The sequence below is a fragment of the Molothrus ater genome, chromosome 11, assembly GCF_012460135.2.
Source record: "Molothrus ater isolate BHLD 08-10-18 breed brown headed cowbird chromosome 11, BPBGC_Mater_1.1, whole genome shotgun sequence".
Taxonomy (NCBI): Eukaryota; Metazoa; Chordata; class Aves; order Passeriformes; family Icteridae; genus Molothrus; species Molothrus ater.
In genome coordinates, this window is record NC_050488.2 from 747,373 (window position 1) to 1,031,985 (window position 284,613).

At 47.3% G+C, this 284,613-nt stretch overlaps 5 protein-coding genes across 10 annotated transcripts in view; 3 read left to right on the forward strand and 2 right to left on the reverse strand.

Annotated features, from left to right (window-relative positions):
* The first annotated feature begins 12,597 nt into the window (after positions 1-12,597).
* Positions 12,598-83,454, forward strand: FBLN2 (fibulin 2). Its single transcript, XM_036390697.2, has 16 exons — positions 12,598-13,978; positions 49,390-49,501; positions 52,184-52,313; positions 56,570-56,756; positions 57,536-57,742; positions 59,681-59,797; positions 61,349-61,450; positions 68,244-68,378; positions 69,472-69,609; positions 69,897-70,040; positions 74,087-74,215; positions 75,760-75,885; positions 76,881-76,997; positions 77,962-78,090; positions 80,285-80,408; positions 82,529-83,454. Exons 1-16 carry the CDS (start codon positions 12,649-12,651, stop codon positions 82,884-82,886), a joined length of 3,585 nt encoding a protein of 1,194 aa, XP_036246590.1. The 5' UTR covers positions 12,598-12,648; the 3' UTR covers positions 82,887-83,454.
* Positions 83,455-94,356: 10,902 nt separating this feature from the next.
* Positions 94,357-181,230, reverse strand: LOC118691767 (histone H1-like). Its single transcript, XM_036391169.1, has 2 exons — positions 181,226-181,230; positions 94,357-94,978 (listed from the first exon to the last, which is right to left on the reverse strand). Exons 1-2 carry the CDS (start codon positions 181,228-181,230, stop codon positions 94,357-94,359), a joined length of 627 nt encoding a protein of 208 aa, XP_036247062.1.
* A 30,178-nt stretch (positions 181,231-211,408) lies between these two features.
* On the reverse strand, positions 211,409-247,668 carry WNT7A (Wnt family member 7A). Its single transcript, XM_036391016.2, has 4 exons — positions 246,974-247,668; positions 245,869-246,095; positions 234,636-234,907; positions 211,409-214,435 (listed from the first exon to the last, which is right to left on the reverse strand). The coding sequence occupies exons 1-4, from the start codon at positions 247,042-247,044 to the stop codon at positions 213,956-213,958; spliced, it is 1,050 nt and encodes a 349-aa protein (XP_036246909.1). The 5' UTR covers positions 247,045-247,668; the 3' UTR covers positions 211,409-213,955.
* LOC118691762 (translation initiation factor IF-2-like) lies at positions 246,606-248,641 on the forward strand. The gene is made up of 3 exons (XM_036391161.1): positions 246,606-246,795; positions 247,000-247,820; positions 248,270-248,641. The coding sequence occupies exons 1-3, from the start codon at positions 246,606-246,608 to the stop codon at positions 248,528-248,530; spliced, it is 1,272 nt and encodes a 423-aa protein (XP_036247054.1). The 3' UTR covers positions 248,531-248,641.
* Positions 248,642-279,932: 31,291 nt separating this feature from the next.
* The window catches only part of LOC118691648 (uncharacterized), a 5,735-nt gene continuing 1,054 nt past the window's right edge, over positions 279,933-284,613 (forward strand). For 2 of the 6 annotated variants that reach the window (XM_036390982.1, XM_054516037.1), the window contains exons 1-8: positions 279,933-280,029; positions 280,489-280,596; positions 281,246-281,317; positions 281,408-281,479; positions 281,561-281,659; positions 282,878-282,949; positions 283,561-283,653; positions 283,960-284,079. In XM_036390982.1, coding sequence (XP_036246875.1) covers positions 279,990-280,029; positions 280,489-280,596; positions 281,246-281,317; positions 281,408-281,479; positions 281,561-281,659; positions 282,878-282,949; positions 283,561-283,653; positions 283,960-284,079 — 676 coding nt within the window. In that variant the 5' untranslated portion in view covers positions 279,933-279,989. Of the gene's footprint in view, positions 280,030-280,488; positions 280,597-281,245; positions 281,318-281,407; positions 281,480-281,560; positions 282,419-282,877; positions 282,950-283,560; positions 283,654-283,959 lie in introns of those variants that run through there. The other 4 variants (XM_054516035.1, XM_054516036.1, XM_054516038.1 and 1 more) reach the window with 4 other exon arrangements.

Below are 284,613 nucleotides of genomic sequence, written 5' to 3' on the forward strand. Positions count from 1 at the left end.
TGCATTTCCCCGGTCTCCTCACACTCCTGCCCTTCCCCCACCATCCTGGATCTGATGTGATGGAAAAATATAGGCATTGTCTCTAGGATTAGGAATGGCTGGGCTAAAAGTGCGTTTTGCTTCTGTGGATTTTATTATAGCAGTGTGAGAGCTTCCCAGAGACATGGCAATGATTGTATACGCTTACATAAAGGGTCTTAAATGACAACTTTCTGGGCTGAAATAATAGAGTTTTGAGATGTTCGTTCCTATCCCTGGGAGCGTGCAAGTGCTGTGGGCTGGTTTGTGTCACTGGGACGGTCCGTGGCTGGGTTCCTGCTCCAAGCAGTGTGAGTTGTGTGCATTTGCTGGAGCCCGGCTCCCACAGCTGAGGGGGACAGGGGACAGGGGACAGGGGCTGCCTGGCCCCAGCAAACCCCAGGAACTGGGCACGGGGCCACTGTGTCCCACTCTGGGGGCAGCATTCTACAGAACCCTTTTTTTTCCAATTAAACACCTCCGATTCCTTTTGTGTGTTTTGGGGTTTTTTGCTGTAATTCTCCTTTTTCCCCTTCTTTAGTCTGTGGTTTTCTTGTATGAATGTGTTTCAGTGTTGACTCAGATGGTACATACTCATAGCAGGACTTCATGTCCAGCCTTTTTATTGATTGAACATCGTAGCATTGGGGTGTGGAAAGGAATGGCAAATGGCAGTTCATACCATTATGAACATGGGGTTTCTTGTCAGTCAGCGAAAGGCAGAGTGTAGAGCTGTGTGTGAGGGCAGTAAGTGCAGTATCTGTAAAATAAGGCGTATTTTAATGGCTCTTAAACTTGAAGATTGAATTCTGTTCTCTTAGGAAGTGTATCCTGCAGCTACAACAGACACATGCCAGGGGCAAGGCGAGCAGAATGTGGTGTTGCAGTGAATTTGTTATAACCCAGTGGCCCACTCCCAAGTCTCTTTCTTCCTGAAGTTATTAGCCAGGACCCTGCTGGAAGTGGGGATTCAGCCAGACGTTAAGGTCACGTTGTGACCCACCTTTGCTGTTTAATGTCGAATGTGAAGTTTTAAAAGCAAACCAAAAATAATACATTGGGTACTAGTTTTGAGGCAAAACCCCAGCAAAATGTCTGTCATCAGGTTTCAAATGATGCCTTGCTTCACTTTAACAATGAGCTATCCATTCTATGGTCTGAATTTATGGAATGTTAAACAGTTTCTGGTATTACTGTGCCCCTGCAGGAAGAACAGATGGTACTTTTGAATGAGATTTGCTATGGGATAAAATGTTCCAGGTCTTCACCAGATCATACCCATCTGTAAGAAAGGAATAGCATTTGTGTAAAGTAAACAAGATAAAGTCAAACAACTCAAAATCTCCTGCTGAAGGAGGAACAGTGCCTGTGGGCTGAGATGGAAAGTAATGTGGAAAGGTACTGCTTAATATTATTTTAAAGGTGAACACTTATCTTGGTGAAACACCCCAAACAGGAAATCTCCTTTATCAGGCCCTGGGAGGCAGTGGTCAGGGTGTGAATGGTCAGTGTGTGACAGGAGCCTGTGTATAACAAGAGCACATTATTTTTATATCTTGTTTGATTTATAGAGCTTTGGCTCTCTGAGAAGAGCATGGAAACAATGAAAATCCAGATCCTGACAGTCCTTATCGTGCTCATGTGTAATGTGGCCCCCCCCACATTACTGAGAGGAACACCTCCATCTGGATGCACACCTTGCACCCTTCATAGAAGTTTGTCTTGTAGGTGAAACAGAGGATTGGCAGAATTGTGGGGTGTTGCACCAGTTTCCTTCTCCATTTTTCTGGATGACCAGAAACTGCTGGAGTGATGGAGTCCATAATTTTTTTCAGAGCTCTGCTGGGATTCTCCCAGTTGACCTCCAAGGGAATGATTGCTTTCTCCTCCCTGGCCTCTGCAGTGTTGTGGTCCACATTTGGTGAAGGAATATCCCCTTCAGTTTATTTCTGTTCCTTACAATTCTGTTCAAGCTTTGTTCATATTGCCTGTAGAGTCCTGCTTTGCAAAGTGAAAAATCACAGGCTCTGCAGCTTTATCCACCCAAAATTAAGGTATGTATCATGTAAATCATGTATAGTCTCTGGTGCACAGTTGTGGGCTTCCCATCCCTGGAAGTGTCAAGGCCAGGCTGGACAGGGCTTGGAGCAACCTGGGGCAGTGGAAGGTGGAACTGGGTTATCTTTAAGGTCCTTTCCAGCCCAAACCAGCCTGGAATTTTGTGGTAAAGCTCAGAGCAAAGGGACAATGTATCCATCCCAAACAGTTTATTAATTGCCCACTGGAGAATTACTCAGCCCTCCACTGATTGTAGAGAACCTCATCAGCAAGGTGACTTCTAGAAAACTGCTGTTAAACAGCACCAGTGATCTTCTGAGAACTTAAACTCAGGGACCTCTTTGTTCTGTTCTTGTTCTTTGTACTTGGGATACCCAGGACGTGGTATCTGCCCCTTGCTTTCAGAATTGAGCCTTCCAATTCAATGTCTGGTTTATTACTGAAACCCCGTGGGAATCTTCCCTGTGGCAGGCTCCAGCTCAGTCAGCTGGGTGTGCACGTCTGGCTGGGCTGCCAGAGCGTTTCCATCAGGCGGGGTGAGGCAGGGCCGTGCCACAGGAAGGCTCTCTGCAGGTGCCTCTCGCCTCAGAGAGCCTCGGGGAGCACTGACAGGGGAGTCTGGAAGGCTAAAATACCTCCCACTGCACCCCCTCTGCTTTCCTTGGTGGGGTTTTTGTCCTCCTTTCATTGTTGTAAATACCGAATATTCTCTACTCTTGGGAAATTTCATTTCATCTCTCATGTTAGTAATTTTTCCATCTTAATTTTCCTTCTCAGTCATCTGCTGGATTGTACATAACTAATGTGGAAGGAGGGACTACAAACTCATTCTTCTTCTTTTGTACTAATTATTTATTTCCCCTTGTACTGATTATTTACTTCCTCTTGTATTAATTATCTTTAGAGTTATAGGATTTCCTCAGCTGGAAAATAAAATAGGTTCCTTCCCTTCCAAAAGATCATTGACCAAAACATAAATATGTATTTTAATGTGCCAAGACCAAACAAATTGTTCGTACTAGTCAATACCACTTTAGCTGGAGTATTGTTTGCTGTGATGAAAATCAGATTGAATTTCCTGTTTTGTCAGTGTGTTCAACAAAACCAAGATGATGATAAAGGAAAAAAAGTATTCTTGTTTAAATTATGTGTGTGTCTATAAGGCAACATATACAATTATTCAGTCAGCATTTTTTGTTAATGCAGTATCATCTGGTTTACTGGGATTTCTGTTTTGAATATTCCACCTGTGGTTGCAGGTGATCATGGGTTTACTTGTATTGGGTGATGATCAGTAAATTAAAGTATTCAAGAGTCTGGGTTGCAAGTTTACCCAGCAGATCACTGTAACTTCCTGTGGTATTAGAAAATGTCATGTGTAATTTACAAAATAAATAAGAGTTGCTTTCCTAATCTCATTCTGGTTTGTAGATTGAATATGGTACAGAACCACAAGTTGTTCTGAACACAAGAAGTGCACATGTGCATCTGAGGGCAGAAGCTGTCCCAGTGCATTTGGACACTTGGCAAACTATCACTGAGTGTGCCAGCTTGGGGTTCTGTGCAGAAACAGGAAAAACTCGTGCTCCTATCTCCAGGAAATTATTCTGCAAATTAAGGTTACCCCCTGGACAGTTTGGATCTGTTCCCTATGAAAGGAAGGGAGTCAAGATACAGGATTCCACGTGTGCTGCAGGCAAAAGGGCAGGATAAACCGGAGGTGGAAGATGGGGCCATGCTCGTGTGACTTCTGTAAGCTCCACCTGGAATTATTGTTGTCTCTGCATGATGGGCTCTGAGATGGAATAGCAGAGCAGGTTTCTTTCCTTTTCAGTTTGGTACTCACCAAACCAAATTAATTCCATTATCTTTTATGGAAAGTTTGTGCAGGAACACTTGGGATTGATGGATTACATCTGTGGCTGCTGACTGATTAGCAGCATGATAGATGCAGCTTCATTTACAGGGATCTACTTTAATTCATGAGGAAAAATTGAAGGTTTCTTTCCAGCAATTTTTTTGCAGTAAAACTTTTCAAAGTGCTCAACAAATGGTAGGCTTTGATTTCCATTTGTTTAATGCCTGTGGTAACCAACATTTCAATGAAAACATTTTAACCAAGTTTTGTTTTAGCTGAAGAATTTAATTGCTATATATAATAACCTTGATATGGACTTTGTTTTGTCACCATGTGAGAGGAAACTGTTCCCAGGGAATGATCACTGTTGCTTTTTCTGGATTTTATTAATTTATAATTGGCAACATGCCTCATGGTACGTCCAGTCCATACTCCAGATATGTTCTTGTCTGCAGTCCATGGAGGTTGAGAAGGCATGTGCAGGAATGCTGAAACAAGTCTGAGTTCCTTTTCTTCAGACCAAAGAATCATGTATTTTGTCAGATGCTCAACCAGATTCAGTAATTGGGTATTTTTCAGTGCCCAACAGCTAGACTTTCACCATTAATCACGATAGTGACAAAGTTGGGATGCAATTACAAAAAAATTATTTGCTGCAAACTTGCTGTATTGACATTTTGTTTTAACACGGATTTGGAATGAATTGGCAGACTGAAGCAAACCCCTCTGAGTTCTTCTGGAGGGTCTCAGATCCACTCCTGTTCTGAAGCTGAAGTTCAGATGATGGAGGCAGCTCTGGCTCACAGGTACGCTGTGCAAAGCTGCCTGGCAGCTCCCTTCAGCCTTCCCTGGATGAAAACCATTGTTAATTATTTCCAAATTGCCACATGGCAGCGCACAGGGCAGGAAAGGCCACTTGCTAAGCTGTCAGTTAAATAGTAGGCTTTCTTTGGCCTAATTTGGATTTTAGATGGGGGTGGGGGAATTTTCAGTTTGAACTGCTTGGAAAGAACTGCCTGAAATAGGTGGGGAGTGCTCAGATGTTCCAACCAACGCATTTCCCAACAAAAGGTCTGTATTATTATCACTGCTTAGGGGGCAGTGGGGTTCAAAGTGCATAACAGGGGACTGGATTACGAGAAAGAAACAAATGCAAAACTTAAATGTGCTGCTTAGAGAGAGCTCTAAGTAGTGTCAGAGTTCTTTCATGGAGGAAAGGAGAAACGGGGAGACGGAATCACAGAGGGGAGTGGGAGTGACATCTCAGGTTTTGCATGCCACTGTCCCTGCAGCAGGCTCTTTCCTTGGTGAGAGGCACTGCAGCCCTGCAAATGGGAGCTCTGTAAAACTGTGGGAAGGGGCAGGGGGCTGGAGCATCCTGCAGGGAGGTTAGAGGAAGGAAGCAGAGAGAGTGAAATCTAGTCCAGGATCTTGAAAGGATATATTTGAGGGGCACGGTTGTGAGATTGTGCAGGGGTTGTGCTTGGGTTAGTTTTGGGAAATGGTAAATATCTAAATAGTGGGAAACATCTTGGAAACTAGGGGTTTGTTCCTTCCTGAGAGGAAAGAGAGGAGTGCAGCTCTTTAAATAAATGAGAAAAAATTCTTTATTTCACTTATCAGAGCAGCCTCCAGTATTGACAGTGCTCACCCAAGCCCAGAGCCCAGAGCTGGTGCTGGTTCCTGGGAGCTGTGCTGCCCCATCACGAGGTTGTCTCCACATGTGTGCAGCTGCTCAAGGTGCTGTGGAGCACAGGGACCTGCCTGCTGCCAAAAGAGCTCTCCCTGTGCAAATTAGTTCATAACTTATGAGCTTTGACAAGTTTTTGTTGGCTGTGCCTTGGGAAACATTTTTGAGTGGCTGTTGCTGAGTTTGCTTTAATCTTTTCCCAGATTTCTTTGGCTGGTGTGGAAATAGCTGGATTATTTAATTGTGTTTCTGAGGAGTATATATAGTCACCTGAAACTTGGTGATGTAAAAAGAAGAGAAAAAAAGTGTATCAATAGCAAACACATTTATTTTCACTCCAGTGTAAGAGTTTGGCTCCTTCTGCAGCAGAGCTGTGACCCTGGCTCCGCTGTCAGGACTTGCTGAGCCTCCTGTGCGTTGTCCAGAGAGAAACCTGGCCATGGTGGGTTTGCCAGGGATCCCATGGTGGGTTTGTCAGGGATCCTGCAGTGGGTTTGTCAGGGATCCCATGTGGGTTTGTCAGTGATCACATGGTGGGTTTGTCAGGGATCCTGTGATGGGTTTGTCAGGGATCCTGCAGTGGGTTTGTCAGGGATCCCATGTGGGTTTGTCAGGGTCCCTGTGGCAGAGTCCTGGGCCAGTCCCTACTGCTCTGGTCCCTGACCTGAGCTCCCCATGTCCCATGTGAGCCCTTCCTCTCTGGCTCCTGGGCAACTGCTGTGCTCCCACTGATTCACTTTGGATCTGCTGCACTGGCGATTCCCAATGACACAGAATTTCATTCCTCTGGAATCCAAGTTCCTGCCCTGTTGTGCTGGGCTGGGCTGAAGGGGAGCACTGACACAATAACCCCAAGACAGGATTCTCCCCTCCCTGGCTCTGTCATTCCCTTGGAAAAAGGCTGCCTTTGTGCTCTGGGACTTCAGAAAACCTTCAAACCCTGCACATTGTGGAAGAGTAAGTCCCTGAGCTGCCTGGTCACTTCTGTTAATGCTTGGCTACGTCAGCTGAAATACCTTGGGTGATGCTTTTCCATTACTGCATCATGTCAGATTCCTGTTTGGATTTGAGCGTGGGGAATGTCCTGAGAAGTTTCTGGAGCATCTCTGCCCAAGGGCGCTTCTGCTGGGAAGGGAGTTCTCATTGGAGTTCTTTTGGGAGGCTGCATGAGTTTTGATCCCATCCTGCTTTCTTCTTGTTTGTCTCCTCTTGAGTTCACTGTTGAATTGAGTAAAAATCCCCAAGACTCCCAAATGTCCAATTTTAAAAGCTTTTCCATGAAAAGGGGGTTAATGATAACTGACTTCCTATTGAAAACAAAGCTGAGGAAAACTGCCTGCAAAAGCTATGACTCCTGAACACAGCCTTGTTTAGCCAAGAACCAGAGTGTTGACAACTCCAGAGTGCTTTACTTTCAATAACAAAAAGCAGCTTGTTGGACTGGGATTTACCCTGAGGTTCATCCTACCCCTCTGCTCCTTCTGCCCAACACAGGGGTTCAGCTCAGCTCAGATTCCATAATTTGCAGGCAGAGATGATGAGACCTGGGCCTGAATGTTGCATAAGAGCAGTGATGGAAACACTTCTCCCTTTTCATTCATTCTCCCGGTGAATAGCCTGCAGTTCCCTCTGTGAGGAGAGCAGCAGTCGCTTCCAGCAGCCATCCCTTCCAGCGCCTGGTGAGATCACAAGTTTCCGGATTGAGAGGGTGTGAAAGGAAGATCTAATCCATGGGCTGGCACAGCCCAGTCAGGACTTAGTAGGTTTAGGGTTTTTTTTCCTGGTTTTCATACAAGATTGAAATACTCTCACAAATTTCCATTTTCTCTTGCATTTAAAAGGGATTGTTTTAAAATTGTTGTTTCCTTCCGTCCCCTCCCTTCTTCCTCCCTCACTCTAAACTGTGACCGCAGGCAAGGAGAGCTGTTGGCAGCTGCAGCAGCCCGGAGCTCTGGCTGGGGAGAGGTGTGAAAATGCTTGGACTGGGGAAATACATTCCCCTTGCTCCTCGGGACGGGTATGCACATGTGCTTCTGCCTGCTGCCCTGCTTTCTGCTGAGCTTTCACTGCTGTGAGAGAGATTCAGCATCACCAAAAGATTCACCAGCACAGAGCAAGGCTGTGTTTGGTCCCTGCTCATGTACAGCTTGAGCCTGCAGGGCCAATTTCAGCTGGCTGGCACTGGTAAAGCAGGAGAATGTTCGTGGCAGCTCTGTGGGCTGATGAACTTGCTTTGTGCACAGGCGGCGAGTGCCAGCCCTGCGCTGGCTTTCCCACAGGTTTTTTCTTTGTGTGTCTGAACCTTAGGTGTGGATTCCTGGGCAGGCTCAGGGGCTGCTAGCCCAGTTACACCCAGTGTGCTCCCAGTACCCAGCACGGGAGGGATTGCACAGATGGCTGCCACCTTCTGCTCTTACATCAGCCTGGCATCTGGCACCGCTCACTCTCAAAAGTAGAAGATACAGATCAAACCAGCATTTCTGTTACTGTCATCCTCAAACATGGCAATTTAGTGAGGGACTGAGAGGTGGGACAGAGAAAAGAATTGTTCTGTCAAAACCTCTTCACAGGGATCTGCAGCTGGTGAAATTGCAGGTACATCTTAAAGATGGAAATCAGTGAGTTCTCCTACAGTGCACTGGATTTATTCTCTTTACTGCTTTTTCTTTATAAACAGCTGTCTCCTTTTGTTCAGTGAACATTTGACAGAATGCTCCTGTGTTGCTCCTGTGGCATCTCTTCCACATGTGCCCACCTTCTGTATGTCTCTGGGGCACCCTTCACACAGAGACATTGTCTTTGGGTGAAATCTTTGAAGGAGAGTGCCTCCTGTCACCTCTACTTACCTAAAATAAGCTTTCTGGTTCAGCACTGAAATGAAACCATCTGGAAAAAGAATCTCCCAATAAAATGCTCCTCTTAATTTAAAGAACTTGCACATTTAAAATGTCTAGATCTTCTGTGGGAACACACTGGTTTCATCAACATTTTAGAGTAATACGACTGAACAATTTTAATCAAGTCAACATTCTTCCTTTTGGTTTTATGTTATTGCTTTGAATGAAGTAAATCACTTGGAGTATATTGTTTTGAAAAAATGTCAAAATTTATAACTTTTTGGCCCTAAACTGCATTGAAATAAGCATCTTGAAATCTTGTTTTATTCCCCTGCCAGGAGACAGGAATATGGTGTTTTTCAGCCAGGACTAGTTACAATTTTGATGGCTGCTGCTGTTATGGATGTCCCATCACACAGATACTGGGTTCATCTGCTTTCCTTTCCCATGAAAATGTGTGCCTGCAGTTCATGCTTATTTGGACTGTTTTTAAAGCTGGTTTTACATAAAGTGTCTTTATTCTGACTTTCCTAGGAATACTTTTTCAAGGGGGAATTGAGGCATAAGGAACTGCAGCAGTGTGACCATCCTCCATTTACTGCTGGTTTACCTCACATGTTTATGTGGGTAGAATTTGAGGGACTCACACTCAGTCCAGAGCATTGCCCCTCTCTTGCACAGGCACTCCTACTTGCTCAGGAGGTATAATGAGCACAGGAATGGCAACAATTTCTTTAATAATGGCCCAGTAAAGCCAACAGGGTCAGCCCTTGAACCAAACCAGGGCAGGATATACAGGTTAGGAAATTCCACAGTGGACATGAATGGAATTCTCCTGGGACGTGAAGGAGTGCATGAGGGCTGGCATGGGTGGCACATGGTTCCCTTGCTGTAGAGCTCTGTAAAGCTTTCCACAGAGCCTTTGAAAGACTTTTATTTTAGGTGTGCAGGGTGTAATTTGTCCCTCAATGGAACAGCAAAGGTCACTGACATCAGTAAGAGTGGTGAAGGACATTGGTGAGAGTACAAAGAACCAATTCTCATTTTAGTGAAGCCCTTGTGTATTGCCCTAGTTGTTTAAAAGGACATCAAGGAAAGCATTAAAATAGTTAATGGAAACAAATCATTGCAATAACATCTGCTGGTATTAAACTCCCCTGTCCTACAGAGCTAGTGTATTGTTTTTACCCTCTTGGCTCAGAGACCTTTCTTTATTTACAGCTCCAGCTTTTGGTGCCTCTCCCCAGTAATGAGCTGCTGTCTCCAGAGCATCGTTGCAGTTTTGGGGCAGGGCAGGGGTCCAAGGTGGAGCACACCAGCTGTGGGGGCTGGCAGGAGCACGGCTCTGTGTGCAGGGATGGGGGCTCAGTGGGGCTCAGCAGCCCTGTCTGTGCTTCCCTCAAAGATGGTTTTCCCTGTGCCTGAAGTAGGGGCTGTTTCTTTGATAAGTGAGTTTGTGGTTTGGGGCGAGTGAGGGGTGCGGGAAACAGATGGAGAAAGCAGAGGGAAACGCAGTGGTTTAAAGGAATGAAAAGATACTTTTTGTTGGAGTCATTGCACCAAAACCAAGCAGCCTCTGAGGAAAGAAAGTGAGCCTGAGGTAAGGGAAGGTTGTGGTGTCATTCATGGAGGAAGGGCTTATAAGGATTTCAGCCTTATCGGTTAAGCCTGAAAACCCATATGCTGAGGGATGTGGAAATGGTGGGAAGAGGAAGGCACGAGGGACTGAGCAGGGCACGGAGCAGAGAGTGTGAGAGGCAGGGACAGTGGGTGAGAGGCGAGGGAACAAGGATGGGAACAGAGGAAGGACCGGCGGTGACCCAGGCAAGCAAACAAACCCTCGGATGGAAAAAGGTGGGGGTGAGGGGGCCAGGGGGTGACAGCACAGGGGAGCAGCTCCTTTCTCCAAAGCAGGATTGTCCTGTGATGAACCCTCAGCTGTCCTTGAACGCTCTCCCTGTGAGGGATGACTGCTCTCTGCCTCTTGCTTCAGCACAGGGGTTTCTTTTGGGAGTGTGTGCCTGAGGCATTTCGGGGCACCATTTACCTGGGGCTGTGCCCCAGCACAGACTGGCTGGGCAGGGGTGTTCACACCAGCTCCCCCTTCCCTGTCCCACAGGTGATGCCTGGCCCTGCCCTGGTGCACACTGAGGCTGCCACACCTGTGTCTCTGACACCCACATGGCCCATTCTGGGTGCTGGGGCTCTCTGGGATACCTGATGTAAAAAAGGGAATATGGCCAGGGCAGAGCTGAGCTCAGCTGCCTCCCCATGGGGTTTGCACTGAGGCATCACAGCCAGGAGGTACCACGGCAGGGGATGTGACAAAATCCTACTGTGAGCCCCTTACAGAAGTCACCTGTAGTTGTTCTCCCATTCATTATTTCCCAGCTAAAGCAATGTAACAATTACAAATTTGGATTACCTGGAAAAGCTGCTGAAAGCAGGATAAATTATTAATTCCCAGGCTACGTTCTGAGGAATTAATTTCAGCACCACGTATTGAAAATTCTCCTTCATGAGAAATAGCCTGGCTTTGAGAGCAGTGAGATTTTGAAAAAGTGAAATTGTTCCAAGCCATTATTGTATTTTCTGACAAATTTATTTTTCAGTCACTCTCCTTTAGCACACTCAGCTAATATACTCAAATTAGTAGTAGGAAACCTACATTTGTAAGAATTCTGTCTCTGTATAAGGTACTGAAGTAATTGGGATTCCAGGGCAGAACTGTGGAAATTCTTAGCACGGTTTGCCCATATCTTATCAGAACAGGCAGGCATTTCCCACAGCCTGGCCTCTTGCCAGAGGGACTGAGCAGACTTGTTGGAAGCCCCCTTTGAATGGGAGAAGTAATCTTTCTGAATGGATTTTCTGGCACAGCTCCTGTTGCGTGTGTGGCTCATTGTTCTGGGTGATGTGGCTGTATTTTACCCCCTAGATAAATGTTTTAGGGTTGTTGTTTTTTTTTGATGATGGGAGGGGTCCTGGGAAAATAATCAGATTGCTGGTTCTATAAAATTTCTATAAGCAAATTGGTTTTTTGTTATAAGTGTTTTTCCAGGTTAATTGTGTAGCTTTGTGAGCAGAATTTTGATATAAAGGACAACAGCTGATTAACCCTTGAACTTTTTGATGTTCAAAGGGCTTAGTAATTAGAAAGCAAACCATTTTCTCTTCTTCAAGGCATTTTAACAGTGCTGTTATGGCAGTTCATGTATGTATAGATGTATATTGTATGTTCATTTAGTATTCACTAAAAAGTACCACTGGTGTTGTCAAAACTAAAAGAAGTGGTTGCCAGTGGTGGCACAACCTCAGTTGTTGTAAATGTCCTCCAGTGAAGTTGGAGTTGATCCCTCTGTGCACCACAGTCCTGCTGTGGAGCTGTGCCAACCTCTGTGAGCGGAGAATCTGGCCCTTAATATGTATTACAGGATAGTTAGTATTACCACAAAGTAACCACAACACACAAAGAAGTTCTATTTTAGCCCCGCTGGAGCAAAGAAATAACTGTTAATGCTGAAGACTGAAGTGCAAGAGATTGCTCAGTGGGGGAAGGAGGCAGAAAAAATCCAGATTTTGAGTTAACATGTGTACAGACAAATTCTCACGTCCCAAGGCTAAGTTTTGTCTATAAAAATTCCTTAAGATTTGAGTCTTTGTAATTAAAACATAAAGAATAATTATCTTAAGCTGATATCTGCAGAGGAAGAACAGTGTATTTACTTATGCTCTGCCAAAAAATCTTTTTAGCTGAAAAGATTAACAAAAAGGCATTGAAGTATAAAGAAGGGCCTTCCTTTTATTGAAATATATATGTTTTGTCAACAGATTCAAAACAGAGCAGTCACAACCTTTTTTTCTTCCTTTCCTTTTCAGAACAGGGTGGGGGAAGCATCCAGCTCCAAACTTAGTGCCTCTAATGCTTGGAAGACATTATGATTAATTTTTGTCCTTAGGTTTCCAGATGTTGGATTTTGTCCCAACATTTAAAGACCTCTAATGTTTAACAGGATATGTGCTGAGTGTAGTCTTTAACAGAGTTTTCTTTCATAACTCCAGGATCTATGAGAAAAAGTAACTTAGGAGGCCGCTGCAGATTCGGAGCTGAAGCCCCAGCCTTCCAGGAGAGCAGCCAAGGCTGAACGTGCGAGCTTGGAGCGGAGCCGCGTTCCTTCGGGAAGACGATGGCCAGGGCCCGGAGCTGGCAGCAGAGCCCTTGGAACGCCCTGCTCCTGGTGCTGCTGTGCTCGGGCGGCTGCCAGGCCCAGAGGGACTGCACGGGCGCTGAGTGCCAGGCCCTGGAGAACTGCATCGAGGACGTGCTGGAGCCCGGCGAGTGCTGCGCCACGTGCCTGCAGCACGGCTGCACCTGCGAGGGCTACCAGTACTACGACTGTGTCAATGTGGGCTTCGTCAACGGCAAGGTGCCTGAGGGACAGTCCTACTTCGTGGACTTTGGCAGCACCGAGTGCTCATGCCCCAAGGGAGGGGGCAAGATCAGCTGCCAGTTCATGCTGTGCCCGGAGCTGCCCCCGAACTGCATTGACGCGGTGGTGCCGGCGGACGGGTGTCCCCAGTGCGGCCGCATCGGCTGCCTGCACGAAGGACAGAAGTACGTGGCGGGGCACACCTTCCACATGCCCCCCTGCAAGGTTTGCCACTGCCCCAACGCCGGCGGGGAGCTGATGTGCTACCAGCTGCCGGACTGCAACACGTTCCCCTTGAACACGGCCAGCCCAGGGGACTCCGAGGACAGCGAGCCTGAGCGGCACTACGACGATCCCTACAGCTATGACCAGGAGGCCTCCGAGGGAGACAACACCCAGGTGGAGTCTCCAAAGAAGTACAGGAGTTACTCGTCCCACCTGGAGCATGAGAGCCTCAGCCAGGAGCAGGGTGAGGACTATGACTACCTAGCAGCTAGTGTGGCTCCCTCAGTGCCAGCCCTGGCTGACCCCCACACCGAGGGCACGGCGGCGCCCCGCCCCACCCCGGTGCCCCGGGGCCCCGCTGAGGCCCGCAGTGCCACAGAGCGCGGCGAGCGCCGCAGGCTGCCCCGCACCACCGCACCCTCCCTCCAGCAGGGGACACACAAGGAGGCACCAGCCACCACTGGGGCTCCTCCCCAGCACACCACGGCCACCACCGAGGCATCCCAGCACCTGGAGGAGTTGGAGAGGAGGCCAAAAGGGAACAAAGAGAGGCACGAGCAAGAAAGAGCCCCCCACTCTAAAATGAAAAAGCATGCCAGGAAGGAAGAGCTAGACAATAGCATGTATCAGGGCTTGAAAGAGGTGAACTTTACAGAGTCAAGCTCAGCAAGATCATCCCATGAAGGCCTCGAGGGGAATGATTTCCCCAAGGTGAAGTTCAGTGCAACAACCTCTCCTCCTGTTGCTCTGAAGGAAGACCGCAGCCAGTCCTCCCCAAAGCAGTCGCAGACGCTGTACCGGTACCATCCTGAGGAGGATGGGGACCCCAACTCCATCCACGCTAACCCCAGGCTGCCAGAAGGTAAGAACGACTCCATTGTGGGTGTCTAGAGAACTCTTACTCGTGGTAACATTGGTGCTCATCCTCTGCTGTGTTGTTCTTACTGTTGCATGTGGCCTTGAAATCAACCAAACCACCACCAACCTTTCTTCCATCCCCTCAGGAGGTGGTTTGTGTTTCATTTCATAGAACAGGTACCATTTCACTGTTGTCCTCCTTGCTTTGATTTCACAGACAGTGGATGGGGTTTTCTGGTATTTTAACTTTATTTCAGATGATGATTGATTAAACTCTGGCATTTTTCTTCAATTACTTTTAACTTCTGTTATGATGTTAAAGAAACCTCTTCCTCGGCATAGAAGGATTTAATTATCTCCAGTTACCACCTCAGTGTAATCACATTTGTAGCTTTTGTCTTCTTCTGGAAAGGAAGTGAAACAGTTGTGCTTTCACTTTCTAAATAAAAATATTTAGAGCACTTGTAAGGTTTATCTCATGGTTGAAAGGCTGTCTAAGCTCATTAGTTCAAGAACTCGAGAGACACACTCAAATACCCCTGAGGACTAGTAGGGAGAAAAAGGGCTCTCTCTTTCTTTACGTTTTCATGGGACTGGAAGTTTATTATGTTTATGATCAGCTGTGGCAAGTATACGTATTTCCTCCCTGCCTCTGGATTCCTCTTGACATCTGCAGGGAATGTTGATTATACACTTTATGCAATGCTCATTACTGTAATGAATGCAAACTTCATCGCTGTAAATTAGCACATATACAGCTCATATTTCCAATTCATTTTTCGTCAAATCAAGAGCAGTACCTCCTCTTTCAAGATGTAGCACAAAATGTTCTCCCAAGACTCAGCTGGAGGATGCTTGCAGAGAATACTGATGAGTCCCTGGGCAGTGGCATTTCTCCTGGGCTGTGTCAGTAGCCCTTAAATCTTGAGCTGTCCAGTCCATCTCCTGGAAAAGTTTAAGGCAGACGGGAGGAGGAGAGCAGATTTGGAGCTCAGACTCTAAGTCCCGACACACACAGCACCTCGTGGCTGTTCAAACAGAAAATGTGCCAGGTCCATGGATGGAGATGGCAGCTTTTTCCTTTTTCTTTGACTTCCCTTTTATTTGCTTCAGCCTCCCTCAAAATCTGAGCTGTGCACCAAGGCTGTGTATGATACATGGGCCTGAATTAGGACTGACACACAATAACCTGTTTCCTGATGTCACTTTAAAGAAGATTTTTTTTTAAATAAAATTGCCTTTTCTTCTTTCAAAAAGGGATAAATGGGTGGAGCACCCTGAAACTTTCAATGAGAGGGTTTAAGAAAGTCTGTTGGGGTGAAAGTGTTCAGCACCAGAACTAAATACTGAATTTTAGAGTCTGCTTGGGTGATTTGCAGTCTGTGATTCCCAGGAACTGCTTGGCTGAGACAGGTATTGTTGGGGGATGGGTTAGGTTGAGGTGCCTGGAGCAAGATGTGATGGATGGCATGTCAGGCATGAATTGTTCAGCTGGGAGAAGCAGACTTGGGAATCACTGGGTGCCATCTTCCCCTTAGCTGAGATACCTGTGATTTCCTTTAAATATTGCAGAGGTAAAAATGAGAAATAAATGTCCCATGGGAGCACAGAACTCTCTGACTGGCTGTAGATGGTGCAGCTCCAAGGCTGCTGCTTCCCTGGCCCATGGAGCTGCTGCATGCTTTGGGAGCCAGCACTGGTGCCACCAAACCATGTCCATCACCCACAGTCACTGACAGGTGGGACCTGGACAGGCAGCCCCTGATCTGCCCCACCATTCTCATCAGGAATATTGGTGGAAGATCTGTATGGAACTGCAGCCTCTCAAAAAATGAGGGCTCTCTTCTGCCATGACCAGCGCTCGTTCCTAGGGACAGCAGTGCTTCCACTCGTTATGCTGCTGTAATTGACGTGGTTGTGATTCATGGGAGTAGCTCCATATGTTTCAAGTAATAAAACACATACATCTTGTCTCTTTGGTGACTTCTGAGCCAGTGGTGGAGGAGTGAAGATACTAGTCAGACTTGAAAGAAAAATTAATCTTGCCTACAGGTACAGAACGAAAACATAAATCCTGTGCATGCATTTCCAACTATAAAATGGCAAAATCTACCAGAATTGCCAAATAACTTATTTCCTCCCTTCAGGAATTGTCAGCATGGTGTAAACTACATCAGTCCCCTGATTTTCAGAGCCTGTGGGGCTGTTGGGCTGTTCCCTAATGAGGCTGCAGCCACTCTGGCAGTGTGCAGGGTTCTGTTCGACCAGCTCTCAGCAGAGTGCTCTGGGGTACATTTCTGTAACTCTATGGCCATTCTAGATTTATTTTTATGTTTTGTTTAGTGTTTCTTTTTCCCCAGAGTTTAGGAAAGTTTGTGAGCTTCCAGAGAGGCTTTCAGGCCAAGTTAGGTGGCTGTTGCATTTGTTCCTACTGTTTAGCTGTATCCTGTCCCCAGAATTCTGCTGTGCTTGGGTCCTGATGTCTTTGGTTAAAAACTTCGCTTCATTACTTGTATTTTACATATCTCACTTTGGTTTTATATGTAGCTGAGTTTTCATCTCCCAAATCTTTGCTGGTTCATATGTAATCTAATGGTGGAAACAACATGGAACACTTTGGTGCTCAGGAAAGGTTAATTTTGTGGTTTGGTTTTCTTTCTTCTTTTTAGCATTGTTTTTATCTGTTGTATTGCCCTGTGTTCACATCAGCTACTCCATTCCTAAAGGAGCTGTAAGTGTACAGCAGAGGTAATTACTCAGCTGAGAAAGTACAAATTAAGTGCTTTCACCATGGGAAGGGATGAGATTAATGGAGACTGTTCTCCTTATACAGTCTCTCTACAAACATTGATCTTACCCTGTCACTTACTGCAAGAGCAGCAAATGTGGGGAATTTTAATTTCTGTATTGCCTATTTCCTCATCCTAAAAATGTCCTGATCAGGGGAGGGCTGACTAAAATATATTTCAAGAACTTAGTGTCAAATTCTGTTAAGATTTTCCCACTTTCTTCCATTTCCCCATGCTCTGGCAGTAGAGTACTATTCCTTGGATAAATGTAACTCAGGTAGCAAGCAGCCTCACTGTGAAAGTTTTATGATTTGCATTCTGGTTTTGGCAGGATCAGCAGCAGTTTGGATCTAGCTGGACCTGTCATGTTTCAGAGTGGAGGTGTTTTTCCACTTAAACTCCTCCATAACTGGTGTTTTTTTTCCCGTGGTGGCTTTTAGAGATAAAGGTAATTGTTCTCGAGCTGGAGTAAATTGCACCATTTTGGGAGCTGAGATCAGTGGATGTGAGAGTGGCATTTATTGCCAGTGAATCCTGCTCAGGCAGGAGCTTCTGGGAGGCTCCTGTGAAACTTCTGAGGATGTAGCTGAGATTCCAACCTACCCATCTGCTGCATGTTTGCTGATTCTGAAACTCCTGGAAGAGGATGACCTTGAATTTCTGAAATGAGGGCAGACAGATCCATGTGCAGGTCCAGGAGTTGGACTTGATGGTCCTTTTGGTCTCTTCCTGGATATTCTATAACTCTGTGAAAGCAGACCTGCAGTGAGGGTTTGGAAGCATTCCCTGAGCTCACCCACCCTTTCCTCCTCTTACTGCCACCATAAAAAGCACTGGAGGTGGAAGAATGCTTGCATGGTCCTTCAGAAACAAACTCTGTTTGCAATTAATTTGGGTTTTTTGCTATCAGGTGAAGTGTTGTCTCATTTTTACTTGAATTACCTCAGGCTTAATCCTGTGTTCTCTACTTTATCCCAGTCCTTTCTTGTAACAGGAAGAAATGAGCTTTGTGGCCTCAAAATAGGATATCTGAGGAATAAAAATAAACCTCAGGAGACTGGTGTATGAGGAGAAAAAGTCTCTGGGCCAGCAAGTGTGAATCAGCATGAATTACAGCCCTGGGTGATAGTGTTCAGTGATTCCTTTGGTAGTTGGAGTTCTGAGGGAGCACGAGTGGGAATAAGGCAGTTCGAGATACTTGCAGAAAGAGGAAGACTAAAATACTATAAAATTAAAAACTGTCTATCTGTTCTGCAAAAAGTGGCCTTTGTACTGTATTAGGCAGCCAGATGCTAGTTTAGAAGGAAAAATGGAAATAATTCAACCATTTCTATTAATGAAAACATCCCATGTATGATATGTGGGGGGCTGATGCCCTCACTGCTGCTGATGCACAACCTTCCCTGCACCCTTCTCTTGTCACCTCAGGCATGGATTTGTAAGCCGAGGGTGCAAGGAAAACCCAAACGTACCCAAATGACACAGAGGAGTGCACTCAGAGTAGATGTTTGCAGATTCTGAAATAAACAGTAGCCAGAGTATCCAATCTGCAGGCACAGATGTGACCTGGCTCTCTGCTTCCTCAGCTCTTGCTTTCCATTGGGTCTGTATCCAGTGCTGGGAGCAGCCCCATGTGAGGGATGGGAGCAGCCCCATGTGAGGGATGGGAGCAGCCCCATGTGAGGGATGGGAGCAGTCCCAGGAGCAGTCCCATGTGAGGGATGGGAGCAGCCCCATGTGAGGGATGGGAGCAGTCCCAGGAGCAGTCCCATGTGAGGGATGGGAGCAGCCCCATGTGAGGGATGGGAGCAGTCCCATGTGAGGGATGGGAGCAGTCCCGTGTGAGGGATGGGAGCAGTCCCATGTGAGGGATGGGAGCAGTCCCATGTGAGGGATGGGAGCAGTCCCATGTGAGGGATGGGAGCAGTCCCAGGAGCAGTTCCAGGAGCAGTCCCATGTGAGGGATGGGAGCAGTCCCATGTGAGGGATGGGAGCAGTCCCATGTGAGGGATGGGAGCAGTCCCAGGAGCAGTTCCAGGAGCAGTCCCATGTGAGGGATGGGAGCAGTCCCATGTGAGGGATGGGAGCAGTCCCATGTGAGGGATGGGAGCAGCCCCATGTGAGGGATGGGAGCAGTCCCATTTGAGGGATGGGAGCAGTTCCAGGAGCAGTTCCATCCCGTGTGAGGGATGGGAGCAGCCCCGTGTGAGGAATGGGAGCAGGGCTGGGGAGCCCCAGGCACGCAGGCAGCAGCTGAATTCCCAGTGTCCAGACCTGTCCTAGGGGCATGCTTTCAGGTCAGTGCCAGTGCTTTGTGGTTTGTGTCTGGGTGATGGCTCTGGGCATGTTGCTGCATGGCTGCTGCTCACCTGGCTGTGTTTTGGGAGCTGCTCTGGGTCAGATCAGGCTGTTGCTTTTCCAGCTGGCTGGGCTTCAGGGCGCCTCTCAGAGCTGCAGGCTCTGCATTGGGAATGTTATTCTTTGCAGGAATTCCCCTGTAGAGCCCAAACCCTCCTCACCACTGTCCTTCTCCCATTCCTCATGTGCGTCTTCCTTCTAAAACAAGATATTAACCACAGGTCGCAAGCTCCTGGCTACCAATACTCTTGTGTCAGGCTTTTATGGGACTGTTTTGCTCCTTATCTTAAAGAGTATTTTAAGCCATAGCTGTATATTGGATAGTGGTCTTTAGTTAGAAAATATCGTTTAGATGATCCTTTTTAAAGCTGCAGAGATCTGTGCAGTGATGCAGGCACAAGCCTGGTATGCAGAATGCCAACACTGGGTGCCATGCTTTGCTAAAAGCTGTGTAGCCTGTCACAGTCAGGTGTCTGCCGACTTCTAAGAACCTAAATAATTTAAGAAATGCTCAGATCTTGAGTTCTTTTCTTTTCAAACCCCAGTACGTGCCAATCTCATAAACAGAGATGTGTAAGAAGGTGGCTCTCCATCTCCCTGCGTTATTCATAAAATTAAGGTAACAGCTGCTGCCTGCAGTGTGAATCACTGGGGACCACGACAGGCAGGTACAGTCTACAAGGTGGGAGAAACATGTGTTCCTGCAGCTCCTGCCAGTCCTGCCTCCATTAAGTACCCTCTGAAGAGCACACTTCTTGTCCCACACACAGCTCTGTGTGCTGGTGAGGTGCAGACTTCCTCTGCTGACAGTGCATTATACTCCAGGCTGTTGGTGCTGCAGCACAGGGAGTTACTCACAGCTGGCTGGGAGTGTTCTGTATAAGGAAATCCATTGTGCTCAGTCTGGCACCAAGGGAATGTGCAGAGGATGACTGAAAGTGGAACAGGATGGAGCATTCACACCTGGCTGGGGCGTGCAGGGTAGACCCATCCTCCCTGCAGCACAAAACCAGGGCAGTGCCTACATGGGACAGGCTTTCCACAGGGACACTGAACACAGGGGGGTTTCAGATATCCTTGCCTTCAGGAGGTTGAGGTACTAAGATAGTTTAAATAATTTCAAATTGTTGCCATAATACAGCTGGAGTTAGGCACCCAACCTAGGATGGCACCAAAGTACCTTTGAAAACCCATCTCACATACCTGTTCTGTTGAGGTAAAAATCATTATTTATGCAAAGTCAGCTCCATCCATGGTTTGCAACAAGAACATTGAATCTCAGTTCAGAAATTCAAACATGCTGCAGACAAAGTATGAACATAAGATGGGAGTTTTTTTGCATAAATTAATTACCCACTTGAACAGACGAGGCTGTTGGGCTCAGCAGGTTTCTTGAGGGGACTCCATTTGCTGGCTATTTATAAAAGTATCTGAGAGTATATTTTTTTGGTATGCATGATTGATACTCCTTCAGAAAACAGAATTTAAATGAGGCTTCTTTGCAGTAATGTGTCTGTTATTCTAATCGATCACCAAGGAATTAAAACCTTGACTCTGAATGTAGCTCCTTGTTAGAGAAAGGAAAGTATAAGTAGTAATTCCTGATCCAGATTTTGTGAGACAATAACCTTTTGAACAGTTTCAAATATGTAGGCCAAATAAACGTAGCTTTCCAGCATATGCTTACTCATGAAAGGATTTGTAATTTCATTATCCCGGGCCTCACAGTGAGCAATATCTCTTACCTCTCAGGGATTCTTAGGTAACACGCCAGCAAGTAATTGGAATTTTATAAAGATCCCCTTATGTGTGAGCAGGTTTTATGTTTTCTTGACTGTTCCCAGTCTCTCTGGGAGAGACTCTGCTCTGCTTGAGATGACCAATTCCTTTCCAAAGCCACCAGAAAGTCCTAAATGACCATCCGAAAGCACTGGGAATGTTTCTGCTCAGCAAAGGCTGGGAGAGGGGTAGGAGAAAGAAGGATTTGTGCTTTATTTTGGGCCAGCAAACCTCCTCGGCACATTTCCCCTTCCCTGCCTTTGCCAGGGGGCTGCAGAGCCCCCCAGGAGCCACCTGCCTTGCTCCAACACCACGTGTGGGTGTCTGGGACACACCAAGCACCCTGCAGCAGCATTCCAGAGTCACTGCCTGCAGCAGCTCACTGCCTGCTGGAATTGCAGCTTTCCCTCCATCCTGGGATACTCTGGTGGTGATGGGGTGGCTGATGGTGATGGGGTGGCTGTGAGATGGTGGCAGTGGCTCGGGTGGGTGCAGTGGGGTGGGAAGGGAGTCTGGGCAGCCAGGGTGGGCAGGGGGCTTGTGCTGGGGCTGCCCTGCCTGTCCTCTCCAGCCCTGCCTGTCCCTCTCCAGCCCTGCCTGCCCCCTCCAGCCCTGCCTGTCCTCTCCAGCCCTGCTTGTCCCTCTCCAGCCCTGCTTGTCCCTCTCTAGCCCTGCCTGCCCCCTCCAGCCCTGCCTGTCCCCCTCCAGCCCTGCCTGCCCCCTCCAGTCCTGCCTGTCCCTCTCCAGCCCTGCCTGTCCCTCTCCAGCCCTGCCTGTCCCCCTCCAGCCCTGCCTGTCCCCTTCCAGCCCTGCCTGTCCCCTCCAGCCCTGTCCCTCTCCAGCCCTGCCTGTTCTCTCCAGCCCTGCCTGTCCCCTCCAGCCCTGCCTGTCCTCTCCAGCCCTGCTTGTCCCTCTCCAGCCCTGCTTGTCCCTCTCCAGCCTTGCCTGTCCCCTCCAGCCCTGCCTGTCCCCTCCAGCCCTGCCTGCCCCCTCCAGCCCTGCCTGCCCCCTCCAGCCCTGCCTGTCCCCCTCCAGCCCTGCCTGTCCCTCTACAGCTCTGCCTGTCCTCTCCAGCCTGGCCATGCTGCTGCACTTCTGGCTGCAGTTTCTCCAACCCTTTCTACACCAGAAATGGGGCCATTCACACAAATCCCCGAGCAGTAATTCCTTCCCCTTGGTGTCTGAGTGCTGCTTGCTTTTGTGGTCCTGTTGTGAATCACAGGGAGGCCGATTGTGTTCAGAAGGGCTCAGAGTTGTTTGACCATAGTTTTGAATTACCAAGTACTAAAATAAATGTTTATGGCTTCAATAGCTCTGTGTTTAAAAGCTTTTAACAGTTCTAAGAGTTGCCTGAAAGGGGAGGATTTGCATCAGTAACTTTTAAAAGGTGTAAAAGTTGATGCTCTTGTGAGCTGTTCCTGTGTGTAAACTATGCATCTTAAAAATAATGAAAATCATCAGATGAGATCTCATGGTCTTACTCGTGCCATGCACAGGGCAAGTGACTCCTTGCAGCTGCAGTGACCTGTACTGCCCAAGGAATAGGTGTGTGTTAGTCCTGAACACCCTTCCACCAAGGTTACCTGAATTGAGCACATGAGGATGCCTCAGGGGTAAGGATGCTGAATTCTTAGGATGAGCTTTATTTTGTATGAGGTCACTCTGTAGAAATGTTGTTTCTAGAAGGTGTGGGGGAGCTGCTGCCCAGCATGGGGACTTGGTGTCGGGACCCTGCAGCCTGATGCTGGCCACCAGACACTGGGGACCACTACAGGAACTCTTCTGTGAGAGCTGCAGGAAAGAAATGCAGGCAGACATGCCTCCAGTGGTGTGAGGGAAGTCAACAGGTTACCAAAATCCAAATCACTAGAAAAGCAAGTGTGTGCTCAGTACAGGATCATCAGTGAGCGCTTTTGAAAAGGAAGAGAGTATGGGATGTGAAAAAAGGAATTTTCCATGGATGTCTTACATGGTCCAGAAAATTTTCAGCCAATTTGATGCAATATATTCTGGTCTTGGAATGGCACTGAGATGCTTGTTGTGTGATAATCCCCCTAGCACTGTGTGAGGGCTCCAGTCTGGCACTGATCTGTAATAACACTCATTCCTTGTTTCATTCTCTGAGAGCAGCAGCATCAGCTGTGTTTGGAGCAGGGGAGCTGGGGTTTGACTGGAGCTGGCTCCTAGGCAGGGAAAAAGAATTGAGAAGATGAATGAGCTCTTGCAACAAGAACATCTGGCTGTACCTCAGTTTCCTTCTCTTCTAACCTCTCACTATTTTATGTTAATTTCAGTCTTGGTCTTCAAAGACATTGTATGTGCAACTTGCTGGAATAATTTTGTGAGCACAAGTTAAATTGATTAATATTAGGGAGTTACACGTCTTGTATGAAGTGAATCAGATAAAGTGCTTCTTGTATTTGTGTTCTAAGGTAGACATCCTGCAGGGACTTAGGAACCCATTACATTTTGTCAGTGGTTTGTAGCACAGCATTTGTTATACTCAGTAGCAAACCTCTTGCATGCTGATGGCACAGGGAAAAGACATTCCAGGCACACAGACATTGCCGTGGTGGGGAGGAGAATTCCCTGGAAAGCAAACACTGAACAGCAAAGCACACCCTGCGCTCCGGCCGGCCGAGCTGTGAGAGCAGAGCTTCTCTGGAGGGGACTCCTGTCCAAACTTGTCTGCTCTGTCATTCCAAAAGTGAACTTCATGACTGCAAAATGAAAATATGTGAAAACATATCTTTGTCATGAAAATGGAGCTTATATAGTGGTGGTTTCTTACAGTTCTTTCTGTAAAGTTAAAGAGTTCTTCTGCGTTGAACAAGAAGCTCTGAGTGAGTTTTATGGTGTTTAAGGAGTCTTTCATTTTTCTTTCTTCTACTTTTAATAATGATTGTGAGAAGGCTTCTGGATAAGAGTGTGAAGGCAGTGTACTGTGTACTTGGTGGCACGGAGAGCCCTACACCCATCCCACATCCCTGCCAAGTGCTGTCAGGGTTTGGCTACCAAACTTCCAGCTGATGGCTTTAAAGTTTCCTTACACCCGACTGTAATTCTGCAGCTATGTCTATAAAACATCTTGTTTATGGCCTATAAGCAGCTGAAGATTAATATAGTTCTCCCTCTTATCCAAGAATCCTTTCTCTGCAATGTTCATTAATTTTCCTGGTGTTGGAATTGCCTTGCATGGTATTACTAGTAGTTTTCCTTTCCAGATTCAAACCTACAGTGCTGTAGCTGAATGCTTTTGTGAGAGATTCACTCAGGCGAACTGTTTTCATTGAAGATAACATACACTAAAGTAATGTCTCATGTAATAATGATAAAATTTGTACTTTTCCTGGTTCTGGATCAAAGTTGATAAGCATTGTCTGAACTCATGGCATTGAAATCAGAAGTGTAGTGACCATCAGTAATGGCTGGCTTTACATTAGAAGGTTCCATAAATGTTGAATTTCGGTCAGTTTGGATTGACTATGGTTGTTTTGCTGGTGGAAGATAAATACGGAGACTTTCCAAAATCTTGTGCTGCGGTGTCAGAAGTTTTGGACGATGCTTTAAAGTGATGAATGTGCTTTGCGTGTGTTCTGGAAGTACAGACTTTTGGCTTGCTCAGCCTATGGCCCTGGGAAAATTTTCCTGGTGGTGTCTTTGCTCTTTCTCCTTCACCCTTGGCCGCCAGGGCCAAGAGGAGCAGGTTTGTGCTGTGGCATGGCCAAGAACAAGTTGTGGGACAGGCAGGGACTCTCACTGCCCTGGTACCATGTGAAGTTAACCAACTAAGATGAAAAAAGAATTGCACTGCTGGTTTTCTTCTTCTGAAGGAATGTAACCAGGCAGTTAAAATGAACAGGAGCTTTTGGAGTCAGCCAGTTGCATTTGCTTTCCAGTGTGAATAATTCGGTATGCGGAGAAATTGTGGCCTGTGGCCTGTGGCCGAGAGGGCAGTGCAGGCTGAGCACTGGTACCTCCTGTGGGAGGATGAGCAGTTCAGCACTGCAGGGCTGAGCCTGAGCCTCCTTTAGCCTCCCGCCCCAAGTCCCCATTCTCACTCTGGACTATGCAGAGAGCCAGTGCATCATCAGCACTGCTGTTTGTCTGCACAAACCCTTCAACCATGGGATCTGACCTTTATTAGGTAATACTGAAGACTCCTCTTGGTATGGTGAACAGATTTACACAGCTTTGAAATCTGACCCTGCTATTTCAGAGAGAGTGCTTGCTTGTTAGTCAGCTTTTAAATGGAGTCAATAATGTTCCTTGAAAAAAGACTCTGAAGGTCAGACCCTGTCTTGTCGATGCCATGTTAACCCCATTACTTTCAGTGAGGTATACATTCATTTTAGCTGTATTGCTCCTCTGACATTACTTTAAAATGGTGAAGGGCAACTGTTAAGCATCTGAAATTTTAAAAATGAAATGCTGTCTTTAAGAAAGAACTCCCTACATCTCACATAGGCATTCAGCAGCTGCTCTCACTTCACAAGGCTTCCTTTAGAGTAACAAAGCACTTAGTTGTTTGTTATATTTTTTGGTCAGACTCAAATTCCTCTCCCAGAACTTAGAGTTAATCTATAGTAAACGAATACATCATAAACCATACGATAACTATATAAATACATTATTTTAGCCATTTGTCTCTTTTGTTTGTAAATTCCCCAAACTGAATGTCTGCATAATGGACATTTATGGCCATGCAGTTGATAACACAGGGCCCCTGGCACCACACGGTGCTGAGGGTCACAAGTGAGCTCCCCTTCCCATGACAGGCAGGAAAGGACTTGATGCCTGCTCATCCAGCATCACCAAACACATTCCTTTGGGAAAGAAGAGCTGGTGTTGATTGATTCATATGCTTCCCCCACCCTTGCCAGGGTCACAGAACTGAGATTACCACTGCTCTGTTTCAAATGTGGCACAGACAGCTTCAGACTCCCACAGAAAGTTAATCCTGCCCTTGAACATAAATATCTGGACTATGATTGGTTTTGTGCCATATGGTCAGTTGGTCAGTTTTACACCCAGAGGAATTGCACAGTTTTCTAAGTATATAGCATGAGAATTGTCCTTGTGTGCTGCCCTTGTGTGCTGCATTCATACTAGGTCAGGATGCTGCTTGTCTTGGAACAAGTCTTGGCTTAATTTGATGTAGTCCTGGTATTAGTGAAGAAATCTTCACAGCAGTTTCCTATTTTATATTTTAATGGAAAGAAACATATATATATATATATATATATATATATATATATATATATATATATATATATATATATATATATATATAATAGAATCAAAGAATCAGTAAGGTTAGAAACTAAGACCTCAGAAATCATCAAGTCCAAGCTTTCACTTCTCTCTCGCTCTCTCTCTCTCACTGTCCTGCAAGGTTCAGGAAAGAGTTCATTCCTGGAGGGCCAGGGGACCACGCTGCTGATGCTATGGTGATTGATTCTGTTCCCTAAGATGAACCTCCCCTTGAGGTTTCCTAACCTATTCTCATTTGTTTTGGCTGGCTGTTTGCTGCCACCTTGCTGAGATTTTCCTTTTGCTGCTTGAATCTGCTCCAGATTCAGAACCTGAAAGCTGCCAAAGCTCATGGCAAGTGAGAGGGAACAAATGTTGGTGCGTGCAAGGAGAAGCCAGGCTGGCAGTGGGTGTTGAGGATGTTTTTGGTGTAGTAGCCCACTCTCAGTATGGGCTATGACTTGACTTATCTGTGCATTCTCTCAAGGATGAAAAGCAAATTATCTGCTCTCATCACCTGTCCCCTCTCTGCTGCTCCATCAGTTCTAGTGTACAGTGCAGGTTTGTTTGGCCCTGCCTCTCATGGGGTGGAGAAGGTAAAGTTTAACCTTTTTTAATTAAGTATCTTGGTGTAATTAAGAGAAGGTGGCTCCATGTGGGCTCCCTCAGCCCAGCTCAGAGGCCTGGCTGTGTGTGCAGCTGGGGGAGAGTCAGCACAAAGCTGTACCTCATGTGTGGATGTGCAGGCTGGGCCCTACAACAGGAGTTAAAGCTGGTGTTCTGCACAGACACTGCCCACAGCGCGCAGGATGAGTGTGCCAATGCAGCCAACACTGCTGGGCACGTGTGTGTGACTGTTGGGTATCAAATGCCTTAAAAAAGGTGCAGAGGAACTTCAGCTGTGTGCTGGGGAGCTGCCTGCTGAGGCTGGACGATGCCTTTGTCTTGTTTGCCCTCTGATTCCCTCGTAGTAAAACTTGGTTGTTAACTTTCAAACTGCTGAGCAGCTTTTAACTACTTGTGTGGACTAAAAATGCACCTTTATCAGATGCTAAAATAGCTCCTAACACCTTCCCTGAATTAGTCTGTCAAGCAGGGGAGAGTTCAGTTCTGCAGCAGTGATGGCTGTTGCCACAATTTATGTAATTGAAAATAAAACCTTTGTAAGCAGGAGTTCAGAAGTGGCAGAATTGCTCCACAGGTGTGTGTGGTGCTGTGGGAATGCTGGCTAGCTCAGTGTAAACACTTGGAATATTGACAGATGGAAATTTTGGCATGTCCCTAAAGTGAGGTGCTGCAGAGCCCCAGGGGTTTGGTCACTGGAGGTCAGGCCAGGGGAGATGAAACAGGGAACCTTTGCTTGGGGAGCTGAGCTGAGCCCCAGGGCTCAGAAAATCCTCAAAGTGATGAAAAGTAGGGCCTGGTTTGCAAAGCAAACACAGCACAGCAAATGCATTTGTGACTGTAGCTTGATAACAGGGATGTGTAAACAGACTGCACCTGCCTTCCTGTTTAGCTGCATTTTTCTTCCATAACTGCCACTTATGCAAACGGATTAATTTGACAGATTTCTGCCTTTTGTAGCCAGTCATGTTCAGAACAAGGAAGAGTGTTAATCTAGAATGAGGTTAAAGTTGCTTGTCAGGTGTTGTGCTTGTAAAGAAGATGAATAAACTCTTCCCAGCATGGAAATGTATGCCTTGGACATCACCTACGAAATTAAAGGAATGCCAAATTCTACAACATGTTTCAAATCATTGGATATATGAGGTTATTTGTTAGGGTCCATTCCCTGGAGTCCTGTGGCTGTCCTAAGCCATCAACTTTCATTTAAAACATTTTTTTTTTAGAAAAATAGGAGGGTCACAGTTTTCCTCAGAGAGAAAAACTAAATCTCAAATGTTTAAAACCAAACAAAACACACCAACCCTGTAAAGAGAGAGCAAATTAAAAGCTATTCATTAGACTTTACTATTTAGATTAGATGTTTAGAAGGAATTCTTCCCTGTGAGGGTGGGCAGGCCCTGGCACAGGGTGCCCAGAGCAGCTGTGGCTGCCCCTGGATCCCTGGCAGTGCCCAAGGCCAGGCTGGACAGGGCTTGGAGCAGCCTGGGACAGTGGAAGGTGTCCCTGCCATGGCCGGGGTGGCACTGGGTGGGCTTTCAGAGATCCCTTCCAACCCAGCCCATTCTGGGATTCTGTGGTTCATGTTTCTGCTGTTGCAGTCCTTCCCCAGCCACCAAGGCCCTCAGGCAGGGTGGGGTGGTGGCAGGGCTGTGGTGGGGTGGCTGGGAGCCTGGGAGCACCTTTCACAGCAGGTTTGGGAACACCTTTCACAGCAGGTTTGGGAGCACCTCTCCCAGCAGGGTTTGGGAACACTTTTCACAGCAGGTTTGGGAACACCTCTCCCAGCAGGTTTGGGAACACCTTTCACAGCAGGTTTGGGAGCACCTCTCCCAGCAGGGTTTGGGAGCACCTTTTACAGCAGGTTTGGGAACACCTCTCCCAGCAGGTTTGGGAACACCTCTCCCAGCAGGGTTTGGGAACACCTTTCACAGCAGGGTTTGGGAGCACCTCTCCCAGCAGGGTTTGGGAACACCTCTCCCAGCAGGTTTGGGAACACCTCTCCCAGCAGGGTTTGGGAACACCTTTCACAGCAGGGTTTGGGAGCACCTCTCCCAGCAGGGTTTGGGAACACCTCTCCCAGCAGGTTTGGGAACACCTCTCCCAGCAGGTTTGGGAACACCTTTCCCAGCAGGTTTGGGAACACCTCTCCCAGCAGGTTTGGGAGCACCTCTCCCAGCAGGTTTGGCAACACCTCTCCCAGCAGGTTTGGGAACACCTTTCACTGCAGGGTTTGGGAACACCTCTCGCAGCAGTTCTTCTTGGGTGCACCTGAAGCACCTGAGGTCACTGCAACAAGGAAGAACCAAAGAGGAACCAGACAGCTCAAAGGGATGAGAGCCAAACTAAGGCATTTCTTTTGCTGAGACCCCCAGAAGTCACTGGAGAGGGCAAAGGAAACCTTGCTGGAATGTTCTGCAGGAGAAGGGAGAGGAGCAGACAGGAGTGTCCTGCTCTGTCACATGCCCTGAGCTGTTAGAGGGGCGCCTGATGGGGTAGGCTGGGGCTTTGTGTCTATTTAACATTCAGCCTGGAGGTGGCTAAATGGGAATGGTTTAAAATAGCCCCACAGTTGCCATAGATACTTGTCTAAATTGAAAATAGAGGCCCAAGCTTGGAGTGCGTCAAAGCCAGACTTGGTGTGGGCTAGAGGAGCCCCACAAAACTGTGGTGCTGCAGGGATTCAGCCCAGGATGGGGATGTCTGGATGTGTTTGATGTCCCCAGGTAGCTCCAGCAAGGCTTTGCTTGGGCCTGGAGACTGGGAAGGGAAAAATCCTTCATGCTTCAAACACTTTCCTCCCTTTTTTGCCCCGGGAGGTCTGTAGAGCTGGAAGAAACGCCATGGAATGCTGCTCTCGTGGCACTGGGTTTGGTTTTTATTTGTGAAATGTTACTGTGCAACAAAGCAGCAGCAAATTTAAAGTAGTTCAGCTGGATAAAAGCACCCTATTAAGGTAAATTTGGTTTATTTGTCCCAGGAATGTGTAGCAAATGCGTGTCTAATTACAGATAAGGCAACTAAGCCTTTCATCTTCTTTTGGTGAAAAAAACTCTGCAAATAACGTGGAAAATGTTGTGGTGAAATGAATGAAGGTCTTTTCAAGGATTTAGTTATCACAGATGAGAGCCCCACTTGAGGGAATTGGAATGTTTCTCCCTAGCCTCCGGTTGGATGGATGTTTTGGGACAATTGCAGCTGGCTCTGGAAATGCCTCATTTTGAGATAACAATCTGTCCCTCTGCCTTTGGGGATCTCTGGTGTCATCTCTGGGTTTGGGATGGGGAGGGCAGATCTGCAGGGCTCGGTGAGGAGGATGGAGATGCAGGAATCTGACTGAAAAGTGCACACTTAGCAATGTGCCATGTTTCCTCTCCAATTTCTTGCTCTGTAGGTGGTAGAGAATTAGTGCTCAATTACTTCAGGCTGTGGACAACAACCACCCCCTTAAACTGTTTACATTTCTAGATAAGGCTGGAGCTGGATATTCTTTGAGGTTCAGTCTTTCCTAAAATCTATGGAAGATTTTATAGTGCTTATTTTGCTTTTATACCATGTACTGGAAAAAATGTTTGTTCCCAAAGAGCTTTTATCTATTAAGAACCCCTGTTCATCCACGTCTACATCCCATTATATATGATAAATCCCATTCATGCCATTCATCTTCCCAGCCTGTGAAAAGGCTCAATCAAGAGGCTTGTGCAAATGGGGGAGTTCAGAACTGGGCAGAAAATCAAATCCAAGGTGGAGCTGGAGTTCTAGACTCACTTAGCTACAAGGAATTATATCTAGCAAATATCACTTGAATAAAACATTAATTTCCCATTATAAAACATAATGTTGCTCTGATAGTGGTTCCTGTTTTGAGTAATCCTCATTTCCTGCGTCTCTCTGGTGACTCATCACAGCAGAGCTCTCATCCATTCTGCTCTGCAGATGCTCTCAAGCTGCCTGTTCCCCATCTGACTCAGCTCCTGTGTATCAGCATCTCCTCCCATTGCTGTGGAGCTCTGGGAATGTTTGCCTGCAGAGCCCTTCAGCCTAAGCATGACTGGTGCTCCTGGCTGCGCTTTTAAATTTAACTCAAATTTTTAACAGGTTTTTGGTTAAAAATTCACATGTCAAAATTTCAGGTTGTCTCAAGTCTTGGATCTGGAGCTGAGAAGCCCAGATTGCAGAAATGTGTGTGTCTGTCCTTGTGTCTATCTGTGAGAGGAACCAATCTTTCTTCCTTTCAGGTTTTCAGTGAGTGGTTGCCTGTATAAAACATTCCCAAATGTGATGTGTGCCTCCTACAGCTTTAATTAAACTTCAAGGGGTTAAAAGTGATGGGGTGCAAGGGTCTAAATGGAGACTGTACCTCTCAGCTGTCACTTCTGTAAGAAGGCCTGAGCTGCTGCTACTGAATTTTATAGGTAAATATAAAGTTTTAAGAAGGCTGATGGGTGGGTGGTGAACTAAGCAACAAAACCACAGGATTTAAAGAAATTTTTGCTGGAGCTTGGAGGGCTGCAGTGCTCTGAGGTGCCATAAGGTCCATGCAGAATGTTCCACGTGTGAATTCAGAGCCCCCAGAGCTGGGGCAGAGCTGTGGGCAGGGCTGGCGTGACATTTGTGGTGCTAGGGGAGATGTTTGTGAGCTCTGGGGTTACAGCAGAGCCTTTTCTGACCCTCTCTGCCATTTGGGCTAAAGGAGAGGAGGGTGCAGCTGTTACCAGCTGTACCTCCCATTACAGAATTACCTGGCTGTAAACAGGCTGTTAAGACTTCCCTCTGCTTCTTGTTAAAGGCTACAAGAATTTGTTGATCCTGAAGAAACACTAAAATCTCCTGCCAGGAGGCTGGTGGGATGTGTGCAAGGAGGAATCTTGCACAGATGAGCCTTTCTTTCTCCTCCCAGTGTTCCCTCTGTGCTGCTCTAGGTGAGGTTTGGGCTGAAGGTTCATTCTCCAACTCCTGGGTAATGTTGGTGAGCTTTCTTTTCCTTTTTGAAGTCAACCTCACCCTCCTATGAGCAAAATGGAACCTGGTGTTCAATAAAGGGTGCACTGCAGTGAATATATAACTGGTTGTGCTTGTCTGGAGCTTTCATTACTCAGGTGAAGCCCATGGAATTGGCACTGCCATGGAGCTGCCCTCTGTCACCTGTACCACGGGATGTAGCTGGGACTCACTGCACCACAACCTCTTTACTTTTAATTGACTTCTCCACTTTTTTTCTGGCAGTACTTTAAGCTTCTTAGGTCATATTTGGGTAAAGTTTTCCTTTCCATCCTGAAAGCAGTTTCTAGTATTAAAAGTTGCACATGGATGAGAGTTTTCACTGAATGAATGATGACAGAGAGGGGAGTTTTGGGACAGTGCCATGCTTCATATAGTTCCTTAGATTGTCATGAGGTGGTTACCTCAGCTGTCAGTCTGTTAGGATTACATAACATTTTAAAATTATCTCCTTTCCTAAGGCCAAAAAATGATTCAGTCCTCTTGTATATTGTATTACCTCGAGCTCTTGGTATTTATTACATATGCAATCAAGAAAATAGGAGTCTGAGGCTTGCAGAGATTTATTAGGTAGCATTTAATAGCTCTCTGTTTGCTAGCAATTTGGTTCATCAGAATGAGGAATTTATTTCTGAATTGTCTTTTAATGAGCAGGTAAGCAGGTTTCTCTATCACTTGAAACTGTGGGTTGTCACTTCAGGGCTTTGTTTTACAAATGGAAGTTGTTATCTCTTGGATAGGTATCAGCCTGCTGTGGTAGTTTCCACTGGTTTTAATGGAGCTTGAGTTTAAATACCCCAGCTAAAAGAATGACAAGAACCTTTCTCTTTAGAGATATTTCTTTTACTGTGTATTTTGTGCTTGATGGAATTTACACAGCCAGAACTAAATGATTTTCAGTTCTGTAAATAGTGACTTTTTACTTGGGTAGATTGTGATAGGACAAGGGGGAATGGTTTTAAACTAAAAAAGAGCAGGTTTGGATTTGATATTAGGAAGAAATTGTTCCCTGTTAGGGGATGCCTATGACACTGTAATAACTAGTTTTGGAAGGGCCAAGGCCAACAGAGGTATTACTCTGTGACAAGGATTTATGAGACCAAAACAGAGGATGAGCAACGTGATGTTTCTTTGTGGGAAATAAAAGTGGTTTATTAACTGATGGACTAGCTGGGATTTGACTTAGTGCTGCTGAAACACTGCACGTGTGCAGCTGAAGTTGCCTGAAAAGAAGGAAGGGAACAGAGCAGAGTTGTAAGAGGTGAATTCAGCACCTGGGCTCTCAGTCCCTCTCTGCTGTGTGTTACAGGTTCCACAGCAGATCAGAGAGTATCACAGAATTCACAGAATCACTGGGTTGGAAGAGACCTTCAAGATCATCGAGTCCAACCCATCCCCAACACCTCAGCTAAACCCTGGCACCCAGTGCCACATCCAGGCTTTGTTAAACACACCCAGGGATGGTGACTCCACCACCTCCCTGGGCAGAACATTCCAGAACTTTATCACCCTTTCTGTAAAGGACTTTTTCCTAATATCCAGCCTATATTTCCCTTGGTGCAGCTTAGGGAGGAGGAAACTCCTCCATTCTGGGGGAAACAGCCACAAGTTGCACCAGGGGAGGTTTAGGCTTGATATTAGGAAAAATTTCTTCATGGAAGGAATTGTCAGGCTTGGGAGCAGGCTGCCCGGGGCAGTGGTGGAGTCACCTGAACATGTTCCAAAACACGTGTGGAGGTGGCACTTGGGGAATGGCTTTGTGGGGAACAGGGTGGTGCTGGGCTCATGGCTGGACTTCTCCAATCTTAATGATTCCATGGTTCCTTTTGCCAGAACCTGGAAACTTCTCTGTGAGATGGGATTTCAAAGCCAGGCAAAGCTGGTGTTCGTCCTCCAGGGTCTGCATGGAACACAGTGTATGACACTGGAGATGTTCAGCTCTGTGGGGCATTTCTCTTTCACACACCATGTGGAAGGGGAAAAGCCAGAAGAGCAGAGGAGAATCTTTGTGCTGACCCAGTGGGGTCTCCCAACAGCTTTTAGTTTTGGTTTTGTTTTTTTTTCTTTTTCTAATCTGAAATTTACAATTAAAAGTCCCTGCTGCAAAGCCTGTAGATGACACATGGGTTGAGGGAGCAGGGAGTAGCAGGGAGTCCTGCACAGGGCTGTGGGAATTGCCTGCACTTTAGCATGCTCAAATGAAAGGTCATTCCTCTTCAGCCAGGAAGGAAAAGGAAAAGCTAATTCTCTCTTCTTCCAGGCTGGGAAAGCCACCAGCATTTCATCACACAGGGCTGAAAGCTGCCATGAGGCTTATGGAACAGAGAGTGGGGTGATGGACCCCTAATTCAGCTGTCATTCAGTTTTAAGGCTGCTCTTCCTACAAACAATTGCTATACACAAAATTACTTACCTCTGGGTCCTGGGTTATGATGAACAGCATCAATCCCTACAGATAAAAAACTCACTTCTCTCATTTGCAGCTTGTGAAATCCTGTGGGAAATAGGGAAAAAATGAGCTTTGGGTTAAGGAGATAGAAATGGGCAAGTAATTGCAGTTTCCTCTCTGTTTTACAAACACAGGCATATTTGGCAGTGCAAATTTGCAGATATTTTCAAAGAAACACTGAATAGTATGTAAAGTGTGTGAGATTTTTGGTCAATATCCATATTTTAAGGAAGTCAAAGAGAAGTGTAGTAGTAGGTGTAGTTCTTACTTTTTGTTGGCTTCTTGCCAGGGCAATGGTCCTTTTTTAAAGCCTTTTTGTCCTTCAGTTTACTCCAGTTATAATTTATTTACAAAAGTATTCCTCAGGAATGTCATTCAAAAGCCATGTGCAATGAGACAAGGCAGATTTTTATTTTTCACCCAGTCAGGTTAAGCTGTAGAAAGTGGATTAAACAGTACACATGGCTGGCCTCTTTGATTTTTTCCTCCTCTGCTGAAATAAACTCATAGGTGTGTGGAGGTAAATCCTAACTGAGAGTGCTCATACCTGTGTGGGGGTAAATCCTAACTGAGAGTGCTCATACCTGTGTGGGGGTAAATGCTCCCTCAGATGCTCATACCTGTGAGCTGGAGCTGGCTGAGCCAGGTCTCAGGGAGGTGGGAATGCTGATGCACTCTGCTAAATCAGGTGAACGATGCACACAGTCTGCCCCAGCTCCTGCTCAGCTGGGATGGCTGAGAAGCTCCAGCGTGGAGGGGCTGATCTGCTGGTCCCCTCCCAGCTGGAGGAGCAGTGTGGGCTGCTCGGGGGCCCTGCAGTGTCCCCAGCCCTGGCAGGGGCTGGGCTCTGCCCTGGGACCAGCACTGGGAGCCATTCCAAGCTGGAGGGTCATCCCAGGACCCGGGTGTGTCTGGCCACGCAGCTCCAGGGAATTTTGGCTCTGCTGTGCAGAGCCATGGCTGCAGACTCCCCTCCCCGTGGCTTGGCACCAGCCAGGCTTTTGGCACAAGGCTTTTGGCACAAGGGCTGGCAGGAGGAGTGACGTGGAGCAGAACTCCACCTTTGGCCTGGCTGGCTGCAGGAGCAGGGCCCTCCCTGCTGCTGTCACAGCCCAGGGGACATCAGCCCTGCCACACTTCTGTCTTTTGCCATGATCCCTGCACCCCCATTCCTCAAATCCTGCCAGCTACAAAGAGAAAATGAATGTGGTTTTTGGGGTAGTGGCTGGACTTGATGATCTTGAAGGTCTCCTCCAACCAAAATGATTCTGTGATTTGTAAAACATGAAAAATCACCGTTTTCTTACATGGGGGAAGAAGGTTCGGAAGGAGGAATTTGTATTGTACCAGCTCTGGTAAGTGAAGATTACCACTATTAAGAGATAAAACAGTTAAAAACATATCAAAAATGAATGTTGGCTTGGGTCCTGCTTTGAAAAAGAAAAAAAGTATTCTAGGTGTGATGGACCCATTTGTTTATCTGAGGTGAAAAAGGAAGGAAAAAGTCATCTGAGATCTGTCTGATGTGAAGATGACCTGAGCTGTGCTGTATATATCTTTAGAGATGGGAATGATACCTCTTGCTAGCAGCCAAGACATTTCTTAAGGCATTGAGGAGATTTTCAAGATGTGCATAGAGAGAGATTATTGTGAGTTAGACTGCTGGGATTCAAATTATGGCCATGTTGAAGGGAAAGCATCCTCAGCTTGAAGCCATTTTAATTGATGTCAGGTCAGTCTGTCCTCAGAATTTAAAGTCATAAAATTATTGCTAGAAAAGTAGATGCATTGCAGTGTGGAAGAATTGGGACAGGCTGGGCATTTGTGGAGGTATGGCTGGAGTTGTACCTGCAATCATAAATTAAAACAATTATCAGTGATTATAGCTCAGTAGAATGTCAACATTCCTCCAGCAGGGCTGGTGCTGGATGGTGCTGGGTACACAGTTCCTAAATTCAGTTTGCAACTTGTTTCTGTGCACCAAACTGGATTGGGAAAATACTACATCAAGAGTTAGAAAGGTTGAGTCTTTCCTTTTACCAAATATCACTGGATGTCAAGCAAACATATCAAATTTAATTGAGTTTTTAAACACATCAAGTGTTTTGGAGCTATTCTGTGGAAATAGCATTTGGAAAGTTTTACCTGTCCATGGTATTTCTGTTTCAGTTGCATCTGCATGGTGCTGGCAGAGAACAGGACAGTTTGGGCTTTTGGGGTGATTTTGTTTGAAGGCAGTTGCTGATTCTTGGGAACTAATGTAACCTTCTGTGTTTAAATGCCAGTGTTTAAATTTTCCTCATTTGCAGTTGGTTTTTATGTACCAGGTCTACTGTACAGAGGTTTGCAAAAAAACCAAAACCCCTTTTCATGACTAATTCTCAGTGACAGTGGATGTCATTAAGCCTGTTTGTGTCATTGTAAATTGACATGAAGCCTTGGAAAGCTGGAAGTGGCTAAGCAGTTTTTCCACTCACAGGTAATTAGGAAACTATAACATGGGAACATTGGTAGAGATAAAAGGATGTGGAAAGCAGAATTGTATTTAGGAGGCTTCTTTTCACTCTGTTCAGTATTGAACATTACTTCCTAAAGAATTAACTTTCCTCCATGAATCAAGTCCATGGAGTTGTGCTGGTCATAACTTTAACAGATGATGGTGAGGAAAAGTAATTAGCCTTCAGTCAGAAATGGTTACACTGTGGGAGGCAGTGGTGCTTTACACTGCATGCACTGTAAATTTAAGTCATTTTCGCATTGCTGGGAATTCATGAAGCTCTGAACTCAGGTTTCCATGTTCTCTCAGGTTCCTGAAATGTTAACTCTTGGGTTGTGGTGCCAGTCAGTTCCTGTGCTGACAGTGGGAATTAGAAGTCATTGAGGAGTCACTGAGCTGCTGCGCAGGAATGAGATCTGCTCCAATTGCATGGATTCAGTGCAAGTGTCACATTACTGTGATTCCATCCCTGGCTCCAGGGGCTGCACACAGCAATCGTGCAGGGGATGCTGCAGCACAGACACAGCATGGGCAGGTGCTGCCAGCAGGATAGGGATCTGCTCTGAGGCAGGATAGGGATCTGCTCTCCAGCAGGATAAAGCATCTGCTCTGAAACAGGACAAGGGATCTGCTCTGAGGCAGGATAGGGATCTGCTCTCCAGCAGGATAAGGGATCTGCTCTGAGACAGGATAAGGGATCTGCTCTGAGACAGGACAAGGGATCTGCTCTGAAACAGGAAAGGGATCTACTCTGAAACAGGACAAGGGATCTGCTCTCCAGCAGGATAAAGGATCTGCTCTGAGACAGGACAAGGGATCTGCTCTGAGACAGGAAAGGGATCTACTCTGAAACAGGATAAGGGATCTGCTCTCCAGCAGGATAAAGGATCTGCTCTGAGACAGGACAAGGGATCTGCTCTGAGGCAGGATAAAGGATCTGCTCTGAGACAGGACAAGGGATCTGCTCTGAGGCAGGATAAAGGATCTGCTCTGAGACAGGATAAAGGATCTGCTCTTCCCCAGTACCTGTGGAACACGAGCTCAGGGTTCATGGCACTTGGAGGGCACTCTGAGCCTCTGAGCTCTGGTCCTGACTGAAAGCAGAACCTCTGCTGAGTCAGCGAGTGGATGTGCACAGAGGTTTGGGGCTGAAAAAGGCAGACTGGGTGAGAAATGTAGCATCAGTAGTGGTGGCCTTGCTGGATTGCTGGATTGTTGTTTTGTGTCCTAACTTGGAGGGAAAAGGATTTTTTTATATTTTGGTTTTGGGTTTGTTTGTTTTTGGTTTTTTTTTTGTTGGGGTTTTTTTTTTTTTTTTTGGGGTTTTTTTGGTTTTTTTTGTTGGAGATTTTCTGAAGAGATGTGGGAAAAGAGGTAGGGTTTGAGGGGGAGATAAGGAAAAGGGTCAAGAAAAATAGGGGTAATGTGTGCAGGTAGGAAAGGGAGAAGACTAAGGGACTCTAGAGAGGAAAAGCAGTACTGAAACAGGAAAACCTTCAAGGGTGAGAGCTACAGGACTCCAGCTGGACACAGATGAGACTGTTAGTGCTGTAAGGCTGCTATAGTTACTCCTGTCTGTCCCAGCAGCTGGGTCACTGCTGCTTTTGTCACTATGAGGCCATCCCTGTGTGACAGCCCTGCCTCTGGCCCTGCAATATGCCTCACACAGGAAGATTGAAGAGAGGGGTCCTAACCTGGAAGATGTGGATGGCACTTTTCTGTTATTGAAAATGGAATATTCATATTTTTTATGAGAGCTTTTCTAACAAATTGCCTAGAAAGCTTGTGATCCCAATGGGGTTTATACTGGCTTTTGTCAGATAGCCAATCTTTCACTATAATGTGGTTGCAGCACATTTTACTTGAGTTTATAAACAAACAACTCCTCCCTAAAAGCAGCCTTGCCAATACACTCTGTTGGTGGTCCTCACCCTTGCAGAAGGGAGTGCAGCTCCCAGCTCTTGTCCCACAGCTCTGGAGCCGCCCCTGCCTGGCAACTTCAGCCTTTAACTGTGCTGCTGTTACAGAAAACCTTCTCCCATGACCTTGTGCTGAGCATCAGAGCCACAAAGCTCAGAAAGCTTTGTCTTATCTATGGGAAGGAGTGGAAAATCCTTCAAACCAAAATGTATCTTAGATATCTACAGCTTGTGCTGGTTGGGTCAGTGGCCGTCCAGAGCATTAATATGTTGAAAATGTTGAGATTTTACTTCAAGTTGTTATAAGGAGTCACCTGTCTGATGTGAGACGGGTTTTGGGCTTTTGTTTTGGTTTGCAGACACCACAGGGATATGTGTTGATACACTGCCATCACCATTTACACCTCACCTTCCCTCCACTCCTTGTGAGCTGTGTTTCCAGCTCTGTAGTGGAGGGGAGCAGTCAGTCCCTCACCTCTCCCCACTGTGTGGCTGTGTTCCATGTGAAAGCTGATGGCTTGCAGCGATTGGGAAACAGCTGACAGTTCAGCACCAGTGTTTGTTGGCTGGGAGAAGCTGAAGTTTAAAGGTGACCCTGTCCCCTGATGAGGAAAGCTTCATTCCTTGCAGGGAGGGGTCTGGCTGGTGCCCAGAACGTGCTCTCCTGTCCCATGGCGCCTCACACGTGTCCCCCAGTGCTTCCCACTGGGCTCTGGGCAGTTCAGGGGTGATGGGGCAGGGAGGCTGGGGCAGCTCCTGGCTGTCAGGGACAGCCCATGGTGCCAGAGCTCGCCTGCAGTGCAGCACTTTCCTCCCTGAAGTCTCAAAGGGTTTGAGTTTTTCTGAGGTAAGAGAGGATTTCCCCTGGCAGGGGTTGGATTTTGAGATGAGGCTCAGTTGGTGTAAATGTGACCTGGAGCCTGGTAAGGAGGGTACTTCCCAGAGGAATTCATGTCCTTTCCTGCCTCCAGGGTCCCATTTGGGATGTGCAGGATGTGCTGCTGGCTTTGTCAGAGCCAGTTCTCAGGACAAGAGGACTTTTGGGAGGTTAATAGGAAGAAACTGCATCTGATGAGGAAAATGAGGGGATGCCACTGGCACTTTACTGAGATCTATGGGTTTGCTTGTCAGTGCTCCCCAGTGTTGTATCTTGCCTTTAAAGATCCATTTCACATCCATTTGTGGTTGCAGACACAGCAGAGAAAGGTGTAACTGCTGAACCCAAGTAAAAACAAAATAGATCTCGGCAGCAAGAAGTCAAAATTGTAACAATTGCTGGAGAGAGCAAATAGTATGCAGGGTCCTGCTTCTATGGAGTAGTTTAAAACAGACCTCTTTCTATGGAGTAATTTAGGAAAGACCTTTCTTGTGTTACTGAATTAAATTCTGAGAAAAATGTGAAGTATTCTGGCCTTCCTCAGTGTTGTGCTTGTGTGTGTGGGTGTGCAAAACTTGGTGGTGCTCCAAACCCTCTCAGGCACCCAGAGCCCAGTGTTCCAACCACTTCTATCCCTTCTCCTGGCTGATGACTCAGCAAGTTATTGTCTTTTTCCAGCAATGTCCAGACTTGTCTCCCTTTAAGTATCCAGACACTTTGTTCCTTTCTTGTTGCTGCGTCACCACAAAGGGCCTCATATGGATCTTATTTTCAACAGCCCCTGGGCAGCACTAAGGCTTTACTCTCATCACGAGCTGTTTCTAACCTGGGTAAAAACCTTCAAAATTCAGCCATCCTGATATTTTGAACATTCACTTATAATTTGCACAAGTGCTGTGTGGGAATGGACATTTCTGGCGTGTGGTTAAATATTGAAAAAGAGAGAAACTGAGAAGTGCACTCTACTTATTTACACACAAGTAATAAAGACTGGGGTTTTTTGGAAAAGCATTGATGAAGTGGTATGTGAAGTTCTGCCTCTTTTCATATTTTCCTTTACTCTGTTTTAGGTGTCTCTTGCAGAAAGTAACAGTAATGAGTCTTTGTGGGAGAGATGAAGACTCCTCCACCCTTCATTAGAATTTGCTGCCTTATCCCAAATGCTCCAAAACACATTTAAATCACATAGTTGGAGCTTTTCACAAGTCAGTGCCTTTTCTCTCTCTTCATCTCTGATTCCAAACTGGAATGTGATTGGGAATGTAAATTCCTTTACAAGTGGCTGCAGCCTGTGTTGTCCAAGTAGGAAATGTGAGCCAGAGTGCACTGCAGGAGATGGAGCTGCAGCTGTGGTTTAGCTTGTGGCTCTAAATTTTAAGTTGTGCATGTGGGGTGTGGAACCTGCCCCAGAGCAGATTTTTCTGTCTCTGGCTGCTCAGGAGCAGCAGGAGGAATGTGAGCAGAGCCCGATGCCAGCTGTGTCCTTGCAGCCGTGCTTGTGTTGGCTGCAGTGGTGGGAGAGGGACTGGGGCTGTCCCTGCAGCTGGAACAGCTTCTGTAGAGACAGATACAGGCTGAAATACTGATCCATAACAGGCTGAAATGCTGATCTGTCCACAGCATCCTCCTGATTGTTTCATGCTTTGTACATGCAGCTGTTGCTTGTTGGCTGTTCCCTGTAGGAATCGCTGTCCCACCCGTTCTTGCTGTGCCTCGGCGGGGCTGGGGCCAGCAGTGGCCATCAGCACTGCCTGAGCTCCATCAGTGCTGCTGCACTAAGGACTGGCCTAAATATTAATATGTTTGTATTTACTCTGTGTATAAACAACCCCAGGCTGAACTGGAGTTGCTCAGCCTGGAGAAAAGGACGCTCAGGAAGACCCTTCTGTTTCTCCACAATTCCATGACAGGAGGGGTTGGGCTCTGTTCCCAGGGAGCAAGGGACAGGACAAGGGGAAATGGCCTCAAGCTGTGCCAGGGAGGTTTGGATTGGATATTAGGGAAAAATTTCTTGATGGAGAGTGTTGTCAGGCATTGGAAAATGCTGCCCAGGGCAGTGGTGGAATCCCTGTCCATGGAAGTGTTCCAAAACAGGTGTGGATGCAGCACGTGGGACATGGTTTAGTGGTGGTGGAGCTGGCCTGATGGCTGGACTTGATCTCAGGTCTTTCCCACAGAAACCTTAAGGATTCTGTGATTCTGCATTCAAGGGCTTTGTGCTTGAATTTCTGATAAAGGAGCAGGCAGTGCCTGTGGGCTTCCCTGGGCATGGGGTCAAACCCCAGCTTTAGGTGGAAACAGCCACTTCTGCCATAGTTTACAATTATTATCAAGTGTTGCCTTGTTTGAAAGTGACTTCAGTAGCAGTGCTGGCAGGTATTCCAGGAGTGTCCTTTATCCTGATGAACACACACCTGAGGGACTCACTACTTTTAATTAGGAAGATAGAATTGGAACAAATAGTAGGAATTTTGTGTGTGATCTGAGTGGTGTAGATCTTTCACCAGGAGAAAGGACTTTGGGAATTGAACAGTTCATGTGAATGTGTTTCTCTTGGTGTGTTCTGGGGTTACACTGAGCTGCACCCTGGGCAGTCTGAGCTGGAGGCAAAGTCTGAAGTGGGAATTAGCAAAATGGTTCACCCAATCCCTGCTGTGTGAAACCACACTAACAGCATCAAACAAGGTGCTTCATTTAGAAGTTAAAAACTCCATTTGCCTAATTTCTACCCCAAACCATTACTTTCTTAGGGAACTAAACCCCCTTCTTTCCAAACATCTGTGGTTGAGGCATGCTGCATGGCAAAGGAGAGATTTCCTGCTGTGCTTCCTGCTAGGGCTGCTAAATTCCCCTGGAACAATCTAAACATCATTATCAGCCCATTCAAATTAGTATTTCCTCCTACTTCTGTAAGGGATAAAAGGAGGTTTGTTTCCTTGCTGTTGACTTAAGTGTCCCACTGAAATTCCTTCACAATAACTGCTCTGGCGCTGGGTGCAACCTTGAGAGTTTAAACCTCCTCGGGGTTACTGGATCAAGGCAGAACCGGGAGCCATCAGCTCTTCCAGCTTGTCATTAATCCAGGAAATGCCCTGGGCCGCAATCAATACTGCTGAAATTCTTGCCCAAACCCTGATTACAAAACTTCATAAAGGAAAGCCTGAGGAAATGAGAGATCTCTTCAGAACATCATTGTCAAATAAGGAACAATGTAATTTATGATTATAAACCTGACAAGGACTAGCAAGGAATCCTGGAGGGCTCCCAAATAAGGAGATGGAGCTCTACAACAGCTCTTCTGTTCAGTTTAAGCATCCCTGCTCACTAATTAGAAACTCAGTGAAACTCAGAGGTTTCCTTCCTCTGCTATTCAGAATCCTTTTGTCAACAGCCCTCAGCCAAACAGAGCTGGAGGGCACATACTTGGTCAGGAGCACTCCTGGGGCTGTTCAGGTCACTGACTGCTGCTGTCATGTCCTTTCCTCTCTGTTCTTACCTTCTCCAGGTGTGCACGCTGGTGCTGTGGCTGAAAGCTGTGCTGAGCAATGTGGCAGAGCAAACAAGCTGACACCAGCAGCTGAGCTGGGTCAGGGGGTGAATCTGCCCCGTTTTCAGTGGTGTTCTGAACAGAGATGAACACTCAGTTCACTCGGATGAATTTTACACTTTTTCTACTTTGGGTGAATTGGTCATGAGGAAAATTAAAATCTTGGCTTCCCCCTCCTGAATGGATTTGAGAATTTGTGAACAATTTCTGGTGGGTTCTCCTGGGGGCAATGAGGCTGTGTATTTTTTAGCCTGTTCTGTGTGTGCTGAACTGGTGGAAGCAGACTGAGCACTGGGCAGGTGCTGGGGATTTTCTTTTCAGTTGCCAGAGTTACAAAACTCAAAACCCTAAAGGCTCACAACAGCAACCTGAAGGATGTTTGACCTTTGGGGTCGGCTTCATAGAGCATCCGTGAGCAGTTCCCTATCCCATGTTAGCCCTGCCAGGGTGTGCACAGTGCAGTCTGTGCCACAGCAAGTCAGATGTGGTTCAGATATAAATGTACAGTCCTCCTTCAGGCTTCCAACAAAAATACAATTCCCATGTGCTTGGTGTGAGAATGAATAATATATTTATATGGATTGCATGATTAAAGTATGTGTAGTGGTTTTAGGCAATTGGGCTTTAAAATGGCACAGTAACTTGGCTTGTCCTTGATCAATGCTCTCAGTCCAGAACAAAGACCTTTTTCACTGCTAAACTTTTAAAATTTCAAGCAGAAACGTGTCTTAATGGATAGCTGTTCCTAACACTGCAGTGAGGGGGTGTGAATGGGTAATGGTGAAATGAATGCATTTTTTTCTGTAGCTAAGGGGAACATATATACTAAATGAAGGCCTTACAAACACATCTATTTGCTTCTTTATATTTGTTTGCCTTTATATTTTTTAAGACGAAGGAATTTTGGTTTTTGTAATTTAGTTACCATTACAAGCTCAGCTCAGTTTGTAATTGATTAAGAACATCCTGGAAGTGCTTGGCTTACTCAGTGTTTGAGTTGCAGCAGTTTTAGTGATCCTGCCTGATTTTCCCAAGTGCTTTGACAGGCAATCCCTGACTACATTCCCTGATAAACACTACTCCTCCGAATTTTAACTTTAAAATTAAACAGGGCTGGTGGAAGTGCTTTGGAGAAAGGAGCCTACCTAGCCACAAAACAGATCATGCAAAGAGCTTGGTCTCCCCAAGATAAAATTCTTCAGACAGGAATTACAAGGATAATCGGAACCAGGCTTTCCAAAGCCTCAGCTCTTTTGAAAGTTAATAGCCAGCATAAATATGCTCTGTGCAATATCTGGGGAAGGAGGGTTGAGGGGGAAAATACGGCCAAGACTGGGCTGAAGGGCAAGAAACATTCTGCCTGCTCTGAGTTATCATTGTAACTGATGGAAGGATGATTGTGCATGAACTGTTCTGCTTCAAACTCTGTGGCAGAAGGATACAGCAAAATGAGACACATTCTGCAAGGCAGGCAGAGGAATTGCTTGGGTTTGTAGCTGGTGAAAAGGGTTAAAGAATTTATTTAGTTGTGTTCCCCCCCCCCCCCCTTCTTTCAACCTGGATCTAATAAAGGATGCTGTCATGGAAACCTTAAAGACCAAACATTGTCTAAATTATCTGGCCTCTGCCACAGGTAATACAAGTTTTGACTTACAAGGATTACCCAGAACTAAAGCCAGAGGGAGTATTAGGTTGCTATTCATTGACACTTTGAACAAAATCTGCCAAACAAGCCTGGCTGAGGCCATGTTGATGTATGTCTCCACTGTATGGTGCACAGTAAAATGAACATTCAGCTTGGGTTATCCGGTTTTCATTGTGCCTTGGGGCAGACACAGCTCTCTATGTTTTGCCAAGCAAGCCAGCATAAGGAATTTATGAAAAAAAAGAATAATGTAGGAAACAGAATGTTTTCATGTTGAAATAGAAAGCAGATGCTTCCCAAAGAGTGAAGGCAATATAACAGGAACTTGTCCTGGATGAGTGGTGGGATGGATTCCCTAAGAGACGTGGGTACCTTCAGAGGATGGAGGAGAGCACAGAAAAACACTTTGCTGCATGAGGTTTAAAATGAAGGCAGGTTGCTCCAAGTGTGATGGACCTCCCTTGCACTGCTGTGGTGATGGCATGGCAGGCAGGAATTGAAGAGCATGGTGGAAAAGGATTAGGCACTGAACTGAATCCAAGAGGTGTGTGCTGAGTGCTCAGCTCAGCCTGTATTTCTTCTGCAATCTGCTTTTCCATCATTTCCAAGGAGAGAAGCCTCAAAGGCTGAGGAGAGCACGTGGGTTAATGCCCCATCCTGAGCAGTGAGCTAACTGTGGTTTGGTCATGGAAACACTCCAGCCCTGCCCTCCTTTCAGGGAGATTTAGAGTCAGACACGTCCTGAGCACTGAGGCACTTGGAGGAGCCTGCAGGAACCTGCACAGAGTAAAACCCTCTGCTCATTTATCTGGGAACAGGTCCTGGGAGAGCTTAACCAGCCCCAATGACGTAAGTGATAGCTCAGTTTGGAGTGAAAGCAGCTGGCTTTGGGGCTGTGCTTCATTCTCCCCTCCCCTGTCTTTGCCAAGATAAATGTTCTTCTCCTCTTTACCTTACTCATTAAAACGTCTTCCCAGCCATCCCAGATAAACCAAGTTGAGAACATGTTACAGTGCACACCTAGATTGTGAAATTCAAGAGGGAGTTTAATAAAGCCTCTCAGGCTGTTGATAAGATAGGAAATGACAACCTGTTAAGGGGTAAAGCCACAGTGCTTTATTATATATTTATTAGAGCTTTAAATGGTGAAGAGATTGGAGCAGAAAAAAAGACCCACTGGAAACAGTTATTTTTTAGTATGTTAAGAACTCCCCCAAGTTGTCCTGTGAGGTTTTTGTCATTATTTTTCATAATACATTGCTTTATGTTTTCAGGCAGGTATTTGATAAGGAAGTACAACTTATTTTTCTCCAGTTCTTGTTAAGTGTATGTGCTGGGTGCAAGTGTAAATACTATAGATTTGGGGAAGATACACTTCTTTCTTCAGGTGTAGGAATGGAATAGGAAGTCCCATCATAACAGCAAGAGCTCAGCTCAGTTTTGGTGGTATGACCTTTGCCTCTCTCCCATGTGAGTGCTGATCCAGCAATTAACAGCTGGAATTAAAGCCAGCAGGGAAGAGATGTGGGTGCCTGGGGCTGGCGTGCCCTGCCCGACACCCTGATCCTCCCGGTGGTTCCTGCAGTGCTCTGCCTTTCCCTGGCTTATAGATAATTGGTGCTGGTGTTAATACCAGTTTTGAACTTCACCTCTGCCTGAAGTCAAGTGATTCTGTCCAGGCCCCTGCACTGTGTCTGCCTCACTTGGGTCTCTCTGTAGTTGAAGTTGCTGTCTGAGATTCCTCGATGTCATGGCTCCTGGAGTAATCTTAGTGGAAAGGGAATTAATTGTCCACTTGTGCGTTGGAGGCTTGGGTGGATTGGTTGGTGTGGTGGGTCAGTCCTTGCTGCTCCCATCATGTGAGGAGTCGCAGACGCACAGAACAGTTTGTGTGCAAAGGGATTTAAAGCCCACCCAGTGCCACCCCTGCCACGGCAGGGACACCTCCCACTGTCCCAGGCTGCTCCAAGCCCTGTCCAGCCTGGCCTTGGGCACTGCCAGGGATCCAGGGCAGCCACAGCTGCTCTGGGCACCTGTGCCAGCGCTTTATCAGGCTCAGTGAGGAAGTGCTGATGTCTTAAGGTTTGTCTGTCTTTCTACTGAGACACAAGAACCGCTTAGAAGGGAATGATGGATAAAGCTGCTGACAGCTCAGTCAGGAGTGCTGGCTCCAAGAATGGGCATTTGCATAACAGGAGTTATTCAATCGATGCAAATGCTCTGCAGAGCTGCAGACCCGAAGTGAGAATGGGAGGAAGCAAATTGGAGGTGTTAAAGGTGTGAAATGGTCTGAGTGGAAATTCAGGTGAAGCTGAAATCAGGAAAACTTCAGTATCAAGAAAGCTCTGGCAAGAAACTGAGATACTCTATCCCTTCTTGACCTTCTAGAGCTGGCTGATGATTTATCACTCTGGAAACATAATTTGTGAACACTGGGAAGGAAAAAGGGGAGGAAAGTTTATGAAAATCCACTTTGTCTCCTTTGCTCCTTTAACAAACTTAAGGTTCACTGTCACAGTGGCAGGAAATAATTTAGTAGCCTTTAACTGTGTGTTTTTCTCAGTTTGAACTTCAACTAAACTTTTTAAAATACACCCACCTACAGCAGATTTTGTAGCTGAAATTCTTAACCTGTAAAAGCTGTGTGGATTTTGTGTGACCATGGAAAACCTGGATGTGTCCCTGGGTCAGCCTGAGGCCATCTGGCTGCTGCTCAGGGTTGGATCAGGCACTGAGACAACTTTAAAGCACAGACAGGGAAGGGTTAAAACTCTCGGAGGGAGAAGTGTTATTTAAAATATTTGAATTAACTTCTAAGTGTCTTTAAAAGACAATACACCAGTTTTTGTGATCAGGCCAAAAAGTTCTGTAGTTCATGTCTTGAGACTGATGCAGAGTGATAATTGCAGGAGGTGAGTTTCTGAATTGCAAACAAGTGAGGAAACTGCTGCTGTTTTCTAGTGCAGCCTTCACTTTTTTTCCTTAGTGAAGACATCTATAAATAGCAAATTATCTATTAGCAGGTAGGTTGTGAAATGACTTTATCTTTAAAGATTCACACAGTATATATAAAAAACCAAACCGGGATTACAGAGTTCTCAAACAAAATTACTTTGTTTTCCATAAGCAGATGCAAATCTGTTTCTAAATCTGCTTATATCATGGAAGCCCCAAATAAACAAAGCTCTGTTTGATTGTTTTTGTATTTCAAAGTCTGTTACACACAGAGCTGAAAATCTCTATCCAGCATAGAAGCTCTGTGATCCCCAGTCCTGTGCATGTATTTAGTTGTATATATTTGTTCTCCCTAATGGAGAATTAAAATATCATAAATCTATGCTAATGTCTGTGAGTCCTATTATGAGTTATTCCAGGTTCTTTTAAATTCCTGATGAAGATAAAAAGCAGTAGGTTGTTTACTTTATGATAACTTCATTCTGGGTTTAATTATTCATAAGATCACAGCAAAGGCAATATATTTTGCAAATATGACTGTTTAATAGAATGGCACTTCAGTAGAGCAAGCTGATATTGAATCTTCAGTGAGGAATGAGTAACTCACTTTTAGTTGAATTATAAATCATGTAGATTACTGCAATGTAGATAGTTAAATTCTGCTCTATTCTCATGTTCCAGCAAGGGCAACAAATGTATTTCAGCACTTGGTAAAATGAATGGAGTTTCCGCCGAGGGGGTGAATTAGAACTATGTTAAAATTTCACTGTTTTATAGCAATGTGTGGTAATTATCTAGTACTGGATATATTTCCTGCCAGTTTAACTGCATAGATCAACCCTCCAATGTCACAGAGCAACTCTTACACCTAATAGAGCTCTCAGAACTCAAGTATATTTTAAAGCTGTTAATGTGTTGTATAAAATAAGACCATTGCATAGCCTGGGGACCATGTGCAGATTGTTGTGGTGCCACTGCCCTGTGTGTGAGCAGGAGCTGGGCAGGTGGGGAGACACAAATGGCTTTGGTCATTAACCCCCTGCACCTGCAGGTCTGGTTTGGGCTGTTCCTCCCCCAAGGCTGGAAGAGAACAAAGTGCCCCAAGTCTATGCAGTAGGTGTAGAGGATCCAGCAAATCCCATTTCACTGCAACTGCACATTTACATCTTGGGTGCAAAACCACAGAATCAAATGTGGGAGCTAGAGCAGCATTCTCCATGTCCATCTCTCTTACTGCATCTTAGTGCCAGTGTAACAGTCTGAGTTATGGCTCCCAGACCCTTTTCACTGTATTTTTAAGCCAGCTGAACCATGCAAGGCTGGGGCACTCTATGCTAACCCAGTCTGTGTAGTGAGAGCACTGTTACAGCAGCATAATGACTAAATCAACTTGCACCAAGTGGCCAAGCATGATTTTTCAAGGATTTTGCTCAGAGTTGTCAAACATAGAATGTCCTTCAAACCATTTATGTAATTTATAACATTTAAAAGTCTTAATTTCCTTCTGTTTTTCCTCCCTGAAGGACGTCACCAGGTGATCAGTTATGTCAAGATGTTTTAGGTATCAGTTGTCTCTTTATTTTTTTTCCTCAAAGGGAAAAATGAAAAATCTCACCCTGAACAATCGTTATTTTTAAGATTTTCTCAATTAAGAAGCAGAGTTAAACCAAATCCATTCCCTACAAAATAATCTAAAAAAATCTGTGTGTATGCTTTGTACAGGTTCCACAAAGGAGTTGATTGAGAGCTGCTGTGGAGCTGGCCAGCAGTGGGCTATAGACAACGGGGAGTGCACAGAAATCCCTGTAAGTGGCATGGATGGTGATATTTGCAGGTACGTAAGGTAAAACTGAACATTTTCGGTAAGCATAAAGAGTGGCCCTTGAAAAGAAATCAAATGTACTTCATGGGATGTCCAGGAGACTGGAAACAGTGTCATTCATTGTCTGAATTATTTGTGGGCTGGCAATATTCATGGCTAATTAGAAGCCAGGATTTCCCCCTCCATTTGCCCAAATGTAATCTAGACGAAAGCTTTTTAAGGTTTCTTTTTGTCTGTCCCATGAGCAGAGCACAGATTTTTATTTCCCGTTTTCCGCCCGTCTGTGGAGTTGCAGTTCAGTGGGAGGGCAGAGCTGGCAAGTGCTGAGTGCAGTGATTATCTGTGTGTTAGGGGATGTGTTCATGGCTCTGTGAGTGCCCCTGGTTCTGCTGAGTGGGACCATACCCTGATCCTACTGCTGGTGTCAGCAGCACCTGCTCTGAGAGGGAGCCAGGTTCCCTCTGCACAGCAGGAGGACAGGGATGGGTGCAGGTAACCTGGACCAGCTGCAGTTCATCCCTCTCCCTGCCCACGAGCCTGGAGCAGCCCTTGGGGAGGTGGAGACAAACTCACTCCAGACTCACATTTTCGAAGACTGATCCCATCATTTAGAGCATTGAAAAACTTTGGCATAATTCCTTTTATCAAATTTAGTATCATTGCACCTTTCTGAAGTTACTGGGAGATTGAAGTCCTTCCTGCTGGGATCTGGCTGACATAACTGACACATCCCAATTGTCTGTGAAGTAAAGGCAGATTAAAAATCCCAGCCTCAGCCTACGTAAGTACAAATCCAGTACATGAATGAGTTGCACCTGCACATCTGAGGCTGGCTGTAGATGAAAAAGCCAGATCCTAAATATTTCAGTCCCTGTGAACCTACTGGGATTAAAAGGAATAAGACATCAGGGGTTGAATTGTCTTACTTGTAAAATTTCAGTTGTGTCCCTGTTTTAAAGATTTAAGCCTGCCCATAAATATTACGTCTAAAGAAAATGTTTTATGTAAAAAAGTATTCAGGTATGTGGCCTCAGAGCCTGGAAAGCAAGGACAAAATCTTGCTGCTGGCACTGGGAGCTGTGCCAGTGAGGAGAGCTGGTGACCCTGCCCCTCTCCAGCCCCAGGGCACTACCTGTGCTGGAACCCTGCAATTCCTGCAGCTCCCAGGAGTCTGCCCCAGCTCAAATCACTGCCCAAAGATTGTAAAATCCCGGTCTGGTTTGGGTTGGAAGGACTGGAAGCTCATCCACCCCCTGCCATGGGCAGGGACACCTTCCACTATCCCAGGCTGCTTGAAGCCCTGTCCAGCCTGGACTTGGACACTTCCAGGGATCCAGGGGATAGACACAAAGTAGATACTCATTAAAAAAATCAGTTCCTGTTCTGCCAGGATAGTTCTCTGCACATGTTTAGGTGTTCCGAGTGGGGTAGTTGAGGTGGCACTGTGACATTTGCAGGGGTGTCAGAGAGCCCTGTCCCTGGGCTGTGTGACAGTGTCCCTGGGCTGTGTGACAGTGTGTCTGGGCTGTGTGACAGTGTCCCTGGGCTGTGTGACAGTATCCCTGGGCTGTGTGACAGTGTCCCTGGGCTGTGTGACAGTGTGTCTGGGCTGTGTGACAGTATCCCTGGGCTGTGTGACAGTGTGTCTGGGCTGTGTGACAGTATCCCTGGGCTGTGTGACAGTATCCCTGGGCTGTGTGACAGTGTCCCTGGGCTGTGTGACAGTGTGTCTGGGCTGTGTGACAGTATCCCTGGGCTGTGTGACAGTGTCCCTGGGCTGTGTGACAGTGCCCTGGGCTGTGTGACAGTGGTGCCTGTCCCTGGGCTGTGTGACAGTGTGTCTGGGCTGTGTGACAGTGGTGCCTGTCCCTGAGCTGTGTGACAGTGTCCCTGGGCTGTGTGACAGTGGTGCCTGTCCCTGGGCTGTGTGACAGTGTGTCTGGGCTGTGTGACAGTATCCCTGGGCTGTGTGACAGTGCCCTGGGCTGTGTGACAGTGTCCCTGGGCTGTGTGACAGTGGTGCCTGGCCCTGGGCTGTGTGACAGTGTCCCTGGGCTGTGTGACAGTGTCCCTGGGCTGTGTGACAGTGTCCCTGGGCTGTGTGACAGTGTCTGTCCCTGGGCTGTGTGACAGTGGTGCCTGTCCCTGGGCTGTGTGACAGTGCCCTGGGCTGTGTGACAGTGCCCTGGGCTGTGTGACAGTGTCCCTGGGCTGTGTGACAGTGGTGCCTGTCCCTGGGCTGTGTGACAGTGCCCTGGGCTGTGTGACAGTGCCCTGGGCTGTGTGACAGTGTCCCTGGGCTGTGTGACAGTGTCTGTCCCTGGGCTGTGTGACAGTGGTGCCTGTCCCTGGGCTGTGTGACAGTGCCCTGGGCTGTGTGACAGTGCCCTGGGCTGTGTGACAGTGTCCCTGGGCTGTGTGACAGTGGTGCCTGTCCCTGGGCTGTGTGACAGTGTCCCTGGGCTGTGTGACAGTGCCTGTCCCTGGGCTGTGTGACAGTGTCCTGGGCTGTGTGACAGTGGTGCCTGTCCCTGGGCTGTGTGACAGTATCCCTGGGCTGTGTGACAGTGTCCTGGGCTGTGTGACAGTGTCCCTGGGCTGTGTGACAGTGGTGCCTGTCCCTGGGCTGTGTGCCTGTCCCTGGGCTGTGTGACAGTGTCCTGGGCTGTGTGACAGTGTCCCTGGCCCTTGCAGGATTGCCCAGAAGCAGTGCTGCGTGTCCACGGTGAGGGAGAACAGCTGCCTGGCCGGGATGGTGGCCGCCAAGGAGGGGGACACGTGTGGCCCCGAGGACAGCGACCCCTGCGCGGGCTCCTCCTACAAGGTGAGCTCCTCTGTGGGTGTGTAAGGTCCTCCTGCCTCAGCAGGGATCTGTTCCTGCATTCCTGTGGGGCACAGAAAAGATGAACTTGCAGGAATGTGGCAGTGAAATGGTGCTGTTTGCATTTCAGTTTGCAGCCCCTTTTAAAACTTTGCGGTAATGTTGTTTTGAATTAATTTCCATCTCCATTTTGTAGACCTAACTGGCTGTATTGCTTTTGCTTCCTCGCTTTGGAAGTAGGTGAAAAGTCCATTTTAGTTTTTATATCTATAGCGTAGAAGAATTTAGAAAATGATGGGGCAAAACTTAATTGAAGCTATAATGTGAAACCCATTACTGGGTGCTTTGCTTGGCTCCAGTGTTGAATTGCAGCCCCCTTTCCCAGTTCTGCACAATGCTGGACTAGATGAACAAGCATTTAGATGATGATGGAAGCTTTTGTTCATAAATAAAGGCAAAGTGTTAATGGACAGCACAAATCACAAATCCTGAGCCACAGCCTCTGCTTAGATAAATGAGATTTGCTTTATGAGAACCAGTGGAGCCAAACCAATTTAAACCAGTTTGAAGATTCAGCAGCTCACTTGTCCTGTTTTCACCAGAACAGTGCCTTTCAGAATTCATTTCCCTCTGATCATAATTTACATAGCTATAGCTCAGCTTAAGTGCAGCTTCCTGGGCTCAGCAGGAACCCGATTAGTTCTATCTTTTCTTTTACATCGCAGATTCTCCAAGATAATTGTTCCCTGGAAAAGCAGGGAATGTGGACATCCACTGCAGGGTTTAAGGGTTAATTAGCTGTGCTGATTTGTCATCTTCAGAACCATTGCTAATTTGGGTCTGAAGTCTGTCATTAGAGTAAAAGGAGAATTTGTGCATTCAGGAGAAGACATTAATATGTCTGAAATGTGACAGAACTGTTATTCTTAGGTTTTCACCAGGGGTTGTTTGCATGCCAGGCAGAGCCAGGCTGTGGAGTCAACCTGATTACACATGCCATTCCTCAGGCAGAGGTGGGGAGGGAGAGCTCCATCATTCCTGGCTGAGCTGAAACCAGTGACAAAATACTCTCGTGGAATGGTTCCTCATGCCAGTTCCAGTAGGATTTTTCTTTTAAGATAAACCATCTGAGACAGCAAAATTACTGAACAGCTTTGCTCACCTATTTAGCTCGTTTAGCTCTTGAGTCATTGCAGTTACTGCTTGAAAAAATCAATAAATATTGAGACTGTTGAGACTTCGTATTACGTTAACATTGCAGTATGTACTGCTGTAATACAAAATAATCCAGCTTTGTACTGCTTTTTAATGCTTTGTATTACAAGAAAGGTTTTCTAATTTTATTGTAGTTAAACATTGTTTCAGAGGGGATCTGGCAGAAGATGCTGACAGTCCATAGTGGTGTTTCCCCTGATCTGTCTGCTCTTAGGAAATCCTGCGGCATAAATCAAAAAAGTTTGTCTGGAACGTGGAAAGGTTCATTAATTGCCTCAAAACCCAGCAAGATATTTACTCTGTCTTGCCAAAAGCCAGGGTTTTATCTCCAGGTTACAAACATTTGCAGGTCTTCAGGCGTTTTAGATGTTTTCACCTTTTGCTTCAAGGTGAATGTGGCAGTGCTGGTCTTTCAGATCCAGGAGTTCAGCCTGTGCTAAATCAACCTAATCTTTGGGTGCTTTAATTGTTATTTACTCTTTACACCAAAAGCACAGGCTTAGGGATTTTTCCTAGTGGATGGAGACTCCACCATGGTAAATCCAATTATGCAGAATTCCAGCTAATAGTTTTGAGGGGAATGCAGAAAGCTGTGAACCAAAGAATGGTTCTCAAGGTGGGTTCCTCAATTGCAAGCTTATTTGCTATTAAATCAGTTATAGAATTCCTGGGAAGTTCGAAAAGCAGCTTACAGAAAGTCGAGGCATTCCAATTTTTTCATTTTAGAAGGAACTTTTCAGAGAACAAGTTTTTCCACTGGAAAATGAGACAGTTTTGTTCACCTGGAAAATATGTCTGCCTAAAGATGTATGACTGATTTAATACTCTCTGTCATGCCTGCACATGGGATAAATTGTTAATCAAAGTATGACTGAAAGAAGCTGGGGTCTTCAAGGCATATATTGCACATTTTACAGTAATTCAGTAAAAACATGTATTATCTTGAACTTCTGTTTTGCATATTGAAGGTGACAAAACTGAGCTAAAACAAAAGACAAAGAAAGAGAATTTGTTTTCATAAAATTCGAATTTGAGAGTTCTGGATTTGGGGAGGATGGCAAGAGGAATTTTCTCTTTTCTAGCATGACCACAATTCATTATTGCTAGGGGTTTTGGTTTTTGGTTTGTTTTTGTTTTTTTTTTTTTTTAATATTCATTTGAAAAGATAATTTAAGCCTATTTAGTGTGCAAAATAATTCATCCTCTTCAAGGCTTATAGTGTAAATAATTTTTCACAAATGTATTTGGGCATGTGAAGGGAGCTCCTTATGGCTGTGCATATTTGCAGATGTGAGTAATGTCTGCTGTTTATGGTGTTTGGGGATTTCTCAGATTAGGAAGCAGGGCCATAAAATGTAAGCTGCAGCCATCAGTGCTGGCTGAACATGCCAGGCTCTGCACTGAGTGTGAAGTGCTCACAAAACCCCAGTGCTGTCCTGAAAAAAGGGGCTCAGGAGAAGAGTTCCTGAGCATTGAGCTGGCAGTGGATGCATCTCCCTGCAGGAGACAGGCTCTGGATTAATGGGAATGCCCACCTAGGATTTCTAATGATGGGAAGTGATCCCTCCTCATTTCCATGCTCCTTAGAGCACTGCTTCTCTTTGAGCCTTCTCAGCTCAGGGATCTCCCTCCTGGCAACTGCTCTGTCCCTGGAGCTCCTGCTGCCAGCTCAAATCCTGCCCCTCATTTCCTGTGTCTGACCCCCTTACACAGGGTGAGTGTTTGAACAGGCTGGAGTCTCCTCTCTGGGCTCAGGGAGGCTCCTCCAGTGTGGCTGCAAACTCTGAGTGAGTGGGTGACTCTCAAAGGAGCTGCAGAGGGAAAGAGACTCTGTGCTTTTCTGGCAGTGAAACATGGTATATAAATACCTAAATACATACCTAATACGCTAAAATACACGAACAAATAAATAAATAAATTAGGGGTGAGAGGACACAAATTCAAATCCACAAAGGCATCTCCAGCTCAGGTGTGACCCCTGTTGTCTCTGCAGCAGATTCAGCTCCTCAGCTTCCCAGCTTGGTTAGGTATCCACTGTGCATCCACACTGTGGACTTTTTGAGTTTGGTATCATTTATCTGATGCCCTTTTGTGGCCTGACTGTGCAGTAGATTTGTCTGGGACTGAGTAAAGCAGCACACAGGTTTTGCCTGCCACCTGCAGCAGAGCAAACTGCAAGAGGTGGGAGATGAACATGTCAGCGAGGCTGCTGTTCAGGTACTCTGAGGAAGGAAAGAAAGGCACAGAGCTCATCAAAGACAGCCTGGCCTCCCTCCAGCCAGTCCCAGCAGGATGCTGTCCAGCACAGCCAGGTAATGAAAGGTCAGAGCAGGGCTGTAGTGCAGAGAGGAGAGTCTTTACTGGCACTCTCAGGGCTGGGATGCTGCTGACCCTCATGTCTGTGCACATTATTTCCAGTTCCTGTCACACAGCTTCAAACTGACCATGGTTTGAGCTCTAATGCAAAGAGGTGCAGATCTCTATTATTTTGTTTATAATTTCTGTTCATACTAGACACAGGCAAGGCCTGGGGGGGAGCAAGATGTGCAGCACCACTCCTTCCTGGCATGTGGAGCTGCTGAAATCACTGGCACAGCCAGACTTTGTGTTTGTTGTGGCTGCAGTTGACCCGTTGGTGCAGAATGGCAAAAACAAGCACAAGTAAAGCTTTGATATTTACAACTGTCCACACTCCAAATGTTTTTCCAGATGCTCCACTGCTTAGGAAACTGCAAATCAGTTCCAGGTGTGTGTGGACTCATCCCTGAAGCTGTGTTGAATCACAGAATAGAATTGTTAAGGTGGAAAAAGGCCCCTAAGACCATCAAGTGCAACTGTAAACCCAGCACCACTGCCCTGTTCACCACTAAACCATGTCCTCAAGTGTCACATCCACACACTTTTTTGAACCAGGTGTGGGGACTCCACCATTGCCCTGGCAGTTTGCTCAGTGCTTCTAAATCCTGGTGGCTGACAGACATTCCCAGTGCTGGTGGCTGACAGACATTCCCAGTGCTGGTGGCTGACGTTCCCCTGTCTTGCAGCAATGCTGTGATTGCTGCAGCCTGGGCCTGCGCCTGAGGAGCGAGGGGAAGAGCTGCGAGTCCAACATCAACCTGGGCTACCCCTGCAGCCACGTGATGCTGTCCTGCTGTGAAGGGGGGGATCACTTCGTGCACCCCGAGATCAGACGGCATCCGGAGCCCGTGCCCACGGTGACCCCCGAGAAGGGTGAGTGTCCTTTTGTCACCGAGGGCTCTGCCTCACACGGGCCTTCAGCAAGCTGCTGGAGGGAGCAGGGCATCAGGGGCACAGCTGCTTTCCTCTCAAGATCTAGCACAGATTGCCTTGTTCCTAAGGCAGGTTGGAGAAAGCAAAGAATCTCATCCCTAAATATACCTGAGACCTCACTGAGCAAGGAGCTTTGGCGTTGTGTGTTTAAGAAAAGTTGACTGAGAAACTCAGTTAAGGATTCATTTTAATGTCACAGAAATACTTGGTCAGGAATAGAAGCAGGTGGTGCTCCAGCTCTGGCTGGTGTTTAAAGGCAGTAGGAAGGACAGCCATGTCACTGCTCAGTGGCTCCCAGGCCGCTGCTGATGCTAATATAGGAGAAGCCAACAAATTGTGATGTTGGAAAGTTTCCAAACCAATTGGATAACTCCTCCTGAAATTTGGAATTCAGTGTGGGGCCAGTTTCAGCTGGGGCTCAGCACAGTGCCTTAGTTCAAATGTCAGTGGGAATGGGGTTGGCAGTGATGTGGAAGGTCAGCTTGTGACCTCCCCTGTGACTGTTTCTCAGTGGCTCTGTAAAATCTGTCCCTGCAGCCCTGGGGAAGGGGGAGGTGGCCCTCCAGCACAACGGTGTTATCTCCAGGATGGGTTCCTTTGTTCTTATCCTTGCAGTAGCTGTTTTGGGTAGATATGACTTTCCTTGGCATTTTGTGCCCACCCACCCTGTTGTGTGCAGTGCCAAGGCCAGAACAGCTGTCAGACATGTTCTGCTGTAGTTTCAGAGAGGGAGGATCACCACGAAGCGTTGTCCATCAGCAGTGAGGCTGAGCTGTCCAATAACCTGCCAGGAGATGACCTGGATGAGTGTCTGCTCTATGGGGGGGAGCTGTGCCAGCACCTGTGCATCAACACCGTGGGCTCCTACAAGTGCTCGTGTTTCCCAGAGTTCACCCTGCAGGAGGATGGCACCAGCTGCTCTCCAGGTGAGAAAAGAGACATGAAGGGCAGTATCTTTATACCTGCACTCATCAGCCAAGCTTTTCTTTAGTTTCTCTACAGTTTCTCTTTTTTAATCGGTGTTGATGCATGGATGTGTTCTGTAGAAATTGTAAAATATAAAGAAAAATGGTAATTTAGGACACTCAGTTACACCTTATTTTTGTGTTTGGTGGTATGGGATAAGGATGGTGTTTCATATGTTCAAAACAAGAGTGTTTGCACTTTTCAGAAGGGGATTTGTAAAGATTTTTTAAGAAATACCTGTTCTCAGATTAATTTTATATGTCACAATTAGGTTTTCTTTAGATAAGTTTAGATAAACTTAACTCAGTTCAGACAGACAGCATTGCTTCCTGAGCTTTGATTTTAATCTAAAATCATTAACATCCTTCAGTGATAACAAACTCCAAATTTGTCTAGTGTGATGGAAGTCTGGAAAAGAAAGTCACTTGTGTTGTAGTTGTTTTGATGTGTGGAGTTCTCCAATGGCACAATTTCAAGTCAGATAACCCAGAAAATTGAAACCTCATATTAGTTACAAGTGCTTTCTGTTATTTAACAAGCAAAAGCAGTGTTTCCATGCAATGACAGAGCTCCTTAGGCTTCTAATCCTCTGCCCAAGCCAAACAACGAGCATTCTGTATGTCATCCTTCTCAATGTGGTGTTACCTCAGGAATGCATTTGACTGTTCCTGTGGCAGCTGTCTGCTCTGCTTATATTAAAATTCTGGGAAAGGAACCTAATCCAAAAGAGGCAAAGAAAGTTCTTATTTTAGCACTGCAGAATTTGGCCTCATTGCTCACCTGGAGTGTATTTATGGTTTTGCTTTGCGGTTCTTCTCCCAGCAGTGCCTCTGCTGAGGTTCTGGGTGAAACACCTTGTGATCTGGGAAGTCATGTTCCTGCAGATGTGCAGGGCTGTGCCCAGGGCTGCAGAGGGGTTTGCAGAGCTCACCTGGGGAATGGGACTGTGACAGGGGCAGGGCACAGCCGTGGGACCCCAGAGATGCATGGCAGGGGCCAGGGCAGGGAGGGCTGGTGCTGCCTTTGCTGTGCCAGGCTGAGGGAGGGTCAGGGAGGGGACTGGCAGCCTCAGTGGCTTTGCTTGGCTGAACCATACATGGCAGAGTGGCCTTTCAGTTCTCCTTGTCCCTGTGTGTCTGTGCCCATCTTGGGCATTCCTGGGGAAATCATTCAGGCTGTGCCCCAAGCAGGTGAATTTTGTTTGTCTCTGTTCCACAGCCTTTTATGTGTCCGTGCTGACTTCATTTGTTTAAGGAAATCACTCTTCCCACACCCCAAACCTGCACTGCAGTCACCCTTAGTCATTTAAGGTTGTCACTGTTTTGGGGATCACACTTTGCTCCAGGTGACCCTTGAACTCAGTGGGGACAGGACACATCCCTCTTAAGGGACAATTTAGCCCTATGGATTTAGGCTTCTATTTTGATGATACTGATACTCTTATTGATGTAACAGAGCTCTTTTTTCCTGATACCTTTTACATTACTGTCTGTTGAAAATATTAGTGGCAGACAGCAGCTGTCATGTTTTCCACTTGGCTGTACAAAAGTCATTCCAAAGTACCCCGCGCTTGTAAATATGTTTGTTGTTTGTCTGTGTTGAAATAGGATGGACAGGATAAGGTCAAAGCTTGGGTTTTTTTCCATCAAATTCCAAATGAAAGACAGGCAGTGTATTTAAAATACAGCAAATGTTTTAAAAATGAAAATAGTGCTTTGTAGTTTATTCAGATATTGCAGTACTTTACAGAAGTTATTGTCAGCCAGCCTCTCTAATCTGTGTCCATGATATTTGTTTCCTTCTCCAAACCATGATGGAGTGGGATGAAAGGGATTCACCCCTTGCTGTGGGGTGTCTGGTGGGGATGGTGCTGTCCCTGATCCTCCCTTGCCTTGCAGATCCTGACAGAGGACAGATGACCAGGCTGGAAGCTGAAGCCACCATCCCTCCAGTAGCTTCTCCCTCCCAGCCCATCCTCGTGGTGTCCTTGCAGGAAGAGCAGGACAAGTGCAAAGGTTCGTTGGAGGTGTCAGTTGCAGAGGAATGTTTAGAGACAGAATAAAACTTCTCTCATCCCTCCTCAGGTCTGATTTCAGTGCACAGCTTTAATCTGTTGCTGTGGCACAAGGCTGAGAAATTGTCAGGGGGAACCCGAGGGAGAAATGTGAGGCTGCTCTCTGCTTCCAGGGTTGTTCCCCACTGCTCCTCAGGCTGGGGTGGGCAGTGCAGCAGTGCAGGGGGTGTGAGCAGTGCAGGGATGTGAGCAGTGCAGGGATGGGTGTGAGCAGTGCAGGGATGGGTGTGAGCAGTGCAGGGATGGGTGTGAGCAGTGCAGGGGGGTGTGAGCAGTGCATGGGGGATGTGAGCCGTGCAGGGGGTGTGAGCAGTGCAGGGATGGGTGTGAGCAGTGCAGGGATGGGTGTGAGCAGTGCAGGGGTGTGAGCAGTGCAGGGATGGGTGTGAGCAGTGCAGGGATGGGTGTGAGCAGTGCAGGGATGGGTGTGAGCAGTGCAGGGGGGTGTGAGCAGTGCAGGGGGGGTGTGAGCAGTGCAGGGGGGGTGTGAGCAGTGCAGGGATGGGTGTGAGCAGTGCAGGGATGGGTGTGAGCAGTGCAGGGATGGGTGTGAGCCGTGCAGGGATGGGTGTGAGCCGTGCAGGGGGTGTGAGCCGTGCAGGGATGGGTGTGAGCAGTGCAGGGATGGGTGTGAGCAGTGCAGGATGGGTGTGAGCCGTGCAGGGATGGGTGTGAGCAGTGCAGGGGATGTGAGCAGTGAGGATGGGTGTGAGCAGTGCAAGGATGGGTGTGAGCAGTGCAGGGATGGGTGTGAGCAGTGCAGGGGGTGTGAGCAGTGCAGGGGGGTGTGAGCAGTGCAGGGATGGGTGTGAGCAGTGCAGGATGGGTGTGAGCAGTGCAGGGGATGTGAGCAGTACAGGGGGGTGTGAGCAGTGCAGGGATGGGTGTGAGCAGTGCAGGATGGGATGTGAGCAGTGCAGGGATGGGTGTGAGCCGTGCAGGGATGTGAGCAGTGCAAGGATGGTGTGAGCAGTGCAGGGATGGGTGTGAGCAGTGCAGGGGGTGTGAGCCGTGCAGGGAGGGTGTGAGCAGTGCAGGGATGGGTGTGAGCAGTGCAGGGATGGGTGTGAGCAGTGCAGGGATGTGAGCAGTGCAGGGAAGGGATGGGTGTGAGCAGTGCAGGGGATGTGAGCAGTGCAGGGGGGTGTGAGCAGTGCAGGGATGGGTGTGAGCAGTGCAGGGATGGGTGTGAGCCGTGCAGGGATGGGTGTGAGCCGTGCAGGGGTGTGAGCAGTGCAGGGATGGGTGTGAGCAGTGCAGGGATGGGTGTGAGCAGTGCAGGGATGGGTGTGAGCAGTGCAGGCAGGAGGGGCCAGCTGTGTCTGTGTGCAGCAGCAGGGTGTGAGCAGTGCTCAGGGCTGCCTGGACAGGTTGGTTCCAGGCTGGTTGCCCTTGCCTGAGCTGGGATTGTGCCTGGCTGGCCTGGCAGTGTGGAATTGCAGCTGATCTGTGCTGGGCGTCCTGATGCACTGTGCAATTTTGTGTTGTGCAGATAATGGCCCCTGCAAGCACCTATGCAACATCGTGGATGGAGATGCTGTGTGCTCCTGCATGGCTGGCTACACGCTCATGGCTGATGGGGTTTCCTGTGAAGGTGAGTGCTTTGGGCTCCCCACAGAGCCATGGTTAAATGTTTGTGTACCTCACAGCCCTGGCTGTTCCTCATTTTCAGAGTTGGGAATTGCAGTGCCACCAGAGAGACCATTTGGCAGAAGGAATCCCAGTTCTGCCCCACAGATACCTCCTGAAGCACAGCGTGGCTGTTACCCAGCGAGGTGGAGGCAGACCTGGGCTGGTGCTTTTCTCCTCTGACGTTGCAGGCTTTTTTACAGCCCTTCGGGTTTCTCTTCCCACTGAGGTTCCTCCCCAGGCTCTGTGTGCACAGCTGTGGACGCTCAGCACTCTGGCTGGGAGCAGGAGCAGCGAGCAGGACACCTTTGCTGTCCTGGGCGCCCTCAGGGCACAGCTCTGCCCTGGCATCTGCTCTGTTTGCTTTTAGCTCCTCTTGCCTTGGAAACCTGAACTCAGGGAGGCTTCACAGCTGAGGCAGGACATGCCATGGGAGCTGGGCCAGCTCCAGGTGTTCATTTGCTGCTGGAGCTCTGGCCTGCCCAGAGATGAGCAGTGAATTCCAAAGCTGTGTTCTCACCATTCACATTACAGACATTTAAAATGGACATTCTTGAGTAGTCACAAGGGATGTGTTTGCCCAGGGAGGGCTTGGGGATCAGAAGCCATGTCCTGTGACAAACCTTAATTATAAATCTCTAAGTAAGGGAGCAATAACAGTGAAATACAAGCAGGAGCTCCCAATGCTCAGAATTGCTCACAAATGATCCACATCACTCTTAATCTTAGATCTTATTGAATAACAAATCATTTTCATAAAATTCCAGACAGTCTGTGAAGAAAATGGGATTTTAATATCACCAGATGAAACATTCACAGTGCGCTGCTTACCCAAGTGTGCTGGAAGCTAATTTGATTAATTAATGTCAGCATCAAAAGGGGCATTTCAAGGCACTCGTTTTCCTACAGGAAATGAAAAAATTTGTATTTGTCAGTGGAAGCAGTGAGTTTAAACATTGGCAAGGGACGTTTATAATCTCTGTTGAAGTCAGGATCTGATGGTGAGGGTGGTGCACTGTAACAGGTTTCTTTCAAGGAGTGTGCTCTGTCTCTGTGTGAATGCCTGCCTGTTTTTAAGGACATTTCTTTCTGGAATGGCAAAAGTACAGGAGTGTGAGCAAGGACTGAATGATCTCCAAGGGTTTATTCCAGCCCTATTTTCAGTGTAACACTGCATGTATTGCAGCCTGGTGCTGATGTGGGAGCTCCAGCCCACTTCATCTCGGCATCCCCGGCGTGAAAGAAATGTTGTTTCATTTCAGGACTGTTCTAATGGAGTTCTGTTTTTCCCTTTTGGCTGCCCCGTGCTGCTGTAGATTTGGATGAGTGCCTCACAGGTGCTCAGGCTTGTTCCAGCGGACAGTTATGTGAGAACACACTGGGATCATTCTCCTGTGTCAGCCACAGTGGGATGTGTGCAGAGGGCTTTATTCTCAACAGGCATAGGAAATGTGTTGGTAAGACGAGAGGCACACGCCCTCCCTCAGCATCACAGCTCTCCATGCTCTGCAACACCTCCCCACCATCCCTGCATCTGACATCTCAGAGCCACTCAGCACAAACACACATCACACATGCACCATTTGCTCAGCCCTTCACCTCATGAGTTGTGTGCTGTTTGGTGTTTCCCAGCCATCTCAGGGTGCAGGTACCCTTGAGCAGGAGCCCCGAGCCCGCAGGGTGGGGAGCACAGCAGCTCTGCTGGCTGCAGACTGAGCTCAGGGGTCAGAGCAGCTGATCTCTCTGCACAGTTCAGTACTGCCAAGTTCTAGGCACCACCAAACAACAGAACTTCAGAAATACAGCTCAAGAATCCATGTGAGTCCAGGCACTCGACAAGATCCATTCCAAAAGGAGGGCATTTTAAAATTCATGAGTCCTTTGTTGATTCTGGCATAAATTTCTTTGTGTAAAAGTCAAAGATGCATCACAATTCTGCTGGATCATCCCTGCTGTTTGAATTCATGGAAGAAACCAATCAATTTTTACAAGTGTATTTATGAGATTTAGTTTGCTTCCAGCAGCCAGGACCTCAGTTTATGTGAAATAGTTTCTTTTTTGGGTATTTTTCTAGAGGCTGGGTTAGGAGGCAGCAGGAGCGTTGCCTGGAAAAATGGAGCACCTGGAGACCTCCAGTCATCCATGAAAGCATCAGTGCTCATGGCTGTAACGTCCTGTGTGAATGCAGAGCTCTCTTCCACCCCTGTCCTCCTCCCTACATGTATAACACTCTTTTTCTGACCACCACAGCTTTGGTTTTGTTCCTGTCTTTAAAGCTCTGTGATCCCATCTGGTTAATAAGCACCGTGTGGCATTTGGGCATGAGGAGGAAAACTTCTGCAGTGTCAGAATCCAGAGAAGAACTGTGATTTACCGCCTTTTGGGTGTTCCTTAAATTGTTGACACTGGATTTTTATTTTTTAGTTGTTATTACTATTTATTTTGAAATCAGAAGCACTGGTAGGAATGGGAAACTAATGAAATTATTTGGTTCCAGTGAAATGGCTGAGAGAGCAGCACTGTAAGGAAAGAGGCCTTTATGAGACAGCTCAGGCCTGAGCTGAAGCTGGTGCTGGAGGTGCCCAGGGTGTGCCCAGAGCCTGCAGCAGGCCCCACACTCCTGCTCAGGAGCCTGGCAGCTCCAGGAACGGCCCCTCCTCGAGCTCTGCTCCCGACTCCTGCCACTGAACCCCCTGATGTTTTCCCTGGATGGTGCAGGAAGGATGGATCTGTCCTTTTTCACCTCTCCCAGGAGTGTTCTGAGACTAAACCAGTGCCTGTGTCTGCAGCCTTGGCAGGAGCTGCTGTGCCAGGTGCTTCCTTTGTCTCACGTTCTCCCTCTGCCCCATGACATTGGAACAGTTTGATTATGGCTGATACCAGATAAACCTCAGGCACTACTCATGAAAGCAAAGACACAACTCTCATTTGTGAAGCTCTTCTCCCTTACTGAACACCAAACTTCTGTGTTCCTCTAATGCAGGGCAGTTTTTACAGGTATCCTTTTAAATAACCTAAAAACCTTCCCTTTTTGTGTGTGCTGCCTGCTCCCATCCAGCTCTGCTCTGTGTGTGGTGCCACCAGAACATTTGCCATGTTTAACATTTTTTCCTACTTTTGTAGTCGAAGGGGAAAGCCACAGGCATACACTGTGGTTTGTGTTTTGCTCACTGCCTTGTTCTCCTAGGGTATCCTTTTCCAGCCTAACAGCTTGCTCTCCACCTTGAACTGTCTCAAACACCAGGAGAAAACCTTTGGTAATTAGTTTGCAAATTCTTGTTGGTTTAAGGATGTTACTCTGTGCATGTTTTAGGGACGGGAGGAACAATCTTTGCAGAGCCACAAAGCAGCTGGTAATCTTTGATCTGTGGAGTTCCCTTTAGTCAGAGGTGGGGAATTATAACTCCAGGTGCATTCAGGAGCAGACAGCCAGGATTTCCCAGAAGCCAGCCATGCACAGAGAGGAGTCCCCAGCTGTTTAAACAGCTCTCACACAGCCCTCTGTGTGTCCTTGGGAGCAGACACTGAAATGCCTTTGGGCTAGAAGCTCTGTGTTCTTCAGAGATAAGAGCCAGGCTGGGTGTTGCTTTTCTGGTGACTTTGAGGCAAAGTCATTCCCACCACCCACTGCACTGGGTGACAGCTCTGCTCCTGCCTTTGCTACTCCCACCTCGGTTCCCTCCTGACAGGGAGCAGGACATGGTCTCTTTATTCCTGGACCCACAGGGTGGGTGGTTGCAAAATAACAAAGTGCCTGCATTGCACAGATGTGTCCCATAAAGCCAACAGAGCTGAGGTGATTTGAAGAGGAAAAAATAATGAGAAACTGCAGATGCAGCACAAGAAAAGTCTGAATTTCACTTTTTTAATAGAAAGTGCATCAAAATGAGGTTTTGATGTCAAAGTGCATATTGAAATAAATAGCAGTAGGTAAAATGTTGATGGCAGAAATGCCAGCTCTTAGGTGCAACAGATGTGCTCAGGGATCGTGTGTGTGTTGCTGTTTTCAGCAACAGTTCTGTGGAAAAAAAGAGTTATTATATGATTGCATTTCATTCTGGGTTTTGCTGACATAAAGTGAGGAATGTTGCTGCCACACACAGAGACTGAGTAGATTCCTCAAAAATTAACCGTGTGACTTGTTTTCAGTATAGTACTGAGTTATTTTTCCTCTTTTCCCTATTTTTTAAAGAAAACATCATCTTACCCTCCCTCGGAGCCTTAATTGGGTTAGATGAATCCCACAGCTGGTCCAGTGTTGGAATTAGCTGTGTTTGAGACTGAAAACATAACTCCTGTTATTCCTAGTGCTCTGTCAAGCATCTTACTGACTTGTGGAGTTGGCTCCAGGACTGGAGGGAGACAGGTCATGGGCACTCTGGATTCTATGGCAAATTTAGGAATTTGTTTAGAAAAATTAACAAAACCAGGCATGTTTGCGTGCTAAAGTGGCCAGGGGACTGTGGTGGGATGGCAGCTGGCCTGATGGCACAGCCAGGGGCTCCTGCCCTGACTCTGAACAGGCAGAGCTGAACTTTGCTTGGCCATGGCTCAGGGTTTAAGCCTTGCAGCTCAGCCCAGCTCACAGTCAGGCTGTAGGACTTGTCAGTGTCTCATGTGCACAAAACTTCCATTGAAAATGAGAACACTGCTTTGTAATCTGCCAGTTTCCATCATTTTAATTTCCTCAGATATGTTCCAGCTAGTTCTGCATATTTTTTCAAGCACTCAAAGGTTTGAAAATTGAATCAAAAACATAGACAAAACATGAAATCATATTAGATTTTTTTTCTCTCTGTTAAATCACAACTTTTTTTTTATGCCTGTTACTCAATATCCACCTGCTGATCACATGGAATGCCTCCTACCCTCTTTGGTTCATATGTCACAAACATACTTTCTCTTTTGACATGGTGCTGGACTGACTCAAGCTCATGAGCTGCAGTGTGATGCTGTCAGTTTGTTTATGTGAGAGCCTTTTTGTGGTTTGCAAGAGCAGATAATCTCAGATCTGTGGTACAGCCAGCAGAAAGTCTTGCAGTGCTTTGGGTGCTATTAAGTGGCCATCCATTGCTGGTTTCCTCTAAAATAAATTTCTAAAAAAATCAAAATATTTAAAGAACTAAGTAGGTGAGAGGGATCTACCACAGCACCTCACATTCATCTCCCAGCATGTGGGGGGGGTTTTGCTACCCCCACAAGATCACTTCTGAAATTACTCTTACTCTACTCCATTGTGATAATACCAATTAATAGAAAGTGGGAAACTACACAGGCATCAGGGGGACATAACCCTGCAGGAACTTTGGGGCAGGCAAGGACCTGCCCCTCAGTGCAGGAGCTCAGACTTCATGTGGGACAGGTGGAAAGAGATCCAGGTGATGGGCAGGACCTTGCTGTGGATTAACCAGGTGCTTTGGAAAGCAAGCCCAGAGCATGTGGAGAGTGGCAATGGCAAACAATGAGAAAAACAAAAAAAAAAAAGGAAAATAGGAATAAGTGAGAAGTGGAATGTAAACAAGTTAATGCAGGTCTTGGAAAACTCATTGCACATCATCAGTTATCCAAACCCACCAGGAACTGAAGGGTTTTGGTGCTTCTCCTCATTTCTTTGCTAGAAAACCAGCTGACACATTTTTAAATACAAAAATCTTCTCGAATGGCTTTTCCTGTTTTCGTGCTCCACAGGAGAAGTCATATATTGATGTACTTATCTGAGAATGAAAATTTGTTCTACCAGCCAAAATAAAATCTGATTTAAACAATACTTGCTTTATTGTGTAGTATGAAAACAGCTTCATGCACAGAGCAGCCAGAGGACTGGTAATGGTGCTGGTCACATTTGGCTTTTGTTAGCTCTAGCAATTCTTAGCTTTATATAGAACTGGGAATGTGTGAGGTTTTGTGGAGGTTGGCAAGAAAATTTCTCTTCCCAGTCTCTGCCCCTTTTTGTTGCTTCTAAGTATTTGCTCATCATGCTGTTCTAGCTTTCATTATTAACATAAGCAAAACCTGAATTTTAGATTATTTCATCCAAGCCTATCAAAACATATAATTTTAAAGGTGTTTCATATTCCTTCCCTGTCCCATGCTCTGCAATCTTGTGTTCAAGTGATTTCTTAAAAAGAACTTTTTCACTACTCCACTTGCTGAAATCAAATCTCTTTAAAGCTCTAAATACAAATTTCCAGACTTGATTGAGCTATCAGAGTTCCTCTCCATGAGTTCCTGCATATCCAGTCCCAGTGCTGTATTCCTTAGGGAATAGGTGTCAACATGACCCAGCTCAGCAGGCAGCCTCAGCTCCCATCGCTGGGCTGTGCTCCCCCAGCAGCCCCTGGCAGCCTGGCCTAAGGCAGCAGGGCTGCTCAGTGGCCTGGGCTGTGGAATTCTGGAGAGAAGCAAGGGCCATAATCCCTTTCTCATTCCCTTGTCCAGGAGTTCCCATCCCTTCACCACCAGCTGGTCATCAATCCTCTGCCCACCCTGCCTTTCCTCAGTTCTGTCCATCCCCGTCCCCAGTGCCTGCACCATCCCCATGGCATTTGGGAAGAGGGGAGGAGGAGGAAATTTGTGTCTCTTCAGTCACTCTGTGCTAACTAAAGAGCCTGGACTAAAAGCATCTTCCATCATCAGAGCCCTGTAACAAAGCCTGTATTGAGTGTCCTTCATCTGAGCTTTCTGCTCCCTCCAGAAGAGCAGGAAGAGGGAGATCCCTTGGCACCCTCTGGCACTGATTTGTTCCCTCTTCCTCACAGACATCAACGAGTGTGTGACAGAGAGACACACCTGCCAGAGGAGAGAGCACTGTGTCAACACCATGGGCTCCTTCCGCTGCCTGCAGGAGCTGAGCTGCCAGCCCGGCCACGAGCTGAAGGACGGCGAGTGTGTGGGTAAGGGAAGGTCCTCAGCTCTCACACGGAGAGGGAAAGGATTGCAGAGCATTCTGGTCTTGCTGCTCTGTGATACCAGCGCTGCAGCTAAAAAAGGCTGCTCATCATGGAGGTGTTGGGCTTTACAGGCTCTTCCTGCACATTCACTCATTTGAAATGGTTTCCAGGGATAACTGTAAATTACTTAGAACATGGATAAAACCTTCTGAATTAGGATTTGACATCTCCCTAAAGGAGGAATCCCCCTTAGCTCCTCTACCTGGCTCAGCTGATGCTGTTTGCTGATGATTCCAGCAAAAATTCCCAGCCTGAATGGAACATGGGGCTGACAGCCCCATCTTTCCTGCGTTCAGAATCCTTGTCATCATTTATTTACATGTAACCATTTGGAATGGGTTAAGAAGTTATTCTTCATCCCCCCTGTCCCTGTAGGTGACTAACAAAGAAGGGAACATCAGTGCTCACAGCAGCACAGGAGTGTGTAAGGGACACACGTGCCCTGCCTTCAGGGCAAAACTCACTGTTATTTACACTTACATGTTTTACAGTTTCCTGACAGCTGCAGTAAGAGATGCCTAAGGAAAGAGCTTAGCTTTTGATGTAGAACATAAAGCCATAAAATAGAAATTACCAGAAATCTCCCTTTATAAACAGCTGTCATAAATAAAGCTTGGTTTACTTGAAGAGGCTGTTTTGTGAATGCCTTGTTCTGTTGGCTGATTCTAGAGCATTTCTAACATTTATTACTAATCTAATTTACTTTCTAGTCTTGAAAATAGATTACAGAGGATTATTATATTTACAAACTGTTTTACAGTAGCCTGTAAAAAACTGCAGATATTTTGGTATTTGTGGGTTGCGAGAGATGCTGTGAATGAGTCAGTAGGGACTTGAATCAAATTTGCTGCAGGACCTGACAAATCCTGAAGTGATGTCCAACAGCACACACACTTAACCCTCATATTTCCCATTGGTAACACGTGTCTGTTGAAATAATGCCTCCTAATTTCCTTTCTGGAGGTTAGCTGGCCATGAAGGCCACTGAAGGGTAGAGCTGAGCTCACCCCAGTGTGGTGTTTTGTGTGCTGAACAGATATCGATGAGTGCCAGAGAGGAACTCACAGCTGCAAGGTGAACTTTGTTTGTCAGAACACAGAGGGCTCCTTCTACTGTGAGTCAAAGCAGCGCTGCATGGATGGCTTCCTGCAGGACCCCGAGGGCAACTGTGTGGGTGAGTGTGAGCAGCAGGGTCTGTGCCCTGTGCTGCAGCTCCTGGGCCTCTTGGGAGCTGTGCACTGACCCCTTGGAGCTGGAGTTTTCTGTAAACCCTGCTGTGAGCTTAATGCTGCTGCCCATGCTTGCATGTTGAATTTGGAGCTATCCCCACAGCAGACCTTCATCAGCCATATCTTTGTAGCACGAGAAACTGAAGTGAAGAAAAAGAAGTGACAGTTGGAAGAAAGCAGACCAGAAGGGTTACACAGCATCTCTCACTGCTCTGTTCATGTTCTCCACCAGATATCAATGAGTGCACGTCTCTCCCTGAGCCCTGTAAGCCAGGATTCAACTGCATCAACACCGTGGGGTCCTACACGTGCCAGAGGAACATGCTGAGCTGCAGCCGAGGGTACCACTCCAACGAGGAGGGCACGCGCTGCGTCGGTGAGGCCAGCCTGGGGCTGGGGGGGTCTCCCAGGGGAAACATCTATTTCATTTCCAAAGAGATATTTGCAGTTATTTCCAGATTCCTAAATGTGTTTGAGGAGTGGGAATTTGCTGTCCCTGCAGCTCTGGGATTTGTTTGTGCTGCAGGATCCTGATGTCTCATTGCTCCATAGAGTTTCTCTTGGTATGCTCAGCAACTGGTTTTGGCTGCAGATTTCACTGACTTCCACTCTGGAGAGAGTGTGTTTTAATACTTTTTAAACTCATCCTGTCAGTCAAGACCACAATGCCTAGGTGGTTTTTGTAGTACCTCCCTGGAAGTGAAGTGATCTGCAGTAAACAAGGCATGCTGGTTTTGGAGGCTCACAAGACTAGCACCACATGGATTTTCTTTGTAGGGATGTTCTGTGCATGGTGTTCCCCATTACATCCACTTGTGAGGGTGTTTAGGATAAATTCTCAGTGTGTGAAAAAAGTTCTGAGGAGAATGAGTATATGAAATATTCATATAGGCTGGCATGCAGCTTGATCCTGATTTGTGTTTGTTCCAGTGTATTTAGGGAGTTACTGACTCAGAATAGCAGATTTCAGTGCTTGTTAGCATTTGTTTGTAAATGAGCACATGAAGCACCAAGGGCTGGGAAGCTCAGTCCCTGGTGCCCAAGGCAAGGCTGGCTGGATGTTCTCCGATTCCCCATGTTCCAGGTTACATAAGATAGGAAATCCTGAAATGACAGTGGGGGAAAAGAAAAAAGGAAATGACAAAGCAGCAGTTTGCTTAGTGGTGATATCCCAGTGATTTTTACCTACCTTCCCCTGGAATAAAGGAAGGATGGCAGATTAACAAAATGTGCTTTGTAGTGCTGCAGGTGGGTGGGAACTGTGTTGAGAGCCATTAATTTGGCCATGGTTAGCAGCTTGTAGTGCACACCAGTGGTACAGCTAGACCCCATTTCAACAGATATTTCTGCATTCACCTTTTTGCTCTTCATTATCCTCTACCTCCCCTCATTTGCCCCCTGGACTATCCAGACCATGCGTGGCCAGTGGAAAGGTGGAGAAGATTTGGAAGTAGCAGATTTGGAAGGAACAGGTTATGTGTGCAACTGAGGAAATTGAGAAAGCTTCCAAATACTGTGTTTTGTAAGTGCAGGGCAAAGCAGTGCAGTGTTCTTTGCTGTCATGTTACAGCCTGGGATATTTCAGTTCTTAGAAGCTCCAAAAGTGCTGTTCCTCTCAGTTCTGTGCAGATACTCAGAACCTCTCAGTTCTGCAGCTGCTTTTGATCAATCCTTTGTCAGCCAGGCCACCTGGGCTGGATGTGGTTGCACCACCTGGCGTGTGGTTACCCAAGGTTGTTTTTAGGGTGACCACCACGCCAGAGTCTCCCTGAATGCCATTTCTCCACAAGGCAGCAGTCAGCCCTGAGCAGCACAGCTGTCCTGGCTGCAGGGCCAGCAGCCTTTGCCCTGCATGCTCCGTAAATGAGGGCAAGGGTGCAGTCCCCATCCCTGGACATGGCCAAAACCCACGTGGGTGTGGCACCTGGGGACATGGCTTAGTGATGAACATGGTGGTGCTGGATCAACAGCTGGACTTGGTGATCTTGGAGGCCCTTTCCATCCTTAATGATTCTATGATTCTGCAGTAGCTGGGGGAAGTTATGTTCCTAAATTTATAAATGATGGGACAGAAAGAATCCAGCTTTTCTCCCCAGCTGTTCCTAAAAAAAAAAAGTTTCCGTGTGTAAATCGAGGAGAGAGGAGGAAATTGCCATTAATCCTCCAGCATCTCTGCTCTAGAGCACAGTGAGATAACACAATGCATTGTGATTCCTGATGGCCTTCAGTCTCTGCTTTACAGCAGTCTCAAGGCTCTTCAGGAGCAGCCATAAGGAGGCTTCTCTAGCTTGATTTTGGGAAAACATAATTGATGTTAATTAGTGATTTCTCTGTCTTTGCTGTGTGCATTCTGTCCCTACTGCTGGTCTGTGTTGTTTGGTATTTTTTGAATGGCTTTTTTTTTAAGTAGGCAGAGAGCACAGAGAAGAAAGAAGAAAAGCATATGGTCCTAATTTCCTCTCTCTGTGATAAAGACTAGTGTCTGTGAGGCATTACAATAGCTAATTAGATCCCTGAATCAGATTTATTCATTTCACAGTAGTAAAAACATCATCTGCACGTGTTTCTTCAGCAGAACAACACTTGTAGGGTCATCTCCTCTGTTTAGAGAATTCATCTGTCTTTAAAATGCTCAGATTTTCTGATTTAGCAAATGAGTTATTAAAACCTGCCTCTTAGATTTAGCTGAAAACTGCTGTAAGTGTGAAATATGGCACAGTTCTGATGGTGTAATGCCCTAGAACTAATTAAAGTCTGAATGTAATGGAATGCAGAATTTTGGACAAACTAGCAAACTGGTTGCAGACATGAATTCATTACAAATAAAGCTGCTACTTTACAAATTATCTGCATTAGAGACTTCCCTGTTTTTGCTGCTACCTCTGATTAAAAGAAAACTGGTAACTCAGTGTTCCAGCAGAAATCTCAGTTCCTGTCAGGAGTTCCTGTATGGTGAGGGCACTCCCTGCCATCCCTGACCCCGGTGCCAGCAGGGACTGTGTGGGTGCAGCGTCTCCAAGGCTGTTGTTTGATGGAGAACTGCCCAGGAGCCCTCTGAAATGATTCAATGCTCAAATTTATGAATTCAGATAGGGCAGTATGGTGAATTTCCAGCCTTAGAGATGCATCCTGATGATTATTGCAGATGGGCTTAGAAGCTCACTGTGAGCTTGGCTGGGAGGAGCCGCTAATAAATGAGAATTGGGAACAGTGGAATAGCCCAGAAGATACAAACTGTAATAACCAAAATAACAAAACATGGTGCAGGTTACAGAGGCAAGATTCCAAAGATCCCTGGGCAGGGCAAATGCAGACAGGTATAGGGACACAGGTGCAATCACAAAGGTGAGCTCAGAACCTGACCTTACATGAACTAGGCATGGAGCCAACTGGAAACAAGAACTGGAAACTTGACCAAATACAGGATAGTCCTGTTAGCATACTGCTAATTCCCATGACCCCACTCTTCCCACTGTGGCCTGGTCAGGTGCCCCTCCCCTCAGTGCCCTGCCTGCCCTGGCTTGTGGCCAAAGCCCTTTGCAAATGCGTCTGGAGCAGGAGTCCCAGTTGGACGAGGTTCCACAATTACATGAACAGGGATTTGGGTTGTAAAAGTAGTTGAAGATGTGAACAATAGGAAAAAATCAGGATATGTTGGCTTAGGAAGTGGCAAAGCTTGGAATACTTGAAGAAAAACACAGTTCTGAGGGTTAATCAGACTTTTTGATGCTTCTTGTCACAGATGGTAAGAGGGATTTGTTAGATGCTGATGAGCTATTTAGTCATGTTGCAAGTCTTGTAAATCAGCCTGTATTGAAAACTCTCATCTTCCTCCAAGGATGTTTCAATGAGATTGGAAATGATGTGTGTGAGTGGAGAAGCAACTAATTTGTTGGTGTTGGATTTTGGATGAGAGGCCGTGGGGAATATGAAAATGGGAGCTGATTGAGAAAAGAAAAAAATCAACATTGGGAAAGAGCAAAAGGTAGACAGCAGGAGCAGACTGAGAGGGCAGGTGGAGATGAAAATAGCAATTGCTTTAATTGAAGGGATGAGCAGAATTTCTGGCCGGTTCTTGTTTTGCTTTAAATGGCTTGGTGTGACTCATGGAATAGCAGAACATCAGAATGGGGGGTTTAAATGTCATGGTTTGATCAGAATCAAAGTGTGTTTACACTGAAATGCAGAATATACTGGGAGAACCCCATTGCAAGTCCAGTTACCATTTTCACTTTGAAGGTAAGGCTCTGCTTTTCCCAGGTTTGACTCAACTGCCTCTGAGAAGAGCACGGAGGGATGAGCTGGTGGTATTTCTCCTGTCCAGTTTCTAACCCTGCCATTAAACGGACCTTTTTGTGTCTCTTTATAAACACTGGTTTTAAGCAAACTGTACTGATGCTGATGCCCTCTCTGGCTCTGCAGATGTGGACGAGTGCCAGACTGGGGTGCACCGGTGTGGAGAGGGGCAGCTGTGCCACAACCTGCCCGGGGGCTATCGCTGTGACTGCAGGATGGGCTATCAGTACGACGCCTTCAGCCGCAGCTGCATCGGTACGTGGGGCAGGGGGGGCTGGCAGCTCACCCTGCCTGAGCCTGGGCCCCACGGCACTGCTCAGCACCACTGCAGTCTGATTGTGCCGTGCTCAGCGCCACTGCAGCCTGATTGTGCAGTGCTCAGCACCACTGCAGTCCGAGTTGTGCAGTGCTCAGCACCACTGCAGCCTGAGGTGTGCAGTGCTCAGCACCACTGCAGTCCGAGGTGTGCAGTGCTCAGCACCACTGCAGTCTGAGGTGTGCAGTGCTCAGCACCACTGCAGTCCGAGGTGTGCAGTGCTCAGCACCACTGCAGCCTGAGGTGTGCCATGCTCAGCACCACTGCAGCGTGATTGTGCAGTGCTTGGCACCACTGCAGCCTGAGGTGTGCCGTGCTCAGCACCACTGCAGTCTGATTGTGCAGTGCTCAGCACCATTGCAGTCTGATTGTGCAGTGCTCAGCACCACTGCAGTCTGATTGTGCAGTGCTCAGCACCACTGCAGCCTGATTGTGCAGTGCTCAGCACCACTGCAGTCTGAGGTGTGCAGTGCTCAGCACCACTGCAGTCTGAGGTGTGCCGTGCTCAGCACCACTGCAGTCTGATTGTGCCGTGCTCAGCACCACTGCAGCATGAGGTGTGCAGTGCTCAGCACCACTGCAGTCTGAGGTGTGCCGTGCTCAGCACCACTGCAGTCTGATTGTGCAGTGCTCAGCACCACTGCAGCATGAGTTGTGCCGTGTTCAGCACCATTGCAGTCTGATTGTGCAGTGCTCAGCACCACTGCAGCATGAGTTGTGCCGTGCTCAGCACCATTGCAGTCTGATTGTGCAGTGCTCAGCACCACTGCAGCATGAGTTGTGCCATGCTCAGCACCATTGCAGTCTGATTGTGCAGTGCTCAGCAGCAGTGCAGCCTGAGGTGTGCAGTGCTCAGCACCACTGCAGTCTGATTGTGCAGTGCTCAGCACCATTGCAGTCTGAGTTGTGCAGTGCTCAGCACCACTGCAGCATGAGTTGTGCAGTGCTCAGCACAACTGCAGTCTGAGGTGTGCAGTGCTCAGCACCACTGCAGTCTGAGGTGTGCCATGCTCAGCACCACTGCAGCCTGAGTTGTGCCATGCTCAGCACCACTGCAGTCTGAGTTGTGCTGTGCAGTGCCTCAGAAGAGGGTGGCATCACCTCCAGAGCTGGGCTGTGCAGCACATCCAGGGCTCTGTCCCTCCCAGCTGGGATTTGGGACCAGGCGCCCTTGGCTTGCCTTAACTGCAGGTTGTCACTTAAGCCATGTGCAGAGTCCTTTCCTGTGGGTTATGCTCCTGCTGCTCTGGGAGTTTGTCTGTCTGAAGGTTCCATCACTGTCCTCCCAAGAGCCATGACACAGCACTTTGTCTTTGGTCCCCCCTGTGCAGCAATTAGAGCTCAGAGTCACACAGCCTCACACAACCCGAGGCTGCGGCACTTCACGCTCTGCAAACCAATCTCTGACACTTTAATAAATACCCTCCTGCACCTCGTTTGCTCATGTCCCTCAGCTGATTGTGGGTTTCCTTGTTGCTGGCAGACATAAACGAGTGCTGGAACTACCCCGGGCGCCTGTGCCAGCACACGTGTGAGAACACGCCCGGCTCCTACCACTGCTCCTGCTCCTCCGGCTTCCGCCTCTCCTACGACGGCAAGCACTGCGAAGGTACCGCGCTCCTCCGTGAGGAACGACCTGCTGGGGGAACTGGGGGACTTGGGAGGAGGCCTTGAGGTGAAATATAAAGGCAGTAACCTTTGTGTGCTCAGATTTGCAATCACAGAATCACAGAATGAGGTTGGAAGAGACCTCTAAGATCATCGAGTCCAACCCATGCCCTAACACCTCAGCTAGACTATAACACCAAGTGCCATGTCCAGTCGTTTTCTAAACACATCCAGACATGGTGATTCTACCACCTCCCTGGGAAGAGCATTCCAGTACTTTATTCTTTTGGTGAAAATTTTCTTCCTAATATCCAACTTGTACCTTCCCTGATGTAGCTTGAGGCTGTGTCCTCCAGTTCTGTCAGTGCTGCCTGATGGAAGAGACCGACCCCACCTGACTACAGCCTCCCTTCAGGAAGGTGTAGAGAGCAATAAGGTCACCTCTAAGCCTCCTCTTCTCCAGGCTAAACAGTCCCAGCTCTTTCAAACATTCCTCAAACACTGGAGTTGTCAGATGAGTGTCAGCAAGTTTCTCCTTTTTCTTTCTTCTTTCCCCATGTACTCTTTGCTTTCCTTTAAGATGACAGGAGAACAGAACAAAGTTAAAACAGGAAACCATTCAAATTTTGATAAAGATGAAACTTGGTAATGACAAAACTTACAAAAAATGACTTTGGATTGAATGGAAAATTTTTGAGTTCTCCATGATTATTTTAGGGAACAATTACATATTTTAGTGAACTGAAACCTATGAAGTCTGAAACATATGTCTGCATGTGTGTGTGTTTCCATTGGCATATGGAGAAATGAAATTCAGGTACAACAGACATGCTCCAGCTTCTTGGCATTCTGCCTAGGGAGCAGAAAAAATAGGGACAAATTAGTCCTTCCTTAGTCACTGTGACTGGAAGGTAAAGGTTTTCAGGGGCAGGAAAGGGTAGAAGACACTGTTCTGAAGCACTGTGACCATCTCTGTGTGTTTGTTTTTGGATGCAGATGTGAATGAATGTGATAACAGTCCCTGCAGCCAGGAGTGTGCCAATGTTTATGGCTCCTACCAGTGCTACTGCAGGCAAGGCTTCCAGCTGGCTGAAGATGGGCATTCCTGTAAAGGTAAGGTGCTGCCTCACCAGGTCAGGGGCGTGTGTTTATTCCTTGTAGCAGGAAGAACTCTCTGACCCTCAGCAGCCCCTGATGCTGCAGATGATGCCTGAGGATGGTTGTGAGGTACAGCTGCCACAGAGGCTGCCAAAGGTCACTCAGCTACTGCACAGTGCAGTTCAGTGGGTGGAGCACAGCTGTGGGACTGCACAGCCAGGGAGGTTGTTGTAAGGGTTTCATGGGGCCAGAGCTGACTGAAGAAATCAGGTGGGAAGATATTCCTGTATTGCATCAATGAACATGTGCACTGCTGAGTGAAGGTTTGCTCTGACTGCTGCTCATAGTGAATGAGGAGCAGAGTGATCAGAATGGAGAGGAAGGGTTTTACCTCTTTAGTTGAAGTTACCAGCACTGACATGCTGGAGAGTCTCTGTTTAAGGAATGATGAAGCCAACATCCTTCCTAGCACAGGGAAGCCTGGTGAAAAATTCATTGCTGAAAGGGGAGTGAGGCCCTGGCACAGGTTGACCAGAGAGATTTCCCATCCCTGAGCGTTCAAAGCCAGGCCCAGCCTGGTCTTGTGGAAGGTGTCCCTGCCCATGGCAGGGGGTGGAATGAGCTTTAAGCTCCCTTCCAGCCTAAACCAGTCTGTGATTCTATGATTCTCTCAGTTACAGAGGCACCAGAGAGAGAGACAGTGCTTCAAACTCAGACATGCCCCACCCTCATTATTCCTTCCCATGAGTGTGTACTGCTTGCAGCCAGTATTTCTGGGAGCAGGCTGGTGTTCAGCATTTCAGAAAGCACCAAAGAAATGCCAGACCTCCATGGTTGTGCTCACGTTTAGCAATATATTATAAATGTGTCAGGTGAGAGTTTCCTGGTGTCCTGCAGCCTGCCTTTGCAGATCTGTGTTTTGTTTTTGGTTTGGTTTGTTTGTTTTGTGTGCTGGCCTGTGACTGTGTTCTTTGCACAGACATTGACGAGTGTGCCCAGAGCGCCGGCATCCTCTGCACCTTCCGCTGCGTCAACGTCCCCGGCAGCTACCAGTGCGCCTGTCCTGAGCAGGGCTACACCATGGCAGCCAATGGCAGGACCTGCAGAGGTAACAGCCCTGAGCAGTGGGCCACTCACCCCCTTGCACTGAGCTCAGCCATTACAGCTGCTCAGGCAAACCTCCGTGCTTTGTATCAGTCACTGTTCCAAAGTCAGTCTTCGACAAAGTTGCCAAATATTGGTATCTGCAAAGTCAGTTTTCCTGTGCTAGAAGAAAGTGCTGTGGCAACTCAGGTGTCAGTGTGAGCTAATTGCTTCAATGAATTCCCCAGGAGCCCACTTCATCCCTCAAACTGAGGCACTTGATGACTCACACGAGCTGTGTGTGCACCTTGGAACAGCACTCAATGATCAGGGGTATTAGAGGTGCCAGATGTAGAAATCTGTGGCTGTTTTATGAGTTACAGTTTTCTCCTCCAGAAAACTGGGAGATTAAATGTTGGTGCTGTAATTGAAACTTGGCCATCCAGCAGTGTCACCTAAGCTTAATCGTGCTGGCATTAATAAATGTTAGTGAAATGACAAGTACCCTCCCCTCACACACCCCTTTTCCTCAGAATTGTGGAGATGTCTCCTGGGAGTCGGGTGGTTTTCATCTGGTGTGCAGCTGTGTGGTTCTGAGCTGAACCCCCCTTCCAAACGATGCACTGCCTGTGTAACCTGATGGAGGATATGATTACCTTTAGTCCTCTGCACATTCCTGCAGTCCTTACACCAACTGCCAGGCATTTCCTGCCCTGGCTCTTTCAGGAACCCTTCATGTAATGAGAATTTGGTTATGTATCTCCTGTGCTTGAATTCTGAGTGCTAATGGCAGTGAATTTTCTCTGTGTAAATCCTGAGCAGCATGAGCACACTTAATCCTGACTGTGGAGCAGTGAAGCAGATGAAATGACAATTAAAATCCTTTAGAAATGTTTTAAAATATTTTCAAATGTGTTTTTAAGTATGATTGCGATAATATCCATATGCACTTAAATTCTTACATAAAGTTCACCTTTAGAAAACTGCAGCTCCCCTGGATATATCCCCTTTTTGGAGCTCTGCAGGACTGTAGATACAAGTTTGGGCAGATACTGAGGTGTGTCTGAAAATGTGGTCAAAGGAAGGCTGGGTTGGTATTCGCTCTGTTGTTGGCTCCTCTGTGCAGGGAGATAATGTTGGTTCCTCCCAGCTAAAGATCTGGCTCCAGTTGCTCATCATCTGACCAGTTCTGAAGAGTTACTGGTGGAATGTTCCTTGTAGCCTATTTTCAAAAGATGAGTTGTATCTCATGGAGTAGTGGCTCAGCATATGGATCTTTTTTGCAGAAACTGCCTGTGGCGTTTTGCAGCGCAGCCAAAGTGGTACAGGGAGTGCTTTCATGACAATGATTGCAATATGGAAGAAATTTTCTTTTCACCTACGGGCACTGCTGAGAACCAGCAAGGGATTTACTTGACTTTGATTCCCTCCTATTTCCTATTGTATACTTTTCTTTGCAAGACTTTTAAACCAGCCGGTTCAGTATGTGAGATCAGTTCTCATCCCAGGGGAATGGAAGGAGTGGAAGGCTGTGATTTCCCTCTAAGAGTCTTTGCTCTGTGAGAATCGACAGAGCTGCAGGGCCCTACGCAGTCCACATGCCTTGTCTGTTGGAATTTATTTCATTTTAAAGCCTCTGTGCATTGTCTAGACATTTGGGAGTACACAGTGTGACTGCCAGGGCTCTGCCAATGCTTCCTGCTCAGGCTGGATCCTTGTCTCTGCATCTGGCTTTCAGCATTATCAGGCCCATGGCTTGGGCTTGTGGCTATGTGTTATTTAGGTAGCCACATTATTCTTTGGTGTCTATGAGCTTTTAAGTGCTCTTTATTATGTCTTCTGTAATTACATCTCATTATGGGGAGATATTTGTATTTAGGTTTTCCAAACTCTGTGCCTTGTTCTGAAGGGTTGTTCTGAGTTCCCATGTTCCACATCTCCTGGATCCTCTAGGACAGCAGTGACCACTTTGCCTTTGCTTGCTTTAACTCCAGATTTATTTTAGTTGCTCTGCTTTAATCCAGAGCTACCTTCATGCAAAGATGCATTCTTCTGGCACAGCCCAGCTTTCTCCAGTCTCAAAAAGTCAGTGAGAAGGTCCTGTTGTCTTTTAGCATGGCTCAATTATATCCTGGTGGGGCTTGTTTATTCCTGAAAAATACTAGGAACTAATTCTTACTTTTGAACTTAGAACCTCTTTTTCTTGTGTTTCTTCTTAGATATTGATGAGTGTGCAATAGGAAGCCACAACTGTTCAGCTGCAGAGACTTGCTACAACATCCAGGGCAGCTTCCGCTGCCTGTCCTTCGAGTGCCCTTCCAACTACAGGAAGGTGTCTGACATGTGAGTATGGCCTTGGGGCAGCACCAGAGCCAGCCCAGTGCCTCTGCTGCTGTGTGGTGCTTAGTTTGTGGGTGGGTGTGGGTGCTCTGAGAAGCTGCTTTGGTACCTGGAGCTCATAAACCTTCCCTATGCAGAATTTGTGTCTGGTTATCCTTCATTCTCTCAAGCCCTAGAGCCCCTGTTTGCCCTCCAGCTGCTGGAACAACAGAAACCAGAGCCTGCAGCTCTCCTTGCAGCTCTAAAATGTCTCTGTTTATAATTATGTTTTAAAGTATGATCTTCTGTGCTGTTTGTATCAGAGCAGGAGCAGCCAGGCTGCTCAGTGCTCCACTTTGACAGTGGGTTTGGGGCTCCCTGCTTAGTACTCACATTGCAGTTCCTCAGGGAGTGCTGAAAGGGAGCAGGATACTGAGCTTGCCAGGCCACAGGATTCTGGGAATGGCACATCCCCAGCTCCTCAGCAGCTGGGGCTCAGAACCCCCAAAATCTCCCTGCCCATTTCCTGCCTCGGTGGCTGCCAGTGCTTTGGGAACCCATATTTAGTTGCTTATGGCTTAAAACATACTTTTCCTGCCTTACAGAACTGAGCAGCTTTGCCAGTTGAGGAGTTTGTTTCCCAAGGTGTTTTAGGTACCTTTTCAAGGGGTCTCATTGTTATTTTCTTGGAGCAGTGCCCCAGCCCTGCTGATGATGAGCCCCTGGCTCCCTGTCCCGGCTCTGTGCCGTGCAGCCTGGCTCTGGCTGTTCCTGTGGAGCTTCCCCTCGCTCTCCCCAGGCTGTGATCTGTGCCTCGGGCTGTGCTGCTCTCAGCTACACACCCAGAGGTGTCCTGGGCACTGGCAGGGCAGAACAAGCAGCTGCTGATCACACACTGAGGTTTGGGAATGCCGTTTGTCCTGATGGGACTACCTAAAAACAGAGGCCAGACAAAATTAAGAGAATAAAAAGCTGTTATATTTATTGAAGGGCCTTCAAGTACATTTAGGGTAGAAAACCCCCCCCGGGGGCTACACCCAAAATGTGTAGTCAGAGGTTTTTATACTTTTTTTATAAGTTTGGTCCATTTGCATATTGGGGGTTAATCTTCCAATTACAGCTTCAGGTAATGAAGTCATTTACCCCAAGTTTGCTCCCCCCAAACTCACTTTTGTTTCCATCTCTGGGGGCCTGAGGCAGTGAGGTGTCCTTGACTGCCAGGCCCAGAGAGGAATTGTTGTGTCTGCCCAAAATGGGAAAGCTGCAGCTGACACTCTGTATGGAGTTTGGAGTTATACACTAAAGAATTGCAGGATTACAAATGCATGAAAAATATAAAAGCTGAAATCCTAAGGTATTGAAATTAAATCCCAATATTGCCAGATGGAACGTGCCTGGGCTCCTCTGGCCCTTGCTGCTTGACCAGAGGTGGCAGCTGTGGTGGTTTCACCTCAGAGACACCTTTGGCTAAGCTGGGTGTGTGGTGGTTTCACCTCAGAGACACCTTTGGCTAAGCTGGGTGTGTGGTGGTTTCACCTCACAGACACCTTTGGCTGGCTGGATGCTGCAGCTGGTGCTTGGGACAAGTCCAGGCTTGCAGGAGCTCAGGTTTACCTCTGGCAGAGAGACTTCAAGGCGAGGGGAAGGAAAAGGAGTCGGGTTCTGCTGGAGGGTTTCGATCCAGAGCTTTATTCCTGGCACATGGGCCTCTGAATCCAGCAACTGCTCCAACAGAACAGAGAACCGCTGTGGTTGCTGTGTCTTTTAACCCTGGGGAGAGGGGCAGGGAAGGGGTAGGGATCCCACCAACAAGGTAACGGGGGGAGTGTCAGGGGACAAATGACACCTGGATGGATGGCCCGATGTCCCCAGGGCTGAGAGGCATCTTTTGAACTTTGCCAATCACACAAAGCCCTTGCTGGAATGCCAAGATTGATGGACAGCACTCAGCAGGAGCCAAAGGAGGGGAAGGGAGAGGTGATTGGCACACCTGGGGAAAGAACCGGGATGACTGAGACAGGCAAATACATCACACCACAACATCAAGGCATCGGTCAGTCCGATCCTTGGCAATGCCCCCAGGTTTTCATGTTTTTCCCTGCTGTTCCCTGGCCGCTGAAGGTGCCTCTCTCCTCTCTCCCCAGGAGGTGTGAGCGCATCAACTGCTTCAACTACCTGGAGTGCCAGAACACGCCGGTGCGCATCACCTACTACCAGCTCAACTTCCAGACCAACATCGTGGTGCCTGCGCACATCTTCCGCATCGGGCCCTCGCCTGCCTACGCCGGGGACAGCATCGCGCTCACCATCACCCGCGGCAATGAGGAGGGCTTCTTCAGCACCCGCCGCCTCAACGCCTACACCGGCATCGTCTACCTGCAGCGCCAGGTCAAGGAGCCCAAAGACTTCCTGCTGGATGTGGAAATGAAACTCTGGCGCCAGGGAACCTACACCACTTTTCTTGCCAAAATCTACATTTTCATCACAGCTCATGCCTACTGAAGCCTGCGCTGACGTTGGATTTTATTGGTGCTATGCTCTTTAACTGTTCTACCAAAGCTTAATACCGTTGAACTGGCATTTCATGTATCTAGCCTTTATATTATTTTTCTTTCGTTGCTTTAAACTTTCTTATTGGTTGTGTAAATTAAGTTAATTTTTATCTTTTTATGTTCTGTTTTCCTATGCAATTCTGTACATCATCGTCTGCCAGCAAACAAAGGAAGGGTTAGAAAGGCAGTACAGACCTTGTAATAAATGCTGGAACCTTTTCTTAGCAATTATTTTTAGGTGTAGTCACTTCTGCAGGGTATTGCACTAGAGAGGGAAGGTGTTCATGTGGGAGTACTGGGAAAAAAAAACATGGAATGATTTATCTTTCTTGACAAAGTTCTGATTTGGTTGGGCCAGTGGCCTCACTGGGGTGTCTCTGCTGAGGTGCTGAGTCCAAGGCCATCCATGGACACTGATGGGGACCCCACCTCCTGCTCCCAGGTTATTTTCCTCCTTCCAACTTTCATAATATGTTGCCTTAAAATATATATAAATAAAAGGAAACTCCACCAGTGAAAAAGCCTATGGATGAATCTTGCTTTAGTAGGAATGCTCATGTGCTGAATATTTGCAAGACCAAGGCCTTGCCAGAATGTTACACTTTAAGGTAAAAGCTCACATTGCCATTTTTAGTAGTTGTCTTTGAAAGTGTTGGTGTTCCTCTGTTCCTCACTCTATAATATGTAAGTGCAGATGTGAAGCTTTGTCATTCTTAAAGGAATGTCCAAATGGAAATAATGAAATAATAATTACTGCTCCTTGTTTAAAAGCTTGGGCATGTCCCTGAGCAATAACTTGCAGTTTTAAATAGACAAAAAAGGGATTTGCTTCTCTGCTTCAGGAAAATGGCTCCAGTGGTGTTGCCAAATGGAATGCCAGTGAAATTGGTGGGTTGTATTTTGCCATTTAGAAAAGAGCACAACCAAAGTTTTGAGCTCGATTTCCTTTGGTTCTTCAGGGAACTGGATGAAGTCCAAAGTTAGAGGCCAGATCTGGCAAAGCATAATATAATTGAAGTATTTATTAGAAGTTAGAAATGAATATCAGAACTTCTTTTTGGCTGGTTTTTTTTTTTTTTCCCTTCCCCAAAAAGCTCCAGTGTTGCAATTTTCTGAATTTTCTGAGCTTCCTTTGTTTCAGCTGTAATTATTCTGCAAAATGTTTTAAAGGAAAAACATAGCTACAAGATATGGATGTTTATTTCTCTTCAGTTTAATAATCCTAGAATCCCAGGTTGGATGGGACCTCAAGGATCCAGCCTTTCTTGACAAAACAAAATCCTGTTCTTTTCCACAGTCGATCTTACTTTGATTGATGTGTACACAAAAAGAAATGGAGAAATTGAATCTAACACGTTTTTATGCCATATTCAACAATTTTATTATATTGTAAAAATTGTATCTAAAAGTCTTGTAAGCATCACCTATATGGTGAGAGGTATTCACTGTATCCCCAGGCCAGTCTCTACTACTTTGAGTCACTCCTTTAATTTAGACGTTCTTAAAATAAAGGGCAAATCTTTCTGTATCTGAGACCATAAAATCCCATTAGCAGGGAAAATTTATTTACGTTCCCCAGCTGTAAAACAAGGCCTATCTGTGAGCTTGCCTACATCAAACTTCTCTTTGTTTTTTCCTACAAAAACCATTTAGTAAAAGATCTTCCATCCATCTTTTGTTTTCCATAGTCAACAGTTTTGTAAGCATGTAACAGGGAAGTGCCAGCTGAGAAACACAGGCTTGTGCAATTTGTCATTCTAGTTAATTCCTATCTTACAGCTCCAGGCCTTCCAGATCCATCCTGCACACGTTCAGGGGTGACACATTTCTCCAAGCCCCACTGGGGCACGTCAGGAGTCACCAAAACCCAGAGTTTTCCATCAGCATTAGGATTTGATTGAGCACAAATGATACGCAGGCCTCGACTGTGCTTCTTGTCAGAGAACAAATGGACAAGACATTTGTTACTGGGACACCTTTTGCTGACTAAAACCAGCCACAGTCAATCATATTAAGGATCTGGCAGTTCTTAGCACCAGCTCTTCATTTTCTAGACAGGTAATTGATGAAGAAAGTTTTAGGGAAGGCTCTGCATACTATTAGAAGGAAAATGCTCTGCTAGGAAGAAGGGTGTCTTCATCTGTAGTTGAGAAATGTTAGAAAGGGTTGCTCAGTGCAGCTGGTCAAAACAAGGGGAAGGATTTCAGGAGATAACTTCACATTCTTCTGCTTCCAGATGAACCAGAGGAGGGTTTAACCTTTTTCCAACCCAAAGAGTTCTCCCTGTCAGTTCAAGGGGGAGCAGGAGCAGCCAGCACTGCACCCTTAGCTCTGCCCTGGGGCAGTCCTGTGGCTGAGCTTGAGCAGCCTCAGCCCCACCCGCAGGGGGATGTGCTTTCACGTGGTGTAAATGGCCTTGAACTGGGATTTTGGTCTCCTTCAACTGGTCCAGCTCCCAAAGGCCCAGTCCCCATCTCCAGGAATGCTCTTTCCCTTTATTTGGCTGGGTAACCTGTCTGTGTGTCTATGTGCACAGGAGGTCTCAGTGGAAAGACTTCAGGCCTGGGCTGTATTTCTTTTTCTTTTCTTTTGAGTAGGTTTCATTTATTCCCTTTGCTCTTTTGTGGCCCCCCCACCCCTTGCCTGGTTGAGGTGAATTAAGAGCAGCTACACAAGAGCTGTGCAAGCTGATAAACTCGTGAGGAAGACAACAGCTGCAAACCTCATAGAGAATTACAGCTGACTTGGGGCATCTGTTCTATATGTGTGAAAACTCAGATTATTGGTGTGTTCCCCAGGATGGAAATGGCCTTGCTGTGACCTGCCTGAGCAAGGCCTGCTCTGCTCTGCTCAGCTTTACTTGCTCCTGCCTCGATAAAATCTGACCTCTCTGCACTCTGCTGTTGTATTCCTTGGGAGATCCAGTGATCCCAGAGACTGAGCAAGATCAAATGAGCTGTTGGAAAGAAGAAGAAATGTTCCTCTGTGTGTTTGCTGGAAATTCGAGTGGGTCTATTCCAGAAAGAAGCATCAGGTTTTATTTGGACTGGAATGTACATAACAGAGTTGAAATAGCAGAACATGGGTGAGAGAGATGTTTTTACCTCGTATTTTAAATTGTTCCCTTTCTGGAGCAGGGAGGAAGTGCTTTACAATGTCTTTGTGTGTAAATACATGTCTGTGGGTCACTGCAGGTGCTGGCAGCCTGTGCCAGCATTCCTGTGTGAGCCTGGGGCAGGGAAAGGCCTTGGATGGCTCAGCCTGGGCCTCGCTCCTTCTCCTCACACTGGGGGACCAGAGCAGGGGAGGGACCTGTTAGTGGGCCCAAAGTTTTACATTTCTTCCAAGATATCCCAAACAGACTTTCATTCTCTGTTATTTCTCTATACCAGCTATTCAGTCACGTATATAAATTCAATCAGATTCAGGAGAGGAATAAATTTCAGACAGATTTTATAGCAAAAAGTTGTAATAAGGGCCATTTTGCAATATCTCCTCAACTTCAGAGCATGAGAGCCTCTTGTGCAAAGGTCCCAGTGCCTTTGTCAGCTGAGGGCATCTTGGAGAGTGAGGGCAGGGCTGACCCCTCTCCACCCCTGTTCCATTGGGCAGCCCCTGGCACACCTTTGGTAGACCCTGGCCATGGGGGGCACGCACACATTGTCCTTTTGTGTTCCTCTGTGTCCTTCTGCAGACCTGCCTCACACCTAGGGAGATGATTTTCCCATTCATTTGCCTTTTTTTGCCTTTGTCTTTCTTTTGCTCCCACCCATGCCAGGGGAAGAGAAAGTTCCAGCTGTGGAGAATTAGGATTGTGGAGTAAAAATAGATTTTGAGGTCAAATAAAAAGTGTCTTCACACTTCCAGTGTTCTCTGCATTACAGAGACACTCATTTTGAAGTGGCTACTGAAAAGCAGGATTTAATTATATCTGGTTTCAATGATGTGAAGCTGAAGTCACAAACTCGAGCCTTTTGTCTTTTAAAGCACAGTTTTTTCTCTTGCACGTTCTCTTCCTATAAGCTGAGGCTCCTGTTAGTTTGGGGTTAAAAATGACAACATCTGCAGTGAATTTTCCCTTTTTAGCAAGGGCTGGAGAGGAAGAGGATGCCATTGTGGTGCCTGCCCTACACGCTGTGACCGGAGGGGTGGGACGAGAGCCTTTGTACATCAGTGAGTTCTTGTGTGGCAGCCAAGGATTGTGTTCAGTGCATAAATGCACAGCAGGACGTTTGGAACATGGGATGGTGCCGTGGTGGTGGGATGGAGGGGCTGAACTGGTGATGCTGGGGCTAGGCTGCAGCAGAAGGGTCTCTGATCTCACTGCCCCATGGGACATAAACCCAGGCTCACTCTGGGTGAAGAATTGGTCTCAGGTGAGGTGCCTTGTGCTTACAGGTGACCCAGAGTCTGGTTAGTGAGCCCAGAATGTTGAGAAGGGAAATTAAATTAGTTCTGTGCAAGGTTCATGAGATTTGGTTCATTGCTAATAGTCTGTAACTCGAGCACTCAACCTCCCGAGGAAGTGCTGAGTTTCTGAAGAGAAACACTGATTATGGAAAGGCCATCTGAAGGAGTCAGAGCTTCTCCCAATAGAACAAGTGTGGAATGCTGTCCTTTCTGGGGAAGGGTGGAGGGGGACAGATGTAAAATCTAATTTTATTTAGGAATAATAGTCCAGTGTGCAAAGCACTAAACTCTCCTCTGTGCCACCATTACTAGAAAGGAGTTGTGGAACATATTAGCAACACCAGTTGATCCAATGTAAGGAAAATGCATCCCAAAAGGAGACATGAATGCCCTGAGGGAATGGGAGGGAGGAGATGCCTTTCTCTCTGTCAATGAGGGCCCCTGACAGCAGCACAGACTGCACTGGGCTCCGCTCCAGGGAGGGATTTTGGCTGACTCTGATTGCAGAGTTACTGGTTGCAGCCAGATGCACCATAGAAGGGGATAGATCCTCCCCAGCACTGATTGCCAGGAGGAAAATGTATGTGGAATACTTTCAGTATGGAAAACTGATAATCTTTGATGAAGGACACCTGAGGTGGAACAGCGCCATTGCTGGAGTCTGAGTGAACCATGGAACGTGGAGGCTGAACAAATCCCACTGGGGTTGGTTCCCTTCTCCCAAGGATTTCCCACAGCAGACACCAGAGGTGGTGCTGGTGGCTGAGGGCTGAGGCTGAGTTTGTTCTCAGGTGCCACAAACCTGCAGCTGTGCTGGGCTGAGCTGGGTGCCACCAGCACCTCCTGCTAACTGCAGGAGCTCTACAAACAAACAGCAAAAACCCCAACCTCAATCACCTCGAAAATAATGCTTGCTGAAGAAAAGACTTAATATTCTTGAGAAAGAGTTTTCCACAGGCTCCAAGCAGCTGTTGATGCAGAGCTCCATTGAAGTGGATGGGCTGGGTGAAGGCACAGCTTTAATCATAACTTAATTTTCCCCTGGGGACAGGAACAGACACACAAATGACATGTGCTGCTATCATTGCCTGAATCACATCTGGAAGCTGCTGACATAAATAATGATGAAGGCCATTTAAAAACGTGATTACTCCATGTAAGTACCTGAATTTTCTTTCAAAAACATATGTTTGCACTAGGAAATGAAGTGCTCAGAGGAGGGTGAAGGCCAGGCCTCCAGTGTGGGAGGACACCAAAGCCAAGAGGCAGGGTAAGAGCTGCCAGAATGCAATGTGAGGCTCCCCAGCCTTCAGCCAGCCTTGACCCCTGCGTGGAGGGGGTGTTGGAGCAGCTTGGGTGTTGGTGGTTGGACTTCAGGAGGTTTTCCCTGTTTTTACTGGCTTGGGTGGAGAGGGAGGCTGTGGGTGTTCACAGCTCTGCCATGGGTGTGTTGAGCATTATCATCTGCACCTCACCTGGGTAGTCCAAGTCCCTTGGCAGGTAGTGCAGAGTTGGTTTTCCATGAAGTGTGACCTTCTCAGGACTCTGAAAGCTCTCACCATCCTCACTTCCCAGCCTCCCCACCCTTGGAAATCCAGGAGTTCTCAGTTTATTTGGTAACTTTGGTACCTCTAACCCCTAACAATCTCCACCTCTTTTTCTCAGGAATTCCATTTGCATCCTGTCCTTTCTGCAGCTGCTTTCTGTGGGTTCTCTTGCTTTTACCCCACTGCCAGGAGATCTTTGTTTCATCACTTCTCTCTCCTTTAAAAGAGCACAGCTCAGAAAGAGAAACATCCACCCTTCTTTATGCCTGAGAGCCTGCACCAGCATGAGGAGTTCACTGCCCTGCTGAGCCTCTGAGCTGCCAGATCTTGAGCAATGATATTATTCTAAAGTACACCATGGCTTTAAACTGCAGCCTTGCAGGTTTGGAAGGCAACTGCTCTGTACCTTTGGGATTCCAGGGTGTGTTGTTGAATGAGTGCCCTGGGAAATCATTAATAAAGGATGATTTGTATTTCCACAAATTCCACTCTTTGTTTTTATTTTTTTAAGGCATTATGTTTTGTTCTTTCTTGGAGTGTTTTTGTAGAAATGTAGAGTTTAATGTTCAATATTTGCTCCCATGTGTTCGTTTTTGAGAGGGTATTGGGATTTTCAGCTTATGTCCTTCAGCATCATCTCCCCCCAGGGAACAATCTGAGGCAGGGCAGGGGCACTGCTCTGGTGCTGTCTGGCCCAGCCACAGCTGGTGCTGGAGTGGTTCAGTCAGTTTTGGGCCCATTGTTATTGCAGAGCTGCTTGGGTTTATTCTGGTGTGTTTGGTGGTGCTATAGCTGACTGGAACAGTGGCAGTGGAGATGTTCATGGAAATACACAAAAACCAGAGAAATGGCAGAGGGATTTGTTCTCTCTCATGTGCTGGCACTGGAAGACTTTGAAGAACAGGCTTCAAGAGCAGTTGTTACCTGCACACACCATTTTCCCAAACCTGTCAGTGATGTATTTATCCCTCCCCCCATGACAATAACTCAGTTATTTTGTAGGTTGGTGTACCAGGCAGGACAAGACATTTCCAAATGCACCTCCCAATGTTTCATCATCTCTGCTGTACATTGCAGCCATATCTGCACAATCAATAATGCAGAGATTTGCAGGCTCATTTTCTTTCAATGCTGATCTAATTAGTTAATAAAATAATAATCTCTCCCCTACCTCCTCCTACTTGTTTCCCCCTCGTTTCTCATCTTAGCCACTAAAGAAATATTTCCTCTGTTCTCACAAAAGGAATGCATTTACTCTTGCCACAGCAGTTCAAAGATACCAAGAATATATTTTCCTTATGCTGGTAATTGCTTTTCTTGGTCATTAGTTGATCAAAGTGGAGGAAATAGAGCGAGGGCAGTCAGACTAAATAATGGATTTGGAGTAGAACTGGGACTGGAGCTTTCTTGGGGTTTTTCTTTTGTTTACAAAGTGCTGAGTTATTCAGTCTGTGCACAGGGGTGCCTCCCTGGTACATGGGGAGTAACTGTGGAGTTACTGAGGTGGTTCCTCCATGGTGTAAATCAGGCACCAGCTGCTCCACGTTGTTCCTCCAGACTCTGAAGGAGCTCATAGCTCCAACACAGGTTTGTCTCACAAGCAAACTGAGCAAACTGAGGAAAGCCTTTTCTTTTCACCTGTCCAGCAAAATATGCAGGTGCTGAGAAAAAAAAATGGAAAACGGGATTTGGTGCTTGAGGGTTTTTTTTTTAATTTTTTTAGAAAGGTAAAAGTTAAGATTGTTCTTCCATGCTTTCTGGCACTGTTCTTGTTTGGAAAGCTTGTGTGGAACGTGAAAATGAAACTTTGGATTAGCATGAACATTTTAAGGTCTTTCATCAAGTCTGTTGCACTTACTGTCAATGTATTTCATCATTGTGGCTCTTTAATGAGATTTGGCTGGTGCTGGCGAGACAGACAGTCAGAAGTTCACTTTTGCTTCATTTGGGTTTTTTGTGGGTGTTTTTTCCCCCGCCTGTGTCCGGCCCCGTGAGCTTTGGTGGATTTGCTTGGAGACAAACCAGTTTCTAGATTTCTCCTTATTTGGAACAAGTGCCCTTATCACTGCTGCCAAGAATATCCCGGGCTGAGTGGCAAAGGGCCAGGACTCGCCGCAATCACTCGGAGGGCTGGAATTCTCAGGAAAACTGGGGCTGGCACGGTCACTGCCACAGGAGGGAAGGTGTTGGATACGCTGGATGTGTCTCATGAACACCATCTTCACAGAAACACTGGTGTCTTTGGTAATCCTCCCTTTATAACTGGATGCTGAGGTCAAAGATAATTTATTTTAAACAAAGTTTGGGGTTTTTCACAGTGAAAGTCTACTTGCTTACTCAGTGGCATTTAATCATCTCAAGATCCATAATACACATAAAAAGTCTGAGAAATATGGAAGGTGGGTGCCCTAATTTGCTTTTTATTCCTCAGAATAATTTACTGGAATATACTCAATAAGGATTTTTATGAGCTTCCAGGGGAAATTGCTACTGTCCTGCATTCTTGTAATGAAGGACGATCCTGGAAACAACAAACAACTCCTTGACTTGGAACAAAAGGGGAAAAGTGTCTGAAATTGTCAGTATGAGTTTATTGGAAGAGAAGGTGTCATTTGGTAGTGTTAATGATTCAAGATAGTTCCGTGTTTTACTTTGAGTGTGGAGGAAGTTTGTTTTGAAGACCTGACTCAATTTCAGTTGGGTTTAGTATGTGTGTGACCTGCTTTTGCATGTATGAACAATATTCCCTATGGATATCCTGGGAAAGCACCGGGCAAAATCACATCTGATGTTACTTCTGACATCAACAAACTCATAACAGGGATGAAAGTAATGCAGTATTTCTACTTCAAAAAGAGGAAAAGCAGAAACACCTGGGAAAAGCTTAGATGATCTTGGATTTCCTTGGTGTGTGGAAGGATGGCAGGGGTAGACAAATTGCTCCCTGGGATTGTTCACCTGATCATTGTTAGTTTGCCAGAGAGGACCACCATAAATATAGGAACCACACACAAAGGGAAACAAAGTGGGGGGAAGGGGAAAATGGAGGGGAGGGTCACAGATGGAAAAATTAAGACATTCTTTTAAATGGAATTGGTAAAAGCAACAACTGAATGAGCTGCAGTGATCCCAGCCCTGCTGTCAGCTAATGCTGGCAGGCATAATAAATGTTTAAAATCGGCCTTAACAGTGCAAAACTTTAGGACTCTGCACCAATAAACAGAACTGTTCATAATGTACTTTTAATTAGTACCCATCAGGGAAGTAGCACACCTCCAGACATTTCCACACCCTCTGCCATGCCCACGTTTTCCAGACACAGCCAGGAGCAATGCACACCCATAGCAGGGACAATGCACACCCACAGCAATGCACACCCACAGCAGGGGCAATGCACACCCACAGCAATGCACACCCACAGCAATGCACACCCACAGCAGGGGCAATGCACACCCACACCCACAGCAATGCACACCCACAGCAGGGGCAATGCACACCCACAGCAGGGGCAATGCACACCCACAGCAGGAGCAATGCACACCCACAGCAGGGACAATGCACACCCACAGCCACAGCAATGCACACCCACAGCAGGGGCAATGCACACCCACAGCAGGGACAATGCACACCCACAGCAGGGGCAATGCACACCCACAGCCACAGCAATGCACACCCACAGCAGGGGCAATGCACACCCACACCCACAGCAATGCACACCCAGAGCAGGGGCAATGCACACCCACAGCAATGCACACCCAGAGCAGGGACAATGCACACCCACAGCAGGGACAATGCACACCCACAGCCACAGCAATGCACACCCACAGCAGGGGCAATGCACACCCACAGCAATGCACACCCAGAGCAGGCCTGAACCGTCCCCCACGCACGCGGAGCCCCATGCGGGACACTGTGACAGACAAGGCCTCAGAGGCCTCCCCAGGAAGGGTTGAAAAGCTCCATTTTAGGAGCTCCCTGCCTGGAATCACATTCCCCTGTGGACCAGGGGATGCAGCTCAGGTCTGGGCGCTTGGTGAGGTGAGTCCTGGACTCAGGTGAAGTCCTGGCAGTGTGGCATGAGAGCGGCTCAAAAATGGAGCCAAGCAGAACTCAGCCTGGCTGGAGGCTGGCAGGAACAGAAGGGAGGGATATTTTTGAGTTTCTGGGAGCAGGGCTCTGACGGGGGAGCAGGCTGGCTCTGGTGCTGTGGAACAGGCTGACATAATGCTGAGGGAAGGAGCCAGCAGAGTGGGTGGATGGTGCTGGTGCCGCGTGCACAAGCGTGGCTGGCACATGGCTGTGAGCCACAGGGACAAGGAGACAAACGCTGGGCTGCCCCTCCTGTGCCTGGCAGGAGGCTTGGGTCTCCCCTGGGAATGCAGGTGTTTGTCTGGGAACCTGTCCCCTGTGTTTGGGTGGTGGCTGTGCTGGCACAGAGGCCAGCCCAGAACTGGAAACTGATCCCTGTTCCTTCTCTCCATGGATGCTGAGGTCTCCAGGCACAACCTGAGCAGTGTGTAAATGGATTTCTGGGGATGTAAATTGTACCTGTGCTCACTGTAAGGCCAACTCGTCCTGGCAGAAAGCTGCAAAATGGTTTGGGTATAAAAGGTGCCTTGTTGGCTGTCACAATGAGGGGAGACAGACAGCACAGCACTCGTGGTTTGTGCAGCAGAGACTTTATTGGTTTGCACAGCTCTCACACACCCTATTCAAAATACTCCACGTTCAAACCTGCTTGGCTATGACTGGTTACCACCAGCTCACTGACCAACAGCTGCCTGCATTCTTGTCAAGGGCTGGCTCTCCAAACCCCTCCTCCTTTTATGGCACTCACAGTCCAGCTGTGTGCTCTCACAGCTCCCCCTTTTCTATTTTAAAATATAAAAGCCATGTTTATTATCTCTCTGTGGGGCCCTTTGCAGAAAGGACAACAAACACAGTACAAGGAGAATGAAATTCTTCACTAAACTGACAAACCTAATCTTTCTAGCTATTGGTGTGTCCCATCAATTTTTTACTATCATGTCCAGGAGCTATCAAAGGTACAATGTTGCTGCCTGGCATGCTGCCAGCTAAATACTTAAAACTTACAACTTGAATGTTACAAACAAACAAACCAACTTAAAAACTATTAGAGGTAATATTTGACACTGTCAGAGGGAGCATTTCTTTTTGCTGGTAATGTCCTTAAAGTGTCTGACTCTTGAGGTCCAGGTGAAGTCACAGGCGAGTTGTCATTCCAAAGGTCTGGGGTCTCCATCCAGCTGGTGCAGAGGGTTGTTACCATTGGATACCAGTGTCTGTGGGAATACACACACACCCTGCCCTGAGTGACAAGGTCCTGTACCAGTACCTTCAGTTTAGGTAACTGGGCATCACTAGAGGACTGTAATGACAAAAAATTATTTAAGATGACAGGGTTTATTTAAATGAGTAGACTCTCAATTTCTCTCAGTTGTCTTACTTCTTTTTTGGCACTGCCTTCTTTACCTTGGCTGCTTTGGGTTTGACTGCCTTAGGCTTGGCTGCTTTGGGCTTCACTTCTTTTGTCTTAGCTGGGTTCTTCACTGCCTCCTTGGCGTGGCCTGCCCATGCGGCTCCCTTGAGACTCTTGGCTGCTTTCTTGGCTGCTGTGGCTGCTGGCTTCTTTGCCTTCTTGGGGCTCTTCTTCACCATCTTGGCCTTCTTGTGGCTCTTCTTCACCATCACCACTTTCTTGGGCTTCTTGGCAGGGTCTGTGGGCTTCTTGGCTGCTGGGTTCTTGGGTTTGGCAGCTGTCCTTTTCTTTGTTGCCTTTTCTTTTGTCTCACCCGTCTTCTTGTTCAGCTTGAAAGAGCCAGAGGCCCCAGTGCCCTTGGTCTGCACCAGGGCTCCATTGCTGGCAAGGCTCTTGGGCCCCAGCTTGATGTGGCTCTTGTTCTCCTCCTCGTCACAGCCATCGGCAGCCAGCGCCTTCCTGAGCATGGCCAGGGAGAGCTCCTTGTGCTCCTTGGGGGCAGACACGGCCCTGGTGAGCAGCTCAGTGACGCTGGGCCCTGCGGTCTTGCGGGCCTTGGAGCCGCTCGCTGCCGCCTTCAGCTTCCTGGTCCAACATCGTGCTGGCCTTCATCCGTGACCCAGGGAATCCACTGCAGCTGCCTGCCTGTGCTCTCCTCAGGCACTGGCTCCTGTGGCCAAACCTGCCTCCTTTTATGATGTGTACACTGCATGTACAGTGCTGTCACAGCTGTCACAGCTGTCACAGCTGCCCAAAAGGCCGCCCAGCCCTCCCTTCTGCCTGCAGGAAAACCATGGTGGGAATTCCCTGGGAGGGCTGGTTTGGCTTTAGCCCTGCCTGGGGCTGCTCTGTCCAAAGGACAGTGGGATGGGCACCTCCTTGGGAAAGGAGCAAGGCTTAATTCCATGTGCTGGTAGGGATGTGGTGTGACTGGGCAAACCAGCTAACTCTACCTTTCGTCTGTCACCCTGTTTTTTAAGTTTTTCTAAGCCTTCTGATGTTTATATTCTTGTAACAAACTTTCTCACACACTTTATGTAAATATTTTACTGTTTTGCATTCTTTTATGGAGCAGCAGAAATTTGATGGACTGTTGGTTTGTCCAGTGTCGTTGGAGAGGTGGCACTGTCACCCTCCAATCCACTGTCACTTTTGGAAAACCATAAATGTTGGAGTCAGAAATTAAACTTCCCTCTTTTTTACCTTGGAGAGCTGCGTGTCCACATTGTTTTATTTCGTGTCTTATAGCGACATTCTTCCCTCTCAAAAATGGGGATTATACCATCCCTTATCCACACTACAGGAACAAAAAGCCTGATTGTTTTTTTGTACACTTCTAATAAAAATAAATGCTACCTAAACATCTACAATATGAGTTTAGGGTATTTCCTGTTTGCTTTATTTTTTTCTTATTCCTTTTTAGAAAGAACTCAAACTAATTTTGCTACACCCACCAACTCTTTTTTTCTTAACTCTTTTTTCTTCCAAGTAAAAGATTTTTCTTAAGAATTATAGACTAATTTTACTGTACACATATTGCACTGAAACAACTGGTAACTTTTTCTTGTGCCTACTCATAGAGCTGGCTCCTATAAATAGTATTTCACATGGCAGGCATATAATACCCATGCTCTGTGGTCTCTGCCAACAGTTTGAGGTATGGAAATGAGGTTAATATTAATCTAAAAGACATATTTTATTTGGAAACCCTCTTCTGCCTTTTCCCACGTTGCTGTGGGAGAGGTGGGAAGCAGAGATGGACAGCAGTTTCATCCCTGGGAACAGATGGAAGGTGCAAAGCAGACATCTTCAAGAAGAGCTGACATTTTAAGCACTATAGAGTCTGCAGGGAGAGATAATATCGTTCCTGAGACATAATGATATACTTGGAAGAGCAGACAAGCTTTACAGCATGCAAACTGAAAAAGCATTTTGAGCCTGAATGCTTATTTCTTTTTATCATTCTATCCCTATGTGCAATAAAGATGCTATCTCCTCCTTCAAATCTTGTCTTGCTTGTATCCCAAGATATTCATGTCCAAAATTATATCCAAAAGATATTCATGTCCAAAATTATATCAGATTTGACTTTCCAACTTGCTTTCCCATCCTTGATATTGATGTCTGCATCTTCCCACCTTCAAGGCAATGCTGCATGTCCTGGCCATGTGACAGAGGATAAAGAGAGCAAGGGTTTATTTTTTATTTGCTGTCTTCATTGCTTTTACTGATGAATGTTTATTTATCCATCAAGTCAGAATAAGCAGTCATTTGCACTGGATCCTAATTTCAATTACGGATAACTTAAGTACTTGAGTAGTAATGTCATTGTTTGTTATTAGGTTTTAAGTAACAGACATGAGTAAATAATAAGACAATATAAATATAAATCTACTTAATTATCTGAGCCTTAAATGCCAGGCAATAATACCTAATCTAAAAAAAGAAACCCATGTGAATTACTAACATCAGAGAGACTTCAGAAAGAATCTGTCTCTTATTAAATTTAAGTGGGTCAAATCCTGCAGCTCCTCAGTGCAGGGGAGAGGTTTGTTCAAGGATTTTAATGGACTACACCATGATAAATGATGACAGAGGGAGTGATAAATGCAATGTGTTGCTCATTAGGACAGGCAGAGATGGGCTGGTAAATGATGGGTACAGATCTAATGATTTATTTGCAGAAGTACTGAGAAATATTCAAGCCCTAACTTAAGCTGTACATTGGGATGATTCTAAGTGAGTTTCTGCAAAACTTGAGTCTCAGGGAGTTGAATCTTACATTATTTGTCTTCTATATACGCAGAAATAATAGTAATAAGGAATTAAAATGTGTATCCTAAGAGATTGATTGAAATTACAACTTCAGGGATTTTCTTCATCAAAAACTGGCAGGAAGAATTTAGTGCTGGCTGGATGTTTTCCATTAATTTCTGAAGAGCTCACCTTTAGCTGAAGCATTAATAGGGAGTAAAGTGAAAAACTGACAAAAGCCTTCAGTGTTTCCTGGGTTTCAGCACTTTGAGTTGATCCTGTGGCAGCCCTGGGCCCAGCCTGTTGTGCTGTGCAGCTCAGATGAGCTTCCCTGGATCACCAGGACCCTACGGCACCATCCCTGCTCCAGAGTTTCCTCCCTCCCTGTTTGAAATGGAAGGAATAACAACCCATGAAAACATTGCCTGTGCTCCTGCAGCAGCACAGGGAAAGAAGAGCTCACTTGGGAAGCCACCAGGTTTCCTGCTTTGTGTGAGCTCTTGGAGGGGGGATGGTGCAGCAGGGTGTTCTCAGTCTCTTCCAGGACAAAACTGGATTTGGTAACTGGGAAGGAACAAATGGCAGCCACAGCTGGGAGGGAGATGGGGCAGGATGAGAGGGAAGGAAGGAGCAGGGGAGGGACCAACCTGCCCAAGGAAAGGAGCCTTCAGGGCAAAAATGATAATCGAGGTCAAGCTGTCAGAGGAAACCACAACCTGTTATATAAAACTGATGGCAGCTGTTCCAGGGCTTTGAGCATGCCAGTGCTCCTCAATTTATTTTACATTCCCCTGGGGCAGTGATACGTGTGCTCTCTACCCCTCAGATGTGTGAAGGGAAATGAATTTCTGCTGCCTGCAGTGGGAATCTGGAGGGCTCTGACTGAGGCAGAGGGGAGGAATGGGCCTCAGGACAGTTTTAGAGATAATTTGCTGTGAGGACAGGGGTGGGAGCTCTGCTGCAAGGGCTGAATGGGGGTCCCACCACACATGGCTGAGAGGGAGCTGGTTTGCAGTTCTCTCACTGCCTTGCTAAAATTCACATCTTTGGAGTCTTTTAGGAGAGGACTGCAAACCTCAGAGTGGTGTTGAAGCTGCAGCTTTGCTGTTTCAATCTGCATGATTTTCAGAAGCAGCCTTCTACCTAAGCAAGTATTTTGGTATTGAATTAATTAGCAGTTCTCTTACCACAGCACTTTCACAGGAACTCCATCCCACACCTGCATCCCTTCACCTTTTCTGGCTGCAGCCCCAGCCAGACTCTCAGCCAGGCTCATGGGGTGCCAGCACTGCCTGCCCTGAGCCCAGGTCCTGCCTGCTGCCATCCCCTGCCTTTGCAGAGCTATCCCCACAGTGACCTTGCCTAATGCCCTCACTGCAGAGCCTGGTGCTCAATCAGCCTCTGCAGAGCTGCTCTGGCCCTGGGCCAGGCTGGCCCTCTGCAGGCTGGGGGGGCTCACAGGGTGCTCACGTGCTCTGCAGTGGAACAAGAAGGACATCACAGTGCCCCTTCCCCACTTGGTTTTAGTCTTCCCTCTGGTTCTGCAAATGTTTTGAGTTTTCCAAGTTGAAATAGTACTGGTAGCCTCTCATTTCCTTGTGTTCCCTCATTCTTACAGTTCTGCCCTCTGGACTTTTGTCCTTTCCCTGTGCCCATGTCAGGGTAGGAGGCAGGAGCAGAGGGGTTGGGAGGCTCAGCCTGCAGCCAAACCATCCTGCTCTTCTCAGGTAACATTGTGCCAGGGGAAAGAACATCTAAGAGTTACAGATAGGCCAGAATGACAACAGCACCGTTAAAGCCTTTGTCATTCGTGATGAATCCTTGCAAGAAGTGTTCCTCAGCTTCAGAGGATGAAGGTCTCTTTTTGAAGAGGACCATCAGCTGATCTAAACCCAGATAAAATTCCCAGCACTGCACTGCATTCATCAGCACAAAGAGTCAGAAAGATGCTGGGTACCACTGGCTCACACGGGGAAAAAAAGTATAGCCAGCATCAGACCTCACAGCTTCAGGGTTTCTTTCTGAGCTAAGCAAACTTCCAGCAATTTTCCAGCCAGGGATTCGTTTCTGTTGTGCTCTTGCTTTCCAGCCACAACACAGCTACTCCTGGGGCTGTCAGACTGGGGCTGGGCTGTGCACCCCTTTGGGAGCAGCAGGGTCACAGCGTGATCTCTCCTGTGGAACACTTGGTGCCCCCTTGAGAAGTGTGATCCAAACAAGAAAACAACTTGCTGGAAGTCTTCCATCCAAACTGGTGTTCTAGAACTCACTTATTTGTGTGAGTGATCTGATGAAAGTCAAAGGAAATTCAGAATAAGATTTCTTCCACCAGAGGAACTGTTTTTAGCATCTTTGGGAGCTGTGCAGTATGACAATAGGTAGGAGAGAAAGGGAACATGCTGGACTGAGTAATGGCAATTGTGATGAATGTATTTCAGCTACCTTAAATATACAACTCACTGTAAAAGAAGTAAAGAGCCAATCTGAGGAACTATTATTTTTTTTTACATCCTTCAGAGTAATTATTTGTGCTTGTTGTGTTCCACTTCCATAAAACATGTACATAGGGCAGGTTTCTGAGCATCACATCCTCCAACTCCAGCACAGGAATTTGTGCTGCGGGAGTGGTTTTTGGTTTGAGAAGGGAGGGGTAGGGTGTGGGTTATTTTTAGGGTTTTTGTTCCTTTTTTCTGAACAGGGAAATGGAATGGTATTGAAGAAAATGGAATTTTAAAAAAAGGAAACTGGAATGGCATTGAAAGCAGGAGTTCCCTTCCACGGCAAGAGGGAAGCCAGCAGACCCCCTGTTAGCCCAACACATTCACTCAGAGCACTGAGAGCTGTGTAAACTCTTTACAGGGATGTGCTTATCCAAATTTCTTCATGGAGAACATGGTCAAGCATGGAACCAGGCTGCCAGGGCAGTGGGGGGGTTCCCACCCCTGGAAGTGTCCCTAAGGTGTGGATGTGGCACCTGGGGACACAGTTCAGTGGTGGACAGGGTGGTGGTGCTGGGCTGATGGTTGGATTTAATGATCCTAAATGTCCTTTCTGACCTTGATGATTCTGTGATTCTGTGTTTGTCTGGGGGATAATTCAGACAGGCTGCCCTATACAATTATTAGTACAAGTAGAAAGAGATTTTATACTCCTCTGTCTCTACTAATTTCAGCAGCCAGCTTGAATTCTTTTCTCTCTCTGATATTTTCCTCTGATTGCCTTCATATTCAAATTTAAATTAAAGCCAAAGATAAGTGGCCAGAAGTTCTCACCTTTGGCCTGTGGATGCTTTTGCTATCAGCTCTGGTGTGCCATGCAGCAGCAGTGCTGCTGCCATGAAGGAGCTGCTGCTGGAAAGGTTGAATGGAGCTTTGCTGATACACGGCTCATAAATCTGAGCAAGTCAAGAGTTCTGATTTACACTTTAATTAAAGGATGTATCATACATATATTAAAATTCAAATGCTTAACTAATATAAAGGTCAATGGAATGCAGAAGCTGCTCCCTTCCTACATTTTTAATTTCCACATTTTGGTTCACTCAGTCAAATGTGCACACAGAGTGATCAGGAAACTTAATCCAACAGTTTATAAGGAAAGATACAGTGATGTGTCTTAATCTAAATTCAAATTACTTTCTTCTGGAGAAAAAGTCATAGCTGTCAAAACCATTGCTGTACTAACTGTAAATTTATCACTTTTGTTACATAATCTCTGGGGAAATTAGATTATAAAACCTGTTTCTGATTCTTAAGGCTTATACACCAAACAATAAAAATTTGCCTTGATTCATAACCTGTTAGACTTCATTAAAAAATATGGAGCCTAGAGATTTATGAATAGCACTGACATTGACATAGCTTCATTTGCAAAGAAATTACATCCATAGCTCTGCATTAATCTGTAAATGCTTATGAATGAGAACTATTTATAATTGTTGGGAAAAATATTTGTAGGATTTACAAGTGAGATATGATTTATCTTGGGAAATTTATAATTTCAATTATATACAATTAATACCAGTCATAATTTAAGACTTCTGGCTGATGAAAGGCTGTGCATATTGACTAATTATCCTACTTTTCAGTTAGACATAAAGAATGTTGTGCTTTGAATAGTTTAAGGACTGCAGGTTTTCATCATGTATTAGCAAGCAATGGCACTGATCTGTTTTATATGATATAGATAATTCTTGTCTCCTAATTACCTAAGTACAGAATTCAGCACTTGCAAGGGCAGACTGTCAATGTGAGGACTAAAACCTTTTGTAGTGAATGTGAAAATACAGTTTTATGGTTGTAGGTGTTTATATCTACCTGGTCTCTCCTTCCTAGTCTGTTCTAACATCACTTTGCAGCTTCTTCCTGGGGCACCTGCTTGGTCCTTTCCATGCTGTGCTGGGGCCTGTGGCACAGGGAAGGGGCGCTCACAGGGACAGTGGCTCCATCTACCCACACCTTCCTGTGCTCCACATCTCAGGTGGGATCTTGCCCAAATTAGATCAAGTTGGCTGCTATGGCACCAAAGGTTTGTTTCCTGCAACAGGAATGACCAAGGGAGAGATTTTCTGTGCAAACCCCCTTTAATCATGAAATCATCCTGAGACTGTAAGTGCCATAAGGATGCAGCTGCTGTCCTGGCTCTGTATTCCCTGGGAAACTGGGTTACATTTGCAAATAAATTTTCTTCTATTTGTGTTTTGTATCTACCAGAGCACCAGTCCCAGGGAAGACTCCTTAGCATCCATTCCAATGTCCTTGACCTTGTGTCTACCTAAATCCTGAGTCTGAAATGGGAGGAGGGATGTCTCCACAAGAAAATTTTAGCAGTCTCTGGGAAGACTGGACAATGATATGAGAGAACAGGAGTTTCTTTTGAGTGCATGATGTAGAAATGGGAATAATTATAGTGTCTATGAATGCTTCCAGGCTGTTCTCTGGGCCCAGGAAGTCCTCAGTACAAGAATTACCAATCCAAGTTTTCGCAGCACGACAATGTCCCTCAGTTCTCTCAATGTCAAACCATTCAGTGCATTGCTAAAAATACTTTCCTTGTGCACAAAGCCAGCCTACATGACAGGCTGGCGTGCTTTGAAGAGGAAAGCATCCGAGCTGCCTGCACTGATTGACTACTCCAAAAAAGCTTTCTGCAGAGAGCTGTGCAACTTTCTGAATGGATTAGCTGTGGCCAGGCTCACAGCCCTTGGTGCTTCCCTGAGTACAGACAGACAGGCACTGAGGGTTTATTGCATTTTAACTTGGAAGTTGAATTTATTGCATTTTAACTTGGGAGTGTGGACACAGCAAATGACAGCTCTTAATTTTGCTTTTGAAGTCTGTTTTGCTCAAGAATATAAAAAAGCTATGCTCATTTTGTCAGAGAACTTAGAGCCCCTTATGTGTCTGGGGAATAATCAAAGCTGCAGGCATGTGTTTGGGTGGGTCATAGTACAGAAAAAACCCCTGGCAAAGAATTGTTCAAATGCTGATACTCGATGTCAACATTTGTACAATATTTTATCTCAGGCTCACAAAGGTCTGAATGAAGCAATGATTGACTTTGGGGAGCTTCCATTTCCACTTGCAGAGGAGATCCTGTGCTCTCTGGTGCTGCCAGGGCATTTGAGAGCGCTGAGAGCAGGGGGTGACAGTGGCTGAACACTTGGGACAGAGCTGGAGCACACCTTAGGACAAGGGACATGAAGTGGAGGGGAAAGCAGAGCTGAGGAGGACAAAGTGGGGAACCAAGCAAGTGGCATTGCAGATGACTGTAGTCTTAATTAGCTCTTTTCTGTAGCCATCATCCTACTGAGATGCTGTGGCAGCACTCTGAGGAGGCTGATGGAGTTTGGAAGTATCCTGGATGGATGAGATCCTCCTGAAATTTGTGTTGAAGATTTTGCTATTTCTGGAAAGGCAAATAAGCTTCTCAAAATGGCAAATGTTTGAATGGGCCTTAATTGGACCATAATGTAAGTTCTTCTTTTTTTTTTTTTGAAGGTAGGCCAAAGTTGGGATTGAGCAAGAGAGATCAAAGTAAACTGGAGCTAAATGCAGCTGAGGCAAATGTGAAACTAATTTACAAAACCCCAAGTGTCGCTTTATGATCTGAACAAGAGAGATCAGTGCTGGAAACTGTAACACAGCTCCTACATGGCAAAGCCAAGAGCACTGAGAGGAATGGTTCAGCAAATCACTTGCATATGAGCCAGTCCAGGCAGTAAATGGTTCATCTGATAATTTGCTGCTTTAAATGTGGAACTGAGTTGGTCTTTGTTCTTTCACACTTGCCGTCTCTATTTAGTGACAGTTTCAAATTGCAGTTTGAATGACTTTGTAATACTTTCTTCCTGAGGACAATTACCTCTTCAGAGATTTATGGTATTGTCATTATTCCTAAAGATAATCCTTATTTTCGAGCACCTTGGATGGACCTGTTCCTATTGATTCAGTGTTGAGACTTGACATCTTGATGAAATTTTCAGGTATCTTCCCACAACAGCCCATGGCCACAGGAGTGTCCCAGGAAGAGCTGCTGGCATGAGGGTGCCCTAAGGCTAAAGGCAGAAGACAAAAGCAAGGGGAGCTCACTTGACTTTTTTTTAAGATGTAACATCCCTAGAAGTGTGACTTGGAGCCACCTGGGCTGGTGGAAGGTGTCCCTGCCTATGGCAGGGGTGGAACAGGAGGAGGTTTAAAGACACTTCCAGCCCAAACCAGTCTGGGATTCTGCGATCATGGGCCTTTCTCAGGCCCTGGATCACATAACTGCCATTAGGGTCAATCCTGAAACCAAAATACTTGGAGCTGTACACACAGGGCAGTACAGAAATGTGAGAGCACCCTGTAATGCACAAACTGGAACCACAGAGATGCCCTTCATGGCATCCATACCTGTTCTCTGTTCAAGGCAGGGCTTTGGAATATTCTTGACTTGGCAGACACGTTCCAGATGCTGCATTTTGGTGGGTGCTGGTGTCTGTCCTGCTCTGGGCACTACTGCATCCTCCTGGGAACAGCACCCAGCCATTGTCTCCAAAACCCCAGTCAGGTTCTCAGGCAAGCCAGGAGAGTCTTTGATAGCTGCGATGCTGAACACGCTGAAACCCAGCTGTGCTACCAAAGAGTGTTATTTCTTCTTTGAAGATCCTTTCAGAAAAGTTGATGAATTAAAATGCTTTTCAGATCACAGAAGGAGCTGAATTTCCATCTCGTGCCTCCCTCTCACAAAAGGCGCCGCAGTCATTACGGAGCAGCCAACGCCTGTCTGCCCGTGATGGATGTGTGCGAGGGAGAAGTGAAAGTTCCTTTTATTCTCAACAGCCAAATGCCACAGTCAGAGCTTCAACCTCTTAATCAATCAGTGTCAGGCAGTGTCACAGTCCCTCAGCACCTCAGTTAGCTCTGCACTACCCATTACTCCCATTACTGCTCCTGCTGCTGCACCGGCTCTGCCTCACAATTCCTGCATCAGGAGTGGGGAAAACTCTCTCTGCTGGAAAGGCCTGTGGAGCTCTGAGACACCCTGGGGTCTGCTGCCTCCTCAGGTGACTTCAGAGGGCAGGGGAGGGAAGAGAGAAGAGAAGAGAAGAGAAGAGAAGAGAAGAGAAGAGAAGAGAAGAGAAGAGAAGAGAAGAGAAGAGAAGAGAAGAGAAGAGAAGAGAAGAGAAGAGAAGAGAAGAGAAGAGAAGAGAAGAGAAGAGAAGAGAAGAGAAGAGAAGAGAAGAGAAGAGAAGAGAAGAGAAGAGAAGAGAAGAGAAGAGAAGAGAAGAGAAGCTGAAATACAGCATTGTGGGTGAATCTCTCAGTCTGGTGCTGTTCCTTTGTCTGTCACTGGAATTACCCAAGGAGGTCAGGATGGGGATGAGAGGCACAGCTGCAGCACCACTCTGCTGCTGGAGCTCTGCTGGAGTGTCAGACAGGGCTCGGGTTGTCCTTCAGCAGAGCTGAGCAGCTCGTGACCTTCAGCTCTATTGCAGCCTCTAATGTGAGGACTGAAGTTTAAATCAAGCCAAACAGATTGCTTTTGTCATTTAACTTCATGCTGCAGCCTCACTGCACTGCTCCCACCCCTACCCTCACTTTTCTCATCTTGGACTGACTGCCCAAAGGAGTTAGGGAGAAGCATTGTTTTAAAAACATACTGCTTCTAGGAACAGGAAAGCAACACAGGGCTCTTTTAAGGGCTTGCTCATATGTGTGGTCTAGAATTGTTTCCTTTGAAGAATGTGAGTCTTAAAAAACCCCAGTTGCAGTGAGAAAAAACTAATGGAAAAATAATTTTCTACCTGACAAAGCAGCATAGTTCTGCACTCTGAGCAAAACCCTAAGGGAGGCTGTGAAAATCTGAGTCTGTTGCCTCCTAAACCAGAGTCTCTAGGAAAAGGTTACCCTGCAGTTTTTGTAAGGTTGGCTGGGAGTTGGAGGCTTTCCACTCTGAACAACCTTGTTTGGGTGCCAGCACCTCTTCCACCATCACGTCCAGCAGACACAGACACAGGGGCCCTGGGGGGCCCTGCCTTCCTCCCCTCAGCCCCCACCCTCAGCTGTGATGGTCAGAGAGGGGCTCCAAGATGCTCTGAGCAGATTTCTGCCCCTCCTGCAGACAGTGACCACAGGCTGTGCCTGGAGACCGTCCTGGCTGAGCAGCCCCAGGGGCTCCTGTGTGTCCCTCCTGCACAGAGGAGGTGTCAGTGTGGTGTCTGCACAGCCCTGGGCTGGATGAGCTCCCCAGTGTGGGCTGAAATCTGCTCTGCACGGACCAGCTGGGTGCTGTTCCTTTAAATGCTTTTCATTTCTGTTCCCCTCCGCTTCCTCTGGAGCTCAGCGCTGCCCAGGCTGAGCTCTGCTCTCTGCTGGTCCGTGACCACCCCCTAGTGCACAGCTCTGCTCCACTGCTGCAGGCACAGAGCCTCGGCCGGGCACTTTGCTGCGGGGCTTTGCAAAATTCCCACCTTGGGAATTCCATCCCAGCCCCTCCCCACCCTCCCAGCCAGGAATTCCTTCTCAATATCCCATCCATGCCTGCCCTCTGGCAGTGGGAGCCATTCCCTGTGTCCTGTCCCTCCATCCCCTGTCCCCAGTCCCTCTCCAGCTCTCCTGGAGACCCCTTCAGGCTCTGAGCTCTCCCTGGAGCTTCTCCTCTCCAGGTGAGCACCCCCAGCTCCCCAGCCTGGCTCCAGAGCAGAGGGGTCCAGCTCTGGGATAAGCTTGGTGACCTCCCCTGGATTCAGCCCAGCTCCATGTCTCCCTTGGGCCGTGGCCCAGGGCTGGTGCTGTCCTCCAGGTGGAGCAGGGTGCTCCAGAGGAGTCCAGAGCTGATGCCTTGTGCAGGCTGACCCAGAGCAGAGGCTGGATGGAGCTAAAGAATAAAGCAGGGATTTATTCAAAGGCCTCAATGGATGCACCTTGGGCAGCACAAGAGCCCAGCCAGGGCTGCACCCCAGATGAACCAAAATGGTCCCAAAATGCACGGCCGGGCACGGGGGTCTGTCACTGGGATCAGTTCTGCTCCATTTGCATCTTGCAGTTCATTGTCCCATTCCAGCTTTAGCCCCTGCAGTCCCACCCTGCTTGTTTTTCTCTCTCCAGCCCACGGTGTTTGTGCTCCTGGGCTGAGATTTGGATCATTTGTCCTTGGTGCCCAGCTGGAGCAGGAATTGTTTTGTCTCCCTTGCTCTTTGCACAGAGCTCACCATCCCCTGATACAAACCCCAGACCCACACACTAAAGCAGCCCAGAATGAATAAAATATAAAAGCTAAACCTGAGGCATCACAGTGACCTCACAGAGGTTTGGATTGGGGTGGGTTAACTGCAGACACACATTCCTGAACAAAAGAAAAGTCAAACTGAACATGTGTTGCAAAGAGCAGGGATGGGTTTAGATCCATGCTTTTTCTGCATAGATCAGGAGGCATTTATATTAAACTGGAGCCACCTAAATAATCTCATTGCTGAAAGATGTTACTGAGGGGAGTTTGGTTTCTTTCATCCTGAGCAGTGCAGAGCACAGCTCAGCACTCCCAGCTCTTCTTGAGGCAGGTTGGCTGTGCCCTGGGATGCTGGCCAACCCATCTGATCAGTCAGTTACTTATTTATTCAACACTTATTTCTAAAAATCCCAGGCAGATTAAAATTTGGCAAACGCTAGGCTGCTGGAGTGAGTGATGCAGAGAATAATAAATGGAGCAAAATTAATCCAACTTCCTCTTGGAAACTTTGCAAATATGCATATTAAATCATGCTTGAATCACAATGAATATAAAAAGTAAATGTTCACCCAAACACAGTGCCCTTTTACAACCCTGCTCCCTGTAAATCCAGAGTTTACAAGGCATGTAAATCCTACACAGTCCCACCTCCACAGTAAATCAAAAGGGGGAGGATTTGTTGTATGCCAGTAGCTACTTCATACTTCTCTGCAGCATGTTTTGCTGAAAGGTATCCTCCAGGAGAATCTGCCCAGGATGGAGACCCTGCCCAAGAGAAAAAAAATGAAGAAAATTTTCTGAAGAATGGCCTCTTAGATTTCCATTTTAGTTTGTAAACTTCTTATTTGTACATTCTTATAACAGTCTCAAGGGGTTCTTGTTTTTAAAAAATTTTAAGACCTCTAGGCTGTGAGCCAGGATGTCAAGTTTCTACCTTAATTATTCTTTAGTGTTAAAAATAAATAAATATACCTGCATCAGTGCTAAAAAACCCCAAAACATAAATGCTGAGGTGTCTTGTATTAGCCTGGGAAAATGTCCCAAGTTTTCTCAGAATGTTCTTGCCTGCAAAGAATGAAAATGTTATATAAAAAAGGGTATGGTGGTTTGTCTTACAGAGATATGTGAATGCACGGTACCCTTTAAAAATGACAAACACCTCCAAGTTTCTTGTGATTTGATTTGTTACTTCTGCTCCTTTCCTCTTGGTTTTACCCTTGGCCTCAATGGCTCATCCGTGCAGTAAATCCCACCACTGCTGTAATAGCTGTGGGTTGGTTTTATTTTGGGGGTGTATTTTGTCTTGAGGTTTTTGGGGGTGAGGATGGGTTGGATTTTGTTTGTTTTTTTGGCTTTTTGTGTGTGTGTGTGTGTATTTGGGTTTATTTTAGGTTTTTGTTTGTTTGTTTTGTTTTGGGGTTTGTTTTTTTTTTTGTGAGTGGAAATTTTTCTATTTGTTTTATTGTTATGGAGGGGTTTTTTTTGTGGTTTATTTTGTGTTTTATTATGTTTCACTCCTATTTTTTCTTCAGAAAAAGAAATTAGTTTAAATAATAAAGGAGGGAGGAAGGTAATGTACAGTTGAGTAAGGACCTGAATGGAATTGAAATACAGAGATGGAATTAAGATAATTTCCCTCTCTCTAGGTGTTGTCATTGTCTCTATTTCTTATGTCTGAGGAGTAAAAGCAGAAGGGAACTGGTGTGGCCAGCATGTAAAAAGAATTAGGTTTGGTTTTTTTGCTAGAAATGCCTTTGTGTACTCATGCTGGAGATGCAATGAATGTTCTGAGGGCTTCCAGCTCACGTTAAATTGAAGTCTGCACACCCAGCCAGGAGTTTGCTTCTAACCCAGCTCTGGTTTTGATTAAATACTGAGGAAAAGGGTGAGGAAAAGGTGCTGTACACAGCTGCATACACTGATTTCAGGGTTTTGTTTTCTCCCTGTAGAGACACTGCTCACCTGTCTTTCGGCTGCATGGGAGAACACCTGGTTTATTCTGCTGCTGCAGTTCTCACCCAGCAGATTCACCTGCTGGCAGAGCTGGGTGCCAGGGAACCCCTGCCAGCTGCATATTGCAAATAAACCTCATGGATTTTAACGAGCAGCTCCATGCCCACACACATCAGCTGCTGCTGCTGTCGGTTCAGAGGAGAGTCCAACCCACAAACCTCCTCCCCCTGCAAGGACCATTCCCTGGTACACACTTTGCCATCATCACTAATTGGTGATGTGAAAGGAGGTTCCTCTGTGTTGGTGATAAATAGATCAACTGCCACATAAAGCAGTCTGCTTCAAACTCAGAACCTGCTTGCAAAAGAATAAATAAGTTCATCAGCCACTTTCCAATATCAGATTTTCTAATCCCAAAGCCAGTCCTTGAACCTTTTGCTCTAATTGATTTTATTCTACCTGTGGTTGCATAAAGAATCATCTTCTAGTCTTCATTTCTGCCTTTAAATCCCTTCATTTAATTTTTTTTTTTTTTGCAAAGCATCAGTTTCTCCCTCCTTATTTATCAAGAGGTTGCAGTCAGTTTTCATAAGTGCAAAATGAATCATCTGTAAAAACAATACTACCAAGTTTGTGATAGATCATGTCCAGAGGGAATAAAAGAAACCCAACCCCTGCACTGGCAATGCTGTTACTGATGGCAGAGTGATGTGTTTTGTCATCTGCCAGAGCTGTGGTGATTCTGAAGGGGAATCACAGAGTCCCAGAATGGTATGGGTGGGAAGGGACCTCAAAGCCCATCCAGTGCCACCCCTGCCCATACAGGGACACCTCCCACTGTCCCAGGCTGCTCCAAGCCCTGTCCAGCCTGGCCTTGGGCACTGCCAAGGATCCAGGGGCTGCTCTGGGCACCCTGTGCCAGGGCCTGCCCACCCTCCCAGGCAGGAATTCCTTCCTACTGTTTAATCTGAACCTGTCATGTTTTATTTTAAAATCATTCCCCCTTGTTGTGACACTATGTGCCCTGAGAAGTCCTGCAGCCTGTGCCAAGAGAGCAGGAGGAGCTGGGTGGCAGGAGAGGAATTCTGGGGGTTTCATTATGGCAACAATCTTTTGCATCCTCCTGCCTTTCCCAGTGACCAGAAGCACCCAGCAGAGCAGGAGCACATGGCAGAGCTGTGTCCTGTGCACCTTTTCCCATTGCCTCTTCAGCCCTGCAGGTCTCTCCAGGTCTGTCACCCATCTGCCCACCACAAACAGCTGAGAGTTTATTCAGCTCACCCTTCTGAGGGCTGTAGGATCCTCTGGATTAAGGTGGGGGTGCCAGATAAGCAGTGCAGCAGCAGCAAGAACAGTCCAAGGACATTTGTTCACTCTCCAGGCCCTTGGCTCAGCTCACAGTTTTGCAAAATGGAGATTTCAGTTTTCAATGTCCACCTTGCCCCTTCTCAGAGGAGTTATGTGTATCTGGTAGGAAGAACATCAGGAGCCTAGGTGTGTTTTACAACCTGGCTCCCCCGTGAAGCAGTGAGGGACGCAGCTCTGTCATTCTCACCCTCTGCCTGATGGAAACCTGGGCTTGCTGCAGACAAACCCCAGCTCAGCCTGTGCTGGCTGCTGGGAGCGAGCTCAGCCCCTTTTCCTGATGAGCTTTGTGCAGGGTGAGAGGCCAGCAGCCTGGGGAGGCTCAGGAGCAGCTGGAAGGGGACTGGGAGGGTTGTTCCCCTCGAGTCAGCTCCCTTGCAGCTTCCCTTCAGATCTCCTGCAGGAAGAACAGAACTGAACTCTGAATAACGATGGTGCAGCTTGTCCAACACCTTCTACAGTAATTTGGGTGATAATGAAATGCAGAATTGAGCTTTAAAACAGCTAGCTCAGCTCTGGCAGCTTCCCAGGGGAGCACTGGGGAGTACAACAAACTCTGCTGTGGACCTTTCCCACTCCCAGCTCCTGGAGAGGTGCGAGCTGTGCAGGGCTGATGTGCAGGGACAGGTATCAGAGCCCAGCGAGCACCTTCCCTGTGGTTAGCTCAGGATTTGACTCAGAGCAGCCTTGCTGTGATCCACCTTTAACAGAAGCATGCTGTGAGCTCAGGGAGGTCAGGCTGGGGCCGCCTGCTGAGGGCTGTGTGCAGGGTGCCTGCAGCAGGGGATAGAGCAGAGCCATGGCACTGCCCTTCAACTCGGGCAGGGGAGGCTCCTGTCAGCTCTGAGCCCTCTAATTTCATTACTCAGCAAGCTGCTGAAATTGATTTTGCTTCTCCAGCTGTTAGCAAGGGTAAAATTACATTTTTACTAGATTTCTGGCTTTCAGCAAATTAACTTGAAGCCAATCAGGATTCTTTAGGGACTAAAGGAAGGAGAACAATTAGCCAAGCCATAAAAATCTAACTTAAAAAAAGCTGCCAAATACAAGGCCAGCTCTCTCTTAAAAAGTTTTATATCAGCATAGCTCTACTTATGCAAATTATTGGTGCAAACAAATATAGAAAAGGTCTTTGCTCCCTTTCTGCAGCATGAATTTTAATGTATTTTCTGCAATTACTAGGGATATTTTGCTTTTAGTTCTTATTAGGTGAACATTGCTGTAACCACTCACAAAATCTCTACCAGATGATGCCTTTATGACTTGGGTCAATTTACTGTCATGAGGTATATCAAATGCCACCTTATCCTTGTTTCCAAACTCAAAACATCCCAGAATTTGTTAGGATGTATTACTTTGCTTTCACTCCTTCGCCTGCCTCCTCTGCTTAGCAGTATCTATCTTTATTTTTGCCCTGAAGCTCTTTTCCTCTTTCTTTTTCCTCTGATTCTCCTTTGCTCTTCAGGGCATAGATGTGCCATTTATTCTTGGCATCTTTCTGTGAGCCTATTTCTGCACATCCCTTTCCTTAGCGGTACTCTAGAAAAGAAAAAATCAAAAAGAATTTCATCAGCATTCCTGATATAAAGTACATCCATGGGGGAAAACCTGCTTAACCCCATTTAAACAAATGGAATAAATGCTTTGTGTGTGTAGCAGGAAAATTCCTGGGAAAAGGCGAAATCGGGGCTGAGGGGCAGGAACTTCCCAGGAGATGGGAAATCGGGGCCGAGGGACAGGAAATTCCCGGGAAATGGGAAATCGGGGCCGAGGGACGGGAAATTCCCGGGAAATGAGAAATCGGGGCCGAGGGACGGGAAATTCCCGGGAAATGGGAAATCGGGGCCGAGGGACAGGAAATTCCCGGGAAATGGGAAATCGGGGCCGAGGGACGGGAAATTCCCGGGAAATGGGAAATTGGGACCAAGGGACGGGAAATTCCCGGGAAATGGGAAATCGGGCCCGGCCGGGCGCGGCTTTTTTGAGTCAACAGCGGCACCTCGTGGCTGCTCGGGTTATTGCAGCCGTCCCGCATCTCCCGGCAATTCCCTAATTCTGGGATTTCCCTGGGATTTCCCAGGAATTCCCGCCCGGGGATGGCCGCAGGACCCCTCTGCCGCCCTCGCCCCCACCCCCTGCGGGTTTTTAAGGGAAGGCATAGAGAATATCGGGTGTTTATCTGGTGTGGAGCGGGCGATGCTGGGTCCCCTTCTCTGCACGAGTGTCCCCGCAGTGCGGGGCCCTATGTCCCCCTCAGCGTGGGGCAGGGTCCCCTCCTCAGCATGGGGTGTCCCCCTCAACCTGGGCTGTCCCCTGCAGTGGGGGGCACTGTGTGCCCCCTCAGTGTGGAGTGTTGGGTCCCCTCCTCAGTGCGGGCTGTCCCCCCTTTGCAGGGCAGTGTTCCCCTCCTCAGTTGGAAGGGACACGTTCCCCCTCAGTGTGGGGTGTCCCCCGGGCTGCCACAACACCCTGCCTTAGGCTGAGGCATTTGGTGCCCCTGGAGTGCTCCTCAATCTTAGCCATGTTCCAAGTGTTTTAGTGCTGACTCTAGGCAGTGTAAATTCAGGATAAACGAGGCTGCCACAGAGGTGGAATACTCAAAGGAACACGGCCACATGGCCACATAGGTCTTGTCAGAATTGGGCTGTAATCTGGTATTTTCCATGCTGAGAGGCCACGTGTGTAATTGCTTCATCCTTTTCCTTGGGACAGACATGTGCCAAGTACACTGCTGACCCTAGCACATAAATTTTTCACTAACAAATGAAAATAGTGAGGGGAAAAAGGAGATATTTCTAAAGGAAACTTTCAGTATAAACTTTAAAACCCAAATCCGCTGATTTGGGATAAGTGATATGTCCTGCTTCCTTCGAGCTGTCACCTCGTGTTACGCACAAGATGTGACCTGTGAGCAGCACTCCAGGACAGGACAGATTACATCTGGGCACGGCAGAGGCTCCAGGAGTCACTCAGAGCCAGGCTGAGCCCCAAACGCTGTGGATGCACCCCAGTCCTTCAGCATTTGTGCAAGAGTTACTGGCCCAGCTCCATGCAAGTGAAAAAATGTGTGCTCACAATGAGACAGGTTTAGAGCTCTTCCAGGCTGCAAACAAAACCAAACCAAAACCAAAACCAAACAGGCTCCTGCTGGTGCTGGTTTAATGCTGTTTCAGGCTTGGGAGCAGCAAACTGCCTGGGAGAGGGGCTGGGCTCTGTCCTGTGCCAGTGCCCCCTGCACCAACTCCCCTGGCAGCGCCTCCCTGCCCTCCTTCCCTCGCCCAGGGGCATTGCCCAGCCTGGGCTGCACTGGGGAATGAGCACAGCTCAAAGGCTCCTCAGCCCCTTTTGCTCTGGATCTTAGGGGAAACAGAACTGGACCTGCTTCAAACCTTTTTATTCTCAGTATGCCCAGCAGGGCAATAATTTCAGTTGTGTGGGCCAAGATAAAGAACCACTTCCAGGATTGTGGAGTCCACCCAAAGAACACCCATTTCTTGCCCTTTTTGTAATCAGAGGGTTCAGCAACTCTGGCAAGAAGCCATGAGGGGAAAAGCAGTAACTCAGGTGGGTCAGTGCTGGGCTCTTTCATGTTGGACTGGCCACCAGTGCCTTGCTGTGTGGGTGGAAATCCAGAAGGGAGCTCTGGCTCACCTGTTCCCAGCAGCTCACTCTTGCAGTTGGAAAATCTCACTTTGTGAAAATATTATTGTCTTCTTGTCTTGGACCACAGTGAAAGTTCCAGGACCTATTACATAAGGGAAATGGTTATCTCAATGGATAAATGCAAGCTGAGTACACAAGGAACAAAATTCTAGAGAAATATGGAACCAAATATATATATTATATGTAGAAACCATAGATACCCTATCATATAGATACCATACATATCCTGTGGTACATAGAACCATCATTGAATTTCTGAGTGCAGGAGAAAGGCAGAGCTTGGAGCCTGGAGAACAGAGTGAGTGGGTCTTACCAGCTGTCTATAAAAAATGGAAGGTGAAGGATGTGCACCATCCAGGTCAGTTTGCTTTTGTCATGTTTCCCAAGGTGATGCTCAGTTAGACAATTAAAGCCACCATTCTGGGGGGGGGATCAGCCTTCTCCAGTGGCTGTGCTCTCATCCAGAAAAGCTCAAGAAGGCTTTAAGTAGTTTACAAAATCCATCATGCGTTAAGAGCAGCAAACACAACTCTTCATGCAGGGAAAAGATTCAGTGTCCAGAGGTAAAATGAAAACAGACTGTCAGAGTTCTGAAAGCCTTGGTATGAGGCTGAGAGATGAAAACAGAGCAGTCAATCATGTAGCTTAAAATGACTTAGAGCAGCCCAGAGCAGCAGTGACAGTGGGGTTTGGGCTCCTATGGCAGTGTTAAAGTGCTTCAGGGCCTTCCAGTTATTGACAATTCAGCCCCACCTCCACAAACCCTGCACCCAGCTGTGACAATAGTGTGTGTGCTCCACGTTCAGAGCTGGTTAATGAGGAGTCAGACGCTCCTGGAGGATGCTCCTGGCTGAGTGGATGCCTGGAGAGGAGAAGTCTTTGGGGCGACCCAATTGTGACCTCCCAGTACCTGAAGGGAGCTGGCAAGAAAGAAGGACAGAGACTTTTTCCAGGGGCCAAAGTGACAGGATGAGGTGGAGCAGCTTCAAACTGATAGGAGGTAGGTTTAGGTTGGATATTAGGATGAAATTCTCTGGCAGGGTGGGCAGGCCCTGGCACAGGTGCCCAGAGCAGCTGTGGCTGCCCCTGGATCCCTGGCAGTGCCCAAGGGCAGGTTGGACAGGGCTCGGAGCAGCCTGGGACAGTGGAAGGTGTCCCTGCCATGGCAGGGGTGGCACTGGGATGTAAATTTCTGCCAGGGAATAAAATGTTCATGAATCCAGGGAGCCAAAGGAGCCTCTTCCATCCGTCCATCTGCACCAGCTGCACCCTAAACCTTTCTTTGAGGTTCCCCAAACCTTACTTTGAGGTTCCCTGCCTCAACAGCTCCTCTCAGGCAGGCATGGCCCAAGCCCTCCAGACTGGATGTGTTTATTTGCTTAGGAATTATCTTAATTGCAGGCAGGCCCTTGTATCTTGGCTCCAGAGCCATTGTCTTCTGTCACCCTGCAGCTCTGGGGCTTCCTGGGGAGCCTTCTCTATGGCTGGGCCATCCTGAGGAGCCCGAGGGTACCAGAGTGTAAACACTTGGGCAGAGTGGAAAATGCCATTGGGAAACAATGGAGCCAGCTGCTGCTGGGGAAGCTGGGTGTTGTTACTGGGATATTGCCCAATCCTTCACTTGACCCCGAGCCATTTCCAGGCTCAGAGACCTGCTGGGGACACAGGAGCTGGGGACACAGGAGCTGGGGACACAGGAGCTGGTTCCTCAGAGGGCTCTGCAGTGCAGCATTAGATCTGGCAGCCAGGACAGATCCCCTCTGTGTGCAGGGGCAGGTCTCACCGAGAGCAGTTTCTCCTTTTGCCAAAGCCCAAAGCACCCATTTCCTTCTGCTGCTGCTAAAACATTCCTTTGGAAGGGCCCGGGCTGCCGTGTGCCCTGTGAGGGGCTCTCAGGAGCCGGGATGGCAGCTCCAGCCCCCAGCTGATGGCAGAGGGCAGGAAGGGAGTTTTCCTGCAGAGGTGGGACTCTGACCCAGGCTGCTTTTCTTCATTCCAGCAGCAGCAGCAGCAGCGGCTCTGTTGCCCTCGCTCAGGGTGTGTGCCCATGCGCGCTGGTGTCACTGCAGCCACACGCAGGGGCCAGGGAGGGACCCATCCCTGCCCCTTTGCAGGGCTGTGGCAGGGCTGGGGCTGTGCTGCAGAGCTCCTGGGCAGGCGGGGCTGTGCCCTCTGCTGGCTGCACAGCCGGGGTCACCTGCTGTCCCTCAGGAGCTCTGAGTGTCCCCAGCGTCCCTCGGGCCACACCAAGGCTCTGGGGAGGGACACAGTGGCTGCGGGTGAGGACACAGCACCTCACTCTGTGGGACAAAAATGCAGTTATTGTGATCATGCTCAGCCAGAAATAACCAAGTATTTGAAAGCATGAGGAACACCTTTAAATTCCTTATTAAAAAAAAAAAAAGTAAGAAGGAGAAGCCCAGAACTAGTTCCTTCCCAGCCCTAAGAACGGCTTCTCTTTGATTCCAGCAGAATAGGAAAGCATTGCACCTTTCAGTTGTGAAATTGGGACTGCTGAACGCACTGCCATTTGTTTCTATCTCACATTTCACCTCTCCACAGGTGATGGTGACAATCCCTGAGGGCTGGGCCAGCCTGCACTGCCCCAGCTCAGGGCAAGGAGCAGCTCTGTGTGTGCCCTTCCACCCTGGGCACAGGGCACGGGCTCTGGGCCAAGGGCAGAGGAAAGAGGTGATTCTGGTTCTGAGGAGACACCAGCCATGGCTCTGCCCCACTCCCCAGCTGGTGAATGTGAGTGATACCCCCGGCATTTGTTAACATCCCCAGCCTCTGGAAAGCCTCTGTAGCAGCCAGGCAGGCCCTGGGGTGCCTCCCAGCCTCAGGAAAATGCTAATCTCCCCTCAGCCTTCTCCTCCCAAGGCCACAGTCAATGTCTCTCCGAGATTCAGCTGCCAAAGGATGTTCCTGCAGAACTCTGCTCACACCCTGTAACATTTTTGTCTGTTAGCTAAATATAACATGGCTAATAATTTTACTGACATGGCGTAAATGGCTGTAATTTTTCTTTGCAGAGTCTCTGCTTGGGATCCTGTGTTATAATCCGGCTTCAAAAAGAGACATTTTTTCAAGTGTGTGTCTTGATGCCATACTGTGCTATACATGTTGTTTAAATCAGTTGCTGGATGAGTTTGGGCAGGGAGTTTTTAAGCTCCTGTACTACCAGGGGAATCTGTGACCCCAGCTTAGGGTTTTAGTTCTTACTGCAGGATCTAACTTTCTGCACTTCTGCATCCTTTTGGTGTCACCACATTTCCCTTCACAGAGAAAAGCAAGGCACAATTCTTCCCAAGAATATTTCTGAAATTCACATTCTCTGAACCGCAGAGAAAGGAAAAATATTTTTTATCGCATTTGCTGTGCCTGTGTTGTGCCAAAGTAGAATGCAATATGGAGATTGTTTACCCACAGTGATGGGGTTTTGTTTCCTTGGCCTGTCAGGGCCAGGTGTGTGTGTGTGTGTGTGTGTGTGTGTGTGTGTGTGTGTGTGTGTGTCAGGACTGTGGGTGACAGTCACAAGATTCTGGGCAGTGTGTGCAGGGTTGAGTGCTTGGCAGATTGAGTTTAGATGTACTGTAACATAGTGTAAAATAATATAGACTAATACAGTATAATAAAGTAATTAATTAGCCTTCTGATCAGATGGAGTCCTCCTCGTCATTCCTCTCCTTTGTCAGGGTGAAAATATCCTCAACACTTTTGGGATCTCCCATCCCCCGTGGTGCTGTGGGCCCTGTGTCTGCTCTGAAATGAAGCCCTGTGCTGTTCTACACCCAGCTATTCCTCAGAGAGACTCCTCTGCAGTCTCTTGTTCTCATGGGGCTAGTAAAAAACAATTTCACACCTGATTGGGCATTTAATTTTCACAATATGTCTAAGAAACTGCAGAGAGCTCTTTTTCTGCTCTCCAAACACCCTGATGATCAGCTGTCTTGGGTGTACTCAGTCATCATGCCGTACTAATACACTTAAATACCTTCCAGAGAGAAGCTCACATCCAGACAGCTCCAAAGAAGTAAGGTCCCTAAAGAATTGCTGTAATTCACATCCTCAGTGTTCACTTTAAAAGAACAAAACCGTCTGTCTGTGATTCTTCTAATTATTTCATGTGCTTTCTTTTAGAGAAAAAGGCATTCAGGTTTTCTCCCCTCTCAGAATACCTGATTAAGCATCCCAGAAAGGAAGCATTTCCCTAAAACGTGTTCCTAGTGTGTTATTAGCTCTGGAGTACTTGCCCTGGTGCAGGAATGAGAATGAATTGTGTGGTTGTGAGCTGAGGATGCTGGCAGAGGAGATTCTTTGTCATGTGAAAGGCAGTAATTCTGATACTGCACACGGCTGCAACAAAGGGTTTGGAGCACAGGAGCTGTGCTTTGTGCAGTAATTGTAGCATCTGCAGCAGGGCCATGGTTCTGTGCAGGCAGTGAATGGTTCTCCTGCTGCAGTGAATGTTTGCAGTGTGCACTGCACAGTGCAGGAGGAACAGCTACTGCTGAAGGGTCCAGGAGAGTCCACAAACACACAGGTGAGAGGGCTCAAATGTTTTGGCTTGTTCCCAGTGCTGCAAGGCTGCCTGGCTCCTGCCTCTGGTGGATAAGCAGTGTCTGGGTTGGGCAGGATGCCCATGAGCAGTTCCACAAGCAATGCCAGAGGAACAGGAACACACCCAGCCCCACCTCTGTCCTGCAGAGCTATCTGGGGATGTGAACCCCTGTGCTCTGCTGGGAATGCAGGGTGCCCTCTGCCTGCCCAGGGCCAGCCTTAGGGCTGGCTGCTGCTTCCTAAACCTCAGGAGGCAGCCCCAGATGAAAAGAAACAGGAGGAACAACTGAGTAGCTTGAGGGCAGGGAGGCAAAGTATCTGGAGCAGCTGAGAAATGAGCCTGTGGGATAAAGGTGAACTGATCACCAAGAGGAGACAGGAGCATCTTAAATCTTCAGCCAGACAGAGGCCCTGCCCTGAGCACAGGATCTGCACTGGCCTGGGAAGCATAAAATCCATATCAGAGATACCAAGGGGTTGAGCAAAACAGAGGCTGTTTTTCTCTGTAGGCCATCATCACACTCAAGAATTTACCTTCCTTTCTGATAGTAAATGTCAGCCCTGAGACATTGAGGGGAAGCAAAAGCACATGAAATTCTTGTTCACATTTCTTCCCTGCATAGTTTTAGATGAAAAGAAGTGTGGCTACAATGGTCATAAGATTGCAATGAGTACTCTGGGGAAACATTAAACTGAGCTCTTGGGGGTAACTCCAGCCTTGGCAATGTCGTGGCAATACTGACTGTTCTGCAAAGAGCTCAGCTCCTCCAGTGCCCCTGCAGGAAGATGAGGGAGGGTCAGGCACAGGCTTTGGGCGTGTTTGAACTGACCAGCCCAGTGTGAGGGCAAACACTGTGGGCAGCCCTGTTAGCACAGGGGTGGGCAAGCTCAGGTGGGTCTGACTTTTTACTAACAGGTACAAATATTTTCCCACAAAAATGAAATGTACTTTTTGATGAGTGCCATCAGCAAAAATGTGGAGTTTTGAACACTAATTTGGCAAATGGATTGCATGCATGGTTGGGGTTTTTGTTTTCAAAACTACAGGTGGCACAAAAAAACCATTCATGTCTAAAGGTAGCATGGAACCAGATAAATTCAGCTAAAGGTAGCACCCTGGCTACTTCCTAGGCTCTTCATAAGTACTTTGCCATAAAATTGAAATTCCCTGAGATTCACTGATGAGAAGAGCCTGTTGGATTCTCCTTCACCCACCAGGTGACAGGCACTTGGCTCTGTGGCACGAAGAAGGGATGGGGCCATGTTCACCTAACAAAGGTGCAGCTCAAGGAGTCTTTTCTCAATCCACCTCTTGCCCCAGTGTGAGCCAGGATCTGGCAAGATCCCTGTGTGGCAGCAGATCTGCTGGGGGCTCTGGGATCTGCCCTTCCCTCCCTGCCTGGGCCCTTCCAGGATTGATTCCCAGGGCTCTCCATGTTTTGCACTTGTGAGATTTGACAAATTATTTGCTTCCCCTGCTGCCTTTATCAGTAGAGCTGTCCCAGTTTGACTGAGTGCCAAGCTGTTTTTCGTAATCCCAAGTGATGGGAAATGGACCAGAGACATTCTGATTGAATGGGTGAGGAGATTCACTAATGAGCTAGGAGACAGTAATCAGTGCAGGACCTGGCACTTGCAGAATGCTTATGTTTTGTGAAAACTGCACAGATTCTAGTTTTTTAACATTATGTTAAAAAATGCAGTGTTCTAATTGTCTGGAGGAACTAGTATTAAAGATCAGCACAGCTTTTTGGAAGTTTGCCATTAAAAAACCAATAATGATTATTATTATCAATTATTAAAACTTATTCAAGATGCCTCCAATCTCCATCTCATGTCCATTTATGGTAAATGAAGGGAATAATTTTACAGATGGTTATATTTAATTTTAGTAATATAATTATAAATTCTCTTTTTTCCTTCCCCTTTTCTGTATCCCTGTGATTAAGCATTAAATTGAGAATGTTTAAACATTCCCTTTGGAAAAAATTGTGTCATGTGGTGGGACAGGAATGGGAAGCTCTCCATTTCTTATTGTACTTTATATAATCCTGCTTCTGGGCACAACAGAAGTTTATCCAAACCCACAGTTGTGTTGGTGTGCAGGTGCTGGGGCATTTCCAAATGGCTCACAAGGATCAATCAAAGGCTTTAATGCTCCCAGCTCGAGCCAAATGCTGCCCTCCCTTTCCAGGGAGCTCTGTGAGGTCACAGAAACTCCTTTTACTGTTTCAGCCATTCTGGTGACACCGAGAGGAAAGCTGAGCTCATGGATTTGTGTTTGTGCCCAGCCAAGGCTTCACCTGCACCAGTCCAGTGTGCCCTCATGGGAAATACTGAATAATTCAGTTGATTGAAGGTGAAATGTTCAGAAATAGGAGGCAAAACAAGAGCAGATTTTGACCTGTTGAAATATTTTTTCTCATTTTTTAGTGCTGACCATGGCTCTGGTGTTGATGGGACCTCCACCTTTGAACTGCTCCCCTCCAGACTGTAATGGAAGCCTGACCCCTTTTGGGATATCTGTTGCTGTGCCTCATGTGTGTGCTTCCTTTTTGGTATTTGATCCTGAAATCAGTCTCACACCAGGTATCCAAAAAAACCTGGGCAAAACCCCTACTGCTGTAAAATGCTGCTGTAAAAACAATATTCACCAGTGCTTAGCAGAACTTTGCAGAAATTGCTGCTTATTTGGTAAGGAGCACAGTCCTGTGTCTGTGTCTTATGCATTCTTTGTGTCCTCACCCAGGTGAGGGCACCTGGGTGTGGACTCTTCACATGGAATAACTTTGGTTTATGAATTGATTTGGTTTAGGCATTGAGTGGGTTTTGTTTGGGCACTGAACCAGTTTGGTCTGGGCACTGAATCCATCCGTTTGGTTTGGGCAGTGAGTGGATTTGGTTTGGGCACTGAATGGGTTTGGTCTGGGCACTGAGTGGGTTGGTTTGGGCTCTGAATGGATTTGGTTTGGGCTCTGAATGGGTTTGGTTTGGGCACTGAATCCATCAGTTTGGTCTGGGCACTGAATGGATTTGGTTTGGGCACTGAATGGATTTGGTTTGGGCTCTGAACTGATTTGGTTTGGGCACTGAATCGGATTTGGTTTGGGCACTGAATGGGTTTGGTTTGGGCTCTGAATGGGTTTGGTTTGGGCACTAGGACAGAGCATTTGGGGTGGAGGGTGTCAAGCCCCCCCTGCTCAGCAGAGGAACAGTTCCATTCCATGTCTGAGTGTTGCTGTGGGCTGAATGCTGCTGTGGCAGGTTTTTGTTCACAGCGCTGGGTGCTGTGAGCAATAATCTCATGAGCTCCCTGTGAAAAAAACTCCTTTCCACACCCATTATTCTGCAGAATAAAATCAGTATTCTCCTAGGCTTTGTCAGAGTGAAACAAAGGCCCTGTACAAGTGGAAATAATAACCATTCATGTATGGGCTGTGGGTGAGGGAATTATGCAGGTTTTTTAACCCTCTTCTCAGCAGGAAAAATACTCTATCAGACAAAAAAAAAAATCTTATTTTGTTTGATTTTTGAAAAGAGAATAATTTTATCATGCGACCTGTCTTGGTTTTGTAATGTAGCCAGTCAGAAAAATAGGCTAAAATGTTTTGGGCAGTGTTTTTTTTCAGCTCTGCCTTGACCTGTCTTCCAGTTAACCCCCGGTTAAACCACTGGAGGGCAGGATGGAAACAAAGGAAAGCTCTTTCCAAAACGGGACTGCACCTGGTTCCCAGATTTGTGTGTGCAGGACATTTATCTTCAGAATTCTGCAGACCCACTTCTACTCATTATTACAGTGAAATCTTGGCACAGATAATTAGAGGGGAAGTCCATTCGTTCTGAATAAAAGTCCAAAGTTTTTATTTAGCAATATTTTTTTCCCCAAAGTCTGATGAATGAGCCTCCTCGAGCACTTAGGTCACAGAATATATCACAGATATCACAGAATCCTGTAAGGGTTTGGGTTGGAAGGGGCCTTAAAGATGCTCTGGCTCCAGCCCCCAGCCTGGGCAGGGCTGCCCCACAGCAGCTCAGGGATATTGCAAACAATGCAACAGAGAAAACACCCCCACTTTATAACCCAGAGGTACCCCTTGGACAGCAGTGCAAGCACAGCTGAATGCTGGCATCACTTTGGGACAGCCTTTGGGAGTCAAAAAGAGCTGTGCATTTTGGAAATTCACCTTTTTTCCGGAAAACACATAAACTGGACAGATCAGTAATTTCTCTAGTTGCACAAATAAATTGTATATCTTGCCATAAATGTCAACCTTCAATGCAATTGTTCCAGGACAGCTGTAGGAACTCTCTGGTCTCAATGCAGTTGTTGGTTTCTCTGTCCAGTTCCAGTTATTTATTAGTCAAAAGATTGAGGTGCTATATTGAAGTGATCTCTGTGAGTTGTTGGGGGCCAGGTTATTGTGGGGTTTTTGGTAGGTTTGCTGGCTTGTTTGTTGTTTGGTGGTGCTGATGGGGGGCTTGCTTCAAGTGAAGTAGAAGGAAGCTCAGGCTCAGCTGAGCACTGAGGGTTTTGGGTAACAACAAGTGCATCAATTTCCTCTATTAAATTTTAAATAAAAGGGAAAAAATATGTAGGCTGAGCAAATAGGTAGGGTTAGAAGGTGCCTCAGGTGCTGAGTGCAGTAACCTCTATTTAACCAACACATCCACCAGGGACAGAGCTGACCCTTTGCTGAGCAAGGCTGCTCTGACTTCTGGCAGCTTTAGAAGACCTTGCCTAATTTATTAATTTCTTTCCAGGCTGTGTTTAAAACATGCTGGTTAAGGTCTGTGAAGTGTTTAAAGTCCCACCTGCTCCCCTGGCAGGTCCCCATGCAGCTCAGGGTGTTCCTGAGCCTGTCCCACTGTCCTGGCCCCACTTTGATCTGGCTCAGTGCAGCCGAGGTGTCGAGTGGCTGCAGGAGGGGTCAGTGCCAGGAGCACGATCCCTGTGTGCTCCTGCCTGCTGCTGTTGATCCCAAACAGAAATGCTCCTTTGTGTCCAGGACAGCTCTCAGGGAGGGGCTGAGGAGCTCTGCCTCTGCCCTGTCAGGGCAATCCCGAGTTGATGCCAGCCCAAAAGAGCAGCTGATGAAGTGTTTGATAACAGATCAGCTGCAGAGCCACCCCAGCTGCCCCTGGCTCACTCTGCCTGTGCAGGGGAGGGCCAGGAGCTGTCCCCAGGCACACACAGGGAGCACAGGGACCTGCACAGATTTCTGCCTCATTTTCCTGCTGCTCTCACCTAACCCTGTGTTAGCAGTTTATGTTTTTGTCTTTCCTTTCACTTCCAGTGAAAGCCTATTTTCCTTAGCCAGCTAATTCCGTGCTTCTGGAAATCCTGCTTCCATTCTTAGCAGCCTGCCTGCTTTTGACAAATTAAGAATACCAAGGGAATATAACAATGTGTTTTCCTTGTGGTGAAGACAGCATTTAAAGTACAGAACAGCTATTAAAGACAGTAAAAAATGCAATTTTGATGTTTTCCAATTTTTATTATGGTAGACAGGTAGTTTCATGTTAGAGATAAGCCTATCTGTAAGTGCAATAATTACTCTTTAATTAAGATAATTATAAAAACAGGAATGTAAATACTCAAGGTATAGTATGCCTCAACATTTTTGCCTTCACATTATCCACAAACTTATCTTGCATACCCTGTTTTTACTTGATGATTACAACAGCATATGCTCAAAACTGAAAACAGAGTAAGCAATTAAACTGTATGTAGACTGTTAAGTTTAATAGCTGAGAAAGAATTTTTGTTGTCATTTTCCTAATTTCTTCAACCTTTATCTGTTTATCTTCCTTCCTAAGGAGCTGGTGGGATTCTCTCACCAGTCTCTGATACTGAGCTTATTTCCAGCTGGACTGGGGCAAGGGGCAATGCTTTCCAAGTTCCATCAGGGTTCACAAAATTACCTGGCCAAGAGTAAGAGACCTCCCTAGTACTGAAAAAGGCAGAGGGTGAATTCTTATTAGAGAAACAGGTGAGAAATATTGTGTGCCCCAGCTGCAGGAAAATTGTGTATTTTGAGATCTCAGAGGCGCCAACCATGAACCAGCAGGTTCATTGGGGCCAGTCCAACTGCAGCAGCTCTGCTGCTGGTGGCATTGGTCATTTCATCTGTTCTGCTAAGGGGGAGCAAAATATGAATCTCTTCTGTGTCCTCTTAATAGATAAATCCATGGAACAAAAGTGCAACAGCAGATCTGTAACTTCTTTCTATTCTGACCAAAGAGAAACTCAAACAATAACCAGCTCCTTGCAGTCCCAGAGCCCATTATTCCTGGGCTTTTTTCTGATCACTACAGTGATGAACAGAAGTTATTAGAGAATGATGGCAGTTTTGTGACTTTATTTATTAATTTTTGTAATAAAGAAGGGAAATCACGCATCTGGAATTAATGGTCTGGAAAAACACTCATGTGTCCAGCTGCTATCTTGTCTCCTTATGCAAGGTGCTTTCTCTGATGTGTCTGTGCTGCAGAGTCCCATCCTGTTCCTCTTTGAGTCTCTGCATGCTGTTCCCTGTTGGTAATAATGATTAATGATTTCTCTAACTGTTTAATTTCCTTTGTCCCCCTTTATTCAGGGGTGTAGGACACTGCAGAATGTGATGTGGGGGATCACTGCCATGAGCCCACAGAGCTGTGGTTTCTGGCCCAGGCTCTGAGATGCTGGAGGAGAGCATTTCCCAGAGCCTGAAGCTGTGCTGCACATCCAGGATGTTCTGGTAGCCCAGTTTGTCTCTGAGCTCTGCCTGTGCTTGTTTCACACAGCTGCAGGCTCTGGTGCCAGCACCTCTGTGCTGCAGGGCTGCAGGAAATCCCTGTGCCTCCCCTGCAAATGGAAGCTCTTGGGCTACCAGGAAAATGGAAGGTGGTAAGGAACACAAGGAAGGCAAAAACAAAACCAAAAGCAGCACCTGGATGACTTTGCTGCCCTTCCCCTGTTGCAGGACAGCAGTGGCTGCTTGCTGCTCTGCTGGGCTGTGGAATCAGAGCATCCTTGTGGGCTGGTGAGACACCAGAGGAATCTGGGGAGGAGGCTGAGTGCCCCCAGTGCCCATTGGAAAGGGAGACTCTATCAGGCTCTCAGTACCTTAAACATCCATAGTGATCTGGTGGTTTGGTCAAACTGGGACACTCAGGGTTAGGTCATGAGCAAAGTGCAAATTCTGTGAGCAGAACTGCCACCTGTGCAGAATTAACACTTTTAAACTATCGAGACAGGGCATCCGTGGGGCATTTATTGCACTTTAGCAGGAGTAAGAGGTGTGTCCAAAGCCACTAATTCAGTACAATGCAGCTCACTCCCCTGTTGGGTCTCTGGGAGCTCAGTCCCACTGGGAAGAGCACTAAAGTTCTGTGAAATGGAGGTGCCAAGCTCCAGTTCTGCAGAGCTTAGAGGATGACTCAGGTCTGCCAGACAGCATTGACCTCAAGGTCTCACTTTCAGAATTGGTGGAACAATAATTTTGGCCACTTCACACAGGTTAGATATGTAGGCCCTGATACCTGCAAATAAAAGTGTCTCTGATGGATGATGCAATGACCCAGTGAAGAATTATAATGTCTTTTCTTGGGAAAACCCCCTCAATTTGAATTGAGTGCACCTGGTGACAGGTCTGTGTGTGTCAGCAGTTCAGAACCAGGGCAGGGCCACTCTGAGTGCTCCAACAACTCTTGGGGTGGGATTATATCAGTAAAGGCTTCCCTTGACTTCGGGGCCATTTGGGTTAAGATTTAGGGTTACATTAACTCTTTTGGTTATTGATATGTTTAAGGGAATCTTTTTTAAAAAAAGCTTTTTTAGGAAACCATTCCAATTCTATACTTGGTTGTAGACAAAATGAGGAAATATTCCACATCTCCAGAGGGTCTGGCTCTAGAAGTTCCCAGTCTGATCACTGCTTTGGTGAGGGTAGAGTGTTCTTGAACAAGTTAAGATGGTGAATCCAGAGTCATTCTCTGAGGTTTGGGGACACTCTTAACTTACTGATTCAAAAAGGAAGATGACCAGGTGCCCATTCATTGGAAGAGTCTTCAGACTCCACACTAAGGCAACTCTTCATTGGAGCAAACTGGTCATCCTAACCTTGCAAAGGAAATTAAAGAGGTGCTGTAATCCAGAGGAGCTGGGAGCTGGAGCTGGTCCTGGCCCAGAGGGACCTGTCCCCACTGCCAGGGCTGCCCTTGCTCTCTGACAGTCACAGAATGCCATGGCTTGGCGGGACGTGCCCAGGGCAGGAACAAGGGAAAGGGGAATCTTTTCCAGGTCAAGATAATCCTCACAAATCCCAGGGACAGAATTCTTGAAAACCAAGTGCTGAGGCACAATGATAACCTAAACTTTTACTGGAAGTTTAAATCATAGGAGAGAATCTGCCTGCAAAGTTCAACATGCAAAGTTTTGAACAAGGTCAGTTCTGCAGCCTCCTAACCTGTACATGCAGGCAGACAAATGGGGCAACTGGAAAAGCAGACAGCAATCCAAAATGACTCCAGATTGGTAGTGACAACCAATTTTTAAAGGAAGTTTAGTGAGTTCTGTAAGGCAGGCCACTCTGGATGCTGTTTGCAGAGCACAGGTATCCCAATTTAACCATGACTGTGTCACTAAAATGTTTTTCTACTGATCCTCTGAACAAAGCAGCCAAACACAGAATGCTGCCCAAGGAAGGAGGGCTGTGCAGTGTGGCACCTCCAGCTCACTGGCAGGATAGACAAAATTCTCTTGGTAAACCTTACCTCTTCTATTGTCCTTGATGTCCTCTGAGGGTGTAAGCCAAAGACCTTTACCTTTTAAGGCTCTTATTAAACCAAAGAACGAGCAAATTTCTGTGAGGTTGCATTGTTTTGCAGCAAATTATCTAAATCAATAAACTTGATGTCTCAGACAGGTGTTGTGCCCAGGACATCCTTCTTGACCATTTTAGGGCTGGTTAAAGGAGTAGTCTCTGAAAGCAACACCTTTTATTGAAGGAAAGAGCACAAAAGGTCCCTGTCAGACAGCTCCTGAACTGGACCTCAGTGCCATTGCTACTCTTCTCTCCTCTGGGGAGAGTTTTGTACATTTTGTATTGATTGGATCTGTGACAGTGCAGCCACCTTATGTTGTATTGTTGTTCTATTATTTCTCTAGAGTCCCATAATAATATTATCAGACTTCTAAAGCCCATACCTCATCGGCATATTCTCATGGCTGCAGATCTTCACTGACTCCTTCTGCTGCATGCTGCTCTCTCTCAGGTCAGGACTCCTCCAAAGCTCTCCCTGAATGGTTAACCCGCCCCCTTTTATCCCAGTTCTCTTCAATGGTCACAGCTGCAGCCCATCAAGGACAACCGGGACCTCTGGGGCAAAGCCTCTATGCAGATATTCAAACACATTTCCTCTACTATAACCTTAACCTTTTGCAGCAGGTTCTCTTCCAGCAGAGCAGGGTAACTGATCAGCAAGGGTACAGCAGGCAGGTGGGAATAGTCTGGAGTTTGCCTGAAGGAAAAAAGGATTAAAGAAACTTGGGTGGATGTGTTGGACTGCAGCTCCTTTCCTCTAAGTTCTTGTGATATTTGTGGTGGTGATGTGATTGGTATCTAACTGCTGCAGGGTTACCTTTAAACAGAGCACCAGAATGGCCCAGGAACTCACTTTCTAACAGTCTGGTTGGGATAATTTATTTTCCTTGAATTGAACATGTCTCCAGGTGTGGTAAATTTACAGAACATCCTGTTCCTTGATCAGTTTGTGCTTGTGTTTCTCCTTCCAGTTTTCATCTGGAATGAATTCTGCAATGTGTGGCTCAGTTTTATGGTCCTTCACTGCATCCTCTCCTCTGTAAATAGGGAGAATCCAGTCTGGATGCACACCTGGCTGTACCTGAGACCCAGTGCACAACTGGAATAGATTCTGGTTACCATTTGTTACTCACCATGATGTTTGCCAAATGGATGACCTCTAACAGGGATTTTGTGATGTGGGCTCTTGGATTCTATTCCCTGAGGAATCCTGGTTCCCCTTGGGAAGATGTGCAAGTTGTTTTCCTCCCTGTGCTTTTATTTTATTGTTTGTAAATTGGGATTCCATTTGAATCTCCTTTATAAAGCTGTTATTCCACTGTTGTCAGCAATAGTCACATCCAACAGAATAAAATGCTGATTTCTAATTTCTATCAAACCTCTCCACATTGTATTTTTGGGGAATGCTTTGTCCTTGTATCCTTTGCAATAGCACAGGAGATGAGATTTAGATTTCACCCTCCTTGGGCCAGGAAACACTGGGAGCTGATAAATCCAAGGAAATGCTTCAAACTTCCTTATCAGAGGAGTGGCATTGCCTTTGTCTGTCTGAGCAGGGTGGGGCCCTGCTGATGTCCCAGAGCTGGAGGGAGGACAGAGGAGTTCCAGGTACTGCAGGGGGGACAGATGCGAGCAGGTTTGGGGGCTGCACTCTCTGATCTGTTCCCTCTCTGCTGTGCCACTGCTGGCTCCCCCAGGGCAGTGTGAGCACGGCCACCCTGGCAGGGCCCTTGCCCAGCTCCAGTGCAGGGGCAGCAGCTCCAAGCACCACCTCTGCAAGGGGGGAACGAGGGACCCATCCGTGCCAAGAGGCAAAGCATTGATTAATGGGCTTGAGAATTAACCCATTTTTTTATGCCTGGTTGGAAAATAATTCAAATTGTATCCCTTGTAGATTGTGTATTTAATAGGATGATAGGAAGTACATGCAGTGTAAAACAAAGTTTAGGGATATAATAATAAGAAAATGGAGGTGTTCTGCACTTTGAGGTAATCCCCTGAATTCCACCTGGGTGCACAGTTCACAGACTGCATGGGATCCATAGGTTTGTGCATCCTGGGGGAGGAATGCTATGATTTGCTGAAAAACAGAACTGGAAAACAACTGCTGTCCCCAAGCCCTTTCTGAGCTCCAGAGATTGCACAAGGATGTGACCACAAAGGAAAGCAGTACCAAGTTCCCAGTGGAACAACTCCCACAAAATGGTCTCACTACCCAGGGCTTTTGTGAAGGTCTTTTGCATCTTGAGGTGAGTTCAAGATCACTTTCATAAAAGCACTGACCAGTCAAGTCTTAACTAACCCCACAGAGGTAATGCAGAAGTAATTACCAGTCTCTGCTGTTCATCCTTCTGCCTCTCCCACCATGCTGCTGACATTTCTATTTTTCTTGGCTAATTAGTCTTGAATTTTGTTGTTTTAAAAAAACCTTTTGTTAAGTTTTTAGTTTGTAAAAAAATAATTATTGGGAATTCTTTTACTGTTTCAGTGTCTGTCATGTGTTACTCCAGTAAATAACTTAAAAAAATCAAATATTGATTTATATGTTTGGCTTCCCTTTGTTCTATACAAGAGCAATGATTTCACTTAGCTATTATGATGGATAAAACTTCAGAGATAATTAAATACATTAAATCCCTAAGGGAAGACTTACTTCAGGTCTGAACTATTCAGACTTGAAAGCCTTTGGAAAGTGTTAAACCCACCATCATTTCAATACTGAGGCTTGAAAAGCCCAGCAGAGCCTCACAGAACAGATGCAGTGCAAGGAGCTGTTGTGTGTTAAAGGCATTTTCCTGAATTTGTACAAAACCAGCAGCAGAGCACCACTGCTGTGTGTTTTATGTAAACTTTTCATATATTCACAGTAGCTGAACAAGAACTTGGACTTTGTGCCCTTTTAAAAATTGCTGTGCAGCTGTGGCCAGGTGCTGAGAGCTTTATTTGCCCCAGCACTGGGGCTGCCAGCTTTGGTAAAGCCTCCTGATGTGTCTGTCTGTCCCTGCCTTGCTTTTCCCACCCATTCCTTCTCCGGAGCAAGAACAGGAGAAATGTTTTACTTTGCCATCCCTGGCAGGCTCCAGGGCCAGGCTGGACAGGCTGGGAGCAGCCTGGGGCAGTGGGAGGTGTCCTGCCCATGCCTGGGGCGGGATGAGCTGAGCTTTATGTGACTCCCATCCCGAAGCATTCCAGGACTCTCTGATAAGAAGTTCATACTTTGAGATGTAGATATTTAGGATTATTGTCAGTGTGTTGAGCACAGAACTGCAGAGAGCAGCAGGTATCTCCTGCATCATCCACTTTTGTCCTGGATTGATTTAGACTTGCTGTTCCTATCAATCAGTTGTCAGCTGTTGTCACCTGAGTTAGTCAGGAGACCCTGAGCCAAGGAACCCTCACTAGGGAACTGCAGGAAATCACTCCCTGTGGTGAATTGCACCATGAATTATGTGTAAGTCAAAATATTAATTTTTTACTTTATATATAAAAATGTGTTTTTCAACTTCAGCTGAAAATTTGGAATAAGAGGCAAAGCATGAAGTTTCCTGAAAAGGGAAAAAATTTGTACACATAAAATATTAACATTCCACATGAAAATCTATCATACATCCAGACTGCAGCTGAGAAGAGGGGAGTGTGTCCATGTGTGAGGAGTGTGAGCATCTTCCCTGAGTCAGGACTTTTGCCCTGCAGCAGGGCTGGGCCTGGGGCTCTCCCTGGGGTTGGAGTCCCTGTTAGCAGAGCCACATCCAGCCTTGGATGACTTCCTGCCCAATTTCCCCTGGCTGGGGTGATCCAGCAGCCCTGGAGGACCAAGGGGAGGATGAGGGCAGGTTTGGCCCCAGGCTGGAAGGGTCACAGCTGCCAACCCCCTGGGACTGGCTCTGGGGACACCTTTTGGCCACACATTTCAAGTCAGATGAGCTGAACCCACATTTTTCAAAATTCATAACAGCTGGTTTTGCATCTGACCAAATACAGGGAACAGCACTGGTGGAGAATGCTGTGCTGGTCCTTCAGCTTTTTCCTCTAAAGGTGAATAGGGAGACTAGGGTTAAGGAGAGGAGAGGAGAGGAGAGGAGAGGAGAGGAGAGGAGAGGAGAGGAGAGGAGAGGAGAGGAGAGGAGAGGAGAGGAGAGGAGAGGAGAGGAGAGGAGAGGAGAGGAGAGGAGAGGAGAGGAGAAGAGGAAAGAGAAGAGAAGAGAAGAGAAGAGAAGAGAAGAGAAGAGAAGAGAAGAGAAGAGAAGAGAAGAGAAGAGAAGAGAAGAGAAGAGAAGAGAAGAGAAGAGAAGAGAAGAGAGAAGAACCCAAAACAATAACAACAAAACAAACAAACAACAAAGAAAAATAAAAATAAGATTGTCAAGGCTTTTATTTTACAAGCAAAGCAAGTGCTTGTGCTGATGAGCTATTTTGTCTCCCTTTTCACAGCATATCTTGGCACCAGCCATGAACCATTCTGCAGCAGCCTGCAGCTCCCTGCCTGCCCTGCAGGGCTGTGGGACTGTGCCACCCTGTGCCAGCAGCCAGGGCAATCCTCACAGACACCCTGGCAGCAGCACAGCCAGCAGGGAAGGCATCAGCATTCTGCAGGCAGAAAATGTGAATCAGAAGATTTATTAGCTAGAGAATGAATCCAGTAGATGATAATGTGGGAGACTTGGCATCTCTGTTTTTCCTGCTTCATGAATAAAATTGAGCATTTGTGTATTTAATGAAAAAAAGGAACCTCTTAATATTAAAAGGGTTAATTCTTAACTCATTTCTCTTTCACAGACCAGAAATATTTTCTGTAAGTCATAAATAACACATTTTAATAAATGGAGACTTTGATTACTTCATGCGGCCCGACTTGCATTGTAATTTCACAGAGACTCTTTGACACCGTTCCAACATCCAGTTTCTGTTGTGCATATTAAAAGTTCTACATATTTCAGACATGTACAGGTCTTCATGGTCTACTAGTGAACAGTGTTATTACTGAAAATAAGTTTGACTTCTAGAGAAATAATTGGCTTTTAACGGAAAGCGATTTTATTTTTAAAAAAACTTCATTGTTTTCATGATTTACCTTTAATTTATGTTCCCTTACTATACAGTCATTTTTCTCAAACTGCACTAATTTTGTAGTTCAAACAAGGCTTCCATTTCACCCTTGAGCCAGGATCCCTGATTTTTCTTTCAACTGGAAGTGCACAAACTAAATTTTTGGAATCGGTTCAAGGTCAAATTCAGTTCCTTGGAGTTTTGTCTTGAATGTGAACTTCAACAAGGAATGAGAAAATGTAACTTTTTCTCAGTGACAAATACTAGCCAATATGTTGGTAGTGGCATTAAAAGAGCAAGAGGGCTCATGCTGGCATGTGCTCCAGTGCTGGAAGGAGCTTTAACTGCTTCAGAAGACTGGAAATTAATTCAAGCAGCATCTGCTTTGCCCTCTCTAATTTACTTTCATTGATTATAACCCTACAATGAGCATTTGGTAGAGAACATTTTTAATGTGGTTCCCTCCCTGACCCCCTGAAAAAGAAATAAGGAATGAATATACGTACCTGTGGGTTCAGCAGGTGCACAGTGAATTGCTTGAAATTCTGAGTTTACTTCCACACTGGGCAAAAATGTTTTTTCTCAAACTGGGGAAGTGGTTCAGCTATTAACTAGCTGAAAATGTGCTAAAAATTATAGACAACCATTCACTAAACCTCAGTTTCTGCAGAAAACTGAGCAGCCCTGAGCAAAAGATGGCCCATGTTTCAGCTGGGTGAGCTCCTTCCAGAAAGCCTGAATTATTTTCTCTGTTTACAACCACATATTAAGAACTTCTCCCTGTATCTCCAGTGTTTCCCTGTCTTTGCAATTGATTAGATGTCACCAAGAGTCTTTGCATTTTTGTCATTACAGGTTTCTGGTGGTCTGAACAGCTTGCACAGAGGTGAGCTGCTCTCCTCCACTGCTCCAAAATCCACCCATCGCTGCTCAGACTGCAGCCATGCTTTGCTGTCCCTGGAATTCCTTTGTTCAGAGCTGACTGTTCATCTTTAACCCTGGTTATTTATGGTTTACCTGATTTTGGCAGAGCTGAGTTCAGGGCTGAGTAATTTTCCAGCAACTTTGTACATGATGAACACTTCACTAAACTTGCTACCAATGCCTTTGATCAATGTTCTCTTATAAAAGTAATTATTCAAAGCAAAACAGGCTGCTGATGGAGTTCATAGCTCACTTTTGAACTGCCAGGCGGGTGGTGGACAGTGCTTATATTGTAATTGTAAATGATAATGGTATTTATTGCTCCTTCCAGTTGCTTTTATGGAGGCGTCTGCTGTAACTTGGGGCTCTCTATTAACTCAGCCAGGCATTCCCTTTACCCAGAGGTATTTCTGACTTTTCCAGTGTCCATGAAATTGCTCCTGCACAGCAGCATAAAGGGACATAGAGGCTGCTGAAAATTTCCTATAAAAAAAATTAAATCACTCTCACAAGCACACAGGAAAGAAAAAAGATAAGAATCTGAAATTACAGTCAAGGATTCTTAGAGAAAGGTGCTTGACAGAAGGATTTAAATGAAAAGTCAGGACTTATCTGAGGCTTCAAGACTGGGGGCAGGTCTCTAGGATCAGGAGTAGTGAAGTGAAAGTTAAGAAGAAGTGAAGGCAAGAACAGGAGTGTGTGAAAGGAAAGTTACAGAGATATCAGTGGTACCAATAAGCCTTGAGAAACAAAGGTTAGGACAGTCACCATGTGCTTTATTTTGTCTTTCTCAGCTGTTGAGTAGAAGCTGGATTTGCATTACATTTTGTATTTTTATGAAGGGATCAGTTAGTTCCTGTGGCAGTTCCATCCCAAGTTTGTAGCCCAGCAGAGCAGGGAGTGTAGGGCACCTTAGGAGGAGGCAGCAGAGCAGGAGGACAGGACAGGGTGGTGCCCAGGGGCAGCGTGTGCCCCCAGGCTGTGTGCCACTCTGGCAGTGCCAGGGGTGATGCTGCTCTGGGACTGGCACTGGCTGTTTGACACCCACATCTCCATGCTTTTGTTTGGGTTTTTCTCTGTTCTTCCCAGGACTGCATGCAAGTGATTACAAAACATTACCAGGTTCTTCCCTCTTGCTGCAAACGTTCATACAAAGAGCAGTGCTCTCCTTGGTGCCCCATCCAAAGGCAGAGTCGGTGCCTGTTCAGATCTGTGTTCCCACTGTCCTTCCTGTGTGTGCAATCAGTTCTTGTGGTCTATCATCAAATGCTTCCAGGAGATCCTTGGGCTCAGGGTTCAGCTGCCTGGCTCCTGTTGGAGGTTTGCAGGCTCTCCAAGGGCCTCTCTCCATGGAGGGCAGTCCAGGAATTTCCCTTAACTTGGGTGGGCTCTGGGTCTGACACCCTCTGGAAGGCAGCAAAGCCATAGGTGCGCTCTGTTTCTCCCATTTTCATATCCCTCACACTGGAAGAAAACTTTCCCTTGGCTTCAGTGGAATCACTTCTTATTAACTCCAGTACAAATAAGAGCAGGAGCTGGTCTGCAAGCCTTGAATTATTCATTGTGTCTTCAGCAGGGCTTTCTAAGATACCCAGTATCTTTGATCTATGACATCATTGGTCGTGGAAGCCAGGAGGAGACATTCTACAACTGAAATGTAAATTCCCAGATATGACCTGAAACGTAAATTCCAGTAATATTCCTCCTCCAGGTGATCTCTTATTTCATATAAACTCAGCTTAACAAATATTCACCACCCCCACTGCAGCCAGCTTTGTGCAATTTAAAAGCAATGATGCACAACTAATTGCTGGTGCATTGTGCTCAGTTATAGCAGCAGTGAATGATTTCCAAAAGTTGATTATCCTTGGATGAATGATTTTCTTACCTCTGGTACATGCAGGGTTTACTTTTGCTGCTGTGATAGACAGCTAACCACATGTTCTGCCTCAGTGGAACATCAGTGTGTGGTGCTGAAATCCATTTCATGCCTTGCAGTGGGTGTGCTCTCTCATGCTTTTTGATACTGATGTTTTATGGTGCACACAATCACCAGGCCACACTTGGAAGAGAGAGGGCTAAGATGGAATTTATTACCTCTAAATTTGATCCAAAGCCTTCAAAGAGTTTCCAAAAAAAAAAAAAAAACAAACCCAAAAAACAAAACAAAACAAAACAAAAACAAACAAACAAAAAACCCAAACAAAATTATGCACACTGGCAGGAGACAGTGTTTACAGTGTTTGTAATACTTTCACTTTTTTCAGTTGTAGAACATGCAGAAAACAAACACCACCACATGCATTCTTCATGGCAGGCAGGTAACTTCAGTGGGCTCCTCAGAGGGCTGAAATCACCCTGAGTGTCCAAACCAATGTGATTTCCAATCAACCATCTGTCTGTAGGCTGCTCATAGGATTATCCACAAGGTGTTCAGAAAATATCAGTTCATACAGAACCTTCAAACTATCTCTTTTAGTTTAGGCAAGTTAACTGAATCTTTTGCACTCAAAGCCACTCACTGATGTGAAGATCAGCCCTCAATGTCCAACCCTCAGTGCTGAAAGAAAGAGGAGGGAAATTATTTAAGAAGTTTAAATGAGTAAAAGCTCAGACTGGTATTTCTGAGATAATTTAACAGATTGCCCAGAGAATCTGTGGCTGCCCCACCCCTGGAAGTGTCCAAGGCCGGGCTGTACCTTGTGCAGACACCCAGGTATCCAAATGGTGTCAGAAAATGGCACCAAGCTTCACTCTTGGTGGCAGTCCATGGGATTTAGCTCCTCCAGTCTCAATGTTTGTAAAGCAAATTAACAAATTGCGGAGAAGTTAGTCCAGGGTGTATTGTTATCCATTAGGGTTGAACCTGCCAAGAGCAGATCCTGATGTGATTACTGAGACAAAAGTATCACTGAACTTCTGGAGTTCTGCCCAAATTAGGGCTTCAGCACTCAGTCCTTGTTCTTTTATGTCATCAGCAATCATAACGAGGTTATTTGTTAGTGTTCTCAGCTAAATAGTATCTAACAAGAAATCGTCACATTTGTTTGACAGAACAAAATATATTTTCATGTGAAATCTGTTCTTCAAAATTCCAAACCCTGTTTACACCCAGGAAATTGCTTCATTTGTAGCAATTTCCTTTTCTTTAATTCCATTTCCAATTCCCATTATGAAACTCCCAGGCACGTAGTATGGCCCAATAAATAGGTGGAGTAGGACCAGAAAGGAGGAAATACCTGCCCTTTTGTACATTTTACTCCCATTTAGAGAAGGAAAATAAGAGAGACATATACAGAAATTCCAAATGTAAGCAGTTACAATAATTAGCAGCAAGATTAGCACTTGATTAACACTTTTTTTGATTTTTTTCCATATCCCCCTTTGCAGCCAGACATAAGTGGAATATTGTGGCTGACGTACTAAAGCCCTCTTGTGAAAATTCCAGTGCAGATTATGAAGCTACGCCCCGAGCCCTGCTCCCAGCAGAGGTGGGTATCACCATAGCCAGCTCACAGGCTGCCAAATCCCCCTGAGAGCCGTGCTCAGCATCAGCCACAGAGCCACAGTGGTGTGAGCCAGCTGCATCCAGCTGTGCTGCTCGCCTTGCCCCCTTGCAGCAGGAACTCCCTGGGCTGGGCTGGGCTGGGCTGGGCTGGGCTGGGGGAGGCACTGCTGGGTGCTGGGCTGGGGGAGGCACTGCTGGGTGCTGGGCTGGGGCTCTGCAGCCCTTGCTCTGGTGGGACCCCGCTGGTGCTGGCGCCGCTGCCCTTCCCGGTGCTCCGGGCACAGCCAGGGCGCTCCCTGCCCTCTGCAGTCCCTGTGTGTGACACCCAGGCAGGGCTGTCTGAGCACTGCCCTCGCCCTGTGCCCCGTGGTGACATTTGTGACCAGGTGGCAGCAAACAGCATTGCTGGGCAGGGAGGAGCAGATGTTTGACACGGGACAGGCCCTGGCAGGGGAGCGTAAGAGCCAGAACAAACAAAAGAAAAGAGGCTGGTATATATTTTCTTCCTTGATAACAGAACTGACTTAGCAGAGAGGGGAATCAGAATGCCAGGAATGACCTCCCTGAGGCCAGCACTGAAATGCAGCAGCACCACAGCTCCCTCTGCCATGCTCTGGTGCTCTCCTTCCCATCCCAGCCGCTCCTGAGCTGGACTCCAGCTTGCCTTGTCCTGAGCACAGCTCCTGGTGCTGCTGACCAATGCCACCAGCTGCAATGTCCCCGGCAGCTCCAGGGCCACATTTGTGACAAACTGGGCGTGGATGTGCTCAGCTTCCTCCCAAAGAGCAGGGAGATATGATTGCAAACCGAGTGTGCTGAGAGGAGGGAGCCTCCTCCTCAACCATCTCCTCCTCCTTGTGTTTCCTTCCCAGCAGCTTCCACTGCAATCAGAGGGTGTTTGCCCTGGAGATCTCCCAGCAGCTGCTGCTGGGGAGGGCTGAGGTGGGTCCTGCTCCCAAGCACTGATGCACCCAGATCAGCTCTGCTCAGCCTCACAAACCTGACACAGTGCTTGCTATGGGATTGGGAAAAAGTGCAACACCCTATTACCCTGGGTGAGAACCTTACAGGGGAGCTGGCAGTTAAGAAATTACCCTTCAACTCACAGTGTTTTACATCAAATTTTCCTAAATAGACTAAACCCAGCTCCTGCATATAGAAAATGCAAGTGTTCATCCATGCTTCTTGAAATTCACTCAATCAGTGTCAAATCCCAGAGAGCTGGGAGTAAAATCTCTGGTTTCTGTAGCTGATTTGCATGCAAGGATTGTGCACTGGATTGTGGTGACATTCCAGCTTCACCAGCTGTGCTCCAAGCCCTGCTTCTTTATGTGGGAAATTTAGCAAAACCATGTATTTTACATTGCTTTATGTTCTTGTTTTCCTGGGAAGGGAAGGGAAGGGAAGGGAAGGGAAGGGAAGGGAAGGGAAGGGAAGGGAAGGGAAGGGAAGGGAAGGGAAGGGAAGGGAAGGGAAGGGAAGGGAAGGGAAGGGAAGGGAAGGGAAGGGAAGGGAAGGGAAGGGAAGGGAAGGGAAGGGAAGGGAAAACCCCTACAAAACGCCAAAACCTGAACCATTTTTACTTTGCAAACACCAAAGAATCTTGATCAGGGTACAAAATAGAGTTGAATTTTAGCATTGTTAAGGCTGCAGCCCTCTCTCCCGTGCCCTGCAGAAGGCAGTCCCAGCTTTTTCCCTGCTGCCATTCTGCTCCAGCCAGACAAGTTGTTCTGCCTGGTTAAACCTGTGCTGTGTGTTTCATGAGCAGTGTAAAAGATCCTTATTGCTGTTCTAAAAATACAATGTAGTCAACAATCCTAATCCAACAGTGCAAGACAACACAGGTTTCTTTCATTAGAGGATCGTGGTAGGTATTGCTGAATCTAGTTCAAACAATTACCACTGAATTTTATATCTGCAGGCAGTGTAATAAACTGGAATATAGTTTTCACTCTGATCAGTCACATAAGAAGTATCTCCTTACTGCTGCATCCCCTTAAGCATCCTTATTCACCCATATGTGCATTCTGGCAAGTTCTGCATCCTCTCCACCATTATTTTATGTACAGACCTCAGCCAGGGCTCATTATTTTGGGAGTTAGGCAGCCCTTCTCAAAGTGCCACTGAGGATGCACCCAAAGCCAGCGGCTGAGCCCAAATTCAGAGCCTGATGGACTGGATCAGAGCACCCAGCCAGGAGTGTGGTGATGGAAGCAGCCTTGTTGGTTCTTAAGCTTCAAGATTTGGGGGTTTGTTGTTGTTTTGGTTTGGTGTTTTTAAGAATAGTTTCATGAGGAATAGAAGGAAATGGTGAAAGGAAAGATTTACTTAACTCTTCACAAAATAGGCTCGTATTATTGGTCCAAATTAATGTTCTGACATGGTTTTTTCTTCTAAACATTTTTCTGAGTTGTGCAGAAAATGCAGCATGAGCTTGTCACAGATGAAGATTGGGGCCTTTTTTGAAGCCACAACACTGCTGCATGTTGCAGTTGACCACAGCTTATTTTAAAAAGAGCAGGTGGACAAGGTGAGGCCAAGGAAGTTGCGTTAATGTGAGTCAAAAAATAAGAGGGAAGAAGTCTGCTAAATGAAGAATTCCAAGGTTTGCATACTTCCTGAAAAATTAACTTCTTGATGAAGTTTCCTTGCATTCCTAGATGAGCTCTGCTAGATTTCATTATGTGGGGATCAGTCCAGAACAAACCATGGCCTGGGATTGCAGAGGAAGGTGAGAGGTGATGGGCAGGCTGAGAGAGCAGGGGCAGCCCAGACCTTGCTGTGGATGAAAATGTGTCACTCCATGCCAAGGGGCTGCTGGGGGACAGCTCTGACTTCTGTCAGGGCAAAAGGAGCTGCAGCCCACAGGGGTGGGAAGGATTTGTCTGTAGACCTCAGGGAATAGAGGATTATCCTCATTAATTCTATGTGTGAACATAAAAATGAAATAAGGCCAATGAATCATGTAAGAGAAACAATTTTAAAAGCTCAGGCAACTCGAACTGGATGAATTTCTATTGAATGTTGTCTCATGGGATGCTCAGGGAAGTGTGTGCATGTACCAGGTTATCACACGTGCTCAAACCAGCTCCCTCCCCAGTAATGCTGCTCCAGGGGGCAGGTGATAAACAAAGAGTGCAGGCAGGTCCAGAATAGATGTTCCTAATTAGCTTTTTTCTTTTTTTATCTCTGAGCTGTGAAAATTGGCTGCAGCACTCCCTGTGATTACACCTTTGCCTACTACAAATTTTGCTGATGTTTGGTTGAGGGAGAAGAAGCAATTACGCAAGCCACAGGTGCCGTGGAGCACTCCAAGGTGTGCTGAGGGAGTAAACAGCCCTGCAGGATCAATTTCCCTGTGTTTCAAAGCAGAGCATGTCTTCTGTAAATCTGCTGATGCTGAAAGATGTGGCTCTTCACATGTCCAAATCTCAGAGCCAAACAGCCACAGAGAGCTCCAGTAAGGGAGTGACCTTGTTACATTTCTTGAAGGTTGGGCTCCAATGTGTCATGCAAAAGTAAACAAACATCATGTCCTGATATAAAAAGGGCTCAGTGTTCCTCATCAGTGCAAGGTTTCAGGCTGTTGGTAAGGGGAACATGAAGAGTTCTCATTAATGCTTTATCTGTTACAGGAGAGAATGCAGCACGGGGATGGGGAAGGCAGTGATGTTCTCTCTGCTGCTTCTGCCTTGCCTTCTGAAAAGGCAGAGACTGCAGAGGCATTTCAGGTCCACAGGTGCATTTTAAGCCTTACACTGACTCCATCTACTCATGTGAAATACTTGCACAGTGAAATATCCCCTCCCACAGAAATTCACCTCTGCTTTATCAAATGTGACCCAAAGAGAACACAAAGCTGCCTTCTCATAGGATTCCAGAATGGTTTGGGTGGGAAGGGACCTAAAGATCACCTTGTTCCAAGCCCCTGCCATGGGCAGGGACAACTCCTGCTTGTCTGTGTCCCCTCAGGAGCTCCTGCTCTCCTTTCTAGTGCAGGCTCTGCTGCTTTATCTCTCCCCTCTCAGACACGTTGCTGTCACTCACCTCTCCCAATCTTTAGGAGTCTCCTGTACTCTGTGCCTGTAAGAATTTCCCCTTTTTAATCACACTATTTTGTATCTTCTCTCTGGTATCTAAAATGCTTCAGTCTTCTGTGCAGTGCTGGTTAATGAGTTTAAATTTAAAATAGCTGAATGTAGCTTCAAGATAACTAGATATATTTTGTAGGGGAAAAACTAATTGGAGAGACAATGAGAAAATCCCTCCTAACATTTTCATTCTGAACATTGAAGGGTAATTCTGTTACTTGTAACTCAGCCTTGGTTCTGTCTGTTAAATTTAGGTCTTTAGAGAGTCTCCAGCACTAATTTGCTCCCAAAATTTCACTGGTAGTTGCAGGAAAATTGTACCTCAAGGACACTGTGAACTGCAGAATGGCAGATTTCCTTGGGCTGGGGACGGTGCAGAGAGAAATCTGCAGCTGGAGGGATGTGACACACACAAAGCCCAAACACAGGGAAACCCCAAACACACACCAAGAGACCCACCCCAAAAAAACCCCAAGCAAACTCTCCTCTTCAGATGGAGCTCTTCAGGAGGCTTTTTGTAGGAAACATAGAGTAAAAGGTGTTGTGCAAGCCCAGGGCCTGGCACAGAGCTGGCTTTACCTGAATGGAATGGGAGAGCTGGGGAAGGTGGGGCAAGGCAAGCCTGGGGCAGGGACAGGAGCCTTCCTGCAAAGGGAGGGGAGGATTTCCACTGGAATGGCTGGGAGAGGATAATGTGGGTGCATCTGGAAAGAAATGGTGACTGTATTTACTCACCACCCCAGGCTGGCATTTGTTTGTGGGCAGGGTGGAAGGTATTCCCCTTTCTGCTGGCACTGTCAACGTGACAAAACTGAGCTGGTGGCTGAGCTCCATTTGTGGGTGTGGAAGGATATAAACCAGGGGGAAATGGTGAGTGACTCCTTGGTTAACTGTGGAAAGCTCAGGAAAATGAGTGGCTGTTTGTCACTGGACAAACAGAATGTCTCTGGAGGGGAACTGCCTTGGGCAGCACAGTCTGACAGCTGCTTTTGGGCGAGGATTCCTTTTATTTGCAATGCTGGATGCAGCACACCTGTGTGGAAGTCTCATTCAAGTGAATCCTTGCAAATAGGGCTTTGTGGAAAAGAAAGACTCTGGTTTGGCAAATACAGCACAGTTTTCATGAGATACTTCTGATTAATGTGGATTTGCCACCTCTGCCCCACCATCTGCTACCCAAAAATAGAAAATTTGGAGTGATGCTGCTGCTGCCTCTAAGCTTCCAGTTAGGATTCAGGCTTTAATGGAATAATTACATCACAAATCAGTGAGATCTTGCTCTCGAGCCATTAATGATCATTCAAAGGTAAAATTTGTAATTTTCTGGTTTCCCTTTCCCTCTTTTGTGCCCTTGCCTCATAGGAGGTGGTCAGCCAAGCTGGCTCAAGCTGTGCTGGCCATGGCTGGTGTGTGGCCAGCTCCAGGCAGGGCAGGCTGGGAGCTCTGGGCCTCTGCCTGTCAGAATAACCTGTCTGAAAACGGGCTCTGCACCAAAACTGCCCAGGTTTGAAAAGCAGCTCTCCTGTGGCTGCTGGGGGTGTGAGGGGAGAATGGGGTCTGGAGTCATCATGGCTCAAGGGAGCCAGCAGGAGATGCTGGGGATGATAATGATGATAATTGTGGTGGTAGTGATGCCACCTGTATTGCAAATCTAGTGCTGAAAATAGTTTGGTTTGTTTTTTCTTTTAAAAGTAAACCACTAAGATCCCATCGAGGGAATTGATTCTGTGTTTTTGTCTCTTCCTCCCCCAGTGTGCACTCCTAATGCTTATGAAAGTTAAGAGTCACTTTGTGTTTTGTTTTGCTTTTCCTTAAATGGGGATGTTCCATCTACTCTCTTCTCAAGCCTGATCAAGCCTTCTATTTGATCCCAAATAGCCCAGGTTTTCAGTTTATAGAATTATGAATAAAGGCTTCATGTGCCATTTAAGATACACGTTCCTCCTCATTCAGAAGTGTTTGGCATTTTCCTTTCTTATTTAAACATGTTTAAGCGATTCCATTACTAAATACTGCTGGAGGGAACCAGAGAGGGAGAAGAAATTTGGCATCAATCCCAGTGCAATTTGGAGGCGAAGGTCTGAGGATGCTCACTATCCTACAGAATGACAGTAATTAAAATTAATGAAAAATCACTGCATAACACCCACCACTTGACATATTTCCTCAGGTGTTTTTGCAAAAATCTCCAAGAGAGACCTGTGGCTTGGGGCTTTGAAGTTCCCCTGCCCCTCCTCAGTCTCACCTCAGCTTTCATAAATGCAGATAGATAGCTGAATAAATATTCCAAAAGAAGTTCATTACTTAATACTTTTCTGTCCTAAGTAGCTTAATTTCTGTCTCAAGATGCCTTTGTAAAACTGCATTTGTGCCCAGGTGGAAGGATTAGAATTGGCTCAGCCCAGTGGCAGGGATACAACTCCTTGGAGAGGCAGCAGGAGGAACAGCAGGGCTGGGGGAGGGATGCAGTGTGAAGGGGAAAAAAGCCCAAACAAAACACAGCAAAGAGCCCCAAAACAAGTAAAAAAACCCCAAACCCCACCCCCAAAAAAACAAGCCTCACAAAATATTCTGTGTGAAGACAAATCTGTTTGTTTGGTGAAGAAAAACAGGCTCTTCATACTTCAAAAATTTCTGATTGTTTGTAACCAACAGCACAAGCCTGGTAAGACATGGGACAGGGGGCGCACACAAACAGTTATTTCTTATTGCACTTAAAATCTTTGTGTTGATTCTCTGCTTTCTGTTAGGTGGAAGGATCTCATACTGGGATGCTAAAAGGCAAATTCACAATTCAACAAACTTGGAGGAAGAATCCCACATTTTAGGGGTTTTTTTCCCAGTGAAACTGAAAGAACCCTATTGAATTGTCTCTTCCTGTTGCTACCACACAGTGCCACCTACTCAGGTCTGTAGATTCTCTTTCAGGTGAAAGAAACTGCCTGACTTTTTTTTTCCCCTAAAAGCAATTAAGAGAAACACTTAAGAGAACATTCTGATCTATCTGTGAAAATCTTTTTTTTTTCTTGCTGAGAAGAAGATCAGCATCAGCATATCAGGCAGAAGAGTTTCCAGAGTCACTTGGAAGTGACATTAAAAGGCTCTTCTGAATCAGCAAAGCACCTAACACATAAAATCCTCGTGCTCTGCAGCCTCAGTGTTTGGTGAACAGTCAAGATATTTTATTACCCTAAGGAAAGAGACAGAGTTGTTTTTGTCTTGGTACTCCTTATTCTGAGTTACTCTTTGTTTTTTGTCATGTTGCAAATCAGCAGTGAAGAAAACTCACTCAGCAAGCAGTAAAAGCAGCAACAAATGTTTACCCCTTGGGATATGAGCTCTGCAATCCCCACCCAGCCCCAGCAGACACCTCCAGCTCTGCGCGTGCAAGTTCAGCTTGACTGGGAGCACAGGCACTGAGCCAAGCAAGGAATCACACACTCCAGGCCTGGATTGGAGGGTAAAACATGCTCTCTCTAACAGGTTAATAAGTTATCCATGAAGCACCAGAAGCATCAGAACTGCAGTTTGAAAGATCTGATATTAAATCTCTAAAATAAACATTGAGAACTAGAGAAAATAAATTGCTCTGTGAAAGAATTGAGTAATATGATTTCCCTCTTCCTCACCTCTTGAATATATTGCTTAATCTGTCCTAAGACTGTAATCACCATCCTTAAGAAGGATGTGCTTGTGGATGCCTTTGGGTTCCACAGCCTGTTTTCCTTACAGCAGCAAAGAGGGGCACTTCTGACTCTATTACTTCTCAGTGTTTATTAATAATCTGGATTTTGGGCAAGGATCTTATGCCACATTTGTGAGGATGAATCTTGCTTGGAGAGCAGTCAGTAGGATCCTTGACACTGATTTGATGAAACTTTTAGCTTGGCAAAGTGTCTTTTCTGTGATACGCAATGCAAAAATTGAGTATACCCCATCCAGCACTTCTCCCCCAAATGGCTGAGTTTCAGGTTGGTTCCTCTGTACTTTTTCTGTGTTGGTTTCACACTCTGAACTAGAAAAGGTTGGATTGGAAATTCTTCCAGGAGTTGCACATCTTTGCAAATATGGAGTGTGTGTTATAATGTCTGAGACTGTGCTATAATGTCTTGGGCCGTGTTATCCTCATCTAGAAAATGGTTATTTATGTAGATGTTTGCTAATGAAATCCTGTTTGTTTTTAAATTGTTACACCTACAGCAGCAGTGGGATCACACCACAACTGTAAAATCTTCAGGGCAGCAACTCCTAGTTTGCACAAAAGTGCAAAAACCATAAAATGCACGAATCTGCCTTGTTGAGAGCATATGTATCACTGACAAGTGCTTCCAGGAAAAATGGTGAATTCCTTTCTTTCCCAGAACTGTTCAATTCTGCATTTTTCTTTCGTGAGTTCTGGAATTGAATTTTCAGCCTCTATTCTTGTTCGTTAGATTTTGTTTCTTCCTGTCTTGTCCTCTAGGTTTTATGACTACTTATTTATAGGTTTGTTTCTTCCAGGCGGTTAAATTGATCTTTAATTTTATTTCATGACCACAGAGGAAAGCAGCACAAGCTGCAGCAAGTTGGGAGGCAGGCAGGTATTGTGTACACTTTCCTGAGGCTAAACAGACCTGTGCTCCAGTGTCTTGGCTGCTGCACTGTGCTTTTCTAAGGAAGAGGATGTTGAAGGAGATCTGGGGAATTTGTTCTTTTATTGGATTAAATGGAATAAAGATCTGTGGTCACTGTGCTGTGGGGCTGCAGTGGAGCTCAGGCGTGGTCACCGGGTCAGCCTGGGAGTGCGGCTGTGGGGAGAGCAGAGAAACCCAAACCCCTGGGAGCAGAACAAATCCTCACTGTGAGCCAGGGCTGGGCCTCTGGAGCTGGTTTGGCTCTGGAAATCAGGGGAGTTGTGAAGAGCTTTCACCCCAGGAGCCGAGGTCTCGTTGTGACCTGAGCCGTGCCTGGAGTTCCCAGAGCAGAGGTGGGAGCAGGGTCTGAGCTGAGAGCACCTGAGCAGGGCTCATGCAGAGCAAGCAGGAGCTGTCTCCACTTGCCAGGCAGCTGTTTCAGAGGTGCAGAGATGCATCATGACTTTGCTGCTGATCCCAGTACACTGGGGAATAGGATTTGCCACTTTGTTCCTGTGCCTTGAGCAATTGTCATGTTTTCAAAAGAAAATTGCTCTGCTACAGTTCTGATTTCCACCTTTTGAATGCTATTTTTCATCTTCACTTTCTCTTTGCTTTCATGGGACAGAGGAAATCACTACCTTGAGGACATGCAGCAGTTTCCCCAGAGACAAGGGGGCCAGGCCATTGGCAGGTGACAATCCCTCTGTCCCCCTGCTGGGCACTCGGGCAGTGCCAGCCTGAGTGGCTGAGGGACACAGCCCTGCACTGGAGGGCTCTGGGGAGATCCTGGTGCTTGGCTCCAGCACCTGGCTCTGCTGGAAGGCACCTGTACTTCACACACAAAAGATTAACCCCTTGTTCTGCAGAGCAGAGCTCAGGCTGGGCCCAAGGCTGCTGTGCCAGTTTTTATTGAGTTAATACCAGAATGTGTAAAACCATACGCTGAGTATTTCTATTGGAACCAGAGGTCTCGCTGTTCAGTAAATCCTCCTCAACAGCACTGGATTTTGGGAGTTGATCTCTCGGCCAGGTATCAGTAGGTTGTGATCAGAGCTCCCACTGTACAATAGCACACACAGGAAAACTGAAATGTGTGTGTTTCCTGTGCTGGGACATCCTGCAGGAGTAATCCTGTGTGTGGCTGGGGCAAGGATTGGAGGAGCTCCTGTCACTTCATGTTCTGCTGCCCTTCTGTGGGTTCTGTGCTACCCCTCTGTGGGTTCTGTGCTTCCCTTCTGTGAGTTCTGTGCTTCCCTTCTGTGAGTACTGTGCTACCCCTCTGTGGGTTCTGCTGCCGTTCTGTGGGTTCTGCTTCCCTTCTGTGGGTTCTGCGTCCCTCCTGTGGGTTCTGCTGCCCCTCTGTGGGTTCTGCTTCCCTTCTGTGGGTTCTGTGCTGCCCTTCTGTGGGTTCTGCTTCCCTTCTGTGGGTTCTGCTTCCCTTCTGTGGGTTCTGTGCTTCCCTTCTGTGGGTTCTGTGCTTCCCTTCTGTGGGTTCTGTGCTGCCCCTCTGTGGGTTCTGTACTGCCCTTCTGTGGGTTCCTTTAGGAGGGATTTGCCATCCCAGAAGGACAATCTGAACTGTGGTGGATGAAGCAAGTGTGGAACTGTGCACCAAATCTTACAAGAGTAGTGCTAGCAAACACCTGAAGGAAATGCTGTAAGACTGACTTAAAACAGCTGAAAGAAGGGAAATTTCTGTTTCTGTGCACAGCAGGAGCTGCCTTGTGGAACGGGCTGGGACTGCCTGGAACTGGCTGCCCAAAGCAGTGGTGGGCACAAAGAGCATCAGCTGTGTGCAGAGCCAGGGATGGCTCCTTGGCAGCCTCAGAGCCACCCTGGGGATCTCAGGGATGTGCAGGGATGGGCTGCAGGGAGTGCCTGAGCTTCAGTTTTTGTCTGAGTAGTGCTTCCCCTTGCCACAGCTGCAGAGACAGCACTGAGCTGGAGGGAGCACTGGCCAGAGCCCTGGGCAGGGATTCACAGCTCCCTGCAGGGGCTCTGAGAGGGAATGTCTGTGGTTCCCCTGCACAGAGCGAACCTCGGGGGCCAAGGGGCCCTGCAGTGCTTTGGGGTCTGCCCAGCACGGGGCTGAGCAGGACCTGCCCACAGCCTAAAGGGCAGGGTCAGCACTGCCAGCCTGGGAGCTCCCACTGCACTGCAGCAGCCACAGCAGCAGGATTGGAGGGCCAGGAGTGTCCCTGCCCCCCAGCAGGACAGCATGGATCTGACCCACAGTGAATTGCTTTGCTCAGGTACCCTGCAGGGTAACTCCTCAGCTTTAGCAGAAAAAGAATTCGTAGTTTTCCCAGCAAAACAAGTTATTGATGCTTTAACCAGTTCAGGAGCTCTTCTTTACTTCACTTTTGAAAGCAGTTTTTGAAAAGGATCTCAGTGGGGTTAAAATGTATGCCAGAGGTAGCTAATAAGCCCCCCTTTCCCTTGTCATAGCAGCAGGAAAATCATCAAGGGCTGCTTCTACATATAAACCATTTGCCTTCAATAAAATAAGTGGATGCACAAATTTGGGATTTAATTTCACTCTTATTGGTGGTTTTTTCAGGTTGTGCAGAGTAATGAATTCTGGCATAAATTGTATAAAATACTCTGATATTTTTTTTTATTAATGTTGCCCAAGTTAGAGAACTAGCGCTTAAATAGTATTGACTTTTTCTTTGTTTGTTTCTTTCTTATCAAGTTTCAAACATTTTTGAGGGTTTGGCAGGCGTCCATCATCCCTGCAGCCCTGGATGATTTATCACCTTGCTGTGCAGGGCTGAGGTAGCTGTGTGCCAGCTGCCCTGCCTGCTCTCCTGTGGCATTCCCAGCCCTCCCTCCAGAGCTGCCTGTGCACAGGCAGAGCCACTCCATGCTCCCCAGCAGGACACTTCTCTCTGGGAATTATATTGATCTAAAAACTGTATTTTTAATGAACACGCTCAGGAAATGTGTTTGTAAACAGATTTATCACTGTTTTGCTGCCTCCAGAGGAGATAACTGTGGAGTGTTTCCTCCCAGTTCTGTCTGGACCTCCTGATCCCTTCCTTAGCCACTTGCAGCTCTCAGCCTGTTCTGTATCATCACCCTATTCTAACACTGTGGCAAATTAGACCTTTTTTTTTTTTTTTCATTAAGCCATAAATTATGGTTTCCTGGATTTAACTTATGTTTTTAAATTAATATTTCCCCATCCCTTTCCCCTTTCCAGAAAGTCTTTATCTGGCAGTTCTCCAGTAGAGGTTCTGCCCCAAGTCGAAATCCTGCCTCAGGATTTCCTGGTCTTGCCTCAGCTTACTTCATGTCCAGAGAGTCATTCTGCAAACAAATTAATTTTTCCTTGTCTAGAAATTATAGAGCTCTTTCATTCTGTCCTTCTGCAAGGGAAGTTAGGACAAATCTGTCTGAGGGGCTTTCAGGGCACTGTGCACTGTGTTATCTATGGGTAACAGCCAGGTGCATCTGCAAATAGAACAGGAGCAAGAGAGGCTTGTAAAACTGAGTGAGGAAAAGCAAACTGTTATGGTTAAAATAGTTGTTTGTTCTTCTTGTGTTCATGCATTAAACTAAACAGTTGCCATCATCCACACAGACAGAAATAATCTGCCTTCCCCTGCACCTTGTTTTGGAGAATGCTTTAGAAACTGCTCCCTTTTCTGCCCCCTTCTTTGTGTAGAAATATTGAAAAGTTACAGCAAGTTTTCCTCCATGCCTCTTCTGTAGGCTCAGCCAAATATCTCAGGGTTCTGTTGCCTACCAGCCTTGGAGCTTTGGCTTCTTGCCCTACAGATCTTCCAGTGCAGATATAAGCAGAACTGTGGTTTTGTTTGGCTGGAAGTTGAGTTCTTCCCAGGGGATTTGGGTGGCTGTGAAGCCAAGTGGCATCACAAGGTTCTGAGCATCCCTGCTCCCCTCTGTCAGCAGATGACAATCTGTCACCAGCTAAAACTCTCAGGCACCCAGGAAAAAAGCAGCAGATGGAGTCAGCTGCCAAGCAAACTGCTCCCTGGCTCTGTGTGAGGCTTTAGAACCACAGAATCATGGATTCATTAAGGTAGGAAAAGATCTTTAAGATCATCAAGTCCAACTGTCAACCCAGCACTGCTGTGTTTGCCTCTCAACCATTTTGTGAGTTTCTGACTGAAGAACACATTGTGGGTTTGCTGGGGTTTGGGAAATTCCTTGGGTTTGTTTTTGCCCAGTCTTGCCCTCTGTGCAAGTGTCCAGAAGAGGAGAGTTCAGCCCAGGGGTGACACTGCAGGGTGGCACTGGCTGTGTCACTCCCTTGGGACATCACAAGGCTAAAACTGCAGCATGGCAACAAAATCTGATTCCCTTCCTTGTTCTATCAATCCTATGCTCTGTGTAGGGATTTGATCTCTCTGTGGTGAGTAAAATCTTCTCTAACTCGTCTCCCTGTGCCAGGGAAATGGAGCACATGAACAATGTCCACAGGTCCTGTTTGTGGGAGGTGCTGGACATCAGCTCTGGGACAGGGACTGGCTCTTGCTTTGTCTTACACTGTGCTGAGGGAATTTTGTACTTCATACATTTTTAACAAGAAAAAAAATGCACTAGGTGGGCATGATATGCTGCTAATGCTGCACTTTGTCTATTTTTGGGAAGCTGTTGGCCTGCTCATTTGCAGTTGTTGCAGTCGAGAACAAATATTCTCAGTCAATGCTGAAATAAAAAATGGGAAGGTGCTGGTTCTGCTGTCAGCCAGGCAGGTGCTGCTCTGAAATAGCCCCATTGAAGTTCAGGAGCACATCTGATCAAAGAGGACATCAAAAGCAGCACAATCTATAAAGCAATAGTGCCTGCATGGAAAGCAGGAGAGCTTTATTGAATTCCATCAAATTGTTCTCGGTGTGTTGGTAGCACAAGCAAACCTCACCTGTGGATTTTTGCAAGTGAGGATGAGGGGAATGGTGGGAGGTGGATTAAGTTCTTAAGAAGAGCTGCCTTTGGCATTTCTGATGGAGGTTTGCTAGAGCAGGGTCCAAACACAGGCTGAGATCCCTGCACTGCCCAGGCTCAGGGCTGAGGTTGTGGTTGGCAATTCTGCTCGGCTGGCTCACTCTGCAGCTGGCACATGAAGGCAACTTTCCATGTTTGGAGTGCAAGGAGATTAAGATACTGATATAAAGGGGTGAGAGAGAATTGCTTTGGCATTACTGAGGTGTGCACAGTGCTTCTCTCTGAAGCCATGTGTGATGAGTGTGAGTATGGAACCTTTACCTGGTGGGTTTTCTTGCTCTGTCCCTACACCCACTCCTGCAGAATTGCCTGCTGAAAGTGTTCATCTTTCTCACCTTTTGGCTGTTTGTAGAGAGTTGAGTGAATCTCTGAGGTGAAGGAGAACTGCAGATCTGGAACTCAATGGGATCAGGCCAAGAGGATGCTTCAGGCAATGTTTTTATCTGTGAAAAGCACACAGTTAAAGAAGAGTTTTTGTGTTTCATCTAAAAGATCAATATTCATTTGACAGTGAGCAGAAGGGGGAGCCAGAAAGGCACAGTGTCAGTGCTCACACTGCATTTGCCATGTGGTGGAACTGGTTCTGTGTCACTCTGCCTGGGTCCAAAAGTCTCATCTGACCCCCCTTCCATCATTTTGCTTTCTTTTTTTGACTTTCTCTGTCATCTTCCTGTAATACTAATTCACTTCAGTTCTAATAAAAACATTTGTAAGATAATGGAGGAATCTTGGCTGAGCATTTGTTGGTTTAGTTTCCAGCATATTATATTGATTCTCTGAAGATTGCTTGTCTCCCTGAGATGATTTGTGGGTTTGTGGCCTTTTGTTCCTGTGGGGACTGGGAATCAGGAGCATGCAGCAGTACCTGCATTAGTGTCCTTACCAGCTTGGAGTAGGAAAGTTGGAATACTCTGAGTTTGTAATTTTTTTCCTTCACAGAGGTAGAAAACTGATTTCCTAGGCCAGGAGATGCATTGGATGAATAGAGGTGTGATTCAGAGGGGTTTCAAGGTTTTTTTGAGTTTTGGGGGTTCTGCATTTTTTGGTTTTGCTTTCTGTTTTACTTTTTTTTCCGGTCTCCTAAAAACAGCCCTAAACAGGAGTTGGGAAAAACCTGCAGATTTCAAATGAAGATGGATGCTCAGTTGGGACTTATTTGGAAAAGTTTTCAGTAGCAGTTCTGCAGAACTTTTCCACTCTTGGAGTTTGAACTTTTGTCTCCCATATTCCAGTGGAAGGTGTCCTTGGAAAGGGCGTAGGACACAGGGATGTCCTTGGGGATGGGGTAGGACACAGGGATGTCCTTGGAAAGGAGAGGATTCTGCTAAGAAGCCCTTTGAGTTTTGTCAGTTAGCAAAGTCACGGTGGAGGTGTGCTGGGTACTTTCTCAGTGGTGTGCCTCAGGTACCCTTCCAGAAGACTATTTCTGTTTTAGATCAAAGAAAAGTGCAGTAGCACACCAGAAATCCTTTCTCAGGCTTTTTCTGTGGTTTGATGTGTTTTTTTCTTCCTCCCCTTCAGTTATTGTGTGGTCAGCCTTGACGGGCTTTTAATGCCCTGCCAAGTTCTCTGGGAGCTGCAGAGACCATCCCTCTAATGGAAATATGATGTAATTATACTTCAGCATCCTCTAAATGAGTCTCTTCTACTACCAGGGTGCTCACATGTCCATGCAGTTGGAAGTTTTGCTTTGTGCATCTGTTTTAAATGAGGATGTGGCCCTAAACTATCACAGAGGGCCAGGAGAGCCAGCTGTCAAAAGCTTCTGGTACCCAGAGCTGGCTGTGATGACTACAAATGTTTTTCATTTGTCTGATTAAATAACTTCTCCAACACAGTAATAATCAAAAGTGCTTGTTTTCACTATTCAGCTACACTACTAAGTGACCAGAAATGTGTAGAAAAACCAGGGTGGAAACAAAAAAAAAAAAAAAACCCTTCAGGACTTTAAAAGTTCACCTTTTAACCCATCTTTTCAACACCTGCCTCGAGCAGGGCTTTGGTGGAACAAAGGCTGTGGAGTGATGCCCATGCTGGGCAGTGCATGTGCTGATCCCACCTTCCCTGCAGCAAACTGCTGCTGCCAGGAGAGCCAAAAGCCCTGGAGACCTGGCTGCCTCTGGAGCTGGGATCACATCCTGGGGCTCTGCGCTCACCACAGGGTGTGGGGAACACTTGACACCACAAATGCAGGCAGGGACAGGGAGCTGTGTTTCCATTGGAAGCGGGGCTGCATTTTCCTCACCTCACCTCATGGAGGCCTTGGGGCAGAGATTGGCTGGAGAGCCCGGCTGGGGTGGGGACTCACCTGGCTTCGGGTGCTTTCTAGGACTGCTTTGTGTTGCTGCATGTGCTTGAGCTGCAGTGTTTGGATTTTCAGAACCCAGGGAATCTGTTTTGGGCCTGCTCTTGGTCTGCTTGCCTGGTTCCGAGCCAATTTACAGCTCAGAACTTGTCTGTGTTTGGAAATGGATTTTAGAACAGACACGCGACCAGTGGACCCAAGTGCCAAAATACAAATCCCAGGATCCCAGAATGGTTTGGGTTGGAAGGGGCCTTAAATCCATCTCAATCCAACCCCCTGCCATGGGCAGGGACACCTTCCACTGTCCCAGGCTGCTCCAAGCCCGGCCCAGCCTGGCCTTGGGCACTGCCAGGTATCCAGGGGCAGCCACAGCTTGCCCACCCTCCCAGGGAAGGATTTCTCCCCAATCTCCCATCCATCCCTGCCCTCTGGCAGTGGGAGCCATTCCCTGTGTCCTGTCCCTCCATGCCTTGTCCCCAGTCCCTCTGCAGCTCTCCTGGAGCCCCTTCAGGCCCTGCCAGGGACTCTGAGGTGTCCCTGGAGCTTCTCCTCTCCAGGTGAGCACCCCCAGCTCTCCCAGCTGTCCTTGTGTTGCTGTGAGCAAACAGGAGGTGCACTTGGAGGATGTGCCACCTCCTCTCAGGTGTGGCATCGCTGGAGGACAGGGAGAGCAGCTGAGGGCTCAGGAGCCCCTCTGGCCGTCCGTGCTCACCTGCAGCAGCCTCAGCTCTGTGTGCTCTGCAATCCCCTGGTCACTCCCTGCTCTGCTGTGTGTGCCCAAAGGAATCTCACTGAGCTCACTGGTGAGTTTCCTTGGACAAAGATCATAGAAAACCCCATGTCTTAAATGGTAGCTTTGGAAATCATTTAAATGGTAGATAATGATGCTCTTTTTACTCTGTGCTTCGTTCTGCAGCAGTGTACTCAGAATAGCTTGGAGTGGATTTGGCCAGTTTGGATTTCTTACAGTCAATATTTTCAAGAGAGAGCTGAAAAGCAAAATAGGTGTGGGATTAAAAGAGAGAGAGAATTGTTTGCATTAACAGAACAACAGATGTCTGACAGCTTTAAAAATAAAAACAATCAATTTCCAGCAGTAGTGATTATGAAATGGACCACTAGGACACGACTCCAGGGAGAGACAGTGGATAAAGGAGCCCAGTTTGTCCCCTGAGCAGGTCATGAGAAGCTCTGAGGGCACCAAGCTGGGCTCAGGGTTGCTGGGGCTCCTTGGTCCCACAGCTTTGAATTAAAAGTCAAGATTCAATCGCCACGTGTTAAACTCAGAACACTGTCACCTCCAAAGGACTCAGAATAACATTTTTACCTGCAAAGAACTCAGTTCCTCCTGCTCTGGGCAAACCCCAGGGGCAGCTGAGCACCCAGAGCCACTGGCTGAGTCACCACAGTGACTCACACTTGTGCCCTGGGGTTTTGTTTTCTTTTCAAAGCAGTTTCCTGTATTTTGGTCATATAGGATTACAATTTAAAGCCCTGGTTGACCTGTTTGGGTATGCAAGTTCAAAGAAATACAGACTTTCAAATGCTAACCAAACATGTATGACTTCTAGATGCTGTTTCCATGTCACTTTTCAAATTTTGTGATAACTCAGTAGAAAAAGACTCTTAATGATGTGAATTTGCAGTGATTTAAAAAAAATTCCTGAGAATTGTCCCTTGTGATTAAAGAGGCTGTAAATCAAGTGTGTAGGTAACTTTCTAAGCCTTGCTTTGCTTGCTGAGGTCTTTGATGTTCAGATGCAGATGTTCAGGCTGGTGCCAGGGCAGAGTCAGGCACCCCAGGCCCTGTGTCCCCTCTGTGCCACCAGCTCAGTGCCCTCCCCTGTGCCCTGGGCTGCTCCCCCTCCTGGGCCCCTGACACAGAATTCTCTTTGTGGGTCAGGTTCTGTGGGGCTGCTCTGGCTCTCCTGCAGCTGGGTTTGCCCCCTGAGCTGGGACACTCCTCTGCTCTCAGGCAAGCTCTAAGACCAGCAGTTGTTAAATTGCAGCAGCCTCCATAGCTGAAAAATGTCTGAGGCATTTTAATCAAATAAATCAAACTGGCCCAAGTGTCTGTTGTGGCTCATAACAAAATCAGAGGAGCAGAGTAGTGCTGAACACACACATTGTGTTTTGTGCTGCAGCAAAGTGAGACAAATGCCCCGTTCTGTGTCAGCAGGTAATGACATCTCCCACAGAGCAGAGTTCCTGTGTTAATCATATTTGACTTCTCCAACTGCCTCGCTTCCTCCTCCCAGCCCAGCAAGCAGCTTGCTGAAATTGTGACAAATGCTCACACACTTCACAGAATAAAAATCCTATTCAATTCTTTCCCCATCCACGGTGCCCAGAAGGCTCCCAGTGAATCCTTTGGCTGGGTTTGCAGGCGTCCTCCATCCAAACTTCTTCCTGGAATTCCACCTGAAGCTTCTCTGTGTCCTGTTCACGGGCTTTCCTTTGCACAGGATAATGGATTCTTTAAGCTTTGAAAGTGAGTTGTTGTGGCCTAAAGTAACAAATCAGTTTTGGAATGCATGCTGTCTGTTGTAAATGATTTGGGGGTAATAAATTTTCTGGTACAAAGCAATAGGCAGAGTTTTCATAATGTTGAACAGTTTGGACTTGTCTTGAAGGGAACAATGTCGCGAAAGCAATGTGCTGGTTCCAACTATTTGTTATTATAAAAGACAATTTTTTTTTTCCTTAAGGTAGAATCCTCATCAGATTTCATGCTTTGCTGTAACTTGTTTTATTCCTTATGTTAGACAAATAAAAATATTTGAGCATAGTTGTGTATCTGTTACATCTGTTAATGTAAGCTTTTTTTTTTGAGGCTGCTTAGGAAAGCTTATACATGCTCCCCTTTTTACCAAAGGCCCATGAAAGTGGATTTGATTACTCCTAGAGCTTTTGATAAGCTACATTTGAACCTGGCTGATTGAAAACTGAGGCCACAGTGCAGAAGCTCTATGTATTACCTTAAATTTAACATGATGGTTTTTCAGCACTCATTCATTCCCTCCTGGAAACGTTCACAGGTGGCAATTTCTAGAGCTCCCCCACAGACAAATCTGATGAAATAACTGCTCCAGACAGCCCTCAAGTCAGAACTGAGTTTTGGTGAGACTGGATGTGCAGTAACTATTAAGAGACAAGACTCTTGCACTTTTCCATGGCAGCATCTCTCTGGGATCTGTGCTGTGCAAACCACGAGAAGCTCGGAGTCTTTATCTGGTACCCAGCTTTAGGGACTGCAGTGCCAGGAAAATGAACTTTCTTCATTTCCACCAGCCACAAGACTGAGTGGCTTCACTTTTCTAACTTCTCTAACACTTCTCTTTCCCCAGAGCCCCTTGGCTGCTGCAGTGCCCAGGGTGCCAGTTGGGTTTGGGCTGGGTGTTCCTGGGTTAAATTGGAACAACGAAAGAAACTTGTGCATTCAAAATGGATTCAAATCTGCTCAAATGAGACCTTTGACTATAAACTGGGGAGTAATCATTTCGTGGGTGAGTTTCCAGAGCAATCTGAGCTGGGCTGCTTTGGGCTTTGTCATGAATCTGGCTGCAGTTTGTCATGTAAGGGCTGCATCAGCAGGCTCTTGGCTGAGGAGGGAGCAGAGGAGCTGCTTCTGCAGGGGTGGGAAAGCTCAGGATTCTCTTCATCAGAAGGATCTGACAGTCTTCCCCTTTCCTGTCCCTGTGTGCACCTGTTCGTGGCTGGAGCAGGGCAGAGCAGTGACTGCCCCCACGGGGACCTGTCCCTCCTGCTCAGCTCTGTTTGCCCCGTGGCTGCTGCTCCAGCAGTGAAACCAGCAGCAGGCAGGGACAGCAGGCCTGAGGCTGCCCAGGGAGGTTGTGCTGCTCCTGTGCCAAAGGCAGGATGGGGCAGAGCCCTCCCAGAGCCTTGTCCCTCCCTGCCCCTCTCCCTCCTTCCCTCATCCCTGCCCTGGGTCCCCAGGGATGCTGCTCCAGGAATGGGTTACACCTTCTCCTTATTTCTGAGAGCTGGGGCTGGGGCTGGGTGCAAAGGGAGGAGAGAGCAAAGCACAAACCTCAGGGGTGTCTGAGCCTGCAGGGAGCCAGGATTGCTGCTGGAGCTCTCTCTGAGCCCACATTTCTGTGTCCTTAAGTCTTTTCTCCTCTCTCACAAACCAGGAGCTCTATGGCCACTCAGGAAATTAGTTTACTTATTGATCTTCCTGAGGGCCCAGGGATGTAATTCTGTCTTTATTACATCAGATTTTAGAAGATATTTTTGAACAGTGGCAAAAGCATAAAAAGCAGAGGGGAAAAAAGCTCACCAAAAAAAAAAAAAAAACCCCAAAAAAATGCAGCAGCAACCTTATGTCTCAGGTTTGTGGGGCTGATGAAATCAGTTTGTGTGCATGGGGAAGAGAGGAAGATTTTAGCAACTTGTGTACTTTAAGAAATTTATATCAGAAATTTATATCAGAAATCTTAATATTAGATTTATTTATAATCTTCAAATTTTCCTTATTTTAGGTCACAGAGAGAAGTTCGGGGTTTATTGTGCAGCTTTTTATTTCCAGCACATATTTTCAGAGCTACTTATCTTTCTCATTCCCCTTTGTAGCCTAAAACTTGGCTTGGCAGCTCCTGAGGTTTTCCATGGAATTGCTTAAGGTGTTCCTATAACAGCCTGCACTGATTTCCATACAGCAAATGTTCTCCTCTTTCCCAAAGAACACCCTGGAATGTGTGACTTCCACAAGCAGCCTCAGCAAAAATGTGCCCTGGATCCCAGTGATCAAATCTAAACCAGCTCAGGCAGATCAATTCTGTTCTAGCACGAGAACACGAGTAATGCTGATTTCTTCATTCCAATTTATGCTTTGGATTTTCCCCTCAGCCTTCCAGTATCCACTAGTGAGAATTTCTAATATATAGGACAAATGTTCATCCATACACAGGCACATGATTTTTCTGGGACAGCTTTGCTAACATGCTCTTAGAAGTAACTACTTGTCATTTAAACTTGATTTGATGAGTTAGAAGTGAGAGAAGCAGTTCATAAAAATGATTTCTTTCTGACTTCCACAAAAACTCAGGCAATTGTTTAATCACATTAAAAAATCAAGGCAGTTAAAACTAAATTTTCTTGGGATTTTGCTTTCAAGACTTATTCCAGGTTTCTTACAGAACATTCTTCTATGTACAGGAACTGAAGTCAGACCAGGCTCCAAAAATGGTGGCACCAAAAAACATTAAATCGCTATCATCCTGCAGCAATTAAAATTCACTTTGACAGGACAGAAAATGTTGATGAGGCTCCCAAGAAATGAGAGTACAAGACACAGTGCTGGTGGTGAATTGAATTTTTATTTTTTCCTGATTAAAGCAGGAGCAAGCACAAGTCCTACATTCCCAACAGGTAAAGGATTCCAGCCTTATTATAATGTGCCTTCAATGTGAAGCTGTCAGATCTACAGAGTGAGAAAAAGCAGAAGATAGTCTGTCACCCTGGCATTTCTGTTTCCACATTTTCCTTATCACCAAGCAAAGAATGCATTTTTTCATTTACACCTACCTGTACCTTTATGCAGGCACAAGCAGCCTTTCATGCATTTCACAGGAGTGAGATGTCATGCTAATGATATGTTTCTTTTTCTGCGTTTTGAAGGGCAATTTAAATTGTCTCCCTGATGCTGGATTTGCATTAGTGATGCTGAAACGTGTGCACGTGAGTGCTGTAAATGGATACAGTGGAGGAGTGCAGGTATTTCTTTCCTCAAGACTGATTTTTTTTCCCCTTATTGAAATACAAATTGCCATGTCTGTTTAAAGCTGAAGTGTGGGGTGTTCTTATTAGCACCTCTAGCCTGAAGCCTTTTCATGTTCAAATGAATGTTAAGTGTTACCAGGATTACACATTAGACACTTTAAAAGAATGGGCTGAGGAGCTCATTTCAGCTGTTTATTGTTCATTCCAGGGTATATTAACTAAGCTCATTTAAAAATCATATTTCCTCATCTCCTGATGTTTTGGAAGAGAAATAAGAAAAGGCAGATAAAATTTAGGCCTTGTGTCAGCTTACATCGATTATCCTGCATTTTGATCTTGCATTTCTCCTAAATTGGCTAAATAGTTAAAGAATAAGGGAGCAGGAATGACTACTGCATTGAAAGCCTTCTGTTTTTTCTTTTTATTGATACCATCCCCTGGCTGTAGAGAAGAGACTGTCTGCAAAGAGACATTTGATGTTGACTGGCAGCTCTATAGATCTTTTGAGCATATGTTCAAGTACTAAGAAAGTTTTTCGCTTCTCAGAACACACAGAGTGCAGCTTTAGAAGAGAATATTCTGAAAGTGCATTCAGCATGTGATTTGGTGGCCAGCAGCAGTACCTGGACTGACTATTTGGTGAAATGCTTCCAAGAAAGCTTTCAAATGTGCAACAGCTCCAAGCATTGTATGGATGTGTCCCCCCCATACAGGTCAGAGGATGCTGTGGCTGCAGGAGCCCCTAAAAATGCCAGGTTATTTAAAATTTTTGGGTGCAGCATATCATCATGACCCTGTGATTTAAACAATCTTTGAATAGCAGGGCTCCTTCAGGGGTGTCAGGATTCAGAGCACTGGGAGGGGCTGCTGCTGCCCCAGCTGCATGAGGGGCAGTGAGAGGCTGTGACACAGGAGAGGCTTCCACACTCCCTGTCCTCCCAAATCTGGGAAATCATCTCACTGGAAAGGAGCTACAAGGTGTGCAGGACTGTCACATTGAGGAAAAAGATTCTCTGGGATGCAAGATCCTAAAACATCTGCTTTCACCCAGAACAGAAGAGATTTTGGACAAGGGGAAGCAAGGAAAAAAGGAAAGGGGAAAACTGCCTCCTAATACTTGATTTGAAGAGCAAGCCTTGGGTTCAAACCTTGGGCAGAGGTTCAAGTCAGTTCTTTATCTAGACCAGTTCACCTAATCCTGGTTATCAGCCTTCTCCTCTCCTGTAGGCAGGAGCTGCTGTATAGCCAGAGGGAAGAAACTTCCCAGTGAAGAAATACCAGGGAACTTGCCTCAGCTAGCTGCAGGAGTTGAAAGAATTTTCCCCTCTAATTCAGATTTCAGATACTTCTCACTGAAGCGTTTTTGGTTGGAGTTTTGTTTGTTTGTTTGTTTTTTGGGGTTTCTTTCCTTTATTTATTTATTTAAGAAAATTTATTAATATGCCTCTCTCAGTTTTGATGGGACTCTTTAGTCTTTCAGCTGTGCACCCTCCAGGCTCTCAGCTTTCCCAGTTCCTTGTCTGCCAGCAGGACTGCCCCAGCCTGTGCTGAGCACTCTGTGAATTCTGTGCAAAGTGCCTTCGAGGTTTTAGTGACCCTGCAATTTACTCCTAGGCTGTGGTAAACTCTCATTTGTATAATTCATGGAAACTACTGAATGAAAAGGGCACTTTGGAATATTGTTTCCAGTACAGCAGCCTGCCCTGACTAAAACAATGGGGGTAAAATGAAGCATTTCTAGAAGAACTGGCCATCTGTCCAAACACTGCTCAGCTCCTTGTCCGAAGGCTATTTTATGGAATTTGGTGGTGAAGTGTTTGTCTGTGCACCTGTGGCTGCACACAAGGACACTTTTTCTTCCTTAGATAAATATTTATACAGGAGATACTTGCACTTAATACTGCTTGTTTTCCTTTTGCTCTAGTGAAAATATTACTGTTAGAATAGAGCAGGAGAGGAATATCTGCAGCTCCTCTGCACAGAGCAGCTCCATCTGCTCCTGGAGGCTGAACATGTTTCCCTGATGATTCACTGTGGAGCTCCTGTGACAGCAGCAGTGCAGAGGAGCCCCTGGCAGGAGCTGCTGGCACAGAGTCTCCCTGGGAGGGGCTCAGGGACTGGGCAGCACCAGGATTTTGCCTCTTTCCTTCCTGGGGAGGTCAAGCACAGCAACCCTGGGCCCTCATCCAGCACTTAAAACCCTTGATGGATCTGACAGAGCTGGAATTCTTGGATGTCAAACATATTTGAGTCCTGAAAATTCTGTGATGTCACAGCCCTCTGCTTACCTGGGCAGTCAAAGATGGGAGCTGCAGTGGCAGGGCTTGGGTCAGGCCCCTGGATCCCTGCACCCTCTCACTCCAGCTGAGAGCTGCTGGTAGCAGTTTTACAGAGCCCTGACTGGGGTCTGCCCCTCACTGGTTCTTCCTTCAGTGCTGCCACACTGGGAAAATTAGAAGTGAAAAATAAAATTTAAAAAATCTTTATTCTCTTTGGCTCAATTACAGAAACCTTATCAGATCCCTTCTAGGGATAATGGGCTCATCCTTACAGCAGAAGGGTGTAGATGGAGTTTGGTCTGCTTTGTTATGAGAGATGACAACAACAAAGTGAAATTTGGATAAATGTCAGTTCACTGTTTTAAAAACAGATTGCTGAACTAAGAGAAAAAGCTATGCTAGAAGAAACTTAAAATTCTGAGGTCTGGGGTGGTTTTATGCACTTTAGAGAGCTCTGTCTTGTTTTCAGTTTCTCTGTGTGATTTATGAGGTCACAGAACTGCTTTTCTTTATTTGGTGAATTTGGTGATTCTCTGAAAAACTACTGATTGTAATGAAAATAATTTAAGTTCTTTTTATTGTAGTGCAGTGATAATTCTTAGAAATGCAAAATATTACAAAATGTACACCTTACTGTATAATAGATATCCTAGCAATAAAGCAGCCCCTGTTCCATTATAAGGTACCAATGTTAAGTGATTGTTTCCTTTATGCTGCCTGAATTTCTAACTCTTTGTTAGAAACCTGTTTAAGTAAAATCAACAAATGCAGTTTGCTCCAAATATGTAACCTGCTGTTCCCTGCTGCTTGTAAGCAATCCTTAATCTTCTTTTTTCTCTTGCTGTCATCTCCAAGGGCTCTTCCTGCAATGATTAGAAGCCTTCTTCACCTTTGGGAATGGCTCAGAATCACAAACAATATATTCAGATGAAAGGGAAATTCTTGACCAGCCTGTCCTGGCAGCTCTTTGATCTCCTTGGGGCCGGAGCATCTTCCAGCCACCCCCTTGGGAAGGGGAACAAGTGAAACATTGTCCTGGGGGGCACAGAGGTCTGCATACCTCACTTAGGCAGGAAAACACCCATCCCCTCCTGTGTGCTGGGCTCGATGGAAAACTGGGAATTTTTCAGGAAGAAAAAGAAAACAACAACATGCTGTTAATGAACTGGCCAGTCAGTCCCAGGCCATGGTGGGTAGGGCACCCACAGGTGAGTGTGCAGAACTTCTAGAGATTTCTTTGGCAAGGAAAACATTGGTTTTCTTGGATGAGACTATCAGAAAACAGAACAGTCAGAGTTTAACTGGAGGTGGCAACAAACAGCAAAATGATGGGAAGGCTTGAGCATGAGATGGTGTTTGGCTTTAATTTAGAAACTTGATGTGTATGCAAGTTTAGATTTAGTAAGGAACTGAGAATTGTCATTTGAAAGCATAGCAGAAGCTCCTGGTGGCCAGCCTGCCCAAAATAAAAAGTTCTGATGGTTCAGATGATGTTGAATTCATGCTGTGACACCTTCTATGTTCACTGATTCTGAAGTATTTTCTGAAGAATGTTATGGTGGTTTCTATGTTTAAGATGTGTGATGTGCAAGAAGGACATAGACATGATTTCTCTTGATAGCTGGTGCCAGCACTAAGATCTGGGGCTTTGTTAAATCCTCCCAAATTTGAAAACCTTCAAATTATTGGACATTAAATTTAAGGCTGATTGATATGGCAAATTTCACAGAGAAATCTCAGGGTGAGTGGGCAGTAGAACATGAATTCTGGCTCCAGGATCCTCAGCTCAAATTCCAGTCTATATTGCTTTAAGACTTGCAGTTATGACAATTTAAAATTACAAGTGGCTGAATGCATGAACCAAACAGACCTGTCAAAGGCATCAGAGGTAATTTGCCATCTTCTTTTTCTGTTGTCTCCTCTAGCAGGACAAAAAGATAGTTTTGTTCCCTGTACTGACTCTGCTCTGCAGCTTCTCGCTCTTGCCTTGGTTCAAGGGAGGCAGAATTCTTGTTTTCCCCTAAACCTACTCAGTCTTTTGATAGGGGCCCTCTGATTTCTCTACATTGTGAAGTGCTGGTTAAGCTGATAATGAACAAATAAAAATTTAAGTGGAATGAATACATGCTGATAGACAGATAAATCTTTTTCTTGGATTTTTGCATACTTAAGGATCTGGCCTCACTCCCATTCCATTGAGGGCAGATGAGATGCCTGTGAGATTAGTCCCATATTAATGACTACAGAACGTTATGTCATAGAGGAGTATAACAAAAGATTGTGTCATATAGGTACTAAAAAACCCCAGTTACCTTCCTAAAGCAGTGCTTCAAAACCTGTTGGTTCAGCAGATCTTAAACTCACATCAACAACTTTTTATGCTCTTTAAACCATTTGCATTACTGAAATGCTGATTGATTTCTGCTGTGTTACGTCCAATCTACGACCTGCTGAAAATATCCTGTGATATTGTTTTCCCCCTGCTTCTTTTGAAGCAGTTACAAAATGTAGAGATGAAATAAGATACTGTAAAATGCAATTTCAATGGATTCTGCCTGATCCACAGGTAATGAAAGGGATGCTGTTTGTGGGCTCTGGGGAGATGGAGATGTTTGGGCCCCGTGTCTGACACAGTTTGTAAGCAATACCCAAAGCATCAAATGCCCAAAGCCAGTCAGGAATGACTCAGGGTGTTCTCCCAGCAGATGTCCTAAAGCAGAATGGTTTTGTCTGAATTTGTGTGTAAGTTCTTATGTGCACTTAGGCACACAAGGGAGGAGACTGATTTCTAGAAAGGCTTCAGCATACAGTTCTATCTGAGATTAGAGCTCATGATGGATGTCCTCAGAATGTCGATATCAGGTTACTCCCTCCATCCATCACAGCGTGCTTGCAACTACTTTAAATATGAAGGTCAACGAATTAAAATGACAAACAGGGGGTAAACAAGTCTTGGAGCTTAAGCTGCCTTAGAGCTGGGGAGGTGAGAGGCACCAGCCCTGGGCTGGGATGCTCTGTGCTGTTCCAGAGCCAGGGCCCTGCTGTGCTGGCCCTGTCCTGCCCACCAACACCAGCAGGGAACCAGGCTGTGAATTGGAACCTGGGGCTCCTCTGCTCAGCCTCAGACCCATGGACTAAACATCTCACTGGAGAACTGAGGGGGTCCAATGGCTGCAAACCTTTAGACCACTATTCAAAACTGTCCAGAATACGTTTTGAAATACTAAGACATTTAATTTTTGCCATAAATTCTCAAATACTGTTTACCTCCTTTGTTCATCCAAACAGCTGCTGGCAACTGCCATCATCTCCTGCAACGTTGATATTAGCAAGAAATAATTGAATTTCTTGTCTTTTACTACATAATTGCAACAACAACAACAAAAAAAAAAACCAACACCCTACCTTAAAGGGAGGGGGAGGGCAAGGAAAGGTGCATAATTGAAGAGACAATCCCTGTCTCACACATGTAGTGACAAGCTTTATGTGATTTTTATTGCAATAATTACTGTATCCTGCTGATCAAGAATAATTATCATCACCATAGCAACTTCATATGGAAAGAGTGATTGGGGGTGGGACAGAGTGGAATGGCTCCTTGAGAGCAGCTTTGATTTGCTCATTTGGGATGTTCCTGTGCCTCTCTTTGGGTCTCGACATATGAATACAAATCCTCCACGTTTGTTTTGGCTCCTGCATCCAGCAGGGAAATGGGGGGTGTTGCATCAGCATGAAAGCCCCAGAGTTGTGGCTGCACTTTAATTCAGGTCCTGCTTTGGCTGAGAGCTGGGAAGCAGAGCCTGGAGCCCCTGAGCTCGGAGAATGTTTTGAATGATTTCTGTTTTGAAACCCTCCCTCCTCAGGATTTCTTGCAAAATTCATTGCTTGTTGATTTTTATTTTTTTTTAATTTCTTCTTTCAGCAGCATTTCACCTGTGCAGAGGTGATGCTGTTTCAAAGGCACCTTTCAGATTATTTTAAAATGAAAAATAACATTTTGAGGAATACCAGGTGGCCTGGACATTTGTGAACACACAGAGCAGCCATTTTAATGGTTTGAGTAGATGATGAAAACAACTCATAAAGTGAAGATTATGCTATATGAGTTCATAAAGAGGACGTATGATATTCCAAAACATCAATATATCTTGACCAAAGTTTCCAAATTCCTCCCACCAAGAGTTAAGGTAGCAGTAGCCCAGATCCAGTGCTTTAGAGGAACCAGAAGAACAGATCTAAGGTATGTGGCAAGTTTGCAGCATGGAGCTAAAACTTTCCAGTCCTGAGGGTACAGTCAGTTGGACTTGTTCCCTTTGGCATTGCCAAAATAACTGCTGTGAGGCAGGGCTGAGCTGAGGACAGGGGCTGGCATCCTGAAAATCTGAATTCCAGTACTTTGTCCACGAATTCCAGGTCTCTGATGCTTCCTTGGTGGTGCCACACTGGATGCTGAGCGGTTTGGTGGTGCTGGAGAAGGAGTTTTCTCCCTCTTTCCTTCTTCCAAGGAGATTTCCCCTCCCAGTGCCAGATTCACTTGGGGTGGTTATGATGGTCAGTCTTGTGGGTGGGTGAGGAATGGTTTCATCCTGCCAGTCTGCAAGGTGGAGGGTCTGTAATGAATATCTTGGTGAGTGGATTTGTCACAGGAGGAGTGACATCCCTGTCCCTCGGGGCTGCTGGGGCTGTTCCAAGGTGCTGTTTGCAGAGGTGGGGGTGACAAATGTGCCTGCTGTGTTGAACTGTACTCATGTCCTTGTTTCTTCGCTTTCTCAGTCTTCAGAAAGGGGTGGTTTGAGGTTCATTTCTACTTTTTGACCTTCTTGAGAGATCAAGTGCTCAGGACTGGCAAAACAGAGTCTGTAACTCACAGCCCAGCAGCCGACAAGTGAAGGAAATGTTGTAGAGGGATTTTTGGAAGCAGCAAAGTGCAGTAAGTCTGCAGTAAGAACAGGACTGGTGTTCATGGTCCTTCTTTGCTGCCATGAACCTGACTCCAAGCTCCCAAGCCTTGGAAGACAGAGTATTTTGAGCTGGCCCATTGTGCAGGTATTGACTTTCTGTCTGGATTTTAAAGCCTCTCTGCACACAGGGCCCAGGATTCTCCTCCTCCCTGCCCTGCTCTGGGGCAGAGCCTGTGCCTGGCACAGCAGAGCCCCAGCACTCAGGGCTTGCTCACATCCCTGCCCACATCCCCAGCTCCTCTGCTGCTTTCAGGGAATGGCTCCTTTTCCCACTGACAGAAAGGGAGGGATTGGTGAGGGCTGAGAGCTGGACAGAGCCCCTGAGAGAGATGTCCCCAGGCATGGGAACGTGGTAAAACTCAGATAAAAGGGGCAGAGATTCTGCATCCACCATTTCTCAGCTATTTTTTTTCCCACTCTACATTTTCTCCTTATTCTTCCCTGAGTTCTGGAGAGGCAGCAGTCCAGGGAGTGATGGCAAAAAGAAGGCAGCACTCAAATCCAGGAGCCTTTTGGCACCTCATGTCCACCTGCACTTTCACCACTGCTGTCACCAGCCCAGCTCTGCCCCCAGGGATTGGTCTGCAAGTGCTGGGGCTGTGGCAGACATTCTGAATTCAGGCTCTTGGATCTTTTTCTGGCACTCGGTCCCGTGGCCGAGAGATGACTGCTGTGACTGATTCAAAATTATCTTGCTCTCAATGCTTGTTAAAATCTTTCATCTCCCGCTCATTTCATTTGCATTGTACTGCTTCCAAGCTGCTGTGTGGCCTTCAGGGCACTTTAAAAGTAGTATTCTAAATCTACAAGCTGCTTCCTCTAAGAGCTGTTTTCCTCTCAAAATAGAAGCATGCATCTACTGGGGAAGGCAAGATGAGCCTGGGATCATTTTTTTCCCTGTTGAGGTCTTATTGTGTGCAAAGCATTATCCTATGGAGGTCTAGACCCTCTGAGAGTTCTGTAAAACCAAACAAGTGCTCCCTTCAGTGTGGATAATGCCCTCAGGCACAGGGTGGGATTGTTGGGGGGTCCTGTGCAGGGCCAGGGGCTGGACTGCATGGAATCACAGGAAGCAAATTCTAGTTTTAGCTACTGTGTCTGACAAATCACTTAAGACTTTGCTTCTGGTTTTTATAAGTGATGTAGTTATGACCTTATACCATTTTGAATCAAAATAATTCATGTTTCTGCACTTTGACTGGTTTTTCTACCTGTTGCTCTAACTACTGGGCACTAAAACGACAGCAAGAAACATTTGCAGAGTGTGACCAAATATCACATAATTAAGCAATTTGACATTGGAATGCAGAAAACAAAATGTAACAGTAAAAGACTGGTCTAGATTTCATCTGCTCAAAGTAATAATAAAGACATCAGCAGGGAAATCAGTCATGCACATATATTATTTGTGTGCACTTAAGTTGGACAGATAGGATAATGGATGTGGTATACACCAGATGTTACATTTCCTGGAAATAGATATGTTAAAGGAGCTCACAAGTGGTTGTCAATGCCCCTTTCATTACCCCATCAGTCTAAATTTATCCAGTTGAAATAAACATCTTAGTTTGTCTGAACTTAGGATTCACCTTTAAATTCTCTGTGCTACTTTTATGTGCACAAAATAATAGTTAAAAACTCTGCCATGCAATGCTATGGTGTTTCTGAAATCCTCTAGCAAATTTAAAAGGTAGGAACTTTCTCACAGGCTCATTTTAGGACAGGAGCAGCAGCCAGGTGGGCACAGGGATGTTTAGACACAGCCAAGGCCCACACTTTGGTAATAGTTTGGTCTTGTCCATCACAATATGCAGAAATCACCACCTCAGCTGCAGCACAGCCAGCCCCTGTGTCCCTGCACAGCAGTGGCTGATCCAGGCCAGTCATTTGTGGAAATTCCTACTGAACATGCCATAACATTTGGAATTGCTTTTAGAGATATTTTCTTTAAAAGAAGCCAATAACTAGGCTACCTTAAGGGTTAAAAGCACTCTGTAGTGCATAATATGTGATACTCATGTAGTTGCATGATATGAATGCAATAGTTTACCAAGGCAGCAGTTGGTCATGTTTTTGCAGACTATTTAAAAAAAATCAATGTAGTTGAAGAAGAAAATCTATCAAGGTGCTCATGCCTTCAGCATTCCATGGGAATGGCTGCCCAGCAGCCCAGAGAGCAGAGTGCTGGAAGCACACACTGTGTTTGCACAGGGAGCTCTACAAAAAGGTGTGTCTGCAGCTCTGGGGCTGCTTCTTTATGTAATTTATCCTGTGCAGGTTTCAAGCATTCACAACTGCACATGTTTATGGCCTCTGGTGACTCTTGCCCCACTGGGCATAGTGGGACCCTATTATTTATATGGACACGAGGTCTGACCTGTCATTGGAGACCCTTCCAGCCTCCTCTGGGGGAGGGAAGGAATCTGTTCTCCTGTTGAGCTTTGTTTTCAACACCAGGAATCCTTTATTAGAAATGCCAGCCAGGAGGGGCAGCACACGGGTTCTGTGACCTTGTGAGCAATGGTCTCCTCAGTTTAGCACTCAATCTGATAAGGAATAGGATGAGGAATAGAATAAAGATTAGGATGAGGAATAGAATAAAGAATAGGATGAGGAATAGAATAAGGAATAGGATCAGGAGTAGCTGCTGCTGACATCACCCTGCTGAACAATGAAGGACTGGACACTGCTCCATGTGTTTGATATCTGCAGGGCTTTCAGCCCCAAGCCAAGGAAAAGATGCTTCAGCAGTTCTGACTATTGGTAGTGGTGCTCTCAGGGGGTTTGGGATGCTGAGGAGCCCTTCACTGAAATAAGGAATGGGATCTGAATAAAGGAGGAGTCTGAAAAAGGAAGTACATTGGAGCTGGACAGAGCCTTTGGAGTGTGTGGAATGCACTTGTCAGCAGTTATTTTTGTGCCAATAAGTTATCTAACTGTTACTGTTTACATACCAATTTGCTCTGTTATTGAATAATTTCTGTAGTAACCAGGGCAACAGTTCCATCACATGATAAATTAATTAGACCAAAGATACACATCTTCATAAAGGAGCTTTGTATCATCAGGTTATGCAGATGCTTGGAAAATTTAGTACATTTCTTGGTTGGGAGATAGATCCAGTAAATAAACAAAATCATCCCATACTTCAGGCTCAGCCACAACCTGTGTGTGGTATAAGAAATCTTCCCCCTGACTGGACTGGGGCTTGGATCTAGTTTTAAGATCTGCTTAATAAAACCAAGCTCTTGTATTTCTTTTCTGCCTGTTCCATTCATGTAGATCTGAGCAGAAGCCCCCAGGCAGGAGCAGACTTGGCATGGGATGGGCAGAACAAGGTGAGGATTTGTCTTTCAATCCATTGTAAAGTCCATGGTCCAGGATTAGAGGAAAGGCAAGGGGACTGCTGAGCTTTGGCTTTTCATGGTGATTTTTCATGGAATAAGTGCACTCCTGTGCCAGGAAGACTGAACTTGAGTTACTCAACCTTGAAGCATCTCATTGTATAGAGGAATGAGGCTTCCAGAGATCCATGGTCAGGAGATTACAACCTCCTGAAAGTGCTGGAGATTTTAACTGATTCATTTCTACAGCAAAACCCAAAAGTGTGGCATAAATATCTTCTTCCTGTTTTGATGGATTTAGAAAGTAAAGAAAAGCAAAAAACATGGCAGGACAGCAAAGGCTTAGGTCTAAAGTGACCTGAGGATATTAATGAAGATCAATGTTTGTAGCTGAAATAAAATGGACCATCAGGGTCCAAGCCAGGTGTACTGCAGCTGCAGATCTTTGTAGGTCAGGAGATTTAATTTATCTTCAAGACAGCAATAAAGGGTGGATGTAGAACTCTCAGATTAGGTGGGAAAGACCTGTCAAAAGAGGTTGTGAGTCTTCATCACTGCAGGGTCTCTGAGCCATGGTGCACTGTCCTCCTCTGAGCTCTGCTAGAAACGCGGGCTGTGGAGCAGAGTGAAGAATCAGCCACAGTCTGTAAGTTCTGCCTGTTCAAGGGCCTTGCTCTGTTCCTGTGCTCTCCTGCTCACACTCTGTGCTGCAGGATGTTCTGTGACCTGTCTGAGGGGTGCTGCTGCAGCTCTGGCTGGGTTTGCAGCCAGATAAAGAACTTGCTGACACACCTGAGATAGGCATCTCCCAGACTGTTAGAACTTGATTTCAGTGTACCAAAGCCAATTAGCTATCTACTTATATTCGAGATAAGCTACTTAATAGATCTCAACTTTTTTTCCCTTTTTGCTACTTGTGATAATTTTGTAAGTTAAAAGCTTTTCTAAAATTAGTGTAAGAATTTCATAATGGTTGAAATCAAGGACTTTTTGTAGCATGTACAATGCACAGCATGGTGGGATGATGAAGCTGTTGCACTAGGTTTCTTCACACACAGCAAAATATTCTGTATAAGGGAAGAAAAGGTAGGAAAGGGGAACAAAAAAGCCAAAATTAAGAGGTTCAAGGTGCTTAATTTTATGGAATCTGTGAAGAAATATATCATCAAAATCTTCAGAGCAAAAGAGAATGGGGAAGCAGCTCTATAATTACTCCAATCAGAAAGTATGCCAACAAAAAAGGAACAATTAGTGATGTTTCCCAGGCAGTAGATATTTCTCCTTACCTGAGTGATCTATTGCAGAGATATGTAATTACGTACATGTAATAATAGGTTGGGTAACTCTATCCCTGTCAAAAAGGGAAGAAAATCCATCCTATTGATAATTGCAGGTTTCTCTGTGTCTCACTTCTTTCCATCCTCCTTTTCTCCTCATCAGATTCCTTAAACATGCCTGGCTCCAGGCTCACCATACTTTAGCTCGAGTCAGTGGACATGTTTACATCTTCCACTCCAGCCCAGGACCTGGAGGTGCCTCCAGGTGTGCATCTGCTGCCCTTGGGGTGTCCATGGGGATGGGGGGCTGCTGTCCAAACCCTGTCCACTAAATACTGCCCTGCTGGAACAAGCTCTGGGCCCTGCTGCCTTCCATGGCCACAGGTGTCAGAAGCCCCTCATGGAGCACGGGCTGCAGCAGTGCCCCAGCTCACTGGGCTGTGCTGCCCATTCTGGAGCAGCATCTGCTGGTGCTGCTCCTGGAATATGGATGGACACTGGTGAGGGTGGCTGAGGCTTGTCTGCATCTCAGCCCTCAGCCACGGGGCAGCTGCAGCTCTCCTCAGTCAAGCCAGGTTTGAACTGAATTTCAAGAATTTGAAACTGAAATCTGCAGCTGTTTGCATTGTAAACTGAAAATCTGACTGGTGCTTGAAAGGAACAAAGACCTTCCCTTTGTATTGCTCATAACAATGCTTCCTTTCCAAGAAATGATATTTCACTTTTGTTTTATGAGGAGGAAATGAAGTTGTCTCCAAATGAATAAATAAATAAATGAAGCAATAACCACCCATACAATGTCACATTTAGAGCAGAAGTCAATTTTCACCTTTGCAGATCCAGGGCTCCTCAGGAGGCCAAGAGCTCCATCCTCCCCTGGCAGAGCAGGACTGAGCTTCAGTGGCACCCTGTCTGTGCAGAGGGCACAGACCAAGCCCTGAGCTCCTGCAGAACCTGCTGAGCTGGAGCCAGGGCAGCAGCTGGAGAGGCTCCTGCTGGAGCTGTGCCCACATCCCTCATCCCTGATGCTCCCAGAGCAGCCCTCCTGCAGCCCCAGCACCCTGCACCGCCCTCTCTTGCACAGCTGCTCTGGTTTGCATCTGCCCAGCAGTTTGGACTAAAGAGACACCACTGACACTGCATTTCTGCATAGAGAGCACAGGGATGAGAGACACAGGTTTATCTAGAGGATATTATTGGCCAAGTATGGCTTACTTCCCCTTGTAAAGACTAATAACAATGTTATAAAAGAGATTAGGTATTTTTGATCTTTGCCATTCACTTGGGTTTGTCCAAGTACATTCTTTTAACTGGAAGTGTCATCTGTGAACATGGGCAGTATTTTTCACTTTCCAGAACAAGCAATGAGCAAGTCTGGTGATTATTTAGCATATTAGCTTTTCCAGAACAAGTCTGGAAAAGCTAATATGGAGTCTTCAATGCTTATAAAAATTTCTTGTTAAAAAAAGGCAGAGCTGTAGTACCACTAAACCAAAAGCCAGCTTTCCAAAAATGTAAAGAACAGGGAGGCTTCCAAATCCATACCTGCTTCTTGAAAAGATTATTACCAATACAAGATGTCACAGTGGCTTCAGAAATAAATTACACAAAGAACACAAATTGTATTTGTTTTATAAAGTGACATACAAAAACAGAGATGGGAGTTTTATTCACAAGTTCCTTGCAGTTTGATTCTCTCTGCTCACCTTTACATTAACAGACTGTTAGGATTCCAAAGCCAGGAGCTGTCAGCTGTTTCCAGGAGGGTTTTTAGACCTCTTGTTACATGACCCAGTAGCAGGGATTTTCCTCTGAGCAGGGCTCCATTCCCAGAGAAGTACATCCTTATGTAGGGCATCTTAAAAAACATGATTTCAGATAAGCACAGCAGTGGAGACTCAGTTGGATCCTAATATCCAGTAGCACAGATCTTTGCTGCCTGAGAGCAGCTCATGGCTCCCTAAATTTGTTCAAATAAGTAAGCATCATCTTTCAGAAAATTACGTACAGAATTCAATATAGATTATTAGAAGACAGATCATATAAACAATATAATAGTGTACCTTTCATCCCCATAATCTTTGTCCCTCCGGTGTTTTTAGATAACTGAGTCAAAATGGCCATAACCTGACTGGAATCTTTTTGGAGAGAGCCAGGATCATTGTTCCTGGAGCTATTTCTGCCTCTTTGCCTTTTGTCACTAACAAAAAAGTAAGCCAAGAATTTTATTCTTCTGAATTCCCAAACTTCTTGCTCTGAATGCAGTTCCTTCCATTACTACCAAGATACCAATCTACACTTGCTCTGCTACTGTCAGCAGTGGCTCCCACCCCTGCAGCCTGCAGAGAGGAGACTTTGCCATCTCTCTTCACAATTCAGACTTTGTTTCTCCCAGCAGGGAAATGGCTCATTCCAAGGTGCTGCACCTTCAGGTGTGTTCACTTTCCCGTAGAGTTTTTGCCTCTTGACAAAACCACTCAGATGGTGATTCTGCTGGAAAGCTCAGCCCCACCTCGTGACTTTCTGGGTACACCCGCACATTTAACTCACAGAGAAATGAGCCCATTTTGCCCTCTAACATCGAGGGTACAGTTAGAAGGTTAATTCTAGTGGTTCTTCTTGACTTGGAAGGTCTTGCACTGACTGTGTCTCCTAGAGCTTGACAGTGAAATTCTGGGAGTAGTATTTGGCAATGCAGACAGCATCAATGGGGGCTGAAAGATCCAGCTGAGCATGGAGAAAGAATAAATTGATTACAGCTCACTCAAGTGCAGATTGAACTGTCTGTCAGCTTCTAGTTACTGTTTGCTCTGTTCTGCCTTTTGATTTTTTTCCCGTTTTGATATAAAAGCCACATTACATGCAGGAAATAATGCCGAGGTATTTACAGGGAAGATGTTTTGATAAGAATCCAGTCAAGAGTTTCTGTCATCCTTTACTTCAGCTTTTAAGTCCTCAGAGTACAGTGCTCCTAATAAAACCTGCTGTGGTGAAGCTCTCTTCTGACAAACCATGCTAAGGTTTGGTTAATTGTTACACAATAAAGAAATCTTTAAAAACCCATAGGACAAGCTATAATCTTGGAGTCCTGGGGAAACACTTTGCAATGCTCCTCTGGAGGAAGATGTTTTTAATCTGTTTTCACATCTGATGGACAAACAGGAACTGAGCTGGTATCAATGTTCCCCAGAGAGGTTGTGCCTTCCCCATCCTTGGCAGTGTCCAAGGCCAGGTTGGACGGGGCTTGAAGCACCCTGGGACAGGGGAAGGTGTCCCTGCCATGGCAGGGGTGGCACTGGATGAGTTTTAGGGTCCCTCTAACCCAACCCACCCCAGGATTTGGTGACTCCCTGTATAATGGAGCCCATGCATCCAATCTCAGGATGGCAGGAAGAAAAGCAAATTCCAGCTGAATCAGACACTTCATGCCCAGCTGAGTTCTTTGTCCTGTAAAGTGTTCATGTTCCCTTAAAATTTCTAGGGAGAAAAAGAGGAGGAAAATGCCAGCTTTACAGACAGACAACGAATGCAGTGGGCATTAAGAGCCAGAGCTGGGTCACAAAGTAATGCACAAAGCTGGTTTGGTAGGAACCAACTGTCCCATGGAGTCAGAAGATGTTATTGAGGTTCCAGTAACAGCAGAAAAGCAGAGCTGGTGAAGGGTCTGGAGAGTCAGTCCTGTGAGGAGCAGCTGGGGTTGTTCAGTCTGGAGGAAAGGAGGCTCAGGGGGGATCTTCTCACTCTCTCCAACTCCCTGGCAGGAGGGTGCAGGCCTCAAACTGCACAAGGAGAAGTATAGGTTGGACATCAGGATGAATTTCCCAGTGGAAAGCATTGTCAGGCTTTGAACAGAGCTGTCCAGGGCAGTGGTGGAGTCTCCATCCCTGGAGGTGTCCAAGGACACCCTGGATGTGGCACTCAGTGCTCTGGGCTGGGCAACCAGGTGGGGTCAGGCACAGGATGGACTTGGTGATCTTGGAGTCCTTTTCCAGCGTTAATGATTCTGGGATTCTGTGGAATCTTAAGTCTTCCCACAGAGGGGAAAGATCAGGAACCTCCCATTGCCCTTGCTGCCCCAAGATTTCTTAGAGTTTGAATTTTCTATGAAGTGAACATATCCTAGGTCCTCTGTCACCACCCAAACCCAACCCTAAACAGGGTAACTGCACATGAAACACTCAGTGCTGGGGAGCTGCAGGTGCTCAGCAGTCAGGTTGGAAGTTTTGTCATTGCCAAACCCTTGTTTACACAGAAAAAGAAAATAAATAAAGAAATATTTGTTTGAATTCAAACTGAACTCTGAAACAATTAAGTGGAGCTGAGCAAATTCATAAAACAAAGACTAATGACACGTCCCCCACACTGCTTGGCTGTGTGCCCCCATTGATTGACTGGTAGAAAGTTACAGGCGTTAAGTTGGTATTTTTCATTACTTGCGATGAAATATGAGGATTTCTTACCATTCCCTCTGCCTTATTCTTGTAACTAAAGCCGCCCATTCATTACAAGAAATCATTATTTATTTGTGTGCAGGAAAGAATCCAGGCTACTTCACAAATTCCAATGCTCCCTCAGTAGCCTGGTTGCTGTTACCATTCACCTTTTCCATGTGTGTCCCTGAAGTTTGTCTGAATCCAACAGGAAAGGCCAATCCTGCAACAATGCACTTGTAGGCAAGAGGAAAATCCCAGCTTTGTTTGCAACAAGTGTTCCATGATTGTTTCTCAGTGTTTTTCTACCCTGTGTGAACCAAATGGGGGCTGTGTGCATGCACCAGTTGGGTTTTAGAAAAGTCTTTCTAGTGTCCACCTTAAATTTTATTCAGAATAACAAGAAGAATGAAGTTGTGGATATAACCCCGAAGGCAACTACATGTGAAGTCATTTATCACCAAAAAAAATGTGAGGAATGTTGAAAATAAAGTTAACGTTCATCGTCATATTTTCATTTTTTTTAACCTGTAGTGCTAAAGGCATTTTTCTTTGTTCTCTAAGCATTTTCCTTTCTTTTTATTCTTTATTTATTTGATGCAAGACATTATAATGTATTTAAAAGCAACTCGAAACTATTCCTCTAAATGTAAGAAATGTGTAAACTGAAGAATAGAAAGAACCATCCATCTTCCTGTTTTCCTCTCACCTTCCTCCAGCCAGAGGTTTAGTTGCTGCCTTTGATACATCAAAAACAAGCTCTGGTGCCAAGGTCTGAATTGCCAGAGCCACTCTGGTTACTTGTCATGGCACAAATGCCCTTGAAGTAGCCAAAGCCAGGGCCATGATGGGACAGGGGGGCAACTTCTCTCAGATACAGGGACAGCAGCCTGGCACCTGCAGCTGGCAGCCAGCTCAGCAGTCTGGAGGGCTTCTTGCAGTTTGTGGGGTTGTTATTATTATTATTATTATTATTATTATTATTATTATTATCATCATCATTATTCATCATCATCATCATCATCATTATTATTATTATCACAAATGATGGTAGAATCCCTGCAGGGCAAGGAGGGGTCTGGGGTGTTTTTTGTGTGGTCCCACTTAGAGGAACGGCTGCAGTGAGAGGCTGAGTGCCAGTGTGGGCTGTACTCCCCCAGAGTGTGCGTGTCTGGGTGTGCTCCCTCACCTCCCAGTGCAACAATCCCCTCCTTCAGCCTCTCAAATGCTCCCAGCTGGCTGGGAAGGGCCACATCTGAGTGTTGTGCCCAGAGCTGCCAGGTGTGCTCTCAGCTGTGTGTAGAGGTGGAGGGATGCACTGGGAGTGGTGTGAGATGCAGCTGAGTGCAGCCTGCAGGAGAGGAGGGGGCAGAGCTGTGACACTCAGTGCTCTGGTGTGCAATGAGTGTGAAGGGGGCACGGAGCTGCTCTCCAGAAGCTGTGGCTCTCCCAGCCAGGCACATGGTTTTAAAGTGGAGCTGCTGTCGTGTGCACCCCGGTGTGGAAAGATCCCACAGCCCGGGGCTCTATCTGGAGAACAGAAAATTGGTTGTGCAGCCGTGAAGTTGGAATTACAAATCAGAAAGCCTCGGGATTAAGATTCCTAGGAGTAGAGTTTAATTACAACAAGCTCTCTCAAGCATTACTGCACCACTTGCAGCAGTGTACACAACACTAATCTGTGCTAACAGCCTGCCCTACAAGTTGTTCTGCCATTTGGCAATTCGGGGTTGGAAATGTGTTCTGCTGCCTGGGCTGGCTCTTGGGGAGCCAGCAGAGACCCAGCTCTGGGGGACCCAGCCTGTGCTGGGGGCTCAGCTTTTAACCACTGTGGGGATGGAGCAGGAGGTGCTGGAAAACCTGGAATTGCTCACGCCCAGGATGGCTCTGAAGTGTGCAAAAGCAGTAGCTGGAGAGCTGGTGGCTCAGGGCAAGCTCCAGCTGACTGTGTTCCAAGTCAAACACAATAAGCTGTAAACCCAATGGAATGTGAAAGAAATTCATACCTTAGTGAACCGTAAACAGAATCACGGATGATAAAATTTAATCAAAATGTAACATTGCCTTCGGGATTCAGATCCAGCGTCTTTTGATGATTAGCAGGATTATCAAATGTAGATGCTCTTTTGAATACCATAATGTTGTAACGTTGCACTCTATGGAACATCAATGCCAGAAATAATTTAACACCTGCACATAAATCATTTTGCAATTATCTTTTGGGAATTATTTTATCTTAATCTTTTTATTTTGTTCCAAATAAAATTAGAGAGGAACACTGAAAGATGACACTAGGTGAAGCAGAGGAAGGATAGGAGCACTGTCAGGTTATATAAACTAAGCTAAATGTCTGTTTTCTATTATTTAATTTTTAGATTGACATGCAGCTTTGGCTACAGACTGTAAAACAGAATTGGTTTGTGTGTATGTACATATAGTTAATTAAATGAAGGTTTAACTCAGCAAGATTGAAAATATATGTACTGTGCTCTTTAGCATTAACAACAGGGATATTAAGGCTGGAAAACCTTGAGCCTGTTGATCCTCCTTTCCCTAAAGCAAAACAGCCACCTAAGTTTGGGACTTAGAAGATTATCAGTGAGAAGTTACAAAAACTATTCTCTGATCAGGGAACAGAAAAGAGACAAAGTTAATTCTTCCTCACCTTGGGGGAGCTGGGGGTACAAACCCCTGTGCAGCCAGAGAGGAAAACTGCCCCAGGTTACTCCCAAAGCAGTGATGGGGGGGTCACTGGTGTTAATGGAAACTGGGGCTAAATCCCATCAATCCTTTAAGAGCTGAACCCCCCATGCTGGGAGGATGTAATGATGGGCTGTGTCTGCAGAACAAAATAAGACAGAAATTATTGCATTTGGGTGCATTTGGATTGTGTTCCAGCATCTGACCAGCTTTGTCTCAGCAGTGTTTTGAAAGGGAATTCTGAAACCCTATTGCCAACAACTTTGCTTTCTGCTCTGAGTCATCACTGGGGAGTAAAATCTCCAGTGTGTAATAGTGACAGTAATGATAAGCAAGCAAACTGTGACAGCAACAATGTAGATGTCACTTTATATTCAGCCAAAAGAATGACAAAATGCCTCACTCTGGGTGTCAGTAACCAGAGGGCCAAACTCTGCCCCAACAGATCTTCGTGTGAGCTCCTGCAAACACACGAAATACCAGCAACTGGCTTTCATTTTTGTACAAGTCATTGTAATTTTCTGTACCTTTTTGTCATAGGAAAGTTTTTCCCTGTGTGCAGGGGGGAATGTGAGCAGGCTGGGCAAAGCTCACCTTCCTATCTTGCCAGCAGGAGCTAAAAACTGAGCCTTGGGGATTCTTTTGAAAAAGAAAAAATAAAATTCACTGGTCTATTTACTAACATTCAAACAGTGGAAGGGTGAAGTTAAACAAGTAACTCAGGAAATGCTCTGAGCTTTTTGGATGGGAGTTCCCTATGGAGGTGACAGGGAATAGCCCTCAGTGAATAGCACAGCCTTTATCCTAGGGCTGTGCTCCTGGTCAAAATTCGACCAAAGCAATTTGCAAAGGTGGAAATAACTGTGCCATTTTAGTGTGATTCAAGGATTTATTATATTATATTTTCTTCCTAGTGTACTTCCATACCTGTGCGTTCCTTCCAGCTCAGGACATGCTATGGTTCTGTGATTCATGCAAATGTCTCAGTCTTGTCTGGGAAGAATTCAATATTTCTGCCCATGACAAAACCCTACATTGAGACATTTCAGTAGGTCTGAGCTTGGAGGAAGAGGTTTTTGAAAGTGAAAAGGAAGGAAAGTTTTGGTGTAAACATTTTCCATGCTGGACAATGTTGTGTTTAGAAAACAAACACTTAACTTTTTCTGATGGGTCTGCACAGAGGATGAAGCCACACACTAAGCAACCAAATTTTCAAAAATAAAGAAGACTCTGTTAAATAAAGATAAGCAATGCAATGGACTATACAAAGAAGATTTTGGTGTTTTTGTTTTGCTTATTGGGTTTTTATGTATATTTCTTTAAAGTTGTAATAATACCTGTGCACTGGAGTGCTGTTAAAAATATTGGCATCTTTTATCTTAATTTCTGATTGATTTTATATTCAAGTGAGCTTAAATAATATTCCCTTTATTTAATTATTATGCAATTATTAGCAATTATTTTGGCATTTGCTCACCAGTACTGAGCAGGTTTCAGCTGCTTGGCTTTGCAGTAATCACTTTCAAGTCTATTTAGATACAAACATTGATGCTCCTACATCTTCAAACCCGGAGAAAGGTTAAAAAGAATAAAGATAGGGTGATCTCCTTATATAGAAAATTGAGTGTAGCCCTGGTTTCCTTTAAAGTTCTTTGCCTTCACTGTATAACACAACATATGGGGCAGTAAAATTCAATGTGAGAAAGGGGAAGAATATTTTAATAAGGCTCATAATAGTGAGTGTCTATGATCAATTCTAGATTTTAAATGAAGAATGTAACATGAACCCAACTACTATTAACATAAGTTATGCAAATTTCTGATCAAGGATGGAATCATTATGCCACACTCACTATAAAGTAAGAGCACAGAAAAGCCTTTGTAATTTGAAATGGAAATTAAACCAAGTGAAAGATGCTTCAAGCCCATGGGATTTCTTCACAGTATCAGCGCAGGAATTAAAAGGTTGCTTCAATTTTTTATGTATCTCACTAGGACTTTGACAATGTCTTAGTTTACTGTCACAATGTCTGCACTGAAATTCCAGAATGGGCTTCACTGTCCAGATTTGGTTTCCTCCACCATCGTTTACATTCCCATAAAATCTGAGAGGCACTGCAGGGTGGAAAAATGGTGGTGAACATTTGTAGGATCTGACTGAGCTCTGAAACATCTCCAAACAGTCCTTGAGGAGAACAGTGAAGGGACTTAAGAATAGAACTCTGCTATCAGCTTGAATGTCTGGATCAGAGTGGTAGGTCAGCTGTGGTCACTTCTGGAAGTGCTCTGGAAAGTTTAGGGTGCTTTGGGTTTTGTTGGAAGTGATAAGAAGTCACTCTAAAGCTTTCCATGGAGATGATGTTCCTGTAGCTGTGATCTCTCATTAAAATCAGCAGGTAGGGAGGCTGTGGGGCTGTTGTTTGAGAGGTTGTTACTCCAGGATGGATATTTCAGTGTTTTTGTACCTGCAGTGATGCTCCTGACACAAATCAATGTTCAGAGCTGGTGGAAGTTACTCAGCACTTGTTTAGATTTCATTGACTGTAACATTCTTTAACAAGAATAACATAAATTATTCTTATGTAAGAGATGGGAATGGAGGCCTGGGAGTATCCCTGAGTGTCATTGTTGGAATGCTGAACAAGGAGGATGCTAGAGAGGCAGAGCAGAGCTGGCTGTGCTGCCCTGGGGTGCGTGGCTGCTCAGCGAGCCCCGGGTGCAGCGGCTGCCAGCCCTGCTCTGTGGAACAGCCCAGTTTGCTCTCCCCGTGCTCCCTGCAGCGTGCCAGAGCCAGCAGGGCTGCTCTCCACATACCAGCCCTCCCAGAGATGTGCCTGGGCAGCACTGGAGTGTGTTTGTTCTGATTTAGCAACTATGTGAGGCAGCAGCAGAGCTGTGGAGAGCTCTACAGGGCTGGAGTGCTGGACAGAGAGGAGGTGGGTGACCTGAGCTTCACAGGTCAGCTGTGCACCATCCTGACACGGAGCTGTCTTTGCAGACTCCCTAGAAAACCCACTGGGGTCCACCAGAGAGGAGGGATGTGTTCTGGGGCTGGTACTCTGCCCCCATGGACAGCTGCCCAAATAGTTCCCTACTTTATTAACAGACAGTGTCATTTGTCAATTCATCCCACAGCCTCCAGCCCAGGAATTCTGAGGGGATGCAGAAGGGAGAAGTGAAAAGATCATATAAAAAAATCACTGCATGAATTTAACACGAATAATGATCTTGTCCCTGTGATATCTGGTACCTAATCAAAGTTCTGTCAGAGTGCACACAGGCCAGGACTGGGAGCTATAAAATCTCTCTCTCTGGGCTTTGGATTTTCACATGTATTTGGTTTGAGGCAAGTGGGTACATGAAAAGAACCACAGAAAGTTGTATTTAGTAGTCAGGATACGTTAGGCTCTTGAATTATTAACACTAAAGACATTTTGAAGTGTTAGCTTCCAACTTAAGGAAAGGTTTAATTAAATTGCATGTAAAATATTCCCATGTTTATTCTACAGTGAAGTGTTGCCTCACTTGATTGTAAAAATGCACTTCTTGAAACAGAATGCCAAACTGACCTGGTCTCATTTATCATATCTCTGAAAGTGAGTGGCATTTCTTTCTCTCTCTTTTCCTGGGAAAAGCAGAAGGAAAAGCCCAGCCCTGACTGCAGGTTAAACAGTGTGCACCCTCTAACTGTGGCACCAGATTGTGCTTCATGCATTTACTTTGAATCCAAAGCCTGGAGGTTTAACTCTGTGTGCCTTGAAATGAAAGTACACTCTGGTGATGAAGAAGGCATTTGCCTTCAGGTTGGGAGAAATTGAAGCTCACGTCATCTCGGCATGATTAGAGCTGGAGTGTACTGCTGACCTGGGGGCGTGCAGCAACAGGCAGCAGGCACAGCACAGCCAGCTCATTCTCTGCCTCTGGAGAACGGGGCTGCAGCAGGGTGAAAATCCCTCCAACAAGAATAGTAAATATCATAACTGTTAAGAAATCAAGGGATAAAAACATTTGGGAGTGTCATTACAGTGCTTACAGTGCTCAGAGTATGGGGTGTGTGCAGGGGTATAGAAATAAATTGTATTTAATCAATATAAAATTAAAGGTCAGTCTTAGGAGTGAGGCTTCGTTTAAGGGAATTATACCACTCTTACAGGCTTGCAGAGTTTGCACTTCAATTAAGCTGTGTAAGTGTGAAGAATCAGGTTATAAACTACAGAAACTCTATCCTACTATCAATTATTAAAGTCAGTCAGTAGTGTTAACACCTTGGCCGGATGCCTGGCCAGGATAATTATCAAAGTAACAACACTGTGATATTTCCACAGTAAGACTGAATCCTTGTAATAATCTCTAGACCTGATTCCACATTGATATACTACTTATCCATGTTCTGTGCCCTCCCCTTGCTTTCCTTCACAGTAGTTTCTAGGACTCCCCTGGATCCCTGGCAGTGTCCAAGGCCAGGCTGGACAAAACTTGGAGCACCCTGGGACAGTGGAAGGTGTCCCTGCCCATGCCAGGGGTGGGACTGGATGGGTTTTAAGGTCCCTCCAACCCAACCCATTCTGGGATTTATAAAAAATATTTGCACTTGTGGACTGCCTAGTTAGAGTTTGCAAAGGCACAAGTGGGCTGAGGTTAATTAATAGTAATTGAACGTGACCTCAAACTCAAGTCTTCAATACATTTGAAGAGACGGAAAGGGAGTAATGAATCTTCTGTGAGGAATAATATCACAAACAAGGTGGATCCTGAAGTTTGAGACTTCAAAAATTCCCTGTAGAGGGAATCTTTGAATGGTAGCAAGTAAGGCATAATTTAAAGAAAAATGCAAGATTAACTGTGCACTGCTTCAGTAGTAATTGGGGGGAAAAATTACCTAACTGGAAGTTCTGGGGTTAATTTCCATGGAGAATGCATTTATAAATCAAACTGTGGACAATGTAGTCATTAAAATCTGTCTCACCTGTCTTTCCTTGTTGCCCAGCTGGCCGTGTGGAGCTCCAGGGGGAGGTGCTGGGATTACACCTTTGGATGGGTGCTGGATGCAGCGAGCTCTGAGAGAGAGCATCTGCCAGCTCCAGAGCTCTTCAGATGTCAGCTGGCTCTTATCTGGCTGGGCTTCAGGCACTCGTGCTTCCAGGGTGTATTAATTTCCAAAGTCAGGTTTTTGCCCTCTGTTTTGAGGTTCTATCCTTTAGAATTCCTGAACTCTTTCCAAAAATGTCAGCCCCGCCCCAGAGCTCTCTTTCAGGCAGGTCTGCCCGTTCTGCAGGAAGGCTTGTGCAGCCCTGCCGTGAGCCAGGAGTGGGTTTGCTTTGCCCTGCCCTGTGCTGTGGGGCTGCACTGCTGCTCTCCAGCTCAGGGCTTTCCTGGGCTTTCTCAGCCTGGCTGTCCCTGCAGGGCCTCGCTCTGCAGAGGGAGGACACTCACTGTTTTGCAGGTGCAGTAGATTGTCTAAGTTTATATTCAATGCTGGCTTTGAGAGTTGCCTGACCTCTTCACTCTGTTTCCAATAAACCAGTGTATTTCGCCCAAATCCTGACCCTTCCTGGTGCTCAGCTCTCTGGGGCTGCAGCTCTCTGGCAGTGGTGCTGTGTCTGGTTTTGGGTTCGTTTCAGTAGGATACGCTCACTTCCAGCTCTTACCAGCTGGAGGAAACCTTTGAGGAGAGCTGTGGACAGCTAACTTTGGTTAGACATGCAAAAATAGGAATGTGCTTCTGCTTGGCTTTCACTGGACTGGAGAATGAGTGATGTACATCAAAAGAGCCGATCAATACCTTTAATAAGCTCCAACAAAGGTTTAAATTTTTTTTTCTTCTGCTAATAAGAAATACTCAATGCAGAGATTTATCTTTCATACTTTTCTTACTTTTATAGCTTATCCAAAATTCTTTAAAGTGTTCCCTATTATTTTTCTTTCAGTTTAGCCTCACAGAGCTCCTTCATGCAGTGATTGTTGCTGGTCCCATGGGATGGAGCAGCATCCTGTGGCACAGACACCCCTGCTGAAGGACCACAATTCCTGGTGCACATTTCCACCAGCACAGGGCATAGAAATGATGACAACTATTTGTAAAATTTGGGTTGGAAATAAGTCCCATAAGTGTGGAAGCCTTCTATTACCTTGACCAGGAAAAGTACACCATGGAGAAGCTGAGGTGTAAATGCTGTTCCTGTAAAACAGTCTAGTGCATTTCTGCAGTTTTTGTGGGCTGTAAAGGTTAATGGCAGATCTCTGTCTTCTGGGTTAGAAACCATAAATGAACTGAAGAGTGGTGGGGAGAAGGTGGGTTTTGGTGGCCTCTCCCCGATTCCACCCAGATAACCCGAAGTGCTCCGGTGGGACTCGCAGTGGATATACTGCCAGCCTTTGGCAAAAGGAGCGCTTTTCGTCCTGCAGAAAATGATGCTCTGCCCCCACTTCGGACAAATACAAAGAATTTCCAGCAGGGGGCATGCAAAGGGTACGGTTTCCCAGGGCTTTTGCCTCGGAGGGGTTTTCCCTCAGCAGTCAAATAAAATGGGAGCAGGAGTTGAAGGGACGGTGCGGAGAGGCCCTGCTGGCTGAGGGAGCGGCGGCTGCCCCGCACTGCCGACACCAGCCCTGCCTCCCTCCTGCCCCGAGGGTGCTGTGCCCAGGGAGCCCGGAGCTGCGGCTCCGAGCTGTGCCCAGGGAGCCCGGAGCTGCGGCTCCGAGCTGTGCCCAGGGGCCTGGAGCTGCGGCTCCGTGCTGTGCCCAGGGGAGCCCGGAGCTGCGGCTCTGTGCTGTGCCCAGGGGAGCCTGGAGCTGCGGCTCCGAGCTGTGCCCAGGGGCCTGGAGCTGCGGCTCCGTGCTGTGCCCAGGGGAGCCTGGAGCTGCGGCTCCGAGCTGTGCCCAGGGGCCTGGAGCTGCGGCTCCGTGGGACCAGCCGGCAGCTCCGGGGGGCTCCGAGCCCCGGCACCGCCAGCGCCGGACATGGGGACACAGCAGGGCTGGACATGGAGCACGGCAGCACTGGGCACAGGGACACGGCAGGGCCCGGCATGGGGACACGGCAGGGCTGGGCATGGGGGCACGGCAGGGCATGGGGCACGGCAGGGCTGGGCATGGGGCAAGGGAGGGCATGGGGGCACGGCAGGGCTGGGCATGGGGCATGGAAGGGCATGGGGGCACGGTAGGGCATGGGGGCATGGCAGGACCCAGCATGGGAACACGGCAGGGCTGGGCATAGGGCACGACAGGACTGGACATGGGGACACAGCAGGGCTGGGCATGGGGCACAGGAGGGCATGGGGGCACGGCAGGGCATGGGGCACGGGAGGGCATGGGGGATGGCAGGGCATGGGGCACGGCAGGACCCAGCATGGGGACACGGCAGGGCCTCCCCGTGTGGGGCCGGCCTGAACCCCAAATCCCCAATCCCCCATGACAGCAGGTCAGCAGCATGGCCTGAGGCCATCGGGAACCTGCGCGGGGATGAAAGAAATGCTGTTTGTTGTTTGTGGCCTTATTACCAATGTCTGGGTTTAAGAAGCTCCTGCTTCTCCCACATCAGCGCTCTAGACAAATCTTGAACCACCTTTGTAGCAAGGCCTAACAAACGCTGTCACTTTGACCTAATCCACTTTTCTGCACAGCTGTGCTAAAGTCACCTTTAGTTTTATCACATTTTAATGCAAACAAGGCCGGAAGGGTGCTTGTTTGGATTGAAGAAGCTGTGACAATTCGTCTGAATGGGAACTTCAGTAACTGGGAAGAAAAATGTGACAGGGAGCTTTATCACTGCATTGTACACAACAATCTGAAAATTATTGCTTCTTTAGGGGCCTATTCTCTTCTTGAGGCCTAGCACAGTCTATGCTAAGCAGCCAGACAGCTCTGAATGGTTTGCCAGTCCTAAAGACAGATTTTAATTCTATTGTTAGTGGGTATCCCTGACTTTCCTAAGAGGATTCAAAGACAGGCTGCAGAACAAGGCAGCTGACATAAGAGTTTGGCCAATCTTTAAAATTCAAATAGCAAAGGAGGTTTTCCCTGGTCCTCTTAAATTAGCCAACCTCGAGTGATGTTTGCTTTCAAAATTTGTCAAGTTCATTCAAAACTAAACGAACTTGCAAAACGTGCTTTTTTAAGCCTTTTTAGAAAAGTTTGCTTAACCACTAATTTCCTGTAACAGTGTGAATAAAGCAGGGAGGAAAGATCCTTTTTTTTCTTTCTAAAACCTGGAAATTGTCATAGTAAGAGGTGCTTTTCAGAAATTACATATATAAACATTTACCAAATATGGGCAAATATTTATATAGGCACAGGTCATGTTTGTACTAATTTTTTATTAATACTTAAGTAAATTCCAAGTGAAACTGAACAAGTACTGAAATGCTGAAAAGCTTTATCTCAGCATTCGATAAATCTACTGCAAACTGAATATTCAAAGTATTTGCAGGACAGTGTTGAATGAATCCTTCTTGAGGCTGTAGAGTGAGGTACATGGAAAATAAGGGGTTTGATCTCCTAGGAGACAACAGACTGGGCTCGGTGGGACCAGGAGGCTGGAGCTGCCTGGCTGGCTCTGCTATGCCACAGAACTGGCAAAGCAGCTCACAGTGTCAGGATCCTACTGCAGCACCAGAAAGAGCCTCTCCCAGAACTCCCAAGCTGTCTGTCCTGCTGGAAAATATTGCATTTAATCTGTCCAGGACCTGTAAAACTTCAGCTCGTGTGAAATAAATGAAAATACCATTCTGGTACAAATAGCAGCCAGGTAATTGTACTTACCTTGTACTGAGTTCTCACAGAGAGAAACACAGAGAGGGTTTGGGGACACAAACACAAACATTTCTCTCACAGAGAGTTTTTGGGGATGTTTGTAACAGAGAGTGGAGCTGTTCCTCCCTCACAGTGCCAGCACAGGCAAGGAGGCAGGAGCGCAAGGACCAAAAAGTGCAATCTCCCTGTACAGCTCAGCACTTGGTGGGCAAAAATGACTGAATTATCCCATTCTGCAGTATTTTCTCTCTTCCCTCCCACCCCCAACTTCTGAGATTGCAAATCCTGGTGAACAGTGGTGCTACCAAAACCCAAAATTAAATTCAAGAATTCTGCTGTTGAACTGAAAGGGTGGCAGCTGCCCAAGTGGCTTTGGTGACCACATCTGCTTGAAAATAAATACCCATCAGATTCTGCCTCTTTTCTCTAAAGAGAATCTGCAGATTATGTAGCAGCTGGAAAATATTTCACCATGAAAAGGTGGAGTTTTTTTTCATTTATTTTAAGGGAATATGTATTTTGAAAGTCTGTAGTCATTAACAACAGAACACTCGACAGCAGCCTGATTGTCCTGGTTGTTTCCAGAGCCACTCTGGGGTGCACAGGAGGCAGACCTTGGAGGGCAGCCCCTGTTCTCATGGGAACTGTGGAGTGAAAGGCAGCAGTTCCTTTTGAACACAGCTGTGGGGTTTGTGCTGGGGCTGGGGGAGCAGGGGGTGCTGCTGGAGCAGGAGTGAGCCCGCAGCTGCTGCCCTGCACAGCTCTTCCCCAGGCTCCCACCACTGCTGGGCTCCCCAAACCCCCCAAAGGCAGAGCCTCTCCTGCAGCAGTGCTGCCTGTGCAGGGCCAGGAGCCCTGAAGTGCCACCCTGGCGTCACTGTCACCCTGCTGGAGCATGGCACGTCAGGAGCAGCAGCAGCACAGCTCTGGGTTGGGACTGTGCCCTCTGTGCCTGGCTCTGCTGGGGTTTGCCCAGGTGAGCTTTGCTGGGGTGTTTGCCACCCTGCAGAGGCTGGCTCTTCTCTGCAGGGAATTGCACTTCAGCCCCACTTCACATGTATGTGAAACTGCAAGGCTGTTTTCAACATACTTGAAATGCAATTAGGATTCTCTCTAATTGCTTATGAGTTCTGTGCCAAGACTTGTCTGCAGTGTTGCAATTGCTGCTTCCAAAATACCTTTCAGCTCTTTCCATTGTATTCTTTGCATCTTCTGACCACTTTCCCTGTGATTTGCTCATTGCCTTTCTGACACAACACATCCTTAACTTTCCACCTCTTCCAAACGCAATCCCTGCTTAAACTAATTGCTTGCAGGTCTGCTCAGGTATTTATTAAATCACAAACATGAACGAGAAATTGAAGGCTGGGAACCTACAGAATCCTGTCTCCTTATACAGGAATTTCAGGTTGTCCTCACCTTAGCACTGCCATCCATTTATAACCAGACACTTTGCAGGGAAGGGAAAAAAATCCTTTTTCTTCCTCCTTCCATACCTGCCTGTCTCAGGCTGGCAGTAATTATATGGAGTAAGTTGGTAAATTCTTCAGCTTGGGTCTGCTCGTGTCCTCGGTGAGGCTCTAATGGATCTGGCTGTGCCCACAAGAGCTCTACAGTCCAACCACTGCCATGGACCCCGTGCAGGATAATTAACCACAAAGTGAGTTATCTGTCCCAGGCTGAAAATGTAATGAAAATCAAGGTCAGATGCCCTGGTGTAGGAGACTAGGAGGAGTCTTCTGTGTGGGAGCCCATATTAGGTTTCCCACCCCCTTTAAGACTGCAGTTTTTAATGTTTAATAGGATAATATTTTGGAAAAAGAATGTTTAAAATCTGTTATCATGACGTAATGAGTGGGCTTCACACTAATTTTTAATCCACTGTTTTTTAAAAATTTCTTAGAGCCCACCGAAGCTGGATTGCAGCAAATGAAAGAACATCCTTTTAATTCATTATTCAACAGTTTTCCAGCAATTGGGACTTACTCACAGAATTCTAGGGAGGTAGAGAGAATTTCTGGCAAATCTCATAATTTATGGCAATCAGCCTTGAGGGACTAAATCTTTGGGCAGTGCCAGAGCTGCTGTTCCAGGAGGTCTTTATTTGATTCCTTGTAGATAAGGCTGTGGGTTGAGGCAGATCAGACAAGAGAAGTATCTGTATGTGTTGTATCAACAAAAAAAAATCCATTTAATTTGAGGTCATAATCTTTTTCTTTGTTTGTTTTTTGTTGTTTTTTGGTTTTTTTTTTTCCTAGGGATTGTGTTTTATATTTCCTTGATCTAATATTGTCTAAGGGAAAAAGTAGGCACTGTCTATAGAGTTACAATCTAATATAGTTAAACACATCATTTTTCAAATTGCTAGTCCTGTCTATAGGTCAGCTAATTGTATTCACAAGGACAAGTGATGGATCTAAAACTGCCACTGGAATACCATGAACAATTATCTTGGCAAAATCTGGGCAAAATTAATTTTTTGTTTCAAGGCTGAAATACTGTCTTAGTGGAATCCCCTGTGTAATTACAATTCCATGCCCCAGAAATAAATCTGAGGGTGGAAGAAGACTGTCATTAGGTCCTGTTAGGAAAGACTGTGTCATTCACTTCTGTTCTAACAAAAAATTCAGAAGTGGAAAATGGGTGGGTTGGAGGACTTGAAGGACTGTGGCATTTTGAAGCACCTCTGCAGTGCTACCAACAAAGAAATGAGCTCTCAGGACTGAGGTGGATTTTAGCTCTTCCCACCCACTGCCCCTGTGTGAATGAAGCAAAGCCTGGCTCTCCTGCCCAAGCCTGCATGGTAATTTGGTTGCTAAGTACAAACTGGAAATAAAATCCTACTTGCTCTCTTCATTTTATGAGCTGCCTGCAGGGAAGAACAGAGGTTTCAGTAAACTGAGATGTGAGGTTCCTGTGTGCTGGAATGTGTTGCTTTTCAATATAAATCTCAGTCTGTGGTATCATTTTCCCTGCTTACCTGGAGGTCCTGGAAGTTTGTGAAGTCATTGGTGGAAACTGCTCTAGAGTGGAGATGGAGTACTTTTCTCTGTCAGCAATCTACCTTTGACTTCCTCTTGCTGTGAAGTGCTCCCACAGCTTCCTACAGTGATTCTGTTTCAAGCTGGTCATGCGAGACTTTTGGTCACCAAAAGTCCTTTTCCTGGCCCAGCATCGCTGTGATTTCAAGCCACAGCCAGCCTGTTTCCTCAGTAATCCCCTGTGCACCTGCCAGCCCTTGATTTGGGAACATGTTCCATGCTTGAGCAGCGCACCTGGTCTTCTTCTGTGCCCTCTTTGAGGTCTGAATAAAACGGCGGCTGAACACGGTGGGCAGGCAGCTGACTAAGGAGACTGACACTGTTAATCATAAATGAGGCATAAGCAAGTCTCCAGCTATTCAATTCACTCCTTCTGGGCACTAACACCTGACTGTGAGGTTCTAAACTGTCCTGAGAGAAAACTGTGACCTCGTGTGATTAGAGAAATGGGGCTAATTCTAATGCACATGAAAGTCTGTTGTTTTAGTCTGTGGAGTTTATGGTGTGAAATATTTCACAGCATATAAACTGATGGGAATAAGAGCTTTAGTGCGCTTTACCTTTAGCTTTAGTTCACTTTGGGGCCACTGTGCGGGTTGTCAGCTGTAGGGTCTCTTACTGGATGAAACCTTCTCTACACATGCAATAATTGTTCCCCAGAGAGCTAAAGCCACTAGCTGTTGGACCATAATGTTCTCTGCTCATCTCTCACCTAACTGCAAAATTCAGGGAAAGGAGGGAATGAAACTGTGACTGGCACAGCACCTGGTCCAGGACAGAGCAGGACCGGGGAATGGCAGCAGGACAGGACAGAGCAGGACCAGGACAGAGCAGGACCGGGTGATGGCAGCAGGACCAGGACAGAGCAGGACCGGGTGATGGCAGCAGGACCAGGACAGAGCAGGACCGGGTGATGGCAGCAGGACCAGGACAGAGCAGGACCAGGACAGAGCAGGACCGGGTGATGGCAGCAGGACCAGGACAGAGCAGGACCAGGACAGAGCAGGACCGGGTGATGGCAGCAGGACCAGGACAGAGCAGGACCAGGACAGAGCAGGACCGGGTGATGGCAGCAGGACCAGGACAGAGCAGGACCAGGACAGAGCAGGACCGGGCGATGGCAGCAGGACCGGGACAGAGCAGGACTGGGGGATGGCAGCAGGTCCGGGACAGAGCAGGACTGGGGGATGGCAGCAGGTCCGGGATAGGGCAGGAGGGGCAGGACCCGGGGATGGCGGTTCGGGACAGAGCAGGACTGGGTGAAGGCTCAGGATAGAGCAGGACTGGGGGTCAGGATAGAGCCGGGGATGGCCCTGGCTCAGGATAGGGCAGGACCCGGGGATGGCCCTGGCTCAGAACAGAACCGGGCCCGGTCCGGCTGTCCCCATGGGGCTGCAGGAGGGTGGCGGCCCGGTCCCGCTGTCCCCATGGGGCTGCAGGAGGGTGGCGGCCCGGTCCCGCTGTCCCCATGGGGCTGCAGGAGGGTGGCAGCCCTGAGCAGAGCTCCCTCCGCCCCGGCACGGCCGCGCTCGCACAGGTATCGGCTGACGCTGCCGTGGCACGCTTTATTTCAAAGAAGTAGCGGTAACAATGGCTCACAGTAATAACAGCGCTGCCGCTTCCCCCGGGGGAAGGCACAGAATGCTATCTCGCCACATGATCTCATTTCTTTTAAGCTCTGCACTAACCGCTGACATATCGCATAAATGCCTCCTTTATTACCTGCCAGTGATTGTCTTCTGTGCTGGGAATGGCCCCCGGAACCCACGTCCTGATGCCAGCCGAGCGCTGCTGTGCTGCCTGCCTGTGAATTTGTCTGTGTCTGGCGCTCCGGGAGGCCCCGCATCCACCTGAGCATCCTCGGTTACGGCGCTCTGAGACGCCTTTGTTCAGGTGCCTCGCCGGGCTGGGCCGGCAGCTGGCACCGGCCGGGGCTCTGTTGCTCTATTTGCCAAGTCGGTAATTTGCCATTTTAGTCAGGGGTGGGTTTTTTAAGCCGTGTCCAGCGGGTAATGTAGCCTGGCCACACATCCCTGCAAGGATTCTGGTTCTTATCTCTGCGGGTGCTTTCAGACAAAAGCGACATTCAGTCACACCGCTTCCCTTATCAGCTTGCTAGCAGATAAAATAGTTATTTTCCAAATTGCCTCTCTCTTTCCAGTTTTAAGTAGACCTATATAGATACTTTTCAGCCATTTTAGTCTGCAGATACTGATTTCACATAAACAAGAATACACACTCTGTTTTGTACAACCATTCATTCAAACGCCGCTTCCATCTGGACAAAGCACATTCTCTGTATTTCATTATATTATGCTTTAATCTGTTCTGTCCAGCCCTGTTTAAATTAAATAAAGGGCAGAAAGTAGCACACAAGTCCCAGTGACTATTTTTCCCCAGCAGTGAATTACAGTCTGCTACACACACACCTGCTCAGGCTGGTGTTGAATTGGTAGATGGTACCTTCTACCTTCCGCTTACTCCTTTATTTTTCTGCAATGTGCTCTTTTGAAAAGGCTGGTAATTATTTGGTACTCTGAGTACAGCAAAGGACTGAGCTTTTCAATGAATCTGTGCTTTGCAGATAAATATTTTGATCAATGGTAATAAATAAAGCAACAGCAATAGCAAACAACTCACTGTCTGTGAGCTGTTCCTTGGTGCTGAACCTCTCCAGCTCCCTCCCTAAGGCCACTCCTCCAGGTTTTTAAAGACCACTGAATCACAGAATCCCAGGATGGTTTGGTTTGGAGAGACCTTAAAGCCCATCCAGTGCCACCCCTGCCATGGCAGGGACACCTTCCACTGTCCCAGGCTGCTCCAAGCCCTGTCCAACCTGGCCTTGGGCACTGCCAGGGATCCAGGGGCAGCCACAGCTGCTCTGGGCACCCTGTGCCAGGGCTTGCCCACCCTCAGGGAGGAATTTCTTCCTAATATCCAATCCAACCCCACCCTCTGACAGTTTAAAACCTTTCCCCCTTGTGCTGGCACTATCTGCCAATATAAAAGGCCCCTCTTCCTCCTTTTCATAAGCTCTCCCTGGAATCTTGCAAAGAAATCTCCCCTAACCCTTCTCCCCTGCATGCTGAACAGCCCCAGCCTTCCTGGTCCTTCTCCCTGTGCCTGCTCTTCCAGCCAAGCCTGGGTTTAGGTTTTCCAGAGCCCCAGGCCCAGCCTTTCAGGCCCCTGGGATGTAAGTCAATCATTCACTAGGGGGTCTTAATTTTCAATTCCTTGGGGCTCCTTCCAGCTTTGCCTCTGTGTTCCACCCAAGAGGGACCATGCTGGTCCGTGCTGGTGGCTGCTGAGTGCCAGGGCTGTCCCTCAGGGGTGTGAGTCAGCCACAGACTCAGGGCCTTGCCAGGAGCCCACATATTTCCAAATGTACCTGATTTGCTCCTGCCACGCACACACACACTTTGTCATTAACAAATTGGGCCTTGGCAAGCTGATTGCAAAATGTGCTGTCAGCAGGGCTGGAGCTCCTCTCTCTCCTCTCCAGGCTGCAGTTTTGAGGGAGCTGTTTGGGCTCCAGAGAGCAAACCCTGCAACTCAACAGCAAGGTACCACTAAGGGAAAACTCTGTTCAAATGCTACTTTTTAACATTTTGAGTCAAAGCTTTCAAGGACTTATTCTTCCTTGGACTTTATGTCTATTTTAAGTCTCTCTCTCTCCATATAATGTCTTCCTGCTGAAATTAGGACCAAAGATGCACTTGAATGCTACAGTTTCAACTGCATAAACACCTACTGCACTTCTGCAGCCACTGCTCAAGCTGTCTAAACAACGGCTGGGAAGGAGGGTAACAACCAACATGGAATAGCCCTGGGAAAGTAGAATAATGCAAACTTGGAATGGGGGTGAGGGAAATTGTCTTATTTTCTTTTCTTCAGAAACATGAACTTACTTCCCACTTTTGTTTGCTTTAGTTTGCTGATCTGCCAGGTGCACGGATCCAGTAGGCCAGGGCGCACCCAAGACATTTGCTGAGATGGTTTTCTTTCCTTTACATTGCTCTTCAGATCCTGTTGCATAAATTAACACGTCATGTTCCCACATTTGGTGATGGAGGGTTTGTGGTTCAGCAGGGATTTGTTCTCTCTTGCTCTTGTACTGAATCAGCAGCAGGTCTCAAGGAGGATGAGCTTCATCAGAGAGTTGTTGTGTCTTCATGTTGCTGTGTGGGAAACCATCTCTGTTTCTCACTCTTTACTTACAAGTCTGTGGTAGAGTTCTAAAATCTGCAGTTTATCCTCTTGCTGGTGTTTTCATAAACTTGTGAATAAAGTGCTTGTATGCCCTTAGCAAATCTCAGCTTTGCACTGAGAACTAGAAGTTTTTCATTTGGTCTAAGCTGTGTGAAGAGTAAATATCACAAATTATCCCCATGTTATAGGAATTGTCCTTCGATCTTTGCAGAAATAGAGGGGAGTATGAACCATTAAGGCAGGCACCCCCAAAATGAGCATAGCAGGGCCAGGGCCAGTGTTAGCACAGAAATTTTGGTTCAGTGATTAAAGAGAAGAGTCAAAAGTCAGGGCTTCTGACTGGTGCACTAAAGCGCAGTTTTATTTTTGGAAAAGAGACTGCAGCTCTCCTTGGTTTGTCTAAAATTCTTTTGATTTGCCCTCTGAAGTTCACATAAGGGATAGCAGATTTTTATACAGCTGGCTTTCGTTGTTTCAGTCCTTATTGGTACATTGCACTTGTAAATGCTGTTAACTGATAAAAATACTGTGAGCAGAGCCATTTGAAAGGGGCAAAGCACCCCTCCCTCAGCTGAGGAACTCATTCCTTCCCTGAGCTCTGCAAGTGCCTTTGGCTGGCTGGTGGTGCAGGATGAGGAGCTGGAAGATTAAGAGTGTCTGTCCCTTTTGCTTTCAAAACCAATTTTCATTCAGTGGTGGCTAAAGCTGGTGGACAGATGGCTTCAAAAAGCCCTTTAACTAATAGGTTTTGCCAGGCCTACATCCTCTCTTCTGTTAAACATTTCATTCATTATGCAGCTTCAAGGAACGGTGAGAGCCAACTCTTTCTGCCAGTGTCACCCCTGCACGTAACTCCCCCTGCTTTCCAAAGAGCTGTCAAGAAGCATTTTTCTTCAAAAGGGGTAGAATCTAAGTCTTGCTACAGTCAGCTTCTGAAGAGGAAGGGCCTTGCATTCAGCCAGAGCTCTGGTGATTGCTGAGATGGAATTAAAAAGGAGAAGAAATAAGAGGAGAGAAAATCTCAAAGGGTGTCAGGGGGCTCTTTGCCTCAAACAGCCTCGTGGGATGGAGTGTGGAGTACAGACTTTGTTTTACAGCCCCAGCTCAGTGTGCACAAAGACAGTGCCTTGGATGCTGCACGGGTTACCAACAAGGGAAAAGAGAAATGAAAATAACACTGCAGCTTTTCCATTCTACAGGAGCCGCGTAATGACTTGAGCAATTAGAGGCTGCAGAGCAAAAGTGGCTATTTTTCATTACCAGTCCCATTTTAATTCAGCTCAAAGTCACCTGTTGGTAGAAGAAAAGAGGTAAAACAACTGAGCATTGGTTCTGCTCCTGTGAAGTGCTGGAATTGCTTCCCTTAAAAATGCAAGGAATGAGAGCTGAGAGTTCCTCTGGACACGGAGATCCTGGCCCAGGCAAGGAGCTCCCAGTGGGAACACATGCCTGGGCTGGGAGGCTCCTGGGGGCTGGGAAAACTCAGCTGTACCTGTGCTTTGTGCCACTTGAGTGTAAAGTATTTGGGACACTGATTTGAACTGAAGAGCCAAAAGAATTTCCTGGTCTATTTTCCTGTGAATGACCATGTGGTCAGGAAAAGAGAGGGGCAGGGGGAGGACCAGGGGATGGGAGACTCCCTGAGTGCACCAAGGCCGGGTGCTGCCACACTTCGGAAAGGAGAAATCCCCCCAGAAGGAATGAGAACTCTGTTTCCTCTCCTCTGTTCCTCTCCTTTCCCATACACACACCTGCAAGCTTAGTGGGGTTTGGACTTGGTTCACAACACAGTGGCCCCATTTGTGTCTGATAACCAACACAGAAGCAGCTGGGGAGGGAAAGAAACAAACACACTCTGAGCTCTGCAATGTCTGTGTTTTTTTCTGTTTGCTATCCATTTTTCTGCTATATGAAATATGAAACGGTTTTAGAGTAACTTCAGCCATTGACAGTAAATGGAAATTGGGGCAGGAAGAGGTAATGCATTTGTCATGTCAAAGAACACCTCAAACTCCTTTAAATTGAAGGAATTTAAAACATCCTTGTTTTCTGACTGTTTAGCATGTGGAGAAAGGATAGGAATTTTCCCCAGTCATAATAAGATTTACTTAAGTTGCAAGAATTTTTTCAAGTGTTTACAAATCCAAGTCAGTTAACTACTGGTCACATGAAGAGCTCTAAACAGTTTGATATCACTGGTGCACAGACTGGGAATACATGTGAAAGGTAGCTCAGCAGATTCATTTTGACTCCAGCCATGACTTGCAATTAACACCAACAAAATTTTGACATGTGGGACTCTGCAGACAGCACAAATGTATTTTCTGTAGGACTTTTGCCTGATGTGAGCACTTCCCTTCTTCCAGTAATCAGCATTTTGTCCTCAAATGCTAAATTAATATTTCTGACGGTTTCAGGAAAAGTAGAACTTACAGCTAAGGCTTCATACATCACTCACTTTAGAGGAGACACACTGAAGAGATCCCAACATCTCACCCTGGGATTTGGGGTGATCTTTCCAGCACCAGGGGAACAGGGAGAACTTGAGGTGACCCACAGCCCTGCACTGGGGATGCTGTCACCACTCACTGACCTGGCAGTCCCTTTCCTGACACCATTCCCTCTCCCATGGGGAAGAGAAGTAGTACATTTCATGAAATTGTATCTATTTGAGATTAGAGAGTTTTGGTACCCAAACCCATGCAGTCCTAAACAGGGACAAGACACGGTGACAAGCCAACAGAATAATTCCATGGAGAGTGCAAGGAGCACCTAAGACATTTCTCAGCTGCTGGTTTGATTCCTGGTTAAAGATTTCAGCAAAAACAGTGTGGATGTGTTGGGGGAAATTGGGATGCAGTTCAGGAATTTGGAAGAAGAGGCAACAAGCCAAACAACCTGTGAAATTTAGGAATGATTCTGTTTTGTCACAAACCCTAATGGGTTTTTATGGGTTTTTATTTTCTGGGACTCAAAATTGTCAGTGGGATCTGTGTAGTTGGAATTTGTCCATTCCCCCTGAATCTTCTCAACAGTTTTATAAACTGCAAACCAGCTTAAATCCGGGTGTGGGATGGAATATGGGGAACAAGGAGAAGGAGGTCCCTGGTATTGATATGCCTGAGGCCACTGACATCAAAAGCCGTTTTTAATGGGCTCACAAGTGACAGAGTGAATGGGGCTGATGTGGCACAGAAGCCACTGCGAGGGGCAGTTCCAAAGGACCCAGCCTTTCCCTGTTCCTGGATTAAATCACAGCAAAGGAAAGACAATGAAATCCAAGAAAAGACTGAAATGTTGAAGAGTTGGAAGATAATCTGTTCTGAGCCAAATCCTGCATTTTAAAACACCCTGACAGAACCTGAATTTACTTTAGTTCACAACAGCATTAGTCAAGGACTTTATCTGTGTTTCAAAGCACAGCCTCAGAGCTGGTGCTGAAATGCTCAGAAAGTTCAGCCTCAGGACAAATGATGGTTGTGACATGACCTGTGCCAAAATTATCTGGGTCTGCAAAAATTGGAAACTTCAAAGAGCTTCTTATTTTTGAATCTTTCGGCTCCTATATCCAAACTCACAAGCACAGAAGGGAGAGCTAATGCAAGTTTTTAGGTGTCAGTGTGGGGCAATCTCTAGCTCAGGAGTGTGCATCACCCCAGAGCACAGCTCAGATCCCTGGCACTAATGGGGACTGTGGCACATCTGTGTGACAGAGCACACTGGGCCTTTGGCACAAGGCTCTCACCAGCAATTACTGAGCCCTGCTGAGGTGAACATGAGGCTCTTGCAGAGTCAGATCCTGCACGTGGTCCTGGTGCAGCCAAGGTTCTCCTGTGCTCTCCAGGCATCACTTCAGCCTGTGCAGAGAATATCAATAATTTTCCCATGCAGTCTTACATCAGAGCTCCATTTCACTGGGGAGGGGATTTTTATTTGTTTTCAGGGACTGACTTTTTACTAAGGAGTTCAATAACCTGAAGAAGAAAGGTGGTAGGAGTCAGCTGGTGGTGGTTGCACTGTTCCTGCTGCCCCTCTTTCCCCACAGATGTACAATTCTTCGTTTGACTTGCCTTAGAGCAAAGTTTTCATTTGAAAACTCAAACTCCCACCCTGTAAATCTTATTTGTAATGTTTCATAGCTTAGAGAAGGAGACAATATGTTCTAAATCATGAAAATATGGGCCCCCACAAAATGCAAATCTAAGTAATAATATAATTATCATGTAATGATATTTGGCTGTGTTAATTCAGCTGCCCTGAATTATACATGCCTTAAAATCTCATACTGTAATGTAATTTTTCACACCATGTGTTTTGTAGGGATTTGGAGTCTGGTGATTTCTTTTATTTATTTGTTTGTTTGTTTGTTCTCCCTTTGTTGCATCATTAAATGTAGCAGAGCATCACTTGATCAAAGTTGTTCAAACTTGTGTGATTTCAGCCCACTCAGCTGGGTTGAACTCCCAACTGCTTTAATAACCAGTTGCAAGAATGGACTGCAGAGTTATCCCAAATAACCCACAGAAGAAAGGAATTAGTGTTTTTCTATCCTCTGCTGATACGAATTTTATGCTTGAAGGAAGAAAATTATCTCATTACATTAGAATCTAATAGGAGGAAGTGCTCAATGTAATAAATTAATGTACATTATAATAGTTTCTCTTGAAAGCTGAGGAATAATTTGAAATAAAGTATACTTGTAAATATTCAGTCATTCAGTAAATCTACCAATCTCTGACTTTGTTAGTTAATGCTTTTTAATTGCCAAAGCAATAAGCGAGGAAGGAGAGCACCAATCTGATGTAATTACCTCAAAATACTGTGCTAGGAATATCAATCCCAGGGGGTCCCACTCCTGCTGGGGCTGTGGAGAGGAGATGGAGTCAGTCAGGAGGAGTTCAAGGTGCTTTGGTGGATCAGGTGGAGAAGGGAAGCAATGTGCGCCCAGGAAGGAGCTGCTGGGGTGTGCCAGGAATTCTGAATGCCAGGCAAGGGCCTCGAGGACTGCTCCAGAGCAGGAGCAGCTGGAACCCTGCTTGGGGAGGTGACACCACTGCCCCCTCAGCTGAGCAGGGCCTCGAGTGCCTCTGGCACTGTGTGGGACTCCTGGGAGCCAGCAGCCATCCCTGGGCCATGCTGGGAGCCATCCCTGTGCCTGTGCCACTGCTGGGAGCCATCCCTGTGCCTGTGCTCTTCCTGGGAGCCATCCTCGTCCTTGTGCCACTGCTGGGAGCCAGCAGCATCCCTGGGCTACTCCTGGGAGCCATCCCTGTCCCTGTGCCACCGCTGGGAGCCATCCCTGTGCCTGTGCCACTGCTGGGAGCCCTCCCTGTCCTTGTGCCACTGCTGGGAGCCATCCCTGTCCCTGTGCTCCTCCTGGGAGCCATCCCTGTGCCTGTGCCACCGCTGGGAGCCATCCCTGTGCCTGTGCCACTGCTGGGAGCCCTCCCTGTCCTTGTGCCACTGCTGGGAGCCATCCCTGTCCCTGTGCTCCTCCTGGGAGCCATCCCTGTGCCTGTGCCACCGCTGGGAGCCATCCCTGTGCCTGTGCTCCTCCTGGGAGCCATCCCTGTGCCTGTGCTCCTCCTGGGAGCCATCCCTGTGCCTGTGCCACTGCTGGGAGCCATCCCTGTGCCTGTGCCACTGCTGGGAGCCATCCCTGTGCCTGTGCCACTGCTGGGAGCCATCCCTGTCCCTGTGACACTGCTGGGAGCCATCCCTGTGCCTGTGCTCTTCCTGGGAGCCATCCCTGTCCCTGTGCCACCGCTGGGAGCCATCCCTGTGCCTGTGCCACTGCTGGGAGCCAGCAGCATCCCTGGGCCATTCCTGGGAGCCAGCAGCCATCCCCATGTGCGGCAGGCTGGAAATGGAGCACTTGGCACTGAGCTTTTGGGAAGAGCCTCTGATCCTCTATTAATTTCAGGGATTTTACCTCTCTATCTCACTGGTATCCTGCTCATCACCTTTAGCAGCTGGGAGGAAAGGGAAAGGGAGTGGGAGGGCTCATTCCCAGTGCGTGGTCCCCCACACATGCACCCCCTCAATGTGCACTTGTCCCATGGCAGAGGAACAGAGACAGAATTCACCCCTTCTGGGTCTCACTGGCCCCAAGCACTTTACTGGCAGCATAATCTGACCCAGCAGGTTTAAAGGCAGGATGCTCTCCTTTATTGAGTTGATGATAAATATTTCCAGGAACTACAAAAAGGAGAAAAATGGTTTCTGTAAGGATCCCTTGTGTAAGAGTGCACGTGCTGAGTGTGGGTGCACTGCTGGGTGGGTTTAAGTGGTGTTCTAGATGCACCTCCATCATATGCTAGAGTCTCATTTTAGCAATAAGTAGAAGATGATCATAAATCTCACTGAATGCTTTAAAAGATATTTGGATTCTCAGACTCACTATGGCAGAGTGGAGCTGTAGCATTTCCTTACCTGAGATGTAGAGGAATAATTACACAGGTTGTAGAACTTAACAAATTGTCTCATTTCAGGCAGTGTGAAATGCTAATCCATGAAATGACTCAGCCCTCATTCATCATTTCATAACATATAAATCCCGTTTATAATGTTCAACAAGATGCAAGTCAGAAAACAGAACAGAACCCCAGCAGTCTTGTCCCTGGCAAACCAAAGGCAAATCTTGGTAAATAAAGCCAGGTTGTTAATGATAAACTACTATTAATTAGCATTCTTGAACCAGCTCTTGAGGAGTTAGATGAATGAGCAGATCTGGAGCCAAGGCAATAATGACTTTGTGTTTGTGTAACTACATCAGCTTTTAGAAGGTCTAAGACAGTTCTGGCACAGAACGGACCCAGCAGTGATAAATGAGCAGCAAGGAGCAGATTTGCCTCCCTGGGCTGAATCACCTGGTTCTGTGCAACTGAGCATTGGACTCCTCTGGCTGTCTTCAAACAAGGACCTAGAACTTTACCCTGAGCAGCTGCACAAGAACAGCCTTGCTTAAAGAAACTTGTCCAAGTGTGGAACTCTCCAGTTTTTCCAGTTCTGGACTCCTGTCACCACCACTTTTTGCTCACACAGGTTGGTGGTACCCTGAGACATTGATGGAGCCTGGCAGTTGGCATGCTTTGATGGAAACACACTGCAGGTCCTGCTGGGCACAGAAGAGCAGCAGCTTCCCAAGATCTGGAGCCATGGATTCATCTCTGATGTGGAATAAGGTTTCTGTGATTGATATGATGACATTCTTAATGCCCAAGATAAAGGGTCTACAACAGACAAGGCTAAATTTACAATGGCTGCACATCACCTCTTGTAATAAGACAAAAATTACACTGTCTTCTGAAATCCTGTGTAGATTTTTAGGTAGTTACAGGTAAAAGTAGCTATAAATATGATACAGCTATATGAAGTATAATATAGGAGGTAATGAGTATTTTGTTCAGGTATTGAATGTCTTTTTGAGAAACAGAAAGATGTCTGTAACTCTATTTTGACTTTTTTTGGTTGAAACCAGCCTTCCTCCAGAGATGCCTGAAAGCCCAGGTGAGATTTCACATGATGATTCTGTGCACAAACCCTTTAGGAGGATTTGGAAATCACAGCAGCAATAACAGTTACTACAGAGCACACCTGATTTAGAAAGTGTGTTTTGCCACAGCACCTGTCCTAAAGCAGTGCCTTCATTGCTGCTGGAGTTTCAGAGCATTTGTAATGCACAGCCTGCCCAAAGCAGGAGCTCAGTGCAGAAAAGTGCTCACAAGAAAGGGCAGGTTGGCCACATTTCCCTGGGACAGCTCCAAGGTGCCTTTGTAACGTAACCCTTTATTAATGATAGAAATGGAGTCCTGAGGTTAACCAATCTGCCACTTAAATAGAACTGCAGTTTGTGTTATCTGTAACTGAAGAAGGTCATGGGATCTCTCGTTTGCAGCGGGACTTTGCAGTGCCAACAAATTAGCATCAGAGCCCTGGCCAGGCATACAGAGCAGCCTCTGAGAGCGGCCCAGGAGCCAGAGGAACAGGCTCCCTCCAGCTCCCGAGCCCACTGGCATTTGCTAAAACAGCCCTGCTCTTGTTGCCAGCCTCAGTGTGCTTGAGAAAGTGTCAGAGGAGCCTCGGGCAGGGACAGGAGGGCGGTGGTGCCAAGGGAAGGGCCCGCGGTGCCGCTCCAGGGCGGACAGGGCTGAGCAGGATCTCACCTGTTCTTGCCTCCAGGAAGGCACAACTGGCTAAGCCTGGGAGGAAAAACACTTCTGAGAGGGTAGAAAAGAAAACCAATTTATTTGAGAGCAATGAATTTAAGTGCTTTTGCCCTTTCTTAACAAGACTGGCTAAGAAGAAGAAAATAGGCAGAAAGCAAAGTCTTCTTCTTTCCTCCTCCCCCTGCAAAATCCTACATGCCCTTTTGGCAGAGATCCATCATTCACTTAACGTGTCCTGCTGAAATCAATTCATGTGTCAGGATTTAGAGAGCTAGAACAAAATTTGTTTGCTGATCCCATCCACAGATCACTCAAGAGGATTCATAAAGGTTGGCAAAAATACCCACAAACCCACGTTCAATTTGCTGTGTAAAGTAATGCATTAGGGAATGACAGATTCCAGCAGGGAGGGGGAAAGTCTGATTGTACAAACCAGTTGGTCAAAGTCCACAAGCACCTTGAAGCACATGCAATTACATGAGAGGGGATTTGCCTGCTTTGGTGATGGAAGAAAATGGACTTTATAGAGCAAATGTGCCCTGCTGAGTGAGGAAGGGAGGGCATGAGGAGCTGCTCCGGGGCCTGGGGCTGTGACAGCACAGGGTGGGGGGGTCACACAGCCCATGGGAGGAGCAGGTCCCTTGGCCACTGTACTCTGAGCCAAAGCCAGATCCATGTCCCTGCTGTCCATAGGGTTTTGTAGCACTCCTACTTCCACATTTAATCATGTGGAGAGAAATAAGCACTGCATAACCCCTGCAGGGCAGCTGAAGGATTTTCTCCTGCAGCTCCTACACTTCACAGACCTATGAAATGGCTCCTGGTTTGGGATTCCCTGGTCTCTGTCTGGGCTGCCATGGAATCACAGAGTCAGGACTGTCCTGAGCTGGAAGGGACCTCCACGGATCACTGAGCCAATTCTGAATGCACATCCCCAAAGCTCCTGTTCAACTCTCCCAGCACAGAGCCAAGCAAGAAACATCCACGAGCCTGTGAGGGCTGAGGAGGCGTTCTCAGGGCACAGGGCTGGCCACAGCCTGCTCCTCTGCCTGCTGGGGTGCTGGGAGCCTCCTGCTCTTGCAACGGGTGCAAGGAGGACCTTGCTTGCTGAAATTATTCTTAATTAAAATGCAGTTAGCTGCATGAAGCAAAAAGTGGCTTTCTCCAATCTCCCATGTGAATAAAAAGGAATGCTGTGGTGATGCTGTGGTTGGTCAGCAGTGCTCAGGTGCTCACCCAACAACAGCCTCCTCACTTTGCTGGGTTCACAGAGTGCAGCTTTGTGCAGAGCATGAGGCTGGGAGGGCAGAATTCTCCTGATTGTAGCCGAGCCCACAGCAAGTGCATTAACCCACCCACAGCTGCTGTGCTGCTCTGCAGCCTCCCTGTGTGCAGCTCCTGTGGTAAATAGTGTGGGCCATGATGTCACTCTTGCTTAAAGCAATTTGTTGAGTTGTAAATACCAATCAATTCCTGTGACTGAATCCTGTGACCTTGGGTGTAATCCATGACAATGCTGACTTTAATGTATTTTCTAGCCTTAGCAAAACTACTTTTAGCTGCCCTTTCCCATTAACTTCCCATCTCACTAATAAAATACTGAGAGAATGATATTCACCACTTCTGCCAATTTTAACCGGAAACAATTCTGACTAAGGAATATTAAATGTTGCACATTGACAAATCTGATCTCTGCTCATCATTGCTGGGGTCAGCAACCTCCTCCTCAGCCTTTTCTCAAAGCCAGACATGCTTTGCAGCCCAGGGTCACTTGACCAGTTTCAAACTCAAATTAAAGGGCTTTTAATTTATGCCCAAAGGAGGAGGGGGTGTGTGATCCCTGTGGGTGTAAGACCTCTCCAACTTTAAAACTTCCTTCTTTGAGCTCAATTTCTCCTTCCTGCCTCTCCTGCCCTCCACCAAACTTGCATGCAGACACTTCTGAAAATGATTGGTGTTTGTTTCCCCTCGGTTGTCTCCTAAAGCAGGAAAATTACTGCCCAGACTGGAGGGGTTTAATAGGATTTGGAAGGGTGGTTTGGGGAGGATGATTGAGGACAGGACACACAAACTCTCTGACAGGAAGGATATTGCACTCAGAGGATTTTTTCCTGCCATCTGAGATGATTGCAGTGATACAGGCCCCCGTGCTCTGAGCTGAGCTGCTGTCACACAGAGCCTGGGCAGGTTCCTGTGGCTCAGGGCTGCTGAGCTCTGACTCCCATGCAGCACCCTGGGTGTGAGTGAGGGACAGAGCTCAGAGGCAGACTGGGATCTGCCAAAAGCTCTCGTCTTTCTGTGATGACATGAGGAATCTTTGCATATTTGGCTTTTCTTCTAGAGCTGTGACAGGAGAACAGGCACAGCCAGCAGCAGATGCAGCCTTGTGGGGCTCTAAATCCCTGTAGTCCCCATGGAGATTTTACATTTGTAATTCTCACTTCTGGCTTTAACAGCTTTGCTGGCTGCAGCAGAAATCCTCATTGTTCCAGCACGTCAGGGTGAGAGCTTGGTGTTGCAGAGCTGTCTTTCATCTTTCCCTGTGCTGCTGCTCTGCTTCAGCATCCTCAGGCCAGCCCTGCCTCCCCCAGGTGCCCTGGCCCTGCAGGAGCTGCTCCTGCCCTGGGCAGAGCTGAGCTGGTGCCCTGGGAGTGTGGCTGAAGGGCCTGCAGGGCTGACAGCTGCTGCAAGTTTGTTCCCTAGAACCCAAACTTCAGATGAATAGTACACACTGGCTGCCATTTAAATTCAATCAATATTCAGTTAAAAAACAAATAGAAAGCTTTTTAGATCGGTGATGTAAGGGAATGTTGGTTCAAGGAAGTAATTACATATTATGTAGAAAAAGTCAATTTAAGTCCTCAATAATTTACTTAAGTGATTTACTTGACTGATGTGTTGTCTTGACCCAGCAGGGCAGAGTGACAGACACTCAGCTGTGGCAGAGCTCCAGCAAAGCCAGCCCTTGTTACCATCCAACATAAATCATCAGCTACTGTCTTGTTCCAGGTGTACACAGGTGCTATTTAAAACAAAAAAAAAGGTGATAAATTTTATGTTTGTAAACATAACTCTGTCAAAACTAATCCTGTTTCTGGCAGATGAAGATGTTATCCATACCTCTTGCTTAGGCAATATCCATTTTCAGGAAATAAAGTTCCTAGTGTATAATTAGCTGAAATTGGCTGACATTAGGGCAGTGGGGGTACCTGGTGGGTTTAACTGGATGGCTGGGAAAGGAGCAGCCAGTGCTGCACAGACCCCTGGGGACAATGACAGGGTGGCTGCTGGTGGCCTGCTGGGGCTCCAGGACTTCTCATGGCAGTGGATTTTTAAGGATGCTCTTTGGACTCTTCCCAGATTCCATTCCATGCATGTGGAAGATAGAGATTGCCATTTGTAGCCATGCCAACGATGCTGGCGAGGGCTGCTCTTCCCTGCTGGCTGTACCTGAGACACAAGGGTCCTTTTAAAAATGGCCTCTTGTGCTGTGCTCGTCCTTTAAAGCTGGGAGTGAGCTTTGGCCCTGAGGAGATGAACCCTGGGGTGCATTGGGTGGCTGTGCTGAGCTCTCAGCTTGGTCCTGAACTGCACCAAGGCTCAAAGAACAGCACCCAGTCCCAAAAGCTCACTCCAGGTAGACCTGAGAGTAGCTGAAATCCCAGTTTAGGGTTACACAGAAATATCTGTGCAGAAATAGTGCTCCTGGGTAAAGCTGTATGATCCAACATATTCAAAAGCTTCAGGCAACCCATTAGTCCCCTGTTGTACCCCTGTTTCCCTGTTCCTTGCTGCCTTGAGTGCTTGTAGCAGCAGCTACAACAAGGCAAAAAAACCCCACTAAAAATGCCCACAAAAGACCCCAAAACTACTCCTCACCTACACTTCCTTGGAAATTATTGGAAATTGAATATAATTGAAAAATATTGGAATTTGATTCAACTAATGCTACTCCATCGTTGCCACTAGTTTGTGTGATGTCCCTTGAATTCCCATGGACTGAAGGTCACCAGCTCTAGGAAGAATCTCTGGGAGAAGCAGGCTCAGAACCAAGGGGGAAACCAGACTGATGGCAGCTGGACAGGGAAGTGGTGAGCAGCAAAACATGGCTGAATCCTTCATTAAACCACATGGCTTTGCAATAATAACATGAAACTGGGGCAGATAGAACCCAGGAAATCACTGTGGGGAGGAGACCCCAGCATGTGTTCAGAATGTAGCAAAAAATGGCTCCTGGCAATTTTTCACATATATTCTTCCAGTAATAAGTAGCTTAACAAATCTTGAGCTTGATTATGTAACAAGATCATTAGATCAGCATTTGGGACCTATTTACTGTGACAGGAAAACAATACACCTATGATCTATTGTGGGCTGGGTTGAGATTTCCAACTTCAACAGTAAATATGGTTGATAAATTAAATTAACGTGATAGTCTTGACATAGTACTAGTAGTTTGTGTATTACAGCTCCAACAAGGTGTTGAATTTCATTCTCAAAGAATTAACCTGAACTTCAGCCCTCTCAGGTCTTCAGTCTCTTGGTAAAGCCTATAAATACCACAGACAAGGCTTATGTCATTAGCCTCTTAATGTTATAAACATTTAATGAAGTTAAATTTGAAGTACAACACATTGTAAAATCGATCTGATCTTGTTGGGGAGACAAAGGGAAGAAAATTGTTTGAGTCATTTGGAAAACAAATTAAGAATTACATTCACTTAACTTTGAAGTGGATGAAAAATTATGGCCAAGATGGATGGAGCCATTGTATTCCAAAGGCAGAGAGGGCTGGGAGCAGGGATCCTCTCTCAGAGGAGGATCTGCCTGACACAGTTTAGCAGCACCCTCAGTGGCAGGCAGCCCCCATCAATCACCTGGGCCATGGCAGGCAGAGCTTTCCTAGAAATTAGAGGAATTTCACTCCAAGAGTGGCAGCTCAGGCACCTCTCCCTCCAAGCAGCCCCTTCAGCAGCTGGGGAATTCTGTGCCTTTGGGCACAGCTCTGCACTGTCCCCTCCAGGGCTGCTCCTGTTTCCAGGGATGCTCACCTGCCCCCCAGCACAGCCCTCAAACACGGGCCTGCCTTGTCTGCTTGCAGGACACAGCCATTCCTGCTGCAAATGCTCCCCTGGAATTGCCTTTCTAAGGAATAGGTGGCTGAGGCTCTCCCAGCCTGTCCTGCAGTGGGGCTGAGAGGCTTTGCTGGCAGCCAGCTCCGTGTCCTGGCATGGTTTACCAGCACCCAGGGTCTCCTCCAAGTGCTAAGCAGGCAGGAAAGAAATAAATAAAAATAAATAAACCCCTATTAGTGAAGGTTTACTGTGTAAAACTCCAAGACAATGAACAGGAAAAAGTGAAGGGCAGCAGACGTGTTAAAATGCTGCTCGGAGGAAAGTGTATTTGTTCTTTCTTTTTAAAACTCATTATTTATTTTCTCTATTCTTCAGACCTAATGTCTCACTAATGAATTCCAGGGGGATTTTTGAATCATGGTGATATCATGGGTTAAACCCCTTCTCTACTTTTTGAATGTAAATTCTTTTTGACATTCTTAGTTATTGCAGAGCATTGACTTCTTTCCTACAACAAAACCAAACGCTCTTTGGTTTTGCATAGTTAACATTTTGCTAATGGGTAGCCAAGATTCTCTCAGCAGCTCAACAACATTTTCTAAAGCACACTGGCGTTGTTGTAGCAACTGGTGGCTGATCTGTGAATAAAGCAGATGTCATTGTGACAGGATAAAGGGAGAATAATCTATCACCCGGCCACTGCCACTCCTGCCCAAACAAGTCATCAAAATGACAACTTTGATGTGTAGCCATGAATTCAGGTCTGTGTATCCCCTCATCTCATCTCGTTATTATATCAACCAAGGGTATGTTACAAACACCAGGAGTTTCCCAGCCCCTCTCCCTTGTCTTTCTGAGCCAGTGCAGCCTGGATGTGCCGAGGCACTGACGGTTTGCCAGCTTCCTTTTAGGCTCTGATTGATTTTGCACTGTCGTCCAAGCTGCTCTGGCCTAAATAAACACAATATATATTCTGGGATGCTTTTTTTCTTTACTGTTTAATCTGAATTCAGCTCATGTGGCTCACTACTAAAAATGGGCAGGCATCAAAATATTCTGACAGGTGCCCGAGCTGAACACAAAAGGAGAGACAGCAGCAGATAAATTGCCTTTCTAACTTCTCAGAAAGGCTTTAATCAATTTATTTTTTGTTTTAGCTTCTGTTCTAATTCTCATAATTTGTACTTAGTTGGTACAACTTGTTGACCCCAGTGAGTCATCTCACATCCCCTTCTTTTGGTGGCAGCAAACACCATGTGCTTTAACGCCGTGCTATTAAACCCTTTCCAGTAGAATATTCCCTAACTTTTTCTATGCCTCCAGTGCTGAGGCATCAGAGCAATGTGCCCCTGCTTTGTGGAGACTTTGAGCTGAGTTTCAGCTTGCCAGAGGCTGTTTGTTCCCTCTGTGGAGCTGCTGTCCACATGCCCTCCCTCAAAAAGCCTGCTCTGCCATCTCCTTTGCTATCTCCCAGCTTTGCTGATCACTTGACTCAAGGAGACAAAACATGAGAGCAGCTTCCTTCCATTTCCCTGGTGCATGACTCATACTTAATGTGGAGGTTATATTAATTACTGTGTGCTCAGCATTTAATGAGCCTGGGAAGGAGTCTCCTCTCTTCAGCTACCCAGAACACACAGGGAAATCACTGCATGAGTGAATGCATTTCCCAAACCTCAAATCTGGATATGTATTTTATACAAGGAGACAAATCAGTCATTGCTCAAGTTCCTTTACAAAAGGGATGGCAGAAGCTGAGAAATCTGGGCCATAGTCCTATTTCTCTCACAGGCTGCCTTTGTGCCCACTGGCCAACCCTCTCGGGCTGTCTCCTGATTTCCTGTCTGTTTGTAGGGACAATAGTGGCTGGCTGGGACCAGGCTCAGCTCAGAACTTTTGTACAACTTGACATCACAGCATTAGAGAAGGCCAAGAGGAATTATCCTGAGGTTTTTTTAATATGTGGAAAATACTTTTTTTTTTTTTTAATAACTGATCTATCTTCCAGTACTGTGTGATGACATTATGGTCTAACATGTCTGCCTTTACTGGTTCTGTGTCATTCTCCATTGACTTCTTTATCAAGGTGATGAGTATTTAACATCCTCTGTGGGATTTTATGCTAAAAAATACACTGTATGTGATGTCCATAGTGCATATTTCCATGTGTACAAGAAAAGTTGCTAGGTAAAAACTTTTGTGTGAGAAACAACTCACAAAAGAGGTTTCTTGCTGGTTCCAGGGAACAGATACTATGGATTTGGCTTGATGTGAATGAAATTGCTCTATGGGCTGTGCAGCAGCAGGCAGGCTCAGCTTTGCTGCAATCTGCCCATGCTGCTGAGCCCGTCCTGTTCTCTGCTGGACTCAGTGCTGTGCCTTCCATGCATTGATTTGCCCAGGGCTTTTCCTTCTGAGGCTTTTCCTCTGTACTCCAAAGCATTTCTGGAGTGCACCCTGTCTGTTACAGGCCTTCAGTTTCTTTATCTTACAAATGTCTTTTTCTGTCTCCTAGTTAGAATATGGAACGTCCTAAATTGGAAGGGACCTGCAAGGGTCATCGAGTCCAGCCCCTGGCCCTGCACAGACACCCCAACAATCCCACCCCAGCTATCCCTGAGAGTGTTGTCCAAATGCTCCTGGAGCTCTGGCAGCCTTGGGGACACGACCAAACCCAGGGGAGTCTGTTCAGTGCCCCAGCACCCTCTGGGGGAAGAACCTTTCCCTGATGTCCACCCTAACCCTCCCTGGCCCAGCTCCAGCTGTTCCCTGGGTGCTGTCCCTGTCCCAGGGAGCAGAGGTTGGAGCTGCCCCTCGGGAGGAGCTGCAGCCCCTGGAGTTCTGACCTCAATCTTCCCTTCTCCAGCTGAGCAAACCAAGTGCCCTCAGCCACTCTTTGTAGGGCCCCTCCAGACCTTCCCCATCCTGTGTCCCTCCTTTGAACACTCTTTTTTACACTGCAGTGACCAAAACTTCAGACAATATTTGAGGTGAGGCCGCCCCAGTGCAGAGCAGAGAGGGACAATCCCCCCCTGGCCCAATGGGCCATGCTGGGCCTGGCGTCCCCCAGAACAGGGATGTCCCCCCTGGCTGCCAGACTGGGCTGACTCACATCCAGTTTTCCAGCCACCCTGCAACTCAGACTTGAGACCTTCTTGCTCCATGGACTCCTTTGGTTACAGGTTGGGGACAAGGGGCAGTATTGGTTAATATTCACAGTGCATATTTCCTCGTCTATTATAATGACAAATGTGAAAATACTGTCAGAAATAGTTATACAGCATCCTAGTTTGAATTTGCGCATCCTAACTGCAGTCTGTGACGTTTCTCTGTTTAACAAATTGATTTTGAAGTGTGGTCAGTTAAAAAGAGTTTTGTAATCCACAGGAGAGTTGAGAACCTTGTGCAATATGGTTAGTAGCCATTATTTGCCTTTTCTAAGTTACTGTGTCCCCTTACAATAACTTTATCAAATAAACCACTTAAGAGTATATTTTAAGGATGTTTTCAGTTTAATTATCACTGTTGAAAGACATATCTCCATTAGCTTTGGGCATACATGGCAAAGAAAACTTAATCATGGATTGATTCATTTTATGTAAGTGCTTCTAGTATCAAGCTGAGTGAATTCAGGTTAATTGTCCTTTTAGAAAGGCTGAGAGGTAAAATCCTTAAAACTTACTTGGGAATCCTGAGGCAGAGCATCTTCATTTCCACAAGCTGGGGTTCCACTATGGGATGGGGAAGGGACATTCCACAATTAACAGGTTCCCGACTTGCAGCCAGGCTTTTCCCCTTCTGCTTCCCACTGCTGTCCCTGACCCTGCTCCTGGGCTGTGTTTCCCCTGCCCCAACCAGGCTGTGCCTGTGCCCAGCACTGCCCTGGCAGCACACATGAAAAGATGGATTTTCCTTTGAGGGCTGCATTGTCCTGCACTTGTGTGCATTTCAGTGCCTTTGTGAGCTCCCTCCCCACGTAAAAACAGAGCTCCTCTATCCCGGAGCACAAAGACCGAGCTGTTGTGGGAGGAGGAATATCCACCAACCCGTAAATCTTCCCCCTTCTCCTGTTTATTCTCCGGGCCATTCAAGCCCATTTAGCCAATGACCAATTAACTCCACATTCATTGCACATCCTGATGGGCCCGATTTCTCCTATCTAAGGTGGCACAGCCAAATTTCTAAATACTTTCTAGTTGAATGCAGCATTTGGTTTTCCTTGCTCTTTCATTCATGATTCCCAAACTGCCATTCCAGTTATTAAACAAATTGACAGCTTTTTTTCCTTTTCTTCTCTTCATTTTCTCATCAGCAATATTGTAAAATATAGGGAAAATTTGTACCAAATTGAATTCCTTGTGCATCCAGTTTTTTATTATTGTGAGTAAAACTGTTTAAAGATATTTGTCCTTCAATAATTATTCCACTAGCTGTACATGGCACGTCACTGCATATGGAAATTTACAGGAAGCAGGAGTTTTGCACATTACTTTTCTACGGTAAAAACATGCTGCAAAAGTAATACCTTGTAAAGTAACTCTAATTAGTGAGGAAAACACAATTTTAACTATGATATGGTATTCACTAAATCAAAGCCCACTACAAACTGGAGGGGAGATTCCAATATTAAATGTTAGATCTGAATTATTTACTATAATACAGAGTTATAATGAACATCCCTATGGTATGTGGCTGCATTTTAAATCTAGTTGTGTGGAATTGAGGAGGACTAAGAGCAATAACTCAATGAGAATTGACAAGTCATAAGATTGGAAGTAAATTACATTAATAACTTTATTTTGATACCCCATTCTGGTGCCTGAATTGAATAAAAATTCTATTTTGTGTTAAGTGGCAGGTCTGCAAAGAAACTGTGCATTAACCCCTGATATACATTGCTAGGATTAGGTACTGCATGGGTTTGTGTTCTTAAATAATATATATACAAGGAATGAGTTAAAACCCAAGTGCTAACAGGTAGTTGTCAAACTTTGCAGCATCTTTTGTGATGCTTCTGTTTCCCTTCTCAGAAATTCTCTGTTTTCACAGTGTTGGGTGGGAGTTTTGCCCGAGAAGGACCAGTGCACACAGGACAGAGGTGTCTCACCTAGCCCTGGTGGCACTTGCTGCTGTGCAGGGAGTCAGTGACACATTCCCATCACTGATGCCTCATTAACTGGGGAGATCCTGCAGTCTGGAAGGAGCAGAGAACCTGATCTGTACCAGACAATGTGCAATATCATCTGTAATGCTGGGCCACGTTTCTTACCCGGTGAAAAACAACGTTAGAATTAGACATGGTTTTTTATCAGCCACAAATGAGTTAAGCAGTAGGAACAGAACAATTCTAAATGCAGAGAAATATTTACTACTCCAATGTCTGAAGAAATCAGCAGTGATAAAAAGGAAAACCCCAAAGGGAATGCAAAACAGCTTAGTTGGGCTCTGGAAAACAAGTGAGTAGTCTTTAAATTTGCCTCTTTAAACTGGTCCGAATGTTTTTCTGTATTTTTGGGCTCTGGCTTTTGGAGGGGGGGAAAGAATAATGTAAATGCCAAAAGGAGCTGGACAAAAAGTAAGCTTTGTATCCTATCTATGAGAATCAGACGATGTGTGTCATGCAAGTTATTACAGTCCCAGTCTACAGTCTTGCCCTGATGGGAATCAGCTTTGACAGCAGCACAAAGCAGAGGTTTAACTGACAGCACACACAGCACATTTGCGAGTCATAACGCCACAGTTTAATGACTGATGCATGTGGGAAGCTAATTCGGATTTTTTTTTCTTGAATGGGATAAATGAGCATCCAGTTAATACCAATCATGAATTCAAGCCATGTGACAAAATTGATGCTACATACCCTGTTCTTGTTTTGCATATTCTGCAAACTGAGCTGCAGGAAAAGAGCCAGGAGAGAAAGTTCATCCTGCTTTCTGACACATCCACCAATTGCAGCTGAATGCATCCAGCTTGCTGCTGTTGTGTTCACAAACTAATTACCCTTTCTCTGTTAAATAGCCTAAGAATTACAAATTGTATGCCTGTTTTGAGAAAAAGTACAGGTTGAACAAGCAGACGTAGTATAAATAAAATATTTATATAAAAATAGTCTCTTACAAAATATACTCTCTTATCCTATGGTTGATTTTTCCAAAAGATGGAATTTTGTCTGGATTTTCTTATTTTTAGACATATTCCAAACAGGATTTTATTAATGTTTCTTTCTTTAATTGAAGAAAAAAAAAAAACAAAACAAAACAAAACAAAACGCAAAACTGGTAAAGATCTGTAACCCCTACCACTCCACTTTTGTTCCAGACAACTAGCAGCAAACAGGAGGAAACAAACAAACAAAAACCCCCAAATACAGTGTGTTTGTGTATGTACATATATATAAAGACTCCAGCTTTTGTCCTTAAACATCCAGTACTGTAGAACATATCCTGCAAGTCCAACTAATAGAAATATCCTAGTCAAGAATAATATGTACAGCTCCAGTGTTTCCTTGCTGATCCTACAAAATTATTCCACAAAGAAAGCCAGCTATCTACTTTAATTGCAGAATAGTTCCAGAAAGGTTGGTAAAGTTCTTCTTTTAATTAAATAAATTAATATTAGTTTTATCTGAATAAATTGTTAAATATTGTTATTATTATGCCCAAGTGTCCCAAATCCCTGTGCTAAAATCTGCAGCTCACACACACACACGAGAAAGGCAGATAAAGCAGTGTCTACAGAACCCTTCCACAGTTCTTCTTGCTGCAGCAAGTGCTGTGACATGGAAAGATGGGCAAGACCAGTAGAAGCTTTTCACGAGTGTGGGAGCCTAAATCTGTGTTATCCACAGACTCCCACAGGCAATTCACAGGGAGGCTCTGTCCATCCCATCCTGTGCAAAGCCCTTCTGTAGGGATTTCTCCCCTACCCCTCCCTGCTCCTCGTACACAGAGGTGTTTGAGCACCCCTTTCCCAAACCAAGAGTTGTTGCCAGCCCCAGAGATGCCTCCCTGGCCGGTTCTTTCCGCAAGGCAGCCAGCGCTCCCTCCTCCCGAGGGGCAGGCTCACTGAGGTGATCCTTTCCTCTCTCTTTCATGTCTCTGGTGGCCCGGGGAGGGGTCTGCTTGTTTTTGTTTCTTGGCTGACTTTATAAGAGTCTGAAATGTGTATCCACATGAGCAACGAAACGTGAGGAGAGAAGAGAGGGCTCCGTTGGTGAGCATCTCCTGGGGAGAGCAGCTCTTCCCGCAGTTCCGCTCAGCTCCGTGGAGTGCATGTGCAAATGTATCCAGGCCGGGAGCGGCCGGGGCAGGCTCATTTACAGGTGTACACCTCTGTCCTCTCGCTGCACGTGTTGCATTTCACGTAGCAGCACCAGTGGAACTTGCAGTTGCACTGCCACACCCTGGAGTACTGGTGGGTGTTGTAGCCGCGGCCGCAGCACATGAGGTCGCAGCCGTTGGACTGCTGCGCCGTCTTGTTGCACATGCGGCCCTGCGTGCCCACGCTGCCCGTCACCGGGTCCTCCTCGCAGTAGTTGGGGGATTTCTCGATGTACACCAGGTCTGTGTCCATGGGCTTGCGGTACGAAAGGGGCTTCTTGATCTTGAGGAAGGTGGGGCGCTTGTTGCGGCTGGCCCTGACGGGCTCCACCTGCACGGCCTCGTTGTACTTGTCCTTGAGGATGTAGCCCAGCTCCCGGAACTTGGGCAGCGTTGTCCAGCAGGTTTTAGTGGTGCAGGACCCTGAGACCCCGTGGCACTTGCACTCTAACTTCATGTTTTCCTCCAGGATCTGTGGTTAGAAGAACAAAGAAGGATGCATTAATAGCAGGCCTGTCAGAGGGACACTGGCTGGGTGACACTCAGGGATGGGTTTGCTCTGCACTGGGAGCTGCCACCACACACAGGGCACGCTGCTGTCCCAGGCAGCAAATGCTCATCAGTATGACCCAGTCATACTGGGTCAAATGCTCATCAGTATGACCCAGTCATACTGGGTCAAATGCTCATCAGTATGACCCATCAGCCTGCAGAGCTGATTCCCCTTCTGCGCTGTGAGTTCAGCAGGGAGGATAACTCTGCCTAACTCCACAGCCAAGGGACCAAAGCTGGAATGGGACCCTCCTCAGGCACAGCTTTTCTTCAACAGGATTGCCCAGTGCCCGACACTCTCTTTTTGAAGTTAACAAGCCTCATCTTCCCTTCTGCCTTCACATCCCCTGAAACTCTGTCCCTGTATCTTCTCCTGCTGTTTACCAGCCCAGTCTTTGCCAAATAAAACTGGAGTCCAGCTTAGTCCCTGCTCTGAGTCCTGGGCCCTGCAGCTGACCCCAAGCAGCAGTGACGTTGGGATAACGCAAGCACACACACCTAATTCCAGCAATTAATTTCCCACTGTCTTTTACTTGAAAGAGGCCACAATAATTTTGATGATGAAACTCTGCCTAACCTGGCAGAGCCCAGCACTGGAAAGCCCAGGCAGAGGGATTATCAGGGCTCAGGGAGTGGTCACATCATTTTTCCCCTGAGAAAACCCAGCTGATCCATGCAGCTCCAAACCTGGGCAGCCAGTCAGTGATATGGAAATTGGAATTAACCCTTTGTTACAGCCTCTCCCTTCAGCTTGGGGTGTTTGGAAACAGCAGACACTGTCACTGGCCATTTTCAGCAGAAAACAGCAGCCTGCACTGAAGGAGCCAGGTCCAGCTCTGAGGCTGAACATGTGTGGGGACCTCAAGCCTAAATCCTCACTGTGAGCTGGGGGTGGCAAGGACAGACAGAGCACTGACCCAGAGGAAGGTTCCTGCCTGTGGAACGAGGGTCAGAATTAGATGAACTTTAAGATCTCTTCCTATGCAAATCATTCCGTGGTTCTGTAATTCTTTTGTTCTATGAAATAGCTTTATTTTTATTTTAGTCTAGGAGCACATGTGGTCTGAAGACAGGATCACAACCCCCAAAAGCACAGGTCCAAGCCTTTGACACAAGTGAACTCAGCACATGCTAGGTCACATTTTGTGCTACTGATTTTAAATCAGCTTCTCATGCAAACAATCTAATGACTGCCCTAAAACTCAGATGTGAGAAAATTCCATATTCTGATCTACATCTTAACTTCTGCTCAAGCTTTGGCTTTATCTTGTTATCTTGAGTTTCTCTCTCAGCCACTGCATACTTCTTTTATTGCTCACTCATTCATAAGGCAGGACACTTGGAAGATAGATGAGGAGATGGAAAAGGAGTTATAGCACAGAAACCGGAAAAATAACATAAATTCCTTTAGCCTCATTTGTACCTTTTTAAAAGCTCTCTCTTTTGAAATTGAAACTAGCCAGGGATACATTTCTCAACCCTAATTCAATCACTGCTCTTGTAGAAGGCCTTACCTCCTGGTAAGATGTTCAAACTTGCAACAAAGTATTTCCAATCTGCCACGGGGATCCGCCAAATTGGCTTGGAACATGAACACAAAACACATCATGTGCCACCTACCCAGGCAGGGCTTTGCCCTGAAGTGCAGCTAAGGAGCCTAAATTGCCTTTTGGTTATTTCATTACCATCCCATCTAGAGCCAGCAGGGTCTGAGGGATGGGGCTCCTCAGGAAGGGATGGGGCTCCTTGGGAAGGGATGGGAGCTCCTTAGGAAGGGATGGGGCTCCTTGGGAAGGGATGGGGCTCCTTGGGAAGGGATGGGGCTCCTCAGGAAGGGATGGGGGCTCAGGAAGGGATGGGGCTCCTCAGGAAGGGATGGGGCTCCTTGGGAAGGGATGGGGCTCCTTGGGAAGGGATGGGGCTCCTCAGGAAGGATGGAGGCTCCTCGAGAAGTGATGGGGCTCCTTGGGAAGGGATGGGGGCTCAGGAAGGGATGGGGCTCCTTGGGAAGGGATGGGGCTCCTTGGGAAGGGATGGGACTCCTCAGGAAGGATGGAGGCTCCTCGAGAAGGGATGGGGGCTCCTCGGGGCGGCCTCATGCCCTGGGCTGGGCTCCTGCCCCAGCCCCAGCCAGGCCCTGCTCTGCAGCTCTCAGCCAAGCCTGGCCAAAGGCACTCAGGGTTAAAAGGGCTTTTGAACAGAAGTTTGAGCAACACCAGCTGAGCCCCAGTGCTAGGGGTCCTTTCTAGAGGTCCAAAAACACCTGGAAGGGGATGGGAAGGAGCTCATGGGTGAGAAAGTTCTGCTTTATTGTTCTCTCTCCCATTTATTGTTTCTGTATTTTCCTAAGGTTTACTGGCTCCCTCTCCCTTTCTCTCTGCGCTTGTCAGAGGTGCCAGAGCTTCCAAACTCTCTGCTGGAATCTCTCTGGCACATCTGCCTCATTTGTGTCCCCTGCCCTCTGCAGCTCAGCTGTCCCCTCCAGCCCTGCCTCCTCTAACCCATCCTCTCCACCTGTGGCTCACAACCCCTTTTGTTGCTTCTGTCCTTGCACACAAATCCATCCTCCTCTTTGGGCTTTCAGGGCCATGTCCTGCAAATTCAGCAAGGCTGAATTGGCTCCACAGCCTGTACAAATGAGGCTGCATGGGACTTGAACTGTCTGGCCTCAGCAAAAGCAAACCCTGCAGGGGTGATTTGATGGTTCTGTTGTACTCTGATAGCAGGTGCTTGGACTATTTGTTTTACATTAAAATATGTGCATGGTGGTATTTTAATACTATTATATTATTCCAGTACCCTCTGATGAATCAGTGCCTGTAATGTGGGATTCTTTGGGTAGGGACACAGACCAGTCTTTTCCTTGGTTTCTGTGAGCCAAAAGCAGCGCCCTTCCATTAAAAACTTTGTCTGTGTTAAACCAGAAAGCATTCTTCACCTTTTATTTCAGGATTTGTCTCTTTGAAGGAATTATCCAGCAGCTCATACTTTTTACGTCAGATTTAAACTTTAGGTGTGTTACAGACTGACTTTTCCTAAAATGTAAGAGCATGGAGTTCACAAAATTTCAGACCCCATTTTTCTTACCAAATGACCATATCCAGCTCCACCAGCCATGGGAAGTAAATCTGTATGCACCAGTGGGTGCTCTGAACTGGATCAAATACAGACAAAGAGCTGGAGTTCTTTTAGCTTTGTCCACTTTTTCTTTGAGCTTCTACAGCAAACTGTCAGTACTTGTTTCTCCCTCTGTCTCCCTTTGCCATTTGCCTCTGGGAAATAGTTTGTGTGGGGAGAGCTGGGCTGGCTCTCCCTGCTGATGTTATCTCCAGATGCAGCACCTTTGGGCACTGCTACTGGGAGCACAACGTGTTTGCTCTCCCTCTTTAGCTTTGCAGGGAATGTGTGGGGTTGGCCATGGGAGGGTGGCAGCAGCAGCCCAGGAGCTGCAGGGGCTGTTCCAGCTCCATGGTCCAGGAGCCTGGTGGGGCTGTTCCAGCTCCATGGTCCAGGAGCCTGGTGGGGCTGTTCCAGCTCCATGGTCCAGGAGCCTGGTGGGGCTGTTCCAGCTCCATGGTTCTGAAGCCTGGTGGGGCTGTTCCAGCTCCATGTGGCCCTGCAGCCTGGTGGGGCTGTTCCAGCTCCATGTGGCCCTGCAGCCTGGTGGGGCTGTTCCAGCTCCATGGTTCGGCAGCCTGGTGGGGCTGTTCCAGCTCCATGGCCCTGCAGCCTGGCTGGGGCTGTTCCAGCTCCATGTGACCCTGCAGCCTGGTGGGGCTGTTCCAGCTCCATGGTTCTGGAGCCTGGTGGGGCTGTTCCAGCTCCATGTGACCCTGCAGCCTGGTGGGGCTGTTCCAGCTCCATGGTCCAGGAGCCTGGTGGGGCTGTTCCAGCTCTGTGGCCCTGCAGCCTGGCTGGGGCTGTTCCAGCTCTGTGGCCCTGCAGCCTGGTGGGGCTGTTCCAGCTGTTCCAGGCTCAGCCAGGGCTGTCCCACCCTGCTTGGGGACCCATGGAGAGCTGGTTCTGTGCCTGGCATGCTCAGACACAGCACTCACACCCACACAGGGCTTTTCCCAGCCCAGAGTCTGTCCCCAGTCCCTCAGTGGTGTCAGTCTGTCCCCAGTCCTGGGCTCCCAGCACCAAAGCAGCTGAGCTCCCCAAGGACTCCACACGTGGGGTCAGGGACTGCCCAGCCCCAGCTCAGCCAGAGCTGTGCAGCCCTTGATGCCAAAGCTGTGCTCAAGGACCTACACCTCAAATCTGGAGATCATCCCACCTCCAGCTCACCCCCCCTCCAGCAGGATTCCCAAGGGATCAGTGCAGGGCCAGGCACCCTGCAGTGCTGCAGCCAGAATAACCCCAGCCCAGGCTGCATCTGCAGCCCAGGTAATCAGTAATTAGTGAGATACTGGCTCCTGCCCACCAAGGCTATGGTCTTGCCTAATTTTGCCTGACATCAGACTGCCTGGGTCAGGCAATTACTGTCTCCTGCAAATGTCTGCACACACCCCTTCACTAAAGGTCAAGGAAAGTGTAAATATTGGAAAATAGTGAGATTTTCACTCCAGAGAAGAACATGGCAGGGCTTGGAGAGGGCCATGGGGAGATGCCTCTTTCAGCTGGTGGAAGGTGAGGACTGGTGATTGATATTATTACAGAGGCAATTGTAGCTCCTTAAATAAGACAAAGCTCCTCAAACTTTGGGAATAATGTTGAGATACATTTGTTTTGCTATTGGAAAGATTCATTGAATAAAAAGGATGCTTTAAGCTAATAAAATAAAGCCATGTCTTATTTAGTCTTTCACCAAAAGAACATGAGAACCAAATCATGTGCAGAGTGAGCCCAGGAACTGGAAAGGGCACTGGGTGGATGTGTAGCACTGACTGGACAGACAGCAAAAGGACCATGTCTCTTAAAGTTATTGGGAAGTGTCTCTGCCACTTGTTTTATCCAAGTGTGAGATTAATCTCAAAAGGATGCTTCTGCTTAAGTAACTTGCAGGACTGTTCTAGCACCAAAGCTCTGAAATCTGAGGGCAGTACAAGTTATACCTAGTGCTTTTTGATTGGGAAAAAGAAAGAACAAGAGAGACTACAAAAGAAACCCTGCTGTCAGAGACAAATCCTATGGAATCTTTAAGAAATTGAGAAACTGCGTAAAAGCCACTCAAATGCAAGTTTAAAATTAGCAAAGGCATACTTAAACAGGAAAGATGGAAAATATTCCCATCAGTGGATGGCCACTAGTTATGAGCACTGAGCTGCTGTCAGATGTCTTCTGTAGGAGCACATTTTGCACTAACTCCTCTGGCAAACTGACTGGGATGAGCTTGGAAAGGATTGTGTCCCACAGAGTGACTCATTCCAGACAGGCTTTGACACCTCACTTGAACATTTTATGAAGATCTTATTAAGCACAGCCAAAAGATGGTTTTTCTCATCTTTTTGATAAGTAAATCCGTGCAACAGAATATCTGAAGTCAGTATCAAACAACTTTGCTCCAGAAAACCATGAGCTGTGACTAACCCAGAAATCCTGCTACCCCAGGCAGGCTGAACCCTTTTCCTCATGACAAGAATTTTTGTGTTTTAAATAAAAAATGAGCAGGGAATCACCACAGGACGTGACCTACATCAATCAAACCACCTTTGCACTTTCCTTGGAATTGGTGTCTCAGGAAAATTGGGCAACCTGCTGGTCTGAGGGCTGGTTATGCAGGGAGCATTCTGATAAATAACACCCTGCTGCAAACACCACAGCTGGCTGGGATTTCACCACCATCTACCTTCACTAAGGGATATCCTCTTTTAAGGAACAGAAAAACTTTTTCCAGATTTGAAGTCATGACACCCTGAAAAATGAAGGCTTCAGAAATTTTATACTCTCATAAGTTCAATCTTTTTTTGTCCTATTTCTGACCTTTCTCTATGCCACCCAAAGAAGGAGATTCCTTTCATTTCTCGTGTGCCCTTTACAGGATTTCATATTTATTTTTGCACTTTCTGCCTGAAATATTAGTTGCCCTTTACTTCATCTTTATAAAAAAATGATCATATGCCGGAATTATCTTTGAAAAGCAGCTTCTGTTTTCCCAGTGTGTCAAAGAAGTAAAGAACAAGTATTAGTGAGACTTTCTGCATGGTCACAGTGCTCACACAATGCTGCCAGCACGTGCAAACAGAATGAGATGTGATCCTCTCTCCCTGGCAAGTTGTGTTGTTTAAATCACAGAGCTGGAGCCCTTCAGCCACTGCCTAACACTGAGCAGAATAGCAAATGAACAAGAGCAGGACCAGTAAAAGCTGAGAGGAATGCAGCAAAAAATATTTTCTTCTGCATATTTTTCTTATACTTCTGATAACCTCTGTGACTTGCTGTAGACTAAATCAATTTATCACCACTTCTGGGTCCAGAAAGTAAATTTCACAGAATGCTTTTATAGTTGTTATTTCTGAAGAATAGCTGAACTTGGGACACAAAGGACATAACTGGTTTCAAAAGGTGAGATTTAATTGGATGGATTCTCACACCACCTAATTAATGCTCTTCTCAAACATAAGGCCTGGCCCTTGCCTTTTCTCGAGCTGTAGGAGCTGCTCTGTGCAATAAAACAAGGTGTCACAAAACCTCAGGGCCACAGAAACATTTAGGGGAGAAAGCCTCCCACACCATCCAGTCCAAGGATCCTCATCTTGTCCCCAGCCCAGAGCCTGAGTGCCACATCCAGAGTGGCCTTGGACACCTCCAGGGATGGGGACTCCAACCCTCCCTGGGCAGCCCCTGCTGGTGTTTAACAATGCCATCCATGAAGAAATTCCTCCTGAGAATTCAATTCTTCCTCAGCTTTCTGGCACTGAGGGGTCCTTCTAGGAGAGCACCCTATCTGTGGCTGTGCCTGTGGCTCGGGCTCTGAGCCTGCCCAGCCCTCAGGAGTTTGCTCTGCAAACCTGATCACACTTGATGGAAGCCAAATGAGGCTCTGGAGTTTGAGTTTGCCTCCATCAGGGTCCTGCCTGCTGAGGTAGAGGCCATGATGTGGCAGCCCCTGATGCTGACAGCTCAGCATCTGTAGGGGTTTGAGAGGAGTGACACCCCCAAAATCCCCTGTGCCCCTGGGGTGCCCCTCCTGCCTCAGGTGTCTCCAGGTGCTTCCTCTCCTCTCCCTCTCCCTCTCCCTCTCCCTCTCCCTGTATCTGGTAACAGCTGCAGGACCCTGGGACCCCTCTCCTTCTCAGCTCTGTCCCATTCCAGCTCTCCCCAGACAGGAAGGACCTGCACTCTCATCTCTCTTTGGCCATCAAAATGCAAATCAAAGCCATTAATGCCCAGCTGGAGCCTCAGGTTGGGTTTCCCATGCTTTGCAAAGTTCCTGTTTTCTCTGTTTTCACTGGTGCATTCAGTGCAAAACCTCCTCACCCACCCTTTCACAGGAAATGCTGTAAGAAAACTACAAATTTCAGCTGCAAATTTCCAAATTAATGCTTAGGTAGGTTTCACATCAGGACAGAGTCTGAGAGCAGCCTTTTCCCAGTATCTGTTGGATGTAGCTGGGAAATGGGGGATCCTGGTGTGGCACTTTGTGCTTTCTCAGCTGCTGATGACAAAGGCTCACGATTTGAAAGGTGGCCTGGCAGTTTATTGAGGGGTCACTGCTGTTCTGGATCCTGGGTACAGCTGCCTGAAGCACCATTTGCCTTTTGGTTCTGAGGGGTTTTCTATCTAAAAGAAAGGCAAATATTTTAACAGAAAAAAATGGAAATAATTTGAAAACGTAACTCTCAATGGGTTGGATAAACGACTTGTTTTTGAAAAGTAACTCTTGTGAGACACATTATCACCTAGATTAGACTGGATCAATGCAGTGCCAAGTAAGTGTCATCATGTAGGAAGTTTGAAGATCTGTCATAAAAAGGAACTTGGAAAAAATATTTCCGAAAAAAATCTGATTTCTTTTAATGTAATTTCACTTGTTATTATTAGAATATAGCTGAATTGTCTTAAAGACATTAAACATGTGATTTTATATTCTATAATTAAATGAAAATGGGATTTCCTAGCCCCTTACTGAAATGGGATTGTGAGATTAAGTGAAAATTTATCTAGGATCATTACTTGCTGCTGTCCAAGCAAAACTGACACTGTGGACATGATGGATTTTAGCTTGTGAAATACTGAACAGTCTTGTTGTCTGGCCCACCTGAGCACTTTGTAGGATGAAGCTGAAATAGGCTGGAATGGGGGTGGTGGCACAGAATTACAGATAGAGTTGTTGGTTATGTTATCTAGCTTTCCTTCCTATCACTACATAAGTTTTCCACAGTACATATCTTCCTTTCCAAAAAGATACTGGATAGAAGGTTCATGCCAGAAGTGAATAAAAGATGATGATTGAAGAGTTTTGGAAATGAAGAAACAGCATGGTGCTCACTGACACTAAGACACTAAGTTTAGAAAGAAAATGAGACAGCAATTTTTCTGCCCTTTGACATGCTACCCACATAACATTTCTTCTTAGGTCATATGTTCCTCCCTTACATTCTGGTCACCAATTAAAAATCACCCTAAAAGACTGATACTTCCAATCAGGATTCTCTAAAATAGTGATCTGTGTGGTATTTTGCTATGTATTTAAAACGTCATGGATGTCCATTGTTAAAAACATCATTTTCCTTAATCCCTGCTTCACCCCACAAGCTCACCCCTGCAGTCAATGGATGGATCAGGACAGTGAAGTCAGTGAAAGCCAAGCTAAGCCGTGTCTGCTGGCCCTGACCCCTTCAAAGCCAATGCAATCTTTGCAGCATCCTACACCCAGAGTGTCTGCTCAAAGTTCTCATCTGGGGACAGTGATCTTCCCCCATTCTCTGGGCCTCTGAACTAAGATGGCATTAAGAAGCTAATTGTGCTTGTAGCTTATGTTTTAGCATGATATTTGTGAAGAAATGGGAAACACCCCCAGGTAAGAGGAGCTGAATTTAATTATGTTCCTCAGTTTGGGTACACAATGCGTTAAACTCTTGGGGTTATTCAGACAAGGATGTCACTGCTGCCCCTTGCTTTGGGTTTTGTCATGGAGCCTGAGTCATTCTGCACATAAAAACCATGCAGGGAAAACAAGAAATGACACAACTGGAATTTGTCCTCATCACAGTGGATTCACAGGGAGAGGAATGACCCAGGCCTGACTCATCCCCTGAAATTCACCTTCTGTGGGACCCTCCCCAGTGGAGGGGAAGCTCTCCAGGGAAGTGGTGCTGGCAGTAAAGGATTGTGTATAAAGAGCTGGGAGCCACCAGGTAGAGCATTTTGACAAATGCTGAAGTTGTCGAGAGGAAAGTTTCCAAAGAGTGATGGAAACCAAGAGAGCAGCCTGGCTGGTTCCAGACAAGTAATCAGGAAACACCTCTTGTGCTAAACTAACAAAACCAGGTACTGGCAGGAGTATGAGCAGCAGAATATTATCACTTCATATTGCTTCCAAACATTTTCAACCAATAGCCACACACAGTTAATTACAGGATCATTTGGTTGCATACCAAACTGTGAGAGTTAACCCTAGGGTACCCAGCAGATGATACTACAGAGGACATTATTCAGGATGCTGAAAAATGTTTATAAATTTTAGTTCTCCAAGACAGTACTTTTAGTTGAAAGGGATGTTTTTCCTTTCTACTGGCCTTTTTAGGTAATGTCAAAGTAATTCTCCATCAATTTTGCAGTACTGCCTTTATAAAAACACAAAGTTTCTTACCTCAACTTCTTCATTAAATCCTTTGGTCTAGAACAAAACATGAGCTATGCTTGTATTTGATACAGAGACATATTTAAACTTCAGTCCTAACACTGTTCACAGCTCAGTAAATGGCACTGGAGAGGCACCCATGGCCTGCTTTGCCTACCTGCCATTTGTTGATCTGGGTAGAGCACCTGAGCTACCTCACCCCCAGTCCCATTCCTTTCCTTCTCCCAGCCCCACTGCTCTCCAGGGATAACACCTGGAGATAACAGGGATAACCTGGGCTGTGGCATAGGCTCCAAGCCCATTGCCACGGGTGCTTGTACCCTGGGTGGGATCTCACCAGATTGGCACATCAAGCCACAGCTGCTCAGGGAAGTGAGAGCCATTCCTGTTAGTTTAAAAGAAATGTCTCATTATTCCTCCAAATAATCTCCATGCAATTATGTTAGTTATTGGAAAGCAGAAGCTGGATCACAATGACAGAGTGTATATTGTGCACAGACTTCCACACATTTTGTGTTTACAATTCAAAATACTCATGTTATCATAAAGTAACATGATTTTGGTGTTAATTGTAATATTACAAAGATGACTTTCTAATTAAGTTTAATCCATAAGTGCTTTCCCCCTCCTGCTGCAGTTGGGGCACTAGGTCCACACTTCCACGTTTTCAGATAGCTCCCACTTCTCAGAGATAAGATCCTACCAGCAGAGCCTCTCTCTGCAACCCCACAGCTGCCAAGAGCAGCACGCCCAGACCCAGGCCAAGAATTTTAACAGGGATCTTCTGGACTGTTAGCAATGAAAATTTGCTCCTATGCAGAAGAAAGTGGAATTTCCTAAATTGATGTGTAATGCTGAGTGCAGCCTAAGCACAGGGTGCCCAGGGGAGCTGTGGCTGCCCCTGGAAGTGTCCAAGGCCAGGCTGGGACTGGGTGGGTTTAAGGTCCTTTCCAACCCCAACCACCCTGTGATTCTGTGATTGCACCATTTTGAGCAACAGTTGAAGCTTTTGTCTTACAAAGGAATCACATGCTAACAGAATTCACTTGAGGTGTGCTGTGTGGTTGGATGGGGTTCCCTGAGCCAGCTCACCCTGACACCAGCAGTGCTGCTGCTTTTCCTGACTGATCTCTCTGCTCACCACTCATGCACGAGTTCAGCAGCAGCAGCAGCCTACAATGCCATTGATGGTTCCTCTTTATAAGCCATGCACAAGTGAGTCTTCACCTTGAGATGGATGTTTTTAACAAAGGGTTAACCAGTTGCTCCAGGTCTCCAGTTCAGAAGGCCATAAGATGCCTGTAACAGAGCTAAACACCAGTCCCACCAGTACATGAAGCATCAGCTGAAGAAACCATGCATGTCCATAGTGCACCTTCAGTGTATTAATCTGATCTCAATTTTATAAATCTCTCATTAAGGTACCTTAATATAAAGCAGAAGTCTGTTGGATCAAATTAAACAAATATTTTAATGCTAAGGTATTCCTTAGCATAGTTATTCAAATCTACAGTTTTCTAGAAAATATTTTAGGACTTTGACTACACCTTTCAGTCTAAATTTGCACGAAGTATAGCAAGGCAGACTTCTCAGGCTGATTCCCTGGGAAAGCAAAGCCTAAGCACTCACTTGGTGTCTGGCTTCCTTCTGCCTTCTCATTTCCCACTGGAAATTTCAAAGTAAATTCAGCTAAATATGACAAAGTGTAGATATATTGAAAGAAACTCCTGTGAAGTCTTAATCCATGTTTTTTGGATACATTCTCTTGACTCCTTGTTGCACTTCTTTATTTACAGGCTATTGTGCCCTCTCGATGGTTATTTGTTCCATGCTTGCAGGGTTTATCCACCCAAACACAACAGTGTGTTCTGGGGCTCAGGAACATCTCCTGGGGGAGCAGCTCTGTCCCAGGGTGTGTGGCTGTCCCTTAACTGTGGGTGGGCTCATTTTTGGTACAGGATCTGGAATGCTGTAGGCACGGCTGGTTCCCTCAGGGCAGGCACCAGCCTGCTCCCAGGAGAGTCTGGCTGGAGCTCCAGGATGGAGCTGCCTCACATCTGGGCTCCAGCCCATGCCATGGCATTCCTGCTGCTTGGCCCAGGGACACCCTTTAGGTGCAGCTCCCTTTCAAGTACCAGAAGGCTTGGGCTGCTTTCAATAACCAGCCCTAATTCAAATGGATGCTGGTGCCTTCTGGCACTAACTGGGCATGAGAGCCAAGCATCCTCCCTGCAGTTCCTTGAAACCTTTCTGTCCTTCCATAGCTCAGTTCTGCATCCTGCCAGTACCAACAGGCCTTGACTGTGTCCTTGGACTAAAAGGTTGTTTTTCATTCATTGATTTTTTAAATTGTTTACTTCAACATACCTGGAAACTCTTTCCATTAAAGCAAAAGTTGGTTCCATTTGTACAGCACATGCTGGCAATTATTTCTCTTGGTGAGCATTCAGGGCTTCATAAGCTCAGAGTTTTCTGCCATCACATGTTAATGACAAGGTTTGAACCAAACCTTGGTTTAACTTTCAGTTTTACCAAAACCTCTGTTGAGTTACAGGCTTAGCTCAGGCAACTGAGTTCATGTTCCTGACTCATCACTGAGGCTCCTGGAAATGTTCCTGGAGATACTTTCAGCTCAGGCTCAGGAGATCTGGGCTGTAACTGCAGAGGATTCCAGTTTCACACAGCATGGAGCAGAGATCCTGCCCCACATCCGAGTCTTGGCTTTGATTTGTCAGAGATTTAGTGAATGAGGCTGCACACTGGGAGATCTCCACCAGAATTTGGTGAACACTTCATGTATAAACACAGACTGATTCTGCATTAAAAGTGGTCTCAGTGAACTGGCCTAACCATTGGTTTCCTGCTGACTTGGCCAATACCAATCTTCTTTGAGTTTTGCTAAAGTGTGGGTATGGAAGATCCCAATATCAGGCAAGGAAATCAGTCTTGGAAGAAACAGAACAGTTCTCAACCACTGTTTCTGAAATTTTTTCAAAAACTTGGGCCAAAATTCAGGTATGAAACTCAAAAATCTTGGATTCTGATCTCAACAAAACATCAAGGAGCACAGGCTAATAAAAACATTACAAGACAGGACAGCCAAGCTCATAGGTCACAGTTAAGGTTAACAGGTGCTGGTTTTTTTCTCACAACTTTTCATAGAGTTACAGAATGGCTGGAAGAGACCTTGAAGCCCATCCTGTTCCAGCCTCTCAGGCTTTTTTTTTCCATGACCAGGGTAAGTTTTACAACCCCCAAACACAGCAGGAATCTGCTGTGGGAAGATTGTGCTGTGTGAAGGCTGCATATGCTTCAAATCATTAATGTTTTGTTCTGCAACAGGAGAGACAACAAGGACTCTATCAAGGCTCCAAAGATGCTGAAAAGCCTGAGAGAAGTGAATAATCTACACAGCACCTATTTTGGTCTAGCTGATATTCCCCTTTGAGCACTGAATGACAAGCGTGGTCCTATGGGAAGCGTTGCTAACTGCCCAAAGAGAAAGGCCAGATTAAATCAGAAATTGTCCAGAAACCTGTGACCCAGCCAGTGGCTTTGCTGAGCAAATTAATCACCAAAGCAAGCATCTGATTATTGCCATAATAGAAAGGTGCCCCCTATTAAATTTGGAATTTGAGATCTCTGTTATTTATGAAGAGAGGCTGGCCCTCAGTCCCAGCTCTCTGTCAGCAGCATGACAGACTGTCAGCTCCAGGAATCACACACATGAAATGCATGTTTTGCTCATAATGCCAGAATCCTCTAAAACTGCAACTCCAGGCAAGTGATAGCATTTATCATTCCCTAATCTCCAGTGTAAATCAGGAATTCAGTTTTCAACCACATGAGATATAGGAGGGAGCTGAAAGCCAAAATACAGGTAGGACCATGTATCACCATTTCTGATTAGATGAAAGTGGAGGACAAGTGGAATGAAAATTCATTTTTGTGGATTACAGTTCTTGTGCAGTCCAATTCCCTCTCATAATTTAGACCAACATTAATGCTTCCTTTATCTTACTCTGGGCTGTTGAGAAGATGCAGAGCTTGTCTGTCAAGCTCAGACTTGCTTTAAGACTATTATCTAAAAAGTAGGAAAGCCATAAATAGTGCTTTGATCCTTTCAAACACAAACAAAATGCTCTAAGGCTGCAAGGGATGTGTATTTCTTTTCACACCTAGGAGGCTGCCCAGCAGAGCCTTGGGATGGAGCTGGATGGGATTTTGGAAGCACTCAGCTGCACCCTGTGCTCCCACCAGCCTCAATGGGAGCTTTCCCATTCAGTGAACTGGATTTTCTCCAAACTCAGAGCTTGGCCTTTCTGGGAATCCTGCTGCCCCAGCCAACGAAGCTGCCAGGACAGACTTTGTGGCATTTAAGGCTCCTTTTCTAATTGCACTGAAGTACAGCTGGGGTGCCAGGCCCTGGGGCCAGAGTGCTTGGAGGGAAGGCAGGCACTGAGCACTGGGTGTACCTTGGATGGATGGAACTGGGTCTGGGTCCTTGGGTGGACACCCCTCTTTGCCTCCACAGCCACATCAGAGGTTTGCCAGAAGATACTTTTACACATTCTGTCTGGTCACAGTGAGGCACAAGCCCTGTGTGTAAACCTTCTCCTCAACATTCTCTGTCTGCCTGGTTTTAATCTAGGCCAAATATTGTACCAGGAGAGCTCCCAGGAGACCCTCCATAGGCACATCTGCTGCACCCAGCACCAGGTTTCCTGGGCTTGTGGAGCCATTTTTTTCTCTATTAATACTCCTGCTCTGTGAGTGGGAGTGCTGTGTGCTGTCCTGGCTGAGCAGGGCTTGCAGGATGTTTTGGGCATGGCTGTCTCCAGCACAGGGGTGCCATGGGCAGGCTGCAGCTCAAGATCTGCCAACCTCCCCTGTCACAGCCCTGACAGTGACAGTGGGGTCTGGCAGCATTGTCACTGCCACTATCACCAAGGGGCACCATTCAGCTGAGTGTTTGAGGAGCATCCCTAACATCAAGAATAGGGGTTTCTGAAAAGGAAAATGAGGAACATTTCTGTGCCCATGCCAGAAAAACCAAACCAAACCAAATTAAAAACCAAACCAAAACAAAAAAATCCCACCACAAACAAAAACACATTGGAAAATGTGAAGTGCAATTGCAAAGGCACTGCTAAATCCCGAACTCCAGGGAACGTGGCTGTGCTGCTGGTACTCCAATATCCTTTGATTGCTGGTGCTAGGAGTGTCAGGGCAGCCTCTCCCAGTCCTGCTTGGCTCAAAGCTGCTCTCTGAGACTCTCTGGAGTCTTCAGCAACTGTGAGCAGCTCCAGACACTGGAGCTTTATTCTGGTGGGTGCCATGAGAGCAGTTCCTGCTGATGGAGGGGCAGCAGGGCAGGTGTGGCTCTCTCAGGCAGCTGGGCTGTGTGCAGGCACTGCAGGGGCTGGCTTACAGCAGCCACATCCCTCTGGAAGGCATCTCCTGGCTCCTCTGTGCCTCTGTGTCCCCCTGGCACCCAGCTGTGCCTGCCAAGCAGACCAGCATCCCTGGTCATCTTTGGGAGCAGAGCTCCTGCCAGGAGCTGCTGGAATGCTGGGGTCCCTCTGCAAGACTGGTCTATCCCAGGCAGGGCCACTCCAGTGGGGCTGCAAGCCCACAAGCTGCACTCCCCTTTCACTGCATCTTTTCATGTGCTTTAAGATTTAGCTCAGGCAGAACTATTACATCTCCAGAATTTCAGGCCTATATTCAGAAAAATAGAAATATTATATTGTTTGGCAGCCTCTTTTATCAGCCCTGTCTTTTTCCTAACACGATGCTCACAGCTTTTTAAGTCATTCATCTGCAGGAGGTTGTGTTCTGTGCTGCTGCTGGTAGTCAGGTGAAAGGGTAGTTAAAGAAAAAGGTATTTTGAGAGAGGTAGAAATAGCTGTCCCCTCCAGAGACAGTTAATTGCAGTGGTGATTGCACACCCCACAAGAAGAGGAACATGTTCAGGTAGTCTCATGGCAGCAATGTCCTCCTGAGGTCAGAGAAGCAGCAAGTAAAGAGTCCCATAAGTGTGGCTTCCCAGGACAGCTCGGGAGAGGCCCTGAGCTCCCTGCTTTCCTAATGCCACTGTGTCACTTCAGCCTTGCTGCAGGTTTTTACAGGAGAAAACATTAAACACGCCAGTCTGTTGTGATCCCTGCATGATCCATGTCAGGAACACCTCCTGGGTGCTCCCAGCTTTGCTTGCTGTTTGCAGCAGCTCTGTCAGGCACATCCTCCACATCCCCCAGGAGCCTCAGAGCTGAAGGGGAAATCTGAAATACTCCTGATGCAGAGCATGGAGAGACATTGCAAAGTTAGTGCACCTACACATGCCTCCAAAGAGAAATGCTGAATAAAAATCCACCTTGATGTGCTCTTGAAGGCAAAAGCCTTCTAAATGCAGCCTGTGCCCATGATTTATAACAATGACTCATAATATTGCATTATACTTAATATGATGTAACACTGATGCAAGATGCCATTTGTGGAATTTCAATGTCACAGGGAAAAAGAGAGGAGAGAGCAGTCTGGTCATGTACCTTGCCATGCTGTCAGAATGAAATGCTTACAGCCAGAATGTGTAGAGCCTTTCAGTATCTACTTTGTTATTTTTTAGCAGGATAACCTGGAGAATAACATTTCTGTTTCCTGGAGTATAAATATTTCTCAGACATACATTATTGTGTTACTTACAGTAATTTAATCAACTTCATATTTGAGAAGACAAATTTGCTAACAGACAATTCAGTCTTGCAATTATACCCCCTCACATGGAAGTTTGCAGGGCAAATAAGGATTATGCCTTTAAATTAATTGAAGCTTTATCTCCCTTTTCTGACCCAGCTGTTACGAATTCTCCTCCTGTTCTCACTGTACTGCTTGCTCCTTCCTGCAGTGAATCAGCACTTCAGGAAACACTAATTCAAAGAGGAAAGACACCCTAAACTCTGCTTCTGAAGGTCAGGAATCGCTGCTCTCCAGCAGGTTTGACAAATGAGGTGAGGCTCTGGGGCTGCTCAGGGCCACTTTGGGGGGGTGTTGGTGACCCCTGCTCAGAATTCTGCCCCTGCCCTTCCAGCAGCCCGAGGAACTTGTGCTACACAAGTGAGTCCTGCTGGATTGTCCCCAGACAGACAAACAGAGTCAGAGCCTGTCCTTCAGTGTGGGGAAAGCTGGCCCTGGCTGCAGGAGCCATGGGCAGCCCTGGCTGCATTGGTGGTGGGAGCAGCTGGGAATGGCTCCTGGCCCCCCTCTGCTCCCAGGGCTGCTCCTGGCTGCATCCTGGGCGTGCCCGGGGGTTTCCAGCACTGCACGATCCGAGCTGTTCAGCGGAGGAACAGGGATGTTCTCTACCCCTGACCTTTGAAATCCTCCACATCTGACACCCTTGGTTGTCTCATTTCCAGCAAGAGCTGACAGATTGAGGAATTACAGAGTATCCTGAGCTGGAAGGGACCCTCAGGGATCACCCAGTCCACCCTGGCCCTGCAGAGACATCCAACAATACCACCCTGGGCATCCCTGAGAGCCTTGTCCCAAGGCTCCTGGAGCTCAGGCAGCCCTGGGGCTGTGCCCATTCCCTGGATAACTGTACCCCTGCTCTGACAGAGCTGTGTGTTCAGGATGTTCAGAGGCTGCTGCTGGCACCCCAGGGAGCACTGAGACATTGCCTGGGTAAAACAGGACTGTGAGGGGCTGGAAAGCCTTGACCTGAGGTCTCCCCAAATCCTGGATCAGGCTTTTCCTGGTGGTTCTCTGTGGGTTCATACCCTGCAGACCCTTCTGTGCCCAGTGCTCCCACTAAGCCCAGCAGAACATTCTCACCCACTGAGACAGAATGGATGATTTTATCAGGGGTTCTCAAGAAGACAATTCGATATTGATGGATCTGTGCTTTCTAGAGTGCATCCTGAACCACGTGCATCAGGTGTCACCTTGAAGAAGGACCCTGTCACAGGTGAGGACCAGGTGAGTGGGCACAGCACAGTTTCACATTGCAAGCCAAAGAAGTAGAAAGGACTGAATTTTGAACAGCATTGCAATGCCTACAGGTGCTGGTAAGAAATCAATAAGAATTGATTTATTTTTGGAAGCCTGGTAGGTGCCAGTCTGTCTCCCAAGTGCATAAATATCATCAAAACCTAGCCATGGGCAAGTGAAACAAGACAAGAATTTGTAGCCCAGAGGAAAGCCACCATGAATAGATTGTTTGGAGGCTGATAAGATCCATACTGCTCCAAAATGGAGTTCCACCTCACAAGGCTGTCTTTGTTGTGGAAGAGTCAGGTTGTGAGAGTCCTGGCATGCCAAATACCTGTAATGGCCTCCCCTGCCAATTGTCTTTAAATACTGTGATCTTTCACACAGGAGCAAAGCCTGAAAGAAACCTCTCTAGCAAAAACATCATTTATTCATTCTCTACGGGACAGTGGAGCAACAAGCCTCTCCTCAGTCCTGTTACTCTTTCTCTCCCCTACAGATTTCAAGCGGAGATGTGTTCAAACAAAGATGGGTAATTTTGCTCTGTGAGGATGCAGGAAGAAGTGCAGAGCTATCTCTAGATCAGAGCAGTTCCTGAGCCTGCTGGAGAAATGGCAGATGGCCAGAGATAGCACAAACCACTGCTCTCCCAGATTACAATGTGGAGAGCTGAACCTTCCAGGCACAAGCTTCCAGGACAGCAAATTGTGCACAGAAAGGTGAGAAACACGAGGAGCCTGGCAGGGAGGCTGGGGAGGCTCCTGGAGCCAGCCTTCCCACAGCCACCTCCAGCACCAATGGCCCTGCTCTGCCCACGGTCCATACCTGGGGGATAACCGAGGTAAAAAATGCATCTTTTCTATTGCTCTGCATTTTTAAGCTTTGCTTTGGGGAAAAATTTCTGGCCAGTAGGCAGTTCCAGCCATGTTTGCAGTCTGGTGTAGGCTGCTGTGTCATTTCCTGGGAATCTTTTACTGCCAGCACCCATCAAATACAAGCAGACCTTTCAAGGAAGTAGCTGTGCCACAAAGGTGAAACTCCTCTGCTATTTTTTGTTTCACTGGGTCTGTGCTTGTACAGCAGAACAGACTTTGGGTGTTGGTGCTTCACCAAGCTTTTCAGGATGTGCCTTCATGCTACCAGAAGCTAAGCAATAAAGATCTCAGAACCATTCATTTTGCAAATATTAATGCTCAATTCTTGAGTTATTCTCAGAATTCAGGGTTCATTTTGCCAGTGTTGAAGCACAAGTTTTGGCACCACAGAGCCAGACAAGGCATTTGGGATACTACGCAGAGTAAAACCCAGAATCTCACCTATAGAACTCCTACAGTATCATTAAATTAAAGAAGGGTTAGGCTTTTGTTTGGGGTGGAAATGGCTTTTCTTCAATACAATCTGCCTGGCTCCAGCATAACTGGAGATGTCTCAGAGCCTACAGGTAATTACCACAACAAAAATAGCATCCACAAATTAACTGCTGCTCCCAACTTCCTTCTCCTATTTGCCTCTAAGTCACACTCACATGATGCTGGAATCAGGACTATTGCATAGCAGGAGGTAAAAGGAGAGCTGAGGAAGCAAGGATTGACATCCCTGAGAGATGGGATCAGCAGAACTCCTGCAGGGAGAGCCCTGCTGGGCTGTGCCCGGGCTGTGGGGAGCACACAGACAGCCCTGGCTGTTCCAGCTGCTGGAACTGGAGCCACAGCCCCGCTGGGACTGCCTGGGAATGCCCGGCCCGCAGGGACCTGGGAGCAGGGCTCAGAGCAGGCTCCTGAGCCTGGCCCAGCTGCCCCTGGAGATCGGACACACGGCCAAGGCAGCAAATCCCGGTGTTCAGCGGCTGGGATCCCCAGGAATCCTGGCTGTGGGAGCTGCTGGGGTCCTGCCTTCCCCAGCGCTGCCTCGGCAGCAGCTGCTCTCGGTCCCAAAGGATGGGGCGGGTGGCAATGCTGCTGTGCTGAACCCAAATCCGAGTCACAGTGGGACACGGAGTGACAAAGGGCTCAGCCCGGGCTCTCGCTGCTGAAGCCTTTCCCTCCTTTGCAGGGGCGGCTCTCACACAAAGAGCAACGTTTGAACAGCGGGGTTGAAAATGATCCCTTTTCAGCTGAGTGAGACATTCATGTCTGAACCTGACAAGACTCTTGCTCACCCACACAGCAGCAGGCAGCTTGTTACCAGAAGTACCGTTTGACTTCCCAGATAAAACACTTGTTTGATTTTTTTTTCCTTTCTTACAGCTGCAAAGAGTAACATTTAGACAAATGCTTGACGAGCAGACGGCCCAACAACCTGCCGAGGTGCCTGCTTGTGTGCTGCGAACGATGGCAGCGCCGCGCAGGGCACCGTCCGGCCCCGGGGACAGCGGGGCACTCACCTTGCGCCCGGCCTCGTTGTTGTGCAGGTTCATGAGCGTCCTGGCGTTCTGCTTGATCTCCCGGGCGTCCACGAAGACCTTGGCGAAGCCGATGCCGTAGCGGATGTCGGCGGAGCAGCCGCCCCATTTCCAGCCCTCCTCCTTGTGGTACTGGCCCTGCTTCTCCTTGTCGCAGCCGCAGTCGCTGAGGTTGCCCTGCGTGCAGGCCGCCGTGATGGCGTGCGCCACGCCGGCCGCGATGATGGCGTAGGTGAAGGCGGCCTCCCTGCTCCCTGCAAGGCAGAACGGCCGTGAGCGGCGGGCAGGGGCACGGCGGGGAAACGGCAGGGGAACGGCGGGGTCTGCAGGCACACAGCACCCTGGAAATGCTGGAAACTGCTCCATGAACGGCAGTGCTGTGGGCACACAGCACTGGAAACCTGTTCCATGAACGGCAATGCTGTGGGCACACAGCACTGGAAACCTGCTCCATGGACGGCAATGCTGTGGGCACACAGCACTGGAAACCTGCTCCATGGACGGCAATGCTGTGGGCACACAGCACTGGAAACCTGCTCCATGGACGGCAGTGCTGTGGGCACACAGCACTGGAAACCTGCTCCATGGACGGCAATGCTGTGGGCACACAGCACTGGAAACCTGCTCCATGGACGGCAATGCTGTGGGCACACAGCACTGGAAACCTGCTCCATGGACGGCAATGCTGTGGGCACACAGCACTGCCTGCTCCATGAACGACTGACCTGCTGCGTGCTCATCCCTAAAGCCATGGCTCTCCATGAGGCATGGGGAGGTCAAGTGTTGTTCAGGCTGATGCCTTTGGAGTTTAACTTTTATATGTTTCAAATCCTGTACTGATCAATGTATAACTCTAAATGCCATACAGAGTGTTAGCTACTGTCTCCGCGTTTTGGTCTAACAAAAAGTCCCTCTAGGCCTGAAACTCAAGGACATCCTACAGCCTCAGGCCCCGAAAAGTATAAACAAAAGTGAATGGGGAGGAGGAAACTGGGGGTAAATGACTTAAATATCTGCAGCTGTAATTGAAGAATTAACCCTGATATATAAATGGGCCAAACTTATAATTGTCTGAAAAGCTCGTGACCATCGTCCATTCTGGGTGCAGCCTCTGGGAGGCCTCTGGCTGCCCAAGGTGTCCCTGTTAAAGGCCTTCAATAAATACCCACTTTATTCTCTTTATTTCTCTTGCCTAGCCTCTGTTCTAGGGGGGCCACTCCAAGGCATCAAGCCAGCTTCATCTCTGTATTTCCAGATGCTATTAGAAGTAGGCAAACTAAACTTAAACCAAAAGGATGGGGTGGAAAATGTTGGGGCTCAAAAATAAAGAAAGAAAGGAAAACAAAATAGGTGGTCTTGGGGGTTAAATTTTGAAAGCACCCATATTCAACCTTTTAAAAATTCAGCTCAGAAATAGGGTTTTATTTAAAAAATTAATTCTACACTAAATTGTATTTTTACAGGACAACCACTTCTGTTTTACTTGTGTTCTGAAAACATTTTAATTCAACTGGGATGATTTTTTCACATGGTAGGTGTCAAACGTTTTCAACACTGACATCTATGCTGACTCAATGAAATAAGTCTTGGTTTGATTTCAAAATTTCTCATAAAATGAAGAAAAAATCTTGACCTGTTGTAGGCACAGTGACCAGAGCAAGGTGAAGTAGCAGCCTCACCAGAGGGCTATGAGACAGAGGTTGGGCCAATATTACTTTGTGCAACAAGGCCATAATGACAGGCTTCTGTTTCCTGAGGGGGGTTCTCACTTTAAGATTTAATTTCTCTTTTTGAAGTTTTGTTGCATGCTGGTGTGTGTGTTTCCCACACATGGACCCTACGGGATCTCTGAGGCTTTGGGGGCCAGTTCAGCTGAGAGAGGGCCCTTCACAGCCTGAGGAGGTTTGCAGAGGTTGCCCATGTATGTCAAACAGCCCTTAAAATTCTTTGGATCTCCCAAACCAAGAACTTGTCCTACTCTTATTTCTCCAATGACAAAATGCACCCTTGTTCAATAGAATCAGAATCAGGCTCTTAATTAGGGGAGTGCAGATGGGAAGATCTGCTTCCCTTCTCCAAGTGCTCCTCAGCTGAGTCCTGGCAGACCTCAGCTGCTGGCAAGAGTCTGTTACCCATGAAACAAGCCCATTTCTGCTGCTCATTGCATTTCACAAAAAAAAAATACCATCATTTGGGAAAGAAACCTTACAATACTTCAGCCTTGCCTGCATCCCTTTTGTGTAATATGATCTGGACTTCTCTGCTTGTCTCTTTTAATGACAAATGTTCACTTCCTTATATCGAGGAAGTAAAATGGAAAACAAGATGACATTATCACAATCTGTTAATAGTCAACTTTGTGCCCTCTATTAGCAAAGGCAGTATTCCCTAATGCTACAAAGTGCTGCATTTATTAAGGAACTTAATAAATATTAAGGAACAGTCAATTATCTGACTTTCTCAAAGGATTCCTTGTTTCTCCTTATTTTAAAAAAAACCCATAAAATTTTTTGGTTTTGACCATGGAAATTGGAGATGAAGCTTTCTAGAACTCTTGGCTTTTTATAAAAACCTGAATGTGGAAGAGAAATGCCAGGCTTTAGGTGTATTTGGAGTTGAGCTTCTCCTCCAGTTTACACTCATCAACACCCTCACTATTTTAAGCACAACACCATGAAAAAGGCACTGGTAAACAGTGTACAATAAGAAGTCCCACTTTATCTCTCAGAGGGCAACACTGCATCACACCAGGTTTCTCCTCCACAAAGCAGCAAACAGGACACTGTCAAAGAAATATTTCTAGTTGAATTTACATGTGGTTCTTTGTTCCCTTTGATTTTGATCAGATTACTTTTTGTTCAGCACAAGTTATTTTCAAGTTCTAGAACAAAAACCACTTGAATCTGACACACTCAGCATTGTAGAGGCTGAGCACCTCTTTTGCTTTTTAGAGGGGAGAAAAATACAATGTAGAAAATACAAAATTAGTACAAGCAGAGTCAGAAACCAGTGTCAAGCCTGATCATAAATTACATTACATAAATTATTTTATAAGTTTGTCTTATTTGGAAGAAAATCTTAGCAGCTTTTAAAAACTCAAATTTTGGAGATTACAAGGTAAACAAAGCAAGTGCCTAGAAAGATTGGCCCAAGTAGGAGGTGCCTTGGCACTCGTGCAGTGGTGATAAAGTGATGTGGGTTGTCACGTCTGCATCCAACTGTTCCCGTTTTTTCATAAATGATTGACTTTTCAAGTCTCATTACCCTGGCCTGGCTCACAGAAATGCCAGCATGGGGGGGAAGCTCAGACCAGCCTGAGTGTCTTCTGTGACAGTGCTTGAGATCCCAGGGGTTTGTGCCCAAACAGGGTAACCTGAGCATGGGGGTGCTCCTGCCACTTCTAGGTAGAATTTCTACTCCTCTCCTTTGGATTTCAGCAGAGTTGAAATTCCTGGAGGATCTGAGGGGGAAACATGGCTTTCCCAAGGTATGGCCAGGCAGCTGCTCCTACAGATGTTGGGCAAAGGTGGAGAGTCACCTGTCACAGAATCATGGAATCCCAAAGGATTTGGGTTGGAAGAGACCCTAAAGCTCCTCTCATTCCACCCCTGCCACGGGCAGGGCATTTCCAGCACTCCAGGGTGCTCTAAGCCCCGTCCAACCTGCCCTGGATGTGTACAAGAATTGCAAGCCCTCCTTTCAGCTCCCAAATCACACATTCTTCTCCTTATCTCAGACAAACCATGGTAAACACTCCAGAGCTCAACTCCAAGCACTGGAACCTCCAGAGAAGGATCTGGCAGCAGTCAGAGCTTGCTCTGGCCATTCACAGGGCCAATGACCTGACAGGTTCCAGCCATGGCTCTGCTCCCTCAGCCTCACCTGGGGCTCTCCCCAGCCCCAGCCAGTGCCTCAGTGCTGTGGGACCACAGGGGCTTCTCTCCAGGTGTTGGACAGAAACATCCTTCTGCTTTTCCTGTGTTTTTCTGGACTACAATGAGGTGTGCAGCACACTGCAGCTCCATTTGCTCTGATGGCAGAGAGCTTGGCATTGATGGCTCCCAAAATTTCTGCAGCTCCACCTGCTGATGCAGATCCTCTCTCAAAGCACTGGAGTCCTGTCTGCAGACCCTGCCCTGGGCAGGGCACCTTCCCAGGCTCTCTGTACCTGTGTCTGAGCTCTGCACGGTCAGGCACCACCCTGGGCTGCCAGCTGTCTCAGGGGGAAGCACTGAGAGGGTCCCAGGTGGGTGCAGACTCAGGGATTAGCAGGGCAGCTTCTCTCCTAACACTGAGCACAGTTATACACACCCCATGCACACCTCGGAGCCTTCATTCTGCAAACACTCACTGCATGCCCCTGAGTTTGGATATGAATGTTTGCTAGACTGGGTTTGGGCTGATCAGCCTGTCTGCCAGCTGCACAGACTGCTCTGCATTCTGCTTTTAATTTAGCTAACGGCACTTGGGTTTAAGTTTAATCTTTACGTTTGAAAATTTTGTAAAAACTTCATTCACACAGATTAGAAATGAGAACTTATTTTTTAAAAGGAGTGCAATACCTTTGGGAAACAAAGCCTGAGCCTGCAAAATGCAGAGTGGATTTACTTGCAGGAAGTCAGTAGGTGCTCAGCAGTTTGGGATCTAAGGGTGCTTCTAAACAGCCTGTCCTGCCCTATCAGTCCCCCTCATAAATTGACTAAGCTGTGAAATAAAAGAGAGACAAATTTCTGTTTATCTCACTGGAAAACATGGGTTGTATTTTCTGCTATTTAAAGCCAAAGGGTCAGAGAGGGAGTTATCTGCAGTGACATGAGCTGAAATATGATTGGGAAAATATAAAGATGGAAAACACAGCATACCTTGCCAATTATGTGCCACAGCAAACATTACTCCTCATCTCTCTATAGAGGCCATAATTCACAGCCTGGAAAAACGCAGAGCAGAACCCATCCCCTGCCTGCTTCAGGCTTTGCCTCCTCCTTCTTTGGTAGACTACAAATGGTCTGCCAGGATTTTTTATTTTCATGTTTCTTTAATCTAGCACAAGTGATTAATAAGAATGGTAGCTTAAAAAAAAAAAAGAAGTATTCTCTTCCTAATTTTTTCTTCCCCTTCTGTACAAAGTTTGGGGGGTTGGTGCCTTAAAATAGTGTATTCAGTTGGATTTAAAAGGATGGTTCCCTATAAAATAGCACTGTGGCTTTACAAAGATTAGTACAAGTAAATAAAGTACAGAGGGGCTTTAAGAGGCATTCAAGACTCTGGGGGTTTAGGCCCTGCCCACTTTCATGAGCTAAAGTTCCTTTCATCAACACATTAAACTCTTGCAGAGGAAACACTCCAGCTAAAGTGATTATTTCTGAAAATACCCCCTTTAAATTCATAAAGTTACTACTCAAGACATGTGCACTGCAAAACTCAGAGCCATTATTTTGGAATTCAAATAAGTCTCCCCTTTTGAGGGGCTCTGAGCCCCCAGACCCCAGCGCTCCTGGGGAACCCTGCCCTGCCACAGATCTCCCACCTTCCCAGTCAGATGCAATCTCTCTGTTCCTCTGGAACAAGTACTCACAAGACACATCTGAAGGCAGGTATGAAAACCTTGTGATGGGAATTCCAACTGCAGTGACCTTGGGGCAGTGTTTTATCTTGTAGTGACAGTCCTTGCTGAGAAAGATTGACTTTTTGGCACAAAGCAGCTTTGGATGATCAGGCCATATTTCAGCCTGGCCTCTGTTTTGCCTGCAAATAACTGTTCTCCTGCAAGACATTGACAGTAAAAACTGGTTGTAGGGGCTGGAAACCTAGCACAGAAATTCAAACTCTGACCTCACCTGACTGGATAGAAAGACTCCAGTTAATTACATTTTTTTTTCTGTGCATCTTGGGGGCTTCCTAACTGCAGTGGTTGAGAAAACAGAGTACTTCTCAAACTTTCCTCTAAATATTGACCAAACCACATAGTGCAGTAGCACTCAGAACTTTGTTTCCCACAGAGCTGGGCAGGTAATCTTCCATGCAAAACAAAAACAAGAAGGATTTTCTTGCCAGAGCTCCAGGACTGTTTGGACACTACTCTCAGGGATGCACAGGGTGGGATTGTTGGGGTGTCTGTGCAGGGACAGAGCTGGACTCCATGATCCCTCAGGGTCCCTTCCGGCTCAGGAGGTTCTGGGATTCTGGGATTCCATCAGTGGTTGTTCACTTGGTCTGTTATTCTGGAATTCAAACAATCAGACTTTAAAACCTGGCACGAGAGACTACAGCAGTGTTTAAAATCAAAATGCTCCCTGAAATGATTGAAGATTAAATCTGTTCTTCAGCACACCTGTACTGGGATCTTTTCACAAGTGCTTGCCTATAACACAGTGACAATATGAAGATTTACTCATAACTTTCCTGTTAAATTTTGTGTTAAATCTACCCAGCTGGAGAGGAAAGTGTCCTAGATCTTCTTCTCTTTTCCATACCAGCAGGAGAGCTGACAGCTCTGAGCAGGTTAGTGAAGGCTTTGCCTTGTAGGACAGTTGCCATTTGCTTCAATAGGCAGGAGCGGGAATGTCCCTCTTTCCTGACGTTGTTTGAAGCCAGAGAAGAAAAGTTGATTTTGGTACCTGGCAAATCAATCGGTGCTAATTCAGTCCAGTGCAGAGCCAAGAGTGCAGTGGATAGAGGAAAGCCAGGAGGCTCTCCTGGTTTAGTGCGTGCCTCAGGGCAGCCAGGGATGATCCCTGAGCCAAAGGCATCGGGCACAGCCTGCAGAGCTGCTGGGCTGCCCTGCTGTGCTCATCAGCTTTGGGACCAGCCTGTCTATGGGGACTCTTCTTCTGATTTCAGCTTTCCTTATTCCCAAGAGTAATGTCAGGTGGGTGAAGTATCAATGTGATTGTACTGAAACATTTTCCAGGGTAGAAGAGAGCGAAGAATTGATGCATTTTAGTAACGCCAGGATGAGGACCTGGCTGAAAGGTTCTGCTGAAATGCTCCTTGCAGACCACCACTCACACCTCAGGACTCCCTCCATGCTCCCCCCTGCTGGGTCCTTGCAGCCTTTGCAGGGCTCTTGTGCCTCTCTTCTCTCAGTTCTGTCCTGAGGAGTCTCCACTTGGCCATGTCCCTCTGTGGAAATGCAGTCAAACAGTTTGTACCACTTCACTTTCTTGTTTAACAGTGCCAGTGCTGCTCACTTGTGGCAAAAGGAGATGGGGGTTTTTCCCCCTATGATGCCAATGTGGTGGTGTCCTCCAGATCCCATGAAATGTAGTTGTGTCCCAAGGCAGTCCTTTGGGACACCAGCAGTGTCACTGCTGGCCACCTGCTCACGAGGTTGCACCCTGCAAAATGGCCCCCTGAGGCACCTGATGGAAAGCCTTTGCCACAGCTCTCACTCTTCCCTTGATCCAGCAGAGCCCAAATCTGATTTTCAGACTCTATCAAAGGCATCTCAGATCCTCAGGCTTGAACCATGTTTCACCAGAAGACAGACAGGCAGGAGGGTTTTGGCCTATCCTGCTTTAAAACGTTGGTTTTGATTGTGGCCGTCCTCAGGAACAGAACTGCTGACCACTGTGGCAAAGATATTTGGTTTTAAGTGTGTCCATAATTGCAGCGTTGCATCATCTCCATGGTTATTTTAGAAATTCTCTCTGCCACTCTACATTATTAATAAGGTGTCTGTGGAATGGTCTAGAAAAATCGTCCCTGTGTTGATCTGGGCTCCATTGCTCTCTCTGGGACCGGAGCAGAGCAGTGTGATGGCACTTTGTGACTTCTCTGCGTGCTCCTGGCACTGCTGTCACCAGCTGGCACGGGGTTACATCCACAGGGTGCCGGGAGGGGACACCTCTCTTTGGAAGGGCAAAGCAGATAAAATGACCCAAGAAATGGAGAGTCAGTGCTGGGCACTGGTGGGAGCTCACTGCCACCAGTGGGAAACTCAAGCCCATGAGCACAAAAATGCTCTGGGATGAATTCAAAGGGTTGCTCACTGTACCTCTACAAATAAACTCCACAAATAAACTATCACTTCACTGGATGATGGATTGTATGTGAATTTTTAAAAATACTCACATGCTACAGGTTAGAACAGGGAAATATTGTTTGATGCTTTCCTTCTAGAGAATTCCAAGTGTTTCAATAAGGTTAATATTCCTGTTGCCATTTTAAAGATAGGAAAAGAGAAACACAGAAGAGAGTGCCATGACCCTTAGGTACACAACAACAGGGCCAGGAGGGGAATTGCCCTGAATGGCAATAAGAGAATTTAAATAATTGCAGTACATTTGCATAACATTCATAGAATAGATTACCCAGCAAGGGTAAAAGCAAAGAAAGCTGGAACTGAAGATGTGGCTTGGTGTGCCATCAAAGCTGTGGGCTGGGAAATAGATCACAAGATGCTCTGGTACCCAAGGGAGTTTGTTTGTAAGGACTGACACACACAAACCCCACAGGAGTTACTCAGGCACATCCTCCCAGGCTGCTGTGAGCCCCTGCTGGCTGCACCCACCCCTCAGGGCCATGGCCAGGACAGCCACACCTCTGTCACCCTGGAGTCACCTCCTCGTCACAGAGGGCCAAGAGGGCCAGCAGGGCCACTCCAGAGGCAGAGGAAGCCTCGCAGAGACAGAGGGACGAGCTCACATGTGGCTCACTGACTTTATTGCAAGTGGCCAGACAAAGGTGCCCTGCACTCCCCAGGCAATAACTTCAGGTGCCATTGCCAGAAAGGCACAGTCACTTCTTAAATTCCAGGGAGGGGACTGGTGTGCTCGGGGCTGTGGAACAGTATTTTGGAACACACCTCATCAAAGTCTAATTAAAAAAGCACCGAGGGTACGTTATCCTCACCAAATGGTAACCTGGGCTGTTCTGGGGCTCTGTCACCTTGAAACCCTTCCTATAGGGCTTCATGGTCCTTCTTGTCCCACATCTCTCTTTCCTATTCAGGGTAAGGCCCTCAGACCTGATCTCCTTTTGTTTGTGGGCACCAAATTTTACTTACGGCTTTATGGCACATAGGCTGCACCCTTTTTAACCAAGGAAAATATTATTTCTCTGGATGGTAACCTGGAACACCCTGGCAGAGATCCTTGGGAAAGAGCGAGAGGTGCCTTTTCCCCATAGCCATAGAAAGATGAGCTGTGTCAGATGTTCAGAGTTTCTGTACCCGCTGATAGAGAAGAAGCAGAAGAAAGGAGACCAAGCAAGGAGACCACCTGAACAAAAACAGTTATAAATATTTTGTGGTGTTTGAGAGCCTAAGTAGTTTTATCCTTGGGGCCACAGGAATGTCTGTGCAAAAGAAAAAATCACCATTGGATTTCAACCCCCTATGATTTTTACCAAAGTTTACTTTAAAATAACATGTGTAACCTGTTTAAATTTGAGGGGTTTGTTATTCCTTAAACGATTTTTATGGAGTTTTGTAATTTGGATGCCATTCAACTCTTGACTGTGTTCTGAAACCAAGGAAGGATTTGCCCTATCCATCTTAGCCTCATAATGGATAGATAGAACATATTAAGAGTTATCACCTCAAAGACAAATCAAAGTCTACTTCCTTTGATATTGACTTTCTTTAAAAGGACCTAAATATAACCTGCTAGCTAAATAATTCAATTTTCGGAGGGAGGGAAGGAACTGAGAGCATGTTTACACAACAGACCACAACAACTCTGCAATTTTCTAATTTCTGGGAGAAGAAAACTCCTTCTCACATTTTCCTTTTAGGAAATGTTACTCTTGGACTAAAAGAGCCCAAACCTGCCAGCCATCCAAATGGACTCTTCACTGACAGAAGTGGCAAACACTTGCCTTGCCTGCATCGCTGACAGGAAGGGCTAAGCTCAAGGAACAGAAACAATGAGCTAACCTGAATTAATACTCCATTTTCAGACGATCCCCAGTGTTGTGCAGGGAGCTTTTTACTTCATCTACTTGAGCCACTGTGATTATCAAAGGTTTTGAAAGGCAGAGTTTCCAAACCAAACGAGTTCCTCTCTTCCTGCTCCTGCCTTACCAAAGTTCTGGAGAACACCTCCCAGTGTGCACGGCTGTGGTAAAACACACACTCAGTGTTCTCAGGGGCTCCAGAGCACCGTGGCAAGGCTCCACCTCTGTGTTTCATGGCAGTGCCAGCAATGAGGGCCTGGGACAGACCTTGTCATGGGACTGAGCAGTGCCTGGGGCCAGCCCATCCAGGGCTCCCCCACGGCTCCCCTGGCCCCTGTTCTCTGGGCTGCCTGCTCTCCTCATGAAACATCCACATTTTCTACCATGCTAAGTATTGCTTGATGGGGTTTCTGGGTTTTTGCAACTTCATTTTACATGGGGAAGAGACTGGAAACCACAGATCCTTCTGGATGTGGAAGGCAGTGCTGTGAGCTTTCCGTGGTGGCTCTAAAAAAGACTAGCCTGTATTTGGAAAACACAGTCCTTGGTCTTTGCATTTTAAGTGGAATCAAAGAAACGTTGGGTAAATTTCACTACAGTGTTTTGCAGAATGGGGGCATGAGAGTTTTAATCTCAGCCCCATTTCTTCAGGTATTTACATTAGTTATTATTAATGCTGCTTTAGTTCAGAATTTGCATATATTTTGTACTGTTGCAATAGCTGAAAACATGGAAAATGGAAGTGGGATCTTCTGTCAGTTGATTGGACCAGCGTTTGTGAATGCCCTGACATCCCAAAGCAGAACACACCCACTCTTCCTCGTGGCACAGGGGCACAGCTGCTGTGGAAGGATTTTGTGTGCTAGGAATTTCTCACAGTGAGACTGATGGCTGTGCCTGGATCCCACCAGGCACGAACATCAGCCCAGTATCCCTGGGGGTGCCTGCACCCCACAAGTGCAGTTCCAGCTCTGCTCAGCATTCTGGCTCTCACCGCTGCCTTCAGCAAGAGCCAGTCTCCTTTTCTCCCATCCCTAAGTACATGAATCGGGTCCTGTGCACACAAACGGGAAGCTTTTTGGAGAGGATTTCTGAGAGCAGGGCTGTGAAATAGCGCCCAGGTGGGAGCTGGCACACGTGGGAGTGAAGCGCAGGCAGGTGCCCTGCCGGGAGGGAGCAGGTCGGCAGTGCCAGCACAGCGCCCAGGTGCACACAGTGCCCGCAGTGCCCGCGGTGCCCGCGGTGCCCGTGCCACCCCCGGTGCCCGTGCCACCATCCCCTGCCCTCGGGCGGGCGGAGCAGAGCCCAGAGCACGTACCCACTTTGAGCTCCTTGCCGAAGACCGTCCGCTCGCCCAGGGCCGAGCAGTTCCAGCGCCCGTTGCGGAACTGGAACTGGCACTCGTTGATGCCCATCTGGGACCCTTCCCCGATGACAATGATCGCGTCGGGCCTGCTCTGGCAGATCGCCCGCTGCCGGGGGGCGAGCCCCGGGATCTTGTTACAGATGATGCTGGCTCCCAGGGCCACCACAGAGGAGAAACCCCTGCAACGACAAGACAGCGGCGGTGGCTGAGGGCAGGCGGGTCCCGGAGGCAGAGCGGCACCCGCTGCCTTCCCGTGCCGCGGCCCCGGCGCTGGCGGTGCCCCGGGGAGCGCCCGCCTCTCCCCTGCCGCTGCCCTCTCCCCGTCCCTCTCTCCAAGCCGAGGCAGAGATCGGCAGCGCGCGGGCTCCTGCCAAAACAGGACCAAACTTCCTCCTTCCAGAATTAAAGTGCGTGCAGCGGCATTGTCTGCCCGGGCCGCGCACTGGCAGCGGGCTGGGAGGCTTTTCCCAAACCTGCCGAGCAGTTGGAGGAGAGAGGGAGAGAAGGAGAGAGGGAGGGAGGGAAGGAAGGGAGGGGGACAACCCACGCTCCCTGCCCCGGGGCCGCGCCGCCTCCTCCCGCACGCAGCGCACCTGGCCGGGGATGCTGCGGGTCCGGAGCGCCGCCGCCCTCCCTGCGCCCCTCCCGGGCCGGGCGGCGTTGTCCCTCCGGGCAGCAGCGGCCGAGGGATGTCCCTGCGGGAGGCGCGGGCAGGTACCGGCCAGGGAGCGGCCGGGGCACCCCGCACCGGGCTGGGGAAGGGCCGGCTGCCCGGGAATCGCCCCGGCGTCCCTCCCCGGCAGGGACCGCCGCCCAGCCCCTCGCAGCCCCGCACATCGCCGGGGCCGCCGCCTCGCCCCCCTGGAGGTTCGCTCCGAGGTGCGCTGTACCTGTCTTTTGAGAAATAATCGTGATCTCCACCATCATCACTTTTTTTTCTTTTTTTTTTTTTTTGAGACTTCTCGAGTTAAATAGTAACAGGTCTGGGCAGGTTGGGCTGAGCGCGAAAGAGAGCGCGATTGTTATAAAGGAAAGAAAAAAAAAAAAAGTTACTTACCCAATCTTGATATACACAATCCCCAGGCTCAGGAAGATGTGGAAGATCCAGCGCCTTGTTTTCCTGTTCATATTCCTTGCTTGCCGTGGCTCAGACCAACACGCGAATCGATGCCCGGCGCGCTCGGGGCCGGGGCCGCTCCGTCCCTGGCGCTCACGGCCGCCCGGCCGAGCGGGGCAGCCCCCGCCGCGCCCCGCAGCGCCCGCGGCTCCGCGCCGAGCCCCCGCCGGCTCTGGGCATGGCCCCGCCGGGGCTGCGCTCCGCCCGCGCTGCCGGCCCCGCTGCGGGCGCTGTCCGGGAGCGCGGGGCTGGACGGGCTGCGGGGTCCTGCGAGCGCCAGCCGCGTCCCCACCTTCGGTGTGAATTGGCTCTCTCTCTTCTTCACACAAACCCCCCCCCTCTTTTTTTTTTCTGTCTTTCTCTCTTTTTCAGCTACTTGGGCGTGTTCTCCAAAGGAGGGAGTTGTCCAGCCGGGGGGGGAAGCGAGGCGGGGAGGTGGGCAGGAGGGGAACAGGAGCGGCAGACGGATCACCTGCCTGCGGGCAGGCTCAGCGCGATCCTCCTCCTGCGGGCACGGCCCGGGGGAACGCGGCGGGGGCTCCGGGGGGTGTCACCGGGGGACGCCCCCGGGGCTGGCCCCGGCCCGCCGGGCGGCATCGGGGGCCCGCACCCCGCGCTGCTCCGCGCCGGCAGCGGGGCCGCAGCTTTGACTCCGCGCTCGCCGCCCGCTCGCCGGGGCCGCCGAGCACCTGGGGCCGGTTTTATGCGTTTGTCCCGACGCTCCTCCCCCCGGTCTGCCTCCCGCGTGTCGCGGGCTGTCCCGCAGCCTCCCGGTCCCCGCGCCGAGGTGAGCCCCGGGCGGCCGCAGCATCCCCGGAGCGCCGCTCCGCCCGCACCGGGGGGCGAGGCGGCACCGGCAGGTGCCGGGGGGGCCGAGAGGGAGCCCCGTGCGCCCGCAGTGACCTCCCCGCCGGTTTTGTGGGCGATCCTTCAGTGACAGGGCAGGGCTCGGTCCCCGTGGCCGTCGGCGCACGGCCGTGCCCGCGGTCCGAGCCCACGCTGGGGGCGGCCCGGGGGCTGCGGCCGCCCGGGAGCTCCGCGGAGCCGCCCGCCTGCCGCGGGCGGGGGCGCCGGCCCGGCCGGGAAGAGGATCCCGGCTCCTCGTTGCGGGAATTTACACGGATATGGTGACTATTTTATTATCCACTTAAAATATTTCAAACAGGGAGGTTACCTAAATGATAACAGGGGTGTGGTGCGGGAATTGTTCTGCTGATAATGTTTTTCTGATGACAGAAACACGATGACAGGATTCCTCAGCGTCCCTCGGAGGAGCCGGGCAAGAGCAGAGGCCCCCGAGGAGCCGGGCTGGAGCCCCTCTCGCGGGGCAGCGGCCGCACGGACCCCCCGCTCTCCCGAGCCACCGCAGGGGGGTCCGAGCGGGGCGCAGCCGGTCCTGGGGCTTGGGCCGGTCCGTCCCTGCCGGCTGCCCGGGGCAGGGAAGGAGTGTCCCAGTCCAGCTCTCCATCGCTCCGCGTCCCCCGGTGCGGCGGATGATTCCCATCACCTTGGCGCCCTTCAGCCTCTCCGTGCAGCCGGGCCGTGCTTCCCACTGGAGCCAGCGGGCGGCCCGGCCTCGGCCCGGGACGGAGCCCGGAGTGAAATGCGGGGGTGCGGGGGCTGCGGGGGTGGGAGTGCAGGGGTGCAGGGTTCGGGGAGTGCAGGGCTCGGGGATGCAGGGTGTGGAGCGCAGGATTTCGGGGCTTCGGGGTTCGGTTCGGTTGGGTTCGGTTCAGGTGCGGGGGATCCCCGAGCCCCGCGGGCAGCGCCCGCCGCAACCTCTTTGTCAGAGCGGCACCTGGCGGGCACGGCCGGAACTGCAGGCGCGGACAGCGCGGCGGGGAGAGGGGAGAGGGGAAAAGGACGAGACGGGAAAGGGGAAAGGGAAAAGGGGAAGAGGGAAAAGCGGGCAGCAGCGGGCAGCCCTCCGCACCTCCAGGGCATTTGGGGCGCTCGGAGCAGCTGCTCCGAGGCTTTTGCAGCCTCCAATGTAATAAAGGCTCCCAGCCCTGGAGCACACCCAGCACCAGGGACAAGGGGATGGGCCAGAGTCTGCAAGGGTGAGTAGGGGGCAGCAGGTATTGATGAGAACAAATTCAAGGCTTGAAGCAGGTCCTCTTTGGGTGGGGAAACCCGCCAGCAGAGTGAAGTGCCATTAGAAGGCAGCAGAAAGGCCGTGCCCCGCTCCCCTCCTTCAGCAGCGGGACACGCCGTGGGCGCTGACAGAGCTGCGCTCGCTCCAGTGCCGCGAGCAGGGGGCGACAGGGACAGGGGAGCAGCAGCCAGAGCTTTGGGAATCTGAGAGCTGCCCTGCCCACACACCACAGGCTCCTCCAGCAAACATATCCACAGCTTTTTATGCTTCATTTTTCTGATTTTTTTTTCCTTCATTTCTGATGTGCAAGCTAGTGATGATCACTATAATTCAACCTCAGCTGTTTAACAGAGCACACTGCTATGGGACAGGTCAAGGATGAGCAAACTGTTTTCTTGAGGTTCAGGAAAAGTGGAGCATGGCAAACTTTCCTGAGAAAATAACTTACTGGACTAATCAATGACTTTCTTTGACTCTGTTCATTCCTAAAAACGTTGTGACCTAGATGCATTTGAAGCATACATAAAATAACATTCCTGTGCAGATTACAGGAGGTAGTTTGGCTTGTTTGGCAAAGTTTCTCAAGCTTTTTCATAATTTTTAAAATGCTGTGGACCTTAAATCATCCTTTCAACCACAATGTCTTTTCAGTGGGCTGTAGTAACTAATCCTTACCTACCATTACAGGGTCTGCATATCCAGCTTCCTTTTTTACACTGTGTCTTCATATTTATTACTTCTAATAAAGAGATTCTAATACCTGCATAATAGAATCAATATGAGGTATTGTGATAACTAATTCTACTTCTCTTTGGAGTAATAAGTTACAGGCAAGTTGGTAAATTAACACAAAACTTAGAATAACAATTAGAGATTAATGACAGAACCGTAGCAATCAGGAAATTGCCTGTGGCAAGAGAAATTAACTCAAAACCATGCTCTTAAAAGGATTTAAGAGAAATCCCAGAGCTCGTGGCAGGAGGAGGTTTGGCTCTGCTGCTCCTCCCAGTGACCAAAGGGGGAGGCTGGAGGGGCCTTTCCACAAGGGCTGGGGGTGACAGGGCAGTGGGAATGGCTTTAAGCTGAAGAAGGGCAGCCCAGCTTTAGATGGGATTTTGGGAGGAAATTCTTCCATGTGAGGGTGGGCAGGCCCTGGCACAGGGCAGCCCCTGGATCCCTGGCAGTGCCCAGGGCTGGTTGGACACTGGGGCTGGGAGCACCTGGGACAGTGGAAGGTGTCCCTGCCATGGCAGGGGTGGAATGTGATCATTAAGGTCCCTTCCCACCCAAACCATTCCATGATTCCCTGGTGCCTGGCAGTTTCTGATCATGCCCAGAGCCATGGGGCTCTCCTGCCTCTCCTGAGATGTTCAGTGCTGTGAGAAACACACCCCAAGCAGGGCAAATAGTTTTATTCCAGATACAATCTCTCTGCTCTCACCTTTTACTACCCATGTCTTTATTTAGCAGCAGCAACGTTCTTCTGAACAAAGCCTGGGCCCAAGCTGCACCCTGGAGCCATCCATCACTTGTTGCCACAATGGTGTTTCTATTGTTAATTGTTTGTCAGGGCAGCTTTTTGGGGTTAGACAGTGCAGTGATTTAGTACAGCAGCTAATCAGCTCTGAAAATGTATTCTCAAAATAAATTAGATCAAAAAAAAAAAAAGAAAGAAAAAGCTTGGAAAGTCCATTGGTGTGGATACAATCCTTTGGGAGTGCTGAGCTCCCTCGTGAAGCCACAGCTGGGTCCAGGAGCTGCTCAGGGCTGCTCTGCTCCCATGGAGCTGGGTGAGGAGATGTGCACAGCACACACTGCTCTGTGCATGCTTCTGGTCAGGGTTATTAATGGCTCATTTTTCATAAGCATAAAGAAATACAAGAAACATCCCCATCTAAAATGAAAAAGAAAGGTTGCCTGTCTTTTTCTTTTTCTCTCTTTTTTTTTTTCTTTTAAGATGGCCTTTGATAACAGGAATTCACAAGGGAAAATGTGGTTAAAAGCCCATTTTGTAACTAGATCCTAGATGCACATACCATCAATACTCCAACTCTGGCTCCCTTTTATCAGGCTAATCATAGCTGCACTGTTTTGTCGTCAAAACATCTCCTGTTTGACCAGAGAGTCCTTTCAGTAGCAAAAATGTGAGGTTAATATACCAACTCTCCCTGTATTAAGAATCTCCTGCCTCCTAAAAGCACATGGAGCAAAAGATACAATAAATAAATAAATAACATTCACAAAGCCAGGTAATTTCCTGAGCTCTCCTTGGCCCACTGCTGATCCTGTGCCATCAGCAGCCGGGTGCCTGCTCAGTGCCCAGCTCAGCCGTGGGGCTGCAGGAGGAGCCGTCCAAGGCTGCAGAGCTGCTCCCTGGTGAAGCCCCTGAGGGGCAGAGCCAGGCAGGGTGGGAGCAGCCCTGGCAGGATGAGCCCAGCTCCTGCCCTGCCCCTGGCAGCCCTGTGGCAGTGCCCAGTGCCCACTGTGATCCACCTCCTCCCACCGCCTGCTCTGGTGACACAAAGGCTGCTGGGCCCAGGCCAGTGGTCAGAGGGCCCAGGACAGGGTGGCTCCCCCTGAGAGGGCAGCTGTGACCCCCATCCCAGCCAGGGGAGCCCCCGAGGCAGGCACAGGGACACCCCCACAGTTACTGCACCCAGCGAGCAGGAGGAGCTCGGGCAGCACAGGTGCTTGACACCTCATTACTTGCAGCTTCATCTAATTAGCAACTGATGGGCTCAGAGGGCTGTGGGGGCAGGATGGGGAGGAGGATGGATGATCAGAAGCCAGTAGAATATTGGGGATGAAGAAAGAGCTGCTCTGATTGGAGCAGTTAGAGTTTTAGTGGCTCTTCTGCGGTCTGGGAGGTGCAGGGCTGTCCAGCAGCAGGCAGGCTCTCCTCTGCCACAGCCTCCAACACATCTTGTGGCTTTTGGAGCTGGACATGGCCTCAGAAGCTCCTGAAAACATGGTCTGTGAGTCCAGAGTTTCCCTGGGTTTGAGTTTGCTCAGATTTTTTAATCCAAGTACCCACAAAGGAATACCTTACATCCAAACCAAAGTAATGGCTTGTGAAGCTGCTCCAAGCCTGAGCTGCTGAGCTCCATCCAGCCTGGTTTCTCAGAAGGGATCACATGGTTCTGTCTGAGAGCTGAGGATGTCTGTATGAAGCCATGATCATCAATTCTAAAACCAGTGGCAAAACCCACAGGAGAACGTGGAGGTTGTTGCTGTGCTGTTCTGCCAGTCCCTCTGTCTGTCCCTGTGCTGCCTCTGGAGCAGCTGTGGCTGCACGCCCTGGTTTCCCTGGCTCCTGTGGCACATCCAGGCTCACCCTGGGCTGGTGCTGGGGCTGGATCCCAAACTGGGATTGGGATTGGGATCAGCCCTGCTGCCCTGCAGGCTGGGTCCCCCTCCCCTGGTACCGCCTGGAGTTTGGACCCTGCCTTGCTGCACACACCAGGGAAGGAGCTAATCATTAATACTTGTGAAGAAATTTCTCTCTCCAACAGTAATGCTCAACATCAGTAGCAGAACTGGATAAATAAACTTTTTGCCAGTCATTTTGTGTTCACTGTCTGTCCCTCAAGCAACGTGCAAGTGTCACCAGGTGCCCACTGCACTCAGTGACTGCCAGATCTACAGGGGCTCATTTCTTTCTTTTTGTTTACCCTTTATTCCCTGACAGGCATAAACTCAGCTATTTGTTCACAGAGATGATGCTCATCCAGACCTTTTTTAATTATTCATTTCCTGCACAGCTGCTTTGGGAGACTTTCCTGATTCCACCTCATAATGTGTTACTTGTTGCAAACACACTGGGGAATATCTGGAATTTGCACAAAAATAATATTCCTTCATTATCACAACATGCACTTAGACAAACGATGTTTTTGCTTTTTTTTTTTTTTTTTTTTTTAAGACATGACATTTCCTTTACATGTTTATTAATGGACACAAGGATGAAAAGATGAACTGTCAAAGCAGACTACCCATTGCCAAAGAAAGGTCTTAAACACTGTGGGTCTGATCCAGAAAACATGACACAGTCTTGCAGGCAGTGTAAGATCCAGAGAGCTGTGGATGCTGTTAAAAGAGGTTCCAAAGCCATCAGGGTCTCCCCAAGGCTACAGGGAGGTGGAGCACCAAGAGCTCGTGTGGAGGGAAGGGAGCTGGACTGCACAACTGGCTGTGGATGGGATCCTTGCTGCTGGACCAGCTGGGCCCAGCCCTGAACTCCTGCAGGAGCCCTTTGGGGACAAAACCTGCTGGGAACCAGGGACTGGCCACGGGAAAAGCTGAGCCCTGGCAGCTGCTCCAGCAGGGGGCAGGGGAGGCAGAGCTGTCCTGGACACTGGGCACTGCAGAGCTGGGCACTGCAGGGACACTGGGCACTGCAGGAACACTGGGCACTGCAGAGCTGGGCACTGCGGGGACACTGGGCACTGCAGGAACACTGGGCACTGCAGAGCTGGGCACTGGGCACTGCAGGGACACTGGGCACTGCAGAGCTGGGCACTGCAGAGCTGGGCACTGCAGGGACACTGGGCACTGCAGAGCTGGGCACTGGGCACTGTGGGGACACTGGGCACTGAGCACTGCAGGAACACTGGGCATTGCAGAGCTGGGCACTGGGCACTGCGGGGACACTGGGCACTGCAGGGACACTGGGCACTGCAGGGACACTGGGCACTGCAGGAACACTGGGCACTGCAGAGCTGGGCACTGCAGGGACACTGGGCACTGCAGGGACACTGGGCACTGCAGGAACACTGGGCACTGCAGAGCTGGGCACTGCAGAGCTGGGCACTGCAGGGACACTGGGCACTGCGGGGACACTGGGCACTGAGCACTGCAGGAACACTGGGCACTGCAGGGACACTGGGCACTGCAGAGCTGGGCACTGCAGGGACACTGGGCACTGCAGGGACACTGGGCACTGCAGAGCTGGGCACTGGGCACTGCAGCACCCTGATCTGTCCCTGGCTGCCCAGGCTGGCCGGGTGATGTGCCCAGCACGTGTGGCTGGGTGGGGACCAGCCTGGACAACAAGGGTGGTGTCCATTCCCTGGCCATGGCAGGGAGGAGTCCCACAGCCCTGTGTGGAAGGGGTAACAAATAGCATGAGGAAATCATGTGGAGAGGAGGGGAAGCAAACTCATGTACATGGCAGGAAGGAGAGAAAGGGTGGAGAAAGTGGAATGATGGGGAGGAGGGCACAGAAAGACACGGGTCCACTTTGTGTGGTGACGAAGTCTGACCTTGGGCTAAAGCATATTTACAAATCTGACAATCAGAAGAAGACATTTTGAGACTGTGACTAGATTAATATCTCTATATAACTATAATTAAAATGACAGAACTCAAACCCTGTCTTTTTCCAAAACAAAACTTCCCTTTTACATCTATTCAAAGATTTGGGATGCACTTTTACAAGGCTGATGTCAAATGTCAATAGAAATGCACGAGGCCATGGTGATATCATGGTGTGAGAGAGTCACGAGCAACGCACGTAAACTTTATGAAATATTGTCATTTTTTTCCCTTCCGTTTTGGCCAGTGCCTAAACTGGAACCATAAAATTAATCTTAAAATAGCACTGCTGGTTAAAAAAAAAAAAAAAAAGGGGAAAAGTACTGAACTGGGTTTTGTTTTCCAGCCAAGTTTGTCCAAACAGTTTGCTAATAGGAGAGCTTTGGGGCAATTCTGTGAACCCTATAAAAGTGGTTTTTATTGCAGATATCAGGGCTCTTATCAATAATCTTCTATCTCCTGCAAAGCTGGGAACATTTCCCTATCTACCTGTGCAGAGAAAAAATTCATGTCCAGATGAAGGGCAAAACAATCTTGCATTCAACATTTAAAGGATGTAAACAGCATTAACCAATTTGTTAAAAATGCCTTCATGGGAAGCACTTGACTGGGCTGATTCCTGGTTTTGGAGAGGTTGCCTGTGCAGACATTTCCCTGTGCAAACCCAGGGCACAGGGAACATTTCTCTGTCTGCTCTGGGGTGCCCTGACCCCCAGGGCAGCACTGACTTTGACCCTCACTCATGGAGAAAGTTTCCCAGATTGCAAGATAGACTGGAATCCACAAAAGTGTGCAATAGATTATAGAGAGCAGTGTAGGTGTATCACTTGGTGAGACATTTAGGTTTTGGGATTTTTAGTGTGTTGTGGATGAAAGCAAGATGGAGGGCACAGGGTGTCATCCTGGGCTTCTTCTTCATGCTGCTTCTTCCTCCTTCTTCATGGGTGGCATTTTGTAATTGGGCAGAAAAGTCCCCATTGCAGCTCTTTGGGATCAGTTATTGGGTTAAAAGGGGAAATAATCCAGGTGTCAGTTCTTAATTGGATACTTTAAAGACCTTGTACCAAGAGATTGTTGGTCATTTTATGCCTTCTAATGAAAAGCTGCCAAACTCTCAGTAGTGAGACTGTTTTACTGATAAGAAATAATAAACACCTGAGTCTGAACATGAACTACTGTCTCAAGTGCCTTCAATCCAGACCCAGAGAAACCCACAGCTGGGACCCCCACACTCGCACATGTCTGGTGCCACAGGCCTGGGGTGTTCAGCCATGCAGTCACACATTCCCCACCAGTGGCTGTGGTGAACACCTCAGAGGTTTGGAGCGGCACTGGGCTCTGGGATGGAGCAGGGTGTGTCAGGACAAGAGAAATCAAGGGCTTTTCAATACATTTGATTCATCTTAAAGAAAGGAGATGCTAAAGTATGTAAGTCAAGGGGAAACTGCAGAATTCAAGGTTAAATGAGAACAGCTAAACATAATTAGAATTAAAAGGGATGAAGGAAGGATGAAAGACAGTGAGATGTCAGGGAGATGCTGTTGGAATGGGGAACAGAGCAGTGTCCTCCTGGAGACATGAGAAAAGCAGTCAGCTGATATTTCCTGGGAGAACAGGGGAGCCAGGAGAGAGCCACAAGCGAGGAATTGCATCAGATGGAGTTGCAGATACATTTCTTCAGATTCAGCTGGATCTCACAGCTGCATAGTTGGAAAGGTAATGGTACAGAGGTAAAGAGAATGAATTTTCTGCTGTTTTAAAAGCTCCAGGGAGATAAAAAGCAGTGAAATTCAGTCAGTAGGCCAGAGTCTGGGAGAACAGGATAGACTGGACTGAAATGAAGCTTGAAAGCAAATGAGCAATTTTCAAATTGAGAAAAGGACAGGGAGGAGAGGTCTGCAAACAAAGGAGGAGAGGAAAACTAATTGAATTATCTGGATGAGCAGTGAGCAGAACACACTGCACGTCACAATTTGCACAGCAGAGGTGAGGACGAGCAGTGCTAAGAGCAGAATATTGCAGATTAACCATTTCAGGGGGCCTGAGAGAGTCAAACAAGAGCTGAGCTCAGCTGAAGGAGTGAGGAGATGCCAATGTGAGGAACTGGTTGGGCTGTCACTCCAGAACCTGAGAGCATCAAGAGCGTGTGTGGGAATCTGGGAGGAGAAGGAAGAGCCTTGGATCAAATGTGGAGAGGGATGGGGAGAGGCTGGGCAAGAGCAGGGGCTCAGAATCAGCAGGAACAGGAGGAATCCCCAAACCATGTCTGCTCCTGACCCAGAGAGCTCAGAGAAAGGAAGGTGCTGGAAGAGGAGGAGAGCACAGGTGAGGTCCCGAGAGCCGGAGGAGCACACGGAGCTCATGAACGGCCAGAGGAGAGGGAACAGGAGGGGTGGTGGCATTGCAGGGCTGGCAGAGGGGTGGGACAACAGGGCAGGGACATGACCCAGAGCCAGCAGAGGAAGGGATGAGGAGCACGGTGGGGAGAGGATGGGCTTGGCACGGAAAATGGGAGGGCCAAGGAAGATAAGAGTGCCCGAGCTGGAGGGACAGGGTGAGGTCAGAGCTGCGGGTACCAAATCACAAAACAGGAGCAGCTCCTGCCTGGGGCTTCCAGGTACAGCTCTCGGCTGCCTGGGAGCAGCAGTGATTGATTACAGAATTAGGCTGCTGCTATTTTGGCCCTGTGACTTCAGATGCTGTAATCTGAGGCTGCCGTGAGTTAACCTTGCAGCAAGGATAACTCCTGAGGCAGAGGGATGCTTTGGGGGAGACACGTCAGAAAGCTTTTCCCCAAACCACGTTTGTAATGCTGCCACTCCTCTCATCAATCAGCAGGCGAGCACAAACCCGGCCGTGTGCTTCCTGCTGCAGGGTTGTGAATTTTCAAAGGCAAAGTGCACTATTGTTTGATAGCCAATTATTCACTGGCATTGATAAACAGGCTCTGCCCGCGATTACTGCTGCAATTACTCACTCTCCTAATTTAGACACAAGGAAAAATTAATTCAAGCTTCCAGTTGATCATTTATATCTTTGCCTTTTGTAATACACATCAGAGCAGGCTGAAAACAACTCCACCATAAAGGAAACTGATCTGTCCAAATTGATAAGGTGTTTAACTCCCGTTCTGTCACTGAGGGAGGCAGGACTGAGTCGAGCTGAAGGGCTGGGGCTGAAGGTGGGGTTTTTTACGTTTTGGGGGCATAAAAAAATGAAAATAATTTTGTGAAACCTTAAAATAAAAACAGAAGGGATGAATGTTACTGCAATCAGACGGGAACTCCGTGTACAGCTAAGCAAGCAAATCAAGCAGTAGGAGGATGTTTAAGTGGTTTGACCTCATCCTGCCCCCAGGCCACCCTTCAAGGGCTGAGGGACCCATCTCCAGCCAGCAGACACCCAAGGGGAGAGACATTCAGGCGAAGCTGGTGGGGAGAAACCAGAGTGCTGGCAGCACAGCTCAGGATGAAGTGGAACTGGCAGAGGCACATAAAGCTGTAACAGACTCAGTAATGGTGAACTGCAACCATCTACTTACTCCTTCTGATAACTCAGGAGCCACGAGATGGAAAGGAATCCACGTTCCACCGGAGCAGGGAAATGATTTTATTCATTTTCTTGTTGTTATTAAAGTTCCAGCACAGGTCGCAAAGGGCACAAGGACACTGTGGTCACTGTGAGCACCTGGGAAGGAGCAGCACTTGGGAAGTGCCTTCTCCAGCTCCTCTGTGGCCGTGCTGTGGTTTCACTTTCCTGGCTGCAGGCAGGGGTTCAGCCGTCGGGGAGAGGAGCAGGAGCAGCCTTTCTTTGGAAGGCGGCTGGCAGCGCATCCCTGCCCGGCTGGGAGCGAGGTGGAGCCGGGCCCGAGGGGAGGAGGTGCGGGGCAGGCGGTGCCGCTGCTCCCAGGGCAGCAGCTCTGCCCCTGCCCCGAGCACGCCCCGCTGCCCTTCCCTGTGCCAGCTCCTGCCTTGCTTGCCCCAGGTGCTGGCACTGCACAGAACTCTCCTGCCCGGGTGCAGGGCACAGCCTGAGTGGCCCCAGGAAGGATTTTTCCCTCGGCTCTCCCCCTGGGAAGCGCCCGTGCCAGGCAGCGTTCCCAGAGGAATGCCAGCACTTTCTCCAGCCTTGTGGGCAGATGGGGAGAAGCACAGACAAGGCTGTGGCGCCTCTGTTGCTCAAAGCACACTGGAGGGAGATAACTGGGTGTAAAACTAAAAGGCAGCAAAATATTGTCACCTCCCACCATCTGTCCCGACTGCCAGCCTGGGAGCTTGGAGCGTTCAGCCCAGGCTGGGCACAAGGTTGGCTCAGTCACGAGAACCAGAATATTGTTTCACCTGGGGGCCAGAGCTGGGCCTTCCCTCTCTGTGCTCCAGGTGTGATGGGCAGCACTCGCTGTGCTCAGTGGGCAGCCTGGCAGGGGCACTGCCCACCCTGTGCTCTGCAGGGGCTGGAGGTGCTGCTGCCCCTGCCCAGCTCTGGGGGGGCCCAGGCCCCATCCCCTCGCTGCCAGGGTGGCTCTGCCCATCTTTGGGACGCCTGAAGCTCCTGGGAGCAGTGTAAGAGCCAGGCAAGCAGAGCTCTCCTGCTCCTGTGCCCGAGCCATGCAGGGTGGGCTGGCCAGGAGAGGACCCTGCTCTGGGAATGTGCTGTGGCCAAGCCCTGCAGCGGCTGGGAGCGGGCACAGCGCTGCCCACGGGAGCTGCTGGCTGGAGCTCTGTGCCAGCACATGGCACAGCCATGGCAAATACACACCAGAGGTGTGGGCTGGGACTGCAGCACCCTGAGATTCCCGGCCCTGGTGCTGGCTCCAGGTGTGTCCAGTCACAAAGCACTGACCACGATGTTGTAACTGGGCTGATGAGAAAGAAAAGAGAAAACTATCAGAGCTCATCTTATCTGAGACAATCATGCATGCTCAGGAACTGTGTAATTCAGTTGCCCTGCTTAGCCAAAAGTTAAAGAGTTTATAAAGTTTATTTCCTGTCTTTATAGCAACTGTCTGGCCCTTTATTTATTTTCACTGAAAGCTGCTGGTGTGCTAAAAATAATTTTTGGAGCAATTCTTGTGGCAGATTGTATAACAATCACAGGCTGAAGTCAGAGCAGTTGGGAAGTGAAGGATGCCTCCTTGGGCAATCTCTTCTCATGAACTTCCATCATTTTTATTTTTAAGCTTTGTGCTGTAGCGTTCCGTGTCCCTCACAGCGAGAAGAGCTGACGGCTCGCATTGTTGTTACCTTGGAAGGGCAGTTATCATGGCTAATCCACCCTCCAAGGCTTTTCCTCAGGATAATTATTGTTTTGGTGATTCATCTTGCAGACCCTGCCCTTCCTTATTCGCACAAAATATCCTACTCCCTGCAATATTTCTGGGTCAGGCTCGTGCCACACATGTGATTTCCTCTTGGGTATGCAAACAAGACAAGATGGATTTAAAGGGCAGCCAGGGCTGGCCACCCTTGGCACTGCCCCAGTGTCACCTGCGGGGACATGGCCACACGGGCAGGGTTTGGGGTTGGATGGGCAGGGGGTGCTCAGGTAAAGGTCACTCCTGTGGGGTGGGGGACAGGGCCTCTGTTGTTGTACTGGAAAATTTCACCACTCCTGCCTTCAGTGGAAAACATTATCACCAGCACATCCTGGCATGTAATTTGGCCTCATTTATTATCGTCCTGTGTTGGCTTAATGCTTATGGTGCATTTCTAAGGTACTTAGAGAGGGCTGTGGTTTTTCAAGGAAGCATAACTCATGGAGGACAGGGGAGGGAGAATCCTGAAAGTTTTTGGCACCCAAATTTTACTGAACATGAAAAACATAACCTGGGCAGGCTTTAGCATGATCCCTTCATGGCCCAGAGGCCACGGGGAAGGGAATCTGCCCAGCAGGCAGGATTAGCTCCTGGGAGAGCCGGGCTCTGCTCTCCTGCCAGCGTGCCTGTCTGGGTCTGTCTGTCCGGGTCTGTCCGTACATCCTGTGCTCCCCACCCCGCTCAGAGCAGGCACGTGCCTTGGGTTCCACCTCAGCACACAGAGACAGCATGGAGCCCAGAGATGGCACCAAAAGCTGGGTCAGAAGCTTGGTTTGGGTTTGTTTGGGAGCTTTTTCCCCTGCTTTGGTGTTTGCACTGGACGGGTGGGCTCACAGGTCACAGCTCACAGCTTGTTTGGCTCTCCCTGATGGTGTGACACAGCAGGAAAGACAGAGCACTGACACAGGGAGCCAGGAAAAGCCCAGGCTGGATTGGATTGGATTGAGGACCTTCACCTGGTGAACTGACAGTGTTTGTAGTCCCCAGGGCAGCACAGGCACAGCTCCTGCTGTGACCCTGTCACACACAGGTGGAGCACGATGTCCATCCCAGACACAGGAGGTCACTTTGGGCATTGAGCACACGCAGAGCTGACACACAGCGAGGGAAACTTGCACAGGCAGCAGCCAGAGCAGGCTGGGAACAGAGTCTGAGCAGCTCTCCTGCAGCCACTGCCTGCCAGCAAACATGAGGCAGGGACAGCCCCAGCCTGCCCAGAGGCAGCTCATGGGCTCTCCATGGGCCAGGAGCAGCCCCTGGGGATGGTGCTGCCTGATGTAAGTGTTTTTAACACCAAACTGATTGAATATATGATGGTAGTCTCACAACCCCTCCCTGCATGGTACATAGTTATGACCTGTTTCATGAGAAAAAACACAAAATGGAATATTGTAGTGGCTTTACTTTGAAGAAGTTAACATGAACTGTGACCACACTGATTTGCTTTGAAAACTCTCCCAGCAGCCTACACTTACATTTACAGTTTCTTTGGATGCGTAACATCAACAGCTCAGAGAACTGGGGCTGTAGTGGCACAGCAGATTCAATCTGCTGCTGCTCCCTTGACTGTTATATGCTTTGAATTCACCATGTCTAAAATGCTATTTTTTAAAAATTTTCTTTTCCTGGCACAAGAGTTCTGAAGCAACACTTCTGAGAGCAGCTACCTGGGCAGGGAAAGTGCTTCCAGTGCCTAAAGTATAAAAATCTCTTTTATTTGGGTAAAGAGTGCTAAAACACCAATGTTGTACAAGTACACCTTATAAAGATTTACTTGGGATTTTATTATTGTACAAGAAAAATACTCAAACTACTTAAGCAATAACACATACATTAATGTGGCCAGTAAATAATCTAAAAATATGAGAGAGGGTTATATTCACCATGCTTTAGGCAGCAGAGAATATAGAGCTTGGTTTGATTACTTGCCTTGTTTGTAGGTAACAGTTTCCAAAATGCAAGGTTGGAATTGATTGAGTTTTGATGATGCTCCCAAAGATGCATGTTAGAAGAAGCCACCTGTGCACTTTCTGTTAGGTATCAAAACAACACTTCCAGAGCTTTGTATGGAACTGTCACATGAATTTAATGTGCAAATCCATGTTAAAAGCTTTGCTCACCATAACCAGAAATGTGGAAACTCAATGAATCACCTCTGGAAAAATGGCATTTGTGAGTTATAATCTCAGAAGACTAAAAATAGAGCTCCATCTGTTTGTTTTCCTTTATGAAGTGGACAACTGTAACACTCCCTTACCAGCCCTAAAAAAGAATTTGCATAAAAGATGGTGACGCAAACCCTTATCTCATGACTGTGTCTCATTAGGTCATCCACAGTGGGCAAGAAATGACTTCACCTTTAAAGTGCCTTTGCCATCTTCCCTGAGCATGAACCAGCTCAAGAAAATAGTTTGGGGCATGATCTGCACAGCAACCTGTTACCTTGATAGTGCAAATGTGTCAGGGGAAGCTGCAGTAAAATGGAGCTGTTGCTCACCTGTAAGGCAGCAGTGACACAGGAACCCTCCCTCGGGCAGTCACGACCAGAGCTCAGAGCTGCCCTGGCCAAAGGGCACTGGGCTGCTCCCCTGGGAGAGCTCCACAGCTTCAACCCTGCCAAGCAGAACTTCTGGGCACCCAGACCTTCCAGCTCCATTTCATGTTGTATTGTTTTATTTTATTGTAGGAAAAACACTTGTCACGGCTCATCTGTCTGACAATGAACGTGTTTGGTGCTTGAAAATGAGGATCCAAACCCATGCCAGGGCCTCACCACCCTCACAGAGGAATTCCTGCCCAATCTCCCATCCATCCCTGCCCTCTGGCAGTGGGAGCCATTCCCTGGTTCCTGTCCCTCCATCCCTTGTCCCCAGTCCCTCTCCAGCTCTCCTGGAGCCCCTTCAGGCCCTGCCAGGGGCTCTGAGCTCTCCCTGGAGCCTTCTCCTCTCCAGGTGAGCACCCCCAGCTCTCCCAGCCTGGCTCCCAAGCAGAGGTGCACAGGAGATGTTTGGTTGTCATCCAGTAACAGAATTTGTTCTAAATCTAAAAGCAGCATTGGATTATTTTCCGTTGCCAATTTTGATGGAGAGAGCTGTGTTTGGACTGGAGAGGGATGACACAGTGATCAGCTCAGTCCTGCTCTCCACTAAGTGAAACACCCTGTTCAGTATTGAATTCACTGATCAGCACTTCTGTCTTTGATTTCTGGAAAATAATTCCCGAGCACTTGCACTCCCCACCAGTCACCCTAAAATCAATAACCAGAGTTCCAGAGCAGCTTGGATTTGGCTGCTGTCAGAGCTGCAACTCAGTGGAGTCTGAAAGTCCCTGGGATATCCCTGTGGGAGCCAACAGTGACAGGAATGGGCAGAGAAGGCTCTGTGCACAGCTGGGCTGCACCCTCACCCAGACACAGGCTCTGAGTTTCACAGGAGCACAGTGCTGCTCCTGAAACCAAAGCAAAGGGCACAGAGGGGAGCTGGGGAGGGTGGGATTGCTGGGCTGTCCTGTGCTGGGCCAGGAGCTGAACTCAATGATCCTCGTGCTTCCCTGCCAACTCACGATATTCTGTGATTTTTAGTTCCTACATTTTAAGAGCAGTTTAAAGGAAAACTCCTGAATTGGCCCTGCTTGAAATACAACACTGTGGTCACTGAATGGGATTTGAAGGACAAGCAGTTTAGTGGGCATTTTTTCTTTAAGAAGGTAATATTGGAATTTCTTGGCCCCATTTCAGATTTTCTGCAACACAGTGGAGTGTCACTGAGTCATGGCAATCCAGTGGGAACACAGGTTTTGCCAGGGTTGAAATGTGAAACAGAAAACAGGTATTTTATTAGGAGTAAAAAATCTATCATGCACCTCAGAAATATACTTTAAATACTTTGGAAGTTTTCATATGGTCTAATTCACTTCACAATGAATAAACAAACAGCCTGGTTTATGGCAGGTGTCCCTGCCCATGGCAGGGGTGGAACAAGATGAGCTCTAAGGTCCTTTCCAACCCAAACATTTCTGGGATTCTGTGACATGGTATTAATTAACTCCTGTATCCCTCAGTGTGCTAATAGCATCTTTCTCTTCATGGCTGGGCTAAGCAGACATGGCCAAGCTCCTCAAAGCATTCTGTTTGCCACCAGTGCCCCAGCAAGGGCCAGCAGCCTCTGCCCTGAGAGAGCTGGCCCAGGGCCCCTGGAAAAGTGCCCAGGGCATTTCCCACATCCACACCTTCCTGCTGCCCACTCAGCCAACAACAAGCCTCTCCTAGCTCTGAGTAGATTAAAAAAAAAAAAAAAAAAAACAAAAACAAAAACAACACCTAATAACCTATTAAAAGCTAATCATTATTCTAATAATTTTATTTTACAATATTTTATAGTAAGTTAATATAATTAAGAATACTTAATAATTAGTATTTTAGCTGAGTCTTCTCTTAATATGTTAATTAATGTAATGAGTTAATTGTATGCTTTATTTCAATCAAGTGTTTGGACAACACCCTCAGGCACAGGGTGGGATTCTTGGGGTCTCCTGTGCAGGCCCAGGAGCAGGACTCAATAATCCACAGGAGTCCTTTCCAGCTGGGGATATTCAAGTTTCTGTGAATTATTCCGAGTTCAAAATTAAATCCTGCCCTGAGATTAAGGGAAGGATTTCCCTTGCTCAGCTGAACCCAGGTTTAAACACGTCTGTTCCTGTCAAAGGACAGCTCAGCAGAGCTGCTCCCTGGCACTGCACCCACTTCAGCTCTCTGCACATATTTCATTGCACCTCTGTGTGACAGTCAGCTGGAACTTGTACCAGCCTTTGACAAGAATCCTATTTCCTGCCTTTGCATCCCTCAGACACTCGTGTATTCTGCTTATTTCACACTCCTTAGTCACTCTCAGGCCTCCTGTTCCACCTATGTCACTCACCTGGAGGTTTCTCCACTGCTCTGATGAGGTTTGCTCCAACCTGAGGAAGAGCTGCAGTGGTGTCTGTGCATCCCCTTTCCTTGCAGCACAGAGGCAGCTGGAGCAGAGCTGGGCAGCTGATGAAGAACCCATCAGGAATTAATTCCATCAGGCTCTGAGAACAGCCTCAGCCTCGCTCTCTGCACACAGACATCGAGGGAAGGCTCTGGCTGCTCTTTCAGCATCAGCCCTTCGGTGTTTTGTACCAGGACCAAGGGCTTCAGCAGCACAGTGGGAGTCGGAAAATCAAATTGCACCTCTCCTTTTCTTCCTTATCCCTCCTCATTCCAGGGAGCTACTGCAGAAGCCACTTCCAGCTGAGAATAAGGGTTAATGTGTGACAGCATTTTGGGACACTGGGATTGACCACTGGTTGCTCCTTTCCCTTCGTTTACACAGAGTTGTTGGGAGTGTACTAAGGGCTGTCTAACACATAAGGTGAGGCGCACAGGGAGTAGCAAACTCTCTCATAGAACTGGGACTTCCATGACTTGATCCTTTCCCTGCTTTTATGTTGTGCTGGGTTTAACTAACCAGCTCAACATCATCTGTATGTAGAGTTTTAATGTCAAAGGAGTATTTTTTTCAGAAAGAGTCTCCTATTTCAGAAAGGACCTTTTCAGTTGCCAAAAATACAGTCCTTAGTAGCATTATGTGGCTTGTAATAGCTTTATTTTGAAGATTGCTTTAGTACAACAGGCTGGAAGAGAACAGTGTCTGATTTTCCAATGCCTCTTCACTGGAGTGGTTTCAAGTGTCTGAAACAAACCAGCCTAAAAATCCAATTCCACTACAACCAATAGAAAAAATAAGAACAAATCTGATTTCTCGTGTTGCAACAACACACACACTGACATCTGATGCCTCCAGTAGCTCCTGCCAGGACTCATCTTTACAGAACTATGACATTAAATTCACAGCTTCAGCTTGGGGGCTGGAGGCCACACCATGCTCTGATGGCTCTAGAATTGAGGGATGTCTGTTCCTTTGGGAGGCTCAGGTGAAAGCAATAATCTTAGCTGAACTTGTCTCTTGACCAGTGTATCTGAGACTTGTCTTCCTCTCTTTCAATGGTTTTTGCTTTCCCCTTGCATATATATCAGGTATTTTATCATTTGTCTTGTAAAGCAAAAACCTGTCTGCACCTGTGAAAGTCCAACTTGCTGCTTACCCGGAGACAGAGCAAGGACTTTTTGGCATAAAGATGTCACACAATCTTTCAGGTTGGAAAAGGCCCTTTGATAGAATCCAACCATTAACCCAGCACTGCCAGTATCTACTATCCCATCCATCCCTGCCCTCTGGCAGTGGGAGCCATTCCCTGTGTCCTGTCTCTCCATCCCTTGTCCCCAGTCCCTCTCCAGCTCTCCTGGAGCCCCTTCAGGCCCTGCCAGGGGCTCTGAGCTCTGCCTGGAGCTTCTCCTCTCCAGGTGAGCACCCCCAGCTCTCCCAGCCTGGCTCCAGAGGGGCTCCAGCCCTGGGAGCTGGTCCAGGGACTCCTCTGGACCCCTCTCCAGCAGTTCCACATCCCTCCTATATGGGAAACTCTGAGCTGCCACACCCCAAGTTCTCAACAAAAGGATTGAATTTTTAATGCAATAGGTTCCCCTACCATGACCATGGCACGAGCAGCCAGAGCCCCTCTGCAGGCACGGGATGTTCATTAGCAGTGGTTTCTCCCCCAGAAAAAGCCCAACAGGTCTCAGGTTTCACACTACAGGAGGAATTCAGAGCACACCTTTCTGCATGGAAGAGCACAGCACACAAATCACTCTCTGGGATGTGGATCTGGGCTGGGGCTGTGTATTCTATTTTTGGAGCAATACTGGAATGTTTCCAAGACCACCATGACACAATCACTGCACTATGGGTGGTAAACAAGTCCCCACTGCTGCTGCAGCCCTTCCAGCACTGCTTGCTGAGCATTCTTTCACCACTGCCTGTGTTACAAGGGCTCTTGGCATGCTGTCACCTCATCCTTGCACCCCTTGGAATACACACATGGGAAAGGCAAACCAACCCTGAGCCCGCTGTGCAGCTCCCACCCACTGGGTGGAATCCACAGACACATCAAGGTGAGAAATTACCTGGTGAGACAAGACTGCTGAACCAGCAGCTGCAGTGGGCAGCAGATGACTTAAAGCTTTTGTAAGCATACCACTTATATCTATAAAATGTTAGGTATATTAAGGCTTTTAAGGCATTTGGTACTGCCAAAACCAGACTTACTGGTGTTTCTCTGCCTGAGCCTTACCTGTAGATACCTTACCAGCTGCAATTATGTTAGGACTAGTCAAGATTTTTATGCAGCAATTTAAACATCTGGTCAGAAACCAGGTCTGGAATAAGCAGAGCTCCTGCACATTCAGCAGTAAATAAATGTTCCCCACCCAAGCAGTGAAGACTTGTACCAAAGATGTTTAACAGAAGTTAATACTAGGATAATTAACATACAATTAGTGTTGGAATTATAGTGAAGACCAAACATGGCCTTGAGTTTATTTCAGTGTGGGCACTGCTTTTTTTTTCTAAAATTCACGTCTTCATTTAGGAGAAAGTAAAGGCAATTCACCATCAGTTGCACAAAATGGTGCATTTTATTAACTAAATCAAAAAAGTACAGTTAAATTCACACAAAATATTCAACATAAGCAATACTCAACATGTTTATAAGCTAGGACTGTGTATGATTTGCAATTTAAAGAGTGGCTGATGTGAGCCCAGCACATTAATGCTGCAAGGTGCTCAGAATTGACATCAGAGTATCCCACAGAACAGTGCCCAGCCAGAGCCCTACCACAACTATTGCTGTGGTGCACTGCAATTACATCAAAAAGCATGGACTGATTTTTAACAATTCCATGAGAAACCACACCACCATTTTTAACTGGAAACTTCCCTCCTGCAGCACGGTAAATAATGCACTGAGAGCTTGTTTCACCCCGAGTGCCCATGCCTGGTGAGAAAGCACCAGCTTTCAGGGGAGCTGGAATCTGATACTTTTGGGGAAGGAAAACTGCAGTTTTTCCACTTGAAATGCACCATGCCAAAGGAAGGTGTATTTCAGCTCCCTGTGAGCACACAGTACCAGTACCTTGACGTTCAGAAGCTCACACCACCTCCACCCTAACCTCAGGGCCTCCAGCTTACTCTGGAAGGAGCTGCCTTCCCAGCACAGCCTCTTACTCACCACAGCCCAGTGTCCCCAATGTCACCACGCTGCATTCCAGCCAGCATTCCTGCACTTCCACTGCAGACCAAATCGGCCAAGACACAGTTTTCATTAAGCCTCAGCATGCTTAGAAATACCTTGTGCTTTCTCTCCATGTCCCAAAGCTGCAGAGGTTTGCAGGCTGGAGCCCAAAAGGTCCTGGTGTTATAACAAAGCCCTAAGAAAGGCAGCAGGTTGTATAGTTACCTCCTTGTGAGCAAAATCCCTGCCCTAAAACTATGCAACCTACTACCTCTTCCTAGGAGCCCCACGCTTCCTCTGTGCAGTTCTTCACTCTCTGCAGGACTTTAGCTCCCCAGCTGCTCTGCTCTTCTGCCCTGGCTGGGCACACACTCCGAGGTGACACTGTCAGCACTGACAAACAGTGGTCACTGCCTGGAACACTCACCAGTGGCTCCGTTTTCACTCTGCCTAAGCTGAACTTCCCATCCCAAAAAGCATTTATTTCTGTGGGGTTTTTTGTTAACTACAGCAAGCTGCTTGCAGGGCATCTAGCACAGAACCAGTTACAGACTGGGTACACCAAGCACAGCAGGAGGAAAGAGAATGCAATAAATTTTAAAAGTCTTTTTACAGGAAAAATACCACCTCAGAGAAAAGTTCTGGTTCTTGGATGTTCAAACTCCATAGCTTCACACCACCCAGAAAGGTGAGAGGTCAGTTTTGGCCAAACTTGGCCAACACTTAAATTTTGCATTAGATCTGGAAAAGCTGCAGAAAAACATGCAGACTTATTAATAAAGGGTAATTTTAAGTTTTCCCTCCAACTTCTACCAAGCAGTTGGGAGTCACAGAATTTTAATGCATTATGGAAACTGGGGTGCCAGAAGAGTTGAAGTCACAATGCACAAGCCTGAGCTCTCTGTATTTTACGTTCTCCGAAGTGGCTTGCAGTAACTGCCCTCTGTACAGTGCTCTACCCTCTACCTAAAGCATGGGCATTTTCCATCCCCAGCCAGCACTGTGCCACTCACCTTGGGAGCAAAGTTATGTTAAGTCAAGGATATCCTGTGGGGGTTGCACCATTCACACTGACTGTCAGTCCTGTAGGTTCTGGCACTGCTGCTTTCCAACCCTGAATTCATCTGGTTTCACTGCAGGAGTGCTTTTAGCCAGGACTGGCTGCAAGGGAGCGCAGTTTGTTTTACTCCTCAGGGAAGGCAATAGATTGTATAGTTATCTCCTGAACAGGGTAAAATAACTACCCTACAACTATACAATCTACTACCTCACTCTGACAGAGAAGCACAGACTTCAGCAAGAGCTCAGCAGCCAACCTTAGTTTCATTCTGAAGGATGTTTGATACAACACCCCAACAACTAAAACACCAGAAATTTGTATTTGATTACCCCACCATACACATACAGGAATAATCTATTCTTAACTTTTTACTCATTAGGGCAGAAAAATTAATGCAGAATGAAACCTAGCTTTTGCAAGAACTAGAAAAATCTAAACACAATTCCCACAGCTATTACACAAGTATTTTGTCCTGTCATAAGCACTACAAGTACAGAAGTTCAGCCAAGTCTGACATTGAGCTTAAAAGTGAGAAGTTTCCACTGTTGATTATCTGCTGCTTTAGGAAAGACAGTAGATTGTATAGTTATCTCCCAGTGGTGGGTATGACCCTAAAACTATACAACCTACTACCTCATCCCACAGTGCAGGCATCTTCAGAGCTGGGGCAGGATTGCTGCTTCAGTCAAGTCAAGTCAGGCTAGCTGCAGACAGCATTTATAATACTCACCAAAGAAAAAGCTTTCCCCTTGCTCCCCCTAGTCAAGAAGGAAGTTATTTTAAAAATAAGGTTTCCTAATTTCAAAATTTTACCAATTGCCTGGGTCTTAAGTAAGCAAGCTGTAGCAGTCATAGCAACTACAGTCATTAAACTTCTGTTGAATTACCAGTTGTGTTCCACAGGTGTCACTTCTCACCTGAAATCAGAAGAAAAGGCTCTCAGCAACACTGTAAGCAGACACACATTTCTTCCTCTTAAGAACTTAAAAATAATGCAATCTAGGACCACAGCTATGTGACTGATTTATACAGATGAGGATGAGGCCCTGATATTTGTAATCCTGATCGAAAAATATTATTACATAGAGTGACCTTTTCACCTATTGCACCAATAGCTGAAAAAAAAAATCATGCATTGCCCAAAGTACTGCTTGGAGCTTTTTCTGCTAGTCTTAAATTACATTAAGCCTTGTGCAGAGGAATTCTTTTATTAGAAATAAAACTCAATAAGATTGTGGCCTCTATCCTGACATTTAGTTGTTAAACTGCCTTACCAAAAGGCCACTGAAAAGACATGTTTTCCCATCAGAAAGAAGTCTGAGTTTCTCTAACTGCCTCTGATGTAACTTTAAAGCCAATTTCCACATTAGCACAGCTCAACATCATCTTTGAATACTGAAATGAAAACACTGGCCAGAGAGATGTGTGACTCAGAATTCCCTTTGTAGCAAGGACAGTTTGCTATGAAGAACAGGGCTGGAAAGGAAAACAACTGTTTGTCCAGGTAGTCTATACAATAGCTGAAAATGTTTAGAGAAAAGCAGTTTTTAAAACATTCAATACATTTCACTAGTACTTGATGCCAGTTGCAGCCTGCAGTTTCCAGCCCACTCTCCAAACAAAGCCTGCACAGAACAAGAGCACCCTCATGCCCGCTGGTGTCCTTGCCAAGCACACAGCGCGTGATCCCGTGCGCTCACACAAAGAGATGACGTTATTCCTTGGACAGACACAAAATCAAATTACCTTCCAGCCCCCTCAGTGCCTTACTACAAAATCCTTTATACAAACAGTGATGACAAATTTGGGTGAATCAACCTTAAAATCTCATTTGTAACTGGTATAAATCCTATTATGTGCTTTTGCTAACTTACACATCTACCAGAAAATAAACTTCAGTGTGGACACAAGTACTTGGTCCTGATGCCAAAGCAGGAATAAATTGGAACAGCAGCTCTGGGCCAGAGTCAAACCTTTACAAAGCACTGGCCCCCATCACATCCTTTTCAATCAGTTCTGGCAGAGCTGACGTTCGGCAGGGAAGCTGACAATGCTTTCAGCTTCCTGCTCCTGCATCCCAGCCTTCAGCAGCTGAGCAGAATCCCTGTGAATTCCCATTCCTCAGCAGGAAAGGCACCCTGGCCTGGAGCTGAACTGCACAGGACCAACTCTGCACCTTCAGTTGGACAGTGACCCCAGGAAGTTAACGAAGTCCCACGTTCAGTGTCTGAAGCTACTGGCTCTGTGATGTACTGAAAATGTTCAAAGCACATTGAAAACCTGGATGGGTGTTACACACCTGTTTAAATTCTACAAAATGTAAGGCAATGCTTCTGCATTTCTTTTTCAAATTAAGCCTGAAAGACGTAAGGATTACAATAAACCTAGAAATCGATCTGTTTCATTTCTCCACTTTTAGACAAAGCTTAGCTGCAAACCTAACCAACTTGACATGTATCAAACAACTTTTATTTTTGGTACTCTGCTTAACATTAATCCTGCATTTTGGGGCATTTTAAACTTGTGGATTATTTCTAACAGTCTTTCCAAGCTGCATCACCTAAGCTGGCATGTTCTTGGACAGGTGAGATCTGCCAGGTCCCCTTGGGGGCTGCTTCTCTCACACCATGCATCAGGGGGTTCTGAAACTCACAGCAGCAGGGAAGCCTGACAAATTATCCTGCTGGCACAGCCTCTACTGAGCTGGTGTGCTCTCATCCCCACTGAATCCAGAGCCGCAGAAGCTCCCTGCTGCTGATGTCACCGTGCTGGTGATGTCACAGCAAGTGCAGCACAGGAGCTCAGGGTCATGCACCTGCACATTCACTCTTTCAGCACAACACATTGCGAGAGACAAGCTTTAAACAATCCCCGAGTCATCTGCTTTCCCCCTTAAAAAAGCCAGGTTCCCAAGGGCTGCTTTTCCTTCCAGCACATGTTTAAAATCCCCAGAGCAGTGCAAGGGGACAAAGTGACTTCAACTGTGGAGCTGGACAATCTCAGCAGCTGCAGCTCCCAAGGCTGCAGCTCGGGCTGCACAACTCCCACCACACGATGGAGCTCCGGGATTTACACAACAGCTCCAACACCAATTCCCCAGTTTTACTCCTGGATTCCAGCAGCACTCCCTGCACTGAAACCACACTTCCTGAATCCCAGGAGCTTGCTGAGTGAATGTGTACTGCCCTCTCCAGCTGTGCTGAGCATCCCAAGTGACTGATGCAGGCTCCTGCCTCAAGTGCTTTTTCCATGGAGTTTTTGTGTGACTGGAGTGCACAACTCCAGGAAGAAAGGGAGCAGCACAATTAATATAAACTTAACTATTCCTGATAGCGCTTCCCCTCACTCTACTCACCCACCCCTGCAGTGCAACAGGCACATCTCAGGCCCCTCTTCCCAAAACAAGCTCAGCAAAATCAGATAGTAACTGACACAAAAGTTTCAGCATAAACTAAAAATGTTTCCTCTTCCATATTCAGTTTTGGATTGTACCTTCCTTTGTCTTAATCATGCGCTAATCTGAAGGTAACATCTCCCAGTTCAAGCCCAGGCACCTCTTCTTCCCCTATGCAGACCCAAAATGGAAACATTTATTAGCTCCTTTTGGACCTGCCAGCCCACTGAGCAGCAATATGCTGGAGCAAGAGTACATCACACCAGAAAGCTGCTCTGTACTGGGAAATTGGAGTGAGGAGAAAAGGAGAACAAGCAGATCCACCACATAAAAATGCACAGAGGTGCTCTTGGGCAGCACCACAGTCCACACACCCACACAAGAATAGATGTCCACAATGGTATTTTTTGGTATTTTTTACACAACATTAAGATTAATAGCACTGACTGCTACCAATAACGCCTTTGTCTGCTGCCTCAATTGGAAATACAGGGTTTTTTCCAAAATCTCTACCCCACTTGCATTTAATTAACACAGAACATTATGGCTTAAAGTAATTATCACAAGATATTACTGTTGTGCTACATTTTCAATTAGTGTGTTTGGTTTCAATTTATTTTTCTAACCATGCAGTTACAGATGGAACATAAACATCCAGAAACCGTGGCCTGAGAGAAATGGGAAGTCACCACTGCCCACTCAAGCACAGAATGAAGCCCATCCCCTGTGGAAAAGTAAAGTCTGTGAGCACAATTAATGATTTCTGCTATGAACACAAATCCTGGCCTCCCTCCCTAGACACACTTGGTTTTATGGCAATAGTACTAAACTCTCTGCAACCAAGTGGTGCATGTGCCACAGCACTGCACAGTGCTGCTGGAAATCTCAGGAAGGTCTGAGAATGACTACACCAAAATGATCACATTTTCTACTCCTCTTTGAATACTCCTCTCTCAGAACACACAGAGGGAGATCTTTATAAAAATAAATATATTCAGCCTCAAACATTACAAAGGCCTCAGTGCCCTTCTCAAAGGAAAGCATCAGTTTGGTTATCTGGCCCTGCTTCGAACATACATGTGTGTGCATATATACATATATATATATATATATGAAATAAACAACTGTGTATTTATTCACTAGATTTATGTCTCCTAGAACATGCTAGGAGGAAGTAGGTTTTTTCTGTAAAAAGTTTACATATGATAACAATTACAAAATTCAGCAAGAAAGTTAGTGTACAAAAATATTTCAAGACTGCTGTGTTATGTTATTAATTGGCAATATAAACAACCATCTATTACCCTCTCTATGTCCTGGGAGCCTTTCACTATTTGCAAATGAACTGATGTTTTCCACCACTGAAAACAGAGGAAAATACAGAAGACATTTATCAAAAGGAAAGTGAAGTAAGGATACAGCTCAGTGCAGTAGGAAAACAAAGCAAGTGAACCTATGTTTTATCTAAACTTCCTTTAGACTAAGGAAGTACTAAATCTCCAGTATTAGTATGCAAAATCATTTCCTAGCATAACCTATGTGATTTGAGGTTGCACATAAGATACGTAGAGTACAACTTGGAAAAAACTCGGTGGAAAAAAATCACAGCCAGCAAATGTTCATTAAAAATATCACAATACAGCTATTTACTAGGTCCCTCTTCACGAGGCTAACTATCATAGGGCAAAAAAACCCTCATTAGGCCATTATTGCATGTTGACTGCCACAAGGTTCAACCACCACTGCAAAAAATTTCCTGGAAGTTCAGACTATTAAACATCTGAGGGTTGCTGTGAACAGAACTGGTCAAATTTGACACCAGAAGCCACCGCAAACTGTTTGTGAAGTCCCTGGCAGCTGGGGATGTTTGAAGATGTCCTGTTTCTTAAATATTATTTAAGTTATTGCTTTTGAAGGGACAGATTGATTTTCTCAAAAATTCTGTGATGGATTCAATTTGCCCCACTGCTGCTATTGAGCATTGCCGCTGTGTACAATTTGAATGGGAGCAAGTTTTCCCTGCCAATTAAGCACTTCAGTCACAAAACTGCCTGTGCAGAGTAGTACAGACAGAGAGCAGCAGCAACAAGGTGGGACAGGCACATCACTAAACAAGGATTATCCTGACCTTGATCATCAGGTTGAGCTTTCACTCCTGAAATAAATCACAGAATTATTAAGGCTGGAAGGGACCTCTGGAAATCATCCAGTCCAACCCCCTGCCAAGGCAGGGTCACTCAGAGCAGGTGACATAGGAATTTATCCAAGTGGGTTTGGAATGTCTCCAGAGAGGAGTCTGGAGATGTCTCCACTCCTTGGGCAGGCTCTTTCAGTCACTCTCATGGAAAGTGACAACGTAAAATCACGAAACCACAATTTGATGGGGTAACACCTCCATCTAAAACAGAGTGAACTGTGCCAGAATAAAGTCACCAGCAGCAACTGCGGCATGCCAGGGCCGGACCCTGCTCTGTGCCACCACCAGCCCTGCAAGAGAACCCACACATGCTGAGCCCTGAGCTGGCCCGGGGGCTGAGCTACTCATGCCAAAGGCAAGAGCCACTCCTGCAACGCCCAGAGGCCAGCCAGAGTTCCTGCCAGAAACTGCAGGTACGTGGTACACAGGGCATCCCTGTTCCACCGGGGTGCTGCTGCTCAGGCGCGCAGCCAGCCCCGAGCCCGCCGTGAGCGGCCCTGGCTGCGATGTGCCCGTGTCACCCCACACGCTGCCGGGCAGGGCCGCACCGGCCGCGGTGCCGCCGCTCCCGAGCTGCTTCCAGGCCAGGCCGCTCGCGAGGATGCGGCGGGAGGCGCCGGGGGCGATGGGCCCGGCAGGCGCAGCCCCACGCCAGGCAATGGTGCTGGCCACGAACGACAGCCCCGCGCAGCCCCCGTGCCCCCTGACAGGGGCTGGGCCGCCAAAGCACTTCCACCTACTTCCTAAGGGATTTTCTTCACCTTTCGCCCCTCGCTCCGAGCTCAGACCCCGCTGCCGCCCTCTCGGTGCTCGAGCAGGGCTGAGCCCCGCCCGGCCCCGGTACCAGGGGGGCTCCCCCGGCCAAGGTCCCCCCGGCCCCGGCAGTGACGTACCTGGCGCCGGCGGCTCCCGGGGGCGGCACTTCCGGACCTTCCAGTGAGCCTGGAGGAGAGCGGGGGAGAACGAGGGAAAAAGGCATCGATGAGAGGAATAAGGACAATGAACCGGGCCCGCGGCAGAGGCGGCGGAGAGGCCGGGCCGAGGCCCCGCGCCCGCCCGTACGGGCCCTCCGGCTCGGGCCCTCCGCTCCCACCCTCTCTCCGGCGCGCCCCGACACCGCGGCCGCTCCCGCGCCCCCCCCGGTCCCGCGGCCACCGCCCGGCCCCGCCGTCCCGGTACTTGCGGGACCCGGATGAAGTCGCGGCCGCTGCGGCCGCCGCTCCCGCGGCACCACGGGAAGGGCGCTGCGCCCCGCCCGCCGCAGCCGCCGCCCGCCCGTCCATCACCCGCCGCCTCCCGTGCACATTGGCTGTGGGGCCGCGAAGTCCCGCCCCCGCCCGGGAATGTAGCTCTTCATTGGTCCGCTATGAACAGGGCTCCGCCCCCGTCCGCCATTTATTTCGGGCGCGTTCCACGGTGGTGCCGTAATGGCGCCCCCGGCGGCCGCGGGCCGCGCCCGCCTTTCCCCGCCTCCACCTCGGCCCTGCCCGGCCCGGCCGCCCTGCCGGGGGTGAGCCCCGCGGCCCTGCCCTGCCCTGCCCTGCCCGTGTCTGCCCCGCGGCTCGGCCCGGGCCCCTCGGGCGTTGGGTGCGGCATTAGCACTATTAATAGGTTCAGGGGCCTTGGCCTTCCCGTGGCCCATCGCACAGAATCGTGGAATCAAGAGTGGAAAAGCCCTTTAATGTCACCCATCACTGACTCTGTCACCCCCAAAGCACCCAGCGCCACACCCAGACACCTTTGGCACACCTCCAGGGGTGGTGACTCCACCACTGCCCTGAGCAGCCAGCCCCTCCAATGCCTGACCACCCGAACAGTGAAAACATTTTGCTAATATCTGATCTGAATCTCCTCTGTCCCAGCTCAAGGCCATTTCCTGTGATCCTCTCACTGCAGGCACACCACCACCTCACTAGGGTCCAAATGACCTTTTCTGGCTGTACGCGTGATTGATTTTTGTAAAGTATGGGGATGCACTGAGTCTGCAGGGAGCATCAGAGCCTTTCAGAGGAGGAGAAGTGGACCTTCAGCTCCTTAGTGTGTCTGTAATATCACACTCATCGGGATTCATACAAGCTCAGGGAGAGAAATGCTATGTTTAAAATCAAACTTCAAACATAGCATTCGTTTTCCACGTCTCTTAATTTTCACAAGACTTTTGGGATCCGTTTTCATTCTAATAAATAAAAGTATTGGCTACAATACTCAATATAATATTTACAATTATATATAACTATATATATAATGATATTCAGTGTCAAATATTGAAGTAAACAAAACTGTGGGAATGCAAAATGTATTCTTGTCAGAATTTTTTCTTTTGAGAAATTTTTTAAATAATGAAACTTGTCAGTTCTTAACATTTTTTTTAAAGTTTATAGAGTTGGAAGGATGAAGTTTTTGTGTGTCTGGTGTCCTGCTTCACTTCAAAAGTAGTAATTTTTATCCCAGATTCAGGAAGGGAACGTGTGCCTTGGTAGTGGTCATGAGAGCCACGAACAGATTAAACAATGACCCAGCTACTGACTGCGTAGGGCAGATGCTTTGCACGTTGAACAAACTAAATCATGACGCCTTAACAGCTAAAATGCAGTTTTTAATCTTGTAGAGGTAAAACTTTATTAAGTAAATGCGCCTGGCTGCAGTAGTGCGTGTTATCTGTAATGCCGAGTGTATGTTGCCTGTTTTTCCGAGCGCAGGGAGAGGAGCAGCGCGGAGCCCGCAGCGCCTCGGTGCCCGCAGCGCCCGGTGCCCGCAGCGCCCGGTGCCCGCAGCGCCCGGTGCCCGCAGCGCTCGGTGCCCGCAGCGCCCGGTGCCCGCAGCGCCCGGTGCCCGCAGCGCTCGGTGCCGCTGCACTTCCCCCGGGGCTCACGAGATGGGGCGGGAGCCCCGAGCGAGCCCGGCCGGGAGCGCTGCGGAACCGCCCGCGGCCGCGCTCGCTCCGACACTGCCCGGAACCGCGCTGGCTCACCGGCACAACTGACCAGGAGCAATTATCGCACGGTATTGGCCAGGAGTGCTGCTCGGAAAAGGGCAGATGTGTCTCCTTTCAGACATAATTTTGGAATAAACTTCTGAATCTTACTGCTATTTTTTTATTATAATAACTTTGATATGTTAGGACTCTGTGAGGTATTGATCAACAGCTATGATTTCTAATCAATATATTTTTGAATTAGTAGGGAGTTAGCACTTATAGGATAGAAAGTGTGCAGATTTCTAAAAGAAAAGAGGGAAAAATTCATATCTAGTTTATACTTTCTGCATGTTCTTTAAAGATTTGGGATGACTATCTTTTCTCCTGGGTAAAGATTTTTTCAAGCTCAAATTTAAATCTCTACAGTGAGCCTTCAATTAGATTATTTGATAAGAAGCTAACATGTTCCTCCATCCCTCAAACAAATGATCTACAAAGGAAATAATAAGTAAAATAGTTTGAGTGATGCAGGAACACCTTACTTCTCTGATAATTCTGTGTAATGTAGAAAAACACTTCACTGTAAGACTTGAGTAGTTATCAAGACAGTACTATTTGGGTGCTGCTTTTAGCCAGAGGTACAGAAACCACATAAGTCATTCCTCATCTTTAAATACGTCGTGTGTTGTACAGCAACTAGGAAATTAGAGTAAATGGATTAATGACTGAAAAAAACCCAGTAACTGGACAGGTTTAATCATGAACAGCTGGATGAGCCTGCCTGTGTCCACACACATTGATCAGACATTGCTTTTGGGGATGACAGGGCCTAGTTGTCGTGTCAATCGTGCCCCAAAACCCAGCACTGAGCACACAGCACACACGCAGTGTCGTGTGGCAGGGCTGGTGGTGCCTGCAATAGTGGGAATCACCAATGTGAGTTGAATTTTGGACTTGACAAGGCTATTGCATGTAAACCCATGAAATCTCACATATCCACTGTCATATAACTCAGTTCTAGTAAAAAAAAAAAAAAAAAAAATCCCAAAAGATTGAAAGATTGGATGCAGCTGCCTGGCAGGACATGCTCTCCTCACTAGAAGGGCACATCTTGAGATCCATCCCACACAATCCTGCCCCAGCCTGAAGGTCAGAGAAGGCTCTGAGGTCACAGAAGGCTCTGGGGTCACAGCAGGCTCAGGGATCACAGCAGGCTGAGGTCACAGCAGGCTCTGAGGTCACAGAGGTGCCAGACCCGGTGGTTGCACAGCAGCACGAGGAGCGAGCAGTCAGTCCTTGAGCACAACTGTTGCGGCAGCAGCGGCGGTGGCAGCAGTGGTGCTGACATTGGGACAGCGGTGGCAGGACAGCGGTGGCAGCAAGAGCTGCGGGACTGGCAGAGGGCAAGGCACCATGGCCCTTGCTCTGCGCCTCTTCCTCCTGCTCCTCCTGGCCGTGGCCCTGCCTGCCAGGGCTGCCCAGGCTGCTCCGCTGCAAGTGTGGCGAGCAGGTGAGCCGGCAGCCTGGCTCCCCTTTGCCGGGACAGCGCTCCCTGCTCCCCGGGAAGCGCTGGGGATGGTTTTCCCCAGGCCTTTAGGGAGGGTTTCCTCTGGGGGAGGGAGAGAGCCCCCTTGGGCCCCTGGGCAGCCCCTGTTTCCTCTCCAGGGATGTGTCACAGGGCCTGCAAAGAGGGTGGAGAGTGGCCAGGAGCCAGCCCAGAGCTCCCCAGGCCCCTGTGCAGTTTGGCCTTGTCCATTCACACCTGGCTCCCATGGCCTTACCCAACCCCCTTGCAGTGCCCAGTTCCCAGAGGCAGAAGGGGATCCCAGCACACCATGAATCACAGAATCACTGGGTTGTAAGAGACCATCAAGATCATCAAGTCCAACCCAGCCCTAACACCTCAAATACACCATGACTCTGAGTGCCACTTCCAGTCTTTTTTAAAACACATCCAGGGATGATGACTCCACCACCTCCCTGGCAAACCATCCCAGTACTTTATGACCCTTTCTGTAAAAATCTTTTTCCTAATATCCAACGTATATTTCCCTTGGCACAGCTTAAGACTGTGTCCTCTCATTCTGTCACTTGCTACCATGGAAATGGTTCTGATCTCTGTTCCCATCCTCAGATTGGGATGCTGGAAATGTTTTTCTGGAACCTTGGCTGGAAGATAGTTTGGATCCAGTGGGACCTCACACAGGTAAGATATCACTGTTTTTCCATAGAAAAATGATTGACAACCTGGCAAGAACCAGGGGACAGAAGCTTCTGTGGCTGTTGAGTTACAGGTGTGTCTGCAGAGCAGAATCTTCCAACTCCTGGGCTGGATGCTGCACACAAGCCCAGTTCCCATCGCAGGGGTGAGTAGTGTGTCCCCGCTGACCCCACCACAGGCTGAGCCCTGCTTTTGTGGCATCCATTCATGGGAAATGGAAATATTGTGCTCTAAGGTCCTCCGACAGGGAAGATCAAAGACAGAACAAACAAGATATCCCTGGAATCATCTGAACACATGAAGGAAATGCTGAAGAAAATACGTCAGAGAGGACAAGGTGAGAGTATTTCCCTCAGCATTGTCCTGGGGCTCAGCAGCCGGGGGCTTTGGCTGCACATCTGGACACGCCGTGCCCGGCACAGCGGGAAGGGATCCATGGCAGCCTGGCTGCCCCGCTGCTGCTTCCATGCCCTGCAGGGCTGTTTCCCAGCCTGGCCTGGCTGCAGCTTCTCCCCAGCCTCTGCAGGAAGGCATTGGGCATCGGCTGACAGGCAGCCCAAACTGCACCACGGGCCATGCACACCCTGCACATCCCCTGCAATTTCCCTGTCTCCGGGCAGATCAGGTGTAAGGGTTGTTTGGAGATGGGACCAGTCGGGGACAGTCCCAAAATCCAGGGTGTTTTCTGATCCTTATCCGTGCCTTTCGCAACTATTGCCCCCTGAAGTTGTCACCTTCCCCATTCCCAGTGAGGAATGATCCCATCTGATCCCGCTGTCTCTTTTCCATTCTCCAGAAATGAAAGGAGAGCCTGTGCTGAAAGCCGAGTTTCCTGCAGGAAGCAGTGATTCTGTGCCAGCCTCTGCTGCAGGAAGGGAGGCGATGCCAGGCCCAGTCCCAGGAGGTAATTGCTGTGCCTCTGGGCCTGAGCCCTGCTGAGGCTTGAGCTGCCCTCTCTGCTGCTTGGCACTGCTGGCACAGCCCAGACAAGACAGGCACAGCCCAGAGGAATTATCCTGAGCAGGCTCAGGGCACTCGGGTACTGAGCTGTCCTGCTGGGCTCCCGCCGTGGGAGACACGTCCCGAAACCTGGGAGCGGCTGCACGGGGTGCCCATGGTGGGGAAAGGGCAGAGGGACAGAGCAAGGCTCCAGTGTGGCCTGAGAGGGCCTGGCCATGTGCCCTTGAGAAATGGGCAGTGTCCCAGCAGAAGGAGGGCAGGAGGGACAGAGGGAGGCAGGGATAGCTGTGGCACTGCCTGCTGCAGTTTTCCTCTGGGCTTTAGTGAGGATTTCCTCTGTGTGTGAGGGAGAGCCCCGAGGGCCCTGGGCTGCTCCAGCTGCCCCATCAGGGACATTGCACAAGGTCTGCAAAGAGGGTGGAGAGTGACCAGGAGCCAGCCCAGAGCTCCCCAGGACCCTTGTGCAGTTTGGCCATGTCCATTCACATCTGGCTCCCACAGCCTTACCCAACCCCCTTGCAGTGCCCATTTCCCAGAGGCAGAAGGGATCCCAGAACGCCCTGAAAAATGTTCTCATCTGTGCTCTGTTCTAGATGAGGTTGCTGGGAAGGCTTCTCCATTCGATTGGCTGAATAAAGTTTTGAAGCCCTTGGAGCCTCCTGCAGGTATGTTCTCACTGTCCCACCAAGGAGTAATCTTTGATATTGACTGGCAGAAACAAGGTGACAGAAGCTTCTGTGGCTGTTGAGTTATAGGTGCTTCTGCAGGGAGGACTTTTCAAGCTCCTTTGCTGGTTCCAGCACACAAGCCCAGCTCCCATCGCAGGGGTGAGTAGTGTGTCCCTTCTGACCCCACAGGCTGAGCCCTGATTTTGTGGCATCCATTCATGGGAACTACTTTCTATTAAGGTCCTCCAAGAGGGAAGAACAAACCTAGAGGCGAGAAGAAATCGCTTGAGTCAAACGACATCTGGAAACAAATAGTGGAGGAACTGCACAAAGGGAATGGTGAGAGCATTTCCCTCAGCCTTGTCCTGGGGCTCAGCAGCCGGGGGCTTTGGCTGCACATCTGGACACGCCGTGCCCGACACAGCAGGAAGGGATCCATGGCAGCCTGGCTGCCCCGCTGCTGCTTCCACGCCCTGTGGGGCTGTTTCCCAGCCTGGCCTGGCTGCAGCTTCTCCCCAGCCTCTGCAGGAAGGCATTGGGCATCAGCTCACAGGCAGACCAAACTGCACCACCAGGGCCACGCACCCCCTGAGATCCCCTGCAATTTCCAAAAGTCTCTGAGCAGATCAGGAGGGGCAGCTGATTGGAGGAGGGAGAGGTTTAGGGAGAGACACCAAAGCCCATCTGATTTCCTGAAACTTATCCATGACTTTGACAAGACTCCTGAAGATGCCACCTCCCCAGTGGGTAACAGCCCCACCTGTTCCAGCTGTACCTCATCCTTTCTCCAGAAGCAGATGGAGAGCCTGGGCAGAAGGAAGCATTTCCTGGACAAAGCAGTGGCTCATTGGCAACCTCTGCTGCAGGAAGGGAGGCGATGCCAGGCCCAGTCCCAGGAGGTAATTGCTGTGCCTCTGGGCCTGAGCCCTGCTGAGGCTTGAGCTGCCCTCTCTGCTGCTTGGCACTGCGGGCACAGCCCGGACAAGACAGGCACAGCCCAGAGGAATTGTCCTGAGCAGGCTCAGGGCACTCGGGTACTGAGCTGTCCTGCTGGGCTCCCGCCGTGGGAGACACGTCCCGAAACCTGGGAGCGGCTGCACGGGGTGCCCATGGTGGGGGAAAGGGCAGAGGGACAGAGCAAGGCTCCAGTGTGGCCTGAGAGGGCCTGGCCATGTGCCCTTGAGAACTGGGAGGTGTCCCAGCAGAAGGAGGGCAGGAGGGACAGAGGGAGGCAGGGATAGCTGTGGCACTGCCTCCTGCAGTTTTTCTCAGGGATTTAGGAAGGATTTCCTCTGTGTGTGTGAGGGAGAGAGCCCCAGGGCCCTGGGCTGCTCCAGCCGCCCCTCCAGGGATGTGGATGTTGCACAGGGCATGGAAAGATTGTGGAGAGCGGCCAGGAGCCAGCACAGAGCTCCCCAGACCCTTGTGCAGTTTGGCCTTGTCCATTCACACCTGGCTCCCATAGCCTTACCCGACCCCTTGCAGTGCTCATTTCCCAGAGGCAGAAGGGGATCCCAGTACACCATGGAAATGGTTCTGATCTGTGCTCCCTTCTAGACTGGGATCCTGAAATGGATTATCTGGAAGTCCTGGCACATAACCATTTCAAATCCTTGGAGGATGCTGAAGGCAAGTTCTCCATATACCTTTTCTGAGAAAATAATCAGTGCCTATGTGGCACGAGCTCACTCATGCTACATTTCCCTTTAACATAATCTCAGGGCTGAAGGAATCTGGAAGCCCTACCCTACTCCCTTCTGGAGCCCTGAGGGATCCCACAGGATCGCTGTCAGTGGGAGGAAGGAGCATTTAGCTGTCCATCCTCCTCCCATGTGCAATTCCAGTGTGTCCTTCCGTGTGCTCTGTGCAGCCACAGAGAAGGGCAGAGAGGGAAGGGGCCGGGCCCAGGGCTGTGCCCGGGGCTGAGCCTTTCTCAGCTCCTTTGCCAGCCCCAGGGAGCCTGAGCTGCTTCTGCTGCCACTGCCAAGCCCTGGCCCTGCCTGGGGCTGGGTTTAGAGCTGAGGCAGCTCCAGGGAGTCCTTTCTGCCCCGACTGCCCCACAAGGGGCTCCTTCCATCCCAGTGTGGGGCCACTGCAGGCACGAGGTCCCCCTGGCCCTGCTCCTGAGTGGAAGGCAGAGCTGAGGGAGTGCTTTGGCGGGCACCAATCACCCAGGTGCACTCACTGCCACTCAGGCCAGAAAGAGAATCTTCAGCAGTATCATGGCCTTTTATTTGCAGCCAAGCCTGCTGGTGAAGGTGATGCAGCTTCCCAACCCATGTCCAGGACTGAACTTCTGGGATCCATGACTGAGCCTCTGGGAGATGGTGAGGGTAGGTCAAGGCCTTTCCCCTGGGAGAGCTGCCAGCTCAGAGCCCAAAGCTCGGCCAGGGGGGCATGGCTGCAGGTGCCAGGACAGAGCCATGCACGTGTGTGCCCTGGCCCTGCACAATTCACTCACAACTTCTGCTCAGCACTGGCAGCTGTTTGAAGGAGGGTGGGCGCTGGCCCAGCCCAAAAAGCCCAGATGTTTTGTGGATCTTTTCCCCATTTTTGATAAGCATGATGCCCTGAAGATGCCACCGAAGAAATGGGGAATTGTTCCATCTGATCCAGCTGTTCTTTTTTTGTTTCTCAAGTGATGGACCAAAAGGCAGGACAGAAGGAAGTGTTTCCCCAAGGAAGCAGAGGCCAATTGGCAGCCCCTGCTGCAGTAAGGAAGGCCAAGACTGACACAGGCACAGGCACAGGCACAGGAGGTAATTGCTGTGCCGGGCTCATCCCTTGGCAGGGCTGTGTGGCAGCAGCTCTTCCCCCAGGGCCTGCCCTTGCATGGCCCGGCAGCAGCCAAAGCTGGAGGTGTCTCTGGAGGATTGGAGGCCTCTGGAGCTCGTTCACAGCCCCAGGGAAAGGGGACTCGTGCACCAACGTCCCTCCTGCTGCAGCTGCTCCAGAGCCGGCCCTGAGTGCCCAGAGGCCCAAGGCACAGGAGCAGCCCCGAGCGGGAGCCCTGCCGCGAGCCCAGGGCCAGAGCCAGCCTTGGCTCCCGACTGGGCAGGGGCTGCACTGGGTCCTGACAGGGCCTGACTCTGTGCCCTGGGGCTGGGGGAGCTGTCATGGGGCAGGGAGGGCCAGGGCTGGCACTGGCTGCTCAGGGATGGGTTTGGCCCGTGTCCCTCCAAGCAGCGACTGCCCAAGCAGCTGCGCTGCCCCCGGGCTCCCCTCCCGGCCTGCTGGGCTTTGTTGGGTGGCACAGCCTGTGCCCAGGGGCGGCAAGGTGCCTGCAGGCCCCA

What these genes read in the sequence shown, in the direction of transcription:
- LOC118691762 (XM_036391161.1), top strand. Translation starts at nt 246,606, where the DNA reads ATGTCCCTGCGGGAGGCGCGGGCAGGTACCGGCCAGGGAGCGGCCGGG. An exon ending in CCCTGGAGGTTCGCTCCGAG is followed by an intron (nt 246,796 to 246,999) that starts GTGCGCTGTACC and finishes CACAATCCCCAG; the next exon opens with GCTCAGGAAGATGTGGAAGA. An exon ending in CTCCCGGTCCCCGCGCCGAG is followed by an intron (nt 247,821 to 248,269) that starts GTGAGCCCCGGG and finishes TTCTGATGACAG; the next exon opens with AAACACGATGACAGGATTCC.
- FBLN2 (XM_036390697.2), top strand. Translation starts at nt 12,649, where the DNA reads ATGGCCAGGGCCCGGAGCTGGCAGCAGAGCCCTTGGAACGCCCTGCTC. An exon ending in GGAGGGCACGCGCTGCGTCG is followed by an intron (nt 70,041 to 74,086) that starts GTGAGGCCAGCC and finishes CTGGCTCTGCAG; the next exon opens with ATGTGGACGAGTGCCAGACT. An exon ending in AGATGGGCATTCCTGTAAAG is followed by an intron (nt 76,998 to 77,961) that starts GTAAGGTGCTGC and finishes TTCTTTGCACAG; the next exon opens with ACATTGACGAGTGTGCCCAG.
- WNT7A (XM_036391016.2), bottom strand. Translation starts at nt 247,044, where the DNA reads ATGAACAGGAAAACAAGGCGCTGGATCTTCCACATCTTCCTGAGCCTG. An exon ending in ATTGTGTATATCAAGATTGG is followed by an intron (nt 246,096 to 246,973) that starts GTAAGTAACTTT and finishes TTGTCGTTGCAG; the next exon opens with GGGTTTCTCCTCTGTGGTGG. An exon ending in ACAACGAGGCCGGGCGCAAG is followed by an intron (nt 214,436 to 234,635) that starts GTGAGTGCCCCG and finishes TTCTAACCACAG; the next exon opens with ATCCTGGAGGAAAACATGAA.